General features: G+C 34.3%; 35 protein-coding genes and 1 pseudogene across 55 annotated transcripts; 18 read left to right on the top strand and 18 right to left on the bottom strand.

The window, feature by feature from the left end:
• Positions 1-1,135: 1,135 nt before the first annotated feature.
• Positions 1,136-6,351, bottom strand: LOC113872840 (reticulocalbin-2). 3 transcript variants are annotated; one of them, XM_027510685.1, is made up of 7 exons: positions 5,696-6,351; positions 5,351-5,453; positions 5,171-5,236; positions 3,453-3,626; positions 3,235-3,331; positions 1,624-1,760; positions 1,136-1,536 (listed from the first exon to the last, which is right to left on the bottom strand). In XM_027510685.1, exons 1-6 carry the CDS (start codon positions 6,237-6,239, stop codon positions 1,635-1,637), a joined length of 1,110 nt encoding a protein of 369 aa, XP_027366486.1. In that variant the 5' UTR covers positions 6,240-6,351; the 3' UTR covers positions 1,136-1,536; positions 1,624-1,634. The 3 variants fall into 3 exon arrangements, with proteins under 3 accessions (XP_027366486.1, XP_027366487.1, XP_027366488.1); XM_027510686.1 differs by lacking the exons at positions 1,136-1,536; positions 1,624-1,760 and adding an exon at positions 1,784-1,866; XM_027510687.1 differs by lacking the exons at positions 1,136-1,536; positions 1,624-1,760 and adding an exon at positions 2,669-2,766.
• Positions 6,352-7,754: 1,403 nt separating this feature from the next.
• Positions 7,755-9,282, top strand: LOC113873253 (annotated as a pseudogene).
• Positions 9,283-11,811: 2,529 nt separating this feature from the next.
• On the top strand, positions 11,812-14,398 carry LOC113873390 (GEM-like protein 4). Its single transcript, XM_027511489.1, has 4 exons — positions 11,812-12,973; positions 13,063-13,125; positions 13,331-13,605; positions 13,708-14,398. The coding sequence occupies exons 1-4, from the start codon at positions 12,832-12,834 to the stop codon at positions 13,879-13,881; spliced, it is 654 nt and encodes a 217-aa protein (XP_027367290.1). The 5' UTR covers positions 11,812-12,831; the 3' UTR covers positions 13,882-14,398.
• A 2,700-nt stretch (positions 14,399-17,098) lies between these two features.
• LOC113873237 (putative GEM-like protein 8) lies at positions 17,099-18,428 on the top strand. The gene is made up of 4 exons (XM_027511281.1): positions 17,099-17,316; positions 17,407-17,478; positions 17,611-17,885; positions 17,994-18,428. Exons 1-4 carry the CDS (start codon positions 17,178-17,180, stop codon positions 18,165-18,167), a joined length of 660 nt encoding a protein of 219 aa, XP_027367082.1. The 5' UTR covers positions 17,099-17,177; the 3' UTR covers positions 18,168-18,428.
• A 4,801-nt stretch (positions 18,429-23,229) lies between these two features.
• Positions 23,230-24,185, top strand: LOC113873464 (GEM-like protein 4). Its single transcript, XM_027511594.1, has 3 exons — positions 23,230-23,419; positions 23,626-23,900; positions 24,012-24,185. Exons 1-3 carry the CDS (start codon positions 23,230-23,232, stop codon positions 24,183-24,185), a joined length of 639 nt encoding a protein of 212 aa, XP_027367395.1.
• A 1,657-nt stretch (positions 24,186-25,842) lies between these two features.
• Positions 25,843-28,830, bottom strand: LOC113872678 (E3 ubiquitin-protein ligase CIP8). Its single transcript, XM_027510408.1, has one exon. It carries the CDS (start codon positions 28,720-28,722, stop codon positions 27,691-27,693), a length of 1,032 nt encoding a protein of 343 aa, XP_027366209.1. The 5' UTR covers positions 28,723-28,830; the 3' UTR covers positions 25,843-27,690.
• Positions 28,831-29,686: 856 nt separating this feature from the next.
• On the bottom strand, positions 29,687-31,520 carry LOC113872935 (F-box/LRR-repeat protein 4). Its single transcript, XM_027510837.1, has 2 exons — positions 31,008-31,520; positions 29,687-30,755 (listed from the first exon to the last, which is right to left on the bottom strand). The coding sequence occupies exons 1-2, from the start codon at positions 31,369-31,371 to the stop codon at positions 29,860-29,862; spliced, it is 1,260 nt and encodes a 419-aa protein (XP_027366638.1). The 5' UTR covers positions 31,372-31,520; the 3' UTR covers positions 29,687-29,859.
• A 1,143-nt stretch (positions 31,521-32,663) lies between these two features.
• LOC113872522 (transmembrane protein 53) lies at positions 32,664-43,121 on the bottom strand. 4 transcript variants are annotated; one of them, XM_027510142.1, is made up of 5 exons: positions 43,111-43,121; positions 35,057-35,918; positions 34,849-34,954; positions 34,180-34,385; positions 32,664-33,575 (listed from the first exon to the last, which is right to left on the bottom strand). In XM_027510142.1, exons 2-5 carry the CDS (start codon positions 35,797-35,799, stop codon positions 33,326-33,328), a joined length of 1,305 nt encoding a protein of 434 aa, XP_027365943.1. In that variant the 5' UTR covers positions 35,800-35,918; positions 43,111-43,121; the 3' UTR covers positions 32,664-33,325. The 4 variants fall into 4 exon arrangements, with proteins under 4 accessions (XP_027365943.1, XP_027365942.1, XP_027365944.1 ...); XM_027510141.1 differs by lacking the exon at positions 43,111-43,121 and adding an exon at positions 36,157-36,316 and having other exon boundaries at positions 35,057-35,870; XM_027510143.1 differs by lacking the exon at positions 43,111-43,121 and adding an exon at positions 36,033-36,097 and having other exon boundaries at positions 35,057-35,870.
• Positions 37,286-39,516, bottom strand: LOC113872524 (cyclic pyranopterin monophosphate synthase, mitochondrial). Of its 3 annotated transcripts, XM_027510147.1 has the most exons (4): positions 39,340-39,516; positions 38,633-38,730; positions 38,322-38,453; positions 37,286-38,100 (listed from the first exon to the last, which is right to left on the bottom strand). In XM_027510147.1, exons 3-4 carry the CDS (start codon positions 38,421-38,423, stop codon positions 37,510-37,512), a joined length of 693 nt encoding a protein of 230 aa, XP_027365948.1. In that variant the 5' UTR covers positions 38,424-38,453; positions 38,633-38,730; positions 39,340-39,516; the 3' UTR covers positions 37,286-37,509. The 3 variants fall into 3 exon arrangements, with proteins under 3 accessions (XP_027365948.1, XP_027365949.1, XP_027365946.1); XM_027510148.1 differs by lacking the exon at positions 38,633-38,730 and having other exon boundaries at positions 37,287-38,100; positions 39,349-39,516; XM_027510145.1 differs by lacking the exon at positions 38,633-38,730 and having other exon boundaries at positions 37,510-38,100; positions 38,322-38,447; positions 39,349-39,471.
• Positions 40,635-43,599, bottom strand: LOC113872523 (FAD synthetase 2, chloroplastic-like). The gene is made up of 5 exons (XM_027510144.1): positions 43,330-43,599; positions 42,582-42,634; positions 41,990-42,125; positions 41,499-41,674; positions 40,635-41,329 (listed from the first exon to the last, which is right to left on the bottom strand). Exons 1-5 carry the CDS (start codon positions 43,581-43,583, stop codon positions 40,815-40,817), a joined length of 1,134 nt encoding a protein of 377 aa, XP_027365945.1. The 5' UTR covers positions 43,584-43,599; the 3' UTR covers positions 40,635-40,814.
• Positions 43,600-44,554: 955 nt separating this feature from the next.
• LOC113870720 (myosin-1) lies at positions 44,555-57,668 on the bottom strand. 5 transcript variants are annotated; one of them, XM_027507147.1, is made up of 25 exons: positions 57,475-57,668; positions 56,966-57,355; positions 56,384-56,780; positions 55,038-55,139; positions 54,807-54,950; positions 54,572-54,722; positions 54,437-54,464; positions 53,503-53,668; positions 53,332-53,395; positions 53,186-53,199; positions 53,017-53,101; positions 52,002-52,105; positions 51,717-51,855; positions 51,260-51,378; positions 50,842-50,994; positions 50,650-50,739; positions 49,233-49,310; positions 48,359-48,517; positions 47,859-48,065; positions 47,224-47,429; positions 46,974-47,109; positions 46,284-46,413; positions 46,039-46,185; positions 45,660-45,727; positions 44,559-45,555 (listed from the first exon to the last, which is right to left on the bottom strand). In XM_027507147.1, exons 3-25 carry the CDS (start codon positions 56,762-56,764, stop codon positions 44,896-44,898), a joined length of 3,531 nt encoding a protein of 1,176 aa, XP_027362948.1. In that variant the 5' UTR covers positions 56,765-56,780; positions 56,966-57,355; positions 57,475-57,668; the 3' UTR covers positions 44,559-44,895. The 5 variants fall into 5 exon arrangements, with proteins under 5 accessions (XP_027362944.1, XP_027362948.1, XP_027362947.1 ...); XM_027507146.1 differs by having other exon boundaries at positions 57,310-57,355; XM_027507143.1 differs by lacking the exon at positions 56,966-57,355 and having other exon boundaries at positions 44,555-45,555.
• Positions 57,669-60,105: 2,437 nt separating this feature from the next.
• On the bottom strand, positions 60,106-65,400 carry LOC113873122 (dihydroorotate dehydrogenase (quinone), mitochondrial). Its single transcript, XM_027511112.1, has 11 exons — positions 64,894-65,400; positions 64,431-64,513; positions 63,870-64,193; positions 63,403-63,658; positions 61,605-61,685; positions 61,399-61,506; positions 61,289-61,318; positions 61,051-61,188; positions 60,826-60,863; positions 60,594-60,693; positions 60,106-60,497 (listed from the first exon to the last, which is right to left on the bottom strand). Exons 1-11 carry the CDS (start codon positions 65,026-65,028, stop codon positions 60,423-60,425), a joined length of 1,368 nt encoding a protein of 455 aa, XP_027366913.1. The 5' UTR covers positions 65,029-65,400; the 3' UTR covers positions 60,106-60,422.
• A 183-nt stretch (positions 65,401-65,583) lies between these two features.
• LOC113871168 (anthranilate synthase alpha subunit 2, chloroplastic-like) lies at positions 65,584-70,552 on the top strand. Of its 3 annotated transcripts, none has more exons than XM_027508036.1 (11): positions 65,584-65,799; positions 65,884-66,068; positions 66,163-66,352; positions 66,740-66,891; positions 67,055-67,170; positions 67,296-67,542; positions 67,632-67,688; positions 67,834-67,986; positions 69,288-69,368; positions 69,566-69,652; positions 69,928-70,552. In XM_027508036.1, exons 1-11 carry the CDS (start codon positions 65,676-65,678, stop codon positions 70,249-70,251), a joined length of 1,716 nt encoding a protein of 571 aa, XP_027363837.1. In that variant the 5' UTR covers positions 65,584-65,675; the 3' UTR covers positions 70,252-70,552. The 3 variants fall into 3 exon arrangements, with proteins under 3 accessions (XP_027363837.1, XP_027363838.1, XP_027363836.1); XM_027508037.1 differs by having other exon boundaries at positions 65,598-65,699; XM_027508035.1 differs by having other exon boundaries at positions 65,620-66,068.
• Positions 70,553-70,986: 434 nt separating this feature from the next.
• Positions 70,987-73,646, bottom strand: LOC113873266 (probable prefoldin subunit 5). The gene is made up of 3 exons (XM_027511315.1): positions 73,273-73,646; positions 72,943-73,020; positions 70,987-71,738 (listed from the first exon to the last, which is right to left on the bottom strand). The coding sequence occupies exons 1-3, from the start codon at positions 73,573-73,575 to the stop codon at positions 71,655-71,657; spliced, it is 465 nt and encodes a 154-aa protein (XP_027367116.1). The 5' UTR covers positions 73,576-73,646; the 3' UTR covers positions 70,987-71,654.
• A 1,806-nt stretch (positions 73,647-75,452) lies between these two features.
• On the bottom strand, positions 75,453-78,531 carry LOC113872953 (transcription factor TCP7-like). Its single transcript, XM_027510860.1, has one exon. The coding sequence runs from the start codon at positions 78,291-78,293 to the stop codon at positions 77,517-77,519; it is 777 nt and encodes a 258-aa protein (XP_027366661.1). The 5' UTR covers positions 78,294-78,531; the 3' UTR covers positions 75,453-77,516.
• A 2,810-nt stretch (positions 78,532-81,341) lies between these two features.
• Positions 81,342-83,769, bottom strand: LOC113873246 (E2F-associated phosphoprotein). Its single transcript, XM_027511293.1, has 3 exons — positions 83,633-83,769; positions 82,778-82,943; positions 81,342-81,998 (listed from the first exon to the last, which is right to left on the bottom strand). The coding sequence occupies exons 1-3, from the start codon at positions 83,694-83,696 to the stop codon at positions 81,740-81,742; spliced, it is 489 nt and encodes a 162-aa protein (XP_027367094.1). The 5' UTR covers positions 83,697-83,769; the 3' UTR covers positions 81,342-81,739.
• A 6,841-nt stretch (positions 83,770-90,610) lies between these two features.
• Positions 90,611-93,859, bottom strand: LOC113872773 (E3 ubiquitin-protein ligase RING1). 2 transcript variants are annotated; one of them, XR_003505914.1, is made up of 3 exons: positions 92,838-93,851; positions 92,266-92,319; positions 91,395-91,633 (listed from the first exon to the last, which is right to left on the bottom strand). XR_003505914.1 is itself a non-coding variant. In XM_027510581.1 (2 exons), exon 1 carries the CDS (start codon positions 93,799-93,801, stop codon positions 92,860-92,862), a length of 942 nt encoding a protein of 313 aa, XP_027366382.1. In that variant the 5' UTR covers positions 93,802-93,859; the 3' UTR covers positions 90,611-91,633; positions 92,838-92,859. The 2 variants fall into 2 exon arrangements, 1 of the variants encoding a protein (XP_027366382.1); XM_027510581.1 differs by lacking the exon at positions 92,266-92,319 and having other exon boundaries at positions 90,611-91,633; positions 92,838-93,859.
• A 152-nt stretch (positions 93,860-94,011) lies between these two features.
• Positions 94,012-98,094, top strand: LOC113870914 (pentatricopeptide repeat-containing protein At3g59040). Its single transcript, XM_027507459.1, has 7 exons — positions 94,012-94,136; positions 94,225-94,525; positions 94,616-94,906; positions 95,410-95,658; positions 96,306-96,430; positions 96,881-96,979; positions 97,412-98,094. Exons 1-7 carry the CDS (start codon positions 94,069-94,071, stop codon positions 97,956-97,958), a joined length of 1,680 nt encoding a protein of 559 aa, XP_027363260.1. The 5' UTR covers positions 94,012-94,068; the 3' UTR covers positions 97,959-98,094.
• On the top strand, positions 96,444-100,976 carry LOC113872397 (sugar transport protein 10-like). Its single transcript, XM_027509926.1, has 4 exons — positions 96,444-96,979; positions 97,412-99,580; positions 99,684-100,307; positions 100,414-100,976. The coding sequence occupies exons 2-4, from the start codon at positions 99,122-99,124 to the stop codon at positions 100,879-100,881; spliced, it is 1,551 nt and encodes a 516-aa protein (XP_027365727.1). The 5' UTR covers positions 96,444-96,979; positions 97,412-99,121; the 3' UTR covers positions 100,882-100,976.
• A 4,947-nt stretch (positions 100,977-105,923) lies between these two features.
• LOC113871931 (sugar transport protein 10-like) lies at positions 105,924-107,678 on the top strand. Its single transcript, XM_027509023.1, has 3 exons — positions 105,924-106,382; positions 106,486-107,109; positions 107,232-107,678. The coding sequence occupies exons 1-3, from the start codon at positions 105,924-105,926 to the stop codon at positions 107,676-107,678; spliced, it is 1,530 nt and encodes a 509-aa protein (XP_027364824.1).
• Positions 107,679-115,325: 7,647 nt separating this feature from the next.
• On the top strand, positions 115,326-117,062 carry LOC113871930 (sugar transport protein 10-like). Its single transcript, XM_027509022.1, has 3 exons — positions 115,326-115,784; positions 115,888-116,511; positions 116,616-117,062. Exons 1-3 carry the CDS (start codon positions 115,326-115,328, stop codon positions 117,060-117,062), a joined length of 1,530 nt encoding a protein of 509 aa, XP_027364823.1.
• A 1,325-nt stretch (positions 117,063-118,387) lies between these two features.
• LOC113872942 (thioredoxin X, chloroplastic) lies at positions 118,388-119,736 on the bottom strand. Its single transcript, XM_027510845.1, has 2 exons — positions 119,342-119,736; positions 118,388-119,121 (listed from the first exon to the last, which is right to left on the bottom strand). The coding sequence occupies exons 1-2, from the start codon at positions 119,675-119,677 to the stop codon at positions 118,915-118,917; spliced, it is 543 nt and encodes a 180-aa protein (XP_027366646.1). The 5' UTR covers positions 119,678-119,736; the 3' UTR covers positions 118,388-118,914.
• Positions 119,737-120,938: 1,202 nt separating this feature from the next.
• Positions 120,939-122,679, top strand: LOC113871929 (sugar transport protein 10-like). Its single transcript, XM_027509021.1, has 3 exons — positions 120,939-121,397; positions 121,501-122,122; positions 122,261-122,679. The coding sequence occupies exons 1-3, from the start codon at positions 120,939-120,941 to the stop codon at positions 122,677-122,679; spliced, it is 1,500 nt and encodes a 499-aa protein (XP_027364822.1).
• A 633-nt stretch (positions 122,680-123,312) lies between these two features.
• Positions 123,313-126,418, top strand: LOC113870785 (putative pentatricopeptide repeat-containing protein At5g08310, mitochondrial). Its single transcript, XM_027507243.1, has one exon. It carries the CDS (start codon positions 123,341-123,343, stop codon positions 125,828-125,830), a length of 2,490 nt encoding a protein of 829 aa, XP_027363044.1. The 5' UTR covers positions 123,313-123,340; the 3' UTR covers positions 125,831-126,418.
• Positions 126,419-127,399: 981 nt separating this feature from the next.
• LOC113870787 (E3 ubiquitin ligase BIG BROTHER-related) lies at positions 127,400-134,067 on the bottom strand. The gene is made up of 7 exons (XM_027507245.1): positions 133,606-134,067; positions 132,439-132,781; positions 132,304-132,344; positions 129,945-129,986; positions 129,731-129,852; positions 129,535-129,643; positions 127,400-127,713 (listed from the first exon to the last, which is right to left on the bottom strand). The coding sequence occupies exons 1-7, from the start codon at positions 133,903-133,905 to the stop codon at positions 127,663-127,665; spliced, it is 1,008 nt and encodes a 335-aa protein (XP_027363046.1). The 5' UTR covers positions 133,906-134,067; the 3' UTR covers positions 127,400-127,662.
• A 700-nt stretch (positions 134,068-134,767) lies between these two features.
• Positions 134,768-137,704, top strand: LOC113870786 (pentatricopeptide repeat-containing protein At5g08305). The gene is made up of 2 exons (XM_027507244.1): positions 134,768-134,823; positions 135,485-137,704. The coding sequence occupies exon 2, from the start codon at positions 135,562-135,564 to the stop codon at positions 137,206-137,208; it is 1,647 nt and encodes a 548-aa protein (XP_027363045.1). The 5' UTR covers positions 134,768-134,823; positions 135,485-135,561; the 3' UTR covers positions 137,209-137,704.
• Positions 137,705-138,169: 465 nt separating this feature from the next.
• On the bottom strand, positions 138,170-139,886 carry LOC113871928 (WAT1-related protein At3g30340-like). Its single transcript, XM_027509019.1, has 6 exons — positions 139,705-139,886; positions 139,396-139,452; positions 139,191-139,307; positions 138,705-139,107; positions 138,375-138,526; positions 138,170-138,290 (listed from the first exon to the last, which is right to left on the bottom strand). The coding sequence occupies exons 1-6, from the start codon at positions 139,884-139,886 to the stop codon at positions 138,170-138,172; spliced, it is 1,032 nt and encodes a 343-aa protein (XP_027364820.1).
• A 2,041-nt stretch (positions 139,887-141,927) lies between these two features.
• LOC113872630 (CAX-interacting protein 4) lies at positions 141,928-144,982 on the bottom strand. Of its 2 annotated transcripts, XM_027510330.1 has the most exons (3): positions 144,767-144,817; positions 142,123-143,124; positions 141,962-142,081 (listed from the first exon to the last, which is right to left on the bottom strand). In XM_027510330.1, exon 2 carries the CDS (start codon positions 143,097-143,099, stop codon positions 142,125-142,127), a length of 975 nt encoding a protein of 324 aa, XP_027366131.1. In that variant the 5' UTR covers positions 143,100-143,124; positions 144,767-144,817; the 3' UTR covers positions 141,962-142,081; positions 142,123-142,124. The 2 variants fall into 2 exon arrangements, with proteins under 2 accessions (XP_027366133.1, XP_027366131.1); XM_027510332.1 differs by having other exon boundaries at positions 141,928-143,126; positions 144,771-144,982.
• Positions 144,983-146,676: 1,694 nt separating this feature from the next.
• Positions 146,677-162,879, bottom strand: LOC113871360 (lysine-specific demethylase JMJ25-like). Its single transcript, XM_027508440.1, has 14 exons — positions 162,686-162,879; positions 161,786-162,318; positions 161,584-161,699; positions 161,106-161,205; positions 160,882-161,020; positions 160,310-160,373; positions 159,491-160,229; positions 158,170-158,499; positions 157,135-157,641; positions 156,974-157,046; positions 156,798-156,883; positions 155,248-155,367; positions 147,200-147,258; positions 146,677-147,012 (listed from the first exon to the last, which is right to left on the bottom strand). The coding sequence occupies exons 1-14, from the start codon at positions 162,816-162,818 to the stop codon at positions 146,985-146,987; spliced, it is 3,027 nt and encodes a 1,008-aa protein (XP_027364241.1). The 5' UTR covers positions 162,819-162,879; the 3' UTR covers positions 146,677-146,984.
• Positions 162,880-167,675: 4,796 nt separating this feature from the next.
• On the top strand, positions 167,676-170,529 carry LOC113872520 (F-box/LRR-repeat protein 10). Its single transcript, XM_027510138.1, has 4 exons — positions 167,676-167,936; positions 168,018-168,223; positions 168,310-168,403; positions 168,848-170,529. The coding sequence occupies exons 1-4, from the start codon at positions 167,772-167,774 to the stop codon at positions 170,291-170,293; spliced, it is 1,911 nt and encodes a 636-aa protein (XP_027365939.1). The 5' UTR covers positions 167,676-167,771; the 3' UTR covers positions 170,294-170,529.
• A 6,825-nt stretch (positions 170,530-177,354) lies between these two features.
• LOC113872289 (serine/threonine-protein kinase STY46-like) lies at positions 177,355-185,050 on the top strand. Of its 5 annotated transcripts, none has more exons than XM_027509729.1 (16): positions 177,355-177,837; positions 178,255-178,369; positions 179,612-179,712; positions 179,894-180,013; positions 180,457-180,511; positions 180,782-180,892; positions 181,235-181,285; positions 181,385-181,557; positions 181,674-181,781; positions 182,544-182,617; positions 182,728-182,903; positions 183,028-183,123; positions 183,898-183,978; positions 184,058-184,111; positions 184,271-184,405; positions 184,636-185,050. In XM_027509729.1, the coding sequence occupies exons 1-16, from the start codon at positions 177,620-177,622 to the stop codon at positions 184,711-184,713; spliced, it is 1,746 nt and encodes a 581-aa protein (XP_027365530.1). In that variant the 5' UTR covers positions 177,355-177,619; the 3' UTR covers positions 184,714-185,050. The 5 variants fall into 5 exon arrangements, with proteins under 5 accessions (XP_027365530.1, XP_027365528.1, XP_027365529.1 ...); XM_027509727.1 differs by having other exon boundaries at positions 177,531-177,837; positions 184,631-184,902; XM_027509728.1 differs by having other exon boundaries at positions 177,531-177,837; positions 181,376-181,557; positions 184,636-184,902.
• A 1,839-nt stretch (positions 185,051-186,889) lies between these two features.
• On the top strand, positions 186,890-187,303 carry LOC113871927 (serine/threonine-protein phosphatase 7 long form homolog). The gene has a single exon (XM_027509018.1). It carries the CDS (start codon positions 186,890-186,892, stop codon positions 187,301-187,303), a length of 414 nt encoding a protein of 137 aa, XP_027364819.1.
• Positions 187,304-190,775: 3,472 nt separating this feature from the next.
• LOC113871926 (F-box/kelch-repeat protein At3g23880-like) lies at positions 190,776-191,909 on the bottom strand. Its single transcript, XM_027509017.1, has one exon. It carries the CDS (start codon positions 191,907-191,909, stop codon positions 190,776-190,778), a length of 1,134 nt encoding a protein of 377 aa, XP_027364818.1.
• Positions 191,910-193,305: 1,396 nt separating this feature from the next.
• LOC113871924 (RNA cytidine acetyltransferase 1-like) lies at positions 193,306-204,665 on the top strand. The gene is given in 27 exon segments (XM_027509016.1): positions 193,306-193,411; positions 193,543-193,634; positions 193,746-193,917; positions 194,027-194,149; positions 194,753-194,926; positions 195,120-195,230; positions 195,330-195,463; positions 195,553-195,646; positions 196,636-196,734; positions 196,859-196,995; positions 198,023-198,114; positions 198,700-198,823; positions 198,909-198,928; positions 198,931-198,989; positions 199,083-199,182; positions 199,282-199,334; positions 199,826-200,002; positions 200,097-200,134; positions 201,166-201,259; positions 201,703-201,882; positions 201,962-202,070; positions 202,216-202,285; positions 202,877-203,024; positions 203,403-203,529; positions 203,908-204,035; positions 204,238-204,303; positions 204,420-204,665. Coding segments are annotated over 27 exon segments (3,072 nt in total). The 5' UTR covers position 193,306.
• Positions 204,666-210,212: 5,547 nt separating this feature from the next.
• LOC113872704 (mechanosensitive ion channel protein 6-like) lies at positions 210,213-214,323 on the top strand. 2 transcript variants are annotated; one of them, XM_027510460.1, is made up of 8 exons: positions 210,273-210,903; positions 210,971-211,006; positions 211,069-211,931; positions 211,980-212,299; positions 212,412-212,535; positions 213,089-213,382; positions 213,476-213,678; positions 213,771-214,322. In XM_027510460.1, the coding sequence occupies exons 1-8, from the start codon at positions 210,456-210,458 to the stop codon at positions 214,054-214,056; spliced, it is 2,574 nt and encodes an 857-aa protein (XP_027366261.1). In that variant the 5' UTR covers positions 210,273-210,455; the 3' UTR covers positions 214,057-214,322. The 2 variants fall into 2 exon arrangements, with proteins under 2 accessions (XP_027366260.1, XP_027366261.1); XM_027510459.1 differs by having other exon boundaries at positions 210,213-212,299; positions 213,771-214,323.
• An 893-nt stretch (positions 214,324-215,216) lies between these two features.
• On the top strand, positions 215,217-227,857 carry LOC113872154 (serine/threonine-protein kinase ATR). Its single transcript, XM_027509471.1, has 15 exons — positions 215,217-215,420; positions 215,522-215,666; positions 215,747-215,859; positions 216,043-216,341; positions 216,443-216,567; positions 216,786-216,930; positions 217,070-217,648; positions 217,725-217,800; positions 218,325-218,637; positions 219,233-220,489; positions 220,874-224,261; positions 224,386-224,955; positions 225,741-226,364; positions 226,660-226,854; positions 227,142-227,857. Exons 1-15 carry the CDS (start codon positions 215,249-215,251, stop codon positions 227,307-227,309), a joined length of 8,169 nt encoding a protein of 2,722 aa, XP_027365272.1. The 5' UTR covers positions 215,217-215,248; the 3' UTR covers positions 227,310-227,857.
• Positions 227,858-229,194: the final 1,337 nt, after the last annotated feature.

The raw sequence follows: 229,194 nt of genomic DNA, 5'->3' as shown, positions 1-229,194 counted from the left end.
AAGGGAAATACTGCATCATTTGCATGGAGGCGCAGTTAGGTACTAATTCCCATTTAATTTGAGTTGATTTTTATGGATTTGCTATTGTAACTACTTTGGTTTTTTTCATTAAATAACTAATAAAATCTTTGATACATAACAGACTCTCTTAAGCAATTGAGAGTTGAATTCAGTAATATTAGTTGTGTGTATAGAAAATACTTCGTGGAGAGAAGTATTTGGGAAAAAAATAATTTTTGACTTTAAACTGAGAGATATTCCTAGTATAAAAATATTTAAAACAGAAGAAATTAGAGAATGTATAAGCCAATTATTAAACTGACATTTAAAGCATCACCGTTCACCAAGCCAACAACTGGGAGTAATAGACTCACCCCACCTCTTGGGAGACAAAAGCCGTAATCTCCCCAATCCATGTTAAGTTAGTCGTTGAATTCCCAGCGGAAGAGTTGAGTTTTATAGACGATGAGAGAGAAACACAAGAATTTTTTTTAAAAAAAAATTTAAAGATTTATATAATATTTACAAAAAATTATTATATTAAATTTATATTACTTTATTATTTTATGATTTTTAATTTTTTATTTTAAAAAATTATGAAATTAGAAATGTTAATTGGATATATAAAAAATTAGCCTCCTTCCCTCTTTCAAATTCCAGCTCTCAAAATTCTTGGTATTTTCATGGTACGAATTTTTTTTAATTTGGTTTTAAATAAATTGTTCATCTTCCACTTTATTTGTTTTTGTTTGATTGTGACTTTTACTATTCTTTCCACTAGCAAGAGCCTGTTTGTTAACAACCGTAAACTACATTCAAACAATTCTTCATACCTATCATCAGAGGTTTTATAAAAGAAAAACCTTTTTTTCAATTGTGACAAAACTCCGATTCAACAAACTGAATCTATAAATTTTAGTTTAATTGTTTAATAAATCAACCACTTTTTCTCTTTAGATTAAAGATATTTAAAATTTAAAATGAGATATATTAATGAAAATTTGCGAGACCAAATTGATAGCATATGCACTTCTGTGAAATGGAGTTTTACTGAATTACTGAGCTTTTATATGAAAAATCCAAAACCGATGAGCTTGTCATTAACGTTTTGCTAAACAACACGATTGCTACTTGGGTCCAAAAAAAATTCTGACAGTACTTCTGGGATCATGATGGTCATTATATGTATATAGTACATGTATTATCCATTGAGAATTGAAATGTTCTGCTTAATTAATGATGGCTTCACCAGTGACTTGAAAATTTGTATATTCTACAAATTTTACAATGAAGTTGAGATCCCATTATCCTCCAACTGATCCAGGTGTGACTCTACGACAAGCCACGGTGGATCCCATTCAGCAAATAAGAACTCGCACATAATATGAATGGAAAGAAGCAATAAATGTTGCCATCGCATAAGAATCCCACCAGGATTGAGACTAGGAACCTACTAAGGGCCAAAACATCAAAATTCTTCAAATACTGATTCCGTGTTCCTTGTCACTAGAAATGTGCCAAGCTTTTCTCTTTATGCTGCATTCAATCATCATAGAACATTATATAGAAAATATTCACTAAACGTTGGTTAAAATGGACGGGGGACGAAAGAGCTGCCTTTACCTAAAATGAATTTACCGGAACTCGTCATGGTAATCATCATATTCATCTTCATCATCATTGAAAATAGCACTATAAAATACATATGGGTTTTCAATCATCTCAGTCAAAGTAAGGCGGCCATCTTTGTCAACATCTGCCTGTCATGACATTATTTCACGACTTCATACATGGTTATGGATGAAATTAATGTATGATGTTATGCAACAGATGTTGGAGTGCGTATTGAGGCATCTTTATCAACAACTGGTAGTCATAACATTATCACAATGTTTAATGAGACGTTACACAACAGATGAGGGAGTGCATGCTGAGGCTGTCATAAAGAAAATTTAATCCAATGCTGGTGTCTAGTTAAAAGCTCTTTAACATGTAAATTGAGCATACGAGAAATATATAACCCCTCCAAGAAATAGAAAGAATAGTTAAATAAAATACTTTAGAATTCACATTCACCAAAGAAAAGAAAACCATTCCCTTCTCCCTCCCAAAACAAAATATAATGGAAAGGTTGTTAATATATAATACTTTACATTGTTAAATAGAAGATATGCATCCCCACTCTCACATCAAAGTGGAAAAAAGTCCATTCCTCTCTCCTGACCCAGTATATATTCACTAAAACAAGTTTTTGTATCAGCAATGAGTGGACATAAATCTGGCTATAGTGATCCATGCACTTAAGTATATCAGAAACGAGACATTATTCAACCATAGGCACTTCAATGACTAAGAAGCACTGGCCAGCACGCTATCTCCAATAAATACCCTAAAGTGCAGCTATCAATCTACATGGCTACAGTAAGATACATTATTGATCTCAGAAATAAGTGTCATTTTAACACTGAGGATAGAGCAGATGAAGAATTGCCCTCATAACCATCAAGCTATAGAAAACTTATCAGCTTTATCAACTATATGACATTATTACTTCTGATATGTCGAGTACTGAAAGTATCTAGCAATATTTTATAAAAACTTTTCTCTCAAAAGTAAATACACCTTGTCAAGGTAAGCATAATAGATATTCACCCATCACTAGGATGTGAAGCAGAATAGAAGAAGTCCACATAGCAGGGAATCAATGACTCAAAAAGAGTTAGTAAGGGAAATGGGAGTCAGTAAGATGATTCTAACTGTAATAACCTGCTTACATGCCAGGACGATCATGAGGAAAAAAGGAAAAATCAGCTAGGTGGTTAGAAAGGAAATCCTATAAAAGGGGATGAAGCGGGAAAGAGAGAAGCAAGCAAGAATCGAGTGTGCACTTTGATGGGTTGCAGGTCTCTTGAATGGTCTTGTTATATTTTCTTTTTCTTTTATGTTTTCAAGTGTTTTCATTATCTTCCTGTTTGCTGGGAATGAGGGAGAGACTATGTTCATGAATTTGTTATTGTTATTGGGATTGGGATTCATTTCCAGTTTTAATAATCTAATACCTGGGTTTTTATCAAAAAGCACATAAAATAAATAATAAAAAAAGTTATATATGTAATCCATGTTAAGAGAATATCACTTGAATAAATAGTCATTTGCATGATCAGATGAATTCCAAGAAAGAATTGGTACATTTGCCAACAATTAGAGTGTAGATTATAAAGTTAAATACAGTACCTGTGAAATGATATACTCTGCTTGTTGCTTTGCATAATAATGCTCAGATGGATGGAGTTTCCCAATTATAGGCAGTAGTTCGACATCTGACAAGTATCTGCAAAGATGGAGATGATAACCCAAAATCAAAAGGTGGTATGCAGTATGCTATTAAGAGACTACAGGCTACCATAATGATTCAAATAAAGTAGACTAATGACAATAAAAAAGGAAAATACCCATCCCCATCTTTGTCAAGCTGAGAAAACAACACTCTAGCTGGAGCATCCATTGAATCATCAGAATGATGTGACTCATTGTGAGCTTCTTCATCATAGTTTCTTACCAAATCAAACAGCCCATGGAAAAATTCTTTAAAGTTGACCTTCCCATCTCTGTCTGAATCTCTTTCCCTGTGAGAAAGAAATGAGTAAATCAAGCAAAGGTAAGCCAAGGAAGTGATATAAATAAGCTAATTGCATACAATCTGAAAATTTTATTCATGTCAGACAAATAAAATTAACTACAAATATTGTCCCTGTTTCTAATATTTGGTATAAAAGTTGGTTAAAAAATTATTCTAATATTGAAACTTCTTCTAGAGGAGGTAAATGTCTGCAAGGAAAAAATCATTTTCAAGAACAAACCAACCAACCATACATCCATCGCTTACAAGTAATCAGCTGGGATAGCTAAACAAAGAATTGAAACATTCAACTTCAATCCTAATAGGTTGCATGGGGTTGGGTGATCACAAGAAATCCAGTCTTCAGTTCATGAGTCACAATTTTATGGAGATTAAATATCGCTTTGGGAGTTATTCAGGATATATTAAGCAACAGATACTTTAGGAACAAAAGGAAGGATATAAGAAAGATTCAAGACGAAGGATACTTTATGATAAAAAACAGTACCGCATCATAGTTTAGCAGCACTGCATATTTCTGAAGCAAACACTCATATATCCCCATCTCTCTACCAGCATTGCTGCTTAACGGAAGTTCCCCATTAAGACTAAAAAACAAGCAAATGGCAACTAGGAGTTATTTGGAATACCATTAGCTTCATACAGGCATCTACAATACCCTGATATGTTAAATACATGAGTTAGATACTTGCGTTTGGTATCCAGGAATATGATTTCAAGGATATTCAAGATACATGCCAGACATAAGATCCGACAAATTGCAGGTAACACTTACATCCCACTATGTGTGAATATAAGATGCCTGAGTAAAAGCTTTACCAATTCCTAAATTATGGATTACCATTGAAATTTCATACCAAATATCCCTTCGATAATCATCATATACCGTTGTATCTGGTAAAAATCAAAGATTACTTGTTCAACACTAACAAAGATGGGGGCATCGAAAATAAAAAAATAGCTAACCCATCAAAAGACCTCAAAGAATTTAAGCCTAAAGACCTAAACCATTTTACTTACTAGTTAGTAAGATAGCTTACCCATAAAAAAACCACAATTGCCGTCTCTGGTTCTAGGTTTTGTTTCCTTGTTCTGATCAGAGACTGAAAACTCTCTCTCTCTCTCTCTCTCTCTCTCTCTCTTTTTGGAACATAAACATTTTCCACTTATAGGCAAGTTTTCCTATTGAAGACTCTGAAGGAATGAAAGACTTGAGTTCCTACTTTTATGTTCAGTCTATTCTTGGTTTATCAGTTCCACATGTGCCCCACCTAATGTGAATTGGATTGGATTAGTTTCTATATTTCTTTTTTATTTCATGACTTGATTCCTTTTTTAGTTAGTATTATGATCTAGTATTAGTACAAATAAGGGTTAGTACTTATGTTTTGTATCACATTGTATTGTAAAAACATCACACTACACAAGAAAATATTATTCGAAGTGAATTCTCTCAATGTCCTCCCTCAACACCTAAAACCTACAATTTCAACTCTCAGGCATTACAGATTTTCACAAGATTTGGATTACCTGACTTCCTCCTTGGACAACCATTGATGAAGCTTTGGGTTTTCACTGTCAGCTGGGTGGAGAAAGCTAGAGAGCAATGGAAAAAAGAATATAAAGAAAACCATGAGCACGAACTGAGAAAGGAATCATCATGTAAACGTGCAAGCGGAGAGACAACAAGGTTTCCTGGTAAAGACTCACTCATTGAATTCAGTCAAGTTCAAAAGCCCATCTCCGTCTGCATCCGATGCATTAAAATGCTCTTCTTTCCACCAACCCATATCATAACCAAAAGACTCATTATCTGATGAAAAAAAAACAAAAAAAAAACAAAACATTCAAAACACAGTCATAAAGGTCAAAGAACCAGAAGCACAAAAGTCAAAACACAATGCAGTTCTTATACATTTGCAAAGTTATCAAAACATGTTAAGCACAAACAAGCCTGAATTCAATTCACTATCCAAAACCGCGAATTCAAAGCCAAATATGAAATAAAAGAAACCGTACGAAACAGATCTAGAAATTACAAGACAGAAGAAGGACCTGCATTCTGAACCCAACTGGGAGGATCGTACTCGGCGAAGGAAACGAAGCCATCGTGGTTCTTATCGTGGAGCTCCATCTCCCTCTGCGTGCGATGCAAGACCTCACGCTGAGCCTGGAGGAGGTTCCACAGAGTCAACTCGTGCTGAGTGACGAAGGAATCGGTGGGGTCCACGTCAATCTTGGGGAAGAGAAGGACCAACCTATTGGTGACGTTGAACTTATCCTCATCGTTGAGGTAATCCTCGGCGTCCATGAAGTCCTCCCACTCCGGTTGCGACTCGTGAGCGGGTGCAGACTCCAGTTCCGGGTGCGCGTGATGTATGTACTGCTGCTCCCATTGCTTGTCCTCGCGGTGACGCTCCAGCTCCGCCACCAGGGGGTCGAAGGCCACGGCGTGGTGGCGCGTGGGTGAGAGTGTGAAGTTCGAGCGGAGCTTCAGGCGGCGGTGGCGGTGGTTGGGGTGGTTCTTGGGGGAATATGAGAGGAACAGAAGAAGCACCACCGCTATGGTTACGTAAATCAATATCGACGCTTTTCCCATTGCTGCATTCACAACCAAAAACAGATCTCAAACTAAACTTTTCAATTCACATTTCCTTTACGCTCTCTTTCTTGAATCACATCTTCTCGTAATTCAGATTTTTACATTACTTTTTAACAGCTAACCCTCCAAATCTTGTCCTGCTCGCAACTAGGGTTTTCTTTTTTCTTTTTTCTTTTTTTGCAGGAACTTTGATTTTCGTGCTTCTTGTGATTTGTTTGAGATCAAAGAAAGAAACGCTTATCATTATTCCTCTCGAATCTTGATTAATTAATCACAACTAAATGAAATTTCTAAAAAAATAGGGTTATTATATAATTTATAAAAAAAAAACGTATTTTTTGTTGTTTTATTTCATGAAATTTCAAGTGAAAGACTTTTTATAGTTGTGTGTTTCTTTTTCTTCTTCTTTTTTTTTTTTAAGAAATACCTTCTCTAAATTATATCCATTATTATCCTTACTTAATAGTTTATTTAACATATGATAAAAGGAATTAATCAGGTTGATGAAATTTAAAATGGATCAAAGATTGATGAATTAATATCTATAATTTAACTCAAAACATAAATAATGTGTCATCGTTCATGATTGTGATGGATAAATCAATTAATCAAGGTGAAACAGTCTAATAAAGTCAAAACTGGGGGCTGGTGCTTCTTAGGACGTTGTTTATGGTGGTCAAATGTAACATTTATTACTGCTAATTTATTATATATTATGAAAATTTGTTTTATAATTATGACTTCTAATTATTGAATATTTTATTAGAAAAATTGGAGTTGGATGAAACTTTTTTGGAGAATTATTGAAAAGCAGAAGCTGATATTTCATCCTTTCTCCTATATCATTTTGCTGACAAGCTGCATAAAATCAATGCCCATGCCATGTACTTGCTAATAATGTTCCAAGAAAAAAACCAACAGGGAAACATGATTATCATTCTTATTCTTTTGGAACCTACACACCACACCTCAACTTTTGGTTGATATAGTCTCACCAGCATTTTAGCACTGAACTATCATAAATTTAAAATCCTCAATCACCCTGCAGCCATGATAGTTCAAGTGAAAATGATCTTTGAAGTTTAGCAATTTGTTGATTCCATATAGTACTTGTCTATTAGAATTAGCCACCCCTTTGCTTTTTCCTACCTTATGGGTGGAGAATTCAGAGAAGTCTTGCATCAGAAAGTTAAAATGCCAACTCATAAAGTTTTTGGGACGCATCCTCACATAAGCAGGTGTAGCTGAAAAGTATTCCAACTAATTAATCGGTGTATTTCACCCTTTACTTTTTCTAAAAGCAAACTGACAATCCATGATGCTGAAGTATTATCTTGCATAACTGTTCTTTAAGTTGCCATGTCAGTGCCTTTATATCAATCAAGATCATGGTTGATGATCCAAGGTTGAGTCATCCTGCCAAAGTGTCAAGATTCACTCCCACCTAGTTTTCATCCCTTTAAATACCTCTGGCATACATGGGATTGATCAACACAAGGGAGCATAGTTTCCTTAGTATTCTAGTATTCTCTTCCCCTAGTGCTAGTCCCCTAACAGAAACCATTATTAATCATTAAACATGCATATCTCACTTCTCCATGAGCAAGTGGTTGGAACTCCAATCATCTCAGTTACACATGATCAGCTTACAAAGACAGTTAACAGATACTTACCTGATCCTGCCTCTCAATGTCAATATTCAAACACAACATCAAAGCGAAGTAATACACACTTTCTCTTCATTTACAGATAAATTTATCAAGAAGTATGAAGGGTTTTACCAATATAGAATGCTTCTTTGTTTCAGGTAGAGTGGATTCAATTATGAACACCCTTGGAAGGAAGGCTGATAGTCTTTCACAAGGAGTCCAAGAACATGGTGAGTGTCCTAGTAAACCTTACATTTGTTTTCAACTGATAAGGCACTACACATGAAAACTCTGTCTTTTCTTTGGTGGATGGCACAGCAAAAGAGAATACTCGAAATTTTTCATTGAAAGGACTGTGATGCACTTGTGATACTACAACTAATTTTCTTCTACTTGTTATGCTTCATCAACATATCTAATTCTGTTTTTATAACTCTGAAATTGCAGTGAGACTAAGGACAAATATATCTGAAACTGTTAAGAGGAAGCTGAGCTTAGGGGCTCGAATTCTTCAAGTGGGTGGAATTGAGAAAGTTTTTAAGCAGTTTTTTAGTGTGCATGAAGGGGAGAGGCTGTTGAAAGTTTCAGTGTTATCTGTCCACCACATCTGGCCCTCTAGCAGGTCTCCTCTTCATCTCCACTGACAAGGTTGCCTTTTGCAGTGAGAGATCAATGAAAGTTTTTACTCAGAAAGGCCATATGTTGAGGACTCATTATAAGGTCAGTCATAGAGCAACATACATACACAAACCTCTTCATAGTTCTCCATTTCTATTGATCCATGATTTGTTGAAATTCTGAAAGGTATGTATTGTTATGTACAGGTTGTCATTCCACTGAAGAATATCAAGTGTGTGAATCAAAGTGAAAATGTTCAGAAGCCAAGACAGAAGTACATAGAGATAGTCACAGTGGACAATTTTGATTTCTGGTTTATGGGTGTCTTCAAATATCAGAAAACTTTTAAATATCTTGAACAGGCGGTTTCTCAAGCTTAGATGAGTATCAAAATCCTCCGTTTGGGTTGTTGTGTCAGGATTCGGGACAAACATGAAGATACAAGAGATGATCAGAAGAAACTAAGAAATGGCTGCTATCATCGAAGAAATTTGGATTTGTATCTGATAAAAGGGGCTTCACTTCATTGTGGTATCCATCCTGAGGGATATAACTTAAGGTGGACAAACGTTGTGAATGCAAGAGTTCATCATTTGGTGCTTGCTTTGTTGCAGAATCCAAGTCATATGTATTCAGTGACTGATTGGCTGATAATGCTAAGGACTTTTGCAGAAGGTATCCATCCTTGGATGGATCTATATGAGAGCTCTATGAACAGTATAAGAGTAGATCAAAGGAAAAATACATAGAAAAAGAGGAAAGAAAAATATTAGCCTCCCAAATGTACAAGTTTCAGGCACAATTAGTTATGAATTGATCATGTAAATGTTTACAGGACCAGAATTTGTATTTCAGATTGTATTCTTAACGATCAACTCTTGAATCAAAATTGTGTATAATTATTTAAATGTGAGTCTGTTTTGATTAACTAGTTTAAGTCATAAACATGAATACAAATACTTGTAGTATAATTAGTGAAATTATTTTATTAACTAGTGTTAAACTAAATTTTTACATATTCCTGTTAGTTATATAATAGAGTGACATTTGGTTAATTAAACTTATGTTTAGAGCTTGTCGTCGCATTTAGTAAATCTATTTGACCCGAATATGATTTTCTCTAGTAAAAGATATCTATGTGATTAAAAAATATATATATGTTTAGATGAAGGTAAATCCATAATAACAGAAAAAGATTGTATAGTCTAAATGATAGAGTCTACAGATATGGTGGCAATGAAGTTTGAACCTATCATCACATGTAAACTTATCTAAGCCCCTCGTGTTTTTTGTCCATTCCTAGTGGTTTGGGCTTAGTTAACTTATATTAACAAGATATTTGACTTTGACCATAACAAAAAATCTTTCCTTTAAAAATGTGATCTTGTTAATTTATACTAACAAAATATTTGCTTTATTGTCGTTAAAGTTTATTTTAGATATCTTTATTAAAATATTTATTATTATTTCATGTTTGTAATATGATAAATATTTTTTCAGTTTAAATTTATCTTGTAATCGGTTAATATTTTTTTAGTATAATTTATTTTTGGTCTTGAGAATTATGTTTTAAAGGAATCATTTTTTATTAACAAAAAAAAAGGAATAATTTTTTTAAAAATATATTTTTTAGAATGTTAAAAATATATTTGATGTGTCTATACTATTTTTAAAAATATTATACAATATTTTATGTAAATGTTCCTATATCATATTTAGTTAAAATATAACTTCTTAAGAATATTACTCACTGTGATAATTAATAATTTTTTTGAACTACTAATTAAACTTATTCAAAAATTCACAAAAAAATTGAAATTTAAAAATAAGTTTTAATATAAATTTTATAATATGAAAAGTGTGTGCATTTATGTATATGTAAAAAGAAAAAATTATATTAAAAAATAAGCTTATATGTAATATCAGAAGCTTTCGGCAGAAAATAATAAAATAAACAATATAATATAAATTAAGTTTAAACTTTAAAATGTTAAAAAATATAAAAATATACTTGCTTAAAAAATTCACGTTCTCACCCATGTATGAAAATATTTTGTTGAAAAAATCTCAATGAAAATAATAAACACGAGAATTTAATATTAGTAATTAAGACTTTTAAGTGGTTTAAAAGAAATTTGTGTTCTTAATGCAAGGCTTTTCAGTTTGAGTCTTGTTTTGTGATTGAATTATGGCAATGTTTGTAGGTTTTCATTACCTTTCATTACTGAATATTGGTTCCTTTTTGGACCAAAACGCTAATCACCACACCTTCTGACTTTGTTCTCTTTTTTAAAGGCAAATACATTAACAACAAAGATATGGTTTCTTGCTTCTTGGGTATTCAATTTAACTTTATGGGTAGATCATAGATGAAAAGGGTCTTTGAGTATCATTCGTAACTTCTTATAACTGTAAGTGTAAACCAAACCATTTGTTGGTACCCACTGGACAACTCCTACCAAATTTCGGTTCTTTCATAGTCATATATATATACACACACACACAAGAAAAAGAATGATAATCAAGGTTGCATTGTGTTTTCCTTTTCAACAGTAGCATTGTGTAATGAAGAAAGAACTTTTATCATCAGCTTTACATATGAGGCATGGGGATGATGTTGGAATGATTTGGCATTTTACTTTTCCACAAAACCTAGAACTAAAGTTAGTGTCCATTTCTGACCTAAACTAGACAAGTTCATGTTTCATATCTTTGTCTTGTATATCTTATTTATCCCTTTCCATCATATCCTTGTCAGCTATTTCACTTTATGATATAGTTTGACTCAACAAAAAGCACGCATGACTAGTGCTTGGGTTTATTTTCAATTCACACATCCACAAGCTTCATCCCTTTACTAGAATTTTTAACACATAGTTGGTCTCATATATTATATATTATAATATTATATATCTAGTTTATGTATACAATCAATGCTTATGTCACGTACGTACGTAGACTCTTCATTTTTGTTTATCTTTGTCAAATCTATCTATACCTATCATCAAGATAGGCTTCTCGAGGTGATATATCCACCTTCACAGGAATTAGTCTCCAACTGTTGGATGACAAATATTGTTGGTGAATGGTCCGTGTAGAAGTACCTCTTTCTCAGAGCTGCAATGAAAAATAGTCAACATGGAAATGATTTAGATGATTCCTTTTTCTACAAACCCAAAAACACATAAATGCAATGATTTTACTTGCCACTGATCTCAATTTCTTCAAAGACGAGTCAATCACTTAAAAACAAGATAAAGGCTTTCTATATTTTTAATCAGGGAATGCTCCTCTTATTCCTTGAGAAAAGCAAGAGATTGTGTTGTATCTCCACATCAGCATCTCCTGTGAGCTTGCCGAATACCTGCTCTTGGAGAATGTTGTGTGTATGTATCTTGACCCAATAACTTACACTTGACTTTTATTGTTGGTTGATTATGTTCTACCATGCATGTAATCCTTAGAAACTTCATAACAAATCCCAAGTCTCAACTTTAAGTTGAAAAAGTCTCAACTGTATTTTAGCTGTGAAAATATCACATTTAATATCCTTATTCAACCTTCATCCATGTTACAGAAGTGAAAATGATATTTTTGGAGGAGCATTCTGTTGATTTTCCAATAGGTCGTATACATTAGATAGTCACATGGGATACCATATCTATACTTTTTCATACTCAATCACAAGAGAATTTAGAGAAGTCCGGCATCAGAAAGTTAAAATGCCAGCTCATAAAGCCTTGATGACGCATCCTCACATAAGCAGATGTAACTGAAAAGTATTGCAACTAATCAGGGTGCTTCATCCTTTACTTTTTCTGGTTCAATTTCCTTACCCGTTTCAAAAATAGTGTGCGGTTCTCCAAAGGTTTGCATGGAAATATATTACTAGACACAGAGGATTTGTTTCCTCTCATCAACCACCATGGAATCTTGCTTCCGAAGGTATATAAATCTTTCTCTAAGCATCTAAAAACTAACCCTTAGAGGGACATTTTTAAGTTTTAAGAAGTTGACTCGGATCTTTATGAACTATCTTTTCTAAAAGCAACCAAGCAGTCCATGATGTAAAAATATTATCTTGAATAACTGTCCTTCAAGTTGCCATGCACTAACCTTTATACCAATCATGATCATGGATGATGATCCAAGGTTGAGTCATCCCACCAAGGTGTCAAGATTCATTTCCTAGTTTTCATCCCTTTAAATACCTCTTGGGAATACCCAAGACTGATCAACCCAATTGAGCATAACTTCCTCAGTAATCAAGTAGCTCAAACCATTTCTCTTTCAAAAAACAGAAACCTTGTTATTCATCAAACATGCAGAGCTCACTTCTTCATGAGCTAATTGTTGGAACCCCAATAATCTCAACTACATATGATCAGCTTCAAAAGTCAGTGAACAGATACTTACCCGATCCTGCCACTCAATATCAATATTCAACCACAACATCAAAGCAAAGTAATATTTTATTTTCCTTTACAGAGAAATATTAATTTTATTAAGAAGTTTTGATGGTTTTACTAATATCAAGAGCTTCTATGTTTCAGGTAGAGTATATTCAATTATGAACAAGCTTGGAAGGAAGGCCAACAGTCTCTCACAAGAACATGGTGAGTATCCTTGTAAATCTTAGTTATGTTTCCACGTGATAATATGGTACTGATAAGGTGCTATTATGAGTACCATGCTCAGTTTACATCAAAAGGACTGCGGTTCTAACACTACAACTAATTTTCTCCTTCCTTCATAGATCAGTTGAACTGGCTTTGTTTGGTGAACATTTCTAACTCTGCTTATATAACTCTGAAAATGCAGTGAGACTAGGGGAAAATATATCAGAAACTGTTAAGAGGAAGCTGAGCTTAGGGGCTCGAATTCTTCAAGTGGGTGGAATTGAGAAAGTGTTTAAGCAGTTTTTTAGTGTGAATGAAGGGGAGAGGCTGTTGAAAGTTTCACAGTGTTATCTGTCCACCACATCTGGCCCTCTAGCAGGTCTCCTCTTCATCTCCACTGACAAGGTTGCCTTTTGCAGTGAGAGATCAATGAAAGTGTTCACTCAGAAAGGCCACATGTTGAGGACTCATTATAAGGTCAGTCATAAAGTAACATATATACATAAATCTCTTCATAGTTCTCCATTTCTATTGATCCATGATTTGTTGAAATTCTGAGGTATGTATTGTCATGTACAGGTTGTCATTCCACTGAAGAATATCAAGTGTGTGAATCAAAGTGAAAATGTTCAGAAGCCAAGACAAAAGTACATAGAGATAGTCACAGTGGACAATTTTGATTTCTGGTTTATGGGTGTCTTCAAATATCAGAAAACTTTCAAATATCTTGAGCAGGCCATTTCTCAAGCTTAGATGAGTAGCAAAATCCTCCGTTTGAGCTTGAAACTTCTGTTGTCAGTATAAACATGAAGATACAAGAGATGATCAGAAACAAACTAAGATAAAAGGAACCTTATTGTATATATCCATTCTTCTGATCAGATGGATACATTATTTTGCCTGTGATAGCGAATGGATGTGGTTCATATCAGCTGAATTGCAGCATATTGTAGACAAACTTGGTGAATGTGAGAGTTCATCGTTGGTGCCTGCTTTGTAGCATAATGCAAGCCATTATGTATCTTTGGCAGAAGGATGCATCCAGGGACTTGCTCATGTTAGATCTCTATGAAGGGAGACTTCAGATGACAGTAGAAGAAAAGATTGAATGAAAGATAATTTGAACACGAAACTGCTAGCTGCCCAACTGTAGAAGTTTCAGGCTCAGTTACTTATGAATTGATCATGTAAATATTTTCAGAACAAGAACTTGTATTTCAGACTGTATACTTACAATCCAGCTCTTTAATCAAATTTGTATATAATTTTTTAAATGTGAGTCTGTTTTAATAAATAGTTTAAATAATTAAATGGAAGATGATAGATTAAATTGATAAAGGAAACATTCTAGTATAGTTTGTGAATATATTTAACCAACCACTGTTAATTAACTATTTTGCTTATTTCAGTTAGTTATAGTAGAGTGATACTTGATAATAGGTCAAATTATTTTGTAGGTTCCTTAATAATTATTTGGAGATTTCTAAATAAGTCTCTTTATTATCAAAGTTTGTAACTAGCTCTTTATTTTTTTAATTATTTTTATTATATCATTTTGTTAGCGTTCCATTAAATACAAAGAACCATTAAAATTCTTCAAATAATTTAAAGATTACGTTACAAGTTTAATTATACAGTAAATCTCTAAATTAATTAAAAAAATTAATCTGGTCCTGCATTTAATAGAACCTTAACGAAAATGTGGTCAAAGACGCGATTAAAAATGATTGAGAATTTTACCCAAACTTAAACTAGGTGAACTTATTTAAAAATCACCAAATAATTTTGGACTTTAGGATAATATAACCTTGATAATAAACTTAAGTTTAAGAAATTGTGGCAATGTGACCATTTATTTACCTTAATTTCCTTAATGGAGGTTGGGAAAAAGACAATTCCAAACGCTAATCATCACAGCTTCTAACTTTGTTCTTTTTAAGTTTTAATTGAGTCTACAAAAGGACAATTCCGCAAGAAATCGTGACAGGAACGTTCATTAATGGTGACTTTGTTAACACTTTTATCTTACCATGCAGCTGCTCACTTCCAACTTTTAAAACTACCATTCATCACTTTTTCAGACCATAATATCCTATCTGTGATTTTTAAAATCACATAATAATTAATTCCCAGCCTTTGGATTTACCCAAACTAGTTTTCTTTTAACAAATTATATAGATACTTACTTCTTTTAAATCTATTAAGATAAATTTATTTGCTAGGATACCATTTTTGTGAACCAAAACTATTCTGGTGAAAACAAACTTCAAGAAGAATTTGTCACCGACCAATATAAATATATAACAACGCCCTGTTTATAAAAATAGAAATATTTTGGAAAAAAGTTATTTTTTTTTTCTAAGAGAGCATTCCTTTTTCAACCCAAAATATTTCAATATGTGCAACCAAGAATATGGCCAATTCTCCAGCTTTTCTTGTTCATTTTCTTGGGTTAATAAAGTTAACTTTATGGGGAGATGATAAGGGTCTTAAAGTATCACCGATAGTTTCTTATACTTGTGAACGATTTGTTGGTACCCCCTTGATAACATGCCCAACTGATACTTGAATATGTATACAAAAAACTTGATAATCTATAAAAAGGACTAAATTTGAGCCCTCCCTCCCAATTTAAAAGCACACAACATTAATTCCTCTTTGGTAAGGTCAAGTGTGTCATACCAAAAGTAGCATAGACCCTTTAGAAACTCAAAAAAAGAAAGTGCTGAAGAAGGTGCTTTAGCCATCAGCTTTACGTGTGAAGCATGGAAATGATGTGGGAATGATTTGGCAATTTGCTTTTCCACAAAACCTTTAAGTATGTCCAACACTCTTCTCTTGCCCCTACTGCTCCCAAAAATCAATGTAAGATATTCTCAATAGCCCATGGTAGAAGTAACCCTTTCTCAGAGTTGCAAGGTAAAAAAGTCAATATGGAAATGATTATGTATGTTATGTTATTCTATTCTCTATAAACATAAAAGCAAATATAAATGCAATGGTTTATTTGCTGCTGATATCATTCTCTTCAAAATGTGTCAATCACTCAAAAACAAGCTAGAGGAATATCTACCATGTACATGGAATGCTTGCTCCCCTTTTCCCCTGGGAAAAGCAAGAGATTGTGTTGTCTCCCACATCAGCATGTAGGCACATGTCATGTCATCTTGACACGTCCCTAGTCTCACTGAACTTTAGGTTGAATAAGTCTTAACAGTATTTTAGCTTTGAACTTTCATAAATAAAATAAGTCATAAAATTATTTAACCTTCTACTGTGTTAGAGAAAATGAAAATGACATTTAACTTTGACTAATATGTTAATTGCAAATAGATCATAAATATTGGATAGTCGCACGCATAAACTTCACCATCTTTTCCTTTTTTTCCTACCTTAATCACGAGAATTTAAAGAAATCTGGAATCAGAAAGTTAAAATTCCAGCTCATAAAGCCTTGGTGATGCATCCCCACATAAGCAGATGTAACAGAAAAGTATTGCAACTAATCAGTGTTTTACTTTCTTTTGGCTTAATTTCCTTACCCTTTCCGAAAACAGAGCAGTTGTCCAATGGTTTTCATGACAACATGGCCATATACTACAAGCCACAGGTTTTATTTTCTTACTTCGATCAACAACCAAGGTATCTTGCTCCTGAAGATATATAAACCTCTTTTAAAGCCTCTTAAAACTAACCTTTCAAGGATTTAAGTTTTTAAAAAGTAGGCATGAATTTTTTTTGGCACCACCTTTATTCTAAAAGTAGCCAAACAATCCATGATGTTAAAATATTATCTTGAATAGCTGTCCTTCAAGTTGCTATGCCAGTGCCTTTTTATCAATCATGACATGGTTGATGATCCAAGGTTGAGTCATCCACCAAAGTGTCAAGATTCACTTCCTATTTATCATCCCTTTAAATACCACTTGGAAATACCAGGGAGTTATCAACCCAAGTGAGCATTGTTTCCTTTGTAATCTAATAGCTCAGACCATTCCTCTTTGTCTACTAGTCTCTTTGATAAACAGAAACCTCATCAATCATTAAACATGCAGACCTCACTTCTTCATGAGCTAGTTGTTGGAACTCCATTCATCTCAGCAAGTTATGATCAGCTCCAAAAGTCAGTCAACAGATACTTACCTGATCCTGCCACTCAATACCAATGTTCAACCTCAACAAAGCAAAGTAAATTATTCTTTTCCTTTACATACAAACATCTAATTTTATTAAGAAGTATTGTTGGTTTTACCAACACCAAAAGCTTCTATGTTTCAGGTAGAGCATATTCGATTGTGAATAAGCATGGAAGGAATGCTGACAGTTTTTCACAAGGAGTCCAAGAACATGGTGAGTATCCTTGTAAGCCTTAGATATGTCTCCAAGTGACAAGGCACTGATGTGCTACCATATATGAAAACCATGCATTATCTTTGCTTTGTGAACATATTTAATTCTGTTTATATAAATCTGAAACTTCAGTGAGACAAGGGACAAATATATCAGAAACTGTTAAGAGGAAGTTGAGCTTAGGGGCTCGAATTCTTCAAGTGGGTGGAGTTGAAAAAGTGTTTAAGCAGTTTTTTAATGTGAGAGAAGGGGAAAAACTATTGAAAGCTTCCCAGTGTTATCTTTCCACCACATCTGGCCCTCTAGCCGGTTTCCTCTTCATCTCCACTGACAAGGTTGCCTTCTGCAGCAAGAGATCAATTAAAGTCTTCACTCAGAAAGGCCACATGTTGAGAATCCGTTATAAGGTCAATCATGAATTAATATATACAAAAACCTTTTCATATTTCCCAGTTTCTCCTAATCCTAGATTTGTTGAGGTTCTGAAAAGTTTATAATTATGTCATCATTTACAGGTTGTCATTCCATTGAAGATGATTAAGTGTGTGAACCAAAGTGAAAATGTTCAGAAACCAAAACAGAAGTACATAGAGATAGTCACGGTGGACAATTTTGATTTCTGGTTTATGGGTGTGCTAAAGTATCAGAAAACTTTCAATTATCTTGAGCAGGCGATTTCTCAAGCTTAGATGAGTAGCAAAATCACTGTTTGAGTTTTAAACTTCATGTTTTCAGCACAAACATAAAGATACAAAAAGTGATCAGTGAAGATACTGAGCATTGTATCTGATGAAAGGGATTTCACTTCATTGTATATATCCATCCTGATAGACACCACATTTGGCCTATGATAGCAAATGGATGTGGTTCATATCAGCGGAGTTGCAGATTGTAGACAAAAATTGTGAATGCAAGAGTTCACCATTTGATGCCTGATCTGCTGCAGAATCCAAGCAATATGTATTCAATGGTTGATTGGATGGCAGTGCTAAGAATCAGACTGCTTTTGGAGAAGGTATTGATCCAGGGATGGGGCAATATTAGAGCTCTATAAAAATACATAGAACAGGGGGGAAGAAAAATGTTAGTTGCCCCACTGTAGAAGTTCTAGGCTCAATTACTTATGGATTATTTGCTGTGTAAATGTTTTCAGAACCAGAGTTTGTTATTCAGATTGTATTCATACCATCTTAACTTTTTAATCAAATTTGTATATAATTATTTAAAAGTGATTCTGTTTCATTTAATTAGTTTAAATAATTGCCAGGAAGTATGATAGAATACATTGATAAATGGACAATTCTAGTATACTTATTGAATTGATTTCGTCAATCACTATAAATTTGACTTTGTTACTTGTTCCAGTTGGTTATAGAGGGGCGAAATTTGGTTATCTTAACTTAACTTTGGTTGAAAATATCACTGGATCCATCTTATAAATGAGGCTGGCGGCATGAGAATCTGAAAAGCTTATCGCCAAATCTTCTAACTCTGTTTGTTCTCTTTTCACAATTTTACTAAATCTACAGCCTTCTGAAGGCAAAAGGACTATTCCGCAAGAAATCAGCCAAATAATTCAAACAACAACGATTTCACATGCTTGTGACAGGAATTTTCATTACTAGTGACTTCGTTAACAGTAGATCTTGCTCTGTAGCTGGTCTCTTTTGTTTTTAAAAATTATATCATACATTATTTTTTAGGACAAAACTTAGGTCCAATTCTTTAAGTGTTTTTGGTACTGTTTAACTATTAAAACTAGAGTTCTGTCTTGGTAACTTGAGATAACATTAAATGCAGATTTTGTGAATGATGTTCCTACGTAATTCCTTTAATGTATAAAAAAAAAAAAACTTAATTAGGGTATCATTTTTGTGACCCAAAACTACTACCGTGATCACAAATTTTCAGGAGATTTTGTTAATGACAAACGGCCATACAGAAAGTGGTTTTTTGGGTATTAAAATTAACTCTATGGGATTAGCGAAAAAAAAAATTTAACTTTATGGGCAGGTGATAAGGGTCTTAATGTATCATTGGATAACTTCTTATACCTGTAAACCATTTGCAGGTACCCACTTGACAACTACTGCCAGATATATATATATATATATATATATATATATATATATATATATATGAAAAATTAATTGAGAGGAATTAAGAAATGCAGCAAATAAAATAAAAAATTATATCAATGGCTAAAATTTGACCATTAAATAATCATTAGGTAAGGTTAAGTGTGATGATATGCCTATAGTAACTTGATCGTTTTCCCGTTCAAAAAAATTCAAAAAGTGGTGAAGAAGAAACTTTTGCTATCAACTTTACATGTGGGACATGGGGATGATGTAGGAATGATTTGGCAATTTACTTTTCCACAAAACCTTGAAGTAACATTGTTTGACCCATAAAAAGAAAAAATATCAATGGCTTCATCAAAGACTGCCTGTGGATGTGCTTTAGTTTAGTTTCAATTCCCACGATCCAGAAGTTTCCAAAATTTTCAATACCTTAATGATCTTACAAACAAAATATCAACCTTCATTTCAATGTTTAAGAACATACAGATTTGACAATACTACACCATTTATTATACATATATTTCAGTTCACCTTGTTAAAATTTTGATATATCAAATTGCCGATCTCTCTACACTTGTTTTTTTTTTAACTAATACAAGTAAAACAGAGTGAAAATGGGCAACACTAATCCTGATTAAAAAACAAAAATGTGCACAACGAGAGGGACAAATCCTACAATATAAACTCTTTTAACAAACATACATTCTATATTGATATATTTACACTTAGTGGATGGGAAAATCCACTTTTGTCCCTAATCTACACAGTTGTGTTGTGTGTTGCTGTCTTTAATGGTCCATACATGATAGTTCCCTGATGCATATGGAAATCATTTGGTAATAATTACCCTTTTTCACAAACACAAAAGCATGTGCGCCTTCCTAAAATACAATGTTTTTGGTCCTCTCTCTCTCTGTGTTGGTCTCAAAAGCAAAAGACCTTTGTTTTTTGTTTCCCACATCAACAAGTGTGCACGTGTGCTGTCAGCTGGCCTATTCTATGAGGGGAGTGTCATGCCATGTCAAGTATTTTGATTTTGATTTGACCCACTTGACTTTCACTATTGGTTCAGTTTGCTTAACTTGCTAGGCATCAAATCCTGAAAGCTCCTTATTCTCATAGATAGAACCTTCACACACATTCCATTGAGAAGTCTCATGAGCATTTCTGCAGCGACTTTTCACAAATCTAATTTAATATTCTCATTCACCTTTCAGTAATGTAGAGAACGTAAAAAAGATACTGTAGACTGATTGGTTTATTTGTTGCAAACAGTACTTGTCTCTTACAGTGCCTGATTGTTAGTTTGTTACAACTTAATACGATAGGATCTTGTTTTGTAACCTGAAATTTCATCACTTTTCTTTCCTTGCCACGCCTGGTTGAGAGAGATTCTGAAAAGATGCTGCTTCAACATAACTTGCGTCTTTGTTCTCTTTCATTCCTTTAGAAAGCAAGATTTCTACCTTCAGAAATCGCTGCCAAGACCAAATAATCTATTGACTTTGGTTTCACTTTCTTGCTCCACAACTATTCTTTCTTGTTTTTAAAGATATTTCTTGGACAATTCTTTTAGGAAAAGATCCTATCTTTGATTTTTAAAATGCATATTAATTATAATTCTCATCCTATTTACCCTATTTTATTGCTGTTCTTTTTTCCCCCTAGTTATAAATAGTGAAATACTCGTATTTGATTATGACGAATCACTGCCCTTTATAATTTATGAAAAATTGGTACAACTTTGTTGTGACACACAGCTATTCTGGCGAGCACAACCTTTCAGACAGATTTGTAGAAGACCCCCTAAATGGTTAGTGGAAAGGATTTGTTGGATGCAAAAGTTAATTTTGGTGGGTACGTGATAAGGATCTTTGAGTATCAACCATAACTCCTTATACCTGTAAACCATTTGACAACTTGGAAGTACTAGTTAGTGCTCTTTCAATCGATCACACCATTTGACAACATGCACAACATAACGCTTGAATACACACACACACACAGGAATTGTGATTAATCAAAAGCAAAACAATTATCGAAAGAAATTTTCGTCAGTAATTTTAATCACTCCCCTCAAATTTAACGAGCACAAAAATAATTCCTCTTATTACGCAAAGCCAACCGTGGTGTCCTTATAACAAAATCATGATGTTTTCCCTAATTATAAAATACAAAACAGAAAGTGATGAAGAAGGAACTTCAAGAGTGAGCTTTCCGTGTGGGGCATAGGGGTGATGTGGGAGTGATTTGGCCGTTCCTTTTCAGCAAAAAAACATTGAAGTGTGTCTTCCCCTACACTGCTTCTAGCACATGATGTCCAAAGCTGGCGTTGGATATTCATTGTTGCATAGCTTCCTTTTTACCTAAACAATTTCCCGTAATATCATGTTCCATAGCTTCTTTTTCTTTAAGCCTTTCACATAAAATATGCACCTTCAATTAATGTTGGTCCTCACGTTTAGGAATTTAATATATATATATATATATATATATATATATATATATATATGAAGGGCAGGTATTAGACAATATGGGTGATGTTTTATATAATTTACTACAGTTTGATGAAGTAGTTTATAATATTTTATATGTGTTGGTAGAAAACATAAAGGCAGAATCTTTTCCCGAATATGCTGCATTACCTTATTCATTTAGCTTGTAATTCTGGTGGATGTAAGCAAACTTTTTTCTCTCTATACTTTATCTGATACGAGTAAAATTTTGAGATGTTTGGCATCAGAAAGGTGAAATTCCAGCTCAGAAAGTTTAAATGACACCCTCTGATTAGCATTTATGAATAAAATAAAGTGGCAATAGATCGTGTTTTGTCATCATGCACGTGGCATTGTCCTAACAAACCATAATATATTATTTGCTTCCTCCCATTTTCAAAAGGGTGACAATTTCCTAAAGCTAAACGGTTGCTTAATATTATTTTTCCCCCTAAGGATCCAGAAAAAATTCCTCACTCCCTCTAATTTCTTACATGGGGTAGGTGGATTTTGTTCTTAACTATTTATCTTTTTCTATTTGCATCAATTAATCATGTTCACAGAACATTCAGCCAAAAATAGTAAACGTGAGAACATTATATCGGTAGATAAAAGAAAAAAACTACGTTCCCTATAAATCATTAAAATCACAGATGTATATTGGCATAATGCAAACCAATGGCCAACCTAGAGTCAATATCCAAATGCGCTTAAAGCTAAAAAGAAATGATAGAACCTTTGGTTTGAATACAAGCAGTAACAGGCAGGCAGCCAACCAACCACGTTCTATGTTTATGTAGGTTTTATATTTAAATTCAACAGTAGAGACTTTGAAGATAAAAAAGTTGCCTTCTTTAATTAATAAACACATCTTTCATTTTCATTATCTTGTGGGATCAATGAGGACGTGTACCTCTATATGTTGCCTTTTTTCTATATGCAACCCAACATGCAAATCTTCAAATTTTGAATTACTTTTAATCATCTAGTCTTCATGATGATCCATAGCTGACTCATCCAGCAAAAAGTCAGCAATCAACTTGTTTCCTTTCAGCCATTTATATGCCATTGTAGAACACAAGGATTCATCAACCAAAGTTTCAATAGCTCTTTGAACATTTTTCACAAGCTAGTCATTGCTCAAGAAACGCTCCTGAAAGATAATAACAGATATGAAGTCCTCATTTCTTCAAGAACTTGCTAATGGAATTTCTGTCGCCACAACATTCCAGGCTGGGAAGTCGTCAAGGAGATATTTGCCTGATTCTCGTGGCAAATACAGCAAGTCTATCATGAAATCAAAGCAAAGTAGGACACCCTTTCACCACAAAACTGGATTTTTACAGAGGGTCCGAGAGCATGGTATGTAATCTTTAAAGAATAACATTAAATTTTTTTATTTTTGTTTGGATGAAACTTGCAAGATATTGGACAAGCACTATATGACATAGTACTTCATGACACTGCAAACATTTTGCATTGCCTCCAAAATTACTAAATTTACAAAATATGTACGATGCATGGAAAATAAAATGAAGCTCTAACTGATGGTTTGATTTGACATGCAGTAAGACTTGGGCCAAAGATAACCGATACAGTAAAAGGTAAATTAAGTTTGGGAGCCAGAATTCTTCAGGTTGGTGGAGTAGAGAAAGTCTTCATGCAACTTTTTGGTGTTAGAGAAGGGGAGAAACTGTTGAAAGCGTCACAATGCTACTTATCAACCACATCCGGTCCTCTAGCTGGCCTTCTCTTCATATCCACTGATAAAGTTGCTTTTTGCAGTGAGAGATCCATCAAAGTTTCTACTGCCAAAGGAGAATTTATGAGGGTCCATTATAAGGTAACTTTCTTAATAATTTTTGCAGTCTCTAATCTATGCAAATATTTTCTATCTCTTAAATCTTTCTTCATCCTTTGTTAATGTGTTAATTCAATGTATTTGTCATTTCAGGTCTCTATTCCCCTTGAAAAGATAAAGTCTGTCAACCAAAGTCAAAATGTGGAGAAGCCCTCACGAAAGTACATAGAAATTGTCACTGTGGATGGTTTTGATTTCTGGTTTATGGGTTTCTTAAATTATCAGAAAGCTTTGAGATGTCTTGAGGAGGCTATCTCTCAAGATTAGAGGAAAAAACTGCACAATTAAAATTGTTTATTCCCTTTGCTTCATCGCATATTTTGTGAAGAAGTATAAGGTGCTGAAAGATGTACAAATGTTTACATAAATAAATTTTTTGTTAATTAAACTATTGACAAAATTAAATATTGTGCACATTTCTGGCAGAATTTGCTAAAATCTTTGATGTCCGATGAACCAGAAACTAATTTGGGTATTATTCATTGAATCAAACGTATTTACTTGTGCAATCAGTCTCTTTTCTTGCTCGTTTTTCTATCAGCAATTATAAGAGTGCAATTGTAGGGAAAAATAAAAAGTTAAAATCTTAAAAAATATAAGGATTAATATGAAGTGATTGTCTTAAATGCATGACACTGGTGAATTAATATAAAATAGGCATCTTTAATTAGTAGTGGAGCAACTTTGCAAAGAAAAATTTCCAAGTTTTAAAGTAAGATTTCAAATGACAAATATTTTAATATACATATTAAAAGTTGAAGTCTAAATGACAACATTGTCTAGAAAACTCTTTCATATATAATGTATATTAAGCTTAACAGATTAAAAGGCAATGGCACGAAACTCCCTGCACTTAATATATTGGAGGTACATCAATAAAAAAAAATGTATCCAGCTCAGAAAATAAAAGGAAGAATTACAACTGGTGCAAGCCTCACTCACAGGTACTTGGAACCTGTACCGGTGACAAAGGCATTTGCTCATTGCTGTTTCTGACTAGAGAAGGTTCATTTCCTTTAAGCTTGTGCATGCATGGGCTGTTGTAGAGTTGACACGCGTCTTTTAAGATATTAAAAATCAGTGAAAGTGGCTTTTCAATTTCATCAAGTGTATAATCTCGGATGCAGCTTGTTATCTTTTTTCTGAACTTGGATTTTCCGTAATAGAGAAGTAGTTTACACGTGGAGCATAAGAATTATGAGGGAACGATTTGGCATTCACTTATTCTCAAACAAAAAAGCCACGTGCTAAATAAACATAAAATAGGAGTCATTTTGTAACAATCTATCACGGATTGGTTAAGTGGTCTGTTTTACAATTTTTTGTAAACGGTCTCTTTATTTCAACTTAATTTCTTATTTTATTACTAGAGGACTGGAGCTTTCTTATTGTCAAAGACGATGCCATCCCCTAAAATTTTTCCATGTATTTAACATTCTAAAATATTTTTAGCCTTTACCTTTTCTGATGGAATAATCAATATTGTTTAATGTAACATTCTGAGCTTCTGTTAATAATAAAGGACCTTTTCAAGAGTATTACAGGCCATCTTCGACCTTAATTGATTGATCAACGAACAAACCTACAATTAAATCAAGCAAATTATAATGGTACCCTTCTTCTCAAAAGATGATTAATTATTTGTTGGGCAAAAGAGAAGAAATATTTTTGATTTATCGTCACTTTTTATCAAGGTATGATATCCTTCGTTTCAATTAAATTTGGCTGTATTAACAAGGGCGAAATATGGACATTTTTGCATGTGAAAGCAGAGAACATGGTACTTTTACTCTCTAAATTAAAAAATGAAAAATGTATGGTAGGACCTAGCTGAAAATATTTATCTCATAAAGATCCAATTAAGAGTAAGTATCTTGTGTGTGTAACCTTGGCAAACAAAATGGGTGGAGTGGATGACGGATAACCTTTTTTGTTACCTTTTATGGTTAACAGATGCAATGTTTCTCAATCTTTATAAAGTGTACATTTTTTTTAAGTTAGCACAAAATTTAGAATTTGATACATTGAAAGACAAAATTTTAAAAATGTTGTAAACAATGCGAAGATGCAAACTACAATGATTGGACACCGACCCCCTTGAGTTCCGTTTTGAAATCCTTCCCCCGTTCTCCTCAGACTTCAATCTCCAACCGGAGGCTTATAAAGATCCACAATACAATCCACTATCCAGGTTGAAATTCCATTTGCAGTTTAATAAATAATAAGAGGCAAATTTTGGCAAAGCTAATAATAATCTTATCTGAACCTAAGTTATTCCTATCGAAGATATTTCCCACGACAGAAAAGAAGGCAACAATCTGCCGTAGTCCTAGAGAATAAAATGTTGAAATGCGGTAAAAGAACCAAAGGAAATGCTAGCAAACCTAAAACTTACGCGTACTGTGAAAATATATAATAAAGGCTATGACAATGGATTTACTGAATATGAAGATAAGCTATGACTACACGTGTCACAGTTACAAGATGACAAACTAACTACACAAGAGAATCGAAGGTGAATTGATTAACCAAATTATCAGACTCTTGTTGAAGAGTCGCAAAGGAACAAAATGTAACATGTTGTAGAATCAGTTCCCAACTCCTCTCTCCCTGTCCAAAATGCAGAGAAAATATCTAGTGTGTGTATTCACAGTTGCAGCCTGTCATTTTTAGGAAGGCTTAAAATTTAAAATATTGCCAAGTTAAATAGAAACGTTACCTTTAGAGATCAATCTATCCTGTGAAGATGGACAAATAATCTCCTGAAACACCAAGTTCAAGACTCTGTTCTCCCATTTTTACACTCTATTTAGCACTGCTACATATTTATATTCTCAATCAAAATGGTCAACTTGTTAATACATTAATATCATGTTCCATTTCACTTATATTTTCAGGCCAATTAGTCAGGTCATGTTCCACTTCCTTATTCCTTGTTTGGCAAATGGCATTGTTTATTGTGTTCCTCTTTCCAGGCCACAGAAAAGTTTCGAATTAAGATTCTCATCCTAGCTTGTTATTAGAGCAGTGACCATCATGAAATCAAATGCTCACAAAACACACAATCCAAGTCTAATGACTCCAGAAATAAATTATATGATGAAAGTGTTAGTTTTACTTTTATCTTCTAGCATAATTCTCATGAGTGTATCTTCAGAAGTCAAATTTTTGCCGATGCCTCTCTTTCGAGGGATAAGTGATTTTCCTAACCCATATATACATATATATATTGCTAACATAATAGACAATAGATGGTTATTTTTATCAGACATGCAAAAAGGTCCGCTATCTGGTCAATATGCTTCCATTGTCATTATGATCAGTTGTAATTGTCATTTTCTTTACTTATCTTAAGCTTTGTCTTGCACTCTTTCTTTTTTCCCTCCCCTATGTCCTAAATAATATTTCTTCTTCTACATAAACAACAAGATCGTTCATCTCATGAAAAACAAAATTTGAGCAGAAAATCACAAGCCACGGCTCACAATCAAAACTCTAACAAGATCGATAGGGAGAAACTGCAAATTTTGACATTGAGGCAGTGTGATCTGATCACATTAATCCAAATGCTATATACAAGTATCTTAGCATCCGAGAGCTAAGAAGCCAACTACATAAACGTTCCAAATAAATAACATGGTGCAAGCATCGATAAAAATCCACTAATAACAAAAAAGAGAAATTAACAAAAGAAGATAGAAGAAGCCAGCAACGAAATATATTACACAAATGGCAGAGCAGAACAGAACAGAACAGAACATACCAGGTGGAATCAAACAGTGGAAGCTCCACCTGAACTTGAAGCACCATTACCGTTATTAGAATCAGAAGAAGCGTTAACCACTCTCTCTTCCTCATATTCTTTATCATCCGTTGGTAGCTCAAACCTGCAGACAGGGCAAGAATTTCTAAAACTCAACCAAGGAACGATGCAATCTCCATGGTACTCATGCCCACACGGCAATCTCTTTGCTGTCTCTCCAACGCCGAGTGAATCCTTACATATAGCGCACACCACAACCTCACTTCCCGACAATATTTTCACCGTCGACAACGCTTCCACCGCCGACTTAGACGCCGGCGGAGCTCCCCTCCTCCCTCCTCCGTCGCTCTCCGCCAGCGTCTGCAGCAACGCCTCGTACTCCGCCGCGTCCACGTAATCCTCCGGATTTCCGACGTACCGGTCCGATTCCGGCAACTGGAGCCGGAACTCTATGGAATTATCTTCCAGGCCCATCAGAATCTCGGCCCAATCCAAGATCCGGTTCCGCATGCTCCTCGTTCGTGTCGCCAAATCCCTAATCCGAAGCCGAAGCAGCTCGCGCCGTCTTCGCCTCAGATCTTCATCGTCTCCGTGTGGATCCTCGTTGCCGGATCGCTCTTCCTGCTCCTCCGCATCTCCTTCGTGTTCTTCGCCGTCGTTGTGAAACTCGACGCCGTCGTCGTCGTCGTCGTTCTCGTCATCGTTGTCCCAGCCGCCGAGCTCGATCCTGAGGAAGTCGTTCTCCGGAGAGCGGTTGGGAGGAGGAGGAGGAGACGCGTCGTCGTCACGCGCCGATTGTGCGATTAGGCGAAGGACCTGGAGGAACTGGGAGCCAAAGTAGGGGTCGTCGGAGGAGGATGAAGGGGAGCGAGAGCGAGAAGGAGTTGGGATGGATTCAACGAAGCCGTTTTTGCACTCGCCGCAGATGACGTCTGGGAGATTGGCGAGCGTTTCGATGGAGACGCGTTTTTCGCAGTGGTAGCACCAGTACGACGGCGAGTCGGTTGTTGGGAGCGGTGGCTGAGACGGTGCTTCGGACATTGTAGGGCGGCGATTGAAGAAGCGGAGAGTGGTGATTTGGGTTTGGGTTTGGATTTGTTGATTTCTAAGGGATTAGAATAATTGAATAATAATACAACTTCTCAAGTTTTTTATTATCGTTCAAATTGGTAAAGGATCTTTCTCATTTTTATTATTATTATTATTTTTTTTTAATTAGTGGGTCTTATTTAACGGTTCGTTTTCAGGATAAACCAATTTATAAAGAATAAATGCCTTAACTTGCTGACAATTACAATTTACTGGTTAGGAAAATCAATCTTTTCTAATCCCCACCTCCTTCCAATCCCTTATCATTCTCTTTTCGTTTTCTTGCAAGTTGCAACTACACAACATCTATTTCTTTTTCTTCTGTCGTATCACCTTCTCTAATTTTAGTTCATAAATTTACCCAAAAATATATTCAACAAATTTAATTGTTTAAAATTTTTTATCAAGTAAATTAAATTTACCAAATTTTATAAAAAAAATAATAAACCTTTCATTACATTATTTTATTATTTTAATAAATAATATTTTATATATATAATTATAAATATGACATAAGATTCAACATTTTATTTGTTAATTTCATATTTTATAAAAAAATTATTAAATAATATAAGTATTTACATTTCACATCTCTTGTCAATCCCTCTCTCTATACACACATACTTGTAAAAAAATATTATCAAATAAATCAAACTTTTCTGTAAGATAAAATTAACTTATATACATCAATATTTAAAAAATATATGTTAATAAATCCAAAAGTTATTTTCTTCAACTTATGTAAGAAAATTTTATATACATTACCTTTTTATTTTCTTCTAAAATTATTTATTAATAATATGCATACTGAACCCGGGGATATTCAGGTCGAATCAAGTGACAAATGCAAATTTGTAACAGGTAAACTTAAAAAGCAATATACATTTGTATTGGTCGAATTTACAACCGAACTGATCAATGAACTATGATACATCCACTAACAATTAATGCAGTCACATACATGATACATATAGGTTGCACAATAAAACTAACACCACCAAGAACAATACAAAGGCACGCCTCTTATCAAGAAAGTTCACATAGGAAGATTTAATGATGATGCCAATCTTTTAAAATAATTATCTAGTATCAAAGAAGCTCAACAGGCTCACTGATGCTACCATTAAAATTAATCTTACAACATTCAGGAAAATGGAAACCAGCCTCATCAAGGCCAGCCTTTGTAATATGTGGGCAGGACCTCACATCCAAGTATTCCAGATATTCGCATTTACCCACAAGAATGCCTATACCAGCCACTGTTATCTTTGGACAATTACTTACCTTCAAAATCTTGAGATTCAAACCAGGCTCCTCACTGCTTATAAGCTGATGAAAAGCAGCATCAGTCACCTCTTCACAGCAACCAATGTCCAGAACCTCAAGGTTTCTGCAGTGACTTAAAACACAGTTCAATGAAGAATCAGAAATGTTTAAACACCAATCCATCCTCAAGTTCTTAAGGTTGCTTCTACAAGCAGTAGCCAGTGACTTTATTGCATCACCGGAGACATCCCGGCAACCGCCAATGATCAAAGTCTCAAGATTATCACAGAATTTAGCCAAACACAGTATGGTTTCATCCCCAATTTTATAGCAATCTAACAGTTTCAACGTCTTGAGAGAAGAGGAACAAGCCCTAGCGATACTAGAAACCCCAACATCACTGACATTACTACACTTATTGATGTCTAAAAACCTGATCCGTCGACAACCGCTTGCGAGGTTTATCAGTCCATTGTCAGTAATGCTGGTGCACCCTTGCAATCCTAACTCCTCTAAATTATGACAGTTTTTGGATAAATCTTCTAACATTCCATCAGTAACGAATCTGCAACCAGCCAGATGCAATACACGTAAATCACAACACCCTTTCGCAACAGCTGATAATCCCTTGTTGGTCAGCTTTCTGCAGTAGGATACATCCAATGACTGCAATAAGGAAAGCCCATCACCAATCGCTTTCATTCCAACATCTGTAATTCCTGTATATTACACAAACAATGAAATACCATGTCAATCTTATTCTAAATCTGAACTCACCAAATTCAAATTCAGTAATGATAATAATTAAGGAAACCCTTTAAATCTAATTCACAGTCATGAATCAACAAAAGGAGAGAAATTACAATGGCACTAACTAAAATTGTTGACTTGCAGTGTAAATTAAATTTATACAAAATTATAACTATAAAAATATAAATTAAATTAGCAGAATAATAATAGAGAATGTTGACCTTTGCAATTCTGCAAATTGAGGAGTCTCAAGCATCTGAAGCCATTGGCGATGACGTTGAGGTCGAAATCGGTGACGCCGGGATAGAAGGATCGGGAAACGGACTGAGCGAGGTCCAACTCCACCAAGCATGTGAACCTATCAGCCATTCTTTGCAGCAGTTGTGGACCCGCACGTACGGCGAGCTTCTTCCTTTCAGTGCTCTGCAACCGAAGCCATCTCTTACAAACCAACCCGAAAGTTTCCTTGTCCTTCTCGCTCTCCACACGAGCCAGGATCGAACGCAACTCGTCGTCCCTCAACGCGTCGTTAATGCACAGCCTCGATCCCGATACGGCGTCGTCGTCAGTCGAATGCGAAGCCATTGGAAACCCTAACCCCACAATTTGGGGCTAAATGCAGATGGGAATTATTTTGTTATTCGCATAATAACACACAGAGCCTTAGTTCTGAGACGTAAAAACGAAGAACCCTAATTCGGCGCTGCTTCACATCAATCATTATCAACGACAAAGCGTAGATTGAAGGAAAGCGCCCCCACCGTTAATTTACGATAAAATGCCCCTTTTCATCCCACTCATCTCTTTAGTTAAGGGGTAATTTCGACTTATCAAATATATATTTTTACTAATCAATTATTTTAGTCCCATGAAATAATAAGAGTCAAGTATTGTATTATTTGAAATTTTAAAAATATTATTAGTTTTTTACTTCCATTTTTTATCAAACATTTTAGTTTTTATACTAAAAAATTATTAATAACACTAATAAAATGCTAATATATTTTGTTAAGACATATATAATTGATTTTATGATAAAAATAATATCACACATAACATATTATACATTATCATATTTTATTTTAGTTTTTAATATTATTATCGGTAAAAACGTTTTAATTTTTAATATTATTATTAATAAATATTTTAATTGCTAATTTTTTAAACTTTTTATTTATTCATTTCTGATCTTTGAAAATTATTATTATTAAAAATTACCATCATCGATCACCACCAATCAGTGAAGTAAATGAGTGAGAATTTTATTTATAATATTTCTAAAATTGTATTCTCTTTATTATGCAATAATAATAAGAAAGAGTCATAGTAATATGAGGTTCAAATTCGAACACGACAATATTGATGCAATTTTGGATCACATAATCCATTCGAATGCTAATCTTTTTTTTTTAGCACTACAATTTTTATTCTTGAGTAAATTTGAGTTCAAGTCTTACTGCAAGAACTTCACCATTTTAAATCATATTACAAATAAATAAATCTTAAACTAAAGGCACATCATATTGTTATTACTGTTTACTTCCTATTTTTACAAGATCTATTGAGAATCATTTAGAAGAATGAGAAGGGTATTAAACTATAGAAAGCAAGTTCAATCTTATAAACAAATATAATATTTAAAATATCTATAAAATAAACAAATTATAATTATGTATAAAATATCATAACATACAAGTATATATATATAGATGATTCTCTTTAACCAACTATAATTGATTTTAATGAAAGTAAATTATAAACTAAACAAATTTTATTTGTGAAAATATCTGGTAAAAAAAGAGTATTTTTTACATTTTGATTTTCACATCACTTAATAATTTTATGTATTTATTTTCCTTTTCTTTTCTTACATCATATACTCTTTTTTAATCTCTGTACTCCAATTAAGAGTAAATATATGCCTCTTCAAATGTGAAATGGTCATTTTCATAAAATTTATCAAAATAGTAAAAAAAAACTTATTTTAACCAATTTTACTAAAAACTTCAGAAAATCATAATAAAGCATTTTAACAGGTACAAATAAATTCTATAAAATTTCATCTAAATGCCATTTGAATATGTAACTAATCCCTTATCTAAGAATTCGCAGCTCAAATATGCAGGTTCTAATCATTTATTTCCATATTCCATATCACATTACCTTCTAGTTCATGTTCATCAGCCATTGTTGATCCGAAAATATATAAATAATGAAAAATATTTGCCATCAACTAACAAAATAATTTACGACTGTACTTGAGAGCTTCAAACACTTTTGCACCCGCTCAAACATGGAAGAAACAATTGAAGAGAAAGTTGCAATGCTATGCCTTTCATTTGAACTATCAACATATCGATGAATCAATTATAAGCTGTCAAGGAACAAGTATTTAATCCCCTTGAGGGGTTGACTTTTGATACAGTCCAATCCACCATCAATTAGTGGAATGGCTGCTTTTAAAAAGTAAAAAAATGAATGAACTATATGCTATATGAATAAGGCAAGGAATGTAAAGAATTAGTAAGATTTACAACGGTTAAGATACACACTCCTCTAAAAATTTACTGAGCTGAGATGTATACAATTTGGGATCATTCCTAAAGTGGTCAACATGGGGTGAGGAAACAAAATTGCATGCCCTCACATCATGTCCAGCCCTGCGCTGTGCCTCTACAAATGATTCCACTGAATCAGCAGGAATAACTCTGTCTGCAGAGCTGTAAATGTATAACTGCGGACAGTTTGGTTGCTTTGATGATAACATGATCAAAACATCAGAGAGCCTCCTGCATTTGAATATGATCATTAAAGTTAGGAGCATTGCTGTCATATGGGAAACTACTACAGAACGATCGGCATTTATTGATGAAACAGCCTACTAGCCAACCATATATGTATCAAACATTGAATATCTATAGATGAGTGGACATATCTTGTGAATCAACACCCAAAGGACCATAACATAGCTCAATATGGAATGTTCTGCTATTCCCAAAAATCACATGCATGCATCTTTCCTGTAGTGGATTTTACTAAGATCTTAAATGTACTACATTACATATTAGAGCAATACATCACTTCTCGAAAGAACCTATTTCCATAGTAATTTATTTATGTTCTATTATAGAAATTCAACAATGACACAATCATTTAATGCCTTACATACTCCTACACCTACGTTAGAACGCTTGAAACTCTAAATTGTTAGTACAATCATACTGCTCAATATTCAAGGGTCATGACAGTTTAATATCAACTTGGTCTTGACAACAATGGTCTAATACCCTTATAACAGCAATTTCTAGAAGAATCAAAAGCAAAACTTGGGATGACATATCGGTGTTTTTTAAAATCAACAATCAAGCACAACAATAATTTTAGAGTCATTACCTATTCACTGAAGGAAGATGCAGAATGACCTCAAAAAATTTCTTTAGTATCAATAGCAAAGCTGCTTCTGTTGCCGCAGGTTTGACTCCTAAACCTTCATCACCGCCAATTGATACTTTAATGCCAGATTCATCGGAAAATACGCGTCCTTTTGTAGCTACACTATTCTTTTTGAGAAACGCTGCAGAGAAACCTGAGGCCCAGACCTGAAACAATAATCAGATAATTAATATCATATCTATTAATCTAGCATAAAACTTCACCATTTCTAAAACCAGGGTGAGAATATAAAAGAATAACAGAAATCATTTATCGATTTACTCTTAATCAAAACCCAAAATATAAAAGAAACTTCATGGCTTCAAAATTAATGAAATCAGCATCACTTTTTTCTATTTAATGTTTCCCACACCAAGATAGAACGCCAAATAAAACTGAAAAATCAAACATCTCAACCAAATGTTCAAATGACAATATCTTAATTCCTCAAGGGTCAAAGGTCTAGATTCCCTAATAGTTTATAACTCAACAACAAGGCAATTTATCTGATCATTTTGACAGTGAGGATATGTAGGAGTAGGACAGCTGGCAAAAATAACATGAACACCAGAGAAGGTTAAAAAAACAGACGGCTATCTTCATCAAGTTTAACAAAAGCCAAGCCCCTACCTGGGGGTCAGGATATGCAACAGGTGCAGAATCAACAATGCATCCCCTAATCCTTTCCATGATAGATGGATCCTTCTCTTGAAAATGCTCCAGCATAACTCCATATCTGCAACAATGTGTACCAAAGCAATCAAGCAATAAACTAATGGCATGCATATTAGAAGAACATTGCCAAATTTTGTGCTTGTGCATAACAAATTTCACTTACATTAACCATCCGGTGTTGCTGAAAGTATGAAAGACAAGATTCTTCTCATTTTCCCCTTCTAACCAGTCAGCCAAGTGATCTACAAGCAAGTGAACATTTTGTTCCGCTTTTCCTCCTGGCTGATAACTTAGAATCTCACCCATTGGAAACGTAAAGGTAATGACATGAAACCCCTTTGAAGTGTACCATTCTGCGTATTTCTTTAGATGTTTTTGCCTTGCTCCCAACCATCCCAGCAACACCACCACTGTCTTCGACTTTGTGAATGAACAATTTGAATCACTCAAAGCACTTGACTCCGGCAAATGCCATTTGTACATGACCTCAGAAGTTGAATTAGAGACACCATGGGAATTCACACACGGCCTCGGCACTCTAGGCAAGTCAGCATAGTGATACAAGTTCAGAAGAGATGGGGACGAAGCAATCGAAGAATGGTGCAAATTGGAAACACAAATTTGCCCCAAACTTGGCACCCGGAATTGAACATTAGGTACAGGCACCCGAATTCGGTTCACAAAAGACAGGTTAGCAAGCTTTGAATCAGAAATATGAGAAACCCACGACGAATCCGATTCTTGTATGGAATTACTATGCGGAGAATGTGTCAAACTGGAGGTAGAACAATCACGCGATGATCCATTGAACGGCAATTTATCCGAAATATCAGCAGAGAAAGAAGCAACCGCAACGGCAGCAGCGGCCACAAGAGGTCGCTGAATGGCCCCAGAAAACGAACTCATCGCAGAAACACAACGCAAGAACTTGTCAACACAATACCATATCACCAATAAGTAGCAACCCTTGTCCTTATCTACAACAATAAATTCCAGACCCAGAATGGGAATCACGCGTTTTTATACTAAAAAACAATGCTTTAAGGAAAACAAAGAGAACACATTAAGGAAAAATCGGGGAGACAGAAAAAGGGTAGGTGGGGATAGAATCCAATTTGAACGAGGAAAAAAACGTGTACCTCACAAATCACACGTAGAACAAACGCAAAGCAAAGAACAACAATAATAATAAATGAGAATAATAGAAAAAGAGTAGGGTAGGGATATTCGGTTATGCAAAAGATTATTCCTAAGGAATGGTACCTGAAACGAAAGTGTGTATCTCCAAGGAACCGGGCTGTCAAACGTCAACGTCGTTTTGACAGCCCTATTCAAAACGCCGACCCTCACCGAACCTTCCTTCACTTGGGTCGACTACAGGAATCGAATTTTAAACCCTCTCTGTAACGCAAGCTCTAAGAATAAAAGCCAGAAATAGTGAAATTGTGATTGTAACGAAGGAGAATGGACCAACCAGATTGAGCCACGTGTTGGGCTTTTCCTACGTGACAAAGATGAAGACATTGTTGGGGCCCTGTAACGTGTGGCTCCGAGATTATTGGGGAGAGACTGAGCCCACAATGGCGTGCTGAAAGACCCTTTTGCCCCTCCTTAAATAATTGTGGGTAAAATTGAAAAATGGGATCCACAAATATAAACGCTTGAATGGTCAAAAAGAGTACCTAGCTTAGCTCTCACATGAATAAATAAAATTCAAAATTAAGAATAAGTTAATTTAACAAAATAAAATATCCATTGAAAAAAATAAAGTAACTGTGAATTACAATTCCACCCTTTTATGGTTCTGTATACGTCGTCATGTCTGACCTTGTAGTTCGGAAGGAAAGATAGTCAAATTTCAAAGCATGCTTTCTGATGTAATTAGTCACGTCAACCCGTTTCCCAACAACTCTGTACTCACATTTTTTTCGTTTTAATATCTATTTGGACGGTTATTAAATTTAATTTAATTTTGAAGATTTGAGTTTACATATTATAAAATTTAAAATTTAAAAAGGAAATTTTTTATTACAAAGAATAAAAATGCGCTAGTGAGAATGACATGACTGAAAGATATTAAAATAATGCGTCAAAATATATTAAAATTAATATGAAACTTTCTCATAAGAGTTTAGATGCGATATAAAGATTATCTATTTGATAAGTTATTTGGTGCACTTCAAATGTTGGATAATTAAGTAGCATATCGGGCTCATATTCGTTCCTACTCTAATGTATATCTCCTCCATCTTATTCGTCCTTATCATATACTGGTCGCCGAACAATCCCTTAATAGTAAATATTCTTTTACACGAATAAGAAGTTATAAATATATTATATTTTAGCTAAAAAGATTCAAGACAGCCTGAAAAATCTATGCATGATTGGTTGGTACTGCAAAGTTTTCATATATTATTGAAATTTGACAATGTCTACAATGCGAGGAGTGAAAGCCCAACTATTAAAACGTGTTTCATCAAAGCTAGCCCCAACAATTTTTATGCATCCCGTTACAGGGAAATTCATGTGTAGAGAACTATGCTGGTGACCTTTAAGACTAGCTGAGGAATAGCATTTCTGGTGTTTGTCGTCATCCATTGGAATGCTTTAAAACCATCATTGTCCCCAATAGTATTCTCCACTTTTTCCTCCAGATTTATGCTTAAGTCTTATATCAGTAATTGCTATCTCTTTTGAAGCAGCCTTACACATATCATACACTGTTAAGCCAGCAACAGAGACTGCTGTCATTGCTTCCATCTCAACCCCAGTTTTACCAGTTGATGCAGCTTCTCCTTCTATTGTTACACTGAAGTCTTCATTATTCAATTTCAAATCCACTTGCACATGTGTAAGGCCTATGTTGTGGCACAACGGAATCAGGTTACTAGTTTGCTTTGCTGCAGTTATGCCAGCAATTTTTGCCACCGTAAGCACATCTCCTTTCGCCATTTGATTCGCCAGGACCAAATCAAACACCTTCTTTCCAAGAATTACCTTGCAAACAGCACTGGCAGTTCTATTACTATTGCCTTTTGGAGACACATCGACCATTTGAGCTTCCCCTGAATTGCCAGTATGAGTCAATTCAACAGAACTTTCACCTCTGTTTTGAGATGATAACTGGGATGCATTATTCACACAACTATTGCTTGCAGAACTAGCTAGTCCATTTGCTGGAGGTTCACCAAATACTGATTCCATTTCCTGAAATGGAGTAAGTAATTTAACATGATTTACAGTATTTCAATCAATATTTCTTTGTAAACAGGTGGAACCAAACCTTCATAGTATATATTGAATAGCAAAATAGAAATCATGCTGAAATAGGTAATTTATTAAGGCATATACTATATCAGTGTTGTGCCCAAAAAAGCAGAGACACTGCCTTTACCTCAGTAGCAGAACAAAGCAATGAAAAACTTTACCTTGTTTAGTTCTTGAATAGCACTTGCATAGTTATGGCTAACAGAAGAGCTGAACATCCTTCTTGATTGAATACATGAAGCAAAAATTCTTCGAACGAACATCTTAAGCAGGTTCCACAACTTATTCTACAGCTGCAAGAAAAAGAAAAATTAATTAACGTACATTTGCCGAGGTGAAATAATAAAGCAAAGGAATCTCAACATTTAGAAGAGAAGGTAATTGTCACAGAAAATCCTTGGGTGAGTTTTACTCTAGCACAGTTTCAGCAACTTGAAACTACGGCAATAAGAAAGAAGCAAAATTTTGTGACCATGTAAGCCCTTTGGTGGTTTTGGTTGGAGAGGAATGGTAACATCTTCAAGTCTCTACTTGTTAAGGGGAAGGGGAGATATTGTGCTTTTACCATGTCTGAAATGATTACTGTTGCACTAGTTCTACTTCACAAGTCTAAAAAAATATTAGCATTTTTGAGTAAAGAAAGTTAGACTAGAATGTATATTGATCTTGTCTTAAAAAGAAATTCATTACTTTGCAAAATTCTATATCTATACTAAAAATTAAAATACCAGAAACATAAAATTACTACTTTTGTTGTAGTAAAGCAGCAAGTAGTATAACCCAAAGATTCAACCAGGAGTTTAGGCAAACAGAATTGTAAGAAACAGAAATTATAAACAAAGTTGAAATATTTATCTCGAAATAAAAATCTCGTCACCCAAAACCATGGTTTCACATAAAAAATAAGAGGGTACAGAATAATCCTCCTGAATTAACTAATTGCAATTGCCTATACTTATACCGTGTGTTTTGATTTGTGGAATGAGATTCATTGAAGAAAATATTAGTTGTTCTTCCTTTTACACATTAAATTAAAGAATCAAATTTGGTCTGTCCTTAGTTGATTTACGAGTTAGGACGCAATCTCCTAAACTTAGGGATTGCGAATCTGATAGGCAAGTTAAAGTTGATTCAGTGAGATGGAGTGATTGATCTATAGAGCAATACATGAAAGGATACGAAATGCACCTGCGCGCGACCGACGAGGATGTGGCACCGGTGACCGCCGAAGAACCAACGCTGCTGCCGACGGCGACTGCCAAATGCACTTGCTGCGGTTGAGGTTCGCCGTTTTCAGACCACCTCTCTTCTTCAAATGTTACTATGACTCGTATTTGCACGTGTTACTGATATCTTGCCGTAAGTTTGTAAGAAATATTATATTTAAATGAGTAACGATTCTTCACAAGTTTAATAATTTCTAATATAACACACTTCAACTCTTAATTATTTTATATTATTTTTCTAATAATATATATTAAATTTTACATAATTTAAATATTTATTAATATATTTTTAAAATTTTAATATTAATTTATATTTTAAAAATATAGTATTTGTTGAAATAAAATAACGTGATAAGATAGTAAATAAATTTATTTTTTTAACTTTTAAATCAAACAATTAGATTAATTAATCACATATTTTAAGTTTCAAATTTGAAACGATTTTGAATTTATTTAAATTATATTAATTAAAATTAAAAATTAATTAGTACTTATATAATTACTTGCTATATATAAAATTTTAATTTTTTTTAATCGTTATTTTAAAACCTTGCTAACTAGTTTTCTAAAGCAACTGACTAAGGTTTAAAATTATAGAAAAAATATATTAAAATTTATGATAAGTGTCTTAATAACATTGATAATTTTATTAATAGTTTACATTAATTTTTTTAAAATATTGCTAACTACTATTCTAAAGCAACTGTCGGAGGAGTTCATTAAAAAAATTAGATTGGTTGTAAAAAGCTTCGATCATGTCTACATTAGAGTTGAACAACAAAAATGGAAGAACTTAAAATATCAGAAGAACATATATCCTTTGGCTTCATAAAAGTGAAATAGATATGAAAAATAACTATCATTATCGTTTCATATTTCTTTAGAGTCGTGGTTTCTTGCATTAAATGAATGGCGTGTATTTTTCAATCTAAATTCTTACCAAGTTCTTTTAGAAAATATTTTATGTTTTGACACAAGTTATTCTTAAAAAGTCAAAAAATTCGTAGTGTAATGATTCCAAATCTAACCCCCCTACAAACAAGTTGAGCTATTTTTCCTTCAAAAGTTGAAAGATGTTAGTAAGAATCATGGTGTGAAATTCTACAAATAATTATCCTGTCACAAATCAATGATTCTTCTCTCTGCTGAATTTTCAAACTGGCTTTGATCCAAATAAAACATAACTACTTTCATAGACGTTAAGAGATTGAAAAATGACTGGAATAATCAATTTAGTATACCATATCTCATCACTTGGTTTGCAGGCATAATGCATTAAAGGTGGCAAAAAGAAAATGTACATATATACTTTACTTATATCAGCTTTAAGATTCAGCAGTTTCATCCAAAGCACTTTGGGGGATGGATGAAAATCATCTATAATTCAATAGACTATAAATTTAAATAGAAATAATGATCTAAACTGAATCAAGTGCAGGAATCACCAAATTCAATATGCAAGAACTGCAAATTTTGAGAACCAAAAATATCACTCACACCTCCATAATCTGTTTCTATATGGACAAACTTGCTGTCAATAACTACTCTACACTGCACAACATTTTCATGATCAAGGAAAAGTGAACACTTCTCATATAAACCTTCCTTTGGAGATAGATTCAATGAGCAGGATTTAGGAGCAGACACCTTATATTGCCCAAAACTGAATCTTTCTTGATCAGTGGCCATTAATATGAGGCGATGTTGTCTACCCAAAAGCTCTGAGACATACCTCATGTCTCCTACAGCAAGGGCTTCACGAACGCGTGTTGACGAGACCTGTCCTTTCTCTTTGGAGCTAGTAAAAGAATTGATATTTGCAGAGCAACGATTCATGTCCATGACAGATTTTATTATGTATGCTTCCATTCCATACTCTTCACACAGCTTTACTAACTCAAATGCATCACCAGCTGCTTTATACCCAAATCGGTAGTTTTCACCTGCCAGAAATTCCAGAATCCAGTACAGATATTTATTTCAGTTTATGAGAGTAAATCGTGTTAATGTTGCTATTCAGGAAAAATAGCAAATACCAGTAAATTATGTTAATGAGAAAGGGGTTGGTATATGTTGGGCAAATAACAGTAAATTATGGAGCTACTTATTTACCAGCAACAACTCCACGCACCCTAAGCTCTTTTGATAACTTTTCAACAAATTGTCGGGGACTAAGATGCCGAACGCTTGAGAATTCAACCTGAAACTCTTCTGGGACCATGTTACAGCAATAAGGAACCCAAGATGAAAGAACCCGCTTTCGGTCACATTTAGCAACTATAGGAGCCCTGTTTGGGAAACATTTAACAAAATATACGTTATTTTTCCCAAGGAGGTAATGACTATGATGCTCCAATCACCAGTGAAGAGATTTCAACTGTGACTTCTAGGTCACAAGTCACCATCCTCACCGTCATGCTTTAGTCTGCGTAGAAAACTTTTTTTATATTCATAAATTTAATACAAATCAATTTTTTGTTGAACCAGTTAGCCAAAAGTTTTAAGATTATATATTAATGCACCAGCCAAACAAAATTTCCATGCACATAAACCAAATAAAATAAGCCTTTAATTAGCTAGATACAAATGTATACTGTCATTACCTAGGTTCCCAACCAAGTACTTTTGCCATACCAACAAATGATAAAAGAAATGGAGGTCCAGCCCTTGATGCTTGAATTGCAAGCTCTCGATGACCTATGTGCAGAGCATCAAACTTCCCCAATGCTACAATTCCACCTGGTAATGATTAAGATGGAGTTAATAATAGTGTATAAACATATCTACCAACTTCCAAAGTCAAAAGTCGGTTTTCTGCATGTCCTTCACTAACTCTGAACCCCACTTAAGTAATCAATACTAATTTGACAAATAAAGCAAGAAATCTACATGCACGACTAATTGACCATAAATAGCCTACAGATTAAAAGATGTACAAAGTTTGGGAAGCAATGCAATACGAAGCTAAGAAAATCAAGAAGTCCAAAAGGATGCCCTCCTCCTAAAACAAACTATGATTACTCACAGACCCAGATCCACGATCTCATCAAACATCATCTTTTTTATACTCTCTGAAAAAGTATGTTATATCCATCCATACAACAGGGATATTCTAAGAAAACAGATTACCCATTACCTAGTTGACATGCATATGAAAACTGGTCAAAAAGCCATAACATGAAAGAGGCTAAAAACCTGCCACTGCAGATATTCCATCAGAGAGAATTTCTCGTTCATCTTCTTGTTGGCTTCACAAACGAAAAGGAATAAAAAATAAGATCTTTTACTAAAGCAGGATGACAGATAATGCGCATAAAAATTCAGAATATCTGTTTGATTTTACTTCCATAATTTTCACATAGATCTTGTTTAACAACTTTCATCTGAATTATTTACAGCCAAGCACATAGAAGCCATTTTGAAATCATCTTGCTCCGGGTTTGTATATAAAATTAAAATATTCAACGACCAAACTAATGAATGATTAGCACATAAAACTAAATATACTTATTATCATGCATACTTTAGGCAACTCATTCCTCGGACATGAAGATAGAACTTCCAACGTTTAACTTGGTATATCGAAGGGAACAAAGAACGCTAACTTGATATCCTATCTCAAGATAATTCGATATGATCAGCATAACCTGAGAAGCCAATCTAAACAAAGTTTATAACCACAATTAAGTTTAGCTCATACCAAATCATCAACTTCTAAATACACCTCAATTTTATTTTATTTTTATTTTAAAGGAGAACCAAATTATATTTCCCCCCAAACTCCAAGGACTATCTAGCTGACCAAACATTACACAGAATTATAGGGGTGGAAAAAAAAACAAGGAAGCACCATCAGTACATGGTTAACTATGGAATAGAGAGAGAGAGAGAGAGAGAGAGAGAGAGAGAGAGAGAACCCATTTGATAAAATGAAGAATAGAACCTGAAAGAATCGAAAAGGAGGGGAATTTCTCCAGGGGACTTAGGTGGGGTGCTAGAACAGAAGTATTTTGATGGCACTTTGTTGTGCTTGCGAGTAATGGTGATGCCTCCACAACAAGGATTCAAAGGGCGAGGGAACGAAAGGTGGAAACTTTGAAAAGCACAGTAACTGAATCTAAAGCCGAGACCCACGTGGAAATGGAGGTCGCACTCTCGAAAATGGTGTGATATGCGAGAGACGCCACCACCAAACATTGCATTGCACTGCACCATCGCTGTTTCTTGACCTTCCGGTTGTTGGTTAAGGGAAAGGGATAATCGGGTCGAACGGGTCGGGTCGGAAAATTTTGCTTTCGTATGACAACCCGAACAGGTTCCCCAAAAATTCAATGGCATAGCCAGCTATCATTTATCAAAATATTGTTGCTTACACTTTTTAAAATACTATTTGTTAATGCCCTAAAAAAACTTCGTTATTATTACAAGAAAATATCACGTTCGCTTGCTAAATAAAAACATCCTACCTACACTTTGTTCATTGGCAAACATTTAAGAAAGTGTGTAACGAATAAAAAACATTTAGGTAAAGTAAAAAAAAAATATATACATTAAGTAAGAGAAATAATAAATAGTATGAAAGAAAAATATACGAAAATTGTAAAATAAATATCATCCGTGATTTCTATCAAACCATTGTTTTTTAATCTAATAATAAACTAATAATAACAAGCAACATTATTGCGTCAAAATTTATATATCTATTCTTAGAACTTATAAAATTATTTTATTATAAGTTGTCATTTAAATAATTTTTATTAAATTTAAAGATATATACTTAATTTTAGTATATCTTATAATTTCTCAATTTTTTTTAGTATATTTTTTTTGGCATTACCAAAAAAATATACTAATCTTTAATATCAACCTTTATTAAACCGATTATTAAAGTGAAACTCACTCTAATTGAGAAAAAATAAGGTTATACCACATTTAAATTTTTTTTCACTAGTTCTTTGATGATCAAAGTTTGATAAACTTTCTTTAGTTGAATAAACTAAAAACAGGGTATCACATTTCTTAGGACACAATCTCGTCATATTTAATAATAATGATCAACAAAATCCAAACACGGTTAATAAATAGCTAACTCTCTTAAATTTACCAAGAGTAATCTAATCCTTGGCCATTCAATTCAGTAATCCAAACACAATTTGATGCACATCAAAAGAAACAATAATGATATTTTTCTTATAAATTTATATTTTCCGTATTCTGTGCAACAGGGAAAAATGCTAGTTTTTTTACATGCGATCCACATAGCATAATTAACATGCAATTCACAGGCTACGAGGTGATGATATACATGAATCACAAGGCTCGTAGTGAGCATCTGAACACAACTCGTACAGAAATTTCTCATAAATAAATGTAGCTAGCAAAAGCTAACTTAATTACAGCAAGTAATCCATTCTTCCTCGGACTCTTTCTACTCCTATCTTATCTTTACTACTGTAGTTTCCTCATTTTCGAATATATTGTTGGCAATGCCCTAAAAACAGTGCATAAATCAACTTATTCTTGTACTATTCCTCCTTCCCCACCACTTTTTCTTCACTTTCTCAATTGATCCATCCTCACTTCCAAGTTTATGCAAAATGACCTTAGTTTCACGTAGTCTTGCACCATAATCCTTTTTCCAAGCTTCAAACATTTGTTTTAACCTTCTAAGCTCTCGATCTGGGTTCAAACTTGCTTCAACTTGACCAGATTTTACCTCAACCAAGAACTTAGCATCATCACCAAATACTTGACTCCTCTGTTCGAATTCTTCAGCCAACCGGCTTATTACACTCAAACCAGCACTCATTGATCTCGTTCCATTGCTTTCTTGACGCCTATGATTACTTCCTACATCCCAGCTATAATCCCTCTCATCACTTGCATTCACAGAAGCATCTGAATTTCTTTCAGAATCATCCATTGCAAGGCTCTTCTTTGCAATGGAGAGGCTAGATTGAAGGGATCTCATTTGTTTCTGCCACACTTCTTCCATGGATTTCATCTTTAATTCATATTCTGACCATCTGCTCTCATACTGTTGAAGACGTTGTTGAAGGATGTCATTTTCCTCTTCTTTCTCTCTCAGGGAAGCTTCAGCCTTGAGTACCCGGCGCTGTAATTCAGCCAGGAAAGACGACTTCACCAGAACCTCGTCTGACTCATTAGTCTGTTTTAGAGGCCCATGATTATAAGTATCACTAAGATGAAGATTTTACAAGCAATCCATAACAACCCTTTTGAAATATAGTTTCTCAAATTAGAAGAAAATACCTTCACGCCACTGGATTTTGATAATCCTATATCTCCTGAGCTTCTTCTGACTAACCAACCACGAATAACTGCAAAAGACAGTAAAAACAAATTGATAAAATTTATTAAATAGCATTGAAAAAGCAGCAATCTACATTACCACAAAATATAGTACTTTGAAATGTATATAGAAAAACATTTGGTCCAACAACTATGCTAACTCATGTCCATTATTGAGTTGCACAGTGAAAGGATAATTTTCATTACATCTGCTCAAAAGAGGACTGATAATTTTATAACATTTTTTGGTGTCGTCAGTCCTTTATGAGACTATTTTGAACATCTGAACAAAGAATTTAGTAACATGTATCTTTGCATTTAGAGAACATATAATTCTTACATGTTTGTATGACAACTGCAGCGTCATTTATAGCCTTCATTCTGTTCCTTGCAAATACTGATTTAATCCGCTTCTGTATAATAACAGCAGCCCTATGTCTCTGAAGCAAAGCAGCATATCCCTTTCTGCTATTCTCTCCCCTGATAACTGCATGAAATGGGTAGAAAAAGTATTCAGTCTTCTGTACTTCTCAGGGAATAAGAAAGGCCCAAGGCCGAATGAATTAGGTGATGATAAAGAAATACATGATTGGAGAGTAGTAATTCCTCTCCAAAGCTTCTTGCGATAACAACGTGCTCGGTAACCCCTGAAGCAACTTTGCACACGTAAAATTCCATGGAGGGTACGATTTCTAGTATCTTCAAGCACTCCAACCTGCAATCACAGTCATCGCAGCATATTAAAAGACGCAATGCAAGAGAAGAGTAACTAAAGTTTGGCTTTGGGAATTAAACTATTTCAACAGTTTAAAGGCATAATGCAAAAGCATATTGAACTCCACAAAGACCAGCATAAATAGATGGACCAGTTTAACATTCAGAAGAGGAAGCAAAATGATACCAACTAACATCAATCTTAGATTACACTTTCAAATCCTAACTCCAAACAAAATGCAAAAGTGGAAGCAAAGTGGTTATTGTTAAGTAAAATCTAAACCCAGGATTATAATCCTAACTGCAAACAACATCAATCTATCATTTTTCTTCAATACACTTTCTCCAATATAACATTTATGTGAGATGTTGAATACAGTTCCTCACATGGAGATACTGCTGAATCCACTAATTCACTTTCAAATTGATGCTAACAAACAAGTTAAAACCATGATAAGTGTTGATGCCATAAAATCAATACAATTACATTCCTCACCCCCACCACAATTTTGAAAGAAATGAGAATAATTTACATAAAAAATCTTAAAGACAGTTATTTACCTGCCCTGCTCGGAAGAATAATTTTGTGTAGCCAACTTGATACATCTCGGGCAAAATGTTAAACTGATGAAGAATAGCAACTGAAACACTAAGTGGATCTTGAGATGCAACATTTCCAAGGAGAAGAAAACCATATCTGATTCACCACTCCCAAGCCAATAAAAGAAAAGTTAGAAACGTGAAGAAAGCACCTGACTGGGGGACGGGGGCTAATTTGAAAGGATATTAATAGTTTCTTTCTCTGTTATACCTTCTGGCAAACTTTTGGTGGGACATTCTAGTTGGAAAGCCTGATCTTGATATTCGAACCACTTCCAGGACCCCACAACATCTCAACTGCTGCAGTACAAGGCCTTGCTCATATAATCCAGGTGATTGGAGGTTATTGGGCTTAATGCAGCGAATAAAATGCGGCGTAGTACTTTCTAAACGTTGCATCAGTTGGAACAATTGTCCCTGGATGCCAACAGAAACAACTTCTAAAGTCAATCGAAGCAAAAAAAATCTTAACCAATTAAAAAAAACTTCTGAACAATATAAGTGTTTGGTAGGAGAGAGGTGGGGGAAGGAGAGAATTGATAAGGTATTAAAAATGAATGGTTTGATGCATCAGTTTCACTAAATTCACCTCCACTAATTCCATTTTCAATTCTACAAACCACAATAGTATCATCAGTATTTGTATCCCATCTTACTTTTACCAATTCACAAGAATTGTTTTAAAGCATATGAAATGAATTCATTATTTGTAAAGAACTAGTATATTCACATTTCACACCCATGTCACATAAAGCTAGAAAAACCAAAACAATAGTTTTTCCAAGTGTTAGAACATTCCATGAACCATGATAAGTTTTTAAGAAAATCATAGTTAAGGCTATGTACCTTGAATTTTGTGGCAACACTTAGCTTTTGGGAATCTGCCCCACCTGACTTATGCAAAGGACCAACTACAGGCTTCTCAGACTGAGTCAGCATATTGGATGCAAATATCTTAGGAAGAGGACATTTGCTTGAGGATAGAAGTTGGATGGAATCCAAGTGCAATAGGTCCCTGTTCTTTTCTAGGAATCCAGATGTATCATAGGTGACCTGGGGAAGAACGCGTGAAACTATCAAACAGTCAGGTAAGATGAGCAAACTTAAAATGATACAGAGCAACCTTTTGCTTTTAAGAAAAATGATAGTATTTGGGAGTTCAAAAATAATAACAATGGTCTTTCTATCCATAAAACTTGCATTACATTATACAACCCACAAGAGAATGTCACATCAAATCCCGTTAATGCAAATCTTAGACACATTCATCTTAAGGCAATTTACAAGCACTTTGCATAAACAGATAGAATAAATGGAATGTTATACAAATTTGACCAGATTAATACCTCCCCTGCATAATGATGCACAGTGAAGGCTTTTTCTCGTTCTCCTTTGAAGCATGAATTAGAATTCAAATGCTGCTTAAGCTTGTTGGCAAATGTTAAATCCGTGCCATTAGGGAAAGTTGACTCTTCATCTAACAGGGATAATAGTCCCAATGGTTTCTGCATATATATCAAAAGTAAAGTCTGACAATAGAATTTTCAATTTCAAATCAGACATGACATTTTCCCACAGCAAATAATTGGAATATATATTATTCACACACAAAAAATTCGTCCATTTACCATAAGATCATACCTTACGTCAGGAAAAAAGGAAAAATTATTGCCGACAAAACTTCATCAATAAACCATAGCAATTCAGATGATATTCATAAATGGATTCAGACCCACATTGTAAAAATTTAAATAAAAGGAATTCTGAATTAACAAAGTTCATTCTTAGTCCTTACCTAGAAAAAAAAGGCAAAGCTTCTACAGAACATTGCCACAAAATCACATCCCAAAATATTTAGTTGAACAGCAAAAAGAAACAATTAAGTAGAAGGAAGTGCAACGTTATATGGTTAGTTCAAAATGCATACAAAATAAAAAGTGCGGTAGCTTCCTTATAAACATATGCTTCATATAATGCACAATAATATGTCAATCCCAAATTCCTAATATTCATTCTGTGTGCTTTCCAATATCAATGAACCCAAAAAGTGTTCCTTTGGAATTTCCAAAGTTGTTTTTTTTAATACACATAGCATACTGTATATAAGAACTGTATATGGCCAATTGACAAAGCAAATTAGCTAACCTTTCCCCATTTCTTTTGCATCCATATTCAAATAATAAACACACTAACGATTACATAGAATGGGTCAAAGGGTACCTTTTCAAAAAGATTAAGGCAATCTTGGTTATCTTCAAATTCAACTTTAGCCCAATCAATGCCATCTTGCACATATTCCTGAAACAAAATTGTCAACAAGCATTAAGAAGATATGCTTTTATGCTCATTGACTTATATGAGAACTTGTTTAAACATTAGCTCCCAAAACTACAGCAAAATACTAATAACTCCTGGAAAAGAATTAAGATCAACAATTTGAGGAAGTTAATACTAGTAAGCATGGTGTCAATGTATGAAGTGTGAAATCAATTTAGAATTTGGAAAATCACAATTTTTAATCAATTATAGACGATCTCTTTAAGAGTAATACAAAATTTTCCAAACTATAAAGCTTCAAAGCAGTCTTTGAATACAAAATCCAAAATGCATCAGCATGGGGTGCCAATCTTGGGTTACCTGCCATCTGGGTTGAGTGTATGATGAGTTAAGCACATGAGAAGAACCTAATTCGAAAGACTAATCTATTAGGTGGGAGAACTCAATGGCCTAGGTATCTGATTGAGCATCTGGTAGCAATTTCTGCTTACATTGGTGGTTTCACTTGCCTATCAACATTAATTATAGCATACCTTAATCCCACCTATAGGTAACCTTTTTTGTAACTCAACCCTAAACAAGAGCACCACCAATTGTTATAACTTAAGCATATGAGAAGAGCATAACCCAAAAGATTAGTCTATTGGTGGGAGTGCCCCATGACAAAAGTACCATATTAAGGATCTTATTCTACCCAATGTGGGGACTCATAACACTGGAAGATTGAAGTGGAAAATAATTTCAGTCCTCCAAGAGTACTCTTTACAATGAAATTATCACTGAATTTATGGTCGTTTTTTCCCCAGTTTAAAATTTAGAGAGAGAGAACTATCAAATGAAGAATGATTGTTGTCAAACAAGGAATATTAGAGTAAAAAAATTGTTCGTTGAAGTGGGTGTGGATTTGGCTAAAGGCCAATTTATAGACTTCTTCATGCATCACCCCAAATAAAAAACAGTAAAACAAAACCTTCACTGGTCATTGCAAGGAGAAATATGCACAGCATCAATTTAACAAATTTAAGATTTACTTTAGAGCTGATCTCAACTCCTATTAGCATACTTTATTTATTCTTCTTTGTTTTAAAAATAACAATTCAATTAATCAAAAGTCCTAATGGTCAAGAGTAAGACCAGTATGAGAGTCCATGACGTTTAAGAATTAATAGATTAAAATCCTTTATAAGGCAAAGCACAACAAAACTTGAGGAACAGGAGGAAAAAGTTGCCAATAACAAAAATCAGTGAATAATCATGAAAAGTTAAGATCAGCAAATAATAATTAACGGAACTTGCAAATATCAACATCACCATCCATTGTGGTTCTAGTTTAAGCAGTCGGTTTATATGTGGCTCATACCTCCTGTTCTAACTTGAATAAATGACGATTGAAATGTTGCTGTAATCTCTCATTTGCATAATTTATGCAGAACTGCTCAAAACTATTCCTCTGCATATATAAAATGCACAACATTCAACAGAGTTTATTATAAAATTTAAACAGGATATATATACACACACACAAGGAGATCTGTGGATTAATATAACATACATTGAATGACTCAAAGCCATATATATCTAGAATGCTGATCGATCTGCCAGTTCGTCTTTTGCCAACAGCAAGTGATATGTTTATTTGTTCAACCAACCAATCAAACAGACATGCATATATTGACTTCGCCAAAGCATCTCTTGCATCAATAGCCTACATGATACAAAAAGCAACAATCATTCATATTAAAAGACTAATGGATTTCTAAGAAGGAAAATCCTATGAGGCAATGCTCATCACCAATTAACTTTTCTTTCTCTTCCTAGTACCTTCTAATATCAAATTAATTGAAATGATATATACTGATTGAGAAATCCAATATACATTTATATAAAAAAGAACTTCCCCCCAGAGAAGTTGCACTTTTTCCAATCATAGTTACAGAAAAAGATAAATGTCAACACAGTAGTCATTTTACCTGAGATAGTGTCAACTTCTGGACAATATTATCATTACCAACTTTCATTTTGCGAGTTGACAAAGTCAACTTCAGGTCTTCAATTTCACAGTCAATCAACTTGGCAACAGTGAACAGCCCTTCAAGAAGACATGGAACAAAATTCATTTTTAAATGAGATATTAATTAATATGAAACTTATCATATGAAAATGAACACAACTTGAAGCTACTACATGATTGTTAAATCATACAAGTGCAGTAAAATCAATCAGTAACCATATCAAAGAAAAAAATAAAGATAAAACCATTGAAAACTGCAACTGTATTTCACAACTCAACTTATTAGCACAATTCTGGTGGATATGGTAATTTTTAAGATTAGTTGATAATAACCATGCACTTATGACTTGGTTAATAAGATTGAAATTTGATATGATCCTGTCTAAACATTATTGGAGATTCTAGAAAATTCTTACCCTCATCCTCTACAGCTTGAACATGATTTTCATTATCAACCACGTTAAATGATATGTTTCCTAACCATAATACTGCAGCAAGCATTGCAAATACATTCTCCTGATCTCCTTTGCTAATGTGGACAACATCCAAAGCTTCCTGGAAAATGGCAATACCATGAAAAAGTCCATCTATGTCAAGCAATTATTTCAAACCCAATCAAAATGAAAATTAAAAAAAAAAAAAAAAAACCATGTAATATAATCTTATAGGATGCAGATCAATAAGGGAAAAATAGTGAATACCATGACTATGCGAAATTCTTCTGCATCATCAACACCAGTAATTGAATAACAATTGCTCTGCCTCAAGTACTTATAGTCTTCGGCACTTTGCAGATTTAGCTTCTCTGATTTATAAAGTCAGACATCAAACCAAAATGAAACAGCAAAAGCAAATAAACATGAGTACATAACCTACAATGTTACTAAGCAAAACATTCTAGAATAAGAAGCTTATATCATTAATAAAATCAAACCTTATACATGTGAGATTATTTCTACTCAATATTCCCATTTAGTTCTTGGCTAATTGAGAAAAGGGGAACTAAATGTTCATTTGGCTTAGATTGTAAAAGAATGAAAAGTAATACAAAAACAAGTAATGCTAAATAGTTTATTTTTTTATTTACAAAGTGAAATAGCTTTTTCATCTTATGAGGTTCCCCCAAACTCTTCAGTGTGAGACTAATCCTAACTCAAAATATTGAGCCCCACTGCAGAGGCACTTCAACTATTGAACTCAAGCTTGCTTATCAAGAAAGCCACCCCTTATGGTTAAGTGAGATAGCTTTTGAAGTGTAAATAGTAATTATGAGGACATTTTAAAGAAATTACAGGCCACAGGTTATCACTTGTTACAATTGATTTTGTGATGTTGATTGTAGGGATATTTTTAGCAAATTGCTTGGATCCACACCAAGAATTAACTCTACTTTCGAGGAAACAATAAAATCTTACTTCTAGAATCAATTCTACTGCCCTATAAGTATAAAAGAATTTATTTTGAAAAAGAAAACTACCTAAATGAAAAGTTCCTTTTCAAACTAGCCTTTTCTTTAACTTTAATCTTTCAAATTTGCAAAAGTTCCAATTTATTAAATTTGTCATATTACTTCAACTTTTAGGAAGAATAGCCTCTATTTACAATAGAGAAACTCGATTTTCTTCAAGGCCATCCTCAAATAAAAAGTCAAACAATAAACCACCTATGTAACAAATATTTTAGCAGATATAAAAAATAAAATAAAAAATTGTTTACCCCTAAGAGATGATGGTGCCCCGGCACAAAGCTGATAAAATATATGATATGACCTTTCCCCTTCATTGCATTGGACAACTCTAGACTGTTCACATACCAAACAAAACAAGCTTCAATAGACATAAAATGAACACATTGGAATGTGTAACTCGCTCAAAAGAATGAATACCTTTTCCAGCAAAACTGTTTACGGTATGGTCATGCCAGGAGCATCATATTGATTCAACACATAGATGCAAACATTAATATAATTAGTTGGAAACTTATCGTGGTAGTGAAGACATGATTTTAATCACAATATTATTGTAAACTTACATGTTTGAATATTAGCACCAGATATTTTTCCAGTTTCACTGAAGTGAATCTCAATGAGCTTTCCCTATAACATTCAGTTAAATTATGAGAAATTGCCACATCAAAAGTGTATAAGATCAAAACCCTAATGAATCAACCAAAAGAATCAGCATGATATGTGGGAAATCTTACAAAACGACTTGAGTTGTCATTTCTGAATGTTTTTCCATTACCAAATGCTTCTAGAATCGGATTAGTCTTTAATATCTCATACTCGATTCCACTTCCACCAGCAAGGGCAGCCAAGTACTGCATTGCTATTTTTGCTGTCTCGGTCTTCCCTGCTCCACTCTCACCACTGAATATGTAGATGATAAGAATTATTATAGGTCCCAATTCAAATACAATAAAAGGGCACATACAGTTAAGGGAAACCAAGTTGAGCTTGATATTAATGATGAAAACAGAAAACTACAGGCAGCATAAAGAAGCTTTTAAATCCACCAATGTTAACTCAAAGAATATATAGTGACATCCCTATAATATATTTGTCTTCACCCATTAAAGCGAAGTTCATTATGAATGTTAAACATCACAAGGAAAGATAGACAAGGAGTTACTGAAAAGAATCTCAAGCAGGGACCACAAGGGAGACTAAATGCTATATAAAATTTCTTCAAAATTAGTGTTTAAAGTCAAAACCAAATCCATGCATCTAGGCACTTGAAAATTTAACAGAAAACGAACAAAAGAGAATTATGTCTATCTGACATGAATATCAAATCTATGAACATAATAGATCTATGTAGTTCTCACACAATGAAAATGATTACTAAGATCGCCAGAACAAACTGTAGACATAAACAAGCACAATAAACATGACATATTTCAGTTCAAAATCTTGAGTAAAACTTAACTGGACCCCACATGGGAGCCTTGCACACTGGAACAACCTTTAAACTTGAGAGAGTAAAACTTAAGACCAGTATTTAAGCACTACTTGCACAAGATGCAACTGAAATAAAAACATAGATTTAAGCATTTTATAAAAGAGAAAATGAAGAAACACCAAATATTGATAACCAGTTGCTGACATAAAAAAGGAGATTTCATAAAAAATACTGACCTTATAATTATAGATTGATTCACTTCATCTGTACAAACCAAGAGACAGTAAGAAATTATAGCTCAACAAATAGAAGTAACAATAGCATCTACAACTTTATCCAGATATGTAAATATAAGAAAAGAAAAAAGTTACCCCGTATCATTTCTCGGATGGCTGTGTCTGTAATTGCATATACATGAGGGCTTTCAATTGCTTTACACTTGTAGGCTTCAATATAGTTATTACCATACAGAGGAACTTTTTTAAAGGGATTTACAGCAACCAAAACAGGACCAGCTTTCGTCTGAATCGAACACAGTTATGCACGTAAAGATTTGGTGAAGGAAAGAAAACTGATGAAAAATAGTTAAGAGGTATAAAGACTTACATAGATCATATTTTGATTGTATCTATATTGCAGGTTGTATAAAACTGAAGGTTCATTTAAATAACTAAGTTGCATGAGGTCATCCACACCATCAAGAATATCAGGATTTGCTGATACCAAACTTTCATCTTTCACCTTTAAAACCTATGATTAAGGAGGGAAAGATTACTTACTTTTAATCATACCTAAAAAGAACCAACCATTCTTGAGAACTATTCCCACTTATCTTACCTTCCCATCAGGCAGTGAAATGACAGATTCAGTTCCAGAAGTTGTTATTATCTTTACCAGCTCCCAATCCCCATTTGGAAGTTGAAGCCAAGACTGAAGCTTCTGAAATAGTGAACTTCAGAAGTAAGAGAAAGAAACAAAAGTTTTAAACTATCTATTAGTGGTGAGAACTCAAAAAACTGAAAACAAAGGACTGGATTTGTTAGGGAGTTAGGATAATTAGTTAGGATTTATAATTATAACAGTTAGTTAGCAAGGAAGTTAGTGAGTTAAATATATAGGAGAATGTAAGGGGAAAGAAAGAATTCAGTCTTGTATCATTTTGAAAATTGAGCTTTATTAGGAGTTGGAATAATTAGTTAGAACAGAACAAAGGAGAGAATTCCCCCTCCCCCCAAGGTTTCCCCCTTCACAAAGGATTTTTTCGGTCATGAAGATTCAACTTACAAATTAAAATATAGATAACATTCTGTAACTTTTCTATACCTTGTTTAACTAAAGATGTAACCCTTCTAAAGTGAGGAGATGTGTTGTAAAGTAAGAAAGTGGGGACTTATCTACTGTTAATTTATTCTTTTTTTAAGGACCATTAATTTAAATTAAAGTATTTTGTAAACATAACCAACTTTAAATCAAATATTAATAGACCCTCGCTTTCTTATTTTACACATCTTCTCATCTTAGAGGAGGATTCCTTGAACTAATTACTGCTGTTAATGCTAATAGTAACAAATAAAATAATACACATTAGTTTCTCATCAACTCCTTCTATTCCTCAACATCCTACAAAGCACCAATCCAGTTAAACATTTAGAAGTAAAAACCATAAATAAGCACGAGGATATGGGCACTGCAAAATTGTCAACTAGTCTGAAAATATTTGTCTTACCTGAGTGACTTGTTGATGCAAAACAAAAGGGTGTCAAATCATTATGTTGTTTTGGTTTATTGTGATTGCCATAGGAAGTATTTTTACAGAAAGTAATTACTATATAGCTATTGAAGGAAATTGTGAGGTACTTGAGGGTGTATGAATCCTACTGGTCAAGGTAAATTCTAGTTTGTCCACTAAAACAATTCCTAACCCCTCCCCCTTCTTTCAATCCGTTTAACTGCATTATCTAATATGCACCTTCAATGTTTCAGCTGATTCTGATCCTATTCCAATAAACATGAATTGTAGGCACAATAAACATAGACAATAGTTCAGTGTTGAAACATCCAAATAGAAAGAAAATGCATCAATTTTTTTAACATTGTCCCCAAAAAATTTGTTTGTTTATCTAACTAAATATATACATCACAGGTATAACAGCAGCAGAGTAAAACTGAAACTGAAGCTCTACCTTCTTTGAAGCATAAGGATTTGTATCGTTCCACCTGCTTTCCCTAGAGGACGTCAAAATTGATGGGAGGGGCAATGAAACAGATACTGAGTCTTCATCAGCATTAGACGGCCTGTCTTTCAGTGATCTACCTTTTCCACTATACGGTGAGTCCTCATCCAAAAGATCCATGCCACCAGCCCGGCCGTGTACCTCCTTAGAAACCTCCCCTACCAGCGCACCATTTTCAGGACCATTTGATCCAATCAGATTGTTGCCTTTCAATTTAACATCTCCCTGTTTTTCCACAACAACAGGGTTCGGATTACCAGCAAACTTGAACTCAGGAGGCAACGAATTGATGGAATGGAAGGCAGGCAGGACACTGGATGTCTGAGACATCTTCCCTTAAAGACTCCTGCCATAACCAAAAGAGGTTACCATCAGCTACTGCAATTTGCAAAGGAAAAAGGTGATATTTTACAAAAGCAAAAAGTTTACTTTTTTTCAAACAAATGGGCCTTTCAAACTTTAAAACAAGGCCCCAATGAATGACTTAATCAGGATAGCATAATGGAGGGGACCCAAACTCAAGATACAGACTCTACTCTCTAGTCTAGTGCTCCAGCCTTTAAAGTAGTCATTGACACACTGAACCTCACTCCAACCTGTAAAATACAAAATCATGAAACCTAACACAACCATGCCCCCACATTGCCTAATCTCATGGACCCAATTTTAACGATAACTCCCTTCTATGTTCAAAATGAAATGCTGCAACAGTCACGCACAGAGTCATAAACAGATCTTTCCTTCTTCTTAAAGATCGGTTTCCGAAAAAACTAAAAAATTATAAACATCAAAAATTTGAATTCGTTCATCCCTCCACCAAAACAAGAGAACAAAGAAATTAAAAAAATATATATCAATAAAGTTTAAATGCTCACTTAGAAACCAATAATCAAGACAATATTTCAAACAACAATTCATCATCTTCAAGATTTCCTCGTTCATTGTGCCAAAAAGCAGAAACAGTGTCAAAGAAAGCTAAGAACAGAAACACGTGAAAAACCACAAAATTAGTCTGGTTTTCGCGAAGCAGATCCACTAACCTCAGAAAAAACAGAAGATGAGTTGAGAAGAAGAATGATTAAGATGAAGATCTTGCAGAATGGAGTTCGAGTAGCAATAATCGTTGAGCATTGAACGAGCAAACTCAAAACTCAGAACTCAGAACACAAAGAGCAAAACAATGTCAATGTGTTCGCGGAAGAGTCTCAGCCTCACAAAGACCACGTTTGGTTCCTCTCAAGTCTCAACGTATGGAGAAGAAGAATTTGAAAGAAACAGCTTTTTTGCTTTGCTTTTTCACTTCTTGTTTAACATTATAATAATCACACATATTTTAAATAAAATAAAATAAAAAAGGGAGGGAATTTTTTAACTTTTTTTTCTAATTTCGGACCATTTCAAATACAAAAATGTGTAAACTGATAAAGTAAACATTTATTTATTCTATCATTTTAAGTTTATTTTATTTATATTTCTTACATTTTATTTTACTTTGTTTTTGCAATATATATATATATATATAATTTAAATTTCAAAATGTATTTGCATTGCGCGTTTTTCTTTGGCAACCGAATTTGAAGAGAAAATTTCAGCGGCTAACTTGGGCGACGTTTTGTTGGAGGCAAGTGTTGTGAATTGACGAAACTACCCTTGGCATTGTGAGTTATTAATTATTGGGAAGGTTGTTAGTTTTCTTCACTTACTGCCCCCATAACTCGTTAGATGACAATTCACAATTACTATCTTTTTTCCAATTCATGAATATCAATCACTTGGTAGATTTTTTATTTTATGTTAATTTTAAGCATTACTTGTTTGTTGTTTGGTCTCACATCATTCATATTTTTCCTTTAAGGTAGGATTCCACCATGTTGCTTAGTGCCAAAACAACATATTTCCATGTTGCTATCAATTATTTTGATAGATCATCAATGGCTTCCGGGATAAGTCAAGTATAAATCATTTTGTTTATTGTAATCTGCATTTTTCAACTTTAATTTCTATATTTTTTCAATACCATTCTTTAAAATATCCATGTTCTTAGTTTTTATTTGACTACTAGTTATAATGCTAAAGTACAACCACTACATTTATAACTAGTTTCATTGCAAAAATACAACCACTTAGCATTTATAACATTTAGGTTGGCGTGTTAGGATATCGCTTGACAATATGAATTAAACATTTAATAATTGCATTCAAAGCATTGAAGATAATCTTTTAATTAGAGTTTTTATTTTTCAAAATTGCTTCAATTCAACCTCTTGTTTTTAACGTTAACAATCATATAAGTTTCCGATTTGCCATCCAATTCATACACAAAATCTTAGAATCTATTTTTATAATAAAATTTCTTTAAGCAAGCAAACAAACAAACAATCTATATTTTTAAAGGAAAAATATTTTAGAAAACAAAATTATTGACAATCAAAACTAAAATAATTTTAGAATGTAATCACTAATACAACAAGAATATGAACCAAGCAATAACAACAAAATTTTATTTCATCAGGTAAAATTGACTAATAATATGAATCAAGATTAAAATCATTAAAAAGTATAAATGTTGTTATAAAAAAAATATAAAAGCCAAAATCCATGCCATTGTTGTTTGTATAAGATTTTAATTAATACAATAGCAGGAATTACCCCACTGATAAACTATAAAAAGAAGAAAAAATCCATCACCATTTGAAAGCTCTTCAACATCTTAAACAAATACACTGAAAATTGAACCAAACTAGAAAGAATAATTGTTTAGTTTCACTTAAAAAGGAAAAGAACAGAAGGGACATATGGAAAAAGGTAGAATGTGATATGTTGACAAGTGTAATGTGACCCACAAGAAAAATAAAAGGGTTGTTTCAATAATATTATAATGACAATGATTGGACTTGGAAGCAAGTGTTACAAAGTTAAGTTGGGGTGGAGGGAGTCAAAACAGGATAAGCCCGTTTGATTTAGATTGGAGGCCTAGCTATGATGTAATGTAAATATGAGAGTGATAGCGTCTTCTAAAAGCATCGTCTCGTCTTGGCCTTTCACAAACAACTAGGCAAATGTTTAGGTGTGATGCACTTACATTGTCCCCATTGAAATATTTATTTTTCATGTTTTTAGTCAAATAAATGTTTCAACAAAAGATTATATAATTAAAATTAATTTTAACGTATATTTTGCTTAATCACATTCCATAATTTGAGACATTTTTTCAAAAACAATTAAAGTTAACATTAAAATAAGCACCCCTTGATCTGGACTCATAATGACCTGCCAAATCAAAAGCCTTTTTCTGAACCCATAAAGTGTCTTTGATTTGTCCGATATTTTTTGAGATACACATTGATTTATGTTGTTCGAAAAAAGAAAGAAAGAAAGAAATACACATTAATTTCTGGAACGATTTTAAAAGTTAATTACAGTTGTCTCAAATTTGAAGATTTTAATCCAATGCCCATTTGTTTAAGTTTTTTTTTTTAAAAAAAAAAAATGAATGTTTAAAAAATCTATAATAAATGTAATTCTCATAAGCACAGTGCTGGTAACACGTACTCAAAATAACTTCTAAAAATGCTGCATCAAGAAATCACTTATTTTTTTAATATTAAATAAATGGATCTCTAATCTATTGGGGACTAGGCTAGTCTAGATAACACATAAAACTTTGTGCCACGCGAAAAAATCGCTGGTTGATTATTGATGGGTTTAATCTACAAAATATGTATCTGTAATATGGCGGCTTATTGCCAAACAATTGCTCAAGATAAATTCTTTGCTTGAGTTGCCTCAATTATCCTCGCTTTTACAATTCAGAACACGTGACTAAACCCAAATAAAATACTAATATGTAAGATAAAATGTGGTAAAAATTAAAGCAGGCTAAAAAAAATGAATTTGCAATTTCAGTATTGCCAAAAACTGAACATTGCTACACCTAAAATAATAATAATATGCTTCTTACAGCACGGCTTTCTGATGTGGATAAAAGTCATCTGTAATCTGCACCAACTGCATCAAGAACGGATTTGAAACCATCTCTTTCCAGGCATGCAGCTAATTCAGCCTAAAAGCAATGGAATGAGAATGAGAATTTTGGTGCATACACTAATTGATTTGAGTTATCAACCACCATCTTGAGCATGAGAATTTTGGTGCATACCTTTATCTGAGGAATAAGTGCAGGTCCCCCATAAGCAAATGCTGTATAGAGCTGAACAAGAGATGCTCCAGCTCGTATTTTCTTGTATGCATCCTCGCCACTAAATTGATATACAAGGGTCAGAGAAATTATTGTACAATTTTTTACCTTTATAAGTCATTAAAAATATACTACAGATAGCTGGAAATCAACAAATACCTAATGAATGAGGGAAGGAACATGTAGTTTTTACCTGCTAATGCCCCCACAGCCAATCAAAGGAATCCTGCCCTGATATAAATGAAATTACAGCGCCATGTTATTAAGCATGGCTAACATATACAAGCAACCATAAGAAATAATGATACTACATTGCTTGCATCATCAAGAGTGATGAATTAGAGACACGGGATTGCATGCATTTCAACTCTGTATCAGTACAGTTTACTAATCACAATATAGAACCATGAAAACGTACCCTCGTCAAGATATACATCTCCTTCAAGATATTGGTAGACAGATCAAAGAGAGGCTTCCCACTCAAGCCACCAGTTTCTGAAGCCAATGGATTTTCACTGACAGGATCTGGCCTTGAAATGGTTGTATTTGATATAATCTAGAAACAATAATTAAATAAATAAATAGCAAATGAAGTGAAGATTGAGTTCTGGCTAGAGGCTATAATTTGAAATTAGTGATAAAGCAGAGAGAGATACCAGTCCATCCAGGTGAAGAGCCAAGGCAACCTATAATCAAAGTACAAGCTATTATGCAGAATATGAGATTGGAAAGATTGGAGAAAATACATAAATGTGCAGATGCTTACTGCAGCAATATCTTCAAGGTCTTCTTTTGACAAATCTGGAGCAATTTTTACCAGCAATGGAGGTGAGCCCTCCTCACCCCATTGCATTTCATCGCGAGCAGCCTGAACCTTTTAAGAGAAAGCAGATTTTGCTAGAGTCAATCACTCAAGTATGCAACACTAGAAACACATGGAGAAAGTTTCACATTCTAGTTTGTAGTTTCTACCTTCTTCACAAGATCCTTCAATTGCTTTCTTCCTTGAAGCATGCGCAAACCAGGGGTATTGGGTGATGAAACATTAATCACCTGTAAAAAAATATTAAAAACATTAAACAGAACCGAATTCCAAGCATTCATATAAAAATTGTAGTAAGCAGCACGGATTATTTTTTAAAAAAAAGAATTCCTATGACAGTTGTTTTTCACCATCTATTTCTCTTTAGACACATACCTCCCTTCCCTGTTTACTTGATCCATTTCCTAAGCAAATTTCCTCTCATCCATTCAGATTCTTCTACACAAGTTTTCTCACTTTTCTAAATCAGGATAAGAGCAACGGAGATAGAAAAACCCTTAAAACAGTCATTTGTTGAACATCATAGAGAACTTCAAAACATGATATTTATTTTTCGGAGATCAATCAAATTACTTACATCATGTTCTGGGAGGATGTGAAATCCTTGCCATGACTGATTTTCAATCTTCTCACTATAATGAACTCACATTTTCAATTAAAAAAATAGCTGAAGCATTTATAAATTGGACGCAGTCAGCCAGAGTGGACAATTTTTCTTTTGTCCAGCTATCCCAAATCAAAGTTCCTACAATTGACACATTGATTCTTGGACACTAGTTAATGCAGGACATGATTGCCAGACCACCAACTTATCATTAACATAATACTACCTTTGAAGATTTTGTTATAGTCCTTTTTACAAGACTCCATTGGAGAGTGTTGTTATGGTTCTTTTTAGACCCATGCAAATTGTTGCTTGCATTAGATATTTTTTTACAAAAATATCCTTATATAAAACAAAGTAATTAATTAGGTATAAAGAGAGTTTACTATGAGTCCTAATAATTTTAATGATAGATTTGAAAAAAGAATATCATATTTTTGATATTTTTATGTTATTAATAAATTTAACTACTTTTATTATTTCTTGTGAAGTAGTTAAAAGGATATCTTATCAAAAGTCATCATTGGACTATCTCCTGAGTTGAATTCACATAGTGGCAGCGTCTTTGATCAAGATGTCATGCACAAAATCCTTCCTGCCACCATTATTTAAATTGAATAATGATTTAACCACATATTATGCTACATCCACAATTTGAGTCCTGAGAATTTTAGTGAGAAGAGGCATATTAGAGATATTATTATATTAATACAAACCATCAACATTACTTAGTGTAATGGCCAAGGACCTTATTGTAATAGTTTTTCTTTTTGGTTAACACCTTATTGTAATAGTTAAAGATTCTAGCATTAGGATAGTTTGTCCCTTGACAAGGGCAAGGAGATTTAAGCCAACAGTAAAGACAATGATTCTGGGTATAAATCTTTGATTTATTTATTCATTAGAACCATTACACGACCTCTTTTCCTTGCTAGCCCAAATTTTGTACAGAAGAATTAATTTTTAATATGTTGGCTTTTATGCCCATAAGCCATAATCAAGATGATGATGGATCACACTCTGTTAATCGCTTATACAGTATTTACATGCTCAAGACACAATCATAATTTGTCAAGCAAGGGATTGCAATAATCTTTAAAAAAAGATTATAAAAAAAGACACGACATACATGCCAAACCCAACAAACAAGGAAAGGTCACTAACTGCCTTGACTGAACCTATCTAACTGCATGAAGAAAGTTACAAGCATGTTAGAGTTAAACATGAAAGGAGTACAACTTTATTCAAAATATGCACTCAAACATGCCAAGATAAGTTACAGTATACATGTTTTCTATCTTTCCTTTCTTTTCCATAAAAGGCATATAAGTAAAGAATTTTACCAAGTAATCAGCATATTGGGACAATGTATGAACTCCTTGTACATATTCTGCTGCAGCATCTTCACTTGTCTTGTTCTTTCCAAGATTGACACCAAGGATGCCAGGGCCAGCTTTTCCACCTTGTTTGACCTCATTATTAGAAGAAGTAGAAGTGCTTGAAGTTTCATCTAGTTTCCTCTTACCATGCTGAGCACCCAGCCGCTTTGCAACAGCAACAATTCCCTCACTATTAAAGCCACATCTATTTATAATAGCCCTGCACATTAAATTGATCAGTTTTAGAGCAATAAAGATAACATAAACAAACTTCTAAAAAGTCCATCCTATCAAAATTAGCATTTTCACATCTCCAACAACCCTCTGCAACGTTTAGAAGTGATTAGAAAAGTTATAAATGTAAAATAAAAAACAGATTCAATCTTTTAATCAAGAGCAGAAGAACAAAGAAACAAAATATAAACTCTTACCCTTCCTTTCGCAACCGGAATATTCGAGGCTTTGGATTGCCATCCTGGGGAACAGGAGTAACAGAGCCAACCTCCACAAAGCCAAAGCCCAAACCAAGTAAACCATCTACAGCCTCAGCATTTTTATCAAAGCCTGCAGCAAGACCTACTGGGTTAGAAAACTTTCTTCCCCAGACTTCTAGCCCTAAGCTTGATGGGTCAGGCCTCTTCTCCCTTGGAACCCAACCACGTGCTGCAGCTGAGACACCCAGTTTGTGTGCAAACTCAGGATCCAGCAAAGCGAAGAAGGGGTTCACAAGTTTTGTTGCCGAGAATAACCATCCACTGCAAAAAAGATAAATCGAAATTTGGATAATTCAATTCCAAGTTATGCATTTTCTTTTCAAATAAAGCATTTTTCAAATTATAGAATAATACATTTACAACTGACATACATTTAAAGCATCAAAGTACGGAAGACTTTTTCTCCCTCAAATGAAAAAGAAATAATATAATACATCAAACGCACAACCAGATGAGAAAAACAATTGCATACTACACTCAAACTCCCAAATGAAGTACCAGAAAGTGGCTTCATCGACAGTACTCACATAAGCTCCACCAGTTATAAGTAGGCCTATGGTGGCTCCAGTCAACAACCTTCCCTGCAACTCAAAGCAATCAGCATTAGGTAGCTACATTCAGAAATTACAAACAACATTCAGATAAGTTACAAATTCCATGCACATGCAAGCTACAAACATAATCACACACCAAAGACATTACATATTTTCCTAAATATGCTTCCATGAATTATTTCTATGATCTTTCAATCCATCAACAAATGAAATCACTCTCTCCAACGCGCACCCTGCGCATGTGAATTGCAGCATGCAAAATCGAGAATCTTCCAACCCAAGACACTCCTCAAAATTCAATTTTTTTTTATTGAAAACCCCAGCTACAACGGAAGGAAAACACATCAACAAGGCAATGCATAATGTTTAAGACCACATATACATAAAAAAGGGATTAAGATACGTACTTTCTTGGAATAGTGACCAATCTTAGGAGCACTTTCTGGTGCAGAAGAAAAACATCTGACACCAGGAAACTGATTGGAGACTACCCTTTTGAGAAGAATATCTCTCAGTAACTTTCTAGAAGACCATGCCGCCATGACTTCAAAGAAGTCACCAAAATCCCCGAACAAACGTAACTTCAACGCGACACCCAGAAAAGGAATTCAGCCACAAAACGTTTACAATTCCGAAACTCTCAACCTTTCGTTTACAGAACTTAACAAAAAAGGGTGGTGACAGCACAGAAGCTATACCAATATGCCGCGAGTTCACGTGCAATGGGTAGTAAGCAGAAGCGAAAGGTGAGTTCACGAAATTTGAACGAAAGCGAGGAATGACGGAGCGAGGTCGAGAACCGGAATGCGGTGGCTCCGGCGGCGACAGAGCCGTCGCGAGTGACGGCGGTGTTTGAAGAAGACGCAAGCACAGAGCAGAAAAATGTTTCCGCTTCGGGTTAATGCTTATGCTTTGAATAGAAAGTTAGAAACCTCAGTGCTAAACAAACGGTGTCATTTTCTTTGAAAGATGGAAATTGGGCCACTCTTCAAAGCCCAATTAAAGAAGTGTGTCCAGATGAATAACACGGGTTGCGAAGCCCAGCCCAGCCCAGCCCAGCCCAAATAAGTGAACAATAACCGGTGGCGGCGCACGTGCAGCGGGGAAACGCAGCGCCGTCATTCACTGCTATGGTACTGCTAGTTGTCATTGCTAGTGTCTCCTTTTCTTCTCTGGAAATTGAGTCTTGATGGAAACCCTAGCTCTCTCAAGTGTAGGTTATGGTTATCGAAGTTTCTCCATCTCCAGATCCAAGTGGAACTGCCGTCGTCACACTCTCAGAGTGAAATGCTGTGCTCAATCTCCTTTACTAGGTCATTCTCGTTCTCATATTTCTTTGCTTTTGCTTATGCTTCGTTTCTTATTATTTTTTTTTATACACCGTTTGTTTGGTTCAGTTGACAATGCAGGGAAGTTTCTGGAAGCTTCCAAGAAGGGGAACGTGATTCCTCTGTACCGATGCATATTCTCTGATCACCTCACTCCGGTGCTTGCTTACCGGTGTTTGGTGAAGGAGGATGAGAGAGATGCTCCTAGCTTTCTCTTTGAATCGGCTGAGCCTGGTCGTCAGTATTCCAGTATCGTAAGCGCGCTTTTTCGTTCCTTTCTGGTGTTTGGTTTGAACTGTGAATGAATGAAGGATTGCGTCTTAGTTTGCTTGCGTTGATGGTAATTAGGGGAGGTACAGTGTTGTCGGAGCTCAACCGTGTATGGAAATTGTGGCGAAAGAGAACGTGGTTAGTATTATGGATCATGAGGAAGGGCGCAGGACTGAGGAAATTGCAGAGGATCCGTTGGTGATTCCTCGTAGGATCATGGAGAAGTGGACACCTCAACTCATTGATGAACTTCCAGAGGCATTTTGTGGTGTGTTAATTTGACTCCAATTTCTTTATTCGATTTTGTGTTCTGATTGTATCATGAACAGGGTGGTCCTGTTTGTTGTGTAGAGTTTGAGTAGTGTATAACAACATTTTTTCCCTTTTTTTGGAATTTGATGTTGTATACAATGAGTGGATTATCCAAAGAGATTTCTGGTTATTTTTGGTTTCATTTCCAAGTAAGGGTACCTCTACGGGTCGAAGTAAGGATGAGATGTTCTACCATCTCTGACTTTTTTTGCACATGTTGATCTAGATTTCTTGCTCGCTTCAACTGTTGAGATGAAAAGTGAATATTGTATTGATGGATCTTAGCAGTTTTGTCAAAAGCTTCCTAATTTGTGTTTGAATGTGTGACATTTTGTCTTTCCAGGTGGTTGGGTAGGCTATTTCTCTTATGATACGATGCGCTATGTAGAAAAGAAGAAACTTCCGTTTTCTAATGCCCCGGTAGATGACAGAAACTTACCTGATGTTCATCTGGGCCTTTATGATAACGTGATTGTGTTTGATCATGTTGAAAAGGTAATCTTATAGTTACCATGTCACTGTTGGTTCTAAGAACATTCTGCTTCAGTTTATCACTCTATTCGCATTTACTGTTTTTGTCCTGGAGAGTATTTCTATTTTTAACTTTGATCAATCCAGAGAGCTATGTGACTTCTTTATTTGACTTTGTTGAACACAGAAAGCATATGTGATTCATTGGGTTCGGTTAGATCGATATTCATCTGCCGAGGAAGCTCTCAATGATGGAATGGACCGGCTGGAAACTCTAGTATCCAGGGTGCATGATATTATTACGTGAGTAAAGTGTGCTTTTTTTTCCCCATTGCTTTCGGCTAAACATGTCAAATTAACGTTAAGGATGGCATTGTTTGGTGGATAAGTTTAATTCCGGTATCTACAATTATAATTGTCTATTTCAGCCCAAGGCTGCCTGCAGGTTCAATAAAGTTATACACTCGTCTCTTTGGTTCTAAACTGGAGATGTCAAACATGACAAATGAGGAATATAACAGGGCGGTATTGCAGGCCAAAGAGCACATACTGGCTGGGGATATTTTTCAAATTGTATTAAGCCAACGTTTTGAACGGCGAACTTTTGCAGACCCATTTGAAGTCTACAGAGCACTGAGGATTGTCAATCCTAGTCCATATATGACTTATTTACAGGTTTGCCAATTTCTCGTGTCGTGGCATTATTTTTTATAAGTAACTTTGCATGCAAAGGTTTAACTTGTGGAAATATATACTGGTATCAGGCCAGAGGAAGCATTTTGGTTGCTTCAAGTCCAGAAATTCTTACACGGGTGAAGAAGGTAACCCTGTGCAACAGTTACTCAAATTAACGGTTTTGTCTTTTAATTATCTTTCTCAACCATATAAAGAATTCTAACGTTAATAAATTTAGCATAAGTTTATTTTTAACTTGTAACGTGTATGATTTCATATCTTTTTTGACAGAGAAGGATCACCAATCGGCCACTTGCTGGGACTGTTAGAAGAGGAAAAACACCAAAAGAAGATATCATGTTGGAAAAAGATCTTTTGAATGATGAAAAGCAATGTGCAGAGCACGTAATGCTAGTTGATTTGGGGAGAAATGATGTTGGAAAGGTATGCAGTCTCTTCTATTTCAGGCTTATTATCTTTTATTTCATAGAGATTAACTTCTTGCATTGTGAGGATTAATGCTCGCAGGTAACCCTTGACCTGTATGAAAACAAAAATATCATAAACAGAGACAGAAAGAGAAAACCATATTACATTATTAGCCTCACACTAATAGCAGTTAGGCATCACTTCTAACAAGAGAAAGCATATCACTTGCCAGACTTATTAAAGCATTCATAGCTGAAATTCAGTGCTACTCAGAAACAGCACCGAAAAGGGTATTCGCACGCATTCATTCAGATTCAGGGACATATCAAGCGGGTAAGTGTTTTATTGTGAGATGTGGAAGGAATACATATTGACCGTTGGATCTTACATAGATAAGAAAATTCATAAGAAGTCACATAACCACTGAGCAGAAATGCAGGATTCAATGATCAAGAGTTGCTCCTCACTCAAACAACAACACTCCTCTTGCACCGATACCCATATTTTGATAGCTCCAAGAAATGTTCATTAATTTACCATTGATTTTCCTGAGAATAGTCTTCCCCTGCTAGAAAGATTTATTGGCTCTTTGGATAGCATCTTCATCAATCTTTACCATCTCCTTATCACCTAACCCTCATCATACTCCACAAAATGCTTATGTAAATCATCTTGGGCTTTATGATTTGGATTGATGATATCTCCGATTTTGTATCTTCATAAAACGTCTCTAATATAAATCATACGATGTGCAAAATGCTCATCTTCAACCCTAGCTCATGCTGGACCAGAATATGTATAAGGAATTTTGTCAATGGACTTTTGGAGGATGGTTCTGATAGTACTGGACCAGAATATAAGAAAAACTGAGTAGTCTCTGTTGCAATAAATCAATCAATAAAAAAACTGAATAATATCAATGCAATACAGAGCAGAGATCAAGAACACAAGTAGTACAATGGAGAGGAATTCTCTCCCTCTCCTTCACCCAAGTATTCAAGAGGCCTACTTCTCTCCCCTCCATTTTTCTTCTCTCTAGTCTCAACAAACTCTTCTATTCCATTTTATTACTGAACAGCCGTTGTTACTCTGCCGCCACCAGATTTGCATCCTAATCCCCTACTGACCCTCTTTCTATCTGGCCTAGAGCCACCCTTTTAATTGGCAGTTTTACTAACCGTCCTGTGTCACAGTTGCTTGGCAGTTGGGTAATTTATGATCATAATGGGTTTACAATGTTCATAAATTGCACATGCTGCCGCAAAGCATTTCTTTTATTGTCTTAGCCACGTGCTTAATAAAAGATGAATATGCAGGTCTCCAAACCTGGTTCTGTTCAAGTAGAAAAGCTAATGGATATCGAGCGCTATTCCCATGTTATGCACATAAGCTCAACAGTAAGTACTTTAATGCAAGCTATTCACTTTTGCATAAACCCGAATGATATGAATTGAGCTTAGCCCCTTCTGGTTTGATTTGATCCATTTAGTTTTCTGCCAAAGTCTAAATTCTCCTGTCTGGTTTGGCAGAAATGAATTTAAATACAGTGTAGAAGTTTGTCTCCGATAATGGAAAAATGTACCTGTCTTCGCAGGTCACCGGGGAGTTATTGGATCACTTAACAAGCTGGGACGCGTTGCGGGCAGCATTACCTGTTGGTACAGTTAGCGGAGCACCGAAGGTAAATTTTAGGGCCCTTCAAGGCTGTAGCTTAGGTTTTTGCAGACTCGCTCGCTGATGTGATTTCCAGTATAGATTGGCATTTTCTTTCAGTTCTGATATTCCTTGTGCTTAATGGAAATGGTTACAAAACAAAAAGGTATGTTGGTGGGAATAATCACTAAACAGTCTGAAAACCGACAAGATATCCTTTGCCGACTGTACCTGGTTTAAGATTGCAGTCTTGGTTGACTTATTTGGTCATATATTGTTCTCGTTATCGTTGTTGTCAAATAGGTGAAAGCCATGGAGTTGATTGATGAGTTGGAAGTCGCAAGACGAGGGCCATATAGTGGGGGATTTGGAGGCATTTCTTTTACTGGCGATATGGACATTGCCCTTGCTCTGAGGACCATAGTTTTCCCTACTAATACTCGTTATGACACAATGTACTCCTACAAGGATATGAACAAACGCAAAGAATGGATTGCCCATCTACAGGCTGGAGCTGGAATCGTAGCTGACAGCGATCCAGCTGATGAGCAAAGAGAGTGCGAGAACAAAGCTGCAGCCCTCGCCCGTGCCATCGATCTTGCAGAATCTTCTTTCGTTGAGAAATGATTTGGATTTATCCACATTATCTGCTATGCACCTTTGGTATTTGGCACGCATCCTTTCTATAAGGAAGAGAGGAAATTTAGAGTGGCATATGATATGATTTTAATAATGAAGGTATAAGGAGAATCCTGGAAACTTAAATGTTATCTTGGAATGTAAAGGAAATGTAATCTTTATTCTGTAGTCTCAAAAATGAACATAATTTGAGATTCTCCGAATAAGCTACTTGGCTCTATTTTTTTTTTAACGTTTGAAGGTATTTGCATAGCCTAATAATCACATTTCTCTCGCTTTTTTATCGTTTGAAGAAAGTACGTATCTTAATCCCTTTTGTTCTGCACGAAGATAGTTACAACAATGTTATGTGTTTTTTACATATGATACCAATAAAAAATGGGAGAATTTATATGAAATTGGGAACAGAACTCGGACGTTTATGTAACAATCATCGTCAGGATTCAGAAACTGTAGTCCATTATATAACTAGTGAACATGTTTCTTGTAATTGGTTTTTTTTTAAGTCAATAATTTTTAAAAGGAGATTAATTTATAAAGCTTGTGTTTTAACTTTTAAAAATTATATTAATCAAAAAGTCTGTTTAAGAGCATATTCAAAAGTGTGTATAGCCAGCAATTTTCTAAAAATAATGCCTTAAAAACTAGAAATTATAGAAACTAAAACTTAAACAGATGAAAAATATAATCAACACCTTAATATTAGTGGACAATTCAAATGAGGAAAATTATAAGAATCGATATCTAGAAAAATATAAGACCAATATCGAATCGTGTAAAACTCGAAAGACTGATTGTTTATCTTAACCTCATTTATTGTGACCTGTGATAAGCCCGACCACAACACCAAACGAATACCCTCAAGCAATCCCCTTCGCTAATTTGATCCAGATTATTGCGGTTGTCTGGCTGAAGCCATTCTCTTTCCCTAGGAAACACAATAATCTTAATCCCTTCTCTCTGACCAAAAAAAGAAAACTCTTTTCTTTCGCTAGGAAACACAGCAATCTCGAGGAAGCCCTTCTCCCCAGGATAACACAATAATCTGAAACAGCTTTGGTGAAATGAAAATAAACCTAAAATATTACGGGAGAAAGGCCAGCAAAGAACAGGGACTCCAACAGTCTGCTCTAATTCGACAAGGTGCAACTGAAAGACCACAGCTAATTGTTTAAAATAGCCTTTAAAGTAAAATTGTCATTGTTTGACTTCATTTTCTAAATACATTTCCAATAGTTCCAAACTAAATGTTGGAAGTGCCAACAAAAGGAGGTTTTATAGAGAAAAAAAAAGGTCTAAACAACATATAACACCACTGACCTTAACACCACTCGTTATGTCCTATGGTACAATGCATTGTAAGAAAGCAATCGAATTCTAAGCGAACTACTTTAGGATGAAGATGCTAACTGCTTCAATTTTGCCTGTAAAATAACCCCAGCTTCATCTGCCACATTTTTCTTTTTGGATGCAACCTGCAGTGTGAATTGTACAAACTTATTTTTCTTTTGGATAAGTTCAACTATAATATGAGAACTCTTCTTAAATTAATTGAAAAGGCAATCTGAAAAAGTTATCAAGTTGTAGAAAAGGGGAGAAATATTATTTAGTTCACTTTATGAACAGAATACCAATTTGAAGAGCGGGAGTGCACAGAGTAATCTTGACCATTGTATCAATACATGAAAGGTTAAGAACTAATGATTAAAACATCAAGTCAAGACTCGAGACATTCTGTTTGCACACACTCTTCAACATACTGCTTATGACTGGTCAGTTTTTTTCAAAAAGTCAGCAATTTTTAAAATATGATCAATTTAAATAATAAATGTTTTGACCTTAAAAAAATAGATCAATCACATAGTGCGTTAAAAAGTGCATTCAAACGAATGTGTTGCTATTTACCTTAAAATAATCAGTTGACCATTAAAATTTTTTTAATCTTTATCATACATGGTCATATGGTCTAGATTTATCCTTCTCATATTTAAAAAACTCCCACACACACATATATATAGGGAGACAGAGAGAAACCTTGTGAGAAATAGAATTCATCAAAGAGTACACAATCCCCAAACTTAAAGGATAAAATCATAAGCCTTGTAGCATTACCCACAACTGTAGCCCTTGAAAGCATTGTTGTGGGAAATACACTCTGCCAAAAAGCCATGGAATGGCCATAGCTGCTATTTAACAACATCTATTTTGAATAATCCCTTTCCAAAATAGAATAATCACATTTACCATAAGAAACAAAATTACCACATTCCCTAGAAAATGACAACAAATTATGTTGTAGTTAGTGTGTGTTTGAGTGAGCATTTGTAACCTTAATTTCTGATGATCTTGATTTTGAAAAAATTATTTCAGTTAAAGTTAAGTATGAAGTGAGGTGACTTATATTTGAAAACTTTTATGTCAAAAGCAAGTTTGTACTAAAACATAGTACAGTATAAAATTCTCAACTCAACACAAGCTAAATAACAGTTGCTTTTGTTAGAATCTAGTGTGCAAACCCCAGTGAGAGGCTACAAACCGGATTTTAATGAAGGCGTAACCAAACAAGCTTCCATTCCATTGCAAAGAGCGATTGTCTATCGCAAGATAGTTTCGAGAGTGGGAGAAAAAAAAGCACGAAATTGAAACAGCATACAATGTACAATGTAAGAAGAAACCTACCTCGACAAGTTGATCAAAGTTTGATTTGAGCAAGTTGATTTTGCGCTCGCAATAATCTTTTCCTTCAACCATCGTTTTCTGTAATTGTCGTGAAAATAACATTCAATGAGCAGTTACGACGCAACGCTTCAATTCATAACAGAAAAATGCAATCACCGCAACCTTTCTCTTAAAATAACATCTCGTGTATTGCACGCAGTAGAATCAAGATCAAGATCAAGAACAAGAACAAGAACAAGAACAAGAATAAGAACAAGAATAAGAACAAGATCAAATGATTGCAAGAGAGTGATAATAAAGTAATGAAGGTTAACGGAGCGTGTACGGTACCTCGATGAAGTAACCGGTTCCGACATCGACCAAGACGTGTTGCGCGTCGTGAAGAGTGGCGGGGACGTAGAGAGAGGCGGTGAGAGGAACGAGCATTTTCTTGCCCTGAGGGCGGAGAGAGAGGTCGTGGAGGGCGGAAGACGCGATCTCGAGGCGCGTGGTGGCGGTGCGAATGTTGGAGAGGCTATCTTGGAGAAGATTCACTTCGAGATCGGTTTGTTCTTTCACTGCCTTGAGTTGCTCCACGCTCATCCTCTCCAGAGAAATCGCGCCGCTCCCACTCCCACTCTTCGACGAAGACATCTCTTTCTCTCTCTCTCTCTCTCTCTCTCTCTCTCAAACCCTCCCAAGTCCCAAGCTCTAACACCTTCCTTCGATTCGAATTTTCAATGCCAGTAACAACCCAACCCAAATAAATACTTTCGGTTAAATTAAATATTATTCTACATTTTTATCTTTATATATAAAAATATTGTGAAATGGTCCTTTAAGGTTAACGTTGTTAGCTTCTTGGTTGAATTTAATTCGTATTTTTATAATATATTTATTTCAATGTTTTATTTAAAATAAACTTAATATTAGTTTATAATTTATCATGTAAAAACTATATTATAAATAATGATAATAATATGATGTTTAGAATAAGGATTAAAATTTCAATTTAATCAATACTTTAAACGAGTAAGTGATGTTTTCTGGTTTTTTTTTTTTCTAAACTTTGAATTATTATTATTGATCTGAATATTTGGAGTTAGTAAGATACAAAATATTATTTTAGTTATAGGTTTTAGTGATGCAATATTTAAAATAAATAAATAAATTTATGAATATTTTCAGTAATAAATAAATTATAAAATAGAAAAGGATAGTAAAACCAAGTTTACTTTTTTTTAGAGGGAGAGATTTAATTGGCTTGAAAAATAGATGGTCAAAATTGATCATTACCCAGATCAAAAGAAAGAAAATACACTTAAACAATATTTTTAATGTTCATAACAAGCTTAATTAAATTTAGTTGAAATTTTATATTCTTTATTTAGCATCACATTTTTTTTAATAAATCATTTGCAAAATATTTTTTTTATTAAAAAAAGCCCCATAAATAAGAGTTATTTGGAAATTATATATGCTACTATTTGACTTACTTTATCTATTGATGTTGTGAATATAATTCATTCATATAAGTATTTTTGGAAGACCCCGCACATTTTTGGAAGCTTTGGTTGTTATTTTATTTGTTTATTTGGTGAATGAAGATTTGTTGTTTTTGTTTTTTGTTGGGTCAGTTGAAGTGTTGATTTCTAAATTTTCCTGATCTCTTTTGTCAAATAAGAAGAAATGGAAATTGGATTTGGTGTCGGCCCATGGAAATATACTGTTGGATACTGCATGCACCTTTTACATAACCCAAATGAAATGGCCCTAAAACGTAATGTGGGTCCAGAATCAGTTTCCAATCAAGTTCAAAAAGTTCATCATACGAGGGTTTAAATATGGTCCCAAATCATAACATGGTTTTTAACTTGTTTCACCACCACATTTAATTCCAGGGACCCATCAATTATTGGGAGCTGACCCTTCTGTTTGGCAATAATTAAGAAAACATGTTGGCATCGCTAAATTTGAAAACCCCACCAATAATCCATGCATACAAAAGTACAAGATGAACAAAATGATGAGTTGCTATACTCGACATGGGAACTTGGAGACATACTTTTACTCACTTCAATTTTCACACTATGGCATCACGTAAAAATTTTGTGCCTGTCATCATACTATTTTATTAGTGAATTTAAAATACATGCTATAAGAGTTATGCATTGAAAGAAAGTCTTAAATGTAATTTTAGTTCTATATTCGATTTTGGTCATTTTAGTTTTAATTACTCATGTTTAGTCTTTTTAATTTTTTAAATGTGCAAATTAAACTAGTAAAATATCATACTTTTATTATAATTTTAATAATCATTGAATAAGACTTAATTTCATCGTTTAAAAAATTAAAGACACTCGACTAAAACCATAACATCAATCGCCAAGTACATAATCAATTAAGCTTTAAGGAAATTAATGAAAGCTGGATCCTACAACTTATCATATGTGCAACGTATGTTTTTTTAATTTGAGAAGGTACTTACCGTACATTGAGAAGAGAGATGAATGGGCATCTGTTTCAACAAATTCAATTCAGCCTTTCAGTACTTCCCGTACTGATTTTTTATTTAACTCTAAGCTACATCAGGCTACTAAAAACACATTGCATGACCATATCAATCAAATAATAACTGACCAAGAACTCATTTTCTCACTGGACCAAGAAAGTGAGATTATATTTACAAGTTCAATTCAATTCCATCATTTTTCACTGCAAATATCATGTGCAGTTATTAAACAACATGTCATCCATCCAATTACCTACCTCCAATTTCGTTAAATTACGCCTCAAAGATGCTATGTATCTTATAGAGGGATTTTAAAATTGGAGGACTGAAATAGAATCCCCAAATTAGTTACACATTGAAAGCAATTGTTTATGATGGAAGGAGGAGATCAATGCTTCACGTGATCCTTTTTCCACTTCAAATAAGCTCTGGGAATGGTTCAAGTTTGTTTTGTGAGGCAGATAAGGCAGGGTGCAGAGGCACATGGTAGCTTCCAAGGGTGTGGCAATAAAAGTCAAAGTCATAACAACCAGATTAAATATGCCATTATTGAGATACAGCACATCAGCCAAAATTTTAGTTTTTATATCAGTAACAACCCCAGATTGACAGCTGAATCAAACGCACCAACACCATATTTGGTTTAACCGATGGTGAAACATAAAAAACAGTAACCATACTACCACCTATGTTAGATCTTTATTGTTGTATATTTAAGCCTTGGATACAGGCTGTACCTAACCTTATCTTTCCTTAAATACTGAAGTAGCCAGAGTACAAGTTCCCAGAAACAGTACCGCGGAAATGACAAACTAGCAGAAAACCGAAGATACTTCGACGAAATCAAACATGGTGGTCGGTGGGTATCAAAACACCCAAATGAATTTACTCCTACTGCTACAATAATGGAACCAGGCTAGGCCACATAAATTCAGAAAAGGCCAATTTCACCACAAGAATTGAAGAACACAGAGCACACGGAATCAAATCAAATAAGATTCAAAATTGTAAAGTCTGGCAGCAGCAATGCATAAGGAGTTGCTGTGCACATAGAAACAAAGAAAGTGACAAAAGTAAGAGAAAGGATAAAGAAAAAAACAGATGGGTTTTTATTCACATCACTGGCACCCCAAAACAATCCACTTACATACAAGAAAACATTATTCTCACGCTGATCAATCTAAGAAATGGCTAAGATAAGAATTGTAGATAAAAATCTCAAAACAAGAGGTCATACGAGAGAGTACAACCAGAGCTTTTTTTGTCTTTCACGCACCAGTTACCTCTGAAACAACAAAGACCATCAAGGAGCGTGAAAGTGGAGAAGAGAGAGACAGAGAGAAAGCATAACTCACCAGCAGCTGCACCCAATTCACAACATGCCCACTGTAAAAAGATGCCCCAATAGCAGCCAAGAGACACGAATCCTCAACCCATGTTGGAAAGTAGGGTACTCCAACATTGTGGGAGTGACAATTGAACTTCAGAAACACTACGATTCACTCAGCTCAGAAACCGAGCTTGCAACCACTAATTACTTCTTCAATTGCAATAACAACAACAACGACAACCAAAATGGTAGACCCAATTAGCAGAGTCATCCAAAAACTAAAATCCCCACCACGAAAGTGAAACAGAAGCAGCAATGCAATCCATCATTCCAAGCATGGACAAGTCTCTTCAGCACAACAATGCACTTGCATACCGCTCCCATCAAGGTTGTCAAACCCGCTTCCAGCATCAATCTGCAGCAAATTCTCACCTTCACAATTCACTAATTCAATTATCACATTCTCCCTCCCATTTTCTCCTCCAACAACAAAGCCCCAGAATCTAAAACAATTTGCAATTCTAAAAACCTAGTTAAGTTTCCAAACCAGAAGGAAGTAAAAGCCCTAATTGAACTCCTTAATTGAAGGACTTCACCACTCAAAACTAACAAGAAAAACCTAACCCTAAGAGTCTTCTGCTTTCCTTCCACACACAACAAAGCAACAGTCACAACACGAGATAATTATATATATACGAAGAAAACGCCACCGCCTTCCACCATCCTCAACCACCTTCCACATAGAAGACGCAATCAACGAGGCTCGTCGTCTCTCCGACTAGAATTCCCATGCCCTCCCGACAAAGAAGCGAGCAAATTCAGATGGCCGGGAAGGTAATTCCCCACCCTCGCCGCCGAAGCTTCTCCCATGGCCTGTTGTTGCTGCTGATGATGGTGGTGATGAGCGAAAAGAGAAACCTGTTGCTGCTGCTGCGCCACCGACACCGCCGCGGGCTGCACAATCATTTCGGGAGGAGGAGCCGCAGCGGCAGCAGCAGCAGCGAAGCTCCAAATTTGTCCGAAATCAGGCCGGGCCGGGAGGGCCCACAGGGCAGAGGGGGTAGTAGGGCCGACGAGAGAAGGGCCCACGGAGAGAGCATCGTCTTTGGCGGAAGCGGAGGAGTCATCATCGGTGCGTATGCGCTTGCCGAGGATGAAGGGAGTGGGAGCGAGCAAGGGGGGTTTGTGGTCGGAGGTGGAGGAAGGGGAGGAGCGGACGGAGAGTGATACGGAGGAGAAGCTGGCGGGGGTGGTGCCTGTGCCGGTGGCGGCGATGATGGACGGTTCGGCTTGGCGGAGTAGCCACTCTATGGTTTGACCGTCGGACTTGTGACCCAGCTCGCGCGTGAGCTGGAACACACGTGCGGCGCATATGATTGGCATGCGTATGCGACGTCCTCGACCGTCGACTTTGCTGTGACGGTCCTTGGACGGCGGTTTCTTGACGGCTAACTGCTGAGGTCCCTGACGCTGGGTGTCAATTATGGAGCCGTTACTGACGGCGTTGGCGGTTCCGTCGGAGCTCGACATCTAAGTTACGTGAGAAGTTAGTGATATCAAGTTGAATTGAGAATTGAGGGGAAAAGAGGGTTTTCGATTTGAGTAAGAGAAATAGAGTGAGGGGTGTTAGTGAACAGTGAGTGAGTAAGCGAGTGAATGAGAGAGAGGGAACAGACGTCTAATGATTGAGCGGCAGGAGCTGGTGGAGACAGGAGGAGGGCACATGGGTGCTGGGCTCCACCTCTCTCTCTCTCTCTCCCCTCCCTTTATCCACTCGTAACTCTTTTCCTTCTTTTTTCAATTTTATAAACATAAATACCAAACATTTCTATTTAAGAATAATGTTATACAGATGATTTATTCATAAGATGAAAGTAAGAGTTTGTCTTTTATATGTAGCATTATTACTTTGAGTATTTAAGAAACCGGATACCCAAACATCTGTGCTCCATTGTCAGACTGGAAGTTTCCGGCAATCTCCACCAAGCTATGCTGCTATCTTTCATTTTCCACTTTTCCTTTCCCACCTAAGTTTCATATACAAACCAGGGTTTATTGCCCTGATACTTGCATCGTCTAATATGGGCCTCTTCGTTTGGGCTTTTACCCCAACTGGCAAGGGGATTGTGCATTAACCTTGGAGACTAAATTATCTAATATTTGATAATATTATGCACTAAATTTGTTGGAAAAATATATAATTTAACTATATTTTATAACATTAAGGATAAAATTCACCAATATTATTAATTTGAAGGACCTGTTACTAAAATTCAATACAACCAAAAAAATATAATAATTTAATACGCTTTTATATTTAAAAAACCTTATAAAAAGTCAAACGAGAACATGAATTCAAAATTGTATAATTGTTTTCATTTGGTCCCTTTAAAAAAAACTGCACCTCATAAATCACGATTTTCAATACAAATAGTAATATTAGAATATAGTTATATATCACGCGACAATTAATCAAGACTACAAATATATGTATTGCTTTTCCTAGGTTAATGTTGTAGTTTTGTTCTGTTTATTTGGACTTTGTCCGTTGAATATATGTATATGTTTATATATATTTCTCCAAATTAAACCCACAAACTCTGCTAGTCATAGGGCTCACGATAATGACAAAAACTAATCAAAGGGTTACAAATGTTTAGGATCCATGACAGGGGAAATTAATAACTTTTGACTAAATATAAAGTTACATTATTATCTATTTATGTCAATCTGTATTGGGATGTCTTGTTGACGGGGGAAAAATCATAAATTCATAAAACGCAATATTCAAATTTTCACACAAACTTTTCAACGCATACAATCACAAGCACAGTAGTCTACACTTGTCGAACTGACGCTCATAGACCAAATTAAGTGAACCCCATCCTATTAGAAATGAATTATTTTTTATGCATTTATATGAATTATGAAATGCATATTCTACTTGTTTTGTTACAATGGGCTACTTTGTAGTAGGCTAGGAATCTTCATATGACGTTGATTCTGATACCCACTTCTCTGTCAAACATATTTTCAGATTTAGAACATTCAAACGTACATAAGGAAGTGAACATCGTTAGTTAATATAACTTGGGTTCTCTTTATCTATGGCATCTAAAATAATGGCAAGGTTCAATGTCACAATAAAAAAATAAAACAAAAGATGTTTTCAGGCTTATAAAATGGAGAGTCATATCAATAATAATAATAGAAGGTCTATTCCAAAATTAACCATAAATTTTGATTAATTGAATGCGAAAAAATCATAATTCGTAATGGTTTCTAAGGAAATTTGTTTAAAGGACAAAAACTTAAGAAACAATAAAACAGAGGCCATATTAAATTAAAATACAACATGGAATGCACACGAACACATATTCCATATCTTAAATAACAATTTTCATGCACTGTCTCTTGCCTCTTCCGTAATGTATTGATACTACATAGCTATAGCTAAATTATTGATATTAATATATGCATTATGTGTTTCCTAACCACTACGAATTAGTTTATTAGTGAAAGCAACTTAAAAGGAGTGATGGATAATTATCCAAAGGATTTGATGTACCTTTTCTTGATTTGCATACTACTTCTCTGCTTGAAATGATGGAACATTCCATGCTAGTCCTTTAAAATATTGGATCATGATCCTATTTCCATATTTTTATATTCATGGAAGGAATCTCTACTCACACATTCTCGGCAATATTTTAATACACTACATTCCACACTTGATCAATAATCAAAAAGAAAAAAATCTCAAAGCAAGTATAAACACAACTCCAGAATATAAAAATACATTAAAGAAGTTTTAAAATCGTTTTTGTTAATGTATTGGTTACAGTGCTTATATTAATAGATAGGGTAGTCTTGCCCAACATGTGTGTATATTCCGAGTGTTATGAGCCATGTACGTTTATGAGAATGGACAAAAGCTGAACCTTCTTTTCTCAGTGCCCAGTTTTAAATAAATCTATATTTCTTTCCATATTATAATAGATTCGTGAAACCCTGTCAAAATTGGCGGCAGGATTCATATTACTGGAGAAGAAAAAAGGGACAAAATTCAAAGAAGACATAGAAATGGAAGGATGTACATTACACGACAACAAAATTAAGACTGTCAAGAGTCAACTAAAGCCACTGAAATTGAGCTTTGGATAATTTGTACCAAGTCATAAGTTCAAACCTCAATCTTATCTTATAACAAAAGAAAAAAATAAAATAAACTCTCAAAATTTTAATTTTCTGAATTTTTAATTAATTTTTGACACTTAAAAAAATATTTTAATTGTTTTTGCTTCACTTTTTACCATCATTTTATACTAAAAATGTATAAATTTAATTAGTATTTTGTAAAAGCAAGAGGAAACAATTTTTTTTTAAATCTTAAAGACTAAATTTTTTAGCTTGTATACTTTCAGATTTTACTTCAAAAATTAAGACTGAAGAGTTACAGGGAAAGAAAAAGGACGTGCACCCAGACACATATTGATATCACCTATGAAATAAAATTTAGACATTGATTTTATTAAAAGTAGCTTGATAAAGAGTTAATTGTACAAGTAGCCTATTCTAAGCTCATGGAACAGTATTCCATGCTACTGCATCATTCGGATCGTCGGTAACAACAAAAATGAATAAAAGCTAAAAAAGTAGCAAATACAAATAGAAGTTGACAAGGTATTGAAAAACATCCAAAGAGGAGACTTATGTCAAACAAAACATCTCCAAAGATATAAATTAAGTAATTCTAAGTAATATTCCCCATGTCCATGGTTTTAGCCCTAGAGATTGCGTCTTCAATACTTGACTGTTACCTCCAAAATGTTTATGGGGGAGAAATATTCGAAGTGGAAGAATGGCGTTTTCATGGATCTAAAACAGAGATACTGAGACCAACTACTTCTGAATTGGAGTTTTACGGTAATGAAACTCAGAACACAACCACTGCTTGGTAGATACAACGGAATCAGTTAGGATTCACTTGGGAGAACATTGTAGAAATGATAGACCTCGTCTTCATCAATGACACCAACCTCTGTTGAGCAAACAGAACAACAGACTTGTTTGAATGTTTCACTGTTCGATGAACGTGCATCATTGCCATCAAATCCTTCGGCCCCTCTGTTTCTTTTTCTTGATCTTGAGGAATTTTGCCTCAAAACTTTGTCATTCCCAATCTTGCAGTTTACAACAAACACTGCTCTGTACTGGGTCAAATATTTTTCATGCCTGCAAGAAACAAGCGAAGCCCAGTCATTTAAAATAACAGTTAAGTTACCGGCCCATGAACAAAACAGCATTTATTTGAATGTTAGGTAGCCTCCCCCAGTCATTTAATGATGGTTTTACAAATATGTTTCAACTTATGCCAAAAAATCTCATCTTTAAGAAGCTGAAGCACTTTCTCACTCCCTCCAAGGGTTAGTTTCTGTAGAATTAAAAATTAGTCTCCATGCATAACTTCAATACATCCAGAAAAAGAAAAACACATTTCCACTGTTCAAAAACCCAGAAATGTACCCATATGTGTGCAGAGAAATTCTGAAAAATGTTATCAGCAAAGCAATGTAATAGTTTCTTGTTTTATCGGCAAAGACTATTTTCATCTTCGACTTCTCTTCTTATAGGAAGAACAAGTTTCCCTACATTAAATGGGCATTGTTAAACTGCATATGTAACTGTTCTTGTTGTCTATCCCCAATTGTCATACAACACAAGCGTGGTTTTATAGGGCTTGAACTGCACTTCATGTTATAGTCTTCCATTGTATAAGATAAAGAACCTTCCTAGTCCGTTCACAAGCAAAAAGTAACTAAGTATTGTTCTGAATGAAAATAAAATCATTAATCTACCAATTTAGTAATTCCTTATGCCAAAGAAAAATGTTTGTTTAAGTAAAAATATATACATGTCGACATGCCTAGCTAAACAGTAATTTAAGTGCGTGTGATTGCATGCAAAAGACCACAAAGTATGAAAGTTTGCATATATTATATTCAAGCATATACCTTTGACATTCTAGGCAGAGGGTGGTGAAGCAAGCAGGGCAGCTAAGTACAGCATCAGATTCACGTCCTTGTCTTCTTTTATGAATCCATTTTTCATCCTTATCATCAAGATCTGGATCATAAAACTCTGGTTTGCTTGTGTAGTCTATCTCATCATCATCTGAAACTGATATTTAAATCAAATAAACAAAAAATTAGATGGTCATCTTAATGCAGGGTCATGTTCCATATGCTGCTGGAGACGCAAAAGAAACAAAGAAAGGATAACTTTCCAGTTATAATCTACCAGTTAAATGATTGTATAGAACACATTTTTCTTGTACAACAGCAGCATGCAGGTCTGAACCTAATTGCCTCTAGCAAACTACCCAAACCTCACATTAACAAATTTATTAAACATAAGAAAGACCAAGCAATATAAAGGACATTAAAAAAAAAAGAATTTAATGGCATTATAGTATTAATTGGCAAAGATATATATGAAGTTCATAGATGCAGCATAGAAAGTGCTGACCTTGATAATGATAATAGAAACTTCAAAGCATGATTGTACAAAAGCAAACAAGGGTCACAATTAAACTCAATCCTCACTAAATGCCAAGTACATATAATACATGTGAACCAAATCTACTCCGATAAAATGAACACAAGTATTTATTAAAATAAAAAATCGAAAAGCCCCAATAACCAAGTTCAGGATTTTTACTTTAACTGAAAGTAACTACAACTTATGAGAAGCTTCATAACCCTTCTCATATTCTTCTTTGAAACAGAAAACAAGAGAAGAGAGAATAATAATGGAACTGAAAAAAAGGAAAAGAAGCTGCAAAACATTAAGATAGCGAAATTCATTACCTGTTTGTTGTGAATTGGTGGGTGAATCCATGTTTTTGTTCTCTCTTTTGGCATCTTCTTCCATCTCTTCTCTCTATCTCAATATTCCAGAGAGAGCAACGAATTGAACCCCGTGGCAGAGATCTATGGAGTCAATGAAGCCCAACAGCTATTGGGCCTAATGCCTGGAATTTTGAAGCCCAATTCTAGAGATAAATGAAACCCGAGTTTGACCCATGATGAAAATTCGACTCAAATTCGATCTTATCCGGTGACAAAAAAAAAAAAAAAAAAGTAATAAAAAGAATAAATCCATCGTACCCATAAAGATTCCGATTAAATGAGTATGAATTTGAATATGAGTAATTACCTGTAAAATTTTTATAGGTATAAATACGTGCATTACTATTACAGTACATAATATGTTTTATACTTATATTTATTAACATAATAAAATGAGTTTTGTTAATTTTAACTCTTCAGCTCTTAAGATTAAATATAAACAGTTAATAATAATAAAATTTTATTAGAAAAAAAGTATTTATTATATTTTTTATATCTTTAATACAATAATTTTGTACTTTTTTCATAAAAATTTTCTATTTGTAGATGTTTAAATTTAATCTTAAGGGTTAAGGTTAATAAAACTCTAATAAGATAATTATAAAATTATATACTTCTTATATTTATAATTTAAATTTAATAGATAGTCAATGTTTAAATTGAGTTAGATATTTTATTTTCAACTTTTTTTTTTATTGAATTGTCATCATCAATTTAAGTATTGAAATAATGTTACTATTCTGAGTTTTGTGTGTGTGGATATTAAAGGACGAATGAAAAATGAAACCAACAAAAATCATTATTACGCATCATTGTGTCGATATTTGAAGACCTCTCAGTATTTACTACTTACTTCTGTTATTTCTTATTACTTTTAAAACAACTTTGTTAACGGTTACATTAATTTTGATTAGTTTAAGAATGCACAACTTTTAGCAATTTCAATATAAGTGGACGTGATTCTCAATAAGCTTTCGAAATTTATGAAAATTGAATATATGGGGCATATCACATTTTCATTGACATATTACTTGAAATATACAGTGGTATATTTTGGGGAATGTTCTTGATAGCAAAACAAAAATCATTAATTGTTTTTCTAAGCCTCCTTTTTTCTGTTATATATATATTATGTTGGCTTCATGCTGTCTGTAGATTCATCTTGAGTGTTCCCTTCTCCATGTCATGATTTTGAAAAAGCCAATCCATGCTGCAAATTCCCAACCGGAATCGGGTGTGTGAAGCATATAATCAAGTTGTGGTTGATCCAATAATTACATATTCTGATTGCAGTTCTCAATCTTCGATATCTCTCTTACTTAGCTTAATGAGAACTCTGACAAATAGGGAACCGACAGTGTAAATGCCACCCAAAATGGCAGAATGATGGCATAACATGGTGAATGGTTTTTGGTATTGTACTGAGTGATGTTTCTGCAGTCAGATAGAAACATATAAGCATGCTTGTAATGTATATGGAATGGAAGAATAAATAATGCTGGTAAAGGCTGAACTCACAAACTCTGCCCAATAGTGTGCAATTATTTTCTGTCTTAAAATTTCTGGGAGTCCCACAAATACATGATGAGCTGAAAATAGCACCTGAAAAGAGCCCCATAAGGGCATAAAGACTAACAGCTTTGTTCATGTTCAATTTCAAGGCCTTTTCCTTTTTTCTTTTTCAGGACATAAACTTTTTACCTTCCACTCACTGTTGAGAAAGATATAAAAGAAGAGCACAGCACAGTTCATTTCTGCTCTTCAAAGGACCTGAAAATACTCCTTTATATAAAGATCGTCAGAGTCTCAAACTTTGTTCAGCACGCTTAAGAATCGTGGTTCATTTTTCCAAGTTCCAAATAAGAATTGGCCAGGTTGTTCTCAAACTTTGTTCTTGCTAAACCCTTTCTTGTTAAACAAATGCAAGTCTGATTATGTACCTACCTGTTCTTGCGGGGCAACTTAGTATAGTGGTGGGCACTTAGTCAACAAACTTGTTCATGGATCTATTTGGGCCGCAGTGAATCAAGCAACCAGAACCATCATAGTTTCAATATCGTAACATACCGAAAAAAAGAAAACAAAACGTAGAGTGTTGAATGAGAGAGAAGTAAAGAGAACTAATTAAAAAATTAAAAATGTAATGTTTACAGAATAAGGTTTATATATCAACTCTCATTACCAACTAACTAACAAATAGAACAGAATATCTAAAAACAAAATATCTAATTATATCTAATTCTAATAGCCTCCCTCAAGTTGGAGAATAGATGTTTATGATTCCAAACTTACCGATAAAACGACTGAAGGCAGTAGCAGGAAGGGCCTTTGTGAATATATCAGTTATTTGATGCTCGGTTTTTACATGAATGAGAGTGATGAGTTGCTTTTGAACAAGTTCACGAATAAAATGACAATCAATATCGATATGTTTAGACCTCTCATGGTAAGAGGGGTTGGAAGCAAGGTGAATGATAGATTTATTATCACAGAAGAGCATGGTTATGTCGATTGGAATTTCAAAATGTTTGAGTAATCGCTGTAGCCAAACCACTTCACTGGCCACCGAGGATAAGGCACGGTATTCTGGTTTTGTTGAAGACTTGGATACAGTACTTTGTTTGATAGACTTCCAAGAAATTAGAGAATCAGTAAGGAAAACACAAAAACCGGTGGTTGATTTCCTTGTGTCTAAATAGCTACCCTATCTGCATCAGCATATGCTGAAAGATGCAATTTGTTACTGGCAGGGAAAAATAGAACCTGACCAGGAGTGGATTTCAAGTACTGTAACAAGTGATGAACAACGGTTAAATGTGTGGTCAATGGATTCTTCATGTACTGACTTAGCTTATGCACAGCAAAGGTAATGTCTGGCCTTGGAATAGTCAAGTACATAAGTCAAAGAAATACCCTTGCTGGATTTGCAATTTCCAAGCCTAAGAAGTACCTGAGAGGACCAATGATCTTTAGTTTGAACAAGGATTGCAATGTCAATTGTACCTGGTTAACACAAGAAGAATCATGGCCTGCTAAGATGATGTCATCCACATAAACTAGCAAAATGACCAATGAAGAACCAGAACCATAAGTGAATAGAGAGTAGTCATTTTTAGATTGTGTAAAACCATGTTGCAATAACGTTGAGGAGAACTTGTAAAACCATTGTCTAGAAGCTTGCCTAAGTCCATATATAGACTTATTTAGCTTGCAAACTAACCCTTTTTTGTTTGTTTTGTAACCCCGGGGAAGATCCATGTATACTTCCTCAAATAACTCTCCATTTAAGAAGGCATTGTTAATGTCTAGTTGCTGCAGGCACCAATTTTTTGCAGCAGCAACAACCAATAAGACCCTTATAGAAGTAAGTTTGGCCACTAGTGAGAAAGTGTTTGAGAAATCAATCCCAGCCTGTGTGTAGTCTTTGGCTACCAACCGAGCTTTATATCTATCTACTGAATCATCAGCATTGCATTTCAACTTGAAAACCCATATGCACCCTATGCAATGTTTGCCTTCAGGTAAAGGGATTAAAGACCAAGTGTCATTGTCTTCCAAAGCCTTAATCTCTTGAGCCATAACATCTCTCCATTCAGGGTAAGGAACTGCCTGGTGATAGAACTGAGGCTCATAATTAGTGGAAATTTGGTTGACAAAGGTTTTATATTCTAGATTGAGTTTGTCCAAAGAATAAAAATTCTGGATGGGATAAGGGTGTGAAGTACTGGAGCACACATAATCAGATAAATAAGAGGGTTTCTTGAAAATTCTAGATGATCTTCGAATAGGTGCTTCAAGTTCATCAATAATAGGCATTGGTGGAGATTCACCTTGGGACTCAATTGAATGATGAACAATAGAAGTATCTAAGGGCAAATTATCAGTAATTGGTAAAGGAATTACCATATCATCAAGAAAAGAGGAATAATCTTTAGAAGAAGTCACCGCCTTGAAAGGAAAGATTTTTTCATGGAAGATCACATCTCTTGAAATGAAGAATTGCTTAGTTTCTAGATTGTTTAATTTGTATCCTTTGTAACCTCTAGGACAACCAACAAATATGGAGGGAATGGCACGAGGAGTAAATTTGATTCTGGAGGAGGGTAATGTTGCTGCATACGCCAAACATCCAAAAGCTTTTAATGACTGATAATCAGGTTTGGATCCATACAGAACCTGATAAGGTGATTTCTGTTGTAGTGTAGGAGAGGGAATCCTGTTGATTAGAAAGGCAGCAGTGGAAACACACTCCCCCCAGAAATGGATTGGCAACTTAGATTGAAAAAATAAAGCTCGAGCCACATTCAATAGATGCTGATGTTTTCTCTCAACTACTGAGTTTTGTTGAGGTCTTTTCACACAAGAAAATTGACGTAGAGTTCCTTGTGTTCCTAGAAAATCAATAAGAGCAAGCTCTTTTGCATTGTCAGACCTAAAGCACTTAATGTTGGTGCCAAACTGAGTTTTAACCATTTGAAAAAATTGTTTTATAACATTAGCAGCTTCAGACTTGTGCGTGAGCAAAAATATCCAAGTAAAGCGACTACAATCATCAACCAAGGTTAGAAAAAAGCGTTTACCATCATAAGTAGGCTTACTATAGGCCCCCAAATGTCACAATGCAATATATCAAATAATGACTGAGACACATTATTGAGTGAATTGAAGGATAATCTTCTAAACTTAGCAGGAGAACAAATTTGGCAAGTGGAAGTAGAAAAATTATGTGGAATATCAAAAGAAATTTCATTACTCAATAGTCGAAGAACTTTATCTAAGATATGTCCAAATCTAGAATGCCAAACAGAAGCATTCTTACAAGAATTATTATTCTGAAAGGAAAAAGCAGAATTTGTACAAGTAGTAAAGGAAACAGAATTGCAATTATTCTTTGAACAAGCTAAAGGAGACAACACATACAATCCTTCAATGAGATTACCACTGCTAATCTTCTTGGAGTGAAGCATCTCCTGGATAAAAAAATGATTTTGAAGAAAGGTGATGGACAAATCACTATGAGCCAATAAAGCACTGACAGACAACAAGTTAAAATTGAATTGAGGCACATAAAAAATATTATAAAGCAGCAATGTAGAAGAAAGTGTAACTGTGCCAATAACTACTACAGGAATAACAGATTTATTGGGTAACACAAGGGTTTTATCAGTGACATATCTATAAGATTGAAAACATGATAGGGAATAATCTACATGAGTACTAGCACCTGAATCAATGATCCAACTACCTTTAAGCAAAGGATTGATAGAAATCGCAAAAAAAACTAAACCATTAGAAATAGGACTAGCCTCTAGAGTAGGCATAATCATACCACTAGGAGCATTTGATTGTGTGACGTTTGGTGCTTGACCTTGGAGGAGATTCATCAATTGTTGGTGTTGTTGTGTTGTAAGTTGAAAGGAGGAAGAATCCTTGCTATTTCCTTCAGAGGCAACCTCATGCATAGAACCAGAAGAAGCTTGATTAATAGAAGCTGAAGAAGATTTGTTCTTCTTGTAGTTAGGTGGATAACCAATCAACTTGTAGCATTGATTCTTGGTGTGACCAATAATTCCACAATGAGCACACACGGGTCTATCTTTTTTGTTCTTGGAATCAATACCATTCTTGACTGCGAAGGCATGGGAAGATTCAATATTAGCCGAACTACCAATCTCTTTATGCTTCTCTTCTTGGACGACCAAAGAAAAAACCTTGGTGATGGAAGGAAAATGATCCATTGAAAGAATCTGACCCTTGATTGAAGAATAAGCTTCATTAAGACCTATGAGAAAGTGCATAGCATACTCCATTTGATCATAGTCACACCATGGCTTGATGCCCTCACAGGTGCATGTATGAGCAGGCGTCAATGCAATCAAAGATTCCCAAATTGATCGTAACTTAGCATAATATGATGAGACTGACATGGACCCTTGTTGAAGCAAAACAAGATCACGTTTCAGTTGAAAAATTAAGGGTACATTTCGTTGTTCGAAGCGTTCTTGGAGATCACTCCAAATTTGCTTGGCTGAAGAACAATGCAGAACACTCACCTGCATTTCCTTTAAAAGCAAGTTCAAGAGCCATGAAGCAACAATGTTGTCATTGCGAAGCCAAAGAGAATGTGTAGTGGATCTAGCAACAGGTTCTGGAATGGAACCATCTACAAAGCCATATTTGTTCTTACCAAGAAGTGCCATCTTGATCGCCTTCTTCCAAGAATTATAATTGTCCTCACATAAAGGATGAGAAACAAGCACTAAACCGGGATTATCGGAAGAGTGGATGTATAAAGGATTGGTTTCATCCATGGCAGCCATGGGAGAAAACTAGATGAAATTTCAACAAGAAATAGGAAAAAAAAGTTGAAGAAGATAAGGAGCTTCTTGAAAAATTATGGGAATGAATGCGGAAAAATCACTACTGAAACTATGTTGAATGAGAGAAAAGTAAAGAGAACTAATTGAAAAATAAAAAATGTAATGTTTACATAATAAGGTTTATATATCAACTCCCATTACCAACTAACTAACAAATAGAACAGAATATCTAAAAACAAAATATCTAATTGTATCTAATTCTAATATAGAGTTGCTGAATAAATTGCGAATTTGTATATCTTTTCCATGCAGTATTTTCCCCGTCCAAACGAAAATTTAACGGTACACAAAAATACATAAATTTCGAATGTTAACCATTATTTATATTTATTAACTTGTTAGGTTGGCCTTTAGGTGCAAAGGGACTTGGGAGCCACTCAGTTCTTGAAATCGATTAACAGTAAACACAACCCTTGATAATCAAAACAGATATATTTAATTCTTGTAAACGGGTCAAATATACAGAGCCAGAGCCAAACCCAGTAGTTAAATCACGATTCTCAGAAGTATAAGGAAGTAATGACCGAAAAGAAAAGTATAAGGAAGTTAATATACACATTGGCACTTTGTCAATTTGTTTTAATTGATCAAATTAATGAAAGAGAGCGCTGATATCAATTATCAACGTTATTGCGATGCCAAGAAACCACACAGAACTTAACGTAAAAAAAATACAAAGGCTAATTCCTCACGTCTCTTTCTTCCATATTACAACAGCCAGATCTTTCTTTCATAAGAATTTTCGCACCTACATGATTACAAGCTCTCTTACGATTTTTTTTCACCATAACTTCAGTAACTACAGTCCCTTTAAGGGCGTCCTGCTCGTACATACATCTTTCTAAGATAACTTGACAGCACCATTTGAATATACTCAGTCCGATTTACTAGTCTAGATACACTTATAAATCGAAGACAATAGCATCACACTTGTTTTTTGTTTTTCAAAGGAAATACAACCCGACAAAACATATAATATTAGTCCTCCATACTCTGTAAATTTAATCTCAATAGATCAGATATTTAAAATTTTCACTATTTTGAGCTATGTACGCAAACAGGTCAAATCAAGCTAGTCTTAACTTTAAATATACTTGGTTACTCGACATATATTTTTGTTCAAGCTTGTCATGAATAAAAAACCTATTCGAATGTTTATTTATGCAGGCCTATTTCTAATTAGGCTAATTAGCTTGCGGGCTAACAGACGATGCCTTGTATACATAAATTTCTAATGTTTTATATACACGCAGGAGAAATATAGACTTTGGCTAGTTCGTATTGCATAAAAAGGATGGTAATCAATATTGGATGATTGGAAGATGATCTGTACAAAAACAACAGGAAAAAATTGTCATCAACAGTGCTTGATCTCCATAATTGAGTGCTTTCAAGCAATCCCATGATCCAGCTATACACTACATAAGAAAGAATGGTCCTTTGATTAGACAAATTTCCCGGCCATGGGTAATAATATCTCTTACAATCCTTACAAGGACTTTGTAAACATGGCAATGCCTATTCACGGAAACTCTGAGCTGCACAAGATGGTTTCCAGCTTTTCAACACAAAACAATACCTGCAGATACGACCTTTGTATCAGTGCATGATATTAACATATACCTTCATAATTGTTGGATGCATAAGTATATCAAATTGAAAACCAAACATAGATGCAACAAATTTGTTGGCCTATAATATACAGCGACTCATGATCCAGCTACAGAATCTAAAAATCAAGAAGCAATCCACACATTTGCTTGCTTATATGTTACCTAAAAAACATGGGGGACAAAGAAAATCATAGAAAATACATATTTGGATATTTTGGCTATCCACATCTCTTTTGCCCTACCAAGCGACAAGAACAATTTTTTGGATATTTTTAAAGATTTATTCAAATCCCTTCCCCTTTTCCCACACAATCCATTTCTTTGACCAAGGGTTAGCAACATCAAAAAATTATCAAAAATGGTATTATAAATTGATTTATGATAAAAATAATTGAAAAAATCAACTATAAACATTGAAACTATACAGGGTATAAATATACGAAGATACACAGATTTTAAACAGTTGAACAAACCACTTGTTAAAATCTCATTTAGTTCAGATTATTTAGAGATTTTCACTCTAATATGAAAATGACTATAAAATGAGAATATACAGAATAATTGTGAAAACCAACGAGAACAATAAATTCTGACTAACTGCTTGGCTTGAGTACAAGGAGGTATGTTTATGAATATATAACATCTTATTACTCTGTAAAAAGCCAAGAAAATTAACTTCAACTAGGAATTTAAGCAACAGAACATCAAACAAAAGTTGATCCAAGAAAAAATGCATAAGCAATCTTAGAACCATATACAATGCAGTTTACTTTAACAAGCCACAAAACAATAATTTCAATATCAACCCCATCCCACAAAAAGACCAAAGTAAACAAAGGAATGGGTCCAGAAACATTTTAAAGTTTGAAGAGCAGTCTGCTAATGCATTCCAAACAGAAAAACCCCTCTGTAACAAACAACAGCATTAACCAGAACTAGCAGCATCAATTTTTGCAGGACTATGACAAAATGCAAATTTTCAATGCCATGGATTGCCAATTACACCGGAGAAACAGAAAATTGAATCCTAAATCTAATCAAAACATAGTGTATCTCAAATCAAAATAAAATAGTGAGTGCCTAACAAGCGAAATCATATCATATAAAACAAACAAAGCACATAAATCAATAATCAAACACTTTCATTTAGGAAAAATAAAAACAACTTACAATTTCAATCCAAATCTCCTCGTCAATTTCCCCATCCGCTTTCACCACTATCCTGCGCAGAGCCACCTGCATCAAAAGGATACCGCAAAGATATTCTAAAAGTCCTGCGAACTGGTCTATTTCCCTCTCCACTGCCACTGTTGCCACCACCGTTGCCGCCGCCGCCACCACCATTACCCCTAGACCTCGACCCATCACCGCTGTTCACCCGTGCCTGATTGTCGTAATCGGTGTCATCTGTGGGCAATTCATATCGACACACAGGGCAAGAATTATGCAACTGAAGCCAGGGAAGCAAGCACGCGTCATGGTACACGTGCTTGCAAGGCATTTGCTTCACCTGCGAACCCTTCTCGAACTCGTCCTGGCAGACCGCGCACTGGTTCATCTCCGACTTGAGCAACTCGTCGCCGACAGTCACCGTCGGAAGATTCTCAACGGCGTCTTTAGCCGCGGGCGGCGTGCCGTAACGATTAGGATCGTTCTCAGCGAGCTGCTGTATCAATTGCTCGAGGCCAGGACCGAGGAAGTAATCGCCGATGTTGGTCGGAAGGCGAAACCCCGGTTCGGAAGGGTGGTTGATCTCGAATTGAATGTTAGCGCCGTCGGCACGAAGGCCCTGAAGGTGGTTCTGAAGGAAGAGAAACGGGTCGAACATGTCGGGTTCGGGGATATCGGAGCGGGTTCTGGATCCAGGAGAACTGGAGAAGAATCGAGGGTTCTGAAGGTCGATGGTGGTGGTGGAAGCCGAGGATAACAAGAGAGGGAGAATCGATAAGCGGTGGAAGGAGTAATGGGGATCGAAAGATTCTTCAGGGTTAGTAATGGGGTTAGGGTTACATTCTTCGACGAAACCTTCGAGACAGATCGGGCAGAAAGGTTCGGAATCATCGGAGCATGTGACTCTTCGACTGCACACGTGGCAGAAAAACGGCTTAACTCCGCCGCCGCCGCCTGAAGACATGATTCGTCGTCGTCGTCGTCGTAGGAACTCACGATCACAATCCCTTGTTTGATTTTTTTGCCCCAACCAGTTGAAGAAGATCCCGTATTTGTTTCTCGCCTAACTGGGCCGAAGGTTGGACTAAAATTTGGGCCAGACCCAAAAAATGAGTCCAGCCCAACGAATAGCGATGGATATTATTATTAGAAATTTAGAAGAGATATTTATTTACTTTTCTCCTCCTCAATCTTCTTCTTCTTCTGGTGGCAACTCTGCATTGTTGGCTAAATGTGTAGCCTCATTTCGAAGTCACACTGGCACTTGGGGCAACTCTCTCTACCACCGCTTCACACAGGGTAAGGTTCATGAATTTTGAATGGTTCTTTCTGGGTTGGTTGGGTTTGGGTTATTATGCTTAGATATGATTCAGTGAGTGTTTTGCAGTAAGTGGAAGAATGGAATTGCGAAGGTGAAGATGAGTGGGAGAATGACGGTGGTGTGTAGGGGTATGTTGAAACCCAGAAAGTTCATGCAGAGGAGGAGGAAATTGGAAGTTTTCAAGGACGCTGCTGATGAAGCTGATCAGAAGAATTGGAGGAGAGTCATGAACCAAATCGACCAGACAGGTTCTGCTGTTTCCGTTTTCATTTCTGAGAAAACAGAAGACCAAGCTGTTCCTAAAGACCTTGTTGTTGGTACCTTGGTTAGATTTAAACAACTCAAGAGGTGGAACCTCGTGGTTGAGGTATATGACATAACACATCTGGGTTTGCTTTTCTCCGTTTTGTTTGAATTCGGGTGTTGTATGAGTGTTTGTTATTGTTGTTGTCTTTAGATTCTTGAATGGCTTCGGACTCAAAACTGGTGGGAATTTGGTAAGATGGATTTCTTCATGCTTATCACGGCTTATGGGAAGCTAGGAGACTTCAACAGTGCTGAGAAGGTCTTAGGCTTGATGAATAAGAATGGTTACGCACCAAATGTAGTGTCTCAGACTGCACTTATGGAAGCATATGGAAGAGGAGGCAGATACAATAATGCTGAAGCTATATTCCGTAGGATGCAGAGATCAGGCCCTGAACCTTCTGCTTTAACATATCAAATAATACTTAAAACATTTGTTCAGGTTGGCATGCATTTTTTATCCTTTGCTCTTTTGTTTCCCTTATGACATCAGGGGAATAAGCTCTAGCTGTTGTTGTACTTCTGTTCGCTATTGGAAATTTTGAATTGAGGAAAAAATTCTGATTGCCTAACTTCATAGCTTTGATTTCTTCCACTGTGCTTAAAGTAACAAGGTACTTAATGAAAACGGAATTTTATGTTTTTGTGGAGGGATGCTTTTAGCCTTGCCATAAAATTCTAAGCTGTAAATAAGGGCCCAATAATGGTTTTTCAACACCAACACGCCCCCTTGAGTGAGTTTAAACATGGAGATTGATGGGCTTATAAGTTATTACTCCCATGAATTGAAACTAATAATAACTGTCCCAATAGTGATGATAGGGTATTCTTGTTTCTTTTATAGCTATGTTGAACTCAGTATACTATACATTTCTTAAATAATGTACAGACTGCTGCGAGTGTTTGACTTTCAGTTTTTCGTTTATATAATTGATTCTCCTGCAGGGGAACAAGTTTGAGGAAGCTGAAGAAGTATTTCACAATCTACTAAATGATGAAAAATCACCTTTGAAACCGGACCAGAAGATGTTTAACATGATGATTTACATGCATAAGAAGGCTGGAAGTTATGAAAAGGCTCGCAAGACATTTGCTTTGATGGCCGAACGGGGAATTGAACAATCTACAGTAACATATAATAGCTTGATGTCGTTTGAAGCAAATTACAAGGAAGTTTCAAGCATATATGATCAGGTAAAATTAATATCTACCTTTCATAGAATCTATGGTAGATTTGGGATTCTCTCATTTCATTTTGGTTGTGTTCTATGAATGTTTATCACAGACAACATTTTTCTTCTGAAAGCTGGGCATACATACCTTTATATCATATTATTTTATCATTTCCAAAAGAATAAGAAAATGGTTTTGAGCTCACTCGTTTAAAACAAAATGGTCTCTTGTTATACTCTACATGAACAGAAACATGATTGGGGTACTTTTTGTGAAATTGTAGATCTGCCTTTTTGTTGTAATTCGTAAGCATAGACTCAATTTTCAACTGTTTAGGCATTTTGTTTATGTTGTAGAGGTACAAAATTGTCTTAACTGATTGTTAATTCCTTCAAGTAGTTTATTTGAATTATGTTATGGTTTGAAAACCTTTATCCATGGTAATTCATTCAGAATTTTATTAAAATACCAAATCTCTGATTGGTGAAATTAAGTCCCTTGCACACAAGATGCACTAAAATTCTGTCAGGACTTTCATGGACAGATAATTTATTTAATCTGAGGTATTTTCAAGACTTTCCATTTGTTTTGTCTTGTGTTACTGTCCCCCCTTTAATTTATTGCTTATAATTAATTCATCAGATTTTGAAGTGAATGCCTAATTTTAGATGCAAAGAGCTGATCTCAGACCTGATGTTGTGAGCTATGCCTTACTCGTTAATGCGTATGGGAAGGCCAGGAGGGAGCAAGAAGCATTAGCTGTATTTGAGGAAATGCTTGATGCTGGTGTCAGGTATGTCAGAGAATAACATTAGTGCCAAGAATTAACAGAAAGCTGGATAATTTAGGATATTAATTTTTAAGTTATTATCAGCATTGTTATTATTAATTACATAATGCAACTTTTTAGTAGTCACAGGTCATGTATTTAAATTGCTATATTTGCAAGCACTACTTCAAAGTGAAATACCTGTTCACTCTTAACATTGTGAGTCTTGGTGCTATTACAAGTAAATCGTTGAAATATTCAAATTCCCATCTTTACATATGTGCTCCTATACAAATAAATTTTCTCTTTAATAATTTTGATTATGAGAGACTGACTTTTTTAGTTAAATTGCTGACTATTTATTTTGATTTGGCAACTGTTATATCTGATTTGACCAAATTTGTTGTGTTTTATCTACTAAAATATTTTTTTTTATTAAAATGTTACGTTATTCTTTTTTTTATTTTTTCACAGACCAACTCGGAAGGCTTACAATATTTTACTTGATGCATTTTCTATTTCGGGAATGGTAGACCAAGCTCGGACAGTGTTTAAAAGCATGAGAAGGGATAGGTAAGTCGTGTTTCCTTTCTATCAATTATTGTCATCTATATTAGGGCAAAAATTATACACCTTTCGTCCCCTAAGCTTATTTTAAAGTTTCAGTTGAATCCTTTATCATTTTTTTAGTCTCAATTTGGTCCTTGGACTTATTTATTTAGGTACAACCTTTTTTGGTAAAATCTACCTCAGTTAACGGAAGCTTCTTTTGTGGCATTGACGTCATTAATTGAGTCGTAATTGACAATTAAATGTCCTAAACACCTGTCTTCTTATAATAGTTTAGGTTTGGTTAGAAGTAAAGAAACTAGCATTTTTTAGGATCATTTAAAATTCATGTACCGAATGAATTAGAATTTAGAGAACTATATGTTACTGTCGACATTGTTTTTTAGTGCACAACACTGAGCATTCTCCTCATATTGTTTTTCTTTTCCCATGCAGATACATGCCAGATCTTTGCTCATACACTACCATGTTGTCGGCTTATGTTAATGCACTAGACATGGAGGGTGCTGAGAAGTTCTTTAAAAGATTGATACAAGATGGTTTTGAGCCTAATGTTGTCACTTATGGAACCTTAATTAAAGGGTATGCTAAGATAAACGATCTTGAGAAGGCAGTGGGAAAGTATGAGGAAATGCTTGGGCGGGGAATCAAGGCCAATCAAACAATTTTGACCACTATCATGGATGCATATGGAAAAAGTGGGGATTTTGGCAATGCTGTTCATTGGTTTAAGGAAATGGATTCTAGTGGGATTCCTCCTGATCAGAAAGCTAAAAATGTCCTTCTATCTTTAGCAAAAACAGATGAAGAAAGAAAAGAGGCTAATGAACTCGTAGTGCATTTCAGTGAAAATAGTAGTTTACCTAAAGTTAATGGCGTTGTTAGATTCGTTGACGACGAAGAAGAGGAAGATGAAGAAGATAATTATGAATATTTTGATGCCCAGCTGGCCAGGGCTTATGATTCCATAGAGATAAGTTGACGAGTGTCAAGTTAGACAATCATAGACACTAAAAATTTTGTACACTTGTAATTTTAGGGCCTCTGTATTTTTGTGGTACTATTATATTATCAGGCAAAAGAAAGTATCTCTGACATAATAACACACCAAATATTGGATAAAGTGAACATGTCCTTCCTTTATTTCTCATCATCCACTGGTCAATTATCAATTCGAGTTTTTTCATAAAAAATGATGTGTTAAACAGCAATATTTGTAATGCATAAACATACTGCTGAAGAAAGTATTTTGAGATGAAAGGGAGGAAAAAATATTTTCTTCTGAATAATTTTCACATAAATTTGGTCCAGATTTCGATCTTAATAGATTAGAATATTACATGTTAGTTCTTGTTATATTGTTAGAAAAGAAAGATATAAATAAAAGAAATATAGTATTACATGTCATTTATTTGTGTTGATTATATCAATTTCGTTTGCGTTTTTCTCTCCTAATATCACATTAGATTTAAACTCATAGATTGCACGGTTGCCTTAATTATAAACATGAAAAGGATCAATTGAGTAAACACTTTGAGAATGAAATGAGTTGAAGGAAACTTGTGGGAATAGTAAAACATACATAATTACATTATCGAGAAAAGAGAAAAAAGGAGTGAAGACACAAATTTATTGACGAATAACTTTAAAAAGTTGTTATCACCATATATTATTATTATTAATACCATTTGAGATGTCATGAAGTAAATAAGAGAACAGTTGCATAGATTATAAGAGTCTAATATTATTCCAATTATAGATTTCTTAAAATTAGCATCTGATTTAGATCTAAAGTCGAAGAACTCTTATTGACTACCTACATTTTTGCTGATCCAAACGATATGTACAGTCTGTATTAATCAAAGGTCCACCCAAAAAAAGGCATGAAAGACAAACATAGCAAAAAGGTAGCAATTCAAACTTATTTTTAGTGGCCATTTTTCAAGACATGAATAACAACTCCCCCTATAAAATCACCATTTTTTTTTCAAACAGTGACAAGGGAAGAAGCATAAGGAGGAGGTGGGGAGTAAGGAGCTTGTAAATAGGGTTGTTTGTAAATATTTTATTGTAAATATTTAATCAAATTTAAGTATTTATCAACCTTATTTCAGTTCATAAATTTGTAAATATTTAGATTGTAAGATGGCAGGTGGAGCTTTTGTAAATACAGGAAAAACAAAACAATTTGATGGCAAGGTTACAACATTTGTGTTGGTTACATGCTTTGTGGCAGCCATGGGAGGCCTTCTCTTTGGTTATGATCTTGGAATAACAGGAGGAGTGACTTCCATGGAACCATTCTTAATAAAATTCTTCCCTGGTGTTTATAAGCAAATGAAAGATGATACCGGTCATCATAGTCAATATTGCAAATTTGACAATCAGCTACTTACTTTATTCACCTCTTCCTTATATTTAGCCGCATTAGTAGCTTCTTTCTTTGCTTCCACAACCACAAGATTGATGGGGCGCAAAATTTCAATGTTTTCAGGAGGCTTATTTTTTCTTGTTGGTGCAGTATTAAATGGTCTTGCTGTAAATATCGAGATGCTTATCATTGGTCGTATATTACTTGGTATCGGCGTGGGATATTGTAATCAGGTAAATACTAGAATCATTGTTAATGCTTTCAAGATTTACTATATGAATGTAGAATAATATTCCATGATTAATTGCTTTTAATTATTTCTTTTATTCTCAATAGTCTGTACCAGTATATTTGTCTGAAATGGCTCCGGCAAAGATTAGAGGTGCACTCAACATGGGATTTCAAATGATGATCACAATTGGCATCTTAATTGCAAACCTTATTAACTATGGGACTGCCAAACTAGAAAGTGGATGGAGAATTTCTCTGGGTGTTGGTGCTGTTCCTGCAATCATGCTATGTGTTGGATCACTATTCTTAGGTGACACGCCTAATTCCTTGATTGAAAGAGGCCAAAGGGAAGCAGCTAAGAAAATGTTACAAAAAATTCGTGGCATTGATAATGTTGATGAGGAGCTCCAAGACCTCATTGATGCATGTGAGGCAGCTAAACAAGTGGAACACCCATGGAAGAACATTACACAGCCTAAATACAAGCCTCAACTCACTTTTTGCATATGGATTCCATTCTTCCAGCAACTTACTGGCATTAATGTCATTATGTTTTATGCACCCGTTCTCTTCAAAACTTTGGGTTTTGGAGGTGATGCTGCCCTTATGTCTGCAGTTATCACTGGATGTGTTAATGTGGCTGCTACTTTTGTTTCCATATTCACTGTGGATAAGTTTGGAAGAAGACTTTTGTTTCTGGAAGGTGGCATCCAAATGCTTATCTGTCAGGTGAAAACTTCGACTTTAACTAAAACTGTATTTATCTATCTTTGTCATATATATATATATATACACACACGAAGACTAATTTAATGGTTTTAATAATTGTTCGTAGGTTGCCGTTGGAGTTATGATTGCACTGAAATTTGGTGTGACCGGCAATGGCTCTTTTAGCAAAAGTGAAGCTGACCTTCTCTTGTTCTTCATATGTGCATATGTTGGAGCATTTGCATGGTCTTGGGGTCCACTTGGGTGGCTAGTACCCAGTGAAATATGTTCTCTGGAGACTCGATCTGCTGGTCAAGCCATTAATGTTGCCGTAAATATGTTGTTTACCTTTGCTATTGCTCAAGTTTTCCTAACCATGCTTTGTCACTTGAAGTTCGGCCTTTTCCTCTTCTTTGCTGGATTTGTGATCATCATGACTATCTTCATTGCCTTATTCCTGCCAGAGACTAAGAACGTCCCCATTGAAGAAATGAATAAAGTGTGGAAATCACATTGGTTTTGGACAAAGTTTGTTGGTGATGTTAATAATGATCATGTTAATAATGATCAGAAGATCAATGATGTTCAAAGTTGAATATTAATATGTGTATCATGTTGATCTTCTAAGTTGAATATCGAATGTATATCATCACATGAAATGAAAGTGAAAAATCAAAGTGATTCAATTATTATTATTATAGACATTGTTATTATATTTTTATTAACTTTAAATTTTATAAATCTTGCATTAAAAAAAAAATTACACCTAAAAATCTGAATACAGTATGCCTATTTTTACATATTTGTGTAAAGGAAGAATAGAGAAAGATTATTTTTTTTTTTGGTCTCATTCTTCCCACCCTCACTAGTACTTAATGTAAGGATTTGATAGACTTTGGGAGCATTTAAAAACATTATTGTTATTTTTTTGACTTAATTTGTCACTCACTCAATTATTTTAAAAAGGTTTTAGTTATAATTCCAAAATAAGGTTTTAGTTTTTGTTATAATTTGTTTTCTTATCATAATCGATTCTCAAAGTAAAGTAAAAAATATAAATAAAAATGATAAATAAAATCAGTCATTTAAAATATACTAGTAAATATTTTATACATTGTGACAATATTTAAAGTTTAAGACAGTTGAAAGAGAATAAATTAAAACAAAAATATTCCAAAAAAATATTTAAAATAGTCTAAAGGGTTAAGAAAATAGAATAAAGAATAACTATATTTAAAGTAATAACTTTATTTTATTATATAAGAATAAATTTAAAAAGTATAAATATATAATAAATATATTAAATTAGAATGATTTTTGTGTGTTTGAAAAGTCAATATCAATATTATAAACGCCAATCTTTTATTTTAAAAGGGAGTATTTAATAAAACAAAACTATTTTCTTTCATGGCACATATACTTGTTAAGGTTAAAATTGACTGAATATAATACATGGATTACACTTTTCGTTGTAATAGTTTAACTTTTATGCCTTTTTTTAATTAATTTTGTTCTAAAATTTATATATCAAAATTATTACTTAACTTTTTCATATTATTTTATATAAATTTTTATATTTATAAATATTTCTTTATTACTTTATATAAAATTTGAAATTTCTTATTGATATCTCTGTATGTTTTAATATTTCGTATTTGTTAAATTCTGTTCTTTAATCATTAAATTATATATGTTTAATACTTATACATTTTACGAGTTATTAAATTAGTTAAAAATAAATTTTAATCGTTAATTTTTGTCAAAAATAGTTAAAATTAATATAAAATCACTTAATATTTTTAATATCAATGTAAATTTAAATATATCTCGTGGCATTTAAGTATGATTAAAAAATTTATATTAAAATTAGAATAAATTTAAAGAAAAATGTATTATTAAAGGAAAATAAACTAAAATAAAAATTATAAATTAAAAATGACACTGACACATGTCATTCTTTGGAGGAAAAAAATTAAAAGATTAAATCAGTTTAAAGATAATTACTTTAATCTATATAATTATTTATGATGTTTTATATTAATAAGTAAGGTGATTACTTGGCGCCTTTCTATTTTATAGGTTTTGATATTTGAACTAATAAAAAAATAGATATTTTTTAAAAAATATACATATCATTTATGATTGAGATTTTGTTTATATAAATACAAGAATAATATTTTTTTTATAATTTCTTCAAATTAATTTATTTAACTATTATTTTTCTTGGCTAAATATTATTTTATTGTCATTTTAATTTTTTTTTACAATTACCTGAGTTTTTATTTTTAATTAATATTATATTTTTATTATGTTAAACTATATATATATATATATATAATATTAAAAAATTTTATAGCCTATACAAAATATAGGTATTAGTATTGAGACTATTTTTAAAAAAAATGTCAAATAATGACATGAATATATGTCGTAAGATGTTTGATTTTAATTAGTGAAAACATGATGCAGTCAAATGTGGAGGTACCTTAGAATTTGTGTGTGTATATATATATATATATATATATGTTTATAAATATATTAACTAAAATCTATTACTCAATACGGCAGTTGCTATATCTCTTTAAGTCATGGCTGGCAGCTGTAACAACTTATCCTACACCCTTAATTACGCAGATAAGTGCCAGCTTTTACACATTCCCATATGGACGTAGATTTTGTTTTCTCTGCAAAGATATGTTTTCTTTAGACTTAAGAGATGTTGGTTATGGTTATTCTATGGTTAAGTTTGAAATGGATGAGGACAGATGAAAAGTCATGAGTGAGGGTCTGTGGATGTTGTTTGATCACTGTTTGACAGTGAAAATTTGGACACCAGATTTTATCACTAAAGTTGACTCTATTAATAGCATGCTTGTTGCATTCATTTTCTTAGTTTGAATATGATTTTCTATGCTGAAAGTTTTCTTCTTGGACTATTGTAGGTAGTGTGAAGTGGATATGAACACACTCAATGTTTGAGAGAAGTAGATTTGCACATGTATGCGTTTAAATAAATCTTACAAAGTTGATAGTGAATGAAGTTTGTATTAAGAATTACTGGTATCATATTCAATATGAAAGTCATCGTCTTTTATGTCCAGTCTATGGTTGTTATGGCCATTTTGGCCAAGAATGTAAGGTTGCTCCAACAGCTTTAAGTGATGGTAGTGTTAACGACGTAATTATAGTTGGAGAACCTGTTCACCTTTAATAATAAGTTTTCTATTTTATTTGAAAGAAATCACAATGATGTTAGTGTTAATATTTATATGTTAGATAGGTTCCTTCAACCATCAAACGTCTTAGGAACTACTACTGGGTCTACCAGGAGCACCCAACATACGCAAGTCTATCAAGAACATATTACTAGGAAGTCAATCCTAAATTGCATACTCTTAACATGGCCCAATTATTAGACAATGTCGAGTACTCAATTCAAAATGAAAAGTCTTGGAAATAAAACACCCAATATTTAACCTTCCAATTCAGGCCTGAAGCTACTATTATGAACTGCTTGAATAAGGCATTGGTGGATAGCATGTGGAAATTGGCTTTTCATAAGACCTACCTAAACAAACTTTGTTGAGTCAAATCTGATCACTCTCCACTCTTGCTCTCTTTTTTTAATGTGGAAGATGAGCATCATCGGAGACCTTGGCGTTTTATGGCAAGTTGGCCTCGATTTAAGACTTTGAAGGAATTGTCAATTCTGCTTGTCATAGAGATGAGCATGAGGTGGTTGATAACCTTATTCAACTTCACCTAAATTCCAAGAATTCAATAAAATATTTTAAAGAGGAAATAACATGCAGAAGGCAAACTTGTAATATATTGAGATAATGAAACAAGAGGATTGCTTTGATTTCAAAATTTTAGGGACCAATGCTTAAAATCTGGTGATCATAATACAATTTTTTTTTCCACCCAAACCATTGTTTGGAGGCATAGGAATAAGATTCTTAGCTTGACCTTGGAATATGGTTTTTAATGTTGTGACCTTGAAGTCCTTAAGACAGAAGTTCTAAATTATTTCAAGTCAAAATTTGGTTCCTCTATTGTTAACTCCAGCTTTAAAATTCTTTTTTGACATAATCCTACGTTAAACGAAATTGCTTTTTAAGCTCTCATAGCTCCTATTTCTAAAGAAGAAGTCAGGTTTGCAGTGATGTGTATGAAATATTTTAAGGCCATCGGGCCGATTGGGTATCAACCTTTTTTCTATAAAGAATACTAACATGTCATTGGAAATGATGTTTGGAAGCTAGTTAGTGATACCTTCTTCAATAGATTTTCGGATAATCGTATCACAACAATTCAAATTATTCTCACTCCAAAGGTTTTTCGTCCCATGAGCCTTTGCAATATTACCTTCAAAATTATTTCAACGGTTCTAGTTCATAAACTTTGAACTTTCTTGAATGATCTTGTAAGTCCTCATCATTCTTCCTAATAAGCCTTTTGGGAGAATTTCATTGTTACTCAAAAGATGGTTCATCACATGCATAAATTCGAAACTTAGTTTCTTCGTTATTTGGTGTTTAAGGACTTTGTCTTTCTCTATTTTTTTATACTTTTAATATTTAATAAAATTTAACTAAAAATTATAAAAATACAAAAAATGTTAATTTAAGTGAAAAAAAAAAGAGAACTAACTAATTTTTAAAATTTTTGATAAATTTTAAGGTGTTGCTAATAAGCCTCAAGGTAATGTCGGGGTGTCGCTTTTGTAACAGAGTATTACTGTTGGCAGTCCATAAACTTCATACTCTTCAATTAGCATTGGATTCGCATCATGTAATTTAACAACCGTTAATCTGTATTTGTATTCCTGTAATTTAATCATGTAAGAGAATCCTTAAGAACCCAAACAACTTCTAAGAATATAATCTTTGCAATTCAAATCTTGTAGCGCTACTGTCCCCGCGTTGAGCAGCAATTACCGAAAGCTTTGTTAAGTTAAAGTTTTAAACTAGAAAACAAGAAAAAAGAAATCTGAATGATTCGATTTCGAAAGCAGGAACAGGAGAGAAAGAGATAGAGTAGTAAACGTATACCATTATATTATCGACAAAGTGAAAAAAAGAAGGTGAGGACAGTTATTGTGGAATAACTTCAAAAAGTTATTGTGATCATAAATTAGCAAACTCTTTAATACCATGGACATGTCATGAAGTAAATATGAGAGCAGTTGTACATATTCTGAGAGTCTAATTGTTATCCAATTATAGTTATCTTAAAATTAGCATCTGACTCGGATCTAAATTCAAAGAACTCTTATTTGACTAACTACATTTTTGCTAATCCAAACAATGGATATGTATGGTCTGTTTTAATCAAACGTCCACCCAAAAAGAAGGCATGAAAGACAAACATAGCAAAAAAGTAGCAATTCAAACTTATTTTCAGTGGCCATTTTTCAAGACATGAATAACAACTCCCCCTATAAAATCACCAATTTTTTTTGTTGTCAAATAAGTTGTTTCATTGTTATAGAACTGTTTGGTCTGTTTGATATTTTATCATTAGTAATTACTGACACTATAAAAGGAATTATTATTTACAATTTGATATTGAGACAAAGAAAAAGAAAAACTAAAACAAATAAGACGACATAGCTAAGATAAAATATTTTGAACGATGGCTGGTGGAACTTTTGTTGCTTCTACAAATGGAAGGCAACATGAGGGCAAAGTTACAGTATTCGTATTAGTTACATGTTTTGTAGCGGCTATGGGTGGTTTACTTTTTGGTTATGATCTTGGAATCACAGGAGGAGTGACTTCTATGGAACCATTCCTAATCAAATTTTTTCCTGGAGTTTATAAACAAATGAAAGATGATACCGGTCATCATAGTCAATATTGCAAATTTGACAATCAGCTCCTTACTTTATTCACCTCTTCCTTGTATTTAGCAGCATTAGTAGCTTCTTTCTTTGCTTCTACAACCACAAGATTGATGGGGCGCAAAATTTCAATGTTTTCAGGAGGCTTATTTTTTCTTGTTGGTGCAGTATTAAATGGTCTTGCTGTAAATATCGAGATGCTTATCATAGGTCGTATATTACTTGGTCTCGGCGTGGGATATTGTAATCAGGTAAATACTAGAATCATTGTTAATGCTTTCAAGATTTACTATATGAATGTAGAATAATATTCCATGATTAATTGCTTTTAATTATTTTTTTTATTCTTAACAGTCTGTACCAGTATATTTGTCTGAAATGGCTCCGGCAAAGATTAGAGGTGCACTCAACATGGGATTTCAAATGATGATCACAATTGGCATCTTAATTGCAAACCTTATTAACTATGGGACTGCCAAACTAGAAAGTGGATGGAGAATTTCTCTGGGTGTTGGTGCTGTTCCTGCAATCATGCTATGTGTTGGATCACTGTTCTTAGGTGACACACCTAATTCCTTGATTGAAAGAGGCCAAAGGGAATTAGCTAAGAAAATCTTACAAAAGATTCGTGGCATTGATAATGTTGATGATGAGTTCCAAGACCTCATTGATGCATGTGAGGCAGCTAAACAAGTGGAACACCCATGGAAGAACATTACACAGCCTAAATACAAGCCTCAACTCACTTTTTGCATATGGATTCCATTTTTCCAGCAACTTACTGGCATTAATGTTATTATGTTTTATGCACCCGTTCTCTTCAAAACTTTGGGTTTTGGAGGCGATGCTGCCCTTATGTCTGCAGTTATCACTGGATTTGTTAATGTGGCTGCTACTTTTGTTTCCATATTCACTGTGGATAAGTTTGGAAGAAGACTTTTGTTTCTCGAAGGTGGCATCCAAATGCTTATTTGTCAGGTGAAAACTTCAACTTCAATTAAAACTATATTTATCTATCTTTGTCTCTCTTTCTCTCGAGTGTGTATATATATATACACACACACTAAGACTAATTTAATGGTTTTAATAATTGTTCGTAGGTTGCCGTTGGAATTATGATTGCACTGAAATTTGGTGTGACCGGCAATGGCTCTTTTAGCAAAAGTGAAGCTGACCTTCTCTTGTTCTTCATATGTGCATATGTTGGAGCATTTGCATGGTCTTGGGGTCCACTTGGGTGGCTAGTACCCAGTGAAATATGTTCTCTGGAGACTCGATCTGCTGGTCAAGCCATTAATGTTGCCGTAAATATGTTGTTTACCTTTGCTATTGCTCAAGTTTTCCTAACCATGCTTTGTCACTTGAAGTTCGGCCTTTTCCTCTTCTTTGCTGGATTTGTGATCATCATGACTATTTTCATTGCCTTATTCTTGCCGGAGACTAAGAACGTCCCCATTGAAGAAATGAATAAAGTGTGGAAATCACATTGGTTTTGGGCACAGTTTGTTGGTGATGGTAATAATGATAAGAAGATCAATGATGTTTAAAGTTGAATATTGAATGTGTATCATGTTGATCTTCTAAGTTGAATATCAATGTATATTATCACATGAAATAAAAGTGAAAATTCAAAGTGATTCAATTATTATTATTTTTATTATTATTGACATTGTTACTGCATTTTCATTAACTTTAAATTTCATAAACCTTATATTGAGAAAAAAAAAATTACACCTAAAAATCCGAGTACAGTATGCCTATTTTTACATATTTGTGTAAAGGAAGAAAAGATAAAGATTTTTTTATCTCATTCTTCTCACCCTCACTGGTACGTAAGGATTTGGTAGACTTTGGGAGCATTTAAAAACATTATTATTACTTCTTTGACTTAATTTGTCACTCAATTATTCTTATCATAACCGATTCTCAAAGTAAAGTAAAAGATATAAACAAAAATAACAATATATGAAATCAGTCACTTGAAATGTATTAGTTTAAGACAGTTGAAATGGAATAAATTGAAACAAAAATATTCCAAAGAAAATATTTAAAATAATCTAAAGGGTTAACAAAATAGAATAATAAATAACCATGTTCAAAGTAATAACTTTATTTTATTATATAAGAATAAATTTAAAAAGTATAAATATATAATAAATATATTTAACATTCCAATTCACGCATAAAGCTACTATTATGAACTGCTTGGATAAGGTATTGGTAGTTAGCGTGTGAAAATTGGCTTTTCATAAGACCTACATAAACAAACTTTGTTGAGTCAAATCTAATCACTCTCCACTCTTGCTCCCTTTTTTTTTTATGTGGAAGATGAGCATCATCGGAGACCTTGGCGTTTTATGGCAAGTTAGCCTCGATTTAAGACTTTGAAGGAATTGTCAATTCTGCTTGTCATAGAGATGAGCATGAGGTGGTTGATAACCTTATTCAACTTCACCTAAATTCCAAGAATTCAATAAAATATTTTAAAGAGGAAATAACACGTTGAAGGCAAACTTAAAGGGTATTCAGCTATAGCTTGAGAATTATCTTTACCTAGCATTCTAAAGTTTAAAACCAACCTCCAAAAAGAATATATTGAGATAATGAAACAAGAGGATTACTTTGATTTCAACATTTTAGGGACCAATGCGTAAAATCTGGTGATCATAATACAATTTTTTTTTTCCACCCAAACCATTGTTTGGAGGCATAGGAATAAGATTCTTAGCTTGACCTTGGAATATGGTTTTTAATGTTGTGACCTTGAAGTCCTTAAGACAGAAGTTCTAAATTATTTCAAGTCAAAATTTGGTTCCTCTATTGTTAACTCCAGCTTTAAAATACTTTTTTGACATAATCCTACGTTAAACGAAAATGCTTTTTAAACTCTCATAGCTCCTATTTTTAAAGAGGAAGTCAGGTTTGCAGTGATGTGTATGAAATATTTTAAGGCCATCGGGCCGAATGGGTATCAACCTTTTTTCTATAAAGAATACTAACATGTCATTGGAAATGATGTTTGGAAGCTAGTTAGTGATGCCTTCTTTTTAGAAATTGATACAAATTTCTAGAATAGTCTAGAAAAATACTAGGAAAAATATAGAAAAAACTATTTAGATCTTTTATTTTGTAGATATTTCTAGAGAGTGTTCTAGAACATTGTAAATCTTCAAATTTCAAGATACTTCTAGAAGAAAGTTCTAGAATATTAGATCACTCAAACTTAATGGAGGAGGATGCCTATAAATAGGCAAGCCATCCCATTGTAAATGATATGAAAAAGAAGTAATCAAGACATCAATTCTCTATCTCTTGAGTCTTTTACTAAAACTTCTTCAACTTCCATTTTCAACTATTCCTACTAACATTTCAACTATCTTACTCATCTCACTTACACCAAAAACTATTAGTGGCATTAGAGCTACATTCGGTCATCTACTGGGCGTAGAAATATTACCATATTATTTCTTCGAAATTAAAATAAACCATTTCCAAAAATTTCCTAACCCATGGCTAGCAATACTCAACCATCATCTCTTCCCGCCCCCATTTTCAATGGCGAAAATTATGATTTTTGGAGCACAAAAATGAAAACATATTTCACTTTCCAAGATTTGTGGGATATTATGGAAGAAGGATTCACTACTCCCTCAGACATATCATCCCTTACTGCAACTCAAAGAAAAGAATTGAAGGAGAATAAACAAAAAGATTCGAAGGTCATGTTTACTCTACAACAAGCTGTGACTAACGCAATTTTCCAAGAATAATGAGAGCTACAACAGTCAAAGAAGCATGGAGTACGCTGCAGGAGGAGTTTGAAGGAAGCGAAAAGGTACGCGCTATAAAACACCAAACTCTACGACGAAAGTTTGAATTATTAAAAATGAAAGAGTTTAAGACTGTCAAGGATTACTACTTCAAAATAAAAGAAATGGTTAATCAAATGAGAGCTTACGGAGAAAATATTCTTGACAAAAAAGTTGTTGAGAAATTACTTATTACAGTTCCCCGTAAGTATGATCCAATTGTCACCACTATTGAGCAAACAAAGGACCTATCTACTCTATCAGTGACAGAGTTGGTAGGGTCCCTTGAAGCTTATGAGCAAAGGTTAAAAAGGCATGATGAGGACTCAATAGACAATGCCTTTCAATCAAAGCTCAAATTATGGTCTCATAATAAAGGGAATGAAGCAAGACAGAATAATGGAGAAACTTCTAAAAATAAAGAGAATTCTAGAAATTTCTCTAGAAACAATCAAGATAAATATCCTCCATGCAGCATCTGTAAGAGGACAAATCATGCTAAAGAAGAATGTCGGTATCATGGAAAACCACAATGTCGACACTGCAAGAAATATGGACATATGGAAAAGTATTATCACAATAAAAACAAGTATCAAGCAAATTTCGCTTAAGAGGATGATCGAGAACCACATCTTTTCTATGTTACCCAAGATTCCAGTACTGAAACAAGCGGAAATTGGTACTTGGATAGCGGCTGCAGCAATCACATGGCCAAAGATATAAACATCTTTAAGGATATCAATGAATCCATCAAAGTGAAAGTTCGAATGGGGAACGGTACTATCGCTGAGTCAAAAGGCAGAGGCACTGTTATGGTGGAGACAAAAAAAAGGTACGAAACTTATTACTGATGTCTTACTAGTCCCCAACCTCAAGGAAAATCTCTTGAATATTGGCCAAATGATGGAGAAAGGTTATTCTCTTCACTTCAAAAGGGACACATGTAAGATATATGACAGCAAAAAGTAAGAGATTTGCCAAGTAAAGATGGAGAAAAGAAATCAAAATTTTCCAATAAGCTTTCAACAAGGCACAAATATTGCCATGAAAGCAGAAGTTGCTACTTCACGACTTTGACATCGAAGATTTGGCCACTTCAATACTCATGCCTTAAAACTTCTACATAAAAAGAATATGATGAAGGATCTTCCATGTCTTGAAGAAAATAATGAAGCTTGTGAAGGATGTCTCTTTGGCAAGCAACATCGACTCCCATTTTCTACTGGGAAAGCTTGGAGAGCAAAAGACTTATTGAAACTTATTCATACAGATATTTGCGGACCAATGCGGACACCATCACTTCATGATAACAGGTATTTTATCCTTTTCATCAATGATTTTTCTAGAAGGACTTGGGTCTACTTCATCAAAGCAAAGTCAGAAGTCTTTGGAATATTCAAGAAGTTTAAGGCCCTTGTCGAGAAGCAAAGTGGTAAACAGATAAAAGTATTAAGACGTGATCGTGACAAGGAGTATACCTCTCAAGAGTTTGATAAATTCTGTGAAGATGAAGGCATTCAGCGACAACTTACTGTCACATATACTCCACAACAAAATGGAGTAACTGAGAGGAAAAATTGCACGGTAATGGAGATGGCTATATCTATGGTAAAGGAGAAAGAATTGTCAAATACCTTCTGGGCTGAAGCATGTTATACTGCTGTCTACATACTTAACAGATGTCCAACTAAGGTTGTCCAAGATAAAACTCCAATTGAAGCTTGGAGTGGGCAAAAACCATCAACAAAACATCTAAGAGTTTTTGGATCAATTTGCTACATACACATTTCAGAAGAGAAGAGACACAAACTAGAAGACAAAACCGTACGAGATATCTTCTTGGGATATAGCACACAGTCAAAAGGATATCGAGTCTACAACATGCAAACCAAGAAACTCACCATTAGTCGAGATGTTGAAGTTGATGAAAATGCTACTTGGAATTGGAAAGATGAAAAGGTTCAGAAAAATGTTTGCATACCAATGCAGCAACCTCAAGAAATTGAAGAAGTCTCAGGTGAGAATTTTTCACCTCCACAACATTCCTCACCAGAGTCTACTCCAAGACGAGTTAGATCTTTGGTGGATATATACGAGACTTGTAAACTAGCCATAACTGAACCCGAGAGTTTTGAAGCAACATCAAAACAAGAAGTATGGGTTAAGACAATGGAAGAAGAGATAAAAATGATTGAAAAAAAATAACACATGGGAGCTAGTAGATTACCCCACAGATAAAAATATCATTGAGGTAAAATGGGTCTATAAAACCAAGTTTAATCCTGATGGCACAATACAAAAGTACAAGACAAGGCTGGTAGCTAAAGGATACTCACAACAACCTGGAGTTGATTACAACGAGACATTTGCTCCAGTTGCACGCCTAGATACTATAAGAACCCTAATTGCTCTTGCTGCACAAAAAGGATGGAATATTTACCAACTAGATGTAAAATCTGCCTTTCTCAATGGCATTCTTCAAGAAAAAAATTATGTGGAGCAATCACAAGGCTTCGTCAACAAAGGTAATGAAGGTAAAGTACTAAGACTGAAAAAAGCTTTATATGGATTAAAGCAAGCTCCACGAGCATGGTACAGCAAAATTGATCAATACTTTGCAGACCAAGGATTCAGGAGGAGCAAATGTGAAGCAAGTTTATACACCAAGATCTAAGGTCAGTATGACATGCTCATTGTCTCCTTGTATGTAGATGATCTTATCTGCACAGGAAACAATGTGGAGATAATAGATAAGTTCAAAGAAGAAATGATAAAGACCTTCGAAATAACCGACCTTGACTTAATGAACTACTTCATCAGAATAGAGGTAAAACAAAAGAAAGAAAGAATATTTATCTCACAGAAGAAATACGTTGAAGCATTACTCAAGAAATTCAAGATGGATGGATGTAAGACTGTTGGCACTCCATTGGTGACAAATGAGAAATTGAAGAAAAATGATGGTGCACTGAAAGTTGATGCATCACGTTACAGAAGTTTGATTGGAAGCTTACTATATCTCACAGCCACACGACCAGACATAATGTATGCTGTAAGTCTTCTTTCAATATTCATGCAAAGTCCAAGCCAAATTCACTTTGGAACAGCAAAAAGAATCCTAAGATATCTACAAGGCACAAAGGAGTATGGTATATGGTACCAAACTATGAGCAATTCAAAGCTACTTGGCTACGTTGACAGTGACTGGGCAGGATTGATCGACGACATGAAAAGCACATCTGGTTATGCCTTTTCACTAGGATCAGGAATAATCTCATGGGCTTCAAAGAAGCAAGCAACAGTTGCACAATCAACAGCAGAAGCAGAATATGTGGCAGTTGCTGAAACTACAATTCAAGCAATATGGTTACAAAGAATACTTGAAGAAATGAGAGAAAAACAAAATGAGCCTATTACAATCTACTGCGACAACAAATCAGCTATAGTAATAACAAAGAATCCAGTGCATCATAGTAAAACAAAACACATAGCAATCAAATATCACTTTATCAGGGAAGGAGAATGAACTAAAGAAATCAAGCTCGAGTATTGCAGAACTGAAAATCAAGTTGCAGACATTTTTACTAAAGCACTAGTAAGACCAAAATTTGAATAGTTACACACGAAGCTTGGAGTTACAAAAATTTGCATCAAAGATGAGTATTAGAAATTAATACAAATTTCTAGAATAGTCTAGAAAAATATTAGAAAAAATTTAGAAAAAACTATTTAGATCTTCTATTTTGTATATACTTCTAGAGAATGTTCTAGAACATTGTAAATCTTCAAATTTTAAGATACTTCTAGAAGAAAGTTCTAGAATATTGGATCACTCAAACTTAATGTAAGAGGATGTCTATAAATAGGCAAGTCATCCCATTGTAAATGATATGAAGAAGAAGTAATCAAGACATCAATTCTCCATCTCTTGAGTCTCTTACTAAAACTTCTTCAACTATCATTTTTAACTATTTCTACTAACATTTCAACTATCTTACTCATCTCACTTACACAAAAAACTATCACTTCTTCAATAGATTTTCGAATAATCGTATCACAACAATTCAAATTGTTCTCATTCCGAAGGTTGATCACTTCCACCAAAGAATTAAAGATTTTCGTCCCATGAGCCTTTGCAATATTACCTTCAAAATCATTTCAACGGTTCTAGTTCATAAACTTTGAACTTTCTTGAATGATCTTGTAAGTCCTCATCATTCTTCCTAATAGGACTTTTGGGAGAATGTCATTGTTACTCAAAAGATGGTTCATCACATGCATAAATTCAAAGCTTAATTTCTTCGTTATCTGGTGTTTAAGGACTTTGTCTCTCTCTATTTTTTTTACATTTTTAATATTTAATAAAATTTAACTAAAAATTATAAAAATGTTAATTTAAGTGAAAAAAAAAAAGAACTAACTAATTTTTAAAATTTTTGATAAATTTTAAGGTGTTGCTAATAAGCCTCAAGGTAATGTCTGGGTGTCGCTTTTGTAACAGAGTATTACTGTTGGCAGTCCATAAACTTCATACTCTTCAATTAGCATTGGATTCGCATCATGTAATTTAACAACCGTTAATCTGTATCTGTATTCCTGTAATTTAATCATGTAAGAGAATCCTTAAGAACCCAAACAAATTCTAAGAACATAACCTCTGCAATTCAAATCTTGTAGCGCTACTGTCCCCGCGTTGAGCAGCAATTACCGAAAGCTTTGTTAAGTTAAAGTTTTAAACTAGAAAACAAGAAAAAAGAAATCTGAATGATTCGATTTCGAAAGCAGGAACAGGAGAGAAAGAGCTAGAGTAGTAAACGTATACCATTATATTATCGACAAAGTGAAAAAAAGAAGGTGAAGACAGTTATTGTGGAATAACTTCAAAAAGTTATTGTGATCATAAATTAGCAAACTCTTTAATACCATGGACATGTCATGAAGTAAATATGAGAGCAGTTGTACATATTCTAAGAGTCTAATATTGTTATCCAATTATAGTTATCTTAAAATTAGCATCTGACTTGGATCTAAATTCAAAGAACTCTTATTGACTACCTACATTTTTGCTGATCCAAACGATATGTACAGTCTGTATTAATCAAAGGTCCACCCAAAAAAAGGCATGAAAGACAAACATAGCAAAAAGGTAGCAATTCAAACTTATTTTTAGTGGCCATTTTTCAAGACATGAATAACAACTCCCCCTATAAAATCACCATTTTTTTTTTCAAACAGTGACAAGGGAAGAAGCATAAGGAGGAGGTGGGGAGTAAGGAGCTTGTAAATAGGGTTGTTTGTAAATATTTTATTGTAAATATTTAATCAAATTTAAGTATTTATCAACCTTATTTCAGTTCATAAATTTGTAAATATTTAGATTGTAAGATGGCAGGTGGAGCTTTTGTAAATACAGGAAAAACAAAACAATTTGATGGCAAGGTTACAACATTTGTGTTGGTTACATGCTTTGTGGCAGCCATGGGAGGCCTTCTCTTTGGTTATGATCTTGGAATAACAGGAGGAGTGACTTCCATGGAACCATTCTTAATAAAATTCTTCCCTGGTGTTTATAAGCAAATGAAAGATGATACCGGTCATCATAGTCAATATTGCAAATTTGACAATCAGCTACTTACTTTATTCACCTCTTCCTTATATTTAGCCGCATTAGTAGCTTCTTTCTTTGCTTCCACAACCACAAGATTGATGGGGCGCAAAATTTCAATGTTTTCAGGAGGCTTATTTTTTCTTGTTGGTGCAGTATTAAATGGTCTTGCTGTAAATATCGAGATGCTTATCATTGGTCGTATATTACTTGGTATCGGCGTGGGATATTGTAATCAGGTAAATACTAGAATCATTGTTAATGCTTTCAAGATTTACTATATGAATGTAGAATAATATTCCATGATTAATTGCTTTTAATTATTTCTTTTATTCTCAATAGTCTGTACCAGTATATTTGTCTGAAATGGCTCCGGCAAAGATTAGAGGTGCACTCAACATGGGATTTCAAATGATGATCACAATTGGCATCTTAATTGCAAACCTTATTAACTATGGGACTGCCAAACTAGAAAGTGGATGGAGAATTTCTCTGGGTGTTGGTGCTGTTCCTGCAATCATGCTATGTGTTGGATCACTATTCTTAGGTGACACGCCTAATTCCTTGATTGAAAGAGGCCAAAGGGAAGCAGCTAAGAAAATGTTACAAAAAATTCGTGGCATTGATAATGTTGATGAGGAGCTCCAAGACCTCATTGATGCATGTGAGGCAGCTAAACAAGTGGAACACCCATGGAAGAACATTACACAGCCTAAATACAAGCCTCAACTCACTTTTTGCATATGGATTCCATTCTTCCAGCAACTTACTGGCATTAATGTCATTATGTTTTATGCACCCGTTCTCTTCAAAACTTTGGGCTTTGGAGGCGATGCTGCCCTTATGTCTGCAGTTATCACTGGATGTGTTAATGTGGCTGCTACTTTTGTTTCCATATTCACTGTGGATAAGTTTGGAAGAAGACTTTTGTTTCTCGAAGGTGGCATCCAAATGCTTATCTGTCAGGTGAAAACTTCGACTTTAACCAAAACTGTATTTATCTATCTTTGTCATATATATATATACACACACACGAAGACTAATTTAATGGTTTTAATAATTGTTCGTAGGTTGCCGTTGGAGTTATGGTTGCACTGAAATTTGGTGTGACCGGCAATGGCTCTTTTAGCAAAAGTGAAGCTGACCTTCTCTTGTTCTTCATATGTGCATATGTTGGAGCATTTGCATGGTCTTGGGGTCCACTTGGGTGGCTAGTACCCAGTGAAATATGTTCTCTGGAGACTCGATCTGCTGGTCAAGCCATTAATGTTGCCGTAAATATGTTGTTTACCTTTGCTATTGCTCAAGTTTTCCTAACCATGCTTTGTCACTTGAAGTTCGGCCTTTTCCTCTTCTTTGCTGGATTTGTGATCATCATGACTATCTTCATTGCCTTATTCCTGCCAGAGACTAAGAACGTCCCCATTGAAGAAATGAATAAAGTGTGGAAATCACATTGGTTTTGGACAAAGTTTGTTGGTGATGTTAATAATGATCAGAAGATCAATGATGTTTAAAGTTGAATATTAAATGTGTATCATGTTGATATTCTAAGTTGAATATCGAAAGTATATCATCACATGAAATGAAAGTGAAAAATCAAAGTGATTCAATTATTATTATTATTATAGACATTGTTATTGCATTTTTATTAACTTTAAATTTCATAAACCTTACATCAAAAAAAAAAAATCACACCTAAAAATCCTAATATGCTGTGCCTATTTTCACATATTTGTGTAAAGGAAGAATAGATAAAGAATATTTTTTTCTCATTCTTTCCAGCCACACTAGTACATTAATGTAAGGATTTGGTAGAATTTAGGAGCATTTAAAACATTATTGTTAGTTCGTTGACTTAATTTGTTAACCCAATTGATTATTTTACAAAGGTTTCAATTATAATTATGCAAAGTAAAACTAATTATTTTGCTTATTATAACTAATTCTTAAAGTAAATTAAAAAATATAAATAAAAATAACGATAGATAGAATTAATCATTTAAAATGACTAGTAAATATTTTATACACCGCAACAATATTTAAAGTTCAAGCAAGTTATAAGAAAAATAAGTAAATTAAAAGAAAGGTACTCCAAAGAAATTTTTTTAACTTATCTAAAAGAATAACAAAAGGGATTAAGAATGATATTTTCTATAATTTATCTAACTACTATTTTGTCTTGTTAAATATTATTTTATTGTTTTTTTTTTTACAGTTACCTGAGTTTTTGTTTTTAATTAATATTATATTATTTAAAAGAAATTATATATATAAGATTTAATTTTTTAATAGCCCGTAAAAAGTATGGGTATTATGACAAATTACAAAAATGTCAAATAATGTCGTGAAGGCAATATGCTGTGAAATGTGGAGGAACTTAGAATATATGTATATATATATATATATATATATATTTTTTTTTTTTTATTGTAACAATACTCTATATTTATTTTTGTTATAAATATTACACGCATGAATTCATAAATTATTTATTCGTATAATAATAAATATATAATTTCACCACGTTCAGAAATAAATAACTTCTTTCAAAATAATTATGCTCGCCTAACTCGAAGCTTAAAATTGACATGACAAATATTCGCAAGATGTAAAACTCATAATAAATCAACATGAAAAATTGCTCACGAGAATGATGAAGCAAAAAATTCTATTATTTTTCCATTCTCTTCTACTTTAACTTTTATTTTAGATTTTGTCTCTTTATCTTTTTTTAATACAAAATTTATATCAATTTGATTTGCTTATGCAACGTTTCTAAATTTTAAGTTTTTATACCAATTTTTTTTTATTTAAGGTAAGTTTTTATTTTTTTTTCCATAGCTAATATTTCATGCTCTGCATTTTTTTGAAGGTATATAATTTTTTTACAATTCTTTGCAGGATAATTTTTCTTCAAATTATTATGTTTACCCGTTTTCAATAATAGTATTAGTGTTAATAATATCAAGAGAATATATGTCAATAATATACTCTGTAATACATTTTTTAAACACTCTTTAATATATTTTTTTAACACAATTTTAACTAAAATATAATAAATATCGTAAAACATTATGTAATTTTTTTAATTTAATAATATTTTTTCATAATTTTATTAAAGAACTAAGAATTCATCCTTGAAAAACAAGAGAGAGAGAGAGAGAGAGAGAGGGGGAAAGAAAGGGAGAAAACCTTCAGCAAAATCTTGCTTTAAATCATGCAGTATTTGCAGCTTCAGAAATGATATAGATTATACAAATGACTAAAAGTGTACAAACCTGTTTTTCAACAGAGAAATAGATCTGCTTCTGTATCGCACGTTTTGCAGAACAGGTGAGAATTTTGAGAAATATATATATATAATGGCTATGGAACTGATATGGATTCCAATAAAGCATCAAGATACTCTTTAAGTTTCGCTTTTGTAATTGCACCTTCCCTTCTGCTTTCAGGAACTTCTTCCCCGTTCTTGAAGAGTATCAATGTTGGCAATCCATAAACTTTATACTCTTCGATTAGCCGTGGATTCGCATCATGATCAATCTTAACAACCGCTAATCTCTCTTTATATTCCTGTAATTAAATCATATCACAAAAATTATTAAGAACCTCAACAGCTTCTAAGAGCACAATCTTTTATCAAATTCAACCTTCTAACGTTACTGTCACCGCATTGAGCAGCAATTACCAAAAGCTTTGTTAAATTAAAGTATTAAACTGTCAACATGTAAGAAAAACGAAATCTGAATGATTCGAATTTCGAAAGCAGGAACAGGAGAGAAAGAATTGAAACCTGAGCGAGGGATTCCATAGCGGGAGATATGAGACGGCAAGGACCGCACCAGTTAGCCACGAACTCAACAAGAACCGGACGGTTAGCCTTCAAGACCGTTTCTTGGAACTGGCTCTCATTGATCTCCGTAACCGCACCGCAAGTCACTGAAAATCGAGGAACCGCAGAAGAATAATTGCGGAAGCGGACAAGAACGGCGCTTCTTGTTCTTCTTTGAACCTGAGAAGGAGGAGGAGAGGAGAAGCTCTTTCTGGCCCACCAGTGTTGAGTGAGGGGAACCGTACGCAGCGGAACCTGAGGGAGAGGGAGTGACAATCTCGCCGTCACTGTGTCCATCTGTTCTGTTCTCAACGATTAACGAAACGAAACCCAATCGCAATTGGAATTGGAAAATGGGCGTTGCCCAAATATATAACTTCGCTAATTTGTGGCCACATATACACGAATAATTTCGTGACGTCATTTCAAGGCAATTCACGATTCAATTACGACTTCTTATCTTCGTTTTTGTCATATTCTTAATCCCTTTTGTTTCCGCAATTCACATGCTAATTACAATTATAATAATCCTAATATTAGCAAATCAGTCAATAATGTAATATCTACATCTTTTCGCACTTTCATTTTACATTTTTGTTTTATGATTTTTTCTCCTTATAAGTTAGAAAATCTCTTCTTTTTTTATAAACTCAGCATATCACTCGAGCATGTTTATTGTTGTTGATGTTGTGGGTTGATTCCAATTTGTTATATGGATTTTTTTTTGGGTGGTAATCAAATTTTTTAGCTTTTACTCAACAATTTATATTAAAGATCTCAATGTTTTAAAATAATATATTGTCACTTATTATTGGATGTTCCCAATACCTTAGTTTGAGTGTCTGCCTGCACAAATTTCACTCATATTATTCTTGTAATTAATTACTTAACATAATTTAATTAAATATTTTTTTTATAATATTTTATAATCAGAAAATGCAATGATATCTTTAAATAAAGTGTAGCTAATAACAAGTGACTCAGAGTATTTTGGTAGTAATAGGATATAGGATAGATATTAGAGGAAATTAGCATTTTTCAAAATGCAAGTATAGAGATATATATTAGAGTACTCTGTACAAACTAACAAAAAAAACCTTTATATAGACAATACACCTCAGAAGGAAGTTGTTTTCACAATGCATAGTAGTTTTAGCCCTTATACTTTAAATAGATTATATTGTTAGTTAATAGTCAAAATGTTTATCCTTTAGGAAAACATGTCTACGTAGGTCACGAGATATCTAAGAATTGTCTCTTATCTCAAATCTATACAAGATATCCGATGTATAGATATGCATTGACATCACATTAAAGAAATATAACTCTCAAGTTAGGATAATAATAGTGAGATATAACTAAAATAAGTTTTAAAAAAGTATTATATTGTCAAAAAGGTTGTCTCATTGTTATAGAACTATTTGCTCTGTTTGATATTTTATTATTAGTAATTACTGACACTATAAAAGGAATTATTATTTACAATTTGATACGTAGACAAAGAAAAAGAAAACTAAAACAAATAAGACGACATAGCTAAGATAAAATATTTTGAACGATGGCTGGTGGAACTTTTGTTACTTCTGCAAATGGAAGGCAACATGAGGGCAAAGTTACAGTATTCGTATTAGTTACATGTTTTGTAGCGGCTATGGGTGGTTTACTTTTTGGTTATGATCTTGGAATAACAGGAGGAGTGACTTCCATGGAACCATTCTTAATAAAATTCTTCCCTGGTGTTTATAAGCAAATGAAAGATGATACCGGTCATCATAGTCAATATTGCAAATTTGACAATCAGCTACTTACTTTATTCACCTCTTCCTTATATTTAGCCGCATTAGTAGCTTCTTTCTTTGCTTCCACAACCACAAGATTGATGGGGCGCAAAATTTCAATGTTTTCAGGAGGCTTATTTTTTCTTGTTGGTGCAGTATTAAATGGTCTTGCTGTAAATATCGAGATGCTTATCATTGGTCGTATATTACTTGGTATCGGCGTGGGATATTGTAATCAGGTAAATACTAGAATCATTGTTAATGCTTTCAAGATTTACTATATGAATGTAGAATAATATTCCATGATTAATTGCTTTTAATTATTTCTTTTATTCTCAATAGTCTGTACCAGTATATTTGTCTGAAATGGCTCCGGCAAAGATTAGAGGTGCACTCAACATGGGATTTCAAATGATGATCACAATTGGCATCTTAATTGCAAACCTTATTAACTATGGGACTGCCAAACTAGAAAGTGGATGGAGAATTTCTCTGGGTGTTGGTGCTGTTCCTGCAATCATGCTATGTGTTGGATCACTATTCTTAGGTGACACGCCTAATTCCTTGATTGAAAGAGGCCAAAGGGAAGCAGCTAAGAAAATGTTACAAAAAATTCGTGGCATTGATAATGTTGATGAGGAGTTCCAAGACCTCATTGATGCATGTGAGGCAGCTAAACAAGTGGAACACCCATGGAAGAACATTACACAGCCTAAATACAAGCCTCAACTCACTTTTTGCATATGGATTCCATTCTTCCAGCAACTTACTGGCATTAATGTCATTATGTTTTATGCACCCGTTCTCTTCAAAACTTTGGGCTTTGGAGGTGATGCTGCCCTTATGTCTGCAGTTATCACTGGATGTGTTAATGTGGCTGCTACTTTTGTTTCCATATTCACTGTGGATAAGTTTGGAAGAAGACTTTTGTTTCTCGAAGGTGGCATCCAAATGCTTATTTGTCAGGTGAAAACTTCGACTTTAACTAAAACTGTATTTATCTATCTTTGTCATATATATATATATATATACACACACGAAGACTAATTTAATGGTTTTAATAATTGTTCGTAGGTTGCCGTTGGAGTTATGATTGCACTGAAATTTGGTGTGACCGGCAATGGCTCTTTTAGCAAAAGTGAAGCTGACCTTCTCTTGTTCTTCATATGTGCATATGTTGGAGCATTTGCATGGTCTTGGGGTCCACTTGGGTGGCTAGTACCCAGTGAAATATGTTCTCTGGAGACTCGATCTGCTGGTCAAGCCATTAATGTTGCCGTAAATATGTTGTTTACCTTTGCTATTGCTCAAGTTTTCCTAACCATGCTTTGTCACTTGAAGTTCGGCCTTTTCCTCTTCTTTGCTGGATTTGTGATCATCATGACTATTTTCATTGCCTTATTCTTGCCGGAGACTAAGAACGTCCCCATTGAAGAAATGAATAAAGTGTGGAAATCACATTGGTTTTGGGCACAGTTTGTTGGTGATGGTAATAATGATAAGAAGATCAATGATGTTTAAAGTTGAATATTGAATATGTATCATGTTGATCTTCTAAGTTGAATATCGAATGTATATCATCACATGAAATGAAAGTGAAAAATCAAAGTGATTCAATTATTATTATTATTATAGATATTGTAATTAACTTTAAATTTCATAAATCTTGCATTTAGAAAAAAATTTACACCTAAAAATCTTAGTATTTGAAATTTAAAAAGTGTTACATTAATCACTAAACTTAAGCACATTTAATAAATATTGTTGAGTATTTGTGTTTAAAAATTAAAATTTTTTACAAATATAGAAATAAAAAATTAAATTGATATTTTTTAAAATTTAGTAGTATATTTTAATGCTTACTATATCCTAAACTCAAAGTTTTATTATGATATTTAAGAGTATAAACATAATTTTATCAAAATTAGTTTTATTCAATTTTAAATTAAACATAAATTTAAAGACATAAACGTGTTATATGTATAATAATAAAAAGAAAATATATTTTTCTTTTGATATTACAAATTTAACTATAAAATTTATTTATTTTAATAAATTACACAAAAATTATTGGAATAACTTGTGATTAACTCTTGAAGAGGGATCTCAAGTACCATATGAATTATATTGAATTAAGAGAAGCGCCGGTAAAATTACAGCGAAAGGAAGAGAGATTGGGTTGATGTTGTGTCTGATGGCATTGCCGAGCCAGAGATCCAAACTCAAACTCTCTGTTCTTTGCTCTGTTTTGTCGAAATTGCCTTATTCCACAATAACACGTTGTCTTTCTCATTCTCATTCTGATGATTCCACAATAGCCGTGGTGGATACCCTCATCTCCATCTTCACCAAACATCCCAACGGCAACACCACCGAACTGAACCGTTTCGCACCAATTCTCACTCCTCATCTCGTTGAGTCCGTTCTCACGCGCCTCCGCAGTTGGAAACTCGCCCACTCGTTCTTCCACTGGGCTTCACATCAACACCACCATGGCTATCGCCACACTTGCTACACCTACAACGCCGTTGCTTCCATCTTCTCGCGTTCCAACCAACCCGTTCCTCTCAAAGCCCTTGCCACAGACATCGCTGAATCCACGAGTTGTTCCTTCACCCCTGGCGCGTTGGGATTCTTCATTCGCTGCTTGGCCAGTGTTGGGCTTGTTCAAGAAGCCAACCAGCTGTTTGATGAAATGAGAGAGAAGGGTCTTTGCGTTCCCAATGATTACTGTTACAACTGTTTGTTAGAGGCTATATCCAAGTCTGGTTCCGTTGATTTGATGGAGATGAGGTTGAAAGAAATGAAGGGGTTTGGGTGGGAGGTTGATGAGTTCACGTTGACCCCTGTGATGCTAGTTTATTGCAATGCTCGTAGGTTTGATCAAGCTTTGAGTGTTTATCATGTGATGCAGGAGAAGGGTTGGGTTGATGAACGTATTTACTCTATACTTGTCTTGTCTTTTACCAAGTGGGGTGAGGTGGATAAGGCCTTTAGGTTGGTGGAGAGGATGGAGGAGCGTGGAATGAGACTGAATGAGAAGACTTTTTGTGTTTTGATTCATGGGTTTGTGAAAGAATCTCGTGTTGATAAGGCCCTTCAGTTGTTTGATAAAATGCTTCGGGATGGTTTCACTCCTCATATTTCCTTGTTTGATGTTCTCATTGGAGGACTGTGCAGGAATAAAGACACTGGTAAAGCTTTGAGCTTGCTTTTGGAAATGAAGGAGCTTGGCGTTGTGCCAGATATTGGAATTTTTACCAAGTTGCTATCGTCTCTTTCGGACAGAAGTATGATTGCCAAGTTACTCGAAGAAGTTCCGGAAGAGGAAGGGGATCAAACTCTTGTCTTGATTTACAATGGTGTTTTGACTGGTTATGTTAATGAGGGGTTGATGGATGAAGCCTGTCACCTTCTTCAAATGATGGTTCAAAGTAAATCCGGTGCTAATGCTCAGATGGATACTTTCTTGAAGGTCAAGAGATTGGTTTCTCCGAATACCGCTTCCTTTAGCATTGTGATTGATGGCTTACTGAAAAATGGTCAGTTGGACCTTGCCCTGAGTCTCTTCAATGAAATGAAACAACACGTTGGTAAACCAAATGTTTTGATTTACAACAATCTGATTAATGGTCTCTGCAATTCCAACAGATTGGAGGAAAGCCTTGAGCTCTTGCAAGAGATGAAAGAATCAGGAATTGAACCAACTCATTTCACCTATAACTCAATATATGGATGCCTGTGTAAAAGAAAGGATGTTTCGGGAGCCACCGATATGTTGAAGGAGATGCGTGTTTGTGGGCATGAACCGTGGATAAAAAATTCCACCTTTCTTGTCAAAGAGCTAAGTGATCACGGGAGAGCTGTAGAAGCATGTAAATTTCTCAACACCATGGTCCAACAAGGTTTCCTTCCTGATATAGTTTCCTATTCTGCAGCAATAGGTGGCTTGATCAAGATTCGAGAAGTGGATCGAGCATTGAACTTATTCAAGGATTTGTGTTCACGTGGCCGTTGTCCTGATGTGGTTGCTTTTAACATACTGATGAGAGGGCTATGTAAGGCAAACAGATTCACAGAGGCTGAAGATTTGCTGGATGAGATTGTAGTGAAAGGTCTTTCTCCCTCGGTTGTGACTTACAATCTGCTCATAGATAGTTTGTGCAAAAATGGTTCGGTGGATAAGGCTATGACATTCCTTTTCAAAATGTCTCGAGAAGACAGGGAACCAAATGTCATTACATACACAACTTTGGTAGACGGATTTTGCAGAGTAAAAAGGCCTGATGATGCTCTCTTAGTCTGGAATGAGATGGAAAAAAGAGGTTGTTCTCCCAATCGAATTGCTTTTATGGCACTTATTTATGGTCTTTGCAAATGCTGCAGGCCGAGTGCAGCCCTCCATTACTTACGTGAGATGGAACAGAGAGAAATGAAAGCTGACTCGTTCATTTATATTGCATTGCTAAGTGCTTTTCTATCTGATCTTGATTTGACCTCTGCATTTGAGATTTTTAAGGACATGATTGATTCAGGGTTTTTTCCAGAACCCCATGATAAAAATTACTCCATTGTAATGGACGCAATAGAGAAATTTTCTATGGATCACGGAACATTTTCAGGTATCCAAGTACTAATGGAAGAGGGGAAAATTCCTACACATTGTTTGTGAACTGTTGGAAGTGATAGATTAACAAAATGGAGTTGGACGACACCATTTTTGCCATACTGCTAAAGGAAGTAGATGTTACATGTCAAATTGATGGATTGAGACGACAAATGTGCAGACAAACCCCTCTCCTACACCCTACTGATGATTTGCCTACAAAGAGAACGTGAGCTCTGGAATTTCAAGATACATGCTGCTTGTCAAGTTGGTGGATTGACAAAGAAATCAAGTAAAGGAGAAATTACACCATTGAGATTACGCAACATATCAAAATTTTACGATTTTAAAAAAATAAAAAACTGTATACGTGCGCAATCTCAACGGTCAGCACCACATGATCCCGGGACTCCAAGTGAAGAGGAAAAAGATTCGTATGAACAATTTTTACAGCTATAACGACCCTTTCATAAATTTCCTTTTTTTTATATAGGTGGCATATAGGTTTATAGCCCTGTGCAACCTTGCTTTTCTCAGGAGTTCTTTGGGAGGGAGGCTGTGAAGGGAGAGGGAGGGGAGATTTTTATTTTTATTTTTTCAATTAAGAGAACAATAATTGTGACATTAAATTTATGTTAATACATTGTTTTATTTTTATTTTTAAAAATAAGAATATTTATTAAAAATAATTTTTTTTCTTTTTTCGACAAAGTTAACTCCCAATCTTAAACATATCATAAAATGAAGGGTAAAAAAGGTATGTAAACAAAATGGTACAACTCCAGCACTGTGGTTATAATCTTTTGTCCTTGAGGTAAAAATGTCTTGTCCTCTGGTACGTACTCTTAGATATAAATGAGAAATTTGATAAGTCGTGCTACGATTCTTAAAATTGCACATATATTTGACAGGAATGTCTTCATTCTAATTAGATGATTTGCGCAGAAACAAAACATTAACTGGGAACCTAATGAAGCAATACTTACAAAGCTGGGGAAACTTGTAACAAACCTGCAAATATCGGGTTCAATTATTTTATGAAAATACCTCCAGAAAAAGTGCTATCTCAATCGTGTCATTACAGCCATTGGAGATCTGTATTGCAGCAATCAGAGTCCCCTATCGCCAAAGCTCTGCAACTAAAATACAGTATGCTTCCCCCAAACCCCAAGGATGCAACAATAAAGACAGTGAACCAAGAACTTGTTGCTTCTCTATAAAAGGCTTTTGTTCCCCGTCCAAATTGAAGACAAGGATCATGTCCGTCTTCCCCTTTTTCTTTGATTTGTCCCCCTTTTTCCCCCTTTATATTAATTGATTGAATAACCACTTTAATCTTTAAAAATATTAATCCTCTCACTCGTATTTTAGGGGACAAACAAAAGAAAATTTATAACATTTTTAAAATAAAAAATAAAGGATTTATAAAATCAGAAACTAAAGTGAATAACATTTGCAAATTTAAGACCAAAGTAAGAATTTACTCAATAAATTTCATTTATTTATCATTTAAATTTGCCCACTTCACGTTCCCCACAATCATTCCACAAATGAAATTATAAGGACTCCAATCCACCGGCCCTAATTATGATGATTTTTAAATACTGCTTTGTCTAGGCTAACCCCGCGTTAATAAATAGCATGCCTCAATTTGAAGATGATAGTTCAGAGAAATGGCCACAACAACTGGCCACTTTGACGCCATTCATTCCATTAAAAAAGATACAATCTAGAGAGCTGATTCCGAAAGTTACATGTTACATTTAAAACGAAGGGGGATACAATATGAGCACAGACTATCTCCCCAACATGGCAATGCTACTAAAATAGGGGATATATCTCCCCCAACTTGCACCAATTTTCTTCAATTTGAAGTGAAGAGCAGCTACTAAATCCCCCTACAAGTTGTTCCCAGAAGCAGATACCTCAGTACTGCAAACTGGGCAAATCTGCAAAGAGCCAAGGGTTACACCACAGCTTCTCCAATGCAAATAACTCAAGTCTAGATAAACTAAAATCAAATTTGATCAAAATGACAGTAATTTATGCACTGCTTATATACTATTAAGATATTGTATGTAAAACCTAAACAAGTTGAAAACTAGAGATGTATCATGAAATTTTAGTTAAAAGAGAGCTTCAAGAAATAAAGGGCTAGTATGAAAGATGTGTCCCAGAAAATGAGGTGGAACAATTCATGCTTCAACTCTACCAACTTAAAATGGTATCATACTAGATATGTTCACACTGTAGGCGGCAGTAAACTGGGCCCGTGATTTATTCATATTTCAAGCCAAAAGGGATTTCACAAGAGGGAGCCTCTACCTAACAAATTGAGATGCTGCAGTAGTTATGGTTTCCTGACTACCAGAAATCCTTCATAATTTTTTTCTGATATCCTTGATTTCTATTTCTTTTTAATTACTCTAAATGCCCCCCTTTTTGGAGTAGAGACCGTTCAAGATCTTGTTTTGTAATTCTTAAAACTTTTTTTTTTTTCATTTTCTTATTTCACATCTCAAAGTTTAACTTGTAACTAATTATTTCTTTAAGGCTAACGCTTCCTCCAAAGTTAAGCTAATGACAAAATGAACATAACAATTTCTGTCAAAATGCAGAGCAGTCTAGAATTTAATTGCTGAATGCACAAATAATATATAATAGATGATATAAATATCTAACGAGTAATGGTGGTGAAATGTCTGCATCACACTGATTTGTTGAAAAATCTCAAAAGGAAATGTCAAACGCACAAGTTTAAAAGATTAGAAAATAAAGAGATGTGAAACATGGGAGTGGGAAACAGATGGGATCAAAGATGGCTGTTATTTATGGCTCTTGAAAATTTTGAAAAAGAAATATTATATAGAAAAATCAAGATTAGAATGGACATGTATGTGACAGTGGCTGTGAAGAAGCTATTAAAATATGCAAATGTATGGTTATATGGTAATTAAATGACATAGCAAGATGGTATTGTTTGGATAGGGAAGGACTGCAAAGCAGAATAATGGTGTATTTGGATAAGCATTTGCAAACATGATTTAGGTAATCATATAAAATTGATTTTGGTTAAAGATGAGTTTGAAATGAAATGATTTTAAAATAAGTAATGTATATGTTGATCAAAATTACTTTTACAACTGTGAGTATCAACAAGGGTATGTAAATACTATATTACTATTAAAGTAATGTTTTGATGTTAAATTACACATGCAACTAGGCTTTTTCCACTGCAGAAGCAACAAAATATTGCTTCCATAAAATATATGGTCTGGAATGCAGAATTAAATCTGTACAATCTTGCCAAACATGTTGACAGGATAAAAAAGGACATTTTGTCCATGAGGTATACAGGTTTTTTATACTTCCAGTGTTTGTTCAAACACTGCATAAATCAAAGGTGCCTTGGAACAGGCCAACAGAAAAATTTAGGCTGAAAGGATTGTAAAAAGAAAAACAAAAAATGAACTGAGCAATCCAAGTTCAAACCGAGGTATTTTTCAATCCCCTTACAAGCAGAACAAGACTAGCAACCACAAAAGAACATCTATACACCCTTTAACTCCCTTGGGATGAGACAATAGACACAAACCATTGTTCAACCAGATGCATAGAAGGACCTTGATTAATGGTCCTATAAAATGGAACTTGCACATGGAAATGGGAACCAATAGTTACATGAAAATTATTTAATTAACCACATTATAAAACCATATCTAAACAATAAAGACAAAAGAACATAAAGTGGAAGATGGGTATAACCATACCTTGTTTATTTTCAACCAATTATTAATGCACTCGGGATGGTACAGATGTTTGCAGGAAAGAACTGTCAATGATTCATCATCTTCATAGTCCACCCGGCAAATTACACACCTGAAACACAGCCACGACATGACAATCAGGCACCACAGTCCATCATATACACAAGCTAAGGTTAGAAGTAACAAAATTTAAACATACGAATCATTGCTTCCATGTTGATCACTCCCACTCTTGTAGTTGACTGAAGGCAAACAGGCAATAGTGTCAATCGAAAGACCTCTGCTCTCAGTTCCAACTACTTCACCCAGCGCCAGCAGTTCCTGAAATAGTTGAAGGTTACTCTTAAAACAAAAGAAAGAATCGGACAGGAAGGATGGGCAGCATGACAAAAACTTGGGTTTAGATAAGTTACCTCATATGAAAGTTCATCTGGATCAACATCCTCCCAAGCATCCTGCAAACTCAGATGATCAAGAAGAAGCATTTATTGAATTAACAGTATTAAATGACCTGCACGTACTGTCCAAAAAATAGTAGCAAACGAATCCAGCCTAATTGATTCTGTGATTACAATGACACATTTTGGTAAACCAGATGAAGTTAAATCAGCCATGGAAAGACTTAAAATGGAAAAATTAAGACAATTGTTGGTCCAAAGATACTAATATACTCTCATACTTTGGATATGACAGGGGGCCAAATGGAGTCATTTGATCTACATGTAGTCAATCCATGGAGTGCGTTAAAGCTAGATTTTATTTTTGTTAGCATTACAAAGAAGAGACTTATATTTTGAAGAAGTCTAAGGCTTTCCACAGAAAATCAGTTAACCTATCCTGATATGGAGAAGCATAAAGAATTGAAAGGAGTATCCAGTCATCTACATTGTAAGGAGTAAATCCTAGCCACCATTTCAGAGGATGCTGCTTTACTTATCTACAAATATGACAACTGAAAAGTGTATGTCACTTGTGGAAAAGAACATTTACTTGTGCAATTGTGCAAGTGCATGCATACCATTTTCACTATTTTGCAATCACACACGCACATACAGAAATTTGGTGCACAATGAAGGCAGTAAACTATCATTTCTTCAACTTTGCCTCATGTGCATAATTACATTGCAGCAATAAATTCATGGAAACTTCTCACAATGTCATGGTCAATTGGCCCTTCAATCCGACCATGCTAAAACCCATAAAACCCAATAAACATGCATATCATATTATAACCCAAATAACAGGCTTCATACATGGAACAATATGAACAGATCTCCGTAATAAATTTAAGTTTGAAAATGTAGCTGGGTCAAAAAAAATCCAGCACCTTCAAAGCTGATTAGGCGCAATTAAATAATTTAAAGGCTTAAGGTGTAAGCACTATGCAACATTGAAAAAAGCAGTTTATGCCAGTTGCACAACTGAGATACAGCAATTTCAGACTCATTTGATTCTAAACCATTGATTCCCTCTTGCTATCACAGTAAACTTCAATGCAAATTTAATCACAATCAAAGTCAACAATTTTAGTTGGAATGATCTCCACTTCCTATCAGTCACTTTGTCTTGATCTTATGAAGTTCTACTGTGCTATCCTCTCTTGGCCTTGCATAGAACAACGATGACATCAAACTCAATAAATGGTTCATCTAATTTCAAACATCAATCTGAAAGGTGAAGTGAATGCAATACATACTGATGAGCATGAGAAGGTTATAGAACCATAAGATAAAAGCTGCAAATGATTGAAATACAAGTTCATGAAAAAGTAAATCAAGTGATAATAAAGAACATCTCAGTTTTCCCATCTTTAACCAAAGCTGAAGCAAAACAGCAAAGATTCGTAGTTTTCATAGACAAGAACAACAACAACAAAGAAGTTGAAGGTAAATGGGGAGGAAATCTCAAAACTGGATATCATGGGTTTGAAGAAGGTTAGTGAAGAATCTTGGGAACACTTTTGACTCAGTAGCTTCAAAAAGTAAGACGATTAATGCATCTAGTATCAAAAATATGCAGGAGAGGATTATCTAATTATTCTAATTCAATGGCCTCATGAACTAGCTTCAGCTCTAATTTTGTGTCTCTGTCTACTTTCAGTATGGAGATGAGCCTGCACAGTCATGGATAAAAATGACAAATCACATGAAACCAATGAACCAGCTTCTGCTAATAATATGGATGATAGTCATAATATAAGGCTCAACTTGGTTTCCTCACAACAGGAACCCATGTACAGAAAAGATAAACTTAGAGGAAGTTGTGTTATTTATATATTTTGAGGCAAAGCCGCAAAAGCTTTGTGCAATCCAAGTAACCAACGCCAGGAAATGAGTAATTTTAGCATGCTTTACCAGGTACCTTTTTGGCATCCAGAGGAAGGAACAAGAAAAAGAAAATACTCTAGAATGACTTAGAATAAATTTATAGATTTTTCATGCCACAGTATCTAAAATATTTAATAAAACATCCTAAATCATAAAACATAAATCTTTCAGTCAAATATTATGTGAGTTATGGCTTATCTGTAACAATTACAATAGATGTAAATAAAATTAAGTAAGCCATGCTTACAAAGTTTCAAAGGAAGTAGAAAATAAGTTACAATAATTTTCAAATAGGACCATACTAGGTCCATAACTAAAGTCAAATATTATCTTAGTTATATCCATGACATTGACATGAGTACGTGTGAGTGAACAAATACAAAGATTAACCCATAATTACTTGTAGATGCAGATAGCCAGATAGACAAAAAATAGAGACATTTACCTGAGAATTCGCACCATGTTCCTCTATGTCCTCCACCTCCCCTGTATTGAAAATGAAAATAGTGGTTCTAACGGGATAATTTTAAAAAATAAAATAAAAATCCACCAATTTACAGTTGTAATCAAGAAAACTTACTATCATTTATCCCAGCAAGAGCCAACAGTCTAGCAGCCATTTCCCTCTCTTCAGCCTCTTGTAATGCTCTTGCATATGCTTCATCACTTGAAAATACATCTGGGTCAAATTCAATGCTGGGATTATCATGTTCTCCAGCACTAGCATGAGCATGGACATCAAATGCATCTTCATTTTCATACTCCTCCTCATTATCATCTTCTTCTTCTTCATCCTCATCCACATCAGTGCCATCATGTAGGTCATCAAAATCGTCCCCATCATCATGCAAATGGCTTCCACCTTCCCAACTTCCATAATCACTTCCATCATTATTCATTCTCAGCACCATATACGCCCTTTCCTGTTCAATAATCAAACAACGGTTTATAAATCAGAAGAATGTGAAAATCAAAACAATAATCAATTTTATCTGTGAACCTTCATTTCTAGAGGATAATAGCATCAATGTTCGTGAAGTTATTGGACTACATCTGTCTGTAACTATACTTGTAGTTCCCTAGGTTTAATGGCATAAATACACACATGGGGAGGCAGGCTGCATAACAAATCAGAACTTTGTGCATCCCATTATTCTACAACATTCATTCCTTATCTTCAATGCTCTTTCTCTCTCTTATATAGACGTCTACATGGTATCAAGATTTACATGGTATCCCAGAGAGTTTGATAAACACTACAAAGACTCTTTCCAAAATACTAGGCGGTTTCTGCATTTGAGGCCCCAATCTTGTGGTGTGAAGTTTGGGTATAATTATGTCTCTTTGAAGAGGAATCAGATTGGGGGAAAGTCACAAGTTTCACACAGCCAAGTTAATGCAGTGACGTTCAGAGATATGCCATGCAAATGAAACATTACGTTTCAATACAATCTCAGTAAAACAAAAATCCTCGACAGTGATATCAACACCTGGAATCTGCATGTCCTTGGGCTGTTATCATTGAATACTAGTCCATGCGAATTGTTGGTTAAGACTATGGGGTTTAACCAAAAATTCTGATGATGAAAATTATTTAGTTTATTCGATATTGGCACAGCACTGGTTCAATTGGAATCACTGAAGCTAGCAGTTCACTTCATTTCCGTTTCATTTAACCAGCAACCACAGACATAAAATAAAAAGAAAAAAGAAAACGAATGATAATAGAAGAGAAGAAAAGGGGAACCTGCTCCTGAAGCGCTCGGGCAAGGGCGAGGTCAGCATCGACCTGGCTGAGATTAGTGAAAGGGGTTCTTGAAGGTTGGCGAGGGTTGGGTGCAGATCCAGTTGGTTCTCCTTCTTCATCAGCTTCTCGATCCTCTTCTTCTTCTTCTTCAATCTCCACATGTTCCGTCATGTGTTCCTCCCCATTCAAATTGGAATGCTCTTCTTCTCGGTTCTGATTGTTCGATTTCACTCCTCCTGAACCCACTTTGCCGGTGGTGTTGTGGTTGTTGGTGGCGGCGGCGCTGGTGTCGTTCTCCATGCCAAGAAGAAGAAACCTAACACAAAGAGAGAGAAAAGGGGCAATTGAAGACGAACAAGAAGAAGAAGAAGAATGAGAAAGATAGATAGATGTACGTATGTTATGATCGAATCCCAGAATCAATCGAAGGGAATATATGTAAATATATTTTTAAATATTAAAAAAATAAATGAATCGTTGTGACGTTAGAAAGAAAGAGCAAAATCGACGAAACGGCAACGAAAATCAAAAAGGAACCTCTCTGTGGGCTCCACCAAGTTCGACGCTCCCATTCAAAGTGACCGTCCATCAACGCGTGTCCCACATAAGATCAACGGCTCTCGCTGCGGATTCCCAGTTACTTTTAACTTGCGGGAAAAGTCATTTCTTTTTCTTTTCTTTTTTTTAACCATAGTCCAGGTTGGTATTCTCAAGTTATTCGTTCAATTTCATTTCAATAATAAATTATAATCTTAATTAAAATTTTGTCATTCATGGGGTCTCCAATTTGATGACCACTTTAAATTTGTCCAATTTATATATTAGTTGGTCAAATTTTTTTCCATATATATAAAGAAGAAATTATTTATATTTCATACCATGTTAAAAGAAATTTAAAGAAGAAATTATTTTCTTATAAACAATCTTAAACTACTTAATTAATATTATCATATTAGCCTTGTCTAGCTAATTCAGTTTACCTTAATTTGTCATAGTTACACTAATTCAGGTGACACCAGGTTTGATACGAATTTATGGTTGAAATTGAGTGAGTGAAGAAGTGCAGCATTGAAACAAGTGAAACATTAAAAATCAAATCACATTCTAAAATAATATATAAACCCTTATGCAAGCAAAAAAAGTAGTACCATTGCATTTTGCGTGAAGGGAAAGCTCCACAAATATCAACACGTCTCTTTTTGTGTGTACGTATTCAAGGTACCTACTTGGAGTTACTAGTGAGCTCTTTAAAGTTTAAAGAATTCATTTTGTGTCATTAGATATATCTGAAATGCGTTTATAAATTAATTTGAATCATATATTTTTATGTTTGTCATTGGTTTTGCATTTTTTACTACTTTAATCATGTTGTATGCTTTATTTTATAATATCATTATTTGATGTTGCACTTATCAGGGTTATTGACTGCCAATTGCTTGATAAAATGAGTGAAAGAAACTTGAACCTTCTTAATAAGAGATATATCATTTGTGCAAGTAAGACAACCAAATTAGGGGCATTGCTGCTATACTGAACATATTAACACTCACTTTATCTGTAATTTTGGGGCTTAAAAGAGTACGAGAAGGACAAGAAAACAAGTTAGAGAGGACAATGCTTTGTGCTGCTTAAGTTGAGTTTTCTATTAAAACAATCAGAGCCTAAAAAAATTTATTCGCTCATTTTTTGGGTGTGTGTAATCCTTTAAATTGAATTGATGTAATCCATATGTAATCCACCTAAGGGCTTCCGTTATGTCTTAATTTGACTTCTTGTCTACATAGCAGCCTCTGTATCATGAACGAGACTAACTTCTTAAATTCAATTCAGAGCTTGAGGACGTACTGATCCCTAACCTTTGCACTGTGTCTCCTAACAGTGTTACCTGGGCTCACCCTTGCAAGGATGATACGTAACACTTGAAGTGTTAGACCTTCAGGCTTTATATATCTGTAAATGTTTGGAGTGCCGTTGTCTTGTAAAATTGCAAATATAAATCAAACTCTACTCAGCCTCCTTGATAAATGCAAATCAATGCTTGAACTGAAGCAACTTCATGCCGTTGTGATCTGTTTCGGCTTATCTCAAGATGACCCATTTATATCCAAAGTTCTTTATTTTTCTGCTCTGTCCAATTCAGGCGACATTGACTATTCCTACAGGGTTTTCTCCCAGCTTTCCAGTCCAACAATTTTTAGCTGGAATACAATCATAAGAGGCTACTCAAATAGCAGAAATCCAACCCATTCTCTATCTATTTTTCTAAATATGCTGCGACTTGGGGTTGCACCTGATTACTTGACATACCCATTTCTTGTGAAAGCATCAGCTCGCCTTTTAAACCTGGAAACTGGTGTATCTGTGCATGCCCACATTGTAAAAACTGGGCATGAATCTGATAGATTTATCCTGAATTCTTTGATTCACATGTATGCTTCTTGTGGGAATATTATGTGGGCTCGTAAGGTATTTGATAGTACGCAGGGAAAAAATTTGGTTTCATGGAATTCCATGCTGGATGGCTATGCTAAGTGTGGAGAAATGATTTTGGCTCAGAAAATTTTTGAATCCATGTTAGAGAAGGATGTTCGGTCATGGAGCTCTTTAATCGATGGCTATGTTAAGGCTGGGGAATACAGCGAAGCAATGGCTATCTTTGAAAAGATGCGAGCTGTTGGGCCCAAGGCCAATGAAGTAACTCTGGTGAGTGTCTTGTGTGCCTGCGCACACCTGGGTGCTCTAGAGAAGGGGAGAATGATGCACAAATACATAGTTGATAATGGATTACCACTGACGTTGGTCTTGCAGACTTCTCTTGTGGACATGTACGCCAAATGTGGGGCAATAGAGGAGGCTTTGCTTGTATTCCATATGGTCTCAAAGAGTCAAACTGATGTCTTGATTTGGAATGCAATGATTGGAGGTCTTGCAACACATGGGCTAGTTGAAGAATCTCTTAAATTGTTAAAGGAAATGCAAATGGTTGGTATCCGTCCTGATGAAGTCACATACTTGTGCTTGTTGGCTGCCTGTGCCCATGGAGGGTTAGTTAAAGCAGCATGGTACTTCTTTGAGAGCCTTGGTAAATGTGGCATGATACCTACAAACGAGCACTGTGCTTGCATGGTAGATGTGCTGGCACGTGCAGGTCAATTAACCACTGCATACCAATTTATTTTTCAAATGCCCATAGAACCAACAGCTTCCATGTTAGGTGCTCTTCTTAATGGGTGTATTAACCATAGAAATTTAGCTCTTGCAGAAATAGTTGGCAGGAAGCTTATTGAGCTAGAACCAAACCATGATGGTAGATATATTGGCTTATCAAATGTTTATGCAGTTGACAAACGCTGGGATGATGCAAGAAGTACAAGAGAAGCTATGGAGAGAAGAGGGGTGAAAAAATCGCCTGGGTTTAGCTTTGTTGAAATATCTGGAGTCCTTCATAGATTTATTGCTCAAGATAAGTCACATCCTGATTCAGAGGAAACTTATTCTATGCTCAATTTTGTTGTCTATCAAATGAAATTTGGCTGTCGCAAAGACAATCAAGAAGGATTGATGAACGATACAACAACAGAAGATGAATTGCTTCTCTTTTGAGTAGATGGTATTGAAGTTTGTAGCAATTGAATTTTTTGGAAGAATAATCAGAATCAGAAGTCCTCTACGAATGAGTGGTTTGTTCAAGTGGTATATGTCTGATTCTTCCTGGCCCAAAGGAGAAAAAAAAACTTGATAACTAACCCGATCATGCTCTGGATATTCTTGACTTGAATAGGATTGCATCTTTATAGAGGATACATATGTTCCTGGCCCAAAGGAGAATCAGAAGTCCCTTTGGTTTATCGGTTCCACAAAATGTATTCGCATTTTAACAGGTTTACAAATCCATGCAATATGTAGATTACAGTCCACTGAAAGTAACCTTGAAATGTAACTGCCATTTGATGAGTGGGAAAAATAATTGCGCGCTCAACTTAGATGTATTGTAGATATATCCTCGGCTAAAATTAACATGATCAGTATTTAGTATGACGTGAATTTATCATTATATTGGAATTGGATATAGCGATTGCAGCACATGATATTATGTGTAGTATTCTACAATTCTTGTCGTCTAAAATAACCTTGCGGTTTAATTGTTGGACTGCGTTATGAATGATTGAAAGTGAACGTCTTTTCTTCATTTCAAATCCCCTTTTATTTAAGTGCGAACAAATAACTTCTTTACTTTAATAGTCCAGATACTGATCAGTGGATGTTATTCCATCTCTCCATATGAAGTTGGAACTCTGGTGCTTCTCATGTACAAATCCATCTAGTACATACATAGATAAAACTTCAAGAATAAGCAGGAAGTGGTTGACGTTTAGGTTAGAGTCTACTATTGATTAGAACAAGTGTCAAATTATTAATCCTCAAGCTGAACTTGTTGGTCTTCTGTGTTGTACAGAAGTCTCAAATCAGCTTATTGCTTCTAATTTTGTATTTCAGAGAACTCGAGTCCCCGAAGATAAGAGGACATGTTTGGATCAAAATTATCCATTCATTTGCGGCATTGCTATGGAAAGTCAACATCTTCATTTGGTTGCGTATCCTTCAGGACATACTGCTCTCCCTCTTTACCTTTTCCCCACAGAAGAATATACATACCGGCAATAACCAAGGAAGATCCTGCAACACTGCTTATTGTAGATAGTGATACATTAGGTGCAATAGATTGTAGATAGGGTGGAAATTATAAAAGAGTTATAAAAGAAATCAACCTTCCCAGGTAAATTTCCTCCTTTAGTAAAGAGAAATCGAGGATAGCCACAAATATCTGTAAAAGGGGGGTAAAAGCTGCGGTAAAAACTGGACCCCTTTGTTTGACACACCATGACATTGCCACATAGCACAAGCCCGATCCAACCAAGCCCTGTGCTCACATAAACAACAAATTCGAATGCTAAGGTTTGATTTGAACAGTTAATCACGATTGCTGAATCTTCTACTTCAAATCCAAATCAATATTTAGATTTGAACTTAATTTGCAAATAAACAGACTATTTCCAAACATTCTAAATGATGTGTGTCATTGTAAAGAATGTACTTACAGTATATATAACACACATTATTTCAAGCTTTCCTTTCAGAATCCACGAGGCATTATTTCTCTTGATGATCAAAGTCAATATTGCTGATTGAATGGCAGCAAAAAGTGACAAAATAGCTGTGCTAGAGTATTGACACGGGTATTTTTTGCTAATCTTTGCTTGTATAATGAACCATGAAGACCACAAGAGGCAGCCTATAGTCAGAATTATTGACCCTATAATCCATTTCTCTAACTTGGCAGATGGAGTTGGGCTTGTAACTTCGTCTGCTATGTGTTGAGAATGTGGGTCGATAAGGGGCATTCCTTTATAAAGGACCAACAACACAGCTCCACCAATGCATACAGTAGTTCCTAAGACTTTGGCCTTACCACTCTTGCTTTGCACGTTCACCTTCTCGATCCTAGAAAATTTTCAAGCCAAAGGATCAACATTATTGTTGTTGTTGTATTACACAACACAAATAATATACTTTTGCTATCTTACCCAAATGGCACAGCCATAATGAACGTAAATACAGGCACCATGTTGAGGAACGCACATGAGAATGTAGCAGACGTATATTCAAGTCCAATAAGAAATAGGTATTGGGGGAGTGTTATTCTGAAAAGCATTAATAAAATATTAAAATCGTAAATTTAGTGGATCAGTACAGAACTAGAAGCGTATCATTGGTTACAATATTACTTACCCTAGAAGAGCACTGAGGAAAAGGAGACATATTATGTGAACCCTCAGTTTGTGTTTCCTGTAAAAAGTAGAAAACTGCTTTGTCTTGTCTTTTGTACAACCTCTAGAATAAAAATTGTGTTAAAACAAAGGGCTTATTTACATGATAGCAACCAGGGGAAGTATATTAGCCAAAGGCATATGTTGGTTTAGGGGGCAAAGAAGAAGAATACAATAAAGACGATAGCAACAATAAAAATCAAGCCTTTCTTACTGACGAGGTCGGTTACATAGATCAAAAGACGTTATAATTAATGAAATCGGTTCTTACCTATCATAGAAGCAAGCAATAGGTGCCATGAAGATAAATGAAATTGTCTGCCTATATGTTACGATGGACATGTAGTCCATTCCTTCATTAAGAACCTTCTTCAGAAGTAAATTGACAAAAGCCAGAGCCAAGTTAACTAGAATCATGATTGAAACTTGTTTGCACAATTCATGGCAATGCATCAACATCTTGAATTTTCTTTTTTAATTTTATGCTTTGTTGTTTTGTTGAGCTTGGGAAGAATGGTGTGGTGTCTGCTATCTTCTCCAATATATAGAGGAATTCCATAGCCTCCCACAGCATGAGAATAAACTTGATGATATATTCCTCATCACATCAAGAATTTCCATTCAACATTCCAGACCCTATTATTTGCTTAATTTTTATTTCTCAAGTTGGAAATTTACTTACAATCTTACTGTACCAATTACTGAGCAACGTGATATTCGTTCATAGTCATTGATTCACCTCAGTCTACGGTAATTGGGAACATATCAGACTAATCACATCAATACTTTGGTGGTCAAACAGCCCTAATTTGCACATATCAGATTCCTTTAACATTCTCTAGCTGGAATTTTCTGCAGCTGAAACTAGTAAACTGAAGTGCTAATGAATTAGATCACGTTTTATTTATCCACATCAATTGACACCAGAATAAGCTTCTGGTCTTTTGAATAAGTATTATGCAACATATGGTACCGTTCTTTGAACCATTAGCTTCTTATCCTAGTGAATATTTGTTTGTATTAGAATTTCTCTAGTGGTTGTAACTGGGAAGCCACATTAGAAAGTAGAGACAGATATGACAATGCCTCCAATTCTTTTGCTAACAGGGAATCTGTTTTTTGATTTGCTTGACACGTTACTTGTTAATTTATTTTGTTTTATTACAAGCAAGAACAAAATGTCAAATCTTGTCAAGAGAGAGAAAATAGTAGAAAGTTGAAGGATGCTGTCTGACTGGAATGCAAATTGCAGACGTGGAAAAAATGGTTCGTCGTTTATGTATTTATGCAGAGTTTTTACTTTTTGCCACCTACACATCTTAGCAACGATTCTGGGGGAGGAAATTAATGGAATGCATTAGGAATGTTTGAGAGTTTGGTTTTAGAAGAAACACGCAAAGAAAGATATTTTTTAATTTTAAAATTAATAGAATTTTATCATGTTTTAAACAATAAAAAGTTTATGCTAATTTTATTTATGTTGAATATTATTAAAATAAAATATCCACCCACACATATATATTAAATTTGAGACTTTATTCTTAATTTTTACAAAGTCGTATTGTATTCTTTCTTCTCATGATGGGACCTGTCGAGGGTTGATACAAGAATTTTCACATGGATCCATTATCAATTTCAATATTATTTTGATCTGGTTACTTTAGTGCATAATCAACTCTGATATTAATTGTTAGGACATCCGAAAAAAAAAACCTTAAAGCATTGGAATTCTTTTATGAAAAAGCTTGAGAGAAAGCAACTCATTTTCACATATCAATTCAATTTCCTCCTAAACAATTTTATTTTACTTATAAAATTTTAATTCATCATTTGACATAAAGTGTTAAACATAGACACTTACATCATTTAATATTTTTTATAAAAGTATAAAATTAATTAATTTAACTATTGAATCATTTTTATATTATTTTCAGAGTCATTTATATCAAACTTCACATAATTTAAGCATTTATAAATATGTTATCTAGAATTTAATATTTATTTATATTTTAAATAATAAAATATTAATTAATTTTATTTGTATATTCAATTTTATAAAATTGATCCACTTAAGAAAAATATTTAAACTAATAGTTATATTTTTGTTTAAATAAGATTTAAGATTTTGAGTGAATAAGGGAAAGATCAAGAAATCAAGAACAAAGAAAGGAAATAAAATAGAGAATTAGACTTAAGAAAATGGAATTGAAGAATTGTTATTATACACACCTACGCAAGAAGATGAAAATAAAGAACATTTGGCAGTATATATCAGATAGTGAAACCATATTTCAGAGTTATTTATTCGTTCTTCCTGATTAGTATCCCATGATCTCAAAGTAGCGGGATAAGGCTCCATTATTAACGACAAACTCTTCCTATGGGCATGACATGGTAGTTTGATGGTCAATCTATCCACATTTTTTCGTTAAGACTTGCATGCCTATAGTACACCCAATTCCTTCAGCGACCATGTGGCCCCTCTTAACCGTAAAGGCTATAGAATAACATCATATATTAAAAGTATTTAATCTAAAATAAGAGTACAAGTCAGGATTATCAGAGTCATTGAACATTCGAACTCTGAAACTCAAGCAAAGGAAAGTACAATACTTAAACAAGCATATAAGTAAATGATACATGGAAATTTAGAATCATCAAGGGGCATAACATTGAGTACTGTGCTGATCTTTATTCATCATCCCCATGGTGGCGCCTCCTCCTCTTTTCTGATTTGTTGACATCCCTACCCTTCCTTGAATCATTATATCCACTTGAATCAGTGTCAGATGATGATGACGCCCTCTTGCTCTTTCGCTTGTGCCGTCTAATGGAATCTTCAGATGATTCAGAATCAGAATCTGATAGACGGCTTCTCCTTCTCCTCTTCTCCTTCCTACTCTTTCTTCGCCTGTGCCTATACTCATCATCTTCATCCGGAGACTTGTCTCTCTTCCTTCTGAGCTCCCTCCTTCTCTTCCTTCTCCTTCTCCTTTCACTTGAATCATCTGAATCACTCACATCCCTCTTAGTACTCCTTTTCTTTGCCCTACCTCTCTTTCTCCTCTTCTTGCCAGAATCATCACCAGACCCACCATCATCCAAATCCCCTTTCTTTCTAGAAGAACCTCCCTTCCCACTGATTTTTTTCCCAGACCGTTCAGCAATAATTTTCTCAATCTCCGAATCAATCTCAGAATCTGAACTCTCACTATCCTCCTCCTCCTCCTCTTCTTCAGAGCTCTCACCATTGCTTCTCCTATCCACCTTCTCAGCCTTCAACTTTTTATCCAATCCTACCAACCCCACAGGCAGCATTGCCTCAGGATCCTTCTCCTCATTTTCATCCTTGATTTTCACATAGTTCTTGCACTGAAACTTGAGGTGCCCAACACGGCCACACTTCTTACAGGCCCCACGGGATACATCCACATCAGCATTTGTTATCTTAGCAAGCTGAAGAAGCCCCTGGAAGCTGGCATATGCATTCTCAGCATCAGGTTCTGCATTGGGCAGATTTTGTGAAGAATCCTTCTTGTCTTCCTTATTGGGTGCATAAGGGTCGTAGCCAATGGCACTTTGCCATATGCCATGGGTTTGAAGGGCTGCACTGCTGTGAACCCTATTGTTCGCAGGCATGCGAACCCTACCTGCTGTAGCCGGCATCTTGAGATTTCAATGGCTATCCCTCACCTGGGAGGAGAAAAAGGAACTTAACAATCAGAAACTGAAACAAAGCAAAAAACAATAAGAAAGCAAAGATGACGTCACTTCCCAATGGAGGAACGAGACCAGTCTCACTCCAACTAACACAAATGCATTTGACTTATGCAAGTAACAAGCAACATATCAATCAGATATTTCACAAAAATTCAAATACAAATCAGCCAAATGGAGCTCAACGCTACTAAATCCATACAAAGATAAATATGCATGCATAATACAAAAACATAATCAGATCAACTAAAACCAAGATAATAGGATTATTTTAAATCAAACATGCATCCAAAACTTATGTGTGTGTCCCAAGTAATATCAGGCATCTATCTATTTTCAGCCAACTACATCTACCTGGACATCAAGCACCAACTATTTCATATTCTCCAAAACAAAGAAGAACATATAAACCAAGAATATATGAACACAGTCACTTACACTAAAATAAATGTGAAAACCAAAATTGTTGTACATTTATCCAGCAAACAAACACAGCATCATAATATTTAAATTATTTTTACACATCAAGTTGATTGATTCCATTTTCCAACAACTAAGCAAAGAAAAATACACAACCATATTAACAAAGAAAGAACTATGTTTCAGTTGTAACAAAAATTTTTAAAAAACTCAAGAAATAACAAAATCAGAAGTACACTACATGAAGTTAAAATTTTCATAGCTTATATTCACAGCTCAAACCATAAGTCTACCACATATATTCTAAGTTAATAACCCTTTTAATTTATCCACTCAATCAATCTCCTTGATTTTTTATTTTTTTATTTCTTTTTGCTCAGATCACTGTTTACTGTAGGCCTTAGCATGGAATATGCACATCCAAAATAACTTTTTCTTTTTTTCAAAAAAATTATCTTCTATGCTCTTCCACAATCTCTAACTAAAACTTACATCTCTAAATGCTGTACAAATTTCGATACCCTCCTTGAGTAGGTGCTTCACGATTTTGGGTTTTTTATAAAATTTTAAGACCAATCTCACAACAACCGTTCCAATAACATTCCAAAACTTCATATCAAAACCATCTCACTTGATTGGATCAAGAAGAGTAACTACTTTTCTAGTTCGAATTTCAAATGATTAGGTCCAGTTTACAACTTCATCCAGCCCAAATTCATATTTAACATAACCATAAAGGCATAAATCACTAGATCTGAATCAGGCTATGATATGTTTCAATACTATGTTCACAATTCTTGGTTCCTCAATAGTCTGCACCGCCTAACAACTTGACACTTCAGATTGTAATACCATTCTGCACACATATTTTCTTCCTAAAAATCTTTCTCCGCACCATTTCTTTTCCTAAAGCAGACAACCTAAACACTTAAATAATATAGTAAACAACAAAGTATGAGCAAAAGCCAATCTAAAAACAAATATCCCCCTCAACCGACGGCAACCCCAAAAAATCATACTTGAAATACCCAAAAATCAAATTCAAACTATCTGATTTGTGCAAACGAACCTAAAATCATGTTCTTAATCTTCTGTCAATAATCGCAGAGAACATAAATGGAATTTCGAAGACAAAGGAAAAGGGTGAAAGCTTAGACACGGATAAAAGAAGAAAAGGAGAAGAATTTGAGTTGGACTCACCAGCTATTGGGCAATATCCAACGTGCGGTTTCGATTAGGGTTGACCTTAAAATTGCGATTTCTTGAACCTCAATTCAATATTTTGCATAGATCGAATTGTATCAAAGAAATAAACGAAATTGAAAGGATTGAGAATTACGTTTTAAATAAACGAATACCTCGGCGGCTTCAAAATTGAAAGCCCCAATTTAGCATGGAGGGATCGATTAGTTACCACTTACCAGAAGATTCTTTTTTTTAAACAAATAAAAAATTATTCTTTTTAGTATTGATCTTTTTAGACCAGGCCCAAATACAATATTTTCAGTTAAACCCATTCGTTTCCAAACGGCCCAATCCAATCTGTTTGTTTGCAAAGATGTCCTTTTTTGGGTGTGGACAGAGGGTGTTGTTTGGGAACGTTATATTCAATAGTAACTATCGTCCCGCTGATAATTTTTACACACCTCTGTTTTGAGATAAATTTTTAAGTGATCTGAGATCATTTGTAGAATCACTAAAATTATATTATGGATCAAGTTTTTCTTCTAATTCTAAAACTTATACACAAAACACTATATAATTGGTTGGAACTACGTGATCTTGATCATAAAATGATTTTTTTTATTTTCATTTTTTACAGCACTTCCTAGTTTTTTATAACTTCTTTTTCAAAAATATCTATTATGAGAATACAAATACTTATTAGGATGCTAACATAAAAATATAAAACAATCATTAAAAAAAATGAATGAAACTACGTAGCAAATACGAAAGGGGAATTGCACAAACAAGAACAAAAGTATTTCAAAAGATGCAAATCATTAACCTGAGGTTGGGTTTAGATGGAAATTTTAAAACTCTAGAAACAAATTATCAAAGCAATAATGATAGATGTGTTTAGAGGGCAGTCAAGTGTAAGAGGAGTTGTGAATGATAAATATAAAAAATTAAGAGAGAATTTAAAATTTATTCTAAAAATAAGTTATTTAAAATTCTTTATAATTAACATAAATTTTTCTAGTTAAAATCAAAATTTTGTAATATTATAAAATTAAATTTCTTACTATCCAAATGCATGAATCATAGGAATTTTAAAATATTCTGCTCAAACACAACCTAAATCACAAACCGAGAAGTGTTCTGCAACTTATATGTAAATGAAGGGAGGCTCGCAAATTCACAGCATATCTAAAAGCTGTATGTAACGGTCTGAAACATTGTTGTGCATTTTCGTTTGATTTAGGAGTAATGATTTGGACATCAATAGGCAAGAGGCAAAAACAATAAACTCTTTGGTTTATAAGGAGAGTATAGGAAAAATAAAACTCAGTAAGAATTATTTATAAGTAAATAATATTATAAGGATACAATTTTGTTAATATATTTTATAGATTTTAAATTCACGTTCTCTCTCTTTTATATCTTCCAATATTAGAGAAAAGATATAATTGAGAGAAAAAAAATAATTGGCCTCCTTTGTTTTTTTCTCTTATTTCCTTCAAAACCTTCAAGATTTGAAGTAAAAAACATATATGGTTCTGTTAATTAGGGCCTAAATACACTGTTTGATCATATATATTTCCTTACTAATGATTACGTGTAATAAAAATGTTTATATATCTTTTATTGTTAGCTAAGATTTATTAGATTTATAAACTTAATCGTTAAATAAAAAGTAAATCTGTGTTTTCTTTCTTACATTATTAATATAAAAAATCTATATATTCTTTACTTTATTAAATTTGGCAGGTCCATATGTAACATTAATTTCAGCATTTAGAAGAATGAGTGAATGAACAACTTCCGATACAGGGAAAGAATTAAGTCTCCATCAATCAAGACAAATGGTACTGTATTTGTACATTTTTCTTGCATTCTCTTTTGCACGGAATATTGCTTGAGGCAAAAACAACAAAAGATTTAACATCAAATCAGCATCATAATGCAACATATATGCATTCAGTCAGAAGTTCAAAAAGTACAATGCTAATATCAGCGTTCGCCAGTAAACATAATTCAGCCTAACAAACAGCACTTAGGTATACAATTAGTGATGATTACATGTTCACCATTACAAGTCATATATGATGATCCAAAAAACTCTAGAGGTTTGGTAGCAAAAACAAACCATGGAATCATTCTTACATCTTACAGACACAGTATATAGACCAAGGATCATCCCACCTGACTCAATTTACACTTCCAATTGGCTTCAAACTGTTACAGATATATTTACTCAGGAACCTTAGTTTCCCCAGACCTGGAATTTGAATAACAATCATCAATTTTTAAGTGACAACCGAATCAGGAGCCTAAAGAGAATAACCAAATGAGCACAGCACAAAAGAGATAATCAAACAGTGCCTTCGGCAACAAAGTGTACAACGTATTCAGCAAATACAAGGATCACAATCCATATCGAAGGGCCTGAATTTTGTAATACTAACCTTGCTGTCTCCAATTTTCTGATCACATCTTGCATGGCATATACTGTCATTTTCTTCACCTGTTTCAAAAGTAGCAGTCAGCTGTAGAAAAAATTACATCAAATTCCCATATGGAACTGTTGACAAGATGACGTAACACAACATCCATAGCAAACCGAGTAAAATAACTCACAACTTGGACTCTTCTAAGTTTCTAATGATAAGCTGTAAAGTCAAGCATAAATATCCATTTCCATTCTCCCAAATGGATCTTCAAGGCCAATTTAATGCTAAAAAGGTCACTGAATTCAAAAGATAAATTTAGTATCAAAAGTTGACATACCAAACATAAAAAATTTATATTTTTTAAGGATCAAAACGGGTTCTAAAAAATTAATAAAGTTTTGTTGGGAAAGTAATGGGCCACTGGTAAGACAGTTTTTTAAGTGGGCATAAGACAGTTTATGCAATTTCAATGGCTATGTATTTATCAAATTCAGTGCTGCTACAGTAAACTTAAAAAATTTAAAATAAGGGCAAGGAAAACAAAAGCAGTCAAACTGGGAAATGGTTGAAAATCTAGGCATCAAAAGTCCAACCAGGATTTAATCTGAATAAGAAAATATTTTGAGTGTGAAGAAATTATTTCATCTCTATTTTTTATTCCAAATGAGTCAAGAAACATTATATAGAAAAGGGGAAGAGAACAAAAATGGAAATAATAAATAGGTTTTCCTAGAATTAACTAGGAATACCAAAATTACAAAAATGAAATGAAAATAGAATAGTTGACTTCAATCCTTCCATTTAATGAGATGATGGGACTCTCCTAAAATTTAGAGATGCTGAGGAATAGCCATTAGTCATTACCAGCCTGCCAACACTAGACACAAAGTCAGATTTCAATAAGACCTTTGCAAGTGCATGTTTCCTACAATTCTGTTGGAACATAGTGTAGGGTAAATGTCCCATTTTCAATTTCAGATTTGAGGAGGTTTTATCAATCCTTACATACTTCATCTTCCATGTTCAATTAGATTGTGAACTATTCTGATGGCTAAGTTGCATCGGCAGAAAAGTTTCATAGATTCTTGAGTTGGAATAGTTAAATCTTCAAGTAACCTATTTATCCATATCAGTTCACCAACACCTTGTGTGATTACCTATATTCTGCCTCTGCACTGCTCCTAGCCACAACAGTGTTTTTTGCTTCTCTGAAATCACCAAATTTCCCCATACCTTTGTACAATATTGAATATCCTGTGGTTCTCTTTGTATCCTAATTGAACCCACCCAATTAATGTCTATATAGCACTCAAAACCTCAGTGTTCATTCTTACTAAATGGTAGGCCCTTTCCAGATGTGCCTTTTAAGTAGCAAAGAATTTGATTTGCAGCATCAAGGTGTCCCTTTCTTGACAAAAGCACAAACAGATTACTACTAGTAACAAGCCTCGAGTATTATTCACTCCCAAGAGCTTTTTTATAAGACGAAGACTACCCAAGTTCTTTAAAATGTATTTTGACTATTTTCTTAACCAATGTAAGACATCATAACACATCCCTCTCCCTCAAACTAGACATCTAGTATATAAAGTTTGCAGGATTGAACACTTGTAAGTGACCCAACAAAAGTCTACTCACCTCCAAAAGTTATCTCATAGGAGGACTACCCAAGTCTTTATAAGGAGGATTTTGACTCTATTTTTAGTCAACATAGAACATCTTAACAACAACAATAACAATGTAGGCAATGTCAGTCTGGTCTAGTAAGAGATAAATAAATCAATTTACTAACAAGACATTGATACCTATTCCAAACTCATGCTATAGAATCTTTTAACTTTGAATACTGCAAATAAATCTTTTTTTTTATCTAGACGATAGGTATCCTACACTTGAGGCAATTTTGTTTGAACCAAGTAGCACAACTATGGGAGGCAAAACTCTTCATCTAAATATTTAACACAACTGCATTTATTAAAACTCAAACTCAAGTAAATGCTTTTCGAAATTGTTAATTACTTAGAGTCTCATTGCCCGTGAGAATCATTTCACCCACATAGACAATAAGAACAACTCTCTTGATTTTCAGATTTCTTAACAAACATGGTGTATTTGCCTAACTTTAAGCACAGCCAAATTGCTTCATAGTGGTACTGAATTTGTGAACCAAGTCCTTGGTGACTGCTTTAGCTCATATAGGGATTAGTTCACTTTACACAGTGTATTATTGCTTTATCCTTCAAATCCTAGAGATAGTTTTATAGTAGCTTCATCTAACATCTGGTCTAAGAAAGCATTATTTATATCTATTTAAAGTAGTCTCAACCCAATTTGGCTAAAAGAGAAATTAAAATTCTAAATCCATTTAGCTTTGCAACCAGGGCAAACATTTCCTCATATTCTATAGCATGAGTTTGGAATAGGTATGGGCGACTAATCATGTCTTGTATCTATTCATTTTTCCATTTGCATTCATCTTTGTAGTAAAGATTCGTTTGCACCCAACAATCTACTTTACTTAAGAAAGTATAACAACTTCCCAAGTTTTGTTTGTACTTAGTGCAGCCATTTCTTATAGGACAACTCTCCCATTTTGATCTTCTAGAGCTTCATAAACAAAGTTAGGAACTTGTACATGCTTCAGTTCAATAACTAAAGCTACATTCCTTGGAGACATGTTAGAATATGAAAGATAACATGGCATAGAATGCTCTGGGCACCTCCTAACTCCTTTCCTTAGAGAAATAGGTAAATAAATATTATCAATCAATGTTGTCAAATGGGAATTTTTGAGCCATTTACCACTTAGTATTTTGCAATTTATTTTACTATCTGCCATTTCAATTTTGCAGCTGCCATTGTGATGGCACCTAAATGGGCTACGGATGCCATGACAATTTTATTTTTTTTTTGTCATTTTTAAAATGCCCCAGGTAAGGTTTTTGAAGCAGTGTTATTAAATAAGCATTATGGCAGCACCATAATGAAAATTGGTGGCATTTTTCATGCTCTTCATTGCAAGTATGGCGTTTTTCAATGACAGTGCCGTGGCAAATGTTACGTGCATGGAAGTGACGATGATAATGGCAATCATGGCAGAAAAATAGTAGTTTTGCCAAAAAAATTGATTTTTTTTTCAGAAAAAAGGAATAGGGACACTGGGCTCGACCCGATCTAGAGAAAGAACATGTAAGCCCAACCCAAATATAACCATTGCCTTTCTTCTTTTGTCTCTCATTTTTCTCTTCTTTAATTTGTGTTCTTTGCTCATAGTTTACCTTCCATCTTTTATTTTTTGTTCTTGTTGGAATTTTGGGTCTTCTTCAACTTCTGTGTTTTTGGAAATTGTTGATGCTGCAACTATGGCAACGATTGCTTCATCTCCAGTGACTGATGATAAAAGCAAAACAAAAACAAATGAGGGAAAGAAGCCACCCCAAACAAGAGATAAAGACGTGCTTGCTACAAAAAGAGACACATAAATGTATATTCTATACATTCGAGAAGGAAGTGTCAAACAAATGTGGAGAAGAAAATGGATTAGTCTGATAAGACTACTATATCCTTTAAAAAAAAACTCCAAAACATGATTATTTTGCGAGTAAAAATGGAAAGCTAATTTTTTTTAAAAGAAAAAAGTCTTCTTTTACCCTTAAAAAATCCTAAAAATGTAGGATAAAAAGTAGACATTTTTACCCACTGTTGCTATGTAGGACAAAAAGTAGACATTTTTACCCACTGTTGCATTGGGGATAAAACTCCTTTACTGCCCCTATTGCACCAGAGACAAAATCAGAAAGAGAGTAGTAGAAAATGATGAATAAAAACAAAAAACACCGTAATAACAAACAATTATTTATTTTGTATTAAATTATATTTTGAACTGTAAGTTAAATTACTTATGTTTCTACCATAATTTTATGGCAATATTTTAAGTTTCTACCATGATACGTCATCTGCCATTGATAACCTTGTTTTGAAGTTCTTTGTTCTTAACCATCATACTTTATATCATTCTTCTCCCTATTGCCTTGTCCTACATGCTGCCACAATTTGAAGTTGGACTACCAATTAGTAAGATTGTGCACTAGTGACCACAACCTTCAATGACTACCATTAAGGTGGATAATTTTTTTGTAATTGCTTTACAAAAATAAATATATTGTTCACGACTAAAAAAAAATCCTTATTAATAGAGAAATTTGCAGATGAGTATTTTGGACTAACCAAAACTAGTATAACCAAGATATTTGTGCCATAAAAAGGCATTTGAATCTAAAAAAGTAAATTAGGAGAGATTTTAATGATGACAAAGTCTTAAGAGATTATTAGAAACATAGTAGATATCACTACGTTCCTTAGCATTGCCAATCATCATCACTGTAGTCAAATCCTAAAATACATAGTAAATGGAATTAATAGTAATTACATAATTGAGATCTTTAGTTAATTTACTAGTAGACATGAGATTATACTTCAATTCAAGTGTATAAAAGAATGAATTCACATTTCAACCTGACACATTAATATAGCCCGTACAAGATACCAATAAAGATTTATCGTCAACATCTATCATGTCCTACACCTTTCACACTTTGTTAGGATGTCAAAAGAAATCAGCATGACTCTGTCATGTAGTATGCGGCACCATAAAGAAGGATTTATTCTTCAATATTTTCATGTTTGAACAATAAAAAAAACTGTCATTTACCTTTGTGAGCAATGTTTATTGTGCAACTTGAATGTCCATGCATTTGCAACATTCATTAAGCAAACTCCTTAACAATTGTGAGAAATGTTTATTGTGCAACTTGAATGTCCATGCATTGCAAACATCCATCAAGCAAATTCCTTAACAATTTCAATTGTTCTTAAAAAATGGTGCAAGAGTGTTTTTGCTATAGTTCAGCAAAGCAAACTACAGGAGCACTTACAAAGGGCTTGCATTGAATTTAAGGCTTCCAACCTATAGGCTTCTCATAGATAAGCCATCATGTATCCTTAGCGTGAGAATGAAGTTTTTGCAACTTTTGGACACTAAGTCCTTCAATGACTGCTGGATTGTTCATGCAAACCTTTGCAAAACACTAAAGCAAAACTCAAGGTATTGTCTTCAATGGCTGGACCACCATCAAGCATCACATATCTTTGACTTTCTTTCCTTTAAACCATTGCAAAGGCTTCTCTAAGAATTTGCAAATGTTTAAAGCCAAGGAATCAGCCCCAAATGTCATCTAATTCTTTCCCAAGTCCCTGAAAAAATAAAAATAAAAAACTTTCCTTTTCTAAAATATGATCTACAATGTGGAATAAATCCATCTCTAACCACAATTCCACCAACATATTAAATTTGTGACAATGTCAAGCAATGGCCAAAATTTTGGAATCCATTGAATTGATCAAAGAAACCAAGATGATGCAAAATATTAAGAATAAAGATTTTTCTCCTAAAACACAAGTTCATTGTCTCTTTCTCATTATTAGTAATTCCATCTCAATGACCAACTTTTTTTATAATTACTTTATTTATCTCATGGGCCAACTTTTTTTATCCCAACAACACTGATTAAAATAAATGTCTTGCATTATTTAATGACTAAACAACCAAATTAGTTTCTAAGATAATAAGTGACAAGCATATCATTCCCTAACTATTTAAAATTGCCTCATTAATCCCTTGGATTGCAGTCCATGAAGTAGTTAGGTCTCCAATGTTAACGTACAAGCAAGAAATGTTAATTTTTACTAACATGTGTGATGCAAAGATGCCTCAATTACAATAGTGTTGTCGCCTCCAACCCCTAATCCAACTATGCCACTGCCATAGAGGAGCACCAAATTAGCAATGCCACTGCAACCATCAACCAAGATGGCAACATCAACATTCAGAGTAACCCAACATGATGATATGAAAGAAAGAGTCAGACACAAAAGCATAACAAATGAAGAGAGGCTAGAGGATGGGGTTGGTGTACCTTGAGGTTGATGAGGCATAGAGAGGTGTTTTAGCCACATTTGAGGTCAATTCAGGTTAAAAAGTGAGTCACCAAACCCTCTCTTCTCACTTTATAATTCTCAATTAGGATTTCAATTTCACTTGACAAAACTTATTTTCTAGAAAAAAGAGAATAAGGATGGGAGAAACAAGAAGAGGAGCAATAAAAGTGACAAAGAAAGGGTTTACAAAAGAAGAAAGCGATATTAGAGATAAGCAAGAGAGACAAGAAGGATGGAGAAAAGGGGAAGGGAAATAGTGGGGAAAGAAGCAAAAGTTGGAGAAAAGTGTTGATGCAGTGATCTTGTTGAAAGAAACTCGAAGAAAAAGAACAAGTTGCAATCTTTTTTATGTTGCCATCATTGTCAAAGTCACATGTCACTAAAAGTGACATGATGACAAAATTCAGCGTTTCTCACATGTTCATCGACATTAGAAACCTAACTTGCCTAACATATTATAGTCCAAAAGACTAACAAGACAATTTTAAAATGTAAAAAATTGATATGTTCAACACTAACTATCTGAAAGACTAATTTGCAAGTATACTCCTTTTTTAATATTATAAATATTGAAAAAATAAAAGTCACCAAAATATCGACTATCATAAGCTACTTAACTACAAAAGGATTTTATCATCAATAGAAGAAGAAATATCAAACAAAATAACAAGAATTTAAGGAGAAATATTTGACCATGAAAAGCACAAGGAAAATCAATGTTTGATTTTGGTTCGAACCATTTAACCCATCTGAATTCTCCCTCCCATCATCATCACTCTCTAAAATAACCACTATTTCCTGTTTTTTCAGTGCATTTATAGAATGGTCCAAATGGATGGCCACATAGAAGACCTTCATCCCTCCTAGCATACTCCTAACAAAATAAATCCCTACCATCACAGTTTGCACAATGAATTTTGTGAATTACTAACAACAAAACCAGCACTTGTTCATGTCAAATTTCTGCTTAGTTTCATACTTTGAGTAAAAACAAAACACTATTATCAGGCTTGATTAAGATCCAACTTCACTAGGTTATACACAAAACCAATCAAGCAATTAGTTTTAGACCCAATGTTCTCATATGTGAAATTGTCTCCCTTGTGTCAATTTGTAACTGCTCCACTTGTAACACACCACACCAAATAGTCTTAGTTGAGAATACTTTTTTTTTTGCACCACGTTATCATAAATAAATAGCTCTATTGTGTATTTTAAACACATGAATTCATTCTATACCTTCTTGTTTCTCTCTTTCTCAACATAAAAACTTTGAATCCCCATCCTCAAGGCTCAATGATTGAGCTTAGAAATACCCTTTGATCATGTGGTTGACTAGTTCTACCATTGTTAGAACCTCTTGCAAAATACCTCCATTAATATTTTTCTTTTCTTAGTCAAATCCTATAACAATGGTAGAATGATATCCAACCTGTCAACTCTTTTTCAATTCTCCAAAATCTCTAAATATTATGGACAACATTACCATTTAATCTTTATGGTGAGAATTGAATCTCCACATCTCTCAACATTCTTCTCTACATGCTTCTCCAATCTCCATTCTAAGTACATTCTCCTCAATGGCATCTGGTAGGTCAAACGAAATTGTTGACAAAGAAATCAACATACTGCATTCTAAATAAGTTATAGAAATTATCTTTTTTTAGCCTAAATTTGAGTATAGACATTAAAAAATACAGGATTTACCCTTAATAAGGAGTTTCCTCTATCAAAACACCAAAATGAATAAAATGACACCCTAATTCCCTCATTCAGGTTTATCAAACCTTGCAACACTATTATAAGGAGACTCCTCCATCAAAAGACCAAAATGATTAAAATGACACCATAATTCCCTCCTTCAGGTTTATCAAACCTTGCAATGCTATTATAAGTGTCAGCATCAAACCAATTAAAGCAATAAAGAAAAATGAAACTACCCTGTATAGTACTTGGTAGGCCTATCAGAAACTACCAAAAAAGTAGGAGATGCTATATCTCAAAACAATAAAGAAGCTTATAAATGCCAGCACCAAACCAACAAAAGCAGTTAAGCTGCAGCATACCTCAAGTTTGTCCTCAATAGACTTGTGATTTATTGGAAGTGTGCGAAACTCCTCAGTCAAATGGAAGCACTCACCAATATTTTCAGGAGAGACAAAATCCAATGCAACCTTAATGCATGACTGCAAAAACAAAGACAAATCATGGACACATTATATGGAGAACAATAAATCATTACATATATATATAAAAAAAATAAAGCCACAAAATGTTGGCTAACAGTCAGAGATTTGAGGAGTTTATAAGTGTTTGAAATCTCTAATTGACAAGTGTTATGGCTAAAATGGAGCTTATAAAGACTTAAGCAATCCTCCTCTTATCAACAAAATTTTAAAGTTGAATTAGGCTCAACCTAAATTTAAAATATTATCAAAATCTATCTTCAATCTAATATTAGGCCACCATTAACTGCCAAAAAATAAACTTGGCCCCCATGAATTTTCCAATGCAATGAACATATCCCCATGAATTTCCCAATGTAACATATCTGACCCAACAGCTTTCTCAAGGCAATATAAAAAAAATTAAAAAAAATTAAAAAATCAGTCCTACAATGTACATACTATAGATGTCTATTTCTGGTCATGAGGAAGGTTTGACATCCCCCAACAACTACAAATATAAGCACGAGACCACAAACTTAAATGCATCGTGTTCACTTGGCATGCTGAAGGCAAAGTACTCAGCACTTATACACTTCTAGGCAAACAAGGAAACATCATACCTACATTTATAGCAGTCAATAACGGCCACTATCATGATGAAGTGGAGAGAAGCAGCTCCCTACTGCTATTCCAAGTGCATAGCATAGTGGCTTTGGGTAGCGGCTGGAACATCACCAATTGCAGCCAAAATCACGGAAAATTGTGGCTACTATGCGATGCACGACAGAAATATTAAATTTACCCTTATTTTCTTAAAGTTAGAAAACTTTTAAGGAAAATATTAGGATTTTGCTCCCCTTTACATTGTCAATTGCTACATGTCATTGTATCTTTCAAACTCAATACTCTTCAACCATAAGTGCTCCCATTCACCATCTTTGGCAACTACTGCTTGGTTGAAAAAGCTTCATAGTGGCCAACGTCATTTTTCGGCCAAGTTCTAGTCATCTTTATCTCCAGCAAGACTTACTCATTTTTTACGAGACCCATTCGCATTAAGGGCTACTTCCAACTAAAATCTGATTTTGTTCATTATATCTAACCAAGTACTAGTAATCTTCTTCATTTCCAGCAAGACCCACACATTTTCTCACCAGATCAGTGTTGGAGACTTTTGCTGGTGAAACCACTCTTATTTGTTTTATTTTTCTTCTTTCTTCTGTTCTGACTTCTAAGAACCCCTCCCAAACGATTGAAGTTTGAAATCTTCAGCATATCTATGTGTAGCATAATATATATTTTATGTATTTTAAATAATTAACAGAATGGCAGTCATCCCACTACTTGGCTACATCATTTTTTAAGTTGGCCACTTCGCGCCACTATCCAAAATTGACTATATGCCTCCAATAAATATGAAACAAATTTCCCACATACATCGATCCTACCTTCAGATTTCTGACCTGGTGAGGACAACCCGCTGGAATAAAAACAGCATCCCCAAGCTTTTGAATGAAAGTCCAAGGCTCAATTCCTGTAAGAAAACACTTAATTGTCAATACAAAGATACAATTTTGAACCCCTCCCCAAAATAAAAATATCAAAATCTGTAAGCATTACTAACCATACTCCTTTTTAAGCTTCCTCTTATGCTCCATAGTCAGATAGAAGGTCTGGTCATGGATGGGATGAATAACCTACATTACCAAAGGATATGGCCATTCAAAAAGAAAATATTCATACCTAATAAATGAGGGACTAAATTCACAGATTACACACCCACACCTGTTTTAAAGGACAGCAATGGACATGCCTAAACTCTCTGAAATGCTTCTTCAGATATTCTTGCAATTTAGGTACATCCTGTCTCCGAAAAATATCCCAGAGAGCACCTTCTGAAACATCCCTCCCAACCAACAAATTTTCTTGTTTTATATTCACTTCGTCAACCTCTTTGAGCTTTGACCCACATGAAAGACCATCCGCATTAGCAACAGTATTTATGGTTGAAAATGCATTATTACTACTCTCAGAGGGTTGATGAAACCGATCAACTAATTTCACATCCCAATATCCACTTTTATGTTCTGTAACTTGAACATTATCTTGCTTGTCCAAAGCATTTATGGTAGGAGATGAATTATTAAGCATCTCAACATTAGTTTCTCCATTGTGATCACCTCTAAGTAGCTCATGTTGGTCTTGCTCAAAGTGCTTTTGTTTCAACTTTTCAATGGCAGTAATTTGCTCAGACTCCAACTTCACTTCAGCAATATGAGTCAAAACATTTACCTATAATAGCCAAATTATTAAAAAAAAAAATAGATTTTTCAATTTCATCATTAATCATCATACACTTAGTGTCACACACAAATAGAAACATAAAACACTAACAAAAATTTGATTAAAAAAAAGCCATGTAACTGACAGAAATATATGCTAACTATAGCTTCTGCTAAGCTAATCCAAAGTCATCATTAATTTCAAGTCTCTCAAAATACTTATAAAATGATGCCACTAATCACAACAAAATTACATTTTCAAACTATCAATCAATCAGTAAAACAACCAGAGCAATAACCCATCAAGTATAGAATCAAATGAGTGCACAGAACAAAAAAAGCTATGACATGGCCCTGAAGACACAATCTGCTTATAAAAAATTAAACAGAAAAATGCAATGGCTTACGTAGACAACAATTTATACATCCAACACCTTCAAATATGCTACTCTGTTTAAAAATAACAACCAAAAAAGTTCAAATAATTCAGAAGATGTCTTTGAAAAAATGGCCAACAAAGTAATAAGGAAATTCATACTGCATCAGACATGTCACAATGGAGCTTAGTCACAGAATCCCCACGCCCAAACTCCTGTGGAAATCCATAAGCAATATACGTCTTTGGCCCCATGTCTGGCTTTAGGTAAGTGTCTGGCAACTTCACAGTAAGGTTAAGAGCACCATTGAGAGGATCCGTATATTCCTTGTAGGGCAAGGAGGATATGAACTCAGCACAATGTCGAGGTAAGCGTTCCTCAAATAGATTAGAAGGAGGCCAATCTTTTAATTTCAATATCTGAGGCCAATCAAGCCAATCCTTACGACCACTTGTATACCCAGTAAAAAATTGGTGGATATTAATCTCTCCCTGCATTTAAACAACAGGAATATAAAACTGCAGAAAATCACTGGCAAAAGTAGACTAGCCACATAAAAATGGCAAAGAATTACTGAATCAGTAAAATAAAGCAGATATGGTTTAGTCTGATTACAAAATGAAAAGACACAAGTACAACTAAGAAAATATAAAGAAGTACATTTTACCCAACATCAGCTGGACGCTGTGAGTATGCCTAAGAAGTAGGCATACATACTAATAGGAAAATAGAATGCAAAGGATGCATCGGCAACAAGAAAGGGTTTGGGTTCACAAAGCAAGAACAGAAAAACAGATAGGGACAACAGACAGCAAGAAAATGAGAAATTCTAAGATGATAAGATATGAGTGAAACCTAGAACTACCAAGATGATGATAACAATGATAGCAGTATAAACTGAGTCAACAACACCTATATTTGTTGTCAATGTTCGGAAACAGCATACAGCAAACAATATGGGCTTAAAGTTTGTGATTATGTTGCACACTACACTCACAAATTTGACTTCTCAATTACCACCCTAATGGGTTCTTTTTAATTCTACGAATGATAAGACTTCCATCTTGAATTGGTATCTCTCTATGACCCAAACAGCAGAAGATTAGTAACTATTTCTTACAGTGGAAATATCCACCAAAATATTTGTAATCTTTCAGTACTTTCCAACATATTTCTAGCATATTCAATTCTGATAACATCAAGGAACTCAGCAATAAACAAAACTAAATGCACTGAAAAATCACTCTTAGTCCAGAAAAACGTGGAGTCACCATATTTGGAGAACTGTAGGAAATTCAATAATATCAAAAATTGCTACAATCAAATTATTCTCAGTGCCAATTTTATGCATACTGATTCCAGTTAACATAAGCACTGACATTAAAAAAAATCAATTTAGATATAAGCTTCATGAGAATAAACATGAACAATGAAATTTCAGTAAAATTTCCTACTAGTTCAACATTGAGATATCAAACAAACCTCACACCAATCTAAGCAATCAATTGCCTTCACATCCAAATGTTGATCATGTTTGGTCTTAGTTATCTGACGGAATGCACGCCACATGACCAGTGGTTCCCAGCTTAAACCAGATGTACATTCAAGTACATTGCTGACAATGACAGGCTCCCCTCTTTTCCAATGCCATTGAAAATGTCTTAAATCTTCATGCTGTAAATCTACAGCCCTAGGACAGTATAAATAGTTGTCAGTGGAATCTCCACGAAAAGCAGCCTTCCTCATATTATCACATTTAACATTTGTGTTTCTATCAAGCTTCAAACATGAACAGTAGATGTCAGAGGATTGGACTGCTTCTTGAAGCTTGTATGCTTGTACAAGTTCTTCTGCTTTACATACTAACTCGGCAATATAATCTTGACCTAATATGCTTCTCAGTTCAAGAAAACCATGGTCACATTCATCATTGGCTTTTGGACAAGGAATGCTACCATTGCTTTCTGCATGCCAACCAGATCTTGACCATTCGCGAACCCCAGGCTTAGCACCAGCATTTGATGCAATTTGTTTTTGATTTTTATTTTCTTTTTCACCATGCAAGTATTCACGACCTCGCCAGACAAATTCCAACTCAATTGGATCTGCACCACCTAGAAGCTGCCCACTACGAAGCTCACCGCAACAGATGAGACAAAGGTCAAAAGGGCATTTTGTACAGCTTCTGTGGTAATCAAATATTGACGTTTTGCAGTTGTCACTACAAAAGAGTGTTAAGTCAACAACTAAATAATAGGAGGATAACTGAAAAAATATATTAGAAATCAGATAATTCCCAACCAGTACGAACGCTCCTTGTCAGAGTAATCTGCCTTTACTATATTTAGCTCTGAGAGTGAGAGCCCTGTAGTGCAAAACCCAAAAGCAAATTATACAATGAAAAAGATATGGAAGTTGTACTGAACTCTGACTGGGGAGGTGAGATACAAACTCAAGCTAAGCTGCTACAGTGCATACAAGAAAAATAGTTTAAGGTAAGTAGACAAGTAATGCCCAGATGAGAGAGATAATTAATTCTAAAATGAAGAACCAAACCAAAAAACAGTTACATTAATAAGAGGAGGAATAACTTGAAATATGGGTGGCAACTTGCAATAGTCAGTCTGTTCAAAGGCCAAAAGTTTATCAATGGTTATAAAATAGATAATTCTTCCCCTTTTCCAGTCAGACTTCAGAATGCAAAAAATGTGGCTTCATGGCCTCACTTCAAAACAATGGTTTAGTTGTGTGTAGCATAACGAGTATTGGAACAAACACTGATCAAACCTAGTTTGCTTCAGCATCAAATTCATCTCATTCAAAACAATATAACCTCAACCAAGACTCATGTGGGGGGGGGGGGGCGCACAAACCTTGTATCTTAGCTTCTATCTCCTTCTCAATAATCTGTTCTTCATCCAACTGCCTTAAATATGGAAGAAGTGTTTGCAGCAAGGACAGGGAGAGTTCAACCTTCTCATCTTTATTGGTTTTTGCCTTTTCCTTCATTTCCTACAGCAACCCAAATGGTAACATTTGTAGACATAGAAAGTGACAGGAAAAAGGCAATCTAATCAAGAAGGGGGGAAGAACTAACGTTGATAAGTTCATCAGATCTCAAGCATGCTTTGCAATTGCAATTTCCGCAGCACACAGGACATGCCTTAGCAATGTCATCTGGTTCCAAATGAGGATACCTTTCCAAGACACGGCAAAAATAATCAAGGATTGACAGCATTGGTGGTCAATCCAAACTTGCAAAATATTTTGAATAACTTTTCAGGGCATTGATCTTACATTTGTTTCACATTAATTATGACCTTTCTCCCTAACAGAAGAAGTAGTAGCAGATTAAACATGGCATGGATAATTTCATGAAACAGTCCAACATATTATTAAAAATCTTGGTATACACAAAAAAAATATCCTAAGATGAAACAGACCCTGGATTTTTAGCTGGTAATGCAGTAGGGACATGGATATAAGCATCACATATATCTTACCCAAACGAACAAGGCATATTCAATAACAAGATAACTAACATAGAATGTTAAAGTGAAAGAGAGGGAAGTTACCAGGCCTTTAAACAAAAAAGACAATATCTTTTGCGTTTACAACTTGTGCACCTCACAACATCGCCTTTATCATTTCTCTGACATTGATGGCACATTGAGGACTTATCTTGAATCCGCTGTTGATTGAAACCCAAAACATGACCTCAATACTCACATGTAAAACCAAACTCAAAACATAAAAAGAGCAGAAATCTCATGTCACCTTAGGATCCCGCGTGTGGAGTTTTGGTTTCTCCTCTCTAACAACTTTACGGCCTCTAAGACCATATTCTCTCCGAATGCCACTTCCTGAATAATCCAAAGCCATTTTAAACTCGCCATCATCTACCTTGAGAATCTTTCTTTTCCTGCAAGGTCTCTCCTCCAAAACCCCACCATTATCGTCTTCATTACCCTCTTGTTCCCTCTTCACAACCCCGTTTTCTTCTTCCAACTTTCCCTTCTGCTCCATGGCCTTATCCTTTTTACTCTTCCTCCCGCGCTTCTTTTTCACGACCTCTTGAACTGAAGAAGAACCTTTTGCCCCATCATGGTCATTATTTTCAGCCAAGTTGATCACTTGAGCTTCTCCATCGACCTTTTCCTCCAAAATGGTGTCTCTGGGCACCTCACCCTGAGCATGAAAATCGAAAGATTGTGTTTCTTGATGAGTGTCGACAGAAACAGGGTCCACTGTGGCTGTGTTGTTCCTTTGCGGCTTCTTCCTTCCACGCGCCATGGAAATTCCGGATAAAGCTTTTGTCGGTATTCGTGTTGGCAAAAGACAGGATCAAGAATCAGAAGAATGATAGTGAGAAAGTTCAGCAAATTGTCAACCCTAACAACTATGTAATCTATATCGACCTGGGTTGTGTCTTGTTTTCTATTTATTTTCGATCTTTTCTACACGTACGAGGCAGATACCTAAATCATTTTGTCATGTTACGATGAAAATAATAAGAATTAATTAATAAATAAGGGAAAGGGAAAAGGGTGGGAGGGTTTTGAAATCTGGCGCCAACATCAAATTTGAGGAAACATTGTCGAAATGAAACTAATTAACTGAGGCATTTATTTAATAGTAATAAATATGCAAAAAGAGAGGGAGAGAATAGAATCACACCTGAATGTGAATGTGAATGTGAATGTGATAGGGCGAAGATTCGGTGAGTACAAAAATCGATGTGTCTGAAGGGAACTACGAACAAGTGTGAGGATAATTCAAATCTGTGGGCTTCAACCTGTGGATTCCTCATTCACCACCACACTACTGTTTACTCACTGTTATGTTAGTTGCCTCATGCCTGTAACATGCTCCCTTTTCTCAAAACGGCTATTTGCAATTTATATTTCATTATCATAAAATTATACTGTGTTCTAGTTTAGATCGATTTAAAAATTAAAATATTAAGTCAATCAAATTTAATTAATTTTTTTTTTATTATTTTATTATTTCTTTTAATTTTTTTAAATAAAATTAATTATTTATGTAAAAAAATGATATACAAAACAAATTTAAACTACACAAAAATATATATACTTATATAATCATGACAATAAAACTGTATCTCTAAAAAATACTAATAACGTAAAAATTTAAAAATAATATCATAAAAAGTTAAATATTAAAATTTTATTAATATATAATCTTAAAATTTTAGTAAAATATTAATTTTATAAATTAATATTATACATGTATATATATATATATATATATGTATATGTATATATATATATATATATATATATAGTTTGAATTAGACTAGAACAATTTTAAAATAACATGTAAAAGTTAATTCAATAAAATATATCGTTTTTGTGATTTTTAGTTAATTTATTTTAAAAATATATTTTTTTTAAGTTTATATTGGAGTTGTTTAAGTTTTGTAATTTTAAGTTTATTTACTCCTTCTAATTTAATTTTTTACAATTTGTATAAAGTTAAACAAGTTGACAACTTAGTTTAAATGAACTTATCAGTAGGTATTTATAAAAATAAAAAATAATAATAATATAAATCATACTATTTTATAATTAATAAATTAAAATTTATTTTTATTTTTTTAAGTTATTATAAATATTTTTTTGAATTTTAAGATATAATTTTATTTTAATTCATAAATACATATATAAAAACTTATCCAGATTTCAGTTATCATTTTTGTTTCCATAAAATTGTTATTTTGAGAAAGAAATTATAGATCTTTTTAATTTTTCAAGTGTATATTTTTTTTCACGTCTTGATCTATACAAACATCACTTGTTTCACTTTAATTCCATTCCTCGATAATTTGTTTTTTTCTATGTTTTATTCATTTTTATTTCATTTTAATATTCAACATAAAGTGACGGTCAATTTAAATGAAGGATCAAATAAAACAAAAACAAAAACAAGAAAAAAATTACATGTTATATAAATATTATCTAATAATTTAACAAAATAAGAATAAAAATACAAAACTTAAAAACCTCACATTCCTCTCATTTCACTTTCTTTCGTTCTATAAAAATATATTTTTTATTTTCATGAAAACTTCACCTCTGCAAATACACTGAAAAAATATTTTTACCATTGTCAATTCAGTTTTCGAAAAAAAAAAAAAAAGAGCGAGCAAGTACAAAAGACTTGAAACGAATAACATTTTTTATAAAAAAATCAAGACTTGCAATAACAAAAAGTTAAGTATTTTATATTTAATATTTATTTTACCTTTACAATTAGTTACTTTGAATACGAAAAAAAACGTATTTAAGAGAATGTACGATGAAAACGTTAAATATCACTAATTTTGGAGTACATATAATGCATGAATGTTTTATTTTAGAATATATATAATAGAAGTATTTTAAATAATAACTTAAAGAAATTAAGTCTATACCTACAAATAATTTGTATCGAAATGATTAAAAAAATTAAAAATAAGAAAAGAACAAAGAAAGTTGAAAAAACAAACTCTCTAATTTAAGAATATTTTTAAAAAATTACAGGGATTTTTAAATATTTGTACAAACTATTTTTTGTATTTAAAATTTTCAAACAATGATTATCATAAAAATAAACACTAATATTTTCCTTTTTTAAATCTAACTTTTAAACAAATTAAAAAAAATTACATTCTTCCATCGAATGTCAAAGTTTTATGTAGATTTTTTTTCATAAATATTAAGAAGATATCATTTATTTAATGATAATAACTTTTTTATTTAAATCAAATATATATTTTTTTGAATTAAAGGTTGGTACTAACTTAAAATAAACAAAGTATTTTATTCTGAATTTTTAGATAATTTTTTTATAAGCAAAACATATATTATTAAAGAGAGTTTAAGGGAAACTCAAAATCTATATACATAAAAAAAGATTACTAACTGAGAGAAATAAAAAATAAAAATATAGTTATACAGAATTAAAACGGATGTAATTTCGTGGGTTCAAATATCAAACAGCTAATAAAATAACTTTTCATTTACTAACAAGTGATAGTCATTTCCAGAACCTCAGAATAATAGAATTTATAACTTCTCTCTCATCCAAAACACCATTAGAAAATACAATTCAATTTATATGTAATCACAAATATCACACTGTACTTAACCAAACAATTAATAAGCATATATCTTCTCTTTTACTACAGCCAACATCAACCAAAAAAAGCAAGTGAGTCGATATATCTGAAGTTAAAACCAGTGAGAATCCAAGGCAACGCGCAGTAAAGTACCAGATTTGATATAAAACTGAACACGTTCAAAAAAATTAAGTTGAAAGTTCCTCCAAACCATGACAAAAACAACAAGTTATATCATCAATTTGAACATCTCGATCAATCAACAAACCCAACAACAATTGTTAAGAAAATACCAGATACTTAAGAGGTATCTTCCCTCTCCATAACCTTTACAAGGTATCTGCCGTACACTGATCTACACTATTAAAACTACCAAAAAGTTCAAATAATCATGAATACGTAGATTGTACTGAATAACAACCTGAAGAATCTACTCTTTCATACCCATTTATCTTCTTGTAGTAACTTACTAAAAACTCCATCCATAAGCTCCAACAAAAGATTGAAACTTGATATCTCATGTTGAAAGAATCATTTTCGCCAACTAACATCCTAAACTCACCTAGTGCCATCATGAAAACTATTTTCCAATACACATGATTCAGCATTCCTCGCCACCGCAAACAATCACAGAAATATTTCACACAATCGCACCCCGCCTACCCACTTATCTCTCCAAAAAAGAGTGTGTAAACCTGCACCAACACTCCTATCAAAATTTTCATCCAGTCATGAATTCCTTTGATGAATAACCTCCATCAAATCACGTCACCACAAAGAACATCTGGTGTGGACTAATGGATGCTGAATAAAAAAAGCTAATCTTCGATACCTAGATTCAAACACTCGCACCCACAATGAACTAGAACAATTAACACCTCGCCATAAAAAAGCGCTTAGTTAAACCACTGCACATTCCTAATTCCAAAGTCATCATTCTTCCACGGTCTACATACCATTTCCTATTTCACCTAGGAGATTTTAGATCTATCCTTAACAACCTTTCATAAAAATTTTCATTGGATAGTGACAATCTCCTTTATCACCGACTTCGGCACCTTAAAAAAGGATAACGAGTATAATGACATAGAATTAAGAACTGCATTAATCAAAGTCACTCTGCTTCCAGTCATTAAGTTTCATATATACTTCCTCCAATCATTTTTATAAAAAACAAAATGAAATATTTTTTTGTCCTTATTATAAAAAATAAATAATACATTCAAGATGCATTAATTAATAAATATTTTTTATACCATTATTTTATTAGTATTATTAAATATACAAAATACTAACTATATCATTTAATATTATGAGTATTTTTTGAAAAAAATTTATATTTATAAAAAATATAACATACTTAATTGTTTTTTCTAAACCTGATAATTTAGTCTTTTGTTTTCTATAAAAATGACCAGAAGGAGTATTTTAGTAGTCATAGTTTTTCTAATGATAAATAAATAAATAAAAATTAATTATTAATTAGCAGATAACATTTAATGTAGAGATATTTACTCTAAATAATTTTTTTATTTTATTATAAATTTTGACAATCTCAACTTTCAAGATCAAATTTAAATACATATAAATAAAAAATTATAAAAATATATTTATTATATTGAATTATAAAAGTATAATAACAAAATTTTAATACATATTTATTATTAATAATTTTTTATCTTTAATTCTAAAAGTTGAGGTTAAGTTTTTTATTAATTTTATCAGTTTGAAGTTGGAAAGAAAATAAGCATTTTGTTATTTAATATCTCAACAATAAACTATTTTTTATGGCATTGTAAATACTTTTAAAATTTAATTGAGACAGTACCGAAATAACTTTTGCTCAGTGTTATTTGTCTTATAATTTTTTAAAATAATCACATTTAATAAAATATATAAATCTATTAGTTTCGCTGTGAAATACTTTATTTTTAATACCAAGTCCTCTTCATCAATAAAAAGTGTATTTTATTATTGCTGCATTTTTTTAAGCATGAAAGTGTTTGTTAAATATAAATTTTGTTAAATAAAAATCATTCAAAGATAATTTAATAAAAATGGAAGTCAAAACTAAACTCCAAGCTTTTGACTTGATTCAATTTGTTCAAAATTTTTAAATAAGGTTATTTTATGCAATTTCTATAATTATTTTGTAGTTTTTTTATTATTTTTGTTTGAATTGCATAATTGTAGTGTGAATGAACCCAACATATTTATCAAATGGCTTATATTAATTATTGAGTTAATTGAATTAAATAATTTTATAGAAGTTAAAAATAAATATAGACAGCAGAAAAATTTTGTGTTAATTTCTTCATTATCAAGGCTAAAATAAAATTTTATTATACCTTTTCATAATTTTAATATAATAAATGTATTTTTTATAAAAAAAATTTTAAACTCAATTTTAAATATGAAATTAACAAAATTAAAAAAAACCTTGTTTAAATCCAAATTAATTTTGTTATTTATTGATTTTATTAAAACATGCATTAAATGCCATGTTTATTAATATACATACTTAACTCAATGTACAGTCTAATATCGGTTCCAAGTGGTCGTGGCGATGGTCTTTTTATTTATGGTTTTGTAAGAGAGGAAGACAAGACAGGAATCATCGAAGGTGTTGAGATCAACGTTGAAATGGCGAGTGACGAGGTGTGTTTGGATCAGCTTCCGAGGGCCTTGTTGGGCACCGTAATGACGAAGCTCGACATAGCTTCAATCTGTTCATTGGCTTCAACATCTTCCACTTTTCGCTCATGTGCCAAACACATCCTTTCATTCCTTCCTACTTTCCACCTTCTCGTACGTCTCTTTCTCATCTTCAAATTGATCAAGTTCGTTTCTTTTTCTGATTTTGCATCTGGGTTTTTCTTCTTCTTTCAGGATATTGCGCCTTCTGCGAAATTGTTAAGACCCTTGCTCCCACCCAATCCATACCTTACCAGTCTCAAGGTTGAGTGTGGTGGCCTTGACGATTCTGCTATTTCCTTCTTGCTCAAACCCTCCTTGCACGACCTCTCTCTCCACAATTGTGTTGATTTCAGTGGCAAACTCTTGTCTGAGATTGGGAACCGATGCAAAGACCTAAGGTTTGTTTCTTAATGTCCTATGTAGCAATACCATGGTCTAGTGTGTCGGTTGCTTGGTTCGTGTTATTTAATTTGTGTTCAATTAGGTCTCTCTATTTGGGCTCAGTGGCAGAAAAAAGAGGAAGGGCTATTCATATCTCTGATTTGGAGGAGTTGCTCAGCGGTTGCTCCCACTTGGAAGTAAGACATATGGAAAGTAAAAACTTCGAATAATAGTATTCTTCTAGAGAAGTTATATTGATTGATCTTGGTGACCCTATCAACATTTATCAGCCATTCTTGCTTGCTATGGTATTTGGTAAAAGCCTTTCAAGATACTGAGTTTTACTTGTTATGGTAATGGTAATGGTAAAAGTCCCTTGCTCTGTTAATTGGTATCATTGGACTTTTTGTTCGAATTTAGTCAGATCTGGGCATTTGTTGAGGTTTAGAGGTTTCCTTGATTGTATATATTTTCATAAAGGGAAATGCGAAGGCTTAGGAAAAATCATGTTATCTGTATTACTGTATGTATTTTAATGAATAATTGAATGACTGTCTAATTTCATCATAACGTCTCATGTATAATAATAAAAGCATCCTTCTGCCATTTGGATCTAAAATGCATTCGGATTATTTTGGTAGGAGCTGATTCTGATGTTTGATGTCTCTCTCTTTCTGCGGCATAACTTTGCTCGAGTTTGGGCTTCTGCCTCTGAGAAACTCACTTCTCTTGAGATTGGCTACATTTCTTCGGTTACAGTGACTGAACTGCTTAGCCCGAATTTGGGACCCCATCAGCCTTTAAATCCTGTTCAACCATCCATACTTCCAAACATTCAGAAACTGTGTCTTGGAGTGGATTATATAACTGATGCTATGGTTGGTACAATATCCAAAGGTCTTGTCTTTTTGACCCATTTGGATCTTCGAGATGCACCGCTGATTGAACCAAGGATTACATTTGACCTAACCAATGCTGGCCTTCAACAAATTAATCAACTTGGGAGATTGAAACATCTCTCACTTGTCAGAAGCCAAGAGTTCCTAATTACCTATTTTCGAAGAGTTAATGATCTGGGATTTCTTCTAATGGCTGACAGGTGTGCAAACATGGAGAGCATATGCCTCGGTGGCTTTTGTCGTGTCACAGACACCGGTTTCAAAACTATCCTGCATTCTTGCTCTCATTTATACAAGCTAAAGGTTACTCATGGGACTCAATTAACTGATCTAGTTTTTCATGATATTTCTGCAACATCTCTTACTTTGACACATGTGAGCTTAAGATGGTGCAATCTGTTAACCAACCGTGCAGTTATGAGTTTGGCATCAAACAAGGAACTTAAAATTCTTGACTTGAGAGACTGCAGGAGCCTGGGGGATGAAGCTCTCCAGGCCATTGGCACTCTTCCAAAATTGAAAATTTTACTATTAGATGGCTCTGACATAACTGATGCGGGACTTTCAAACTTAAGACCAACTGTTATTAGTTCATTGTATGCGTTGTCTCTTCGAGGGTGCAAGAGACTTACAGATAAATGCATCACAGCTTTATTTGATGGCTGTGGGGTGCTGGAATTACGAGAACTGGATTTATCTAATCTCCCTAACCTCTCAGATAATGGAGTTCTGCTGCTGGCAAAAACTCGAATTCCCTTTTATGAACTCCGTATGCGACAGTGCCCGCTAATTGGTGATATTTCAGTTATGGCATTGGCTTCAATGCTGGTTGATGAGGCCAGATGGCATGGAAGCAATTTGCGTTTGTTGGATCTTTATAATTGTGGTGGCATTAAACAGCTTGCATTTCGTTGGTTAAAGAAACCATATTTTCCGAGGCTCAGATGGTTGGGAGTGACTGGAAGTGTTAATAGAGATATGGTAGATGCTTTAGCCAGGAATAGACCATTCTTACGCGTGGCATGCCATGGTGAGGAGATTGGGGCTGACCCATATGATACGTCAGATGGTTTATATACTCATGATTATGATGAGGTAGATGAATTTGAGCAGTGGCTTCTTGAAGCGGATGTTGACAGCGACGATGAAGAATTGGTTGATGCTGAAAATAATGAAGTGGTCGTGTAATTTGCTTTTAAATTCTCGTAATATGTCTGCATATGTATGTGTATGTCTGTCTGGATCTTGTTCTATAGGTATTTGTCACAGGTTTTAGTAGCTAAGACTTCTTGTATGATATGTACTGTATCTCACTACCGTTGCTTTTCCTAAACATCCTCACTTTGTGTTTTTCACAGGCATCTGAGGCGTTAAAGTGCCCTTATTTGCAACTTTATGTTGATTAACATCGTCCATCTTTCAGTCCAACAACCTGTTCTCCTGAAAAACCAATTTCTGCTATCAAAGATCCTTGAAAAAAATATGGCTGAAAGTTTAAAATGTAGCACTTAGAGTAATGACAAACATAGTTTGACATGAGAGAAACACAGCAACAACTGAGCCAAAATGTGATAATAATAATAACAATAATAATAAAAAGCTTCCTGAGACGGTTCTAACATCAATTGACGAGGATGGCCCAGAGCATATCCTGCCTGGTGAGGAAGAAAATGGCTTTAGCCTCCAATGATGCCATTGCCAATTGCCAAGAAAAAGCTCTCATAATGAACAGTTTCCTAATGTTGAATCTAAACAGCCAAAAATAAATTGGAAATATAATGATGGCTTTGAAATAGGGAAAAATGAAAGAAATAAGTTTAGTTTTCCAATTAGAGGCAATCGCATAAAGGCTGGTGGTGTATATCAAGACAGAAAATGAATACCTAAACATGAATCTATTGCAACTAGTTTAAAGCATAATTAAGTCACCAACTGTTGCACTTGCGAAAGCAACAGTCTGCAAACGAATGCATGGACCACATCATTCAAAGTACCATTTGTTAGTAAGATTGAATTTATTTCACATATCAGAATCCTCATCAAAATTTAAACCTCCACCATCTGGTCTTATCATTAAGCAAGTATTTAACTTGTTTTTTTTTTTTTTCAAGCATTACTATGGTTTCAATCCCCCACGGCCCTTTTAGCCCGCTACTTGATACTTGCCATATACCCGTGACGTGAGTCTAGCCACTGCTCTTTTTACTTTAATCAATGCTAACCTTTTTACTTCATATGGAAGATCAAAATATGCACATGTATGGATATTCCCTCAGCACACTGCCATCTTTTTATAATCTAACCAAAACATCCAATTTAATTTTAATACCTATGATTTCAACTGAAAAATATTGGTATAATGCATAACTCACTAACTTTATACAATTTCTAAGTCTGAATTCTAGCACGAAGGCAACTAACTTCACAGCATTTCTTTCGTGCAAACAAAACATTCCTTTTAGCTTTGGACTTGGGAGATAAAGCTATGACTTGTGGAAGCGTGTTAGGACGACATTGGACCAGTATGTCTCCTTTTTAGTTTTAAATTTTGAAAATGAACGATTTATCTTTGCATAAATTTCATTATACTAGTTTCACGGCTTTAATTAGTTCTAATAAAGAAAGAAATATTCAAATATTAAAGCAAACTAAAAGATCTAATATTTGAAGTGTAAAAGATAAGAAATTAATGTAAAACCTATTTCAATAATATGTATATTTAAATATAATTTATTTTCTGGTTGTCCACTACAAAGCACGTTTGATGCATACCCAAACATGATATACAAGTGTGTGTTTGTTTTGTAGCCAGAAAAGAGGACGAGGAATAGGCATGATTCTCAATCACATACATTGCATAACAAAAATTACGCTAATAAGAAAAGTATCACCATCAGTGTCAAGAGATTTGACTTCAAGGTGTGTGTTTAATATTGAAGGTTGTCCTACAGAATAACCAAAAACCCTTTAAAAATTTGTGCCAAATTTTATTGTCAATTTTAAAAACCCTCGTTGCCAAATAAAAATTGGGTACTTCACTTGTGATAAAATATAAAGATTAGAGGTTTGTACCATGGATAAAAAGAATATCCCAAATATCTGAGTTATAAAAACGCTAAAAATTTCTGTCACATGAGTCTGATCTGGCCTATACTTTTATTTAAACGAATATAGGCTGCATAGCGTGCACATTGATGAGTATAGTATTTAATTGATTAATGAAAATCACGTTTCGGTTTGCATGTAATATACCAAATAATTCGTGGACTGCATGTGTTTGTCGGCTATACAGAGTAGAAGAAAACACGTTGATTCGTGGTTAACGTGATTTTGTCTCGCTTCACCAAGAGTAAGAGTACAATTTGCTTTACTTTTAGTATTCTAATTAGAGAATAAGTGCTATATATAAGTTTTATACTCTCTCTTAAACAATATTTCATTGTTTATTTAATATAGGGAGTTAACAAGTAATATAATTCATAGTTATATTCTAATTCTTTTAATAACAACATTTTATCACAATAATTAGTACACATTGTCATGAACGATTAATAATTAAAAACGGACTAAGTGTATTGATGGGGTATAAATGATATTTCCCTAAATTTCAATGAATGCGTCCACATTCAAAGAATGTATAACGTTGTCTGCATATTATTTATTATATTATATATTATATTAACGAACGCAAAATTTAATTTTGTTTTTTTGAGATAATTTGGTTTTTTAAATAATTAATTATATTTTTTTAAATATAACATTTAATTTTATTAATATATTATGTTTTATGATAATTCATAATTTTCAATAAAAGCATACTATATATACATTTTTTATATATATTATTAGACATAGATTGAGAATTTTGAAGATAAAAACGAATTCTTTCCTAGTATTCATTGTTCTCATCTATTAACGAGGAATAGATTACACATACATGCATGCATATAGACACATGTTTTTATTCAATGCGTGTTCATGTCATGGGTATAAAAGACATCCACGTATACTATTTGATTGAACATTTTAATGACAGTGATATAAACAAATTAAGAATATTTTGTTATTTTTATTTACCATTTATTCGTACAAATCTTCTTAATTGACAAGGAAAAATATATAAAAGATAATAAAATATCCTTTTTATTTTAATTACATAAATTGCTCGTGATTCGTCACATTTGTTGTCCTTTCTCAATCATTTCGTAAATTCTTCTGTTTGATTATCTAAAAATTACATTCTATTTAAAATTTCTGAAAATTGGTGAATAATAATAATAATATAGTTATTTTAGTTTTCTCTTGCCTCTTTCTTGCCTTAGTTCTATTTTATTTTATTTTTAAATATCCCCAATTTTATTTGGTCCAACTTGACAACTGGGTACAAAAATTAAACAAAAAGATAATGTATATATGTGAGAAACATGGCTTGATTCCCTTTTAGCTCGTTGGAAACCCCATAGTATTTTCTATTTAAATTAGAAAAAGGACATTTAGTTTTAATTATATGAGATTCTTTTCCATTGTTTTTTCTATTTAAACCTTCTAAATTTGTATTTTGATTAAAAAATTTATAAATTCGGTTTGTTAAATTGCCATGTATATAAAAAATACTTTAATTTGTTAACTTTAATTTCACGTGTCGTAAAAACTTTAAATTTTTATAAAATATTCATTTTTTAATCTTTAAAGTCATTCTATGTTTCAACTCTGTTATAAGTCTTCTAAGTTTTTAAATAAAAAAATGATAAATGAGAGTACAAAATAATCAGCGAATAATTTAATTTACATTTTTATGTACACTGTAGTGAGTGTTATATTTAAATTAAAAAAACTTGAGAGATCAAAACAAAATATAATTCAATCTGAAATTAATATGTCATGTTAATTGATTAGTGTGGCCTTTGTCAAAAGTCAACTGAATAAATTAAATAATCTTCAACTATTCTTCTCACTAATCTTATCTACCCCGAATCAGATTTGTGATTTCAGTATGCTTATCTTTCTCCTAATTAATACTATTTTTATTTGTTTAAACTCACTAAAATGCTAGCTACCGTTAACATATTTTCTTGGGGGCGAGTGGAACTTGCCTGTTTTATTTTAAAATGGAATAATAATTTTAATTAATTATAATATCTTTTATGTCAACAATTGATTATAATATCCGAAGCATACACCGAGTACCTGAAACACTGTTTGGGCTACATCACCGCACCCCTGATTTCAACACTTGTTTCTCTATAAATAAATTAAATTATCTTTTGACCATTTTGACCTCCCAACCCAGTGTTTGGTTTTACTAGCAAACTTTTGTTATATATCATTTTGTTTCACTCCTTTGAACGTAAGTGTAGTTTTTCTTATCTTTGATTATTGGCAGATTTGTATTCTTATCTTAAACGACAAACATAACTTTTGCTTATTTGTAGATGTGGTTTTTTAAAAACTGCTTTTCCCCTCTTCCTTTCAATTTATAATCACGTGTTTTTAAATAAATATAAATATTTTAACAAATTATTTGTTTATAAAATATTAAAAAAACAATCAAACTATAAGATAGAAAAAAAGTGTAAGCAAACATTATTTTAACAGAACTAGTATTTAGTACGAAGAAACTTTTACAAATTCTCTACAAAATGAAATGAACAGAGACACTTGATCAAATATTAAACTGAAAGTTAAGATAAAACTCTTAATTTTTACTCAAATCATGGCAAAATTTTTTAACACACGTTTCGCACATGATAAAATTTTGTGCCAACAAGCAATTTCCTTATTTTAATTTGACTTTTCGACGATTACAACAAAGTGGGTTGCATGTCCCAACCACTCGCCGCTTCGCTGTCAAACCTCATCCCTTCCTTCTTCCCAGGATGTCTCTTCCTCGCCTCCAAGGGTCACTTTGCCACCTCACCATCTTTCTACTTCATTTTTTTTAAAATTTATTGCTATTATTTATTTTCATATTCACAAATCGCTGGAAAAAAACACTGTAATGGAGAATTTTAAAGAGATAAAAAAGAAAAATTATTTTATTTTTAATTAAGAAAGCAACAGAGCATTTAAAGAAAAACGATAATTCATTTATTTCATTCAAACATAGCGTGAATGAATTTAATTATATCAGTTAAAATTTTAACTTTTGTATAAAAGAATAACACACACCGTATTATTATAAGTCAAGGGTACGTGATACATGAAAATATTTTTCCTTGGATGCGAATCGCATATTGGCATGCGTGGTTGCACGCGTCATCCTCGTGTTTGCCACGTATACTTGCGAGACCGGGTTTCCTCATCCCACGCGATTATCTTAATCTCGTTTATCCCTTAATTAATTGCATCTCCTCACTAAAATAATATTTTAGCTGTGAATGTGATATTATTGTTTAAGCTTAACTGATTCCCCTAATCCTCCATAATCAATCGCCAAATCATTCCCTCCATTTTAGGCAGCTCCTCAATTGGTTTCCGAAAATGATCAATTTGACCGTCCATGTTTTTTATGCTAATGAAAGATCTACCGTGACAGCTGATGTTTAGTAGCATTTGGTTACGGCTAATAAAATTTGAATACATAAATAAATAAAATTAATCTACAAGTCTTCAATTATTTAAAAAATCATCAACAAAGACTTGTATTGCATGTTTCATTATTTTATGTTAAGAATATATGATCCATTACCGAACTCGAAGGTGACGCGGAGGACCGGAGGGGAAATGACAACAGTAAACGGAAGCTCTTATGATGAGATAAAATAAACGTATTCATACTTGAGAATTTAATTTATACTATTTTTTCAATTTAAGTAAGATTTTAGTGTTACAAATGTTTCAAATTAATAAAACGATCGACGTAAAGTCACAAAAGGAGACAATTTGAGTGGACGGTGGTATCTGCGCAATCAAACAAATGAAAAATAAAAACAACAAAAGAAGGAAAATGTTGACTTCATTTCACAGGCATTTCCAAAATTCGTTAGACCGTTTAAATAAGGAAAAGAGATAGTTATATAGTGTCACAAACACAAAATAATAAAATTTTCTGCAAATGTGTATCTAAAAATAAATTAATAAAATTTTCAATGCCACCCATTATGGATCTAAGTAAAGTATCTAACCATATTCACATTTGACACCTTGGTTTACATCTTTAACGTAATTAAATGAAACTAGGTCTCCTCAGGTTTTTGAAGAAATCAGAATGAGTACATGAGAAGGCCAAAATTGACTTTTCATTATGAGCTTATCCAAATGTGTAGGTACTCAGAATGTGCCACTTCATTCCTAGTCATTTTACAATGTTCCAATTTATATTATTTGGAAATATTTATCTCTCGTGGGTTTTCAATTGTTATAATAGTGAGTTGAGTCATTGAAATCCAAGAACTTTCGATTGAGAATCAGAGTGGTGGTGGTGGGTCTCATTCATTGAAATCGCGCTTTCAATTTTCTTCAAATATGTGTCCTTTTAATTCTTATAATATTTGTTAATGCTGTTTCTAATTTTCAACATATACTTAATTTAATAAACATTTGATAAATTATATACTTAGAAAAATATATCATTTTCAACATATACTTAATTTAATAAACATTTGATAAATTATGAACAGGAGAAACTAATCAGTATTTTCTTAATACACTGTTTGCGTTCTCAAGGGGTAAAAATTAATTCAAAAGCATTGTCATTAACACAAAATACCATAAAATTTTTCACTCTATCGCATCTGTGGACTTTTTTGCCTTACGTCTTTGTCGTGTCAAAATCAAGTCTGCATTACTCAGCAAATGAGATGAATTAATGATCCTAATGAGCAATAAATCATGATTGATAGAGCAAATAGAATAAAGTAGGATATAACAAATAACTTTTATTTTTATATTCAACGCATTTGAAAATTAAATTACTCGTAAAGTTACAATTAACATGTTGATTGTTTTATACGCAAAATATTCTTACAATAATTAAAAATCACATGTAGACAGATAGAAAAATTAATAAATTTTAACAAATAAGTGTACTAGTGTGATCGATAAATAATAATAATTACCAAAAAATTATTTACGAGTCGGAAATCTTGATTTAATAGTGAGGAAATCACATTTGGCCCCCTCAGTCCCAAACTGTAAAGTCCCTAACAAATCCGCAATCAGAGTCAAATACAAGTTCAAATTATTAGGATAGAAAAGGAAAAAATAAAAGGGAAGAGCGTACACATGTAACATGTCACACACTAAAGAACAAGAAATTATTAGGATAGAAAAATATGTCCTTGGTTTAGAGATTAGGAACAGAAAGAAGCCTCAATTATTATTATTTTTATAAAAAAAACTAATTTATTTTACTTTGGATTATTTTTCGAAATAATGCGTATCCGTTCCATAATCCATGTGTGTGTGTAAATTATAATAAACCCAGGTCCCCATATTATTTCCACAACAATAAAAGCACCAGTGTGTGTTGTTTCATGTGAAGGAGCGAAACGCATCGCAATCTATCGTCTTTCGATGGTGATGGTGGTTACGGAGGGAAACGATAGCTGTAGCAGCGGAGTGCAGCACCATGCGTCGGCTTCCTCGTCGCCGGCGCATAGCCGACAACAGCGGCAGAAGGTGGAAGTGTACAATGAGATTCTTCGCCGGTTGAAGGATTCCGGCGACGAAGAGGCTATGCAACCAGGCTTCCACGATCAGCTTTGGGCTCACTTCAACCGTCTTCCTTCACGGTTCTTGCATTTTCCCTTTCCTCTTCTTTCGTATCTCTGCCTACATACATATGCATCACACTGTGTTAATCTTCTAACATTCATATACATGTTTTGTTTCCTTTTTATTTTCTGCATGTGCATCTCATTTTCTTCGTAGTTTTATCCGAATATTCTTTTATTTTCTTCTTGCGCTTCTGAATATCCGATGTTTTGGCAGTAGATTGATGTCTTTTGAAGCGTGAATATACGGAGTAGAATTAATTAACCATTCGTACTTGTCTTGAATCCATGTGTATGGTAGATGTTGGATTTTAGTGAATACTTGTCGTAATTTTGTTTTTGTTGATATCATATGGTTGATTAGGTCTACGATTTATTTTTTTATTAATGTTTTTTCGGATTTGGAGAGAGGTTTGAGGATATGGTGTAATGCAGGTATGCGTTGGACGTGAATGTGGAAAGAGCGGCAGATGTTCTTATGCACAAGAGATTATTGCACCTGGCACATGATCCTGCTAATAGGCCTTCAATTGAAGTTCGCTTAGTCCAGGTGAGGTGACCTAACCCTTTTTCACTGTAGGGGTAAATGATGTCTTAATCATGCTATTCACACTTCTATTTGCAGTTTTCACTTCTTAGTGATTTCATGTGGTGCTGCATTGTTGTTTTGGTGTGCTCAATTGTCATTCACTAGTGGGTCATTTCATTCTTGGCGGAGGATAACTATATTAAATTCTACATGTCGCAATCAGGCATCGCATATTATTATCATCCTTATAAGATCAAGCCTTTGAATATCAGTACAGGTGTTGCTGGACACTCTGCATGTAAACAATTTATTCTGTCAAATATTAAAATAATTTTTTTGTCCGGACAGCAAAGTGAGCTGTTTTGGTCACATGCAGCTGCAAAACAAATTAATGTGCAGTCGTTGAAGCAGTATACCTAACCCAATTCATTAACTTGCTGAACTACAACCAGACGATCTTGTTATTTAGATTTGTTGCTGAAATAGGGTGACTGTAGTCGAGGAGTATGATTTGCCCTTCATCATAATGTTTTGAGAAATTGCACTGAAATTTCGCATATTAATTTAAATGCATCTAAAATTGGGGCAGGAAAGCTTGTTTAATTATATCCAATTGTGTTTCTGCTTTACATGTGATCTAAAGCTAACTTGACTATGCATACTTGTGAGAAGGTGAAATTTGAAGAAAAAAACAAAGTTTATGGTGGTTTCATATGTTGGAAAATTCAATTGTGAAATCCTTGTTTGTAACTGAAATTGCGTTTGCTTCCATTTCATACATTTGGATCATGGCTTGGGTTTGTCGCCATGAGCACAATTTACAATTACTAATGATCTGTGATAGTGAAGTACTTTAAACTCAGCATTGCTTATTTTGTTTTCATTGCATTATTGATTGAAGAAATAAAATTCTCTGTGAATTTAAAGTTTAAACATGTTTGTTTTCATATAGCATGTGGATGGATCATTTAAGCCTCTTTCTTTATACTAGCACAGGAAAATGTGTAAAAGTCTATTTAATTAATGTGTCATTGGAGTGCCTGAGAATGTTTTCTGTCAGCAAATAACCCTACATCTGCCTTGTTATTGTTTCTTGTTATCAAAATATAATTTCCATGCCTATGAATTGGTTATGATTATGCTTTTTCTTGCTGTCTTCAAGTTCTGTTTAGTTTCAATTTTCATGTTTTGTATGGAATGATTCGTATTGTTTACCTCACTCCATGTGGGCATCATCAGTTTGGTATTGGAATCTTCTTGCAGGTTCATCCCGTATCAGATGGAAACTTAATTGACACTTTTGAATCAGATGCTCCTGGGATAGAATCTGGTCAAAGTTCTTCAAAGTACTCAAGCAGACAGAGGTATTATTTTCTCAGTTGTTGTATAGATTTCATAAATGTCTAGAATTTTTTGGGTGCTATTATAACAAAGCTCAAGCAATGGCTCTCTGTGTAAAGCACTACTGATTATTATAGTTAACCAGGCTTGATGTCTGTGATCTTTAGTTCTGATTTTTCTTCTTTCCTGTTTTTAACTTTTTAGTATACATCCACCTCCTGCTTTTGGTTCTTCTCCTAATCTTGAAGCACTAGCTCTTGAAACAAGTAATTCTGAAGACATAGAGGAGGAACAATCTGTACATGCCAATGCTCAATATTCACGGTGAAATTTCTGTCGCAAGCTATTTTTAGAACTAGGCATGGAAAATTTATTTGAGTGATGACCTAGAATCTAAATTTATTATGCATTTCTTTACATTCGGGGTTGGATCTAAAGAAGTAACTCAGATGGTCTGTAATGCTTGTAGCTTCCATGTATTTGCTTTCCAATAAATGTTACTAACTCTGACATTCTTGAGGTTGAGGTGCTGATAATTATTATTTGTATGCCAGTATGGTCTTAACATTTGCATGCATTTTTTTTTGGTGGTTCTTGTACTTTACAAATTTAAGAACTCATATATCTTAGTATATACTTGTATGCTGTGTTGATTCTTTATAATGCTTAGATGGTTTATGAAGCTTCTAGTCAAGTCTTTTGATTTAATTTTGATGCTTTTTTTGAAATATTCATATTTTTTTACTTGTGTCACTGAAATGATGTAGGCCAATGCATGAAATCACCATCTCAACAGATGACAAGCCAAAGCTTCTCAGTCAGGTATTTGATATCTTTTCTAGTCAAAATATTGTATGTTCTATTCTTAAACTGGTAGCAGAAATTTGAGATGCATTTCCCTCCGTCTATAATCTATATATTATTTATTGAAACATCTTATTGGTAGTTGAGACTTGAGAAGACATTTGATTTGGCTGGAACAGGCATTTAATAATAACTTACAAACTATCACCCCATTTAGATAAACTTAATTTGGACTAACTTTGAACATATGATAAATGAAGCATCTGAAAGGTCTGGCTCCATCTGCAGTTAACTGCATTGCTTGCTGAGATTGGACTGAACATCCAAGAAGCCCATGCCTTTTCCACAACTGATGGTTACTCATTAGATGTGTTTGTTGTTGAAGGATGGCCCTATGAGGTATGCTGATAATCTTCTGCTATCAATTTGTTGGGATGGATACATAATATTAAGAAAAATGGGCTGTTTCTTTCAAAGTTTGATGACATTGAACCCTATATTTATTTTGAGAATCATATCCACATTCATCTAAGCCACGTTAACGTTATAACGACCTTATTCAAGTTCATGGGCACCAGCAGCAGCATATCAACCATACAGGCCCAAGCTGCTTCTTTTATATTCTGGAATACTTTACAGTGTTACTATTTGCCATCACTTCCATTTTCTTTATTAATGTTCAGTATTATTAAAGTTTTAGTTTTTCTAGCACTGGTTGATGATGATTTGATATTGAAACAGGAAACAGAGAAGCTTAAAGAAGCTTTGGAAAAAGAAATCTTGAAGATTGAGGTAAATCTGGCCCCTTTACTGTGTTTTTGGACGACTACTTGAGTGAGTCAACTTGGCAAATGTTCAGTAATTGAACTCTTATTTGATCAATGGTTTCAGAGACAAGTGAGGTCCAGTCAGCAATCAGTATCTTCTGTGGACGAGCCTGATCAAGCAAAGAAGTGCGAACTAGATCATTTGACAATACCATATGATGGAACAGATGTTTGGGAAATAGATCCCAAACATTTGAAATATGGAACTCAAATTGCATCTGGGTCATATGGGGAACTGTGAGTGCATATCCAGAAATATGCTTTTATTTTGTGAGTTCCTAGATGTTCTCTCTAGGTGCAGATATCATTTCCATTTCAATTAACTTGTCTTTTTTTTTTTTCAATTAAATCAGATTTAAGGGTGTATATTGTAGCCAGGAAGTAGCCATCAAAGTTCTCAAGGCTGAGCATGTAAATTCCGAATTGCAGAGGGAGTTTGCGCAGGAAGTCTACATTATGAGGTTTGTTGCATTAAATTTTCACATTTTAACCATCTAAAGTTTATTTACCTGTTTATTGAGATAGTGGTGGTTTTGCATGTCAAAACCTGATATTGAAAATTCTTTTTCTTAACCCAGTAGGACCAAGATGAACGAGTAACTAGAACATACAATTATTGTAATGTGTAAATTAAATAATTGCACATGCTATAATTCTGTGTCCATAGCATAATAATATCCAAACCAGAGTTTTCTGCTGCTTTAAAGTAGAATAGTTTTTTTCCCATTGCGGATTATAATTCAACAACCCCCGCTTTTAGATGTGAGGTTGAATTTCACAGCAGGTCTCACCAATTTATCAACTTCGTCCAGTTTCTTTCATGTGAGAACCTGGACTTCAAATTTTGCAGGATTTTTAATTTTCCCCTCATAACATTTGGTAACAAAAAAATAGTTCAAGTCAACGTAATTAAGAAGGGGTAATTTTACTGAATGAAGAATATTAGAACAAACTTATGTATATCCTCAATATGTAAGAGTTCTAGAAATTAGTAGTGGACATGCTGCACACAAGCAGTTTACAGATCCACTTAACAGTTGTATTCTGATCTAGTTTGTTGGTACTAGTTATCATATGCCAAATTTATAATTCTGACATTTTCACTAATTTTTTGGTCTTTGTGGATGGGCAAATGTGCAATATGCAAATTGGTTATAGTTTTATATTCTCATTTAAAAAAAATTGTGCAGTTCCCTTGTTAAACTGACTACTGGAACTTGCAGAAAGGTTCGACACAAGAATGTTGTACAATTCATAGGAGCATGTACCAAGCCCCCACGCTTATGCATAGTAACAGGTGAAATCCAGTGAATTACATCATGTGTAGAATAATGGAATAGATGTGATCTTAAATATGCAGCAATTGTCAAACCCCATTGTAATAGTTGTTTCCTTTTCAATTTTCAGAATTCATGTCTGGTGGAAGTGTGTATGACTACCTACATAAGCAGAAGGGTTTTTTTAAATTTCCTACCCTGCTGAAAGTAGCAGTTGATGTTTCTAAAGGAATGAACTACTTGCACCAACATAACATAATCCATAGAGACTTGAAGGCTGCCAATCTTTTGATGGATGAAAATGGTGTACGATGTTTCCTTTTAACTTTTCTTTTTTGAAAATATATGATCTGATCCAATGCTTTTTCTGCTCTCTCTCTCTCTCAGCTGGACATATAGAACTCAAAGTTGTATATTTGTTCCACTGCAGACCGTAAAGGTTGCTGATTTTGGGGTTGCTAGAGTGAAAGCTCAATCTGGCGTTATGACAGCAGAAACTGGAACATATCGATGGATGGCTCCTGAGGTATATGATCACTTAATGTTATCATCATCAAGTTGTTCAAATAGTTTCTATGATATTGTTGGGCTTTTCAACAACCATTGTCTGTTTACTTGTTATGTTCCCATTGGAGTGTGTACTTTTTAAAAATTGGTTGTCCCGACCTAAATAAATGTTCAAAGTTTATCATAATTTGATGATTTTTCAGTAAACCCTATCATTCTGGAAATTTATAACAAATGAATTTTTGACATGACTTGTGAGTTGCATTAAAAAGTGTCCAGTCATGTTGCCTTGTTGACTGTAGATAAGCAGAGTGCACTGATCTTTATCCTTGTATTTGTGAAAAACTGATCTGAAGTGTTGGCCTTGTCATTCTTTGTTGTTTTTTTCTCCCTTCACATCATCATATTCCATACGTCAATATCTTATGAGATTTAATTGCATTGATGCATGTAGTGTGAGAAATAGGATTACTGCAGCATTATATTTCAGAATAACAATCCAGGTTTAGTGCTTGTAGAAAGCAATTTGAATTTAGGGTGAACTGATAGTATTAACTCTCGATATCTTGGAAACTGTAGTGTGATAAATCAAATGTTCACTGCTGTTTTTCTTACTGGAAGATTTGAAGGTGTAATGAATGTCAAGCCGTGAATGTTAGTATTTAGCCCATTAGTATGTGCTTTTTATTAGCTTTCCTTGTTTAAATATTTGTTGGTGGCAAAGATAGATGGGAGATATAGCTCAAGTTGTCACTTGTCACCTTTTCTTAACAATTATTCTTTTGCATTGAAGGTTATTGAACACAAGCCGTATGATCACAAGGCCGATGTATTTAGTTTTGCAGTTGTTTTATGGGAGTTGCTCACCGGAAAGGTATTTCTTATTCATACTATCTGTGTGACCATTTCAGTATTAATTTTTCTCGTGTAAATTATCGTGTTTTTCTTTCCAGCTTCCATACGAATATTTAACCCCTCTACAGGCAGCTATAGGAGTGGTTCAGAAGGTACTTTTTTTTGTTGTTAAACTTCAGTGGTAGAATAAGCTAAAAGTTAATTGTCTTATTGCTTCTAGAAATTTTAGGAATGTGGTTTAAATAATTAAATGGAAATATGCATTTTGTATGGATAGTGATTTTTATTATTGAAACTTAAATTGATTTCAGGGTTTGCGACCCACCATCCCCAAGAACACTCATCCAAAATTTGTTGAACTCCTTGAGAGGTCTTGGCAGCAAGATCCAACATTAAGACCTGATTTCTCTGAAATTATCGAGATCCTGCAGCAGTTAGCAAAAGAGGTAAAACAATCATCTTTTTCCTCGTGAGCAGCTGCATTGTGTTTCATATGCTGTCGACTAAAGTGACTATTTATTCTATACGATAGCGTAGTTATTCCCTTCACGTAAGATGAAGGGGGTTGGGGACTGTTGAGGTTGGGGTAAATGCTTCATTTGTTGTGTGTTAGATATAATTATGCATATTTAGATTGATCATGTCATGGATAACACTTTGTTTGTATGTAGAACAGGTTGGAGATGAAGGAGAGGAGCGGCGCAAGGATAAATCGGGAGGACTTCTGTCTGTTCTCAGACGAGGTCATCACTAAGAAGTTATTTGAATAGATATGTTCATAACATGGTCATAGGTAGGATCAATCACAAGGGCCATTTTCATTTGTTTCTACATTGTTATGTACAGTTTTCTCCACACTATCTGATTGCTGCCATTATGATAGATCTCACGATTTAAGCATGTTAAAAATATGACCAATTTCCCATTTCTTTGAGTTTTACGACAGCATTTATTTATCTGTAAAAAAGCTGTTGATGGTACAAATTAAAATTGTCACATCAACTATCCTTTCAACAGAATGTTATTAATCTGAAGTATAATAACAATTGTACAATGGCTTCAGTTTCTTTATTTATGGATTCTATAGTTATCCATGTGATGTGGCATGTTTAACACGCCGATGGTTCGTGAATTGAGCTAAGCGTATGGATCGTGCTTGCAATCCTCTTATCGCACGTAAGTAATGTTTAATTTGTTATTAAGTTTTGTGATTTTATTATTTAAATTAATTGTGTAAAATAATTATAAAAATATGTAAAATATCAGTATAATTTTAAAAATTGTGAATAATGTTATCTTATTTTTTTTAAAAATGGATAGTAAAAAATATTTATTTTCTAAAATTGATTGACATGAAACTCGAGAACTGATGGAAACTATTACGATGAATGTGGATGGAAAATTGCCTCGGTTAAAGAATCTTTGTCACGCAGTACTTGCCTCGTTTGGCAATTTTATCGAAAACGGTAGATCATAGTCGATTATTGTTTATGTAAGCCATTGTCATGATTTGTTTGATCGAACTTTCTATTGTCGTTTCCTCACGCCCAAACAATACTCGAATTTATGTTGTGGTCTGACTAGGGCTGTTCAGGAACTGGTTAAAGTTGAACCGAACTGTTAAATCGAACCAAATTATTTATTAAAAAACCGAACTGAATTAAAGAAATTAAACTGAAACTGAATATATTATGTAATTCAAGAATTGAACTAATTTTTAAATAAAATTATGTTTACTTCAACAAAACTTATTCACTCTCTTATAACATTTATTTCCTTCATCACCTCTGTCTTCTCCCCAAAAACAACCACATTTGCCGTAGGAGACAACTTGTTAAAACAGATAAGACAATTCAATACTACTTTGTGGAAAAATCCTTGACACTTACTAATATTGTCAGTAACTTTGACCGTGCTTGAGAGCCACTTAACGAGGGTCCCACTCAAAAGTGTCGTCTTCATCTAGATGAGATTCTCCAACAGGTGGTCAAGGATGGCTTGCTTATCACAGGAAAGACTGGACAGATCAAGGATTTGCTTGGGGTAAGTTTTCCAATACATGGAAAACTGAGCACAATGTCTAGGAAGAAAGGGTATTTAAAACGGCTCACCCTCACTCTAAAGAATTGATATTTAAAAGTTAAAACGCTTGAAACCGATCGTCAAAGGAACAAAAAATTTACTTCCTTAGGCACCACTCAAACTGTTAACTCAATTTTATTTTATTTTTCAATTCAATTGTTAACAGTGTATTTTAATTTTTTAATAATTGCGCTATATGAATTCTTAATATTTTATAGAATAAAATACGGAGATGTCTATATTACACCCGGCAAATTTATTAAAATATTGTAAATTAAAAAATAATTTATTATTTTATAGAAAATCTGAAACAATTTTTTAATCTGGGATTTTTTTGTCACGTGGAACAAAATTTCGCCAAACGGCTGGCGAAAGTATTAATTTTTGAATTTTTTAAAATCTATTTCGCCAAAAAAAATACGAAATACGACTTCTTAGAGCGGTTAAATTAAAACCGCTCTCAGTAGTCTATTTTAGAGAGCGGTTCCTTTTGAACCGCTCTCATAACTCATATTTGGGATGGACGTGATCACCTGACATTGAGAGTTAGGAAGAGTCCAAATATTCCCGGTGGATTAGAAGGTATTCCGGAAGAAATTATTCCACATCTGGAGTTAGCGGGTTTTGTTAGAGTGGCTAACTTGTCTAAGCTTCCTGTAGACGTGAGATTGATTACTGCATTAGTAGAGAGGTGCAGGCCCGAGACGCACACCTTCCACATGCCTCCTGGAAAGTGTACTATTACCCTTCAGGATGTTGCTATTATATTATGATTACGCATAGATGGGAGACCTATTATAGCACCCACTGGGGGTGATTGAGCTCAGATTGTGGAAGACAGCCTAGGTATGAGACCAGGATCAGAGGCTTTTGTAGGGAGTTTCTTGAAGATGAGCTGGTTGGACGAACACTTCACTCATATTGCCATGCATAATCAGACTCCACTGCAGATCACTCGGTTTGCTAGGGCATATATATTGAGGCTTATTGGAGGGTTCATGCTTCCTGATCACTCTAGCAGTAGGGTATCTGTGAGGTACTTGCCTTTACTTGAAAATTTTGAGTTGACCGGTCAATATAGTTGGGGTTCTGCAGTTCTAGGTTATTTGTACCGAGAGCTATGCATGGCCACCAACATTGATTGTGTTGCTATTGGAGGACTGACTGCGTTAATTATGATTTGGGCTTGGGATAGATTTCCCCAGATAGCACCTATCAATCCTCCCTATAGTCGTCCTTATCTTCCGTACGGTGTTAGGTAAGTTGGTATTGTTATTGCTAGCACTACGCATTTGTAGGTGTTCTATAATGTTATTTGTTTGGCTTCATGTTCTATATTGAGGCTTATAGCTCTTTCTTCAATGCTATATTCTTAAACCGGTGATTAAAGTTGCTGGCAATATGACGAATACAATATACATGATACGCATTTGGAGGTTGCCACCCAATGTGTGGATTTGACACAGCTCCTTTTATACTTTGATGTCTATCTGATATCAAACAAATTCCTGCTCTATCGGTAACATGCAAACGAATCAATGCCAAAAACCATTCCCATGCTGACAGTGTTTCTCCTTCAACAATTGCAAAAGCTACTGAAAGAACACAATTGTTTCCATCTTGAGTTGTTGCAATGAGCAACGTATGACGATACTTACCATATAAGAACGTCCCATCCACTTGTAATATAGGTTTGCAGAATTTAAAAGCCTCATGACATTGTTCGAATGACCAGAATAGTCGTTCAAATACTCTATACCTATTATTCACTTGATGACCAACCACATACTCTTTTGTTTCAAGTTTATAAACAGATCCAGGAGAATTTAATTGCATGTATTCTAACCAACGAGGCAAGGTAGCATATGATTCATCCCAATCACCAAATACTTTAACAATGGCTTTTTGCTTCGCTTTCCAAGCTTTTTTATATGAAATTTTATATCCAAACTGAGCACATATTCGTTCTTGTATTAATGAAATATGTACCGACGGTTCCTCGTTGACCATTCCTACATAAAATAAATTTTCTCAAGTTAATAACAATGTCATTGTAAAAATAAAATAAAAAACTTGATATTTTACTTACCAAGAATACATGAACAAATTAAATCAGAATATAACTTTTGATGATCTTGAGAAATTCTCATATTGACACATGTATGTGAACCACCCCACCTAGTAATTTTTCACTTGTTTGAATTCTTCAACAATGAAGCCCTCACTCTCCATGGACAACCAGAGGTATGATTTAAGCATTTAACGTACAAACATGTTGGTTTAGACTCAGCCACAAAATAACTTTGATGAATCTTCATTGCGTAATGTTTTAATGCATTCTTCACATCTTCTTTACTGTCAAAATATAAGCCAACAAATAAAGGATCTCCTTCAACCCATGAATTGACTTCTTGAAGATGTTCTTCATCCATTTCTTGATCAGGATATTCTCAATTAATATACTTATACTTTGGAGTAACATTCCAAAAAGGAATTACAGTATCTTCTGCATTATATTTATCATTAATATATAAATAAATAACCACAAAAAACAAATTCTTTATAATTATTTCACATTACCTCCTACATTTTCGGTTACTTGTATATGTAAGTTGGAATTAAACTCGCCTTCAACATCAGTAGAAGAAAAACTGCCTAACGAAATTTCTGCTTCATCATCTCCATCAGTGTAACTCTCATAATCTGAGTGTTCATTATCTTCATCAACATCATTCCTAACTCCTTTATTGCAACAAATTTATCAGTTTTAATTCAATCAATTACATATATTACTTAAAAGACATTAGAACAAAAATAATTTTACCTTCATTATAATCACGACTCACAAGGGTCCTATCATTTTGTTGTCAAAGTGATAAATTTAAATTCATCGTCTGTAAGGACATTGATGAACTTCCACCAACAGCAATATCTACATATAACTCAATAATATTTCTACTAGATTGTTGTTGAAATGCACTTATCATACAATCAATATCTTCATTATCACATATATCCAAAGCTGTATACTGTCTAATATTTTCATCAATCAAAAAATGATAAATTAATATAGAAATCACTTGATTATGATTAAGATTGAGTTTCACATGAATTTTTCTTTTCAATGTTTCATAACTTATTTCTCGTTTTATTTGAATTACTTTTTTACTTCCTTCAAAACTTACTCCTTCATTTCCTTCATAGATTCTATCATTCCAATATATAATAATAACAATCTCACTCATCCTGCATTTTATTCAAATAAACTTTATTTAATATTTAAACTTTACAATAATTAACATAAATAAAATAAACAATACTCATTAATTAAATATAACTAAAATTATACATTCAAAATTAAATAATAAAATTATTAAATAACACATACCTGAGATTTTCTTCTAATGTGTCCTTCCGATGAAAATGAGAGAAGGGTTGGGGATATATATAGCGTTCAAACTTTGAAATTGGAGTGTGCAATTTCGCCACCAAAATGAAAAAATTGCTATTTGTTTCGCCAGTCCGATAACGAAATTAATTTAAAAATATATTAAAAGAAAATTTTCGCCATCAAATATGCGAAACTATACTTACATTTCGCAATTCGGTTGGCAAAATTCGTGATACGAGTTACTGTATATACCTAAGAGAGCGGTTCAAATGGAACCGCTCTCTAAAAGGAGTTATGAGAGCGATTTCATTTGAACCGCTCTCTATAATGAGTTATGAGAGCGGTTCCATTAGAACCGCTCTCTTGAATAGACCTATGAGAGCGGTTTTAATTTAACCGCTCTAAGAAGTCGTATTTCGTTCTTTTTGTGGCGAAATAGGTATTAAAAAATTCAAAAATTAATACTTTCGCCAGCCGTTTGGCGAAATTTTGATCCACGTGGCAAAATCATTCCAGATTAGGAAATTATTTCAAATTTCCTATAAAATAATAAATTATTTTTTAATTTACAATATTTTAATAAATTTGCCATTACACCCTCTTCCTTTTTGTTTTGAACTTACACTTCCTTCCCTCTCAAATACAAAATGAGCTATACTCTCATCCTTTTTTCATTTTTTTCATCAAATCAACATTAAATCTCATTAACTCATACTTTTAAAACGAAGATCTCACGCTTAATATCCAAACTCAAGGCGTGTGGTTTGAACAGTTAGGGTCCTCCTCAACCAAATGTCAGGGGTTTGATAATTTCTTGGGTCAGCTGTCTCACCCATCGAGGTACCAATAAGTCAGCGAAGGGATTAGTCACCGAGCTCATTTCGATGGATACCCTCATCGTGCACCAAAAAAACCATTCATCACTAGACCAAGCTTAGTGGCTTAGATAGTTATTAGTTTGATTAAAATAATAGTTTTAACTTTATAGAAAATGTTCAAAATTTTGAAAAAAATAAATTATTCAAAAGCTAAAATTAATTTTTATTATTCAAACACATGTAACTTTATTATATTAAATTTGGTTTTAAAAATTACATAATGAAAATAGACAAATCAAACATGCTTTTATTATTTTCTCTATTGAAAAATATAATTTGCATTTACAAAGCAAACACATTTTCTCAAATTTTAAAAATTGAAAATAAAAGCCAAATTCAAAAATACACCATTTATCTGAATACAAAGAACTACTAAGAACACACAAAGTTCAGCAAAACAGAATGCTACACCACAAACATACTACCTCTTACTTCTTCTACTGCAATCCTCCTCCTGTCTGGGAATTACTGTAAATGCGGTATATTGAGCACTTCAACAAGGCTTTCTGCATAAGTGTGGGAGACATGATAATCCTCTCTGTTAGTTGGCATTGGCTGAAGTTCATTATTCTGGAGATTGAGGAGGTAAAAGAAAGTTTCCGTAGGCAGTTGTTCCCGGCAGATAATTTTTTCATCCAAGATATTCAGAGGTTCCAACATCTTTGAAAATGGTCCCAAACTGTAATGTCTAACCCACCTCTCCCCATCATCTCCTGAAAATGTACCTGTGTTCTCTAATACCCACAAGTCAATGGAACTTGATTTAAGGTTTTCCATCTCATGATAATTAAACATAGCAAGCTTTTGGTTGTAGACTGCAAGCTGATTGTGTACCGTAAGATCGCTGCCATTGGTATCAATGGCTTGATAGGCTAGTGAAGGAGCTTTTAACTTAGTGAAAAGCTCCTGTCCAATGTCAAATGATAACAAAGAGTCCATGTTGTAGTCAGAGAGGTCCGCAGTGACTTCCCAGAATACTGCTCCATCAACACACACATAATCTGACAATAGGTGCAGCTTTTGCAAATTAGTAACATCAATGTTACTCCAAACATCCGTTGCAGCCGAATACACTCTGGCTCCATGAATCAAAAGCTTACCATCCATTTCAAGTCCCACTACCTTGTATTCACTTCCAACTTTATTGAACCCAAACCCAAATGCACTATTATAGGAATTCGGGTTGTCAAACCTAGGTAGCGGTGTGACTGCTCTTGTTGCTGGGTTACAAAGAGTAAGACTCATCCTATCCGCATGCTGGAAGCACAACAAGCCGTTACTAGAGCCAATCACCAACCCATCATTTAATCCAAATTCACGGAATTGAAAGTTCCGAACGTCAAAGTCTGTCCTCATCAACGAGAAAGAGGAAGAACAGAAAGCAGGGAGTTTAGCAACACGTTGGAGAACAATCCGTTGATACTGTTCAAAGTGGTTAAAATGGGCTGAGATAAACTGAGGATTTCTCATAAGTCTCCCCCAGTCTTGAGAAACCGATTGGAATCGAGTCAATGACTTCACGGGAAGTCTCATAAGAATGTTGTTTATTAAATCAGCTGGACGAATATGAGGCCTTGTATTGTCATTGTTATCGGCCATTTCTGTTTCGGTCTGAAAAAAGAAAAACAAAATGAAAGCCACGTTCAAAGTCACTGTTTCTATAATCTATAATTAGTAACCAAATCACTCAAAATCACAGATAGAACTTCAGTGAACAACAAAACAAAATCACACAAAAACAAGGCTAGAGCTAGTGACTAACAACAAATGAGGGAAGAAGGAGAAGAATAAAGATTTTATACCAGAGAGAAAGTGACTTGAGACATGAGAAACTGAAATAGAAGCAGAAGCTGGTCTCCGGAGTGCCGGTCGCCAGAGCCGCCGGCGACAAAAGGCAGAAACAGGAAGGGCAGAGGTCGCGGGAGGGAGGGGAGAGGGAATGCGCGGGAAGTTACTAACTGTTGTATTTTATAAAATGGAAAAGAGCATGAATACTAAATAATGACTAAATATAAGGCAAATTATATCAATATTTTCTTAAATTTATTAATATTAATAGAATTTCTTTGCGATGCACAATCATTCTTAATAGGTTCCTCCATAATTATTCTTGTAATATCAATTATATTTATTAATATATACAAAAAGTTTAATTATTCTAATAACTTAATATATTGATAAATGCAATAAAATAAATAAATTATCTTTGTTTTTTTAATAGTTTATATATTTATATTTATATTAAAAATAATCATACCATATGTAAACCTTAATTATTATGAATTTATACTTATTAAAATTTATTATAAAATAAAAATTACTGGAATTAATTAAATTTACTAAAATAATTATTAAAAGTTAAGAGTTGTCTATTTATTTTTATTTAAATTAGTTATTGTTATTTTAATAGCTTAATTTATAAAATATTATTTTATCATTTAATTATTATATAGTTAAAAATATTTATTATCAATTTATAATTAAAATAATAAATTATTAACATATTATATTAAATTTAATTAAAAATTTAAATAAATGTAACAATTAAATTAAATTAATTTTATAATGTTTTTAAATATAACTATACTTGATATTATTTTTATGATATTTTAATATATTAAATAAATATTTTTATTTTTTAAAACATTTTTATATTTAAAATATATTTTTTAATTTATTTATATAAAATAAATTAACAAATATTATAAATAAATATAATAATTATTTAAGTAAGGCCGTTAACAACAGCAGTATGAAAAATAAGGAGCTAAACCCCTCTTCCATAAGCCCCGCGAAGCTGTGCCTCGGAAGTTACTCCACTCCCATACTTTCAGCCGTCGGCGCCTCGGGACTTCTCACCACCGTCTCCGGTTGAATCTTTGCCGTTGATCTAATCCAGGTTCAGATTTCACTTCCTATCATCTCTCTTTCGTTCTTTCTTTTCTCTCTGAGAGTTGGTGACTTATTAGAGAACTCAATTTCGCCGCAGAGAAGAGATGAGGAAGAAGGTGGACGAGCGAATTAGAACTCTAATCGAGAATGGCGTCAAAAGCAGGCACAGGTCCATGTTCGTCATCGTCGGCGACAAGTCACGTGACCAGGTATGTCTCTACCACACACACGCCGTTGAATTATCTTGCGTAGTGCACTGGTTTCACCAGAATCTGGAACGATTTCGGAAACTTCGTTTGTAGTGCAATTTAATTTGGTTGTTGAATGTTTGTCTCTGCAGATTGTGAATCTTCATTACATGCTTAGCAAGGCACAAATCAAATCCAGGCCAACTGTTTTGTGGTGTTACAAGGCCAAACTTGAACTCAGCAGGTTCTGTATATATAATTGATGTGTACTGTGACATTAACGGTGTATATGCGTTGTTAGAGTTGCTCTGGACGATGAACTATGGTTTTGACATTAAGATGATTGCGAATGCAGTAATAGGAAGAAATATGCCAAGCAGGTTAAGAGATATAAGCGGGAAGGTCTTTTGGATCCTGACAGAGTTGATACTTTTTCGTTGTTTATAGAGAGTGGGGGATTAACTTATTGTTTATACAAGAATTCCGAAAGAATTCTCGGGAATACTTTTGGAATGTGTGTACTTCAGGTATGTGACACTTGCTATTAATTAATTCACTCTGTTGTTCTTTCCAGGTGTCTTTCCCTCTTCTTTTTTAACTAAGAGACATCAATTTCGCCATTGTCTTTCCTTTCAGGATTTTGAGGCGTTGACACCTAATCTCCTAGCAAGAACAATTGAGACTGTGGAAGGAGGAGGGTTGATTGTTTTGCTGCTTGGTTCTCTATCCTCACTGACCAGTCTGTACACCATGGTGATGGTATGAATGTTTATGAACTTTATTTTTCTAAGCTTTAACTATTTATTCATTGGTTATATTTTCTTAAGAAACATGCTCTATTATTACCTAACAAGTTAAAGAAGGACAAGAGAAGAGACAAGGTATCTTGTGAGAGAGAATGCAAAATACTAAATTCACAAGAAGAACATATTGGCTAAGTAGAGTTTACTCCCTTCTATGATCTATATACATCTGACATTGAACTCTAGATAGTTATGTAATGAGGCTATGAAGACTACTTTATCCTACAAAATACCAAAGCTTATACATGTAATTTATGTCATTTCTGTCCAGTGTAAGCAACAAAAATTAGCTGCTCAGGACAGAATACACACCAGCCACCCATGTTTCTCTCTTTACTCCCCAGTCTGCCTATGGTTGCAGTACAAAAAAAGTTTCAAGCTGTATTAATTATAATTGCACGATTAAAATGACTTTTAGTATATATAAAAAAAGGAGTTGTAGTATATACAAGAGGCATCAGCAAAGTTCTTCATATGCAGAGTGGCTGTTCTGCAACCAATAGCCTACACTCATGTTAAACGTTTTATAAAATGCAAATTTTCTGTTCACTGATTGCAGGATGTCCATTATAGATTCCGAACTGAATCTCACTCTGAAGTTGTTGGGCGCTTTAATGAACGCTTTTTATTATCACTTGCTTCTTGCGAGGCATGTGTGGTCATGGACGATGAGTTGAATGTGTTACCGATTTCATCTCACATCAGGTCTATTACCCCAGTTCCGGTTAAGGAGGTACTGTGATAGCATCTTTGACTATCTGTTTCATTTTTCATTTTTCTTTTGAAGGGGACTGTGGATGATTTTGGGTTTTAATGCATGCATGTTGGAAGACATGTTTGTTCTTTTCTTGACTTCCAAGCATAGTGTTCATTTTAAATTTTAATGAAGTTCCATTTGATTTTTTACATATGAATTGATGCTGTAGGACTTGGAGGGACTCTCAGAAGCACAACAGGACCTAAAAAACCTTAAAGAACAGCTGAATGAAGATTTCCCAGTTGGGCCGTTGATTAAGAAATGTTGCACTTGGGACCAGGTATGAGTTTTATCTGTCAACTTTGCATTGACTACCACCATAAACAGAATTGGTTTTCGTGCATGGTGGATGTGAGCGTTATCTGGTTTCTGACAATAGGGAAAAGCTGTCATCACATTTCTGGATGCAGTTCTGGACAAGACACTTCGTAGTACTGTTGCATTGTTGGCTGCTCGTGGTCGTGGGAAATCAGCTGCTCTTGGTTTATCAATTGCTGGAGCAATTGCTGTGGGGTAGTTTGCTTTTCATACATTCTTGATATGGTTATTTCTGTTAGTTATTCCGGTTTTGTTTGGATCTCATTGTAAGATTATCTATTTAGGTATTCAAATATCTTTGTAACTGCACCCAGCCCAGAGAACTTGAAAACCTTGTTTGAATTTATATGCCAAGGTTTTGATGCACTTGGGTACAAGGTACATGTTCTTCTCTTCATTAATTATCATCATTGTTTCATTGAGAAACTTAAGTTGCAGAAACTTTGAATAGCAAATGGGAAGTTAAATTTAGGTAGTGGGCTGGAGTCGTAAGTACTTCTCCTGGCCATGTGCATTTATATTTGATTTCCCAGTGGTTCATTGCTCAATTTAAATCAAATTGTACATATCAACTTGTGGACCAAGTGTACTTTCCTGTTCGGATGGTTGTCTAGGAAGTTTTGATATGGACAAAATGTTAGTGTACCTAGATATAAAAAATGAGTTATTGAAGGGAACAAACGAGAAATAGGGAAAGTGTGCAGACCAATATATCAAACAATTGACCGTAGATATGGGTATATATGACCAGAAATGGGCACGAGAATGGTGTGTTAATCAATTTAACTAAGGTTTACGTACCTGGAAAACAAATCTCCTCTTTACTGTATGTAGTGAAATCTCTTAACATATTATTTATGTGACTTAGATATCATCGCTTATACCCAACTTGCAGCTAGCTTATCCACCACTTATTTACTCTCTTTTATTCCCTTTGGCAAAAAACTGCAATAAGTAATGATTAATTATACGCTAAACTTATCTATTAAATTATGTGCCATACATTGCAAGCCTAATAAAATATTAAAGATTCCACATTCCTATTGTTGGAGTAACCAACCCAGTGTGATAGTTTTATATAGGGTTATACCTTTTACTTTGTCAGTCAGTACAATGCCTAGTGATTGTTCACTTCACATTGATTTTGGGCCTTATTATCTCCTTTTCGCTTCATTTACTTGGGGAACAGTAATGAGTGAGAATAAAATTTTCCTAAAACTATTTATAATTTTTCAATTGATTCTATTTAGTTTGATCATAATCCTATCTTTTAATTCTGTACAGACAGCCCAACCTCTTGCCTTTCGTTTTTCCGCATATAGAATGTTTAAAGAGTAAAAGAGTGCTACACTTTCCTTTGTTAACAGGAACATATTGATTATGATGGGGTAAAAAGCACGAATCCTGAGTTCAAGAAAGCTACCGTAAGGATTAACATCTACAAGCATCATAGACAGACCATTCAGGTTAGTTCATTGGTAGTGCATATGCTTCTGCATTAATAAAAGTCTTGAACGTCAAGGATACTTATTGTTGCTGTAAGGATACATGTAGATGTGATTCTGGACTTGTTTTCATCTTATGTTTCAGTACATACTCCCGCAAGAGCATCAAAAGCTTTTGCAAGTTGAACTATTGGTTATTGATGAAGCAGCTGCAATTCCACTGCCACTTGTGAAGTCTTTGCTTGGGCCATACCTGGTCTTCCTGTCATCCACAGTTAATGGGTATGACTGATTTTTATGAAGAAATATCAAGGGCCTGTTTGATAACTGTTTTCAGAAACAATTTTTTGTTTTTGAAAATAAAAAAACATGTTTGGCTGGCTGTTTTTATGGCATTGATTTTGAAAACAAAAAATTAGATTTTGTTTATTGAGAATAGAAAACCCAAAACAGTTGTCACCAAAGTGTGAAAAGTTGTGACCTTTCCACCCATCCATATCTTTGATTTCTTTTTGCATCATCTCCAAACCAAAATGTCTCAATTCCTGCAAGGGTTATCTATTTGCCCAGAGCCACTTTTCCCCCCTCATCCTTCCAAAATTATACCCAACAACAAGCACAACCCAAGAAATAAAAAACTAAATAAAAGAACAGAAAGGATCACCAAGTTCGGTTTTTTATGGCAACCCACCATGCAACGCAAGGGCACAAACAGTTTCTTCTTCCTCTTACTCTTCCTTTTCTTATTCTTCAAATTTTTGTTCCTTCTCTTCTTCTTCCTAGGAGCAACAAAAAAAAATAACAAAGTGTAACAAGAGAACAAAAAAAACCATCACTACCACTGTTGACGGAGCGCTGCCGCAACAGATTCTGCGGTGTGGGGCAGCAGCCGTGAGGGAGTGGGCCGCGGAGATCCACGACTGGACCTGGAGAAAACTGGTCTGACTTAGGAGAGGGAGAGGGAGGTGGAGAGGGAAAAAAAGGAAGGGAAAGGGTGTTGTCTTCTGTCAAACAGTTACTTGTTTTATTATTTTGGAAACTTGTTCTTGGAACTGTTTACTCAAACAGAATTTTTTGCTTCTTGTTGCTGAAAATTGAAGTCCAAAATTGTTTTGGAAATTTGTTTTAGAAAACATAAACTAGAACACACTTCCAAACAAGCCCCAAGCCTTTTGAATTATTTGCCGTGTCCTTTCTCTCTTTGCACGTGAAGTTTGTTGTATCTCATATTTAAGGAGATAACTTCTGATGTTACTTGATTATTGAGTAAACTTATTTTTAACTTATTTTTCTTTTAACTCTTGGAAAGTTACGAAGGTACTGGGCGCTCTTTATCACTAAAACTTCTGCAGCAATTAGAAGAGCAAAGTCATGCATCTGCTAAGAGCGCAAAGGGCACTGGTTCTGGTACACAATATTTCTAGCTTTTATTAGTCAATTTGAATACATAATATGCATGTCATGTGATTCTGAGAACGACAATGCATTTGAAGTAGACTAGGAAATTGAAGTAGACAATGCATGTCATGTGATTGTTACTGATTGTTGTGTACTTATTTATTTTATTTAGAATCATGCTTTATGTTGCTCGGACACACCAATTTAGCGACGTGTCCGACACGTGTCAGTGTTTGACACTCAAAAGACAACCACATGGCACATGCCACTAATATATCCGTATTTGACCAAATAATTTATTCCCTTAATGGTCAGGAGATAATCCAAACACATCTTGGCTATGTATGAACATGGTTATTAAATGTTAATATTAATGATATTTCATGAGAAATACCTAGAAAGTGGTTAATATTAATAGTTTGACGTCTCTAATTACTTGAAAACCGTATAAACCTTGAAAATATATATACGTATATGCCGTGTCCGTGCCCTATCAGTTTTTAAAGATTTGGTGTGTCTTCTTGTCCGTGTCGTGTCAAGTGTCCGTCTCATGCTTATTTTTGCTGAATTTTGAGTTATATTTTTCAGGCCGTCTGTTTAAGAAAATAGAACTGAACGAGTCCATCAGATATGGTTCTGGGGATCCCATAGAGAGCTGGCTTAACACACTACTATGCTTAGACGTTTCAAATGCCATCCCTAATCTTAGGAGGTTGTATACAGTGTATATCATATCACCTTGTAAGATGAGACCATTTTTGTTTATCTCAGTTTAAGGTTCTTTGTTCTGCAATCAGGTTACCTCCACCCAGTGAGTGTACTATGTTGATCGGGACACCCTCTTTTCCTGCCATAAAGATAGTGAATTATTTTTGCAGGTAAAACCAGATTTATCTGATGATTTTGGCTTAAATTCTAGTTGATTATACATGTATTTATATGCTTGTACTAAAATGTTAGTATTCTTGCAGCAAATGATGGCCTTGTATGTTGCTTCACATTACAAAAATTCTCCAAATGATCTGCAGCTGATGGCAGATGCTCCAGCTCACCACTTATTTGTATTACTTGGTAGAATTGATTTCCTTTCCAGTTATTTTTCTTCCTTTTCCCTCCTTTCTTTAAATTGGCATGGCTTGAACTACATCTATAATGCTATTTGAATTACAGGACCTGTTGATGAATCAAGTAATAAACTTCCTGATATTTTGTGTGTCATCCAGGTTGGCATCTTTCATATAAACCATCGTTTTTTTTTTGTTAGATTTCTACACATGGTCTATTTTGACATTATCTTATATCTGCAATTATCTCCTCGTCATTCACTCTTTGCCTCTGGCCACGGTCGGTTTGGACATAAGCTTAATATCTGCAATTTTCTCCTCATCTGCTCTGTGCCTCTCGCTGTATTACATGCTATTGCTGAAACTAATGTATGAAATATGAAGTTTATATGCCAATGTATTGTGTGAAGTTTCATTTGACCACCATAAGCTTTGTTATCCTTGCTAGATTATGATGACAAAAATTGTGAAGCAACAAACATGTCATAGCATGGAAATGCAGGATACACATATATTCGTATGAAATTTTCTACATGCTGAAAATTTTAGGGTTCTACTATTGATAGTTGTACTTGGGTTATGTTTATCTCCTATTTGCTTTCTAGCATGCGTTTCCTTTTGTGTGACTTCTAACATTCCATAGCTTATAGGTCTGTCTTGAGGGGCAGATATCTCGCCAGTCAGCAATCAAAAGCTTGAGCCATGGTCATCAACCTTTTGGGGATCAAATTCCTTGGAAATTCTGTGAGCAATTTCGAGATACAGTTTACCCCTCACTTTCAGGCGCTCGCATTGTGCGCATTGCCACACACCCAAGTGCCATGAGGGTAACTTCTGTTGTCAGGCATATGGTTCTGTTACTAACCTGATTTATCCAAAGTAATGACACCCCTCTTACGTTTCATCTTCCTTCTTTTTCAGCTTGGATATGGCTCACAAGCAGCTGAGCTTTTAATACGGTGAGAACCTGATCGCTATCTTGGTTTGAATGCCATTAGGGGTGGGCAGGCACCTTGTTGGGTCAACCCACCAACCCAACCCAGTTGAATGGGGTTGGGTTGTGTTGAAAAATCTCTAGCCCACGATATACGGGTAGGTTGTGGGTTTGAACATTTTGTCCGACCCAACCCAACCCAACCCAACACAACCCAACCCACCTATAAGAAATTAGAGTATCTAATGATTTATTTTGTTGAATATATTTAAGTTTTTCATACTTAATTATATATTTTGATTTGTTTTAAATAGTTTTTTTTTATTTTTTTATTTTGAGAATGAATAGTAGTTTATAATCGTTAATTATGTTAAATTATAATTTAATATAGGTATGTTAAATATATTTTTAAAATATTCAAATTCAGTGTACTTGTGAAATCATAATTTGAATGTCAAAACTAAAATGTAAATATGCTAGAAGAATCCTTAACTTTTTCACATAGAATTTCATATCTATTTTATATCCAATTATAATTTATAAATTTTCAGTTAATAACTTACATGTTAGTAATCTTATAAAACTACTATAAATTATATATGGAATTGCATTAAATAGTCAGTTCTAATCATTACATCATGTGTGTTCTTGAAATTAATGTGATAGAAAGAGTTGAAGTGGTCATTAATGAAGAGGATATAAAACTACAAACATTCCCAAAACTTAAAATTGAATTATAAAAGAAAGGTGTGGCTTTTTCGTCCAAAGTAAATTGTGACCTCCACATGAAGGCTCGAAGTTACTATCCCATGTGTGTACTTGTTGCTAGAGGGTTTTACAGTTGTGTGTTGTACACTTGTCCAAAGTAAATTATGGTGGTTGCTTACCTCCATTTTTATACATCTAATTCAACTCTTCTTGATCCTAGTTGGAGCCTTGCGAATGGGCCTGTTAGGAATAGTTATTTAGCTTGTTTTGGAATATCCAGTTCTTAGATACTCGGCTATGAATTTAGATTACTATCAATTAATCACTTACATTACATACTTTCTGCAGTTACTATGAAGGACAACTTACTCATGTCTCTGAGATCGATGTTGAAGTTGAAGTTCTAGCTCCACAAGTTAGAGTTACAAAAGCTGCAGAGAAGGTATGTTATTAGCAAATTCTGATATATTCAGAGTAATTCTGTTCATTTCTTTGTAAAAAAATTAGCGTATATCGGTATAGGAGCTATCTAGGAGTCTTTCTATAGTCTAGCTGATACGCACTGGTATGTCAGTTTTAATTATTTGTAGATACTTGTATTTTGGATATTGTTGAAGAAAGCATTTCATAATTGACAGATAGTGAAGAAAGAGTCTTTGTTAAGTACTTGCAATTAGGTCCTTGCTTATGTATCTTAGCCTTACTGTTTCTTATAAGCATTAAGATGGTGTTAGATAACTGAGTTCAAACATACAGTGAAGGTAGCAATTTGAGCAAAAATGACAAGCTTTATTTCATTTGTTGTTGTTTTTGCTTTTAAGTCCATCAATTTCTGTGTGTGTTTCCAGTGTATGCTTGGCCTTTTTAATAATGCAAAGAATACAGGTTTCATTACTTGACGAAAATATAAAACCTCGAATGGATCTTCCTCATTTGCTAGTACATCTGCGTGAAAGACGCCCAGAGAAGCTCCATTACATTGGTGTCTCATTTGGCCTAACCTTGGAGCTTTTTCGCTTTTGGAGAAAGCATAATTTTGCTCCTTTCTACATTGGCCAGATTCCAGTTAAGATTTAGTTTTTCTTAGGCTGTAGACAATAATACTGAATTTAATTTGACGAATAACATATTGTTTACTTAACAGAATGCCGTGACTGGTGAGCATACATGCATGGTCCTGAAACCTTTGAACAATGATGAAATTGAAGTTGGTGGATCAAATCAATGGGACTTTTTTGGTCCATTTTATGAAGGTGGGAACATTTCGCATGTGTCTCTATTCACCAACTTCAGCTGTTGGGAGAGATGGTTCATGACACTTTGCTATATGATTTGTGTTCAATATTTATAATTAACTGTTTTTTTTTTCTTTTTTTATGATTTGTTCACTACTTTTAGATTTCAAGAAAAGATTTGCTAGACTTTTGGCTTCCACTTTTCGTGGCATGGAATACAAGCTTGCTTTGAGGTTAGTGTTAGGAATTTAACAGTTTTCCATTTTAAAAAAATAAAATATAAAATATAAAGTCATTTATGTGTGTCTACCCAATAATTTAAACTTTTGGGAGAGATGGTTTGAATGTTAGTGACATAGTATTGGAGTCTCCATGTCAAAGTTGTTCAGCTTTGTTGAAATACAATTGGAACGGCCTCTAGATTTGTTTCAGTGTATATATATATATATATATACACACATATATAAAGATACTACTTTCATCATTTTCATTTTCTTGAATCTAGAAAACTTTTTTCTTATCTGTTATTTGCCTCAGATAATCTGTTTCAAATGCAGTGGAAAGTGCCTTTTTTGTTTTTTGATTTAGTAAATAATTTTTTTTTGTAAAATAGAAAGGACCACATGCCTTGTACAAGATGCCACCGCTGGCCCTGCATCTGCCATTTTTTATTTATTCAAGAAAGCGATGTTTCTTTTGATCTTAGAAATTAAAAATTAGTTGAGTGATCCAGGCTGTTGCGTAGCATACTCATCAATTAAAATTAGAGCTCTTGAACTCGTGTATCTCCATTATTGAAATGCTTATTGTGGTGATTTATCCAGCATCATAGATCCAAAAATCAATTTCATGGACCAAGAACATGGGAAGACCAATTCTGATAAATGTTTGGGTCCGGTTAGAGAATATTTATCACCACATGATATGAAGCGACTAGAGGCTTATGTTGACAATCTGGCTGACTTCCATCTGGTAAGATCTCAGATATGTCCAATTCTTTGTTTGGTGATTGAAAACGATTCCACCTTCCTAAGCACAGGACCAAAAACTTTCCCTTGCATTGGTGTCTAATTCTTGTGTGCCCATGCATGCATGATAAAACACCTTAAAGGAAGCTGAAGGGAGGGTTGCATGATGCTTACATAAATGAATGAGAAATGATTGGTAGGTTCAAGGAGGCCGCCTCATGTAAACACCAAACTTGGTGCGCCATAACACATAATGCTTAATTTCTGATATAATCAATTTATTGTGCCAACTGCAAAGCATAGTTCATTCATATAAAAAATTTGGACACCTGTGTGATTTGGGGTCCTTAAAAGTATGTTGTTGACCCTTTTTATTTGACAGATTTTGGATATTGTTCCCACCCTTACACATCTGTACTTCCAAGAAAAGCTTCCAGTTACACTGTCATATGCTCAGGCTTCTGTATTACTCTGCATTGGTCTGCAGAATCAGGGCATTTCATACATTGAGTTTTGTTTATCTACTTATTGACTTGGTTGGTTGAAACATCACACTCAGATGACAAGCAAGCACCTAATGGCTAGCGAATATTAGACCTTGGCTTGAATCCTATCACTAGATAGACCCTAGTTGTAGATTATCTTTATCCTTCTTTTGTCATGTAATTGTCAGTTTATCATAATGCACATCCTCATAAAAAAGTATATGAGCCACTAAAAAATTCATCATTTTATTTTAGTAGGGCTCTGTTGTTGATTTTAATAGACTGTTGTATGCCTACCTAATTTTTGGCATGAATAAATGTGGTTCTCATGTTTGATGTCTTTTGCTATTGGTGCCTTTTTCAAAAGTTGGAATCACGTTCTCTATTTGCCCTTCATTCAACAGGGACAACTGAAGTTGGAAAGGCAACAAATATTGTCTTTATTTATTAAGGTAATGAAGAAGTTCTACAAATATCTGCATGGCCTTGCATTCAAGGAGATTGAATCAACCTTGCCTCGACTGAAAGAAGTAAGTTTGTTGATAATGTTACCTTGTGTATTTCATATCTTGCTACTTTCACTAGCATTCATGACAAAGTTTTAGTGGTTAGTAAACTCCTCAGACCAATTTGCAGTTATGTGCACTGACGTTACTATTTTATGGCTGCCCCTTGGATCACTCACTAATGTTGCTCCTACTCTTTTTACTTTTCATCTGCTTTTGTCCCTAGATTGTTTTGAAACCTCATAGCATCTCGGTGGACGAAGATCTCAACAATGCAGCTAAACAAGTTGAGGTATGTACCTTCCTCATTTGCTTTCTCATGTTGAATATTCTCAGCTGGATTATCATGCTTCCTCCTTTCCGTCTCCCGTTTGTAGTAGCTCTTAATTTGAATGATTTACTCTGTAGGATGATATGAAGTCAAAACAAGAAGCACTCTTTGCTCCTGAAATGCTCCAACAGTATGCCATTCAAGATGGAGAATCTGGTCTTAAGAATATTCTACAAAATAATGGTGGAAAAATACCCACGAGTGGACTTGTTAGTGTGAGATCCGGTAAGAATATTGTCCCACCCAAGGGAAGCCATAAGAGTGACAAAAAGCACGGTGACGACAACCCCAACAGTAGATCAAGCAAAAGGAAGAGAACTTGAGTATGAGAACCGTAAAAAATGAAATTGGTTCACGTCATGGATAACACTTTGTTTGTATGTAGAACAGGTTGGAGATGAAGGAGAGGAGCGGCGCAAGGATAAATCGGGAGGACTTCTGTCTGTTCTCAGACGAGGTCATCACTAAGAAGTTATTTGAATAGATATGTTCATAACATGGTCATAGGTAGGATCAATCACAAGGGCCATTTTCATTTGTTTCTACATTGTTATGTACAGTTTTCTCCACACTATCTGATTGCTGCCATTATGATAGATCTCACGATTTAAGCATGTTAAAAATATGACCAATTTCCCATTTCTTTGAGTTTTACGACAGCATTTATTTATCTGTAAAAAAGCTGTTGATGGTACAAATTAAAATTGTCACATCAACTATCCTTTCAACAGAATGTTATTAATCTGAAGTATAATAACAATTGTACAATGGCTTCAGTTTCTTTATTTATGGATTCTATAGTTATCCATGTGATGTGGCATGTTTATCCTCTTATCGCACGTAAATAATGTTTAATTTCTTATTAAGTCTTGTTATTTAATTATCTATGTTAATTGTGTAAAACAATTATGAAAAATATGTAAAAAATCAGTCTAATTTAAAAATTTGTCAATAATGTTATCTTAAATTTTTAAATGGATGGTAAAAAATATTTTCTAAAATTGAATGAAATGAAACTCAAGAACTGATGGAAATTATTACGATGAGTTTAGATGGAAAATTGCCTCAAATAAAGGATTTAAGTCACGCAGTACTTGCCTCGTTTGGCAATTTTATCGAAAACGGCAAATCATTGTCGATTATTGTTTATGTAAACCTTTGTCATAATTTGTTTGATCGAACTTTCTATTGTCGTTTCCTCACTCCCAAACAGTACTCGAATTTATGTTTTGTTCTGACAACTTTATTGGGCCCAATCAAAGCGCACGTGGCTTCATGTAAATTCTAGTCTCTCCCCAATTTTGTTGCAGGCAATTCACATTCATCTCCTACCACTCCGAATACCGCAACTTATGTAAAGTTGACATAGAAAAGTGCTTTTTTTTTAATTGTAACAGTTTTTGTCAGCTAAGATCAAATTAAAACAATCAAGAGATGATTTTTTTTAAATTGTATATTATTAAAACAAACTTTATTAACGCTATCGGATTTATTTATGTGCTCCACGGAATTAATACAAAAGACTTGCGGTTTTTTTTTTTTCAATAAAACTAACTATTGAATTATGGCAAAATTTTTCTTTGAACAATATGATAATTCAAGTTCATCGTTTTCCTGCCCTTTTTTTTTTCACAACACTTCAACGAATTCCCGACACACTTTTACATAAGAAGGGTGTCATTTGAGGTAAATTTCAAAGAAACCGGGTCACTCATTTTTAAAATATAACATTCTTAAGACTAAAAAGAGTCAAACAAATAAAAAAAAAGATAAAGTTATATTTTTTTAATTCTTAACACAATTATTTTTTAATTGTGTACAACCTGCAAAATTATCTATATATATATTGCAATTACCATCACATTGAATATTGGTTTATCAGCTTTATTTGCTAAATTACCATATTCATATAGTTCATACAGAATATAACTGTTATTATATTACTAGCAGTTTTGAACGACTAATATTGGTGACAACTTAAGAAATAACCTTACGTAAGTTCAGTAACAGATATTACACAAGAGGAAAGGAAATTGTGTTAATCCTATAACATTAACAGTTTCATATTAAAATTACTATCACATTAAACATTGAATTACCAGGTTTATATGTCAATTACTATCTTCATACAATTTAGACACAACACATCTTCTATGACATTAGTAGCAGTTTTCTACTTATGGCCTAATATTGGTGACAAAAATTTAATAACTTTATGTTAGTCATTAATTAAGTTAGTTCACTAACATATATTACAAAAGTAGAAAATATTTGTGTACATCCTATAACATTACCACTTTTTACATTCAATTACCATCAAATTGAAAATTGAATTACCAGATTTTTATGATGAATATTAATATTTATGCAGTTAAAATAATAGCATTATTATTATCATACTCACAATTAACAGAAAACATATGTAAAATGATCTAACGTTAGCTTATACACTAAATTATTAGAACCTGCTTAAAAAACATACTAACTTAATATATGAAATTAACTACATTCACTAACTGTCGTTGTCTATAAAGCTATCACAGAAAAATTTAAAATGATTTCATAGTACTCATTAACATTGTGAAAAATCAAAGAAGAGGACACTAAAAGTACCTGTAATGCTGCCCAACCAATATTTCAACTTATCTTCAACACAAAGGCTCAAATGAGGGCCAATACGCAAATACCCAGGAGTAGGCTGTTGAGAACAAGTGAGAGAGAGTCACACAATAATGAATAGTCCCTAAGAGTGAAAAAGAATTTTTTTTTTTTGTTGAAAAAGGGTAGCAACAACGTAGTTTCGCGATTCAAACGTTTTCTTTTTTGGACTTGTTCAAGAAGAAGAAGAAGAAGTTGTAGAGAACAAGTGAGAGAAATTCACGTAACAATGAATAGTCTCCAAGAGAGAAATGAATTTTTTTTAATTGTAGAAGGACAGCAACAACATGGCTTCACGATTCAAATGTTTTTTTTTATTTGTTCAAGAAGAAAAAAAAAAGAAAAGGAAAAAGCCGAAAAGAACAAGTGAGAGGAGAAGTGAAAAAAGACGAAGTGACACAGTAAATTGCTCAAATGAGGGACAACACCTAAATACATAAGAGAAAGAGGAGAAACCAGAGACGCAAGAGAGTTACACGACATTCTTGTAGTTTTTTTTAAGTTTAGTTAACTTTGAGTTTAGGTAGTATATTCACGTATGTAAAATAACTAATATGTAACCTTGTATTTGAGAACTGTTACTATACGGTATTAGGTATAGACACAAAATATAGGTGTTTGAATAGCATTATTGATTATACTCTCTCTCCAATTTTGTTGCAGGCAATCCACATCTATCTCTTACTACTCCGATTACCACAACTTATGTAAAGTTGACATAGAAAGGAGGGGGTGTTAAAAATAAATCTTTTTTTTTCCCTAGCGCTGGACAATGGATTGTTTATATTACATTATTCGGCATTCATTGACAACTCGGCCTTTGGGCCTTTTCTTAATGCTTAAAGCCTCTGGGCCTTTCACATGGACGAATCCGTTGAACAAAGAACAAAGTGCAACAAAATGGGCTTCTGGCTATTACTCGAATGAATGGTTTGACTGTGGTGATAACGATGACCATGACTAAAAGGTTTGCTTATTTTGCTTTATTTTTATTTTTATTGTGTATTTTCAGTGAACATGCTTTGATGTGCAGTGCTTATGCATTGAAGAATTTTATCACTCTTTTAAAATTGTAAATCTCCTTTCTCTTATATAAATGTCATTGGACTTCATGAATGAATAATTTTATTACTTTTTAAGCAAATTATCAAAATATAAATGCACATTGAACTTGTTCGGCAGGGATAGGATGTATGATATCCACATGTAACATGGTCACATATAGGTTAGGAATAAGATTTTAATAACATTGACTCTCATTTAATAAGTTAAAGGAAAATAATAATATTTCTTAGACACTCAAGGGACTGTGTTAGAAATAAAAAATACACATGCAGCGTAATAAAAAGAGAACAAATAAAAAAAGAAGAAGCTGAATATTAATATTTTTGAAGTGTTCATAAATCAACGAAACGTTTTAATCTCTGAAAAATTCCACACTTTTTCGATTAAGTGTCAAATTATTATTCTTTTGCATTTATTATCGTTTTATTTTAAGTTTTAAATATAAAAATTTGTATTATATATCATTTTTTGGAAAACAGTAGTGAGCAAACCTTGAAAAAAAGAGAGGTTCTAGAATGTGCTGCGGGCACAGCGCCATGAGGATTGGAGATTGATACGTAAAGGATAGGTTAGAACGTGCGTGGACCTATCACTGTGCCTCCACCGTCCACTCCAACGCAAATTGAATTAGGGTTTTTGTAATTAGTATTATAAGCTTAGTTATTGTAATATTGATAAATATTTTTTTATTATGAACTATGTTCAATTTTTTTTAAATTAAGATTTCTTCGTTTAATTTATTAATTAAAACTCACTTTATTAATAGTAGTATTGAAATATCAGCTTGTGATACCACAAATTTAAGTTTCTATTAAGTGTATATCACCTGAAGCAGTGCTAATTTTTCTTTAATTTTGTATATCCATGTGGATTTTGATTGTGACGTTTGTTGTTGTTATTTAGTTGGAACTGTCGTTTCGCCACGTCGAAGGGCTCCACATGATAATAATTAATAACAGCTGGCAATTGTAAGGATGTTTTGTAATTTAAATAAACTTTAAATTTCTGAATTCACTTGCATTGTTGAGTCTCTTTTTTTGTATCATTAAAAATAACACTGCATCATCGTATCGTTGATCTGTATTTATTGTGGATGTTTACTCTTCTTGCGTTCAAAATCATGTGAGGTGAACATAGCCTTCTTGTCAGCACTTCAAAGTCAAAAGTGTTGGATTGTGAAGTCATCAGATGTTCTTATGTTTACAATATTTAATTAATAACATATATTAGTCAATATTAGACATATTTATTGTTTTTAATTAATTAAATTTAAATCTTGTATATATATATACTAGTGATTAGTCAAAGTTTAGTTATTGACTGAACGAAGAGAATGATTGTGTGGGGCTGTGTTTTAATAATATGTTTAGCTTAGTCATTAGCTGTAATAATTAAATTTGTCATGTCATGAATTGCATTTGTGCTGCAGGTGAGTACAGTACAGCTCACTGATAGAATATGAAGAAATTATATATCAGTCAAATATAATATAAACTGGGAAAAAGAAAGAAAGTGGAACATGAACAACGCCGATAATGACGCAAAATAAGACACCTCTTCACTTGTCATGTGTCTGTTCACACTACTCAGTTGAAAATAAACAACAAACCTCACATCATATTCATATGCATGCTGTTGCTAACTAAACAGGTATCCAACATCTTTAGACTTTGAACTTAGTTGTCCACACCATTATAATACACACTCCATTTCCAGCTATAATTTATAAGTTTACGTCCCAAACCAATCTGGGTTAGGTATTTTTCTCTCTTAGTCGCTTTTTCACTTGTCTTTATTTACACCTTTTTTTTCATCCTTAGCTTATCCGTTTTGTTTTCCTCTTTACTTACACTATTTTTATGATTTAAGCGAACCCCATTTTGTTTAAACCGCAATACAAGTCATGGAAATTAATTAGCTGATAAAAAGATAACAAATATAAAAACAATAAAATCGAAAATAATCTAAAATTAGAAAAAAATGTCAAAACCATGATATAGAACTCAAGTTGCAGGCAAGAAAAGAAAAAACAAAGATTGGTTGAGTAGGGCATGCGCGTGCAGCAGGCATGGGGGTAGACACGCGGATATTCGAGAAGGACCACGGCATTACAAAAACACAAGCCTAAACAAAAATGAAGACACTGCAATGAATTTAAAACATTATTAGTATGGTAATGGAGCATTTGTATCTGCCGTAGGTACACGCGTCAGCACAGTGTCCAAGAAAGGCCCTTTCAATCTCAAATTCTCTCAATTCTCAAAATCGGAACCCAAAAGTTTAGAATAATTTATTAAAAATATTTGTTGGTCACCAAACACCAACTTTACCACCGTTGCATTTGATAATTATAATTTATAATCTTCCATTTATTTCTCATAACGTGACTAATGCAAACTATCAGGAAATCTTTCAAATCGTATGGTTCATACAACAAACGTTCTGGAAGGTTTCCCAGCACCGGAAACCCCGATTCCGACCCCGAGCAGCTCCCTATTCTCCTCGACCAAGAAAACCACCGTCACACCCATTCTTTTCCGATGGCCGGAGATTGCGTCGTTAAGATCGACGACGCCGACCCTTCTCAGACAAACAAGATTTGGAGGGAGTCCAGCTATGATTTCTGGCAGGAAGAAGGCAATGCTCACGAAGAGAGCTTCGATTTTCGCCAAAAGGGTCAGGCGGAGGACCCGCCGTCGCAGCTGATCGGAAGGTTTCTCCACAAGCAGAAGGTCTCCGGCGGAGAGATGTCGCTGGACATGGATTTGGAGATGGAGGAGCTTCAGAACGACGGCAGCGGCAAGTTGACGCCGGTGGAGGAGTCTCCGATGACCCACCGTGTCTCCAGGGAGCTCAAGGTCTCCTTCGAGGAACCCGCTTCCAATGTCGTCGTCGACGATCTTAGAAGAAGGCACAGCAAGGACTCGCCGTCGCTCTCGGAGTTTCAACGCCCTCCGCAACCGCCCCATCACGACCGTCTCAGGTCGGCGTCGCCGTCTCCAGCGGGTAACGGCGGTGACGGCGAGGTGGTGAGGTGCACCTCCAACGCTTCCTTTGAGAGGAACCTCTCGATGCAGAGGAAGTCCGCGTTGTTGAAGGTGAAAACCAGGTCCAGATTAATGGACCCGCCAGAAGAACCCGATAAGAAATCGAGTCGGGTTTTGAAATCGGGGCAACTCCTTTCCGGGTTTCTGGGGAAGAAGGGTGACGACGAGGAGGAAGATCCGTTTTTGGAAGAGGATCTTCCCGATGAGTTTAAAGAGAACCATTTTAGCTTCTGGATTCTTCTTGAGTGGTTGAGTTTGATTTTGATCATTGGTGTGTTGATTACAACGCTTAGTATTCCGTATTTGAGGAACAAGAATCTTTGGAACCTCAAGTTGTGGAAATGGGAGGTGATGGTTCTTGTTTTAATATGTGGCAGGTTGGTTTCTGATTGGGTTATTAGGATTGCCGTGTTCTGCATTGAGAGGAATTTCCTCTTGAGGAAGAGGGTGCTCTATTTTGTGTATGGTGTGAAGAAGGCTGTTCAGAATTGCATGTGGTTGGGGCTTGTTTTGATTGCATGGCATTTGTTGTTTGATAAGAGGGTCCAGAGGGAGACCAACAGTAATTTCCTTGAGTATGTTACTAAGGTGTTGGTATGTTTCTTGGTGGGAACTCTGGTTTGGTTGGTGAAAACTCTTGTGGTTAAGGTCCTGGCTTCTTCTTTCCATGTGAGCACCTACTTTGATAGGATTCAAGAGTCACTTTTTAATCAGTTTGTGATTGAAACACTTTCTGGGCCTCCTTTGGTGGAGCTGCAAAAGGCTGAAGAGGAGGAGGAAAGGCTTGCTGACGAGGTTCAGAAGCTGCAGAATGCTGGGGTTACCATACCCCCTGACCTTAGAGCCACTGCATTCTCCAACATCAAGAGTGGGAGGTTGAAGAGTGGAGCGCTCCAGAAAAGCCCCAGAATTAAGAGTGGCAAGTTTTCAAGGCCACTTTCTAAGAAGTCTGATGATGGCAATGGGATAACTATTGATCACTTGCATAAGCTCAATCCCAACAATGTCTCTGCATGGAATATGAAAAGGTTAATGAATATGGTCAGGCATGGTGCTCTTTCTACATTGGATGAACATATACTTGATAGCCCTCATGATGATGAGAATGCCACGCAAATTCGAAGTGAAAACGAGGCTAAAGCAGCTGCAAAGAAAATATTTCAGAATGTTGCTAGGCGCGGATGCAGGTTATACGTTAATCTGATGCTACTTGTTTTCTCGTTTTGATAATAGGGAGGATGACATTTGCTACTTTCCGTGTCCTTTCTCATCGTTATATTATTGCTTTCCATTTTGCAGGTACATATACCCGGAGGACTTGATGCGTTTTATGCGAGAAGATGAAGCTGCAAAAACCATGAATCTCTTTGAAGGAGCCACCGATACTGGGAGAATCAGCAAATCAGCCTTGAAGAACTGGGTGGTGAGAATTAACTCACATAACGTCTGAAGCTTAATTTGAAGAACTGGATGGATATATTTCCATAATGTCTAAACCGTATAGATGTAGTTACCAATGTGTCTCCTTTTTCTATTGACTTTACAGGGTGTTTTGGGCATAATTGGATAGTGCTTACTTGATCTTTTCATCACATTCTCAATATGGTTCTATGACATTATTTACTTATTGAAAACGTTAAGCTGAAATATTTAGCTCACTTGGAAGATTATATAAGCCAGTCACTTCTTAGAACCTGTCTATGTTAGTACGCATTGACACACTAGTGCAAACAAGACTGATTGATTACATTTGATTTAGTTTGCAATTTTCTTTTTCTTTTTCTTCTAACTCTGCCTCATTCCTATTGCATACATGTTTTCACACGCCTTGGAAGATCTTGTCATTAGGGGTAAATTTTACATAGAGATCAGAGTCAACATTTTATTGTTGTGCCTGGTTTTAATTGATGTTGTTACTTGCAACTGTTTTTGTTTGTTCTTGTTGTATTCACAGCACTTTCTTGCATTTTATCCAGGTCAATGCCTTCAGGGAAAGAAGAGCACTTGCTTTGACATTGAATGACACCAAAACGGCAGTGAACAAACTTCACCGAATGCTGAATTTTGTAGTTGCAATTATTATACTGGTTATTTGGCTCTTGATATTGGAAATTGCCACCACCAAATTCCTCCTCTTCGTGAGCTCACAACTTGTCTTGGTTGCATTTATATTTGGAAACACCTGCAAGACCATATTTGAAGCAATTATTTTCTTATTTGTCATGCACCCATTTGATGTGGGAGATAGGTGTGAAATTGATGGCGTTCAGGTAATGCTCGTCTCTCCATAAGTCAGTTTCCATCTTCCGTTTTCATGCAAACATAGCCTAATTTCCCCCCTTATATTTGCCATCCAATTTCAGATGGTTGTGGAAGAAATGAACATATTGACTACCATATTTCTGAGATATGATAATCAAAAGGTTATCATCCCGAACAGTGTCCTTGCTACCAAGGCCATATATAACTATTACCGTAGTCCTGACATGGGAGATGCTATTGAATTCTGCATACATGTAACTACCCCACTTGAAAAGGTTTCACTTATGAAACACAGAATACAAAGGTATGTGCTGAAAGGTGTCTGTCTCCTTTGTCTTGTTGTATGCTTCTTGTTCCATTTCCGATTGGCTGAAATTTCTAATGACCGCAATGCAGTTACATTGATAACAAAAAGGAGCACTGGTATCCTTCACCTTTCATAGTCTTCAAGGATCATGAACAGTTAAACATGGTGAAAATAGCTATCTGGCCAACTCATAGAATGAACTTCCAAGACATGGGAGAAAGGTATGTCAGAAGATCCCTTTTGATTGAAGAGATGATCAAGATTTTCCGTGAACTTGACATTAATTACCGTCTCTTGCCACTCGACATAAACATTAGAGCCTTGCCTACCACTACTGAAAGGCTTCCACCAAGTTGGTCAACAATTACAAATTGAGTAGAACTAGAAGGGAATTCATGTAATTCATACCCTCATCTAGTGTGGAACTCCACGGCCTTCACTGCTAGAAAGTGTTATTTTTCAGCAGGATAGCATAATGTAAAGAGAGTTTTTTTTTTTTGGGTGTAGATTAGTTGGATGTGTACTAAAGTTAGTGTGGAGTTGCTGTAGCAAAGCCACGCCTATCTCGAGTAGTTCTGTTGAAATTATTAGTCGCTACCACTTGTATACTACCATCTTCAGTCCCAAGAGCTAATTAATTTCTGACTTCTTATTCTAAAAAATTTACAGATTAAAAAAAATCTTAAAAGGAGACAAATATTTGATTTGGGAAAGTTCTTGGAACTATATTGCAGGGAAATATTTTTCTACTTTAACATTGCTATATCACCAAAAAAAAACTTCAAACTTGTGACATTTTTGTATGATACTGAAAAATTGTTGTTCAGAAATATCGAAATTCAGAGTTTGCCTGTGATTGTGGGTGACACAGAGGTTCACAATTTGCTTGTGATTGTGAGTGACTCCTTGGTTCACATGTGATCTTAGGTTGTATAACCTGGTGGCTGGTTCGGAGTGGATAGTTATAGAGTAGTCAAATAATTGTAATGGAACTTAGTATGTATGCAAACCTTGCATACTTTGGATTATGCTAGCTAAATTTGAGCTTCAGCTTGGAAATTTGTAGCTGAGAACAATTGTTAAAATGAAAAATGAAGTAAAAATAAATATTGCATGGTTATAGTATGTAGATAAATAGGGTGAAAAAAGAAGTAATAATTAAAGCGATGCAACTTTAAGAGAATAAGATATAGAAATATACTATTAAAAAATTAAGAGAAAAGATATAATTAGATAAGTGTATAAAATTCAGAATCAGCATTGCTCTATATGTTTTATTTATATTTTATTATTTTCATTAATTTAATTAATATTTTCTCTCCTTTCTCAATCTGCACGGGGAGAATCCCTTCAAAGAGAAAAAAAAGGGGGGGCTGATGGGCTAATGTTAAAAAAATTGTTGGGCCGAAGTAAGGTACATACATTTTTTATCCGACAAAAAAAAAAGAGAGGCGGTTTTAGCAGCGGGAGAGGAAGCGGTGAAATGACGTTGAAGCGGAGGAATAAAATTGAAAGATATGCGTTTGGGAGGGAAGAGAAGAAGGAATGAATAAGAAGAGAAGCGAAGATGCGAAGGGGAAAACTGTGGAGTTTAGTGCATGAACTTCGTGAACGCATAGCAGCATCCTCTTCCACTCCCACTCCCAATAACCTCTCAAACGACGACGCTTTTGAGGTCAGGTTCCGAACCGTCCTCCCCAATCTTCTCCATGCCTATGTCCTCCCTTCTTCCTCTTCCGGTACTCTTTCTTCTTCATCATCTATGTCACCATTTCACTCTCTCTTTCTGTATATATGATGCATATCTATGATCATGAACGATGTCAATGCTGTATAGCAGGCAACGAGAGAGAAGTGATTGCGGTGGTGAAGCTCATCTCACACACTGCGAGAAACTTCCCTGGAGTGTTCTACCACGGCAAGGCCTCCGCTATTTTACCAATACTTGCTCGGATACTTCCTTTCTTAGCTGATCCTCTCTCTCGGTCTCTCTCTCTCTCTCTCTCTCTCTCTCTCTCTCTCTTCTTACTCTCTCTTCTTTTCTCATTTCTGTTCCTAATTTCAGATCTCGTCACGGAATTTTCTTTGAAGCTCTCGGTTCTCTCTTATCGTTGCTTCGCTCCGGTGCACGAGATGCTTACCGCCAGTTCTTCGTTGATTCCATGTTACTCGTTCAAGGTACTGGTTAGAATTATGCACTAAGCATTTTTTATTCTTTATTCAATTAGGCCGGAGTTAATCGTTTTTTTCTTGGATATATGTATTGTGACGATGATTGCTTTCACTGAATTTTATACTAAGTGATTTTGAATATATTAGTATTATTGTTAATGAGTGTTTTGTTTCTCTTCGCGTTTGCAGATATTTTACACGTGGCTTCGCTCAATGTCAGTGGATCCTCCAGGGTGATGGTCAAGTGTTTTGGCGAGTCCTTCTCTGGAATTGAAAATCTCCCGTCCACTAACAAGCCCGTTGATGGGTGTGGTTTGTTAATTGACCTCGGTGACCGAAGCAGATGGCAACCGTTTGCAACTTGGATTTTGAAGCTTCTCAGTAAATGTCTGACTGAAGGAACACTCTATGTTGAAGGATTGGTCCATGCATCCTTTATTTCTGCTGCATGTTCTTTTTTATGCTATGGGGATGCTGACCTGCATATGGTGCGTAATGGCTGATGGAATTTGGAATTTGAGTCTTCCGCTTAATTTTATTCGTATTATCTTGATTATGCGAATCATCTGACGGTTTGTGTTTCTGGAAGGCATGCTTTGACTTTGTTCACATCATTGGAACGGTGACAAACTATGATGTCATTCCTTATCGGAATTTAATTATGTCAATAGCTACAATCTTGAATTTGGACAAGGAGGGGCTTCCTGTTTTCAGGTTTGAATATGTTTGCTTTTATTCTATTATATTTTTAATTTTCATACGATTAGATTTTAACTAGGCCGGTGGAAATTATTTCTTATAGAAGTTTGCTTCCAAATTGATCAAATTGTTACTTTTGATGCATTGTATTTAAATTTCGATGACCTTCTGAAAAAATTCTTTCAGTATATAGGACTTCTTTTTAACAACATTAAGATGAACCTCACTTGCAGGAACATGGCTTATGATTCATCGATGGGTATTTGCCTCAATGCACTTTACTCTAGCTGTCCAGAAGATACTGTCAAATTGACGGCTGCTGATTTAGTCAATGTATTCCTTCAATCAATGTTGAGAACCAAAAGTCAGCAACTTAAGGTTAATGTTGATACTTGCATTTCCTTGGAGCAGCTTAGTTAATTGGGAATCTATTCAATGATTTTTTTCCCATTTTATAGAATTTGATAAATTTGAGTCAGTGAATGGTTCAAAAGGATCTAATAATATTCTTTTTCAGGTTGCATTATGCAGTGCCTATGCTAGGATTGCTCAACTTTGTCCCCCTCATGTCTGGCAGCCAGAATATCTCATCTCTGCACTCTATCATCCGGAACCATGTTTGGATCTGATAGAATGTTTTCAGGTAGCTCTGTCTACTCTTGGCCCGGATCTTGTTGGGGGAATTCAAGAAAACAATAAGACTTTAACTGTGTTAACATACGAAGATAAGTCAATTGAGAGCACAAGGCTCGGCCAAAAGAGGCCCAATTGGGATTTGGATAATTTAAAGATAAAGAGACAAAAATTAAATGAAGAAATTGTTGGTGCTGATGCTGGTCTTGAGGTGGAATGCAAACATAGTTGTATAGTTACTTGCCAAAGATTAGAAGATTATGCTAATCATATGAATAAATCTCTTCTTTCATTTTTTCAATCATTAAATGCTTCTGCTCTCAGACCTGGTGCTTTGGGGCCAGATGTTGCTTTAAATGCACTTAGCATGCTATGCATTGCCTTTTCTATTTATCCTGAGACCAATCTATCTCTCAGAATTTTTCGGCAGATGCTTGCATGGCTTCCTTGGATAGCTGAGCAGGTAGCAAGGTTACAATTGCAAATTCCTGTTATAAAACTTGTTTCTTTTTCAATAAATTAAATTGCTGTCATTATAGGCAAAACAAGGAAATTCGATTACTGTAGATATTTCCACCTACCTGGAAGGAATTCAGAGTGTACTGCTTTTGCAAGGTAAGCTTTGAAACTTGCCTACATTGATACTGTCAATTAACTTCTTCTTTTTCCTTAGCATAAAAATGTTATACAACTTATACTTCTTTCTAGGTGATTACCTTGTTATGTTTATTTGATTGATGGCAAGTAAATTAAAGGACTATTAGCATTCTGACCATTCTCCTAATGGTCAATTGGATTCTTTGTATTTTGGCAGGTATAATTTTTGATAAACAGGCAGTTGTTTTTAGCCCTTACTCACCTAATGTCACTCATGTCTTGAACAGAAAATCATAATGTTTTGGAAATAGGGTAGCTTCATCTTTCAAGTTACACATTGCGTATGGAGTCCTTCCATTGTGTATGTAAATGTTGAGCCTTAGTAAATATATTGTATGTTTTAGTCTCTCATTGCAAATCATGACTCTTTGTAAATATATTGTATTTTTCTTTCCTGATATATCCTTTACATACACATCATTTTTATGGTGTCCGCTATTTCATGCTCCTGACTTGTATCACGTGTGACTAATCTCAATCAGATTCCTCTTTCAAAGAACACAACCCATTACAGGATGAGAATTACCTTGTAGACCTCATTGTGGTGCTTAAACTTCCATGGACTCATATGCTTCTTGCTATTGATAATCATTGTCCATGGAAAGCAAAGTGTCTTTCTCTTCAAGTAGTATCAAAATTAGGCCCAAAGTGGAACAGTGAAGTTGTTCTTGAAGTTTTAGATTTGGGTCTTCATGATGAAGCTGAAGAGGTCAGAACTGAAGCTGCCATTTCTATGCCAGTGATAGTTTTGTGGTCTGGTTTTGATGTGTCATCTCCTGTCTTTGAAAGGATGGAGTAAGTAAACTGTGTGGATGTTTTCTCATGCATGATTTCAGCAACATGTTGATCAGACTTGTCACTCAGTCAGTTTGAATGTAGGCATGTGATTAACGTGAAGATTCTCATATGTTAGTTTCAAAGTCTGAATTGCAGAAGCTGATTAAAAATAATTCTTGCTTAAATATTTTTTTTTTCTTTGAACTCTTGGTTTTATATCCTAGGATGGTTTTTCCATTTCAAATGAAACAGACTTTAGATGTTTCGAAAATTATCACACATATGGAACTTGCTTTTCAATATAATTTAGTTCCCTTGGATTTGATTTATGATGCATGAATGTTTAAATGGTAAAACTGTATTCCTTCGAGTTAGTTGTCCCTTTTATATTTCATCATTTTGTCAAGATTGTTTGATGTTTTCAACAGTTTCCCTTGTTTCAAATTTATGATAGTTGTCCCTTCCTCTTAAGATTTTTTTTTTTTTGTGTTTTTGTTTACTAAATTTTCCCATCACATGGAAGTACATGGTTGAAAGTTGATTTTGAACAAAATGATGGAGAAACAAATCCTCTGGTAATTTGGTTATTTGCTTCCCCCCACCCCACGTGCAGGTACGTAAAGAGGGATAATGAGAAGGTTAAGAAAATTCTTCCCATATCTCTTGGCCTATTGTCATGCCTTTTTGGATGCAGAAGATTGATATCCAGTTCATATATAAACGAATGCAAATTATTTGTAAATGCAAAAAGTGGAAGAATATGTTGGACACTAGATCGTTTACTTCAAGGTTTCTGCTGTTCAAAATGCGATAGGAGTTTTATGTGCAATCATGATGAGCGGCATCCTCCAATCATTCATCGATTGGATATGCATGGAGCAGATGCAGATTTTAGTTTGGACTCTGATTTCATTCAATTGCAATCTTTATTTTTTGAACTTATATTTGATGAGTCAACAGAAGATGTCCAAATTTCCTGTGTGAGAGTTATTCATCGGATCCTTGCACATGTATCCTCCGATATTCTGCTCAAAACAAGATTTGAGTGGATAAAATGTGTAGAATTTTTGCTGACTAGCAGTAACAAGGAACTGAGGGAAGCATTTTGCAGCCAGATTAGATTCTTTGTGGATGATCTTATTTTGAGTTCAATTTTTGCTGGCGACAATGACAAAAGCAAGGAACAAAAGTTCTTGGATACAATTAAACATGCCATGACAGTAGCTGGGAGTCCATATATAATGGAGACATTAATGGAATGTACAGCAGAAATAATGGTTGCTGTCAATATAGATAGCAAACTGTTCTTATGTTCTCTTATACTGTTAGTTGATCAGCTTGATAGCAAGCATGTAACTGTGAGGATGAACGCATCCAGGTTAATACACAAATCTTGCTATTTCCATCTTAAAGGTGGTCTTGAGCTAATTCTTTCTAAAGATGTTCATATTCGCAGTGAACTGTATGATTATCTCTCTGAGAGGCTTGCCAGCCGCCCAGTCTTAGTGAGGGAATTTGCAGAAGCTGTTTTTGGTGTTGAGACCAAAGAACTTGTAAAGAAAATGATTCCTTTTGTTCTCCCAAAGCTTGTGGTGTCTCAGCAGTACAATAGTCAAGCAGTTGAAACCTTATATGAGTTGGCCAAGTGTTTGAACACTGATATGGTGCCTCTGATAGTTAACTGGCTGCCAAAAGTTCTTGCTTTTGCTCTTCATCAAACCGATGATCAACAGTTAATTTCTGCTGTGCAGTTCTACCATGCACAGACTGGTTCTGACAAGCAGGAAATATTTGCAGCTGCTTTGCCAGCTCTTCTAGATGAACTTATATGCTTCACAGATGGTGGTGATTCAGATGAGATAAGTAGAAGGTAATTTGTGTAGATTTCTGGAGCTTGATTTTAATTTGGTTCCTGAATGGAAAACTTTCAAACCTGGATGTTAATATTTGGAATTCATTCATTTGACTTGTAAACTATGTTGCTGTTATTAAATATATACTGAATTTTTTGTATTTATTCACTTGTCTTTGACTAGCAGAAACTGGTTTGTTTCACCGTGGCAATTGACTCACAACTATATTAGTCCCACATTTATTTCTTTCATGGCACTCTTATAGCCTTCCATTAAAAAGCCAAAAAAAAGGAGGGCTCATACTTCAGTGCATATTTATGACGGTAAACCAAAAAATGGCAATAAAGAGTTCATGTGAGTTTTGCTTGTCCTTAACTATTTATTCTTCTATTTATTGACAGATTGGCAAGGGTGCCTCAGGTGATTAAAGCCATTGCTAAAGTTCTCAATGCTGCAGAAGATCTCCCAGGGTTTTTGAGGAATCATTTTGTTGGCCTTCTTAACAGTATAGACAGAAAAATGCTCCATGCTGATGATTTCACGCTTCAGAGACTAGCACTGAACTGTATTGAGATGCTGATTAGAATGATGGGTTCTCATCTTAATACTTATGTGCCAAAATTAATGGTTATTCTCATGCATGCTATTAATAAAGAACCAATGCAAAAGGAGGGTCTGTCTGTCTTGCATTTTTTCATAAAGCAATTGGCTGAAGTATCACCATCTAGCATTAAGCATGTAATTTCGCAAGTTTTTGCTTCCCTTCTTCCCTTCTTGGAGAGAGACAAGGAAAACCCCTCAATACATTTGGACAAAGTGGTAAATATTTTAGAAGAACTAGCTCTTAAGAATAGGGTTATCCTAAAGCAGCATATAAGTGAGTTTCCCCCCTTGCCCAGCATACCTGCTTTGACAGAAGTGAACAAAGCAATTGAGGATGCTCGCGGGACAATGACTTTGAAGGATCAATTGCGGGATGTAGTTGATGGTTTAAATCATGAGAACTTAAATGTGAGGTACATGGTAGTGTGTGAGCTGTGCAAGCTTCTGAACTCAAGATGGAAGGATGTTACTGTTCTAATCACTGCTGAAGCTGGTTCAGACTTGGATGTCTTGAGTTTTTTGATTACATCATTATTAAGAGGATGTGCAGAAGAATCAAGGACCACAGTTGGGCAGAGGTTGAAGTTAGTCTGTGCTGATTGTCTTGGAGCCCTTGGTGCTGTTGACCCTGCTAAAGTGAAAGGGTTTTCATGTCAACGTTTCAAAATTCAATGCTCTGATGATGACCTCATATTTGAGCTGATCCACAAACATCTAGCTCGGGCATTTAGATCTGCACCAGATACTATTATTCAAGACTCTGCTGCATTGGCTATACAGGAGTTGCTAAAGTTTGCTGGTTGTGAGGCATCACTGGATGAGAATGCTTCAACTACTACATCACAGGTGCAAAAGGATGAAAAAAATCGAAATAGTGTTGCATCTGTGATCAAGAGTACTGATGATAGTAACAGGATGAATAATAGGGGCCAGAAATTATGGGATCGGTTCTCTAATTATGTGAAAGAGATAATAGCCCCGTGCTTAACATCTAGATTTCAGCTTCCCAAAGTAACTGATTCAACATCTGCTGGCCCTATTTACCGCACTTGTATGTCATTTAGAAGATGGATATTCTTTTGGATAAGAAAACTGACTGTGCATGCTACTGGATCTCGTGCAAGCATCTTTAATGCTTGTCGAGGTATTGTACGCCATGATATGCAAACAGCAATATATTTGCTTCCCTACTTAGTTCTTAATGCTGTCTGTCATGGTACTCAGGAGGCACGTCAAGGCATAACAGAAGAAATCCTATCTGTTCTTGATGCAGCTGCAGCAGAGAACAGTGGTGCTTCAGTTCATGGATTCAGTGGCGGTCAAAGTGAAGTCTGTATTCAAGCCGTGTTTACTCTTCTTGATAATCTAGGACAATGGGTGGATGATGTGGAACAAGATCTTGCTCTTTCCATTTCTCAAACATTGGCTTCTAAGCAACAAAAGTCAAAGGGTCAAAGTTCAAATTTCTTGACAGATCAGAACCAACTTCTTGTACAGTGTAAATATGTTTCAGAGCTTCTATCTGCGATCCCAAAGGAGGCTCTTGCTAGGGCCTCCTTTAGGTGTCAGGCGTATGCAAGGTCCTTGATGTACTTTGAGTCCTATGTGAGGGAAAAGTCTGGTGCTTTCAACCCTGCTGCTGAGAGGAGTGGCATCTTTGACAACCAAGATGTTTCACATCTTATGGAAATATACAGCTGTTTGGACGAGCCTGATGGACTATCTGGCTTGTCATGTTTAAGTAAGTCTTTAATGTTACAAGATCAGCTATTAATGAACAAAAAGGCTGGGAATTGGGCCGATGTCTTAACTTCCTGTGAACAAGCTTTGCAGATGGAGCCAACCTCAGTTCAAAGGCATTCTGATGTCCTTAACTGTTTGTTAAACATGTGCCATCTTCAGGCCATGGTCACTCATGTTGATGGTTTAGTTTCTAGGATTCCTCAGTACAAGAAAGCATGGTGCATGCAAGGTGTGCAGGCAGCCTGGAGACTCAGCAGGTGGGATTTGATGGAAGAGTACCTTAGTGGAGCTGAAGAAGATGGATTAGTTTGTAGTACCTCTGAAAGTAATGCTTCATTTGACCTGAATGTTGCAAAGATTCTCCAGGCCATGATGAAGAGGGACCACTTCTCCGTTGCAGAGAAAATTGCTTTATCCAAACGGGCCCTAATTGCTCCCCTAGCTGCTGCAGGAATGGATTCTTACATGCGGGCCTACCCATTTGTTGTAAAACTTCACTTTTTACGGGAATTGGAGGACTTTCATTCTCTTCTGGGTGATGACTCTTTCTTAGAGAAATCATTTTGCTTAGATGACCTAGCTTTCTCTAAATTAGTGGACAACTGGGAGAGTCGACTAAGGCTTACACAGTCATCACTCTGGGCTAGGGAGCCACTCTTGGCTTTGAGAAGACTGGTTTTTGGTGCAAGTGGTCTTGGTGCTCAAGTTGGCAATTGCTGGCTTCAATACTCAAAACTATGTCGCTTGGCTGGTCATTATGAAACTGCCAATAGAGCAATTTTAGAAGCTCAGGCCTCTGGTGCACCTAATGTCCACATGGAAAAAGCAAAACTCCTTTGGAGCACTCGGCGGTCTGATGGTGCCATTGCAGTGTTGCAACAGTCTCTCTTGAACATGCCTGTTGAGGTTTTAGGCTCTGCCACAATGTCATCTATTTCTAGCCTTTCCCTGGTACCACTTAACCCACAGCCCATTTTTTGTGAAAGTCAGGCTCTAAATGAGAACAGATATATTGCTAAAACCCTTCTTCTATACTCAAGGTGGACTCATTACACTGGGCAGAAACAGAAGGAAGACATAATGTGTCTTTATACCAGGGTGAAGGAACTGCAACCTAAATGGGAGAAAGGATACTTCTATATGGCTAAGTACTGTGATGAAGTGCTTGGTGATGCCAGGAAACGCCAGGAGGAGAATTTTGAACTTGGTCCTAGACTGGTTCCTTCAGCAAGTGCTGTTGTTGGCTCTTCAAACTTGAATGGTGAGAGGCGTTGGTGGTCCAATGTTCCAGATGTGCTGTTATTCTATGCAAAAGGACTTCACAGGGGACACAAGAATTTATTTCAGGCACTTCCTAGGTTATTAACCTTGTGGTTTGACTTTGGGAGCATGTATGAAAGAAGTGGTTCATCAAACAAGGAATTAAAGAATGTACATGGGAAGGTAAGTAAAAAATCTTCCGTCTCTCCTGTTTTATTTGTGTTCAATACATGTAAATTCTTCTCGTGTACTGCTTATTGCATTTTTAGTTTTGCGTTATTTGCTTTCTTGTCTTTTACTTTGGTAGGTAATGAGTATTATGAGAGGCTGTTTGAAGGATTTGCCAACATATCATTGGTTGACAGTGCTACCCCAACTGGTTTCAAGAATTTGCCATCAAAATGAAGAGATTGTTCGACTGGTCAAAATTATCATTACCTCTGTTCTCAGGCAGTATCCACAACAGGGCCTATGGATTATGGCTGCAGTTTCAAAATCCACTGTTCCTTCAAGGCGTGAAGCAGCGGCTGAAATCATACAAGCTGCACGTAAAGGTTTCAGCCCAGGAAGTAATGAGAACAGTTTGTTTGTTCAATTTGCTAGCCTGATTGATCATCTGATCAAGTTATGCTTCCACTCTGGTCAGTCAAGAGCAAGGACAATAAATCTTTCAACTGAATTTAGTGCTCTGAAGAGGATGATGCCCTTGGGGATTATAATGCCAATTCAACAATCTCTTACTGTTAATCTTCCAACATATGATGGGAATCTGGGCGATTCATGTATGTCCAATATCTTTTCTGCCACAGATATTCCAACTATATCAGGCATTGCTGATGAGGCTGAAATTCTTTCATCTCTTCAGCGTCCTAAGAAAGTATGTTAATGATTTTCTACCTTACTATGTTTTTTCCTCTGATTCATGAGTAGGCAGTTCACTTACTTTGCATGCATGGTGTGGCATATCACTGTTTTTGTTTTCCATCTAATTCTTATTGAGTGGGCATCAGAACTCATAAGACCAAACTACAGTATTGGTACTACTTATTCTATTACTTTATTTACATAGCATAAATTGTAAACTAATGGTTGGATGGGATAATTTGCAAAATGCATGCATTTATCCGTAAGTGTTGCAAATTTCATGGAAGTATGCATGTATCATATAGGAGGAATATACATTTCATTAGGAACAAATATTGTGGTAGTGGAATATTTGAAAGGGCCAATTGGGCAGTAGTGTGAGGATACAGCCTGCTACCAGCATTAGGTGGTAGTATCTGATTAGGGGGAGTTGCAGGACATGCGAGCTGTACTGACAGATTAGGATGATGCATGACTACAGTAAGTTCCCAACTTTTAGAAGGTGATAAGCTCTTTTGAGGGGTTGCATTCCAATTATTGATCATGATGCGAAACCAGATTTCCTCCAAAATGAATGCGGCCTTGTATTTTCAAGCTCATTGCAAAGATCACAGTGATGATTCCTACCACTATACCATTTTGTATTTAATATAGTAATATATTTTTCAGTGTTTTATTTGTTTAAGATACTGGATAGGTCTGAAGAACTTATTTGCTCATGAACCCAGCTAAATGCCACTATTGTATGTTGTCTCCTGTCATGTATGCACCATCCTTATAAATGCCTTTGTATTTCAGATCATTCTATTAGGCAGTGATGGTCATGAGCGCCCGTTTCTTTGCAAACCTAAGGATGACCTCCGCAAAGATGCTCGCATGATGGAATTCACTGCAATGATCAATCGATTGCTATCCAAGTATCCTGAAAGTCGTCGTAGGAAGCTCTACATTCGAACATTTGCTGTGATTCCTCTGACAGAAGACTGTGGAATGGTTGAGTGGGTGCCCCACACTCGTGGACTTCGACAAATTCTTCAAGACATATATATTACATGTGGAAAATTTGATAGGCAGAAAACTAATCCTCAAATTAAGCAAATTTATGATCAATGCCAAGGTAAATTGCCAGAGGATGAGATGCTAAAGAACAAAATCCTTCCAATGTTTCCTCCTGTTTTCCACAAATGGTTCCTGACAACATTTTCAGAGCCTGCTGCATGGTTCAGGGCCCGTGTTGCTTATGCTCACACGACAGCAGTTTGGTCCATGGTTGGGCATATTGTGGGGCTGGGTGATCGGCATGGTGAAAACATTCTTTTTGATTCTACCAGTGGAGATTGTGTTCATGTTGATTTCAGTTGCTTATTTGACAAAGGCTTGCAGTTGGAGAAGCCTGAGCTTGTTCCTTTTAGGCTAACCCAGGTGAGAGAAGCACTTTGTAAGTCCAGCATATACCATTTTATTTTTTCATCTGATGAGCACAGATATTGTTGGGAATGGTTAGCATATATCTTTTCTCTGCAAGCTATTGCAGATTCTACTCATCAAATAATTTTTGGAAGTATGTAATACAGAAAAAAGTCCATTTAGTACTTGAAGATAATACTTTCTTTATACTTAATGTCATGATACCTTAAAACACTTATTGTTGCTAATTACTTTTGTTGAATGCTGGTATCTTTGTTCTTATGGATTGATTCTGTTACCAAACCTACAGAACATGATTGATGGCTTAGGCATCACTGGATATGAGGGTATCTTCTTGAGGGTTTGTGAAATTACACTTTCCGTGCTGAGGACACACAGGGAGACTCTCATGAGTGTGCTTGAAACTTTCATCCACGATCCTCTTGTGGAATGGACAAAATCTCACAAGTCCAGTGGTGTAGAAGTTCAGAATCCACATGCACAGGTTTGATATTCAGTTTTTGTTTGGTAATGTTAAGTGGAAAAAGTCTGGGCTCCATCTTTATTGGCTTTGTCTGAAAAGTGATTTTTACTTCATTTTCTTGGCGGGTATAGTTTAGATTAAAATAATTTTTAAAAAATCCAATACATATGCATTTCTTATTTTGTATTCTGTTAAGAAGATAAATCGATTCTTATTTCTGATAATGTATATTCCTTTAAGCAAATATTGTTGCAAAAGACTAGAGCAGTTAAAATAGTTATAATTATTTCTTTTATGGATTTTATCAGAGAGCCATCAGTAATATTGAGGCAAGGTTAGAAGGAGTGGTTGTTGGTGTTGCAGCTGCACCGTCATTGCCTCTCGCTGTAGAAGGTCAAGCTCGCAGACTAATTGCTGAGGCAGTCTCTCACAAAAATCTTGGAAAGATGTATATATGGTGGATGCCTTGGTTTTGAAGATTTGGATGGGTCGAGAAGATCTTCCCATTGTATTTCAGAATGGAATGATATCGTTAGTTTAATTTTCTCGCTCAGTTTAACTTGAATGTTGTTTCTGTGGTTTACAGAGCACCAATCTAGATCTTCATTCAGCAAGTGCAGTGGTCAAAGGGAACGTGGACTTTTGGGTCATCACAGTTGAAGATATAAAGTTGCGTTTAGTTGCTACAAAATGTACAGGATTTGATTAGGGAAAAAACTTTCGGAAGCAGAGATTTGACCTCATCTACCCGTTCTCTGCTTCCCGGGGATGCATCCCACAGAAGCTTGCGAGTTGAAAGTACAGGTGTTTTGTTGTTTGTATATTCTTTACTATATGTGGATGAATTCCTTTGTGTATGAGAAATAGTCTCATTTTTTGGTCCACGGGAAAGGTGTGATTTTGCACGTCACATAATTTGAACTCTGCTCCTTACATGTCATATCTCTCTAGTTTATCACTAAGTTGTTGAGGGAAGGACATGAGAAATAGTCTTGAAGGCTGTGAGATGCATGAGGTGCAAAAAAAAAAAGGTTTATTTATTTATTTTTCCTGATACATAAAGTTTACGCATCATCATCACTCTCTCTCTCTCTTTTTCATTTCACCCACCTATTCGAAGCTCGAGTAAAACTACTTAAGACAGCAGAGATCATCTCTCGTGAGATTTTTAATAATTCCCTTAATTACTTTTACTAATCAATTAACATTAAGCATAATAAGCTATTTACAATTTTTTATTAAAATAATAATATATCAAATAAATATTTTATTTTTTTATTAATAGAACAACAGTTTTATAAAATAATTTTAAAAATTTCATTTTTTATAGTATTTCTGTAGTGTTACTTGAAATCTTTAATCTTCTTTTACACAAAGATCACTGATCAAAGTATCAAATCTTCTTTTACACCTTATAATTTTCTTTTCAACTTTGCCAAAATTTTAAAATTATTTAACATCATAAATTTATCTATGAAAAAGAAGAAAGTTTTAAAAATGTCATTTCGGTTATTATTTGAAAATAAAAATAAGGGAAAGCGAGAGAATGAATGAAAAATGCGGGAGATGATGCAGCGGATACTCCACGCTCCGGGGAGTGTCGGTTCTATGATATGATGATATTGGAAAATAAAGTGTAGTTTGCTTGAAGAATAATATACTTGTTTAAGCACTAAGCAGAGACTGGACTTACATCCCCAACAAAGTCTGAGAAGCACTCGTAGACGCAGTCTCTTCCAATGTGACTTACGTTATCCCTCTTCTTTATTTTAATTCAATAATTGTAGGCTGCAACGTACAACACCATCAATTTCACCATCCACATACGCCTTGTTTATTTTAATTCTTCTTTCTCATGCAAAATTTTATAATATAAATTTCAAATAGATATGAAGTACATTTTTGTCTTTTGAAAATAATTTTAAACGAATTCATATTATTTAAACTAAATTAATTAAAAGTACTTTTACGTATATTAATATAAGCTTCACATTACTTCATTCGAATTATTCGCATATTTTAATATATTATTATTCTTCTTCTTCTTCTTAATAAGTGACATGGCTCACACGTGATTTATTTCAAATACATATTAAATTATAGAAAATAAAATTATATATAAAAAGAGTGCTAATGCTTATTAAAGAGAAAGAAAGAAAATTGAACGAGTTTGATAATGTTTCTTTAAAACGTTAAATATTTAACACTGTCCATTTATTGTCTCTATTTGTTTAAACGTGGGAAGAAATTGAGCCCTAACAATATGTTTATGTCGGCGAAAGAAAAACGGAGAAAAATTAAAAATAAAAAGAAGAAACTTTTCCTGGTTTAGTTAAGCAAGAAATTCAGAAAAAGAAAAAT

This window comes from Abrus precatorius, unplaced genomic scaffold, assembly GCF_003935025.1.
Source record: "Abrus precatorius isolate BTA unplaced genomic scaffold, Abrus_2018 Scaffold7, whole genome shotgun sequence".
Classification (NCBI taxonomy): Eukaryota; Viridiplantae; Streptophyta; class Magnoliopsida; order Fabales; family Fabaceae; genus Abrus; species Abrus precatorius.
This window is presented reverse-complemented; position numbering and strand designations above follow the sequence as displayed.

Excerpts from the sequence above, each read along its gene's own strand:
- LOC113872935 (XM_027510837.1), bottom strand. The coding sequence starts at position 31,371 with ATGGCTTCGCATTCGACTGACGACGACGCCGTATCGGGATCGAGGCTG. Across the intron at positions 30,756-31,007 it reads CAATTTGCAGAATTGCAAAG|GAATTACAGATGTTGGAATG; the intron begins GTCAACATTCTC and ends TGTAATATACAG.
- LOC113871930 (XM_027509022.1), top strand. The coding sequence starts at position 115,326 with ATGGCAGGTGGAGCTTTTGTAAATACAGGAAAAACAAAACAATTTGAT. Across the intron at positions 115,785-115,887 it reads GCGTGGGATATTGTAATCAG|TCTGTACCAGTATATTTGTC; the intron begins GTAAATACTAGA and ends TATTCTCAATAG. Across the intron at positions 116,512-116,615 it reads TCCAAATGCTTATCTGTCAG|GTTGCCGTTGGAGTTATGGT; the intron begins GTGAAAACTTCG and ends AATTGTTCGTAG.
- LOC113872523 (XM_027510144.1), bottom strand. The coding sequence starts at position 43,583 with ATGTTTGGTGGTGGCGTCTCTCGCATATCACACCATTTTCGAGAGTGC. Across the intron at positions 42,126-42,581 it reads TGGAATATCTGCAGTGGCAG|GTGGAATTGTAGCATTGGGG; the intron begins GTTTTTAGCCTC and ends AATCATTACCAG. Across the intron at positions 41,330-41,498 it reads GGTGCGTGGAGTTGTTGCTG|GTGAAAACTACCGATTTGGG; the intron begins GTAAATAAGTAG and ends AATTTCTGGCAG.
- LOC113870787 (XM_027507245.1), bottom strand. The coding sequence starts at position 133,905 with ATGGAGAACGACACCAGCGCCGCCGCCACCAACAACCACAACACCACC. Across the intron at positions 132,345-132,438 it reads TCTTGCTGGGATAAATGATA|GGGAGGTGGAGGACATAGAG; the intron begins GTAAGTTTTCTT and ends TTTTCAATACAG. Across the intron at positions 129,644-129,730 it reads CAACATGGAAGCAATGATTC|GTGTGTAATTTGCCGGGTGG; the intron begins GTATGTTTAAAT and ends GCTGTGTTTCAG.
- LOC113871928 (XM_027509019.1), bottom strand. The coding sequence starts at position 139,886 with ATGCATTGCCATGAATTGTGCAAACAAGTTTCAATCATGATTCTAGTT. Across the intron at positions 139,308-139,395 it reads TTCCTCAGTGCTCTTCTAGG|AATAACACTCCCCCAATACC; the intron begins GTAAGTAATATT and ends AATGCTTTTCAG. Across the intron at positions 138,291-138,374 it reads GAGGAAATTTACCTGGGAAG|TGTTGCAGGATCTTCCTTGG; the intron begins GTTGATTTCTTT and ends TACAATAAGCAG.
- LOC113873122 (XM_027511112.1), bottom strand. The coding sequence starts at position 65,028 with ATGGCGGCATGGTCTTCTAGAAAGTTACTGAGAGATATTCTTCTCAAA. Across the intron at positions 64,514-64,893 it reads TTGGTCACTATTCCAAGAAA|GGAAGGTTGTTGACTGGAGC; the intron begins GTACGTATCTTA and ends TTTGAGTTGCAG. Across the intron at positions 61,319-61,398 it reads ACCTTGAAGATATTGCTGCA|GTTGCCTTGGCTCTTCACCT; the intron begins GTAAGCATCTGC and ends CTTTGATTATAG.
- LOC113872522 (XM_027510142.1), bottom strand. The coding sequence starts at position 35,799 with ATGAGTTCGTTTTCTGGGGCCATTCAGCGACCTCTTGTGGCCGCTGCT. Across the intron at positions 34,955-35,056 it reads AGCAACACCGGATGGTTAAT|ATATGGAGTTATGCTGGAGC; the intron begins GTAAGTGAAATT and ends ACATTGTTGCAG. Across the intron at positions 33,576-34,179 it reads CATCTTCCTTCAGTGAATAG|GAGGCTCTCTGATGTTTTGA; the intron begins GTAATGACTCTA and ends ATTCAAATGCAG.
- LOC113872942 (XM_027510845.1), bottom strand. The coding sequence starts at position 119,677 with ATGGACACAGTGACGGCGAGATTGTCACTCCCTCTCCCTCAGGTTCCG. Across the intron at positions 119,122-119,341 it reads CTATGGAATCCCTCGCTCAG|GAATATAAAGAGAGATTAGC; the intron begins GTTTCAATTCTT and ends ATTTAATTACAG.
- LOC113870914 (XM_027507459.1), top strand. The coding sequence starts at position 94,069 with ATGTGTAGCCTCATTTCGAAGTCACACTGGCACTTGGGGCAACTCTCT. Across the intron at positions 94,137-94,224 it reads CTACCACCGCTTCACACAGG|TAAGTGGAAGAATGGAATTG; the intron begins GTAAGGTTCATG and ends AGTGTTTTGCAG. Across the intron at positions 94,526-94,615 it reads GGTGGAACCTCGTGGTTGAG|ATTCTTGAATGGCTTCGGAC; the intron begins GTATATGACATA and ends TGTTGTCTTTAG.
- LOC113873237 (XM_027511281.1), top strand. The coding sequence starts at position 17,178 with ATGCAGACCTCACTTCTTCATGAGCTAGTTGTTGGAACTCCATTCATC. Across the intron at positions 17,317-17,406 it reads TTCAACCTCAACAAAGCAAA|GTAGAGCATATTCGATTGTG; the intron begins GTAAATTATTCT and ends TCTATGTTTCAG. Across the intron at positions 17,479-17,610 it reads ACAAGGAGTCCAAGAACATG|TGAGACAAGGGACAAATATA; the intron begins GTGAGTATCCTT and ends CTGAAACTTCAG.
- LOC113871168 (XM_027508035.1), top strand. The coding sequence starts at position 65,676 with ATGGAAACCCTAGCTCTCTCAAGTGTAGGTTATGGTTATCGAAGTTTC. Across the intron at positions 66,892-67,054 it reads TGTTTGATCATGTTGAAAAG|AAAGCATATGTGATTCATTG; the intron begins GTAATCTTATAG and ends TGTTGAACACAG. Across the intron at positions 67,987-69,287 it reads GGAGAAATGATGTTGGAAAG|GTCTCCAAACCTGGTTCTGT; the intron begins GTATGCAGTCTC and ends ATGAATATGCAG.
- LOC113872520 (XM_027510138.1), top strand. The coding sequence starts at position 167,772 with ATGGCGAGTGACGAGGTGTGTTTGGATCAGCTTCCGAGGGCCTTGTTG. Across the intron at positions 167,937-168,017 it reads TTCCTACTTTCCACCTTCTC|GATATTGCGCCTTCTGCGAA; the intron begins GTACGTCTCTTT and ends TTCTTCTTTCAG. Across the intron at positions 168,224-168,309 it reads AACCGATGCAAAGACCTAAG|GTCTCTCTATTTGGGCTCAG; the intron begins GTTTGTTTCTTA and ends GTGTTCAATTAG.
- LOC113872773 (XM_027510581.1), bottom strand. The coding sequence starts at position 93,801 with ATGTCTTCAGGCGGCGGCGGCGGAGTTAAGCCGTTTTTCTGCCACGTG.
- LOC113873390 (XM_027511489.1), top strand. The coding sequence starts at position 12,832 with ATGCAGAGCTCACTTCTTCATGAGCTAATTGTTGGAACCCCAATAATC. Across the intron at positions 13,126-13,330 it reads CAGTCTCTCACAAGAACATG|TGAGACTAGGGGAAAATATA; the intron begins GTGAGTATCCTT and ends CTGAAAATGCAG. Across the intron at positions 13,606-13,707 it reads TGTTGAGGACTCATTATAAG|GTTGTCATTCCACTGAAGAA; the intron begins GTCAGTCATAAA and ends TGTCATGTACAG.
- LOC113872397 (XM_027509926.1), top strand. The coding sequence starts at position 99,122 with ATGGCAGGTGGAGCTTTTGTAAATACAGGAAAAACAAAACAATTTGAT. Across the intron at positions 99,581-99,683 it reads GCGTGGGATATTGTAATCAG|TCTGTACCAGTATATTTGTC; the intron begins GTAAATACTAGA and ends TATTCTCAATAG. Across the intron at positions 100,308-100,413 it reads TCCAAATGCTTATCTGTCAG|GTTGCCGTTGGAGTTATGAT; the intron begins GTGAAAACTTCG and ends AATTGTTCGTAG.
- LOC113871926 (XM_027509017.1), bottom strand. The coding sequence starts at position 191,909 with ATGGCCGATAACAATGACAATACAAGGCCTCATATTCGTCCAGCTGAT.
- LOC113871927 (XM_027509018.1), top strand. The coding sequence starts at position 186,890 with ATGAGACCAGGATCAGAGGCTTTTGTAGGGAGTTTCTTGAAGATGAGC.
- LOC113872630 (XM_027510332.1), bottom strand. The coding sequence starts at position 143,099 with ATGCCGGCTACAGCAGGTAGGGTTCGCATGCCTGCGAACAATAGGGTT.
- LOC113872524 (XM_027510147.1), bottom strand. The coding sequence starts at position 38,423 with ATGTTCGTTCGAAGAATTTTTGCTTCATGTATTCAATCAAGAAGGATG. Across the intron at positions 38,101-38,321 it reads CTATTCAAGAACTAAACAAG|GAAATGGAATCAGTATTTGG; the intron begins GTAAAGTTTTTC and ends ACTCCATTTCAG.
- LOC113870785 (XM_027507243.1), top strand. The coding sequence starts at position 123,341 with ATGTTGTGTCTGATGGCATTGCCGAGCCAGAGATCCAAACTCAAACTC.
- LOC113872704 (XM_027510459.1), top strand. The coding sequence starts at position 210,456 with ATGCAAACTATCAGGAAATCTTTCAAATCGTATGGTTCATACAACAAA. Across the intron at positions 212,300-212,411 it reads GTTGCTAGGCGCGGATGCAG|GTACATATACCCGGAGGACT; the intron begins GTTATACGTTAA and ends TCCATTTTGCAG. Across the intron at positions 213,679-213,770 it reads ATGAAACACAGAATACAAAG|TTACATTGATAACAAAAAGG; the intron begins GTATGTGCTGAA and ends ACCGCAATGCAG.
- LOC113872289 (XM_027509726.1), top strand. The coding sequence starts at position 177,620 with ATGGTGATGGTGGTTACGGAGGGAAACGATAGCTGTAGCAGCGGAGTG. Across the intron at positions 180,893-181,234 it reads TTGAAGGATGGCCCTATGAG|GAAACAGAGAAGCTTAAAGA; the intron begins GTATGCTGATAA and ends ATATTGAAACAG. Across the intron at positions 182,904-183,027 it reads TTTTGATGGATGAAAATGGT|ACCGTAAAGGTTGCTGATTT; the intron begins GTACGATGTTTC and ends GTTCCACTGCAG.
- LOC113872840 (XM_027510685.1), bottom strand. The coding sequence starts at position 6,239 with ATGGGAAAAGCGTCGATATTGATTTACGTAACCATAGCGGTGGTGCTT. Across the intron at positions 5,454-5,695 it reads CAGTTGGGTTCAGAATGCAG|ATAATGAGTCTTTTGGTTAT; the intron begins GTCCTTCTTCTG and ends TTTTTTCATCAG. Across the intron at positions 1,761-3,234 it reads CAGAGTATATCATTTCACAG|GCAGATGTTGACAAAGATGG; the intron begins GTACTGTATTTA and ends ATGTCATGACAG.
- LOC113873266 (XM_027511315.1), bottom strand. The coding sequence starts at position 73,575 with ATGTCTTCGTCGAAGAGTGGGAGTGGGAGCGGCGCGATTTCTCTGGAG. Across the intron at positions 73,021-73,272 it reads GAACCGGTTACTTCATCGAG|AAAACGATGGTTGAAGGAAA; the intron begins GTACCGTACACG and ends CGACAATTACAG. Across the intron at positions 71,739-72,942 it reads ACTTTGATCAACTTGTCGAG|GTTGCATCCAAAAAGAAAAA; the intron begins GTAGGTTTCTTC and ends TTCACACTGCAG.
- LOC113871360 (XM_027508440.1), bottom strand. The coding sequence starts at position 162,818 with ATGAGGAATCCACAGGTTGAAGCCCACAGATTTGAATTATCCTCACAC. Across the intron at positions 161,206-161,583 it reads CTTTTTTGTTTAAAGGCCTG|GTATCCTCATTTGGAACCAG; the intron begins GTAACTTCCCTC and ends TGTCTTGGAAAG. Across the intron at positions 156,884-156,973 it reads GAAGCTTAAAAAGGAGTATG|GAATTGAGCCTTGGACTTTC; the intron begins GTTAGTAATGCT and ends GTTTTCTTACAG.
- LOC113872678 (XM_027510408.1), bottom strand. The coding sequence starts at position 28,722 with ATGTCCGAAGCACCGTCTCAGCCACCGCTCCCAACAACCGACTCGCCG.
- LOC113873464 (XM_027511594.1), top strand. The coding sequence starts at position 23,230 with ATGAAGTCCTCATTTCTTCAAGAACTTGCTAATGGAATTTCTGTCGCC. Across the intron at positions 23,420-23,625 it reads ACAGAGGGTCCGAGAGCATG|TAAGACTTGGGCCAAAGATA; the intron begins GTATGTAATCTT and ends TTTGACATGCAG. Across the intron at positions 23,901-24,011 it reads TTATGAGGGTCCATTATAAG|GTCTCTATTCCCCTTGAAAA; the intron begins GTAACTTTCTTA and ends TTGTCATTTCAG.
- LOC113871931 (XM_027509023.1), top strand. The coding sequence starts at position 105,924 with ATGGCTGGTGGAACTTTTGTTGCTTCTACAAATGGAAGGCAACATGAG. Across the intron at positions 106,383-106,485 it reads GCGTGGGATATTGTAATCAG|TCTGTACCAGTATATTTGTC; the intron begins GTAAATACTAGA and ends TATTCTTAACAG. Across the intron at positions 107,110-107,231 it reads TCCAAATGCTTATTTGTCAG|GTTGCCGTTGGAATTATGAT; the intron begins GTGAAAACTTCA and ends AATTGTTCGTAG.
- LOC113870786 (XM_027507244.1), top strand. The coding sequence starts at position 135,562 with ATGTTTGGAGTGCCGTTGTCTTGTAAAATTGCAAATATAAATCAAACT.
- LOC113872953 (XM_027510860.1), bottom strand. The coding sequence starts at position 78,293 with ATGTCGAGCTCCGACGGAACCGCCAACGCCGTCAGTAACGGCTCCATA.
- LOC113872154 (XM_027509471.1), top strand. The coding sequence starts at position 215,249 with ATGCGAAGGGGAAAACTGTGGAGTTTAGTGCATGAACTTCGTGAACGC. Across the intron at positions 217,649-217,724 it reads TTCCTTGGATAGCTGAGCAG|GCAAAACAAGGAAATTCGAT; the intron begins GTAGCAAGGTTA and ends CTGTCATTATAG. Across the intron at positions 224,956-225,740 it reads CTCTTCAGCGTCCTAAGAAA|ATCATTCTATTAGGCAGTGA; the intron begins GTATGTTAATGA and ends TTTGTATTTCAG.
- LOC113873246 (XM_027511293.1), bottom strand. The coding sequence starts at position 83,696 with ATGGAAGAAGATGCCAAAAGAGAGAACAAAAACATGGATTCACCCACC. Across the intron at positions 82,944-83,632 it reads CACCAATTCACAACAAACAG|TTTCAGATGATGATGAGATA; the intron begins GTAATGAATTTC and ends TTTAAATATCAG. Across the intron at positions 81,999-82,777 it reads CTCTGCCTAGAATGTCAAAG|GCATGAAAAATATTTGACCC; the intron begins GTATATGCTTGA and ends TGTTTCTTGCAG.
- LOC113871929 (XM_027509021.1), top strand. The coding sequence starts at position 120,939 with ATGGCTGGTGGAACTTTTGTTACTTCTGCAAATGGAAGGCAACATGAG. Across the intron at positions 121,398-121,500 it reads GCGTGGGATATTGTAATCAG|TCTGTACCAGTATATTTGTC; the intron begins GTAAATACTAGA and ends TATTCTCAATAG. Across the intron at positions 122,123-122,260 it reads CATCCAAATGCTTATTTGTC|AATTTGGTGTGACCGGCAAT; the intron begins AGGTGAAAACTT and ends TGATTGCACTGA.
- LOC113870720 (XM_027507143.1), bottom strand. The coding sequence starts at position 56,764 with ATGTCTCAGACATCCAGTGTCCTGCCTGCCTTCCATTCCATCAATTCG. Across the intron at positions 51,379-51,716 it reads TCAAGCTGTAGAGGATGAGG|GGCTGTTCACTGTTGCCAAG; the intron begins GTAAGAATTTTC and ends GTCTTCTTGAAG. Across the intron at positions 47,430-47,858 it reads GTGTTGCCACAAAATTCAAG|GGACAATTGTTCCAACTGAT; the intron begins GTACATAGCCTT and ends GTTGGCATCCAG.